The sequence below is a fragment of the Miniopterus natalensis genome, chromosome 19, assembly GCF_054644295.1.
Source record: "Miniopterus natalensis isolate mMinNat1 chromosome 19, mMinNat1.hap1, whole genome shotgun sequence".
In the NCBI taxonomy this organism is placed as follows: Eukaryota; Metazoa; Chordata; class Mammalia; order Chiroptera; family Miniopteridae; genus Miniopterus; species Miniopterus natalensis.
The window spans coordinates 22,760,220-23,048,577 of NC_142099.1; the positions used below are offsets into that span (position 1 = coordinate 22,760,220).

Genomic DNA, 288,358 nt, shown 5'->3' on the forward strand with positions numbered 1-288,358 from the left:
CCTTTGTTTAAACTATGTGCTGACTTGTGTCCCTTTTTGATCCTTGCAGAGAATGCCTGTGTTCCCACCTACTCGCCCCCGGCTGCTGCTGAACACAAGAAGGAGCGTGCCCTCCTGAGCCCTGGGGTGTGCAGCTTGGCCCTCTCCGCCCTCAGAGAGAGTGGCTCAGAATCAATTATGGCTAAGCCAAAATCCTTTTCGGCATATGTTCTTAAAGATGTAATTTATTTACAACTCTAGATGGCAGGTTAGCTCATTCAACTCCAGACAGGTTCACTTCACGACCGATTTTTACTGGAGGGGTTAAAGGAGCCGATGCCTTTTGACATGAGATGTGTCACAGGTATGTTGTTAGGATTCTTCTGCAGATGAGGTCGATATTTGCTGCCTACTCTTCTGAGTTTTTCTTCACGTGCTCTCTGCCAAAAAACTTGAGAGCTGTGTGTGTGTGTGTGTTTATTTTTTGGAAAAGATTTAGAACTGTTTTATATAGATGCTCTTGGCCCTGCCCACATGATATGCCTCCTTCCAACTTTCTTTTTCTTTCTTCCTTCATGAAATATTTTTAAAAACTCATTATATACCAGGCACTGTGCTAGGCAAAAGAATGCAAGAATGAACAAAGTTGGCACTGTCGCCTTCCCCTCATTAACCTTTCTTATACTGGAGCGAGAGTCTTGGGTTTGGCTCCCTCGTTTGTATCAAAAGATTCAAGCCTCCTTTCCTACCTGGTTGGTTGTTCCAAAGGCTATTTCAGATCTGCACTCTGTTACCCTGAGACCTTACGGTCTGGTCAAAACACTATCAGTGGTTTCTACTTTCTTTAAAATAAAGGATTTTATATTTTATATATAAGAAAATTGATTTTGAAACCAAATATGTTAGATAGACTATTTTGAAGCCACTCTATTTCTATCTAAAATAAGGTAGGATGACTCTCCTACTTCCTCCAGGCCCCGAGAGGACCCTGGAGTCCTAGCTGGAAAACCACTGCCCCGTGGCGGGTTGATGGACCTTGTGCAATTGCCCTGGAGCTCCGCCTCGGGGGCCCCCTCCAGCCTCACTTACATCCCGGCTGAGAGCATTCGGCACTCAGGCGTCTCCTGGTTGTTTTTCTGTACAGTATTTTTAAATGGGCTGCCCACCTTTCTCAGAATCAGTGGGCAAAATCACACATCCCCATGTCCATCTGGTGCTCTGTACCACGTGGTCCCCAGGCTCCTGCAAAGTGACAGAAACTGGGACTCACTTTTGAAAGGAGAGGCAGGCGGAGTGCCACTACTGAGACTGGCTTTTCCGTTCTCACGGGCCTGACTTGCCATTCTTCCAGGTGTTTGTACAGGGGACCCCTTACCCCACTTAGCGCAACTGGTAGGTTCTTACTCTGCAGTCAGGAAAACAGAAAACACTGGATAAGCACGTCCATTCTCCGACGTTTGCAAAGACTGTCTCGGGAACACATTGTCTCGGAATAAAAAGCATGTGTCTGGCCCAGCGTTTGCATTTCAGGAGAAAGAGAGAGGGGGAGAGAAAGAGGGAGGGAGGGAGGGAGAATATGAAAGAGAGGTTTCTAATTTAGACCTGCAGCATAACTTCACCATCTGCAGGAAGAGTCCCCAAGTCCCCAGGACACAAAATCCGGTGTCCCAACCCCGCGCGGCTTCCACCTCACTGCTAGGAGGGGGTTTCTAGACTGGGAGGCCTGCAAAGCCCTTGCTGGAGGAGTCGCTTTGTACGCTACTCTGGCGCCCCAAGTCTGTCCCAGAATTTGGGGAAAAGGTGGGCAAACACATTTCGTTTTTGTTCTTATTTGTTGTAGAAAGTCTTCTTTTTCCTGAATATAAAAGCCATAACATCCCACAATACCCAGTGCTGGTAAGGATTCAGAGCCAAACTAGAGATGAGGAAATGGGCACTTGGGTTGGGAAGCTTAGCCAAGTTATAAAGCTTCAAACTAAATTCCAAGCCCTGGCCAGGTAGCTCGGTTGATTAGAGTGTTGTCCCAATACACCAAGGTTGTGGGTTTGATCCCCGGTCAGGGCACATACAAGAAGCAACCAGTGAGTGCGTAAATTAGGGGAAAGACAAATTGATGTTTCTCTAGGGGAAAAAAAAAAAAATCAATAAGTAAAATTTAAAAAAAAAACTAATTCCAGTTCCAATATTGGTGAAATTAATTATATTAGAATATCCTGCAGATAACACTTATAAACTAGAATTAATAAGAGAATCTAACAATGTCGTAGTATATAAAGACAACACACAAAAAATCAATGGTATGTTAATGTATTAGCACCAAAAGGTAAAATTTTAAATAAAAAATTAAATAAAAATTTAAAATAATCTCTTATTATTGTAAACACAAAATACTTGGGAAAAGGTTAACAAAAGGTAGGCAAAAACTCTACACTAAAATCTATAAAATACTGCTGGGAGAAATTAAAGACCTAATTAAATGGGTAGATACGCCGTGTTTACAGAACAGGTGACTCAATATTGTTAAAAATGTCTGTTCTTGAAAAACATATTACCAAACACATTAGCAAAACCGACAAAAGAAGAAATACGTTTTCCAAATTTGATCTCTAAATTTAAGGCAGTCCCAGTCAAAATCTCATCAGACTTTAATGAAGCAGTTGACAAGTCGCTCTAAAATTTATATGGAAATGCAAAGGGCCTAGAAGAGCCAAAACAGTCTCCAAAATAACAGACTGGAGGGGGACTCACGCTTCCTGACTTCGACGCTGACAGAAAGCTCCAGTAAGACGGAGAAAGCGGAATTTGCCTGACCGCCACGGGAGCCTACCAGCTGCATGTGGCTGTGTAAATACTGCTTAAAGCTCATCTTCATAAAACAGAGGCAGCCCAGCATGACCCAGTACCCTCCAACGGAAAACTCAGACGCCACCGAAGGGCATTTTAAATGGTACGCGGACAAATTTGTTTGTTTTTTTAATAATTGTGTATTTAAAGATGATCTGTGCTTAAAGTTACAAAGGCCCTTTTTCCATTAAAGATGATCATATAGAGTTTGCTTCTGAAATAAACTGAAGTTTTAGAACAGCAGACGGATTTAGGGACTAATCAGAGAGTGCTAACACCTTGCTCTGGAATTAGGCAGACTTATGGCCCAGGCACTGGCAGAGCAGGAAGGCCCGGGCTCCCCTCCACCCGCACGCTCCCCCCCTTCACAGGCCCGCACGCTCCCCCCTCACAGGCCCGCACGCTCCCCCCCTTCACAGGCCCGCACGCTCCCCCCCTTCACAGGCCCGCACACTCCCCCCCTTCACAGGCCCGCACACTCCCCCCTTCACAGGCCCGCACGCTCCCCCCTCACAGGCCCGCACGCTCCCCCCCTTCACAGGCCCGCACGCTCCCCCCCTTCGCAGGCCCGCACACTCCCCCCTTCACAGGCCCGCACGCTCCCCCCTCACAGGCCCGCACGCTCCCCCCCTTCACAGGCCCGCACACTCCCCCCCCACACACACTCCCCCCCTTCACAGGCCCGCACGCTCCCCCCCTTCACAGGCCCGCACGCTCCCCCCCTTCACAGGCCCGCACGCTCCCCCCCTTCACAGGCCCGCACATTCCCCCCCTTCACAGGCCCGCACGCTCCCCCCCTTCGCAGGCCCGCACACTCCCCCCCTTCACAGGCCCGCACGCTCCCCCCCTTCACAGGCCCGCACGCTCCCCCCCTTCACAGGCCCACACAGTCCCCCCCCACACACACTCCCCCCCTTCACAGGCCCGCACGCTCCCCCCTTCACAGGCCCGCACGCTCCCCCCCTTCACAGGCCCAGGCCGGGAAGCCTGTTCCCAGGCTCGCCCCCAACTCCCCGGCCTGGTAACCCTGGATGGGGAGGCAAGCGGGGCCTTACCTTAGGAGGACCTCCCGTGGATGGAAACCCCAGGAGTAGGAAACAAGTGTCCCCCTACGCACACGTACTGGCCAGCACCTGGGGGGTGCTGTCACTGTGTCCCTGGAGGCTGAGTGGAGTGCTGCCACCACGCTCACCTCAACAGATTGCAGGTGATCCTACCTTGAGTTCGAAGCTCCAACTCACACAGTTTAAGCTCTGAGCTCGCCCCATGGCTGCAAGGGAGGCTGGCGAAGCAAGGCTGTTCCGTTAGCTCTTATTTCTTTGGTGGCAATCCCGTGGTCTGGGGGGCGGAGCTCACTTAACAGGAAATGGAGGAAAGCCAGCTGGGCAGACAAAACCAGCAGTCCAAGTTCAGAGAAGTTAAGTAACTTGCCAAGGTCACACAGCAAGCCAGTGGTTCTGCGTTTACAAGATCAAATACCTTCTATTTATACTTCGCATCCTCAGGACTGTTTAGTAATTACCAGTTTGAGCTGCTCAGTCCCTTCATGTGGCTCACCCAGCCCCTCCTCCCTTCCCTCCAGCAACCGTCAGTCTGTTCTCAGTGTCTGTGAGTCTGTTTCTATTTCGTTTGTTCGTTTATGGTTGTTCTTTAGATCCCACATGTAAGTGAAATCATATGGTACTTGTCTCCATCTAGTCAATAATGCTGTAGTAACTACGTAGGGCGCCAGGTAGGCAGGTACTGGAAATACCAGGGGGATCGCTCTGTAAAGTATAGGACTGTCTAACCACTAAGCTGTCCACCTGAAACTAATACAAAACAATACTGAATGTAAACTATAATTGAAAAATAAAATTTTTTAAAAAGATCAAATCCTTTTTAAGCACGGTCTGAGAACTAGAGGTTTCAGGAAGAAATTCTGGTTCTTACATGTGAAAGAGAAAATTTAAGGGGAAAAAAAGAAACAACAAAAAAACACAGCCCTCAAGAAACGAGGACTATGATGCCCCGAGGGTGCCTGAGGCCACTCCTGGGAGACGCAGGCCCCTTCTTTGCCCAGGGACATGAGCTGTGCAATGTCCTTTCTGACAGTGAGATTAGAAGTCCCAGGAAAGTAACTTTGTTTTTTCATTTCCTTGTAAAGCCAGCACTTTGTCAGAATAATTGCCTTTTTTTAAGTCCCTTCCACCACTGTTCTCACATGGCTCTCTGGCAATGCTGAGCTCTTTCCCTGGTCTGGGAGTTTGTGCAAAGAGGTCCGTTGCAGCTGGTGAGACACCCTCCCTCCGGCTCCACCCGAACCAATAAGAAGTTGAAGGACGGACCACCCAGCCAGAGCTGCCACTGGTGACGACCAGAGCTTATTAACACAGTTAGAATTTACACATGAAACTCAAGAACAGCAATCTGGTGGGGAGGGGGGCACAGGACGAGGGGGCTTGAAAGCGCAGTTACGTAGCATTTTAGCTAACGGTGGCTATTGTGTTGAGTGTGTGGCTCTGAGCTCAGACTACAGCCATCTTTCGAGATAGGTCCTATTGCTATCCCAGTTCAAGGTCATACCGAGGAAGGAGTGAAGCCAGGACTCTAATCTCACCAGTCTGGCTCCAGATTCTGTATTCTTAACTTCCACATTATACATAATAAAGAAAAAGATTGAAAAAAATATGCCCTCCCCCAAATCCCCTTGGGGCCACCTCTAGAATCTTCCAAAAGACCTCTCTCCAGTATCTCCCCCTCTACCCTCCTTTATTTAGCCAGAGTGTTTCTTTGAGTTAAGGACCCCAACTGCTAAGCCTCGGTTTTCTCATGCATGGAAGTGGACTCATAATGGTACCTGTCTCCAGTGGTTTGTAAGTTCTAAGCACATGATAAACACCCAATAAAGAAACATCATCATGACAGGCTATGAGAGAATTTAACAAGGTTTAGGAAATACAATCTTAGGATGACATGACCTCATTAGTCCAGAATTCTCCGTTATTGCCTTACCCATACAGACATAAACAGGTTCCTCATCATTGAAGCTCTTTATCCTAGAATGTCACATTTAGAAATTTCAGGTTCAGTGATTCAGATCTAAAGAAAACCATCTCTGCCATCAGCACAAAGCAAGCTCGTGAACCTTGGGTTTGAGACCCACAAGGGGGCCCACCCAGCAAAGGGTCTGCCTCCTGCTCTCACCGCCTGAGCTCTGCCCACACACACTTTAGTTCAGATGAGTAACAGCACCAAAGCGAGTGCACAGCGCCTTTCATTCACGGGGTAATTCATCGGGAAAGGGACAGAAGAATAAATGCTGCCCATGGGACTAGCTGGTCTTCAGGGCATTCAAAGATATTTTTGCATGAATGTGCTAAACGTTTAAATAAGGAATAAATTATCGAAGTCAGTAGTTTTTCAACTGGGTTCAATGGAGCCCCGGAGTTTCTCAAAGGCACCTCAGGGGCAGCTGTGAAGTTAGCAATGATCCTGCTGGCTGAATGTGAACTTGCAAAGGAATGGATGCACTGAGGCTATGAAGTGGGCGGGAAACGACTGAAACAGAGGCACCAGGACCTTCGTGCTTCCTACAGGCACCATCGACCCTGGCTGGACACGTGTGACCTTGGTCAGGTCACTCCCCACCCTGGCTTCAGATTTCTTTTCTATCCAATGAGGAGAGTCAGTGAAGTGATCACAAATATCTCTTGGCTCTAAAACTCTGAGCCCACTACTGAGTTGCATTCTCTTCAGTGTCCGCTTCCAAAGACGACAAACGTATTTTTAGGATTATCTATAGACAACTGTCTTTAAAGCTGACCCATCATTTCTTTGACATTTCTCAGTGATTATAAATCCTAGGTCTTTCAGGATAGATGCGATTTTTTCGATGTCGATCTTCTGGATTTGACTGTAAAATCCATGAGAGCAAGATCTGGGACTGTGCTGAACATCCATACATCCTGTAGCTGGGTTCAGTGAATGGTGACAAGAAGGGTGGTCAATCTCTGCTCAATTGATCTGAATTAAAGAGCATGCTCTTAGACATATAAAAAAACTTTCAATAAACATCACTTTAATGCATGCACATTACTTTTTACTGGGCCATACTTTTCTTAACCATTACCCCATAGTTGTGGATTCTGTCCACATTTTTCCTTTTAGTCACAATATTTGGATGGAAATCTATGTCTGTCCCCCTAATTATTTCCTTAGAGTCCTAGTAGGTGACTGAGTTAAAAGGAAAGAAATCATTTTAAGGTTTTGGTGTGTACTAATGAGTTGATTTCTAGAAATATTGTACCAATTTATACTTCTAACAATAGAAATAAAACAAAAATAAACACAGATAAAAAGTACAAGAACTTGTAGCATAGAATTTGGTGAATATTTTATTGCCCAATTTCTCTGAAAGGAAAAGAGTGTCAGTGTGTCTTATAGGTTTTGGAGGCCTAGGTTACCAGATCTTGGATGAGGCGTCCTGTGTACATATGGTACCCAGTATTCATTTTTACAGCTCCCAGTGATGGAAATCCTTTCATGCTCGCTGCAGGGTTAGAATATGCACATTGGAGGAAGCAGTTAGTTTGGGGGGGGGGGGTATGTTTTGAGTCTAGCAGCTGGATTATTCCATTTTTTAATCCATCTAGTTAGAGTCTTAGGATTCCAGCTCTCCAGTATCCAGGTAGAAAAAGTGGAGGACTGTCCTAGGATAGGTGCAGGGAAATTGCTATCATGATAAATGCAAATACAAGTCATGTGGATTCGGCATGCAGATAGGTTGGTAGTTGAGGTCATTCTCATTTACACCTATTTTTTTTTCCAATGAAATATGGGGTGAGATCATCAGGTGAGTGACAAGTGAGGAGTGTGAGATATTTGAAAGGAAGGGTGGTATGAAAATTATCTCAGAGTGGAAAAATAAATTAGCTGGAGAAATGTGGTTGGAATTGAGGGAAGTATTGAATCTCAGTTGAGATCTGTGGTCATGATTTAAAGAGGTCAATCAGCAGTGGGGGGTGTGATTTCATCCAGTTCCCACAGATACTTAAGTGTAGGTGCAGAATCAGTGAGTAGTTGGACTTAGTAAGATGTAAAGTTTGGCCAAGTTAGCTTAACAGGGGAAGAGAGGTTAACGGTGATAGGCTGGAAAGCAAGGCCACAGGGAAGGGCGGTGGATTTGGAGAAACTACGATGGAATGGAAGTCCTAAAGAATTATCCAACTGGATGATTGCCCAGTCCCCTTGCCCAGTCCCCTTGCCCAGTCCCCAAAGCGGGGGCTTGGAGTAAGGTGCTTGGAACTTAGTTTAAGTCTCAGTTTGCTCACCTTTAAATAAAGTACTTATCAATAAGTAATACTTTGTTAGGTCTTTCAAGACATCTGGGCTGAGAAACCCAGAATAATACAGGTGAAAAGCAGAGTCACAGGACCTCCCAGTGGCTGCTAACAGAACACGGCCTCACGGGAACTACCAGGAGGGGTGAGTGTTACTTCTGATGACAATATTGAAAGGACAGCGGATTCAATTAAATGTAAGTAAACTTGTGTTGCCAGTATTGACACTGTGAATCACTAAATCTGAGGGCCCTTGGCACTAGCTGAGTTGTAGAACTGTTGAATGTATGTTTGTGTTTCTTTACCCTAAGATGTCCCCCGAAGTCACTCCTCTGGGGCAAAATAAAAACTAAAGGGAATGGCCGGCCGGGCGTGGCTCAGCGGTTGAGCGTCGACCTAGGATCCAGGCGATTAGGGTTCGATTCCCGGTCAGGGCACATGCCCGGGTTGCGGGCTCGATCCCCAGTCGGGGGCCTGCAGGAGGCAGCCGATCAATGACTCTCTCATCACTGATGTTTCTATCTCTCTCTCTCGCTCTCCTTTCCTCTCTCTGAAATCAATAAAGATATATATTTTTTAAAAATCTTAAAAACTACAGGGAAGACTAAGAAATGAAAAAAAGTTTAAAGATATCAAAGTATAAACATATGCAAAGTGACACTAAAAGTTCAAATTAAAACTAGACCGGAATATTTACATGTTTTATTAAATCTTTACAATCAGTAAGTATAATCAAATACACATTTATATACAAGAATTATATACATTTTGCCCAGACTTTTACATCACAGTACATAGTTTCCCTTAGAAATGTTGTACACATTTATCACCAAACAATAAAATCCAACAACAGTAGTGTTACAGCACCTGTTAGTACAGACATCTTTTTCATAAATTACATCATAAGAAAATATACGGCTGTAAATTGGGCTTTTAAAAATGTCTCTTATAAAATCTGAACATACAATATTTCATTCACAGAATGTTTTTTTTCCTATGTTCTGACTAAAGCCTTGTGCATAAAACGACCGGTTGGAATATTTACTAAATCCCCCCACCTCTAAAATTATAAGCACTATTTGAATTACTTATGCTGAGCTTTCTTTATGATGAATTTGGCATGGGGTCTGGTGAGAGAACAAATGCTGGTTTTATTGTAAAAAGGGCTGTGTGACAGTACTTTAAACTAAGACAAATTCTGGAGAGAATTGTATTAGAGAAATTAAAATCAGAGAGTGCACAATTTTTCATTTTACTCTTTAATACTGTGAAGAAAAGTAAAAAGTATAATGTCAAAAATTATTTGTTCTGAAACAATTATATTCTTATTGGAAGCCTATTAAAGTTAAAAAAAAAAAGAAAAAAAGAACCTACCCAACAAAATATCCCACCCTAAACACATCTCGTAAATTACAATTCTTTCACACCTAAAACTTTATGGAGAAAGTACTGGAAACTAGGGTATATCATCTCGGTGGACTGTGATACGCAAGAAAACTACAGCTATTTTTAGTTGGTAAACAAGTTAAGTTTTAAAACTTGAAAATACCTGAATTAAATACTTGCTCTAATGTCTAACTTTTAACTTTCAGATAAAATCCTTACTTGATTCCAGGTTTGTAAACATTGTATAAATCCTTCTTAGTCAAACGATTTTATGGCTGTGGTGATCACTTCAGCTCTATTTCCATGCAGTCAACATTTAACTGAGGTAGACCAGATGTTACTAAAATTCAGGGTCTCATAGAATCCCCTGAATCTTTAGGAAGTAAATAAAATCTCTATAGAAGGTATTTAAAAAACAAAACATAAAAAAACTCTAATGCTGTTGGAAGTTTTCAACGAATTCAAAAACAACTTCATGGCAGTATATCAAATAAGAAATGTAGAGTCAATTGCATTGTTGGAGTATTGAAGCCAAACATTATACCTTCTTTTCTTAAATGGGGAAAAATCAAATATAATTCCTTCTGGGAACTGAGTATAATTTAATTCTTTTCTTTCCTGTCTTTCTTTTTAAGGATTCACTTTTCTAAACAAGTAAGCAATTTGCTTCTAGACCTCAATGAATGGCAACAACTCCCCCTAATGGCCAAAGGAAAGTACAGTGGCAGTAAGCTGGTTTTTCCTTGTATGCCACAAAAATCTTTGCTGGGGAAAAAAATTATGTTGTTTTGATCTTAGAAAAGTGAGATTTACACAACAATGGCTCTGAGCTACAAACAAAATCAAATCACTAAATATAAGGCTTCTGTAATCAAAGTGTTAGAGGAACATCTGCTCCCTTTCTCCAAGCCCCAGTCCTATAAATCAAGGCAAGTCAAGTAATTAAGCTTTAGCTATTTTGGCAGCTTTGCAATTAAGGTGAACAAAGCACTATGTCTATCCTTTCGTGAACTCTATGTATTATAGTTTTATCTTCTTACGCCAAATTTCACATGCAGTGACTAAAAATATCCATTTTGGGGTCAGGTTTAATTAAGGGTCAATAAAGGTCTTGTATACTACTCTTCCCCCCCCCCCCAAAGTGAATTCTCTATTAGATTTATGACTCCCTGACCCAATTAGGTTTTCTGGAATTTTTGAAAGCAGCTATGCATCCCCTTATAAAAGAATATATCTACCTGGATCTAAGACACACTGTACATGAATATACATAACTACGATACAGCACTGCTGTTCTTTTAACAGCTCCATATACAGTTTCAGTTCATCAGTACCTCAAAACTGTTTTAGGAGAAGGTTATTATATAATGTCATGGTAAAGAGAAAGAAAATTAAGTCTCACAAAAAATACTCCTTTAGAACAAATTCAGGTAAGTTTTATTAAAAATAAATAAAATGAATAAAGGCATGATTTCAACTACAGGGCTGTCTACAGATATCAACAACAAAAAATTAAAACTTAAATGTGGCCAGCACCAGACTGCCACCAAAAAAAAAAAAAAATTTAAGCTATATGGCTGTATGTTAGTTGGTACTGTGTAAGTTTTCTACACAGGTTACCATAGACTAATTTTCAAGTCCATATCAGAAGGAATATTTGTTTAAAAAAAAACAACAAAAAACCATGATTTAACAGAAAATGTGACACGTTCCTTAGGTACAACTTTAGAAACCGTAGTTACCCCAGGATTTTTAGATCACTACCACAGTTTGACCATGGCTTCCTAAGATAGAGAAATGGGACAGAATGTATTAAGCTATTGGCAACCTGGGCCTTGTGGCTCAAACTGCACACTAAACGTGGGATGGAGTAAGGCTGATGACCAGAGGTAACCACCTCTAAGGGAAATGAACTGGAAAAGTTGATGATTCACCTTGTAAGGACCTAACATCAAGTTCCACTTCAGAGTAGTCACAGCTTTCCCTATGGAAGGCCCAATGGCAAGTTCATATTGCAACATTACAGTTTCTCCTTTGCTCCGTTTTTCAAAAGCATTAAGTAACCATTCTCCACAACATTATCAGATGACCTTTTTACCTGGTCCCAGTGATTAGGCTTTACGCAGAGAACTCTGAGAAAGTACACTGGCTTCACCTTTGGTTTCTATGAAAAGGACATTGTTAGGAGAGAGAAATCAAGTCACCTTGATCACCTGTTACACAACCAAGCCAGTGAGAGTGGTGAGCGAGATCGCTCTCGCTGCGACACACTTGCTTCATAACCACTTAGGTCACTTCGAGTGTTTTTGTGAAGGCAGCACAACCAGAATGCCCACAATACGCTTGTATTTCCCAGAAGAGCCTCTAACCCCAAACCTAGGAACTTACGTTTCCTCCAATTAGGAAGAAATACAAATTCCTACTCCCCACCCCACTGCTGACAGGATGTTTCTCGTCTATCCAGAGCCTGGTTCCTAGGCATGTCCAGTAGTCTCCTGGCCTGAGGCGCTGCAGGGCGGTGCAGGGCTGCCATCTGGGGGGACTGCGAGTTTCCATTTCTCACGGGACAGTTTGAAACGAGGTCAATTCTAACACAGCAAGCTCCAGGCTCCTATGATAACCAGCTATCCCCAGTCAGAACGCCGTTGCTCGTCACCACACTACAGCCTCCCACTGCAGAGCCTGCTTAGTAGGAGGGTGTCCACTAACCAGTTTGCCTACTCTTTTTAAATACCTACCACCAAATTCTTCAGCGAGTCATAGTTCGCCTTTCTCCATCATTTCAAATGCTTCTATATCTTCATTCCAGTCTGCTAATATGGAGTCTATGGGCTGGGCCTTTTTACCCCAGCTGACGTTGGGACTGGAATCTTCCTCAGTTTCTGATTGTTCTTGAACTTGGTTATCTAAATCTGTACATTCACCATCAAGGCCTGCGGGCCCCTGGTTTTCTGTGGGATCAGAATTCTGTTCAGAAGGAGAAGCTCCTGCAGCATTGTCCGTAGCTGCTGGAGATAATGGTTCTGGGTGAGAGTTTGGAGAGTTCTCTTCAGGAGACTCTCCATCCACCAAATCCACCTCCTGAGAACCTGGGGCGAGCTGCTCGGCACTCTGGTACTGAGAATCATTTTCAGAGAATGGCTGTTCTTCATTTTCCATTTCAGGATCTGTATATGAAACAAACAAGCTTCATGAAACTTTCCCTTAAAAAAATGCATCACACTTTCAAAAGCATATAGGTTTTTACAATCAAATGAAGAAATAAAACTTAAAGAAAACCATGTTAATGCAGATCAGTGAACATTAACACTAAAGAGTAAAAGACTGCCTTATAATAATGCTCCCACATTTTTCTGTACACTAATTTTGCAAAATGGGACATTAGAAAATATATGTTCTTTCAAACTGCCTTAAATGGATATGAGTAAATGCCAAGAAATACACTAAACAGTAATACTATTAAAGTGCATATAAATCTTTACTGTATGTCAAAAGTTTACTAAATATCTGAAGTCAGAGAAGCTTGCACATGAGAACATATTAAATAGAATTTTAAACAGCACTTATCATTGTTATGTTTTAAGATAATAAATAGTCCTTTGGAAAGTGAAACTCCCACTCAGTAAGCCATGAAAATGCAGATATATAAAATTTTGGATGATTTAAGGGCATTAATGTGATTGGTTAAGTAAAATATTTTCATAAAGACAACTGAGATTATTTATAAAACTTCTATTTCATTACTGTCGGTCTATGAATTGTAAGCTATGGTCATCCGAAAATCCACTGGAAGGCTGACCAGTAAGTTAAATCCTCTCATGACGAATATATAATGAAGCCACTAGAGGCATTTTATTTAGGATCCTGACAAGAAAGTGTTTAAATGGCATCCACGGCCACTTGCTGTCTCCCCCACAGTCTCTGTGGTGGGTGGGTCAGCAAACACCCCCCGAGTGTCCACTGTGGGGCAGGCACCGTGCAAGGTGCTAAGGATAGAACAGGCAAAACAAACACCAGATCTGCCTCCATGGATCTTACAGCCCAGGTGGGGAGAATGGAATTTACACAAAATAAATGGAGAACTCTGACAAAGTGTTCTGGGGTTAGAAAAGAATGAGATTTGAGGGTTTCCTTCAGAAAGTGACACCTGAGCTGAGGTTTATAAAGTGGAATTAGTCAAAGAAGGGACAGGAGATGGGCCTATTCAAAAAATGAAAGGAAATACAGGCAGGCAGGCAGGAACAGGTGGTGGCACATACGCAGCAACTGATTAGGAAGAACCACCCCACCAGGGAAGCTTAGGTTCTCCAGTATGTGTGCTGGGGGGAGGGGCGCCCACACATCCTCTCTTCTGAGCAGCAACAAAGGTGCACTTTAAAAAGGCAATCGGGAATACCAGGGGACAGGGGGCCAAGAAGAGGAAGCCGGGAGCCGGTGCTCAGCGCTCACTGATCCCAGGCTCCCTCAATCCAAGGACAGCAACACCTAAAAACCTTCCCGCTTCTCTCTGGGCTACATTCATCTAGTACAGAAGGAGAGGAAGAGGTGCAGCGCTACTCATCTAGAAATCAAGACTGCTTAGGCAAAAATAATTACCCTGGGAGTTACCAACTATACAACATTATTTTAGAAATCTAACTACACAACAGGATAACAGAACAGTGAGTGTAAATATAGAAAAAGGAATTGTCATTATTTTCAGATTGTGTTGTATACGTAAACTCAAAGCAACTCAACTTTTAAAAACACTTAACATAAAAGAATCTGATAAAGAGGGTAAAAATAAAATTAAATAGGCATATATCAATGACCCCTCTATAGTAGTAATACTGGTTAGAAATAAAATTAAGTGCTCTTTTTGTAATAAAAATAAAAGCTATAAAACATAGAATTGAATTTATTATGAAAGATATATGACCCATATTCCTTACACTGTAAAATCTTAATGAAAATATAAAACAAGATATGATTACATTTACAAGTAAGTTTGTTTTTTTTTAAATATATCTTTATTGATTTCAGAGAGAGGACAGGAGAGGGAGAGAGAGATAGAAACATCAATGATGAGAGAGTCATTGATCGAGCCCACAACCTGGGCATGTGCCCTGACCGGGAATCGAACCCTGATCCCCTGGATCCTAGGTCGATGCTCAACCGCTGAGCCACACCCGGCGGGGCATTTACAAGTAAGTTTAAACTGTAAGTTCCTGGATTGGAAGTCCTAATATTTAACAAAATTTTCCCGTTTACATGTAAATTCAGAAACACAGAAGCAAAAAAAGAATGAAGAGAGTATCAAGATACAAAGAAAATAAATTTTAAAAAAATTTTAATCCTCACTCAAGGATATGTTTTGGTTTTTTAGAGACAGAGGGAAGGTGGGGGGGGGGGGGCGAAACACCAATCGGTTGCCTCTCATACACGCCCCGACCAGAGATCAAACCCACAGCCTAGATATGTGCCCTGACTAGGAATGGAACCTGCGACCTTTCAGTGTACCGGCCGATGCTCCAACCAACTGACCCCCAGAAGCAGGAAAATTATTAAGTCTGAATAATGAAAGGACAAGGGATCCTTGGGCAAAGACTCAGAGAATGGATGCTCTATAGTGGCTTACCCGTCTCCACCACCAGTTGACCGGAAGCAAGGAATACAAAGATGGGAAGCAGGTGGAGATGCCCAATGTAGTGTAAATGTCAAGGGAGAACGACACTGAAAGACGCCCTCCAGTTTCACCCGTGAGTGAGAACACTTCACAGAGAAGACAGCATTTATACTGGGTAGTCAGAATGGCAGCGTTCTCAAAGAGAAAAGGACTCGGGCCTGCGGGGATTGAGAAGGCACGTCCAGGAAGAGGGGAGTGACTTTGTGAATGTGACAATGCATAAGGAAACATGACAGGGCTGGAGAAAGGAGGGCAGGTACCTATCAATTCTGCTAACAAGAATGATCTAGGCGCACTTTCCTGGCAATGAGGCCATCAGATTTTCCTCCTCAGGCTCAAATCCTTCTCCCACAGCAACCGAACTTCAACAGGCCAACTTTAGAACATGTTTCCCCCAATCGACTTCAGTGGGGAAGATCCTGGGAAAAGTAGCTAATACTGCCAGGCCAAACCAGGGCAATGTTCCTTCCCCCACTTTCTCTGTCTGCCTCTTTATCAGACACAAATATAGGAGTAGCCCTAAAAACATCGGCCTGCAGCTGTCAAGGCACTGTGGGCCTACCTGCAAACTGCAAACATAATAAAATATTAAAATACTGATCTCTTTTTCCCTTGAGAAATAATACTGCAAAAAGAAAAATTGATCAATTGTAAACTGTTTCAACTTGGAGCTAAAGGTAAAAAATAAAAAGTGTCTTTTGTTCATGTGCCCAAGATTAGAATTAGTATTAAGCCCTTTATAAACTTCACATTTTAGAAAAACGGGACACATGAGAGACAGGGCATTAAAACTTCTGTGGATAACTTAACTTTTAGAAGTGTGACAGGTCTGACCTGAAGAAGAGTATGTACAGTTCTTATTTACAGGGGATGTGTTCCAAGACCCCAAGTGGATGCCTGAAACCACCAAGAGTGCCGAACCCTATATGTACTGTTTTTTTCCTATTTATACATACCTATAATAAAGTTTACTTTATAAATTAGGCACAGTAAGAGATTAACAACAATAACATAGAACAATGATAACAATACACTGTAATAAAAGTTATGTGAATGTGGTCTCTCGCTTTTAAAATATGATAACTGACATAGCTACTAAGTAACTAATGGGCGGGGAGTATATACAACGACAGTGTGGATATGCTGGGCGATCCACATTCAGAACAACAGGCAATTTAAAACTTAGAAGTTATTTATCTCTGAAATTTTCCACTTAACATTTCTGGACAGTGGTTGGCCACAGGGTAACTGAAACCATGGAAAGGGAAACTGCAGATCAGAGGGGACTACAGTAAGATATCTGAACATTCTTGCTAGCAGAGAGTACTACTGTAGACATTTCTATATTAATGGCTGGGCCTTAGCATCTGAATTAAGAAGGTAGGAGCGGGAGTGGTGGCTTGTTCTGGGGCTTCTACTTCTGTATTAATATGTGAGAAGAACTGCTCCATCAAAACTATGTGACTTTATAAGGGAACTACGTATTTGTGGAGTGAGATTTTTAGAAAGGGCAATCTGGAGGACATTTTATTGTTCAGACTTTAAGGATGCTATTATCTGGTATACTTATATAATCCCATCTAGTACTCTCGATGGAACAAGTATGTCCAGATACATAGCTGGGAGATAAAAAGCGGTGCCTTCTTTGTCTTATTCAGTGTTTCTCAAGTACAATTTACCTAGGAGGCTTGTTTAAAATTTCAGATTCTGATCCTCTGCCTTCAGAGAGTCTGATTCAATATTCTGTAGTAGGACTCAGGAATCTACACTTTTAACAAGTACATCAGCTGATTCTGATGCGGAAGAGAAACACGACACGTGCAGTAATGGCCCAGGACAAATGAATGATAACCACTACCAACATCAACTTCTTAGGATATCTTCCTAAGTGAATAAAGTAGGTGATTTAATAAAACTATTATCATTGATTTTTTATACTGATAAATATTAACAATTACACTGTAACTTGTTGCTGATTTAGTTAATATAGCTGTACAGTTCTTGAAAGAACTACACAAGTGGAATTTTTTAAGACTTTTGGTCAAAAGATCACTCTATTACAGAAACACAGTACAATAAATATACAGACTATCAAAGCTGTAAAATATATACGATAGTTTAAATAAAGCCCCTCTATTGCAAGGTTCCTAAGGGAATACTGTTCAGATAATTTTTTTTTGGTAGGAGAATTTATATTTTTTATATCCTATCTCTGGTATGGGAAGCACGTGCTTTTACATAATCTCACAACCCTAACCCCATGCACCCTTACAAACATATGCGTTTTTAAAACAAGTCAATATTTTAAATAGTTTGTACTATATTCAAATAAAAAGTGATTAAAAGTAATACATTCAAAACAACAGTGTCTTTGTTAGTGCCTCTTGTGTGGACACAGACTAGTGAATTCTTATTATATGGGATATTAAATTTATAGGATTTATTATAACAGGATCAATAAAGATTTATTATGGGACAGTTGACTAGACATGAAATAATCTAATCACATCAAGCCAGATACTATCATGGTATCCACTGAAGCAAAATTATATATATATGTACATGTGCATGTGCATATATATACATGCGCATATATACACATACACACATATATACATATATGTAATTTAAGGCTTATTAATGCAAGATACTTACTACTATTAATAATGTAGCTTGGAATCATTTTACCTTTTAATATTGCTGCTGAAATTCCAATGGTAGCACAAAATGAGGGAAAAAGCAAAGGCATTAAAGAGTTACATGGAATAATAATTTGCCTGTTTGATGTGCCTAAATGCATAAATGTAGGAAAGAAGATCTGAGTTTAGCAAAAAGCTTATAAAAAAACATAAGGTACATAGAAGGATTATAGAAGATCAGGAATCCTTTCTGTTCTGTTCTGCTTCCATCTATTATACCCTTCCATACAGACCCTACTCACTCCACTGCTCTTAAATGGTGGACATTTGAAAGAATCTCAAGGAAAAAGAAAGCAGTGAAAAAAGGCCAGACAAAAACACTGACTGGGCCAGCAGATTACAGCTCAGCTTCCACTTCCTTTTTCTTTTACCGCTCCGCTTGGAAATTGTAATGAATTAAATCAGTTCCCTACACATCTGTCAAACAAATACCCAGGGCATTCAACAGCCCTACAGAAATTATACTGCTTTATCCAATTAAGAGAGATGGGAGGAGTACAGCTCTCTCTATAGGTGTCTCTGGTGGGTAAGAAAAACTGCTGCCATGAGCATGATCACAACCTTTGTCTGACGGTTCGCTTTCCCTCATTTCGCCCCTATTCCTGGGAGTGAAAACTATAAAAGAATACCAAGAAGACCTTGCATTTATACAGTAATTTGAGTTTCAAAGATCTTTCAAATTACTCACAAACATTTTGGCCTAGAGAGGACGATATTCACATGAGCTAATAAGGCATGCTATCCTGTTCTTCAGACATCAGCCACTGGCAACCCTTGTAACCTATAAAGATCTCAGTGGAGAGAAGTCACGAGATTCCTATTGCCTTCATGACCATGGCCATTTCACTATAGGTAGTCTAGTGAAACCCAATTACTATTATATTACATACAACACTATTTTATACAATTTCCTTTTACTCCTTATAAAAGAAATGTAAGATGCAATATCAGTGAAATTGAGTGGTGAACACCTGTGGATGTTAAAATGACTCTCTGGATGTAATCTCCTGTATTATCATCATTGGGCAGAATCAAAGCAAAAATTATAAATTATATATTAAAATACAATTCTAAAAACATCCTAACTTGGCAAACAAAGCCAAATAAATGTTTTACTGCTCTTATTTCCAAATGGAAAATATATTTGAAATCATCTTCTAAAAATTGTACTTCTTTTACTAGTAATTCAAAAATAATTTTTTGACACTTTTGTTATAAAACTAGTAAAATTAATGCTAAACTGCATTAAAAAAGCAAATGCTTTACCCTTACCTCGATCTTTTGCTTTGTCAGAAAGGAGCACTTCCACCTCCTCATATTCCCGGATAGCATCCAATATGATACTTCCTTCTTTACTGAACAAGAACAGCATGGGGATCTTGATGTCATCTGTGTCCTTCCCATCACCTGCCATCTGGAACAGAGGGGCAGTATCACTGCTGCTCCCCTCATTGTCATCTAGCCAGAAAAGGAACACACCAAACACAAAAACAGTCATCCGTTAAAAAGGTCTATCTACCGCTTGTTACTGTTTTGTACCTGTTGGCAGCATTAATTTTATGCACCAGTCACGTACACTGCTAATCTCACATGCCGGTCTGCCTGCAGAACCTGCCTGTCCCTTCTCAGAGGGCTTGCTCTGGCAGCCCTGCTAAGTGGAGAATCCCATGTAGGACCCACTGCCTTAGCAATAACTGACTGGACAACGGACGGCTACTGGACCTTCAGTCTCTCCGGGGGACCTGGAAGTGGCACGCAGAAAGACTCAGTTAGCAGTGGAAATGCCATTGCTGAATGCCATTGCAATGCTATGGCCATTTGGGAACTGATGAGCAAAGAGGAAGCAGGCTGGTGAAAAGCTGGAGAATGAAGCAGAGCTGCAAAGAGATGCAGAATTCTGCTCTTTGTGTCTCCAGGAGGACCCAGAGATAGAGACAGAGATGTCAGAAACACGAGATATCGTGGTTCCTGATGATTTTCAGCTCCCACTTCCACTTCCTTAGAATATTCAGTTGTATTTCTTACTCTTGGGTTCAATGAAAATACATAATCCATTTCCATATAACAAACAAACCCCTCTACTTAAGCCAGCTTAAATAAACTGTATCTTACAGCCAAATGATTTCTAAAAAGATAATTTGTACTTCTAGTACTTGCAATAAAAAAACAACTAAGTCCTAATTTGCTCATTTATATACAATTAAAACCAGTAAAAACCAAAGAAAATGTCTCATCAGAAACAAAAAAATACTTAGGAGAAAGAAGTTACAACACAAGAAATTTTCCTCAAAAAATTGAGTTTTCTGAGAACAAGGACCACGGCCTCTTAATCCATTTACCCACAGAACTCAGCAGAGGGTCCTGTGACAGATAGAAAACGTGTGACTTGACAAACCTTGCAGAGGAGAGAACACGTGGGAATTAGAGACTTCATCACAAAATAGGGAAAGAAACTCTACTATACTCTGCATATGTTCCAGACTTTATTTTTAACATTTTATATTTTAGTCTCAGTAAGAGATGTTCAAAATGATAGTGATGCCAAGCTATTAAATTCTTCAATAAAAAGAATCTGTGTGGAAAATGGCCAAGGTTAAAAAGATGATTTAAGTCAGGCAACCTTTCATGTAATTGGTCAGACAGTGAACATCTTAGACTTTTCAGTTCTCTGTTGCAACCACTCACTCCAGCTCTGCAGCTTGAAAGCAGTCGCAGATAACACGTAAACATACTGGCCTGGTGTGTGCCGATAACCCTTCTTTACAGAAACAGGCAGGGAGCTGGAGTGGGCCTGCAGGCTACAGTTTGCCACCCACTGATTTAAGTTATTAAGCAGAATCCTCTTAATACTTACTTAACTAATGGGATTTATGCATTCATTAAATCAACACTGGAGTGCCCATATGGGATAAGCAAAGGGAATAGTAAATACTTTTTCACTGAAATAAATCCTAACATTTTAAGTGTCATACTTTTTATTAACCTTAAATTCAAAAAGGAAATCTATCTTAATTAGAAAGAAAAAATTCAAAATGGATTTCCCCTGTGAGGGAAGGAAGCTATGCAAACAAACTAGGTGTGCAGTTAGGATGTGACCTCAGGTCTCTTAGCTCTTTCTAAATGTAAACTCCTCCCTACTTAAAGCATAGAAAAATTTATATTCCCTGATAGTCATGGCTTGCTTGTCATGATACAAATGATTTTCTATGAAAAATTAAAAAAACATTTTATATATATTATCGTCAAACCTCATAACCACCTAAAATGTATTGACTAGCATTTTCGCTGGAGCTAATGAAATATTCTATTGAATAAGCAGATAAACTAAAGCTGGGCCAACGTTACACCAGGATTTTGTGGCAGAGCCAGGAAGTTGGCCCCCCTGTGTCTGATTCCAAAGCCTGAATCTTTGAGGTGGAATTGGTATTTTCAATGGCTCGCACTGGGGGTGGCAGGATGTAAGTCTTGCCCTTAGAGGGCTTTGGCTCTTGTGGGCACATTTTCTTATTCATGTGTTAGGTGTTTTTACCACTCACCTCTACCGACCTTCACACCTGTCCCTAAGTACTTTTACTGGCATTAATATACCGAAACCCAAATCTAGACTTTCAAAAAAGATATGAGACCCACAGAAATTCGTTATGCTACACAGTTAAATAAAAATACGACAAACTTTTTGATACAATTTTGGAAAACGAAAAAAATCCTAAATTACCTCCTTTTCATCTACAGAAATGATGCTGATGTGGAGGAAGACTTACCAATAACAATGCCGCCAATGGCCCCAGCATTCTGGATGTTGCGTGCCTTTTCTGCAAACATGCACTGTCCTCTTTGTATCAAAGCAATTTTTCCCATTACTGCCTCGGGGTTCGTAAGCTCTGAACAACCATTGTATGGTTTACTGCTTGCAACAAATCCTCGTGTCTGTCAGAAATAAAGGTGACTTCAATATTCTTTTATCTTCTCAAATCGCTATCTAGTCAATAAATAAAATTCGGTATCTAGAGCTTTAGGTAGATCTCATTTCTTTACTAATGAGAACATATTCAACATATATACTTAGCATAAATTTTGTTTCGAACATTTTGCACATCATAGTATGCAACCAAAATTTCTATTGTGCTTTACAGTTTATAAAGCATTTTTACGTAAATTACTAAACCTGATCTTTACAACAGCCTTGAATGAAGTAATACAGATAGTAATTCAGTTTACATATAAGGAAACAGACTCACGTTACATAATTTGCTCTAAGATACAACATTAGTAAGTAGTAAAGTTGGAGCCTGTAGGAGATTCAGGACACACCCACACCCACACAACAGCTGGGAACCACTATAAAACCATCATTGGTAACCAGAAACTTTTTTGAAAGAGGAAAAAACCAGATTTACTCTACATGAATCTGCAAGTTCTTCCTGGAAAAACTAAATCCACCAGAAAACTGATTTGAAAGATGTTAGTGTAAAGATGTTTTAATATTCCTCTAGAATAGCGATTTTCAACATTTTTCAATGGCACACATAAACTAATTACTAAAATTCCATGGCACGTCAAAAAATATATATTTTTGCCAATTTGACCAAAAAATAGGTATAATTTTGATTCATTCACGCTAGATAGCTATCTTTGTGTTGGCTGATGTCATTTTTCAATTTGACAATCTAAGGGAAAAGAGGTCAGTGCCCCTGATTAGTCAGGTACTGCATGTTTTAAAAATTCTTGCATTCACTACACCAGAATGTAAGCTTGATGAGGGACGGCATAAATCTTCACCGGTTTTGTAAACATGACAGGTAACAAATAACTAAAATAGTGCCTAGATATAATAGGGACTCAATAAAGAGTTGCTGAATGGATGAATCAATCTATAAACCTATATAGCTTTAAAATACATACTAGATCATACTAGATTTAGTCTAAATTAGGGGTAATAGAGTTCAAAAAGCATCTTCTTTAGATTAACAGGATAGTTGGGTTCTGGTTCCAGCTCTGCTAATTAGTTCGATGAACTTGCGACCTATTCAGCTGTATAGGTCTTCATTTCCTGTGTTAGAACTAAGAGGATAGAAGAGCCCAGCGGTCTTCCAGGTTTGCTCAGTGGAGCCTCAGCATCAGCTCTCCACAGCCACCTGAGCACCTCGGCATTAAGCATCCAAGTCAGATTTTTGCTCAAAGGAAGGATCCAGCAGTTGTTAAAAAATCTGAAAACCATTTTAGCTGAATTAAAGGTACTAAATTAGGGAACAGGCAGTATCTAAAGAATATTTTAAGTAAGATTCTATAAACATATTATATATATAAATTATGACTCAAAATTTACAAGATATACTTTTAACTTTATTTTATTCTGGGAAATTGAATATTTAGGTTTTTTTAAATAAATGAAAACTACTAAATTAGAAAAGAGACTAAGAAATTAGACAATACTTAAAAACTATTTTTAACTCTATTTCAGCAAGCACATTGTAAGTGTACACACCTCTTTATGTTTAGACAGATCTAGCCCAAACTGAGCTGGCCCAGCGGTCAATACTACCCTGCCAAAAAATGGGTGGGAAACAATCTGTACCGCTCGTGGAGGTAGCTGCTGTTCTTTTTGTTGCTGACTTGACAATTCAATCATCTCCTGCATGAACCTCAGCCCATCTTCAGCGTCAACTGAACTAGCAGCCTAGGAAAGAAACAGATCATTGTTTTTTTTGAAATGTTCAACTTTAATACTATTACACTAGTCTTCTATTCTAAATTTTCTCCTTTCAGTTTTGGTCCCTACCAGATATTTATGGCCTGATTTGTACTAAAAAATATTACTTCTGGAAATACTTTCCGAGAATTACATCTGTAATTTTTACCAATATCTCCTTCACTGCTCTATAAACCACTTTTGATACAAGTTGAGAATTGGACTTCCACCCAATGATTAAATGCTCATTTTGCTTCTTTCTCCACTGTTTCCCCTTTCAAGAAATAAACCTCATACATGATCTATACTTCCTTTCTTTGAAATTACAAACCAACCAGCAGATTAAATTAAAACCATATTTATCAGGCAACTATTATATTTCAGCACTTGACTAGACACTGGGGAGAAAGTCTTTTACTGTCTAAACTTTTAAGAAGTTTGCATCTAGAGGAGAGTGACATATAAAATTAGCTATGATTAAATTCTTCAAGTGGGAAAGTAGACAAGGAAATGACCAATTCTGCCAATAAGAATCTGGAAAATATTTAGAGTGATATCTGAATTGAGTCTTTACAGAGGAAAAGCTGAAGAATGTGTCACTATAACAGAAAAAAGGTAGATTCCCGATACTTTACAAGGAAAGGCAATGGGACTTGCTAGGAGTTAGAGGACAGAGGAAGAGAGGAGCTGAGAGACAGAGAAGTTCAAGCCTATCCTGAGGTCATGGTGACTTAGTTCTGGTGCCTTCTAGAGTGATGACAGGGTTTACTGAGCTGGAGATCTACGAGGAGGAGAGGTGGTCTGAGGCGGAGGTAGGAAGAGAATTGGATTTGCATAGATTGAGGCTGAGATGCAGAAACATATGACAGGTCCATCAAAGGTGGGTTTAAGAGTAGAGTTAGGAATCAGGGTTACACATGTATAACTAAGAAATGAAGTGTGCAAAGATGACAGCTGAGCTTGTAGGAACAAATAAGACTGCTGAAAAAGAGAGAGAAAAGAGAATGACCCAGATTCTTTGGCAGCGCCTACACTGAATGGTTCTGCCAAGAAAGAGAGCTATAAAGGCATGAACAGAAGTGGAAAGAGGTACGCTACTAGAATTCCCTGGAAGTCAAGAAAAGGCTATGTTTTTAAAAGGGGGCAGTCAAATCCTGGCCCGTGAGGCTCAGGGGGTTGGGCGCCATCCAATGCACCAAAAGGTTGCCAGTTCAATTCCCAGTTAGGGCACATGCATGGGTAGTGGGTTCAATCCCCGGGGGCGGGGGGGGGGGTGCAGGAGGCAGCTGGATCAATATTTCGCTTTCACATTGATGCTTTTCTCTCTCCCCCTTTCCTTTCTTCTCCCTCTAAACATCAATTTTTTTAAAAAAACCTTTAAAAAATAAATAAATAAAAAGTGTTTCAGAAAAGTTGAATCACATAAGGATTACGAGGCCACTGGGTCATTGGTGGGTCAATTATGTCATTGGTGGCCTAAGTAAAAGCAATGCCATTAGAGATGCCTCTCCCACTACTGAGGAGTGAGAGTGAGTGAAACATAAGGAAGCAGGAAGAATATTCTTTAATGAAGGATGGATGTGGCAAGAACAGAGAAGACATAGAAATCTGAGAGGGAGGTGAGGTTGTGGGAAGTCTGAATTTGAGATTTAGGGATACCTGACCATGGTTCTAGGTTGAAATTACTTAGCAAACTACATAGTTTCCTCAGAATTAATGTATTAATAAGGTGAATAATCTAAAGACCTCATGATATGAAAACTTTGAAAGCAAAAATCAATAAAAATTTTCCCAAAAGCCATGTTATCTTTTTTTTCTAGGAGTAGACAGATAAATGGAAATTTTGATTTCTATAGTGAATAAAATACTTAGATTCAGTAGCATATTGGAAACTAAAATAATATAAAACATAAATATTAAAATTAATTATTATCTTTTAAGATTATGCTTTTAAATAAAAATAGTAGAAAGATAAGGGGCTGAGAAACACAAAACTTAGACTTGAGTCCTACATTTGACTTTATTAACTTAAGCAAATTGCCCAAGCTATTCGTGATTTAATTGATCTACATACTATGAAGGGATTGAATTAGATGGTTTTCCAACATATTTTCAAGTCCTTAAATTCTGATTCTCTAACCTTAAACCATACATTAAAAGTTTTTTAAAAACCTAATGTCATTATCTTATTAAAGCTAATGAGACTAAAAAGGCCAGAGTTGAATCTAATTAGTACAGCAATGTCTTACTTGGATTGCATGTTGAACCAACTGGACTCTCCCATCTTTGAGGTGAATCAAACTCACCCCCATCTTCTTCAAGATTTCTAAATGCTCAGGGTTAGTGGCCATGAAATCTCTGGCTCTCAGAGGGGGTTTAGCTCCACTCCTGAAACTCTCCTCTCTGCTAAAAGTAATTATAGGCAAGGCTTAAAAACTACAAGTCAGAACTGGGGGAAAACATAAAGCAAATAAAAATAATGTTAGATACCTGCAAAACTGCTAGTTTTAGAAATAGTGAAAATGGAATGGAAACAGGTATTTGCCTACATATAACTTAGGTTATTAGTAAGTGGTATAGCTTTCAAATGTAATATTTTACAGTTATAAAATCATGTATATTATCAGTATGATAGCATTAGTTAATAAAATTATAACCATTTGAAAGTACAGAATAGGCTGGCTTTGGGATTTGTTACTACTGATTTTTTCCTCACAAAAAAGATTTTTCTCCCCACATTTTAAAAGCAAAACAATAGTTGTATCAGTGAATGATAACATTCACTTAAAAATTTTATTTTTATTTCCTAGTACAGTAATGGCTTTTTCCAATTTAACTGCTTGGAAGAAAATAAACTCATTAATGCAAAAATTTTCTTTAACAGCCAAGAATAAGTACCTCGTCAAAAAATAAAAAAAACAAAAACTATATTTGCACCACACAAACACTACAGTTAAAAGGAAAAATAGTTTCTACATATACAAGATATGTGGAAATATTTGATGAAACTATTCCAAAAATGAGCAACCCAAGTTGAAAACTATTAATGCTGCCCAGTGACTGCTATTACTTAGTTCACTAAACAAAAGATAAATAGAAAATTTCCATAATAATAAAAAACACTGCAGAATAAACATTGCTATCTAACTTTACTAACAATTTTTATCTTAATCAGCAATAACTACATACCTCAATATTTTGGGTTTAAGTGAATGTCTACTGTTATACGTCCCTTATGGTCTCTGTCATTTACTAAGAATAATTTTGATATTAACAAATATAAAATAAGACATCTTACACTCTGATGATGCCTCTAGGACAGCTCTTATCCACCACATTTTTCAAGGGTTCACGAATGCTCTGAGCATACAGTGGATCATTAGGGAAGAGAATCTGAGTATTTGGACAAGTCCAATCAAAATTACTGTCATCCAGTTCTACATATTCTGAAGTCTACAATATAAAAGAACGTTACATGAATAAAAATAATTTTTTTACTTAACATTACAGTTTGTTCAAAGAAAACATTAAATAAAAGTATACAGGACGCAATAAAAGAAAACAAAATAAGGAAACATCAAGTGTACTTTTCCTCCTACCATACTACATGCATTTAATTCTAGTCATGGATTACTTTTCAATTGGAAAAATTAAAACAAACAGAGAAGTAAAGAAGAGAATAAGACATATGATTAAAAAACATAACCTACTGTGTTCTTCTTAGAGATGCTTTGATTTGTGGTAGAGAGCCACAGAGGTAACAAATGAGCTTCTGTTGTGAATATGTAATCTTCTATGTCAAAAATAATATCTTCTTTATCCGCAAATAACAGGTAAAGATATTTAAACATTTCAGCCAAGAAGAAAGAATCCATTCTAAAATAAGAGGTCATAAATAAATCTAAGAACATAAAAATATCCTAATGCCAACTATCCGAAAGCCAGCGCCCAGGTCAATAGATCTATCTGCACCAATTTAGATGTCCAAAGAACTACCAAATATATCTATTCCCTGGTGGTAATGGCCTGATTCCAAGTATTTTCCAAAGAAATGAAAAGACCAGTGCACCTGCCTACCACAGTTATACTAAATCTTGCCGATACTACAGACAAGATTTTCCTACTGGCCTTCCAAGGAGGGAGAGTCCTCCATTTCTTCTACAGAGAACCAGGAGGTAATGCAGATAAACTTTACTACTGAGACCCATATAATCCTTAATTAATATTTAATTGAAGGGGATGAAGTAGTACAATGTTGACAGTTTATTATGCAGCCATTTAAGTGATAAATAAGACTTTAAAGGTAAAGGAATCATTTACAAAATGTTTCATGAAAAAAGGTACAACACAAAATCAGATGCAGCATAACTTTGTAAATATTTAAATACTTGTCAAGAGGGAATATGAAAAAATAAAGGGGATAAAAATATGTGACTTTACAAACTATTTAATGTTGTAATGTATTAATAAGCAATTTTTAAAAGCTTTAATAAAATTAAAAGTGGCAGAGCCCAACCGGGCGTGGCTCGGCGGTTGAGCATCGACCTAGGACCCAGGAGATCGGGGTTCGATTCCCGGTCAGGGCACATGCCTGGGTTATGAGCTCGATCAATGACTGTCTCATCATTGATGTTTCTCTCTCTCTCTCCCCCTCCCTCTCCTGTCCTCTCTCTGAAATCAATAAAGATATATTTTTTTTAAAAAGTGGCAGAAAAAGAGCATAGCTGTTAGATGGAGTTATAGAAACATGAAATTTAATTAAATAACCACTTCGCAAAGCATCTAGTTTTTGGCAGTAAAGAAATTGCAGTATACTGGACAGGTTGCATAGTTTCATACCTCTGGCCAAGCACAATTCCTGACACAGAGTAGGGACTCAATAAACATTTAATAAATTGAATGCAAATTTAAACACTACTAAAGAATGAACTGCAGAGGCAGTGGAACATAGTGGTAAAGAACATGGGCTTTGGAAACAGAAAAGACGATCCACTGACTAGCTGTGTAACCATGGGGATATTATACAAGCACTGTGAGCTTCAGTTTGTTCATCTGTAAAGAATATAATAATCATTACACACCTAAGAATGGTGTAAAGTCTAAATAAGATACTATACATACATTGTTTAGCATAGCACCTGGAAGGCATATATATGAGCTCAAAAATGGAGCTATCATTATTTTTCCTACCCATAAATGATGTTTAACACTGGAACAACTCATCTGTCACGCTTCAAAACCTCTTTGAATATTTTAGATGTTAATCTTTATAGAACAGATAAAATACTTCCCTGTCAATCTGTAGTACACTTATGATAATTTAACACTTTCTGGAGGACTGACAGTTATTATCACAAGCAAATGCTAGCTTGAGAACTGTAGATTCATAAGCAGGAGGTTGATTTTTAACAAATTCTAGAACTGATTACGAAACAGAAACATTTAGAGACATTTAGAATAAATAGAGACATGGTAAAATCACCAGGCATGAGCTGGGTAAAGCTAGCAAGTTGGGTATCTTATATATCTAATCTGTATTAAAAAACAGTAAACATGTACACAAATGCAAACAAACAGGCATTAAAATGTCTTTCCCTGACCAGGCAGCTCAGTTGGTTAGAGCGCTGTCCCAATATGCCAAGGTTTTGGGTTTGATCCTCAGTCAGGGAACATACAAGAATCAACCAATGAATGCATACATAAGTGGAACAACTAGATGTTTCTCTCTCTTTCTCTCTGTCTCTCTCTCTCTAAAAATCAATAAATAACAATTTTTAAAAATGTCTGGAATACGGTTTATCAAATTGTCAATAGTGGTTATCTTAGGGTGGGCAAGGGAAAGGGTCTTAGGGAAGATTTTCATGTTCTTTTTTGCTGTTTAAATTCTTTCCAGTGATCAGGAAATACAGATAGTTCCATTTGGAAAACTGTGTGTGTGCGCGGACACTGATGAGCCAGACGACAGCACCAAAAGATCTGCAGGGAGGAGGCAACCAAATGCAGAGAACTTGCAATGGAAAGCTCTCTGGTGCCAGGCCATGAAGCCATAGTCCTATCCCATATTCTTCCCAAAAATGTAGGTGGAAAATTTTTAAGGCATGTTTATCTAAACTGCAGATCAATAAATACAGGTAGCTTAGCTAAAAGATTAGATGACTGAGATGAGATTCAAGCGCTCTTTTTGGTGAAAAAAACAGCAACACAAAAAATCAACAAATATGAAATTTTGCTGGGATAAGTATAAAGTTCTAAGTTTACACTAAAAAAAAGAGTCAGTTGCTCAAGGGCAAGGTGGAGAACACCCATTTGTCACCAGGCTATAGTTAAGTATCTGAGGTCAACTGGCCACAGGTTCACTGAGTTGAACGCAATAAAGCTGCTATAAAACAAAAAATCTAAAGCACATCTAATGACACAATATGATGAAGATTAGTAGCTCTCAACCTTTTGTTAGGCCAAATGCATGAGAGGTACATACTGCCATGAGTGAGTCAATGAAGCAGTGGTCCTCAACTGCATAGAGAGTAGAAGCCTATCAGACCTTCAGAAAATGAGCATTTTGTGCCTAAATCCAAATGGTTAACAGTGCTGCTGTGCCAGGCACATGTTGAGTTTGGTTAATTCTGGACATGATATTTTAAGAGACACTGTATATACTGGAAAACAATTAGAATGGAATAAAGGCAGTGGTAAGAGGTCCAGAAACAACGCCACATAAGGAATATTCAGTAGGGGGGTATTAAATTTAGAAAACTGGAACTCTCTAAACAGAGTAAATCATGCCTTCCTCTACAATTCCTCAACCTGCGACTCCTCCTTCTACTACAGCATCTATCACACAGTTGTGATTAATTCTTTACACATCTATTTTCTTCACTGACTACAAGTCATGGGAGGACAGGGACTGATTCTGATTTATCTTTCCATCCTCAAGTTTAAGGGCAGTGCCTGCCAGACAGTGATTAATTAGCATTGTGGTCAAAAGCCAATCCGCCTTGATTAGAACTGACTTAACCTTACTAATAGTGTGACCTCGGGCAAATTCCCTAACCTCTCTGTGCCTTGGTTTCTTCATCTATAAAATGAAGATTAAAACAGAAATTACACATCAGAAGGTTGTTATAAACATCAAATGAGTTAAATATCCAAAGTGCTTAGTTAGAAGAGTCCCTGGTATGTAGGAAGCAGTCAATAAATGCACAGCTATCTGCTTTCATTACTTGCTCTTTGTTAGCTGTATGCCTGCTTTCAGAAACCTAACCATTTCTCTTCTATCAGTTGTGGTCAGGGGTCCCAAGCCTAATTAACTACTCTAAATACTCTGAGTAAAGGACTAAGGGACAACTCTGAGGAGATGATGAGTGCTATCTTCATCTGCCTCTAGTCCCCTTGCACATCCCAATTTGTATTTCATGTCCCTTTAATATGTTCCATAGCACTTACACAATGTTTTAAAGCCTGTTTATCTGCCTGTCCTCTGCGATTCAAAGACAGAAAAATCATTTTAAAAATCATTTGTTTCCATTTCATTAATCCTCAAAAACCAGTGTAACTGGCATGTAAGACGCCTTAGTAAATATTTGTGGAATGAACATTTGCTAACCAAATGAACAAACAAGCTTTACTATTCTTTCCGAGATGTGTTGCTATGCTCTGGACAGTTAAAATAAGATAAGTGACCTCGGAATAACTGGAATGCTAGTGAATGTCATATTAACCAAAGCATGCTTCTTGTATCTTGAGTACTTCGTGCCACCTGCATCTATCTAGTATCCAATGAATAGAAACTGCCAATGGTCTTTTCCAGCCCTCCTAATCAGCAACCAATAAGAATATACACATTAACCACAATACTGTTTTTGTGGAATTGTCTGAACACAAATAATCCAGATCATTCGTTATCACTTTGATAATCTCTTAACATTTTATATAATATAAAAACACTATTAACAAAGGAAAATAAAACCTCAATGTTCCTAATACTTCTAATATCAAGGTTCTGATATTTAACAATCATGTATTCATCTTTCTAAAAATCATTTGAGCACCTACTATATGCCAGGCACTATGATAAAAATATAAACTTTTCAAACAATTTAAAATAAGCCTATTCAAGAGAGTTTTAAAAATAAACACAACAAACTAAGGTTTGCATCTTCAAATACCCTTTGTAAAAGCATTAAGCATATCTGAATCCTAACTAGTAGTCATTTTTAGAAATTGTTTTACCTGTCTTCATGACTTCCAGTACGAACATCCTTCATGGCAGCAAATCCGCAAGGCACTCTAGCATATTTATTTAAATTTTCAATAAGTGTTTTCCCTACTTCAAGGTAGTAAGGGTCTCCTGTAGCCTATTAAAAAGGAGAATATATGTTGTATACACACACACACACACATATATAGCTTATTTATTAACATACATTGATTTATCACATATTTACTGAGTACCTACTAGGTGCTAGGCATTGTATCAGGCACTGGAACACACGTCACACAGAACCTAGCTCTGAATATAAGCCATAGAATTTGCTACATAGAATTACTAAACACACAATTAGGAAGCCATCCAATTGTGTATCTTAGCCTTTAAATTTCTAATGATGCCTTCAAAGCTTTCCTGATTAAAGGAAGACAAGAGACATGCTTTAGAAAGCAACTATAGAATACAAAATTTCTCTTTAAAGAAATATTTACATAAATATCACGAAAAGGCATAAAACTTAGGTGTGAATCCTTGCATCTTTCAATAACTCTATGAGCTGTCAGAGTTAGAACCACGATATATCCAACCACCATAACATTAACATGGTCTTTGAAAACCCAATTACTATTATAAGATAGTGAGATATACAACAGAGATTTGGGGGGAGTAGGGAGGCTAAATAGCAAATAGGGAGGTAAATTAGCTTACTTTATACAAGAAGTAGGTACTTTCTGCAAATTCTGGTCTTAAAGGGTGTTGAGCCCAATGTACTCTAAAATCTGTGGTAAATGCCTGGATAAAATAACATTCAATTAGGTAAAAAATGGAAACAAAACAAACAAATGTGATTAGAAAATAAACAAGTAGGTTTAAAATATATACATGTATATAATTTAGATAAGTAAAAATAATTAAAATACCGATAATTTTCATCTATAAAATGAAAACTTTCATTGCTTAAAATCACAACTTATTTTTGCTAAGGCTCCTGTTTTTACCAGTTAAATGAAATTATTTTTAAAATGATCATTTTGGCTACTAGAAGCTTAGGAAAAACTATGAAACTGAGTAATGACACCACACAGTCCCGATGGTCCCACGTAATTGTGTTTTCTTCTTTCTCCTTATCTCTGCTTTTTCTCTTAGTTGTTAAGTCTCTGTTCTTGTATTTCTGTTTTAGCATATGCTTTCTTTAATAACAACCTCAAATCCTCAGTGGAGTAAGGAAGGCATTATTTAAAAGTAAAACTAGTCTTGCTTGAGATGTATTCAATAATAGAGCCAACTGATTTAGAGGAAACAAAAACCCTTATGAGCACCAAGTAAAATTTCATTTGTGATAACATGTATTTAGCTGAAACCTTAATTTATTCTGAGTGAATATGGATTTTCTACAATACAATGCTCAGTCCTACTCACCTAAAGGCTAATAAAACTCTCCTTTTTAAAGCAAGCACTTTAGGAAGCGTTCTAAATTGCTGGAATGCTTAGCTGTCTCACCGAGGGCAGTGAACAAGCAGGGACAGAACAAGGCCATACTTAAATTTAGAAGTTTTTAATCGTACATTTCTGGAAAACCAGTAAGTATGTTATTAAAATTTTGCCATGGTGAAGTTAGCAAGCATATTACTGATACAATGTATAAAAATCCAGGGAAAAAAACTCAATCAGCAAGAGGAAGAGCTGGTGTTTCCCATATCCAGGGAGCATGTGTGATTGATAGGAGCATATTCAATGTGTATCATTTTTATAAAATAAGCTTTAGAAAATAAAAAGTAAAAAGGTCTCCCTGGTGGGTATGTGTAAAAGTTAGAACGAAATAATATGGAATGTCATGGATTAGCAAAGGCTGAGAAATACTAGTTTGGGATATTTTACATAAAATTAATAAAATGTCAGAATTACCATAAACTAGACTTCTCTGAATACATGAAGAAAGGGATAAACATATACAATACTGTGTAAACCAAAAAAAATTAATTACATAAACTATTTAATCAGAAAAAATAAATCGAAAAAAAATAATCAATCTTAAAGATGGCATTTTCTACAAAATTCAGTTTACAGTATATATAAATTAGAACTCCAAAGATAATTTGCTTACCTCTGGTAGAAAATTGTGTTTTTTAATCACTTGATATAACATTTCATGAGTTTCAATAGCAGGTCTAATATCCCCTTTTAAGACCTGGAAGTCAATACAATAACAAAATTACCTAATAAAACATGAGTTGATTTTTTAATCTATAATCATCTTATAAGCAGAAAAATGCAGATTAATATAATTTTGAAGTGTGAGTCTGGTAATTCAATTTTAGAGATCACAAATGCACTTAGTTATAATCATTCTGCTTTAATATTAGGAAAACAGAGTTTTTGTGTTTACCTGCAGACCTGGAAAAAAGGCAAGCAAAGCATCCATCCACGTCCGAGCGTTCAGCATTGGCTTGTGGATGTGCACATCGAGTAGAAGAGGGGGCTGGCTGATGTACCGCATTATGGCATCATAGTGCTAAAAGATCACGACATGCGTTCAGGAAAGGAGATGAAGAGAGATGAGCTACTCTAAACACAGCATTTCATCAAATAGCACTGTAAAGAAATTAAACCTGAATTCATATATAAATTAACTTATGACGTCATTATGTAAAGATTTAAATTATTTTAGATGGAAACCTTTCTAAAATATATTGTACACACTCCCGTGTTCTTTAACTCTAATGCAGAATATAAAAGACTACAGTTAATATGAGACCTTGTGGGGGAGTAGATCGGAACATGGCTATCCTGTGGGATTAGCCCATGGTTAGTATACCCTTGTGGCCCAAGGATGCTCTTACATCCTCTTGAAATAGTTATAGGCTTCTACGTTGACAGAATTAGTTTCGTTTTCTCCTGTGCTAGGAAGTTTAGGCCCTTCTCGGCTAACATAATATTCTGGTGCTCACCACTATCCAAACCAATGCATCTAATCACTGCTGCTACTATTATGGTCTGTCTGCCTCTTAGGCTCCTAAAAACCCTTTCCCCCTTCTTCTATCTTCTAGTTATTTCTCAGCTGTAACAACAATTTGAGCTTTTACAGTCAATGAATGATAATAAGCCAAAAAAAAAAACCTGTCCTCATTCACCTCAAGAAACTCTTGTTATAACCCACTGATGACGTATTAGGACTCTTCCTAGATTTCCCCTAACTCATCTACTATTTAATCACTTCATAGGCGCAGACCCACTTAATCTGCCCCAAAACTCTACAAACAGTTCTAGTGCTCTCATTTTATGCACAAGGAACAGAGGCGAACAGCGTCAAGTTATTTGCCCAAAGTCACAAACCGGTGATACAACCAGGACTTAAACCCCAGCAGGAAAACTGCCAGACTTCTAAACACTACATCATACTAGTCTCACAGTAATGTGGGTGAACTGGCGGGTGGGCAAAGAAACGATGAATTATTTTAAAAATACAGTGATATAGTTGATGAGCTTGCTTCATTAATTTCAGTTTCCTTCAATTACAGACAAAAGTGATCCAATCAGGTTCAATAATATTCCCCCTCTCCCCTAAAAATATGCCTCTGGCTCTGATCCAGACTTGAGACTTAAATACCTGCTTTTGAAATGAATATTCACTAGTTTCTCCAAGTTTCCAAAGCCCTGCATACTTGGTGTGATCAAGAACTATGCCAAACTTCCAAGATTTTAAAAAACACACAAAAGGAATCCAAAGGAAAAAGCTAACTAATTTATTCCAATAAATTCTTTTCTTTGTATAAAATATTAGGTAAAACTCAAATCTACATATTTTATTACTTATTGGTGGACCTTGAAACCTTCTGATAAGAGATTAAAATAAAACTACTTTGTAAACTAATTTTTGAGTGTATAGCTTTTACCCTGTCCCCGCCCAACATCAGGGAATACTGACAAAAAACCTACTATTACACATTTAGAAATAATTTTTTTTCAGAATGTAACTCAGATAATTGAGTTTCTATCAAAATCTGGCACTCGAATTAAGTTGGCTCTAAAGTTAATACAAAATTGGATCAACTTACTGTATTAAATCTTTCCAGAAAACTGTCATCTCCAAGCAAGACATAGGCTTTCAATAGATATTCATAATAGGAATCAATGCCTGCTCCAACTCCACTATCTATGGAAAATACATATAAATGTGATTCTATATTAAACTAGTAAAAAAATTCCTTATACAGCTACTACAGTACACTCAGAATGAAAAATTGGTCTAAACATGAAACTGTTTAAAGTAAAAATTACACATTTACAGAAACATTAACACTGGTACATGAATAACTGTTCCTTTGAAAATAGTCCACAGAATACCAAAATGAGATAAAATCCTACATGTAGAATTATAACAATATTTTTAGAAATTTCTCCTTGGCTTTGATACTCTTAATCTTCCAGGCAGAAAGAGTTAGATCATATATACAGGGGCATAAAAATCAGAATAAAATCAGATCTTTAACAGGATGAAAGAAGACAACAGAGTTGTATTTTCAAAGACTTGAAAGAATTTAAACAGAAAATTATATCCAGCCCAACTGTCACTCAAACATGAAAGCATAATGAAGTTATTGTTAGGCATATAAGGCCTCAGAAGCTATTAAAAGCTACTGAAAAGGGTTTGGAATAAATACTTAAATAAGAAGAGAGACAAAGCTAAGAGATGTTGCAAGTAATATACAAAGTACAAGTGACCAAATATCTTAATAAAGTTTGTTATCTTTAAAGAAAGAGTAAGACCAAAAGAAAAAAGAGAAAACAATTCATAATAAACAAGAATGCAGTATCTATATGATATCAACATAAAGGGGGATGACGGCTAGAGTGGGGCTTGGGGCAGGGAGACAAAGGGATAGGAGAATATGCTAAAGTTGATGTCTTACTAGGAGGCAAGTATAGGTTCAATTCAAAAAAACAAAAGAATTAAAGAGAAACAGAAAAGGTGGGACACACTGAAATAATAAAAATGGTATAAGTCAGTCCAAATACATTACAGAGGTAGGGAGAGTTGAGGACCATATGCAGAAGTAACAGGTTGTCAAATAAATTGCTTCTGTAATAGATGGTCCATTTGTGGGTGCTCGTTACATATTAAAAATGACTAAGTAAAATGGGCCATGCTGATTTAAAGTTAATTGTGTTTAATTAATGTGCACCTGCATTCCAAGGCAAGGTAAAAAAAATAAACTGCAGAATTCTGAAGCCAGGATTCAGATTAGTTTCAGAAAACATTTAGATAAAACATAGAAAAACTTTATACAATACTGAATAGAGGCAATAATTTAACACATTCAAATTAATAATTATCTTTTTAATTATAGGCAGTTATTTTTTATTTTATATATAACAACATAAGCCCTTTGGGAAATAGAAAAATATGTAAACAAGGTAATTTCATTAAGAATATTCTAGTATATTTCCATTCGTCTATGCTTATTTTATCAAGGTGTCGTATACAGAATCATAATCTTTATACAATCCTATGTCCTGTTTGTTATATGCTTTGTCTCGTGATCTGAATTCACTTTATTAAGAATTAGTAATAACATTGTTTTTGGGTTGTTTTTTGTAATAACATTGTTAAATACAGATTTCACTTAACTATACCTTAATGTGAGATGGCTGAGGTCCTCAAAGAAATTAGTTCTGTTTCAACTACCCTCTATCGATAAATGCTATACCCATTAAGGTATGAAATAGAACACTAAGTCATCTGGAAAAAGTGCTATTATTGGACACAACGAAGGAGAAAATCAGGCTAAATTAGTTATAAATCCAGAAATCTTGTGAGAAACAGTGCTTTATACTGTCCCAAAGATTACTTTAACAAATGAAAATCCCTTATTTCCCAACCATTCTAAGGACATGAAGACTGGATTTGAAAAAGCCCAACTTACATACCTTTTCGCACCCAATCTCCTGTATGGATATTTATAGTCACGCCCACTAAATTACTACTTCGCTGTCTTTTTTCCCAGAGAAAATCAAGAGCTTTTCTTGCATATTCCTGTAATAAAAAAAGGAAAAGCATACTTGAATAACTTCATGTCTCTGGCAAACAGGAAACAAAGAAACAAAAATCAAAGGCCCATAGCATATTTTAAGGATTAACTAAAATTCCTAAGCTAACCATTAACAATATGTTACATTTCTTTACAAGCCAAATCTTGGCTCTTATTCAGCCAACCAAATGTAGTTAAAAAGAATGATTCTAAAAATGCTACTTAGTGGCGGTGACCTCACTTTGAAACCATCCAGGTTCATCTACTCTAGTAGTACAAGTTCACATTCACATACATGACTTATTAAATTATACTAATTTCTGGCATAATTAAGTGCACTTGATATAATAACTTCTGTAATTTAAATGCAAAGTGCAAATCTCCTTAGACACTCTTATTTAGGAAATTAGAAGAGACTTTAAAAGTTTGTATACCATCTTTGAAACACAAACAGGCATTTCAGACTCCACTTTTTAAATAGCATGTAACTTTGTTAGAGAAGAGTTGGTAAATCAACCAGCATTCATCTGACAACAAAATTTTTAACCTTATGGTAACAGTTCCTTTTGTTTTTTTCATTTATTTTTACCCACTGGACACTAAATTAAAATGATTTCTGATCAAATTCTTGGCTTTGGAGAAAAAGGTGTTATAAAACAAAAGCAAAGGATAGGTACAGGATATTTTCTAAAGTTAAAATGAATTTCAGGGCATAAATCTATTTAGCATTGCAGAAGTTCTGTAAAAGGAGGAAATCATCAAACCAATTTGTTACTTTGCAGATTTTCATTCCTGATTCAAACTATTTATGCTGATTTTTTTAAAACAACACAGATTACAACTTTAATTATATGCTATAATTTCAGAGCTGGAAAGTTTCATAAAGACTGTATTTCACTACTCCTATCTTATAGCTAAGAAAACAGGCCCAGTGAAGTCAAAGATTTAACCAAAGTTAACAGGCACAGTGAAATCAAAGGTTTAACCAAAGTTAGTATTATAGGACAACTAATATGAGAATTCACATCTCTTTATAGATTAGACTAAAAGTCAGCAAATTTTTTCTGACGAGGGCCAGATAGTAAATATTTTAGGCACTGTCTCAATTATTCAACTGTGACACTGTAGCACAAATGCAGCCATAGACAAAAATAAATAAGCATGGCTGTGTTCCAATAAAACTTTATTCACAAAACCAGGCACTGCCTGAATCTGGCTCAAAGACTGTAATTTACGAACCCTGTATTAGGCTGATGCTCTATCAACTGCATCAGGTTGCTTCTCTTATAATAAATTACTGAACATTCAAGAAGTTTTAAAAAATTATGATTTTCAACAGATTTCCTCAAATACAAACTAGCCCAGTGGAAAGAGTAGGGACTTTCAATTCAGAAAGGCAAGGATTCTAATTCCCCTCCCATGCATTCACCCACTAGCTGTGCACCTTCTCTGTGAGCCTCACTTTCCTCACCTGTAAATGTATCAGTATCTCAGAATTTGTAGTTCAACTTAGACAGTATGCAAAGTGACTCCACTTTTTAATAAAGGGAAAATACTAGTTAACAAGTCCAGAAAAAAAATGAAACAAACATGATAAATCTGCCCTTGAGGCACTTTGAACACACAAAGACCATTTGACTTGTTTTATTTACACTCAAACCCAATGCCTCTAATGTTGGTATATACTCCCTACTTTTGCTTGCTCTGTGTGCACAATTTGATGAAGTTTTAAAAGTCTCCTGTCGCATGTATTTAAAAAGAGGGTGTTTTGGGTAAACACTGCATTCCAATGACAAGCTTAAATAATTAGATAAAATAAAAAGTGTAAGACACAGCTAGTCCACAACAAACTACTTGGGGGATATTAAGTCTTTTGATAATGAATAACATTTCCCTTAGAGTAAACAAACTTAGAGAAGACTCTCAATCAAGACGTAAGTGCAAAAATTTCACTGATTTAGATTAGGGAAGTTCTCAGAAATGCCACAGATGATCTAAGAGTCTAACAAATAAAACAAAGAGGCACTGTATTTCATATAAGACATTTGTGGTATCAAATTCATATAAGTAATATGGATTTTAAAAATCTAAAAATAAACCTTAAAATTTATAGTTGGTGAAAAAATGCAAAATTTTATTTAATGTATTTACCTTACAATGACTTCTACATTTCTGACAAAGACTGTGATGGAATGTAGACAAAAGTTCATTAAAATAAAGGTAATCCTCTGATTGATAATGCTAATAGTTGACCAATGAAGAATAGAATTAGTTATGCCCAATACCCAGGAGATCAAATAAAATTAGTTATGCCCAATACCCAGGAGATCAAAGACTATGAAAAGCAAACCTCAAATATTGTTGCTCCTGTGAATCGACTTAAAGCGGCAAACTCAAGGATCAAGGTACCTGCACACGCTGTACAGGTATCGGTCTCCGTTCCTGTCCGAGCTTCTGGTTTTCTGATACCAAACTTTAAATTAATCTAAATAAAATCAGAAGATGATTATTAGCAATTATCAAGAGATAACAACTCCTGGGTAAGACAATATTTTTCAATCAAGACTTCTTAACAAAACATGAAAATAATTCACAAAGTAACTAAATACTGAAATTCCATCTGATGATCTTTGTGACTTTCTAATTAACATCTAAGGAAGCATATTCTACGACATAATATTCATGGAGTAAATAAGTTTTCATTTAGTTCCTTCCTCAATGATACTGAAATTCAGTATCATTATAAGACTTACACAGAGAAAATAACTTCTATAATAATTCTGTTTGCAGGACAGTTTGAACTAATTAGTATAAGAGTAGGGAACTAGACCAACCCTAGGAGAAATTAGGTTTTAATGGAGAATTTGTGAAAAACCAGTACCATATTAGTATTTCTTCACAGAGAAAACAATGATTAAGTTATGATATGTATTTAAAGGAAAATTAAAATTTTGTTTTCAGGTTTTAAGTTTTAAAATGTAAAGTACATTGCCTTGCTAACAGGCCAACAAATAACACAAAAATTTTTTTTCAAAGGGTTAGTTTGTTTATAATTCAAAGATAGCCATACTGGGTGTTTTTTTTTATGATACTACAGTATAATTGATTAACCAGAATCAAATTGACTAGAAACTGATTAAAATGGAATGTTTTTCTGTAGTCCAAATAAATAACCACAAAGCAAGCATATGTCAAGGGTTTAGCAGAAAAACCCTTGACAACAAAAAATCAAATATAAAACATCCTGAGTATGTTCACAAGTCAGTCATTATTCAAACTCTTATAAAAGAAGCTCAAATAAATTTATTTTTCTATTTAACTGCAGAATAAATTGGCAGACATGCCTATTACCTTAGCAATGTCAATCAATAGACTAGGAATATCTGAGCAAAGAGAGATGCAGGCTTAAAGGCATGGCAATGAAAAAACACCAAAAAACCCCCACAAAAAGTAAACCCCTAGCTGGTTTGGGGGGCACTAACAAATTGTTTGAAATGGAATACTCATTTCACTGGGGTTTGGGATATGAGACAACATCAGAAAGGAAGTTTACTGGCAGACTATAAGGAATTCTGAAAGTTAAAAGGCATTTACAACAACAGGGAGAATCAGTAAAATTTCTGAGAGTAGTTTGATAAAAATGTTTTAGTAAGATTAATTTTTTAAGTCTCTAAAACATAAACCAGAGAGAAGACAGTACAACAGGCATTTACAATAGCTTTGGAATAAAACGATATTGGTTGCAACTAGTGTAGTAGCAATAAGAAAAAAATGAGTGAAGCTTGGTAATGGCTGAGGTGTCTGACTTGGATAAGAGGGAGAGTAATGGTGTTAATAAAGAAAGAAATCAGAAGAGTTTTTTCTATCTTCAAAGACTCCTTTCCCTCTCCTTTAACTATAACCCTTTTTCTTGGGGGAGGGGGACATAAAACTCCTTCAAATGACTGCTGCCAACTCTCTCTAACCAACAGAGAAGAAACCTCAAAATGAATGGTCTCATACTTCCACTGACTGAACACTTCTTTCCCCTTTATTCTACCACACTACATCTTTAAGGCTCTCTCTGCACCTAGTTTTAATGTGTTCTAGACCATCTCCTTTTGAAGCTTTCTGTTTAAGATTTTCTGGTGCCATACACTACTTGATGGTTCTCCTCCCTACGTCTCTGCACACTCTCTTTCTCACCGCTCCACTTCCTCCCTCCTCCCCTCCCTCCTGTGTTCTCTCTCTAGCCTCTGGACAGTTAACACCTACTCTCACTGCTTCAACTGTATCTTCTGCACAACCCATTCTGTGCCCAAATTTTAGTCTGGCATAGGTTTCTTCCTTCTGCAGCATAATCTAATCTGTTATGCAGTGACACATAAAAGGCTTAGCCTCATCTAAATTCTTACACCACTCAAATCCAAATTAACTGAATTGTCTACATAAATTTGTTATTTAGCTATGAAGCACTTTTCTCCAGCCTCAAACAGGTGAGAAACAATGGCTCCAATCAAAAAAATTCACTGTTGTTTTAAATAGCAAAGGAAATATATAAAGACTACTATATTTTTCAGAATTACTTACTCTTGGATAAGGAAGGCCACTGGTAGTATTGAAAGCTGGTAAAAGTTTGTAACCCAATTGCTTTGCCATTTGCAGAAGTTCATCATTGTACCACTGCATGTACTCTCCCTTTTCTTTCAGCATGATTGCCAATGAGTGTCCACCCAAAAGACCCCTGTAATCACAGAGGCGAAACATTATCCACATCTTACAGATACTTGAAAGTCACCACCTAAAAAGATGTGGGTGTCTTGTTATCAACAACTTTGCACACGTAAGGAAAGACGAGAGAAGAACCTGATTTTTTACCTAACGCTGGCTCCTCATTTATGGCAAACTTGTATAATCACGTAGCCAGTATAAAAAAAATTCAGATATTCTACCTGTTGTAAAGTGTTCGGCATTCTTAAAAATCTTAAATTTTCTTAAAGTAAAACACATCAAAGCAGCACTTATTTTAACAAATTTGACAAATTTAATTTTAACAAAATTTAAATTTAACTAATTATATTACCATGAAATCTTTAACTCTCTTAGTATACATTAAAGAAAATTAAAAACAACTCCCCATTCTGTATTAAATGTAATACATTAATAAACTCTGAGAAGCTACATAACTGTTTCTTAATTTTTTTTAATTTTAAAAAATTATTTCTTAAATTTAATTGAAGAATGGACTCACTTTGACAAAAGTAACCATTAAATATAAAACTGAATAACGCTGAACTCTGAATTTATAAATACTGTACTTCTATATTTTTAAATGTTCGAGAATATTTCAAATTGTGCAGTTGAAAGGTAAGCCTACAATGTGGTTTCGTTTGGCTTGAAGAGGTGCTGGCCAACGCTAGCAAACTATACTGCTAGGAAAACCTGTGATGCGGTGAATATGCAAGCATTCCACCGACAGTCCTTTTTAAACAAAACACAGGGAGTACCTTTCATTTGGGTCTGCAACGATTTCCAAAGCCTGCTGCTTCCTGAGCCTGATTTAATGCAAGGTCCTCTCATAGCCTCTCTTTCATAATATCCCAACTTTTATCTTTTAAACATAAGAAATGTCTCGCTTTATAGCCTCAAGAAATAAACAGTATGCCCTAAGCTTTTCTGTTATTAAAATTACAGCTTTAGTGTCTTACATACTTACCCAAGAACTCTGATGTTTGTTTCAAAAACTGATACAACTACATCATTATCTAAATTAACATCTGTTAAAACTTTTCTCACTGCATCTTCAAATTCTTTAGTTTTATTTAATACCTAGAATAAAAGCATGAAAATCAAGTTATTTTCCACAAAATCAAAGAGAAATATCCTCAGAATGAGCTATAACAGCAAGTTAATATCTTTAGACTCTAAAAAGTGGCACAGACCAAATATTTCCCTTAAGCATATAATACAAATGTGAAGTCTAAAATGGAAAAAAAAACACACCCCAAGTGTCTAATTATATTATAAGAAATCTTTATAAACTTCTTTTTTAGACACTGAAATATCATTAGGACTTTAAACAATCATCATCATAACTGTTAAGTAGTTTTTTAATATACATAATCCATGACCTGAGGGATGTGGTTTCCAAGTCTAAACAAAAAACCATCCTATGCACTAAACATCATTTTAAAAGTTGATTCCTCACAGAGGGAAGTACATCCTTCAGGGGATAATCAGCTGACCCTAAACCATACACCACCTGCCACCTTCGCCCCCAACTAAGGAGGCAATACAGTATGTGGTCAAGAACAAGCCCTGATTTGAATTTTGGTTCCTTCACATACTGCCTATCTAATCCCAGTTACTTCTATCTCTGAGTCTGTTCCTACATATACAAAAAGTGGGAGAACACCTATTCTCATAAGGTTGTTTTCTTAAATGAGGTAAAGTACTTCTAGTAGAGTGTCTGACTTAATAAGTGCTTAATACTATTACTATTATTATCATTATTACCACAAGGGTCTAGAATCCTGACTAAACTAAAAATTCTGTGGATTCTTGCAATGAGCTCCATGAAAGGGTCCCTGTCACTACACAGGTTGCTTTGCCTTTTCAGTCTAAATTAAGGTTACACAATTAGATGTTATTTAGATCCTAGATGTATTAAAATAAGTTTTCTGGCCCTGGCCAGGTAGCTCAATTGGTTAGAGCACCGTCCCCCTACGCCAAGGTTGCAGGTTCGATTCCTGGTTAAGGCATACACAAGAATCAACCAATGAATGCATAAATAAGTGGAACAACAAGTCAGTGTCTCTCTCTCTCTCTCTTTCTCTCCCCCTTCCTTTTTTGCTCTAAAATAAATAAAAATTTTAAAAGTAGTTTTCCCTTACTTGACTGTTTAACCTTTTCATTTGATAATATTTTGTAATGATTTCCCCCTTGACTTGATACTTCCACTAAAAGTTCTAACTGAGACATAAAATACCCTGTAAGAGTACCTGATTAAAATTCGGGTAAAAGTAAAAATCAGGGTAAGTACTGAATAAAATATAATATGAAACCTGATTTTAAATTGACTGCTTTCCCTTCACAATCTCAAAAATCTATGTAAATTCTGCAGCAACAACCTTCCTGATGAAGGTGCCATCGTATAAGCTGACATACCTATAAATGATCTGAATGTATCCATGATTCAACATAATTTCATTTGACATTCATGTGACATTAGTACCTCAATAGGGTGATTTATTTATAAGCAAAGATCAGTACATATGAAATTCTGAAGGCTTCTATTTCAAACTTACTGTGTGCATATTATAACATAAGTAAATTCAAGAAGAATCGAACCTACCACAAGAGTGTCCAAAGAATCAATCAGTGTCAGGGAAAATCTAAGAAACAAGTATACAAGATACAAAATATTAGAATTCTGATTATTTTATCCATGAATGTATAAGCAGATGGATCTATATCCTATCGACTAGCAGTTTCTACTAACTAGTAGCTCATGCATTTATAGTACAATGTAACCTATAAAGCGCTGGAAGAACTTGAAAAGCCTTAACATTACATTTATTTTCAGCTCCACATCCTCCAAAATGAATAGAAATATTCATTAGCTTTTTTAAAGCAAATAAAAATATTGAAGCATCAACACCTTATAACGTATCAATGACTCTATACACGTTACAAGTGACATCTATCTCAAACAACTCAACTTTTCACTCATCTAAGAGGTAAACTGATTAATTTTTTGCAAAAGATAACAGAGGGAATAAAGGAACTTAATGTATACTTAAAGCAGTCATTGAAATTCATGCAATCCCCAGAAATATAATTTTTTACAAAACATAACAGAGGGAATAAAGGAACTTAATGTAATACTTAAAGCAGTCATTGAAATTTAAGCAATCCCCAGAAATACAACTGTAAACTGCCCCTAAGAAGACTCGGACTTGGGAACTTTGAGATGCATGCCATCCAATGTTAATACTCACTTTCCCAAGGCATCGTCAACATCACCCCGACTTGGCTCCTGGCCTCTAACACGACCTCTGCAGGTTAAAGGCATGAGTTCATCAGCTGGGTAAGCATGTTCCTACAAGGAAAATCTTAGTGAGTCAATAGGAAAATAAGAGAAAGCACACATCATTTAGAAATCATAACCTTTTCACAGCTTTTTTCTTTTTAAATAAAATAAAGGTTACTTCAAAAATGCTAGTATCCCTACAGTCTATGGAATCTTTTAAAAAGAATTTTCATTATAAATGTAATACATGCTTGAAAAACATATAAGAATACATTTCTTTAAAAATCTGATAATCTGCTTCTCCTCCACCCCACCTCATTCCCCAGAGGTAACTATCGTTAAGATGGGAGTTTATCCTTCCAGGTTTATATTAAAATACATGAACATATATCATTTTAAAATTTATTTACAAATAGATGCTTACATGATATGAACACACTACACTAAAATTTGTTTACTTAAATCGTGATGGGGTTTTTCCACACTAAAATTTTATAGACGTCTTTTATTCCTTTTATTAGCTGCAAAGTCATACTTTAACACAGGCTAATGTTATGGAGTACTTGTGTTCTAAGTGCTGTTCTGTACACTTTAGTTTATTTAATTATCACACAACCCTCTGAAATAGATTCGAATATCTCCATTCTATAAATGAGAAAACTGAGGCCCAGAGGAGTTAAGTAAGCCTATGTTATGCAATCGGCAAATGATACATCCAGAATTCAAACCTGACACCTGACTCCAGAGCCTCCACACTTCACAGTACCCTCTCCTCACAGTAATCCAAAGTACAGATGTGCTAAAATGATTTATTCTTCTATTGACAGACATATAGGTTGAACTCAATTACTCACTACATCAACAATGCTTCAATAAACATCTATATGCATATATCTTTTGTGCATATGCTTGTATTGCTATGGACTAAATCCCTAGAAGCAGACCTAATGGGTCAAAGGTGTGGATATTTAATTTTTGATAGCTACTATGAAACTGAAGATATCAATTTACACTCTTTCTTGTTCCTCCTATACTTGTGTATTCCCAGAGGATTCTTAATTTTTGAAGTTCAGCAAAAATATTCCCCATTCCATGTCCAACTCTATCCTACTGCCTCTCATTAAACTCAGTGAAATACTTCTAAACTCACAGCACATTAGCAGCAGAAAAATAAAACAGAGGCCAGGAACACTAAATACATGGTCAACAGAAAGGGAAAGACCCCCACCCCCTACCCCAAATAATTAAAGTAGGCTAAAGAATACAAAACTCATTGAAGACTACAACCCTTTAGGTATTTTTAAAAGATCAGTGCTCTATAATGATTCATTTCCCAAGAGAAAGAGTCCAGACAACAAATGTTTTGATGTAATTAGACTCCACGTTCAGCTACTAAATTCTGAATTCAATATTTTGCAATTTTAATATTATATATTTTTCATATAAATTCCTGATTATTTTAACGTGTGTCTTTTACATGTCAAGTTCCTAACTACTTCTTCAGTGTTAATTCCAATGGAATTGTAATTTCCCAGAATGCACACTATTTTTATTGCTTTATAGTTTTGTATTTATTAACAACACATATAAAAACACTTAGAAGTAACTCCAGAAAAGTAGTATTTTTAAAACTTGCTGATATATTTCAAAAGATATCATTCAAATGTTAATTTGATTTTAAAAAGTTCCTTTCATATCAAGAGTTACTTAAGCCACTAATTAGAAAAACTTCATACTACTATTTTTAGGGTTTTGTAACACACACACACACACACAAGGACAAACACTGATGTCTGAAATTAAATATGAAACTAAAACCCTAAGCTTAGCCAGATAAGAAAAATATTAATAGCAATGCAAACCAGAATAATCAAATAAGGGAGTTTTGAACCAGGTGTAAAAATACTTCATGTCCTCCTGCTTCAAGATTAAGGATAAAAACAAAACTAAAGCCTTTTCTTTGGGTTAACCACAAAGGGAACTACAGTTGGTTTGCATAAATCCAGAATAATGCATACGTGGCAAATAAACATCCGTATTATGCTTCAAACATCCTGGCTACCTGAGGTACATTAATACTTTCACTCCACAACGTACTGCCAGAACTAGGGATACGTAATTCAGAGCTATGACTCAGAGCCATGACAAACATTTAATTATCACTCAGAAACAAAACTCAGGTGTTAAAAGAGTTCAATATGAATTAAACAGAATGTGTGTCTAACTAAAAGCAAGAGAGAAAACAAAATAAAACAAAACATATTAGACTCTCCACATTAGAGTCTAAATTTACTAGAGCTTTGAAGTGATAAAACTCTGAAAACACTCAAGTCAAAGCAGCATCAAAAACTGACTTTTCATAAAACCAATCCCAAGAACTACGCAAAAGGAAGAGACTTTATTCTACCAAAAACAATGATACAACAAAAGCATTATTTATAAAAGTGAGTTATTGAAAATATCAAATCTATTTAATTTCTAATAAAGTTATGTACATTTTTAAAAGTTTTATTCAGGATCCTTAAAGATCTCCCTCCTTGAGGAAGATATTCCTTCCTAAAATAAAAACTAAATATTTAATAAACCATCTATCACATACTGATAGCATACGCTAATTAATGACTGAACTTGCATAATTTATCAGTATTCTTTTCATTCCAGGTCAAATTTCCCTATTCCTTTTTGTTCACTATTTATATTCGCTCAGCAAACCATTTCTCGGGTGTTTAGGACTTATTTGGATTTGATCAATGATAAATTGACCTCATGAAATGTATGAAATAAATGATAATAAATAATAATGTTATAATGAAATAAAGTCCTGCTATTAACAGATTTTTAGGAAGAGTATATCAATAGATGTAGAAAAAACACTTGACAAAATTCAATACATTGTAATGAGGCAAAATCTCAGCAAACTAGAAATAGAAAGGAACTCAATCTAAGGCATCTATGAAAACCAACAGCTAACACCCTACTTAACAGTGAAAGGCAACTGTTTTTTCCTAAGATCAGGAGCAAGGCAGGGATCTCACAACGTCTTTTCAACATAATACTAAAAGTCCTAGCCACTGCAATAAGAAAATAAAAGGCATATAGATTGAAAATGAAGAAGGAAAAGTCTCTTTGTTTGTAGATGACAATGACTGACCATGTGGAAAATCCTAAGGAATCTACCCCAAAAAGGTACTAGAAATGAGTTTAGCAAGTTTGCAGGACATTAGGTTGATAGACAAAAAGGTTTGGGTATTTCTATATAATATCAATGGACGATTGGAAATTAAAATTTGAAAAACTACAACTTATAACATCAAAAATATAAAATATTTATAAATGAATGTAACAAAAGATGTGCAAAACTTATGTAATGAAAGCTACAAAACATTGCTGACATTAAATAAGATCTAAATAAATGGACAGAGACACCATGTTGGATTGGAAGACTAAAAATTGATAAATTAATCTCCCGAAATTGATCTACTACTGAGTCAACATAATCTCAGTCAACGGATCAGTAGGCTTTTTTTTTTGTGAAACTTGACAATATGATTCTAAAATTTACATGGAAATGCAAAGAATCTATAATATTCAAAACAAATTTGAAAAAGAACAATGCTGAAAGACTTAGTATCACACTTAAGACATTGTGAAGCTGGTGTACAAATAAATCAATCTTTACCTCACACCATATACAAACATTAACTTAAAATGGATGCTAGCCTGGCTGGGTGTGGCCCAGCTGTTGAGCATCGACCTAGGATCCAGGAGATCACAGTTCAATTCCCAGTCAGGTCACATACCTGGGTTGTGGGCTCAATCCCCAGTAGGGGGCATGCAGGAGGCAGCCAATCAATGACAACTCTCTCATCACTGATGTTTCTCTCTCTCCCTTTCCTTTCCTCTCTCTGAAATCAATAAAGATATTTTTTTTTAAAAATATAAAGTAAAATAAATAAAATGGATGATAGATCTAAATAAACAAGCTAAAGTTACAAACACCTAGAAGAAAACAAGAAAATCTTTGTGTCCCTGGGCTAGGCAAATATTATTTAGGTAGGATATAAAAGACATGAGTCATAGAAGAAAAAAGGGTAAATTGGACTTGGTCACAATTTAAAACATTTGCACTTCCTTCAAAAGACACTGTTAAGAAAATTAAAAGGCAAAGCACAGACTGGGAGAAAATACCTGTAAAACACACAGGGTGGGCAAAAGTAGGTTAATAATAATAATAATAATAAATAATACAATACTTAATAAATAGATAATAATACAAGAATGAACTCTCGCATACAACTGTAAACCTACTTTTGCCCACTCCTGTATATGTGATAAAGGGCAATTATCCAGAATCTATAACTGTTAGGACTCAATAATAATGGGACAAATGACCTGATTTTAAAATGGGCAAGAGATGTGAACAGATGCTTCAAGCAAAAAATATATGAAGCACATGGAAAGATTTTCAACATCATTAGTCATCAGGAAAAATCAAATTAAAATCACAATAAAATGGCTAAAATGAAAAGACTGAAAATACCAAGTGTTGGAGGGGATATGGAATAACTGAAACTCATACACTGCTGGTAGGAAATGCAAACTGTTAACAGCCACCTTAGAAAAGTTTGGCAATTTCATATAAAGTTAAACTTACCCTTCCCATATGACCCAGCAAGCCCATTCCTAGGTGGGAAATATATGAAAATGTATGTGGACACAAAAATTTGCACTCATAGGTTCATAGCAGTCATTTTTAAATAATAGCCAAAGACCAGAAACAAGCCAAATATTTATCAACTGCTGAATGTATAAACAAATTGTATTCTACCAAATCAACTAAATACTACTGAGCAATAAATAGAAGTGATGATAAACCCAACAACATGGATAAATCTCAAGAACACCATGCTAAACAAAAAAACCTGAATCAAGACTACATACAGTATGATGGCAATTATATGAAATCTTAAAAAAAGGGAGAACTATAGTGACAAAAAGCAGATCACAGTGGTTCCCAGAGGTCAGGTGGGGAAAAGGAACTGACTGCGAAGGAGGATGAGAAAGCTTTTGGGGCTGAAGGGAAAGGTTCTTTATCATAATTGTGAGGTTAAACACCTATATAGAATTGTCAAAACTCAAAACCAAGCATTAAAATTGGAAAAATTTTACCTGTACATTATTTACCTAATTAAACAGAAAGATCTGGGTCTAAAGAGTTAAAATCCTACATAGAGTATCAGAGTGAGATAATAAAATTTTCTGAGAGGATGCTACAGAATTTCTTAATGGCATTTGGGCAGTTTCATGATGTTCTAGAAGTAGAGGCCGAGGAACGATGGTTGACAAAAAGTAGTCCCACAATCATCTACACAAAAAGGCATGAATCTTTATCTTGCCTCCTCCACATCGTTAGCACCACTTCTAGCCTACCTTATTTACAGAATTACTCCTTTTGATAAGCAAACTATCAAAAAGAAACATTAGGTACAGATTCTCAAGTGGGGAATATGAAAAACTTCTGAAGATAGATGGTGATGGCTAAATAATGCAAATATACTTAATGCCACAAAACTGTACACTTAAAAATGGTTAAAATGGTACATTCTGTTATGTATATTTTACTACAATAAAAAATGTTTTTGTAAAAATTAGGGGAAAAAAGTAATTCTAAGAAAACTCACAAAAACTAGAAATCCATAAAGAAGTTACATTTTAAAACAGTTCTTTTGGCTTGAATGATAAAAAAGACTGATCTTTTCTTTGAACTATGCTCTCACAAACTGAAGCACAGAAGTGATTATTAGGTATGATCCTACTAAAGTGTGCTCACCAACCAACACTTTTAGAATGTATTTGCCATGTTTAGAGTGCCACCAAAGTAGTTTTTGCTTATAACAGTTTAACTGAGTTGTCTCCAGCAGACAGTAAGTCAGGAAAAACACTGGAAGACAAGGATCAGATCAGAGCTCAGGTCCAAAACAGTTTTGCATTTGGTGGCCTAAATACATGTCATTTTGTCATCTAAATTAATCTGCAAACTGACCTCGGCACAAATATTAAAAACATGCTAATAGAAGCCCTAAAGTGGTTGTAGTCTGGGGTTAAATAAGGGCACACATGAAGTGCCAAAACAATCAAATTTCATGTTATTTAGGGAAAAGAGAAAGCCATCTGTACAATTCACTGTGGATAAACTGCAGTTTGACTAGGGCTAGAGATTTGTCAAACATAGCTGTTATAATGTTAATATTTATGCCTATAATTGATAAAATCAGAAAATTCCTGGATGTAACACCAAGGGACAGCAGAGATGTACTACTAAAGCTGGCAGAGAGCAAGGTTACTGAAAACAGTGTTAACAGAAAAGGAAAGGAAAAAATACCCTCAAAAGGTACATGCCTAGACCAGGAGGAAGTTCAATGTACAACCTGAGGAATGAGTTGTGAGTTAAAGCCTAGCAGAATTTTCGGAGGGCAATTTCAATCTCAGGCAGAGAATGAATGATGACAGCGGTAGTGATACTAGCAGCGGCAGTAAACTCATACAGTGCTTCCTGTTTGCTGGACACTCGTTCTAAGCACTTGTATTAACTTGTTTAACCCTCACCACACAGCGTGAGGCAAGCAAACCATTTCAGGGAGATGAGGAAACAGCCTCAGCATTATAACCCAGCTGGTAGGTGGCGGTCACTTCTGAGTGTCCTGCTCCCTTTCTAGAGTTCTAGCTCTTAATCATATTCTATTGCCTGTCTTTGGAAAATACCACTGTTTTCCTGGGAACCAAAGAGGCAAAAAGGAACTGCTCTAATTGCAGACTGGATTGGAGAGTGATATTAAAAAGAACTAGTAAAAAATGCAAAGCTTTCAACATTTATTAAAAGCCCACCATGTGCCAGGCATTTTTACATTTTAGCACAGTAGGCAACTGACTACTACAAAGTAAATTAAATATAAAGACTTATATATCTCAAAATACACCATAAATTTGTATTTTTAATGAAGTTTATCAAATGATTTCTTTGAATTTAAAAGGCAAAGATATATCACAATAACCAAAAGTAAAAAATTAAGCACTATTTAATTGCACCTTCACAAGAATTCAATTCAGTTTCAAAAAAAACCCCAACAACAAAAACAATAAGCATTTACATACCAGGCATCATGCTAGACACAGGACATATAAAAGATGAATTTATTAAAAATTAAAGAAAATGGTCTGTTTTCAAAAATCTTATACTCTATAATCTTACACCCTTTGCAATCATCTCCATTTTGCATAGGAAGATACTGCTTCAGAGGGGTTAAATGATCTGAGGGTCCAAGCTATAGAAAAGCTGAGATGAAATTTGAACTCTAACCCACCTAACTCCAAAACTCATACACTTTTACTCTACAGCAAGCTGATAGTGCTTCTGAGTGTAAGAACTAGAAAAAAATTTCAACTGTCTTCAAATAACAAATACAGAGCACCTGCTCTCTTTAATATTTTAGAACTGTTTCATGTTAGTTGAGAACCTGAAAAGGGGAAGTGTAAATTCTACACTAAATCTTGGGTTGCAAAACTCACATAAATTGAGCAGGTACATTGCAAGAATCACTCATGTTGTAAAGAGTTGAACATTTTAAAATAAATATTGCACAGACTGCAGATGGGTGTGCCTCTACCAGAAAAATGGAGGGGAATGTTAATTCCAGTAGTTCCCAGTCTTTGGAGCTGAAATTCCTCTCCTTGTAGGTGGGTAGTTGTAATAGAAAGTAACAATAGGGTCCAATAAATAGGAACTGGAATAGGAAGTCCTCTGAGGGCCACCCTCCATACCTGCTCTGTCACAAACCTATTTATTAAGTGCATTCTATAATAGGAAAAGTATACTGATAAAACTTTCTGCTATTTACCTAATAAGTGACAAGATATTAAAGATACCGTGCTTTACAAAGAGAGGATACCCTTCATAGTAATACGTATTGAACGGATGCAGCTATATGCCATTTTATTTAACTTTGGATCCAAAAGTATGCATTTATGAGATGGCTAAGGTATAAGGGTTTAGCATGGATCCACTTGGCCACCTCAAAACCATTAGCCTAGATTTGTTAAATTATGCTTCGCCCAAGCTGAGTTAACCAGGGATAAATGGCAACCCCCCACACACACACATACACACATACACAGGCTCCAGCACCAACGATCACCAGCTGCCCAGATACCAAAAAATTATGCTTCCAAACTCTCTTTATGTTGATTCCGCACATAGAGCAATCAAGTTGCCCTACATGTGCAACTCATAACAGAAACCCTTTTTTTGGATAATTTTGAAAGAAATACTAAGGAAATGGATGAGATCTTAAGAAATGAATTTAAATCTGTGTTTTCAACATGGTTAAAAATACCCAAAACTTCATCACCACCATATTCTACAAACATTTATTAATAACCCAATATGTACTTTTTAAAAAATGTACAATATGAAAGGGAACAAGGATCATCAAATATAGAACATGTTTAAAAAATAAAAAATGAAAAACTATATGCACCTAGATGTTAATATATGAAGGTACTGGAGTAATATATAATGAAAAATGGATTCCTAGAATCACATGAAAAATATTTAAAAGCAGACTGAACTAGTTAGTTCTCTGTCAATCTTTTCCCAACTACATTTTTACAGGCCTTAATCATAAAAGAAAATCTGCTGACATTTTAAAGTGTAAAAACAAGGTCATAAGTAGTAATTCTCAGAATAACTTGACTGAACTCTACAAAATTACACATAAAATTTTCTTTTGAACTCTAAAATTTAAAAAAAAATTGGTTTGCAGTTTAAGATCATTTTATTGAAGGACAAACAGTAGGGAGAGATGGGGGCAGCTATAGCACCCCCACAGCCCCACTGTGGGAAACAGGCCCTCCTCCCCACCTACCACCTCCCAAAAGGCTCCCCCAGGAGCCTAAAAGGAAATTAGATTATTAATAATGGTAAAATAATCTAAAAGGAAATTAGATTATTAATTGTGGTAAAAAAAAAACCAAAAAAACCTACACACAAAAAAACACATGTAACATAAAATGCACCATTTTTAAGTGTAAGTTTAACAGGTTTAAGTATGTTAACTGTTGGGCAAAAGATCTCCAGAACTTTTTCATCCTGAAAAACTGAAACTGCTATTTCATCTCAAGTGAGCACTAAGACATTTTAAGAGTATGGATCACCATATCAGAAAGCAAAATATATTCACATCAAATCCTACCATGAGGACATAATTTGGACAGAGACTTCAAGATAAGTATTACTGAAAATAGTTTTTGCCCAGCCCATGTGGCTCAGGTTGGTTGAGCCCTGTCCCATGCACCAAAAGGTTGCCGGTTTGATTCCAAGTCAGGGCAGATGCCCATGCTGTGGGCTCGATCCCCAGTAGGGGGCATGCAGGAGGCAGCCAAGCAATGTTGCTCTCTCATATCTCTCTCCCCCTTACTCTCTCTCTCTAAAAAGCAATAAAAACATACTTAAAAAAGAAAGAGTGTTGTTGTTGTTGTTTTACTTAAGAAAATAATTTTCAAGGCTAGAGATAACATTTTATTCATGTTTACATCCACAATATCTGACTACAGAAAGCACTCAATAAACCTTGTTGATAGCATAAATACAGTTTCATAATCTAATTCAACTTATTCTTACCTATTCAATAAACTGATTTTCATAAGAACCACTACCAGAAATACTGTTAGCTTATGTTTGTACTAATTTTAAAAAACTTGTTTGTTTAAAAAATGTGTTATTAATTCAGGTTTCAAAATTCTCATGACTGTGCTCACATAATAATCAGTTCACATGAATGTTATATAAAGATAAACTTTCTACTTACCATGTAGTTACCATAAGCATGATCAAACATTTCCAGTACTTGATTCCTAATTTTAAAAGAGCAGAAATAGAAAAAAGTTAAGTGTATTCTATTTATTGTCTTCCAAAAAGAAAACACTCCTTCATAAACATACACCATAAAAAATAAGCCACCAGTGTTTACTTAGAAAAGGGCGAACACAGAGTCAGGAAACACACCCGTCAGTCCACAAGCTTCCATGGACCACGCAGAGCTGGCCGGACTTTCAGGGTTCTTCCCACCGACTCATGTAAAATTTACCTTAAAATTTTTCCAAAGAAAACCGATGAATGATGCATGCCATGCAGAGAGAAGGAAATCTGATGCCGAAAAACATGACCTCTTAACAAAATTATTTAACATTTGTCTTGAAAGGAAGAATATTGCTGGAGAGCCCCCAAAAGAAATAATTATTGCTTACATATAGTCTACAAAAGAGAGGCATGGGTATATGCTGTATATACTGATATGAAATAGCAATACTCTATCAAGCCTCTGCCTCTCCCCTTAACGGAATACAATCACTAATACATAGTTTAATACATATTTATGAATATGTTTGTCACGTTTTTCAGAAGATACCTTTGATGATTTTAGGGTGTACTCTCAGCTCCTTTTAAAAAAAACTGTCATATGTCAAATAAACAATATTCATCTCTAAAATGAGAAAACTAATCCTCAAAAAGAGATCTATGTGTTTTGGCTGTTTCTCAAAATCCCCAAATTGACAGTTAAATGGAAGTTTCTGATCTCCACACCATATTTATTAAGTCAAAATCTACAAGGTTGGGACCAATGAATCAGTATGTCAATTAAACATACTCAAGTTCAGGGGTTTGAGAGCTACAGGAAAAACTATAAAAGTTAATGTTATGGCTAAAACCTCAATAATTAGCAAGGGAAAAATAGTTTAATAATCTTTCATTAATCTTACTATTATTCCCAATTTCCTAATGGCAAGAATTGAAGAAGTGTTACAGAAAATGTCTGGGTATAATTTTATTTTGCCTCTTGCTATATTGCAATTAAGACCTGACAACTTTTTATATTAATCACTTAAAAACATCTAATCACTAAAAACAAAATCTTATCACTTTGCTAAAACATTAATTCTTTGAGTTTATATGTATCACAGGATATGGATCAAGTTATCTCAGACATTCATTATATGCAGGTAATAGAGATCTCTCAAACTAGCTAATAAACCCAAAAAATAAGAAGTTAAAATTTCCCTTTCAAGCAGTGATATCAATAAATGGAAAATGAAATATTCTTTTTTCTTCCCCTGAAATAAAATTAATACAAGATTATTGCCAAGAAGCAGAAATTCCTGTGTCAACGGTAGTGCCTACACATATGTATTACAGAAAACATAACTTTAACCTGTTAACTCAACTCTGCAAGCATTCAATTTTCAAGATTATAAATAAATTATGAATGCATACAAGGACACATTATTTTCCAATCCTTACATTTATACGGTTCATGATCAGCAAATTTCACAACACATACTTCAAAGTGGAAATACTTAATGTCCAGTTAACTTACTCTCTCTAACATAAAAGTCCTAACAAAGTCACATTTAAATACAGAACAGTAGGATAATTACTATATTAAACAAAAATGTTTCTATACAGTTTTATATCTATTCAATGAATTGGATTAAAATGTATTGGAAATCAGATCTACAGTTCAAAACTTATGTCTCTTTCTTCATTTCAAAATAATTTCTGTAAGTCAGCTTTTTCTGAAGTTACAGAGCCTGCCAACATGCTAAAGAAATTGGATTGTTTTATACTTCGTTTTAATGAAAATGTAATATTAACAACTGCTATAACATTTGAAACACAAAAGCAAAAGACAACTTATTCTAGAAAGGATAAGACTACATATGACTAGGTAAATAATTCCAAAAACTACAAACTACAAGCAACTGAGCAATTGCTTATTATTTGGGACAATTTCAGTCTGTATCATCAGTTTGATTTGGAAGGAGAGGAAAAAGCAGGGCATGATGCTTTTTATCATAAATCATATTTTGGCTTAAAAAAAATCTCACAGGTAAACCTCGTGAATCGAGAGTTCATTTTCCTAAAAATTTCCAGAGGGTAAAAGCAGTCAAGCAATAGTGTATTTGGGGTTTATAGCTCTAGACTCTTAACTCTACACTTACCCTAGAACAAGGAAACCTAAATCAACAAGCCTAAATTACTGCAACTTCACTTGCATAAATGATCTCAAATTTGATGTGAATTGGTTGGACTTTTCCAGTTAAAAATTAACTTTGCTCAAAAATGACTATTCTTCCCTAGAAATCTATAATAAAAAGGGGAGAAAGGGAAGTGGTGGTCAAATAAGATACTTGCTTGAAGCTTCTTTTTCCAAGTCTTATGAAAGTGCAGAATAGTGGAGAGAGCATGGGCTCTAAGGTCATAGCGACCTGGGTTTGAATACTGGCTCCACCATCTAGTAGCTCAGTGACTTTGAACAAGTCAGCCTTGAGTCTGTTTCCAAATCTGCAAAATGGGGATCACATCCACCTCATTAAGAAACAGGGAGGATTACAGTGAGAACATGTAAAGTGCTTGAGATAGAATCAGGTTTTCAGTAAAACAGTTATCTATGATACATTCAATTCATAAAGAAAAAATTTAAGATACTTATTAGTATCTTAAATACTAATGCTGATTTTTTTTTTCATAACTGGTATTTTCTCTTTTCTCCATCAAGCTCTTTTATTGCTATTTTATTTAAAAATACAAGACTCTTGCCCGGCCAGTGTGGCTCAATTGGTTGAGCCTTGTCCCATGCACCAAGAGGTCACAGGGTTGTGGGATAGATCCCCAGTAGGGGGCATGCAGGAGGCAGCTGGTCAATGTTTCTCATCAATGTTTCTCTCTCTCTCCCTTTCCCTTCCTCTCTAAAATATCAATAAAAACATATTTTTTTTAAAAAATACAAGACTCTTGAAACAACATAAACAATAAGAAAGTATATAAAATAAAACCTGATGGTTTCACCTCACCTCCTAACCCCAAAAGGTCATAATCTTTCCATGTTTTTCTGGGCTTAGACAATTTCTTTTCTATTTTTTTTTAAATGGGATGGTACTATACCTATTATTCTACAACTTGCTTTTTTTTTTTTTTTTTTTTTTTAATCTTGGGAATAAATATATCCTGGATAGCCTTCCAATGATCTACCTCCTCCTCAATGTCTGAATATCATTCCATAATATGGATGCTCTAAGGAACAATTTTGTTCTTTCAAAATGTGCACGTTTGTACAGTTATCTCTACGTTAACAGTGCTTTTATTTCTGTAAGATAGATTCCTGGAGGTGGGATTAATGAATCAAAGAGTATATACAATTTAAATTTTAGGAGTTACAGCAAGTGTCACTCCCACCAAGGTCTACTTCTCACACCCCAACCAGCCAGTGCTCTATCCATATGTTTTGCATTTACTAATCTGATGATTAAAAAACAACTGTCTTGTTGCTTTAAAATGCATCTCTCACATTTATGAGGTTGAGTTACTTTTCATGTTTACTGACCATTTGCATTTCCTCTTATGTGAATGAACTCTTCAAGCCCTTTACCCATTTTCTACCGCTTCTTGGCTTTTTTCTTATTCATTTGTGGAATGTAAAGTATATTAGGAATATCGACTCTGAATTAAATGCTGTAAATATAACTGATAATTTTATGACACTTTCAAGGCTGATAAAACTAACCTGAGTACAGTGAATAGGTATACCTAATTGGGGGCTTCTGAAAACACCATCGGATATTAGTCTATTACGAAAATGCGGTGCAAGAAATGGCAAAATGTGTCAAGTTCAAGTCCCAACGAACGCCCCCTTTCGCCGTAACAGGTGTAAACATTATTTCCTGAACTACTGTGAGGTCGGCAACGTTTTCCCGGCGGGAGCCCACTTGGGCGAGACACCCAACCCTGTCTTCCAGGAAACACCACCCCGGGGCTCCGCCGCGCAGCGTCGCGAGCTGCAGCCCCCTTCACGGGCCACCGGCACGGCAGCCGCGCGGACACACCGCAGCCGGCCGCAGGCAGCCTGCACATGTCACCGACGGCCAAGGCGACACCCCGACAATCCCCCGCGGTCACAAGCGGGCGGCGGCCCCCGCCTTCCCGAAACCTGCCCGCCGCGCCGGGGTCCTCGCGACGAGAGAGGCCGCTGCACGCCCGGGTCGCAATGACAGGCACCTCGCCGGCGGTCAGCCGCACGGGGAAGCCCACCCATTCGCCGAGCCCCCTTACCCAAGCTTCTGCCTCTCCTCCCGGCTCATGGGTGCGGCCCCCGCCGTCCACACGGACGTGGCCGTCACCAGGCAGAGCGCGGCCGTCGTCGCCACCAGGCTCCATGGCGCTCGCTGGGGGACCGGGGACCCACAGCCCCGACCGCCTCCGGCTTCGCTCATGGCCCCGCGGTTCCGCGCACGCGCAGCGGCTACGCCCGGCCGGTGGGACACATCGCCGGACGCGGGTGGCTAGGGGGCTGCGAGCCGTGCCGAGGGCGGGATGCGGAGTCAAGCGAGCGGCCGCCGTCGCCGAACTGTTTCCCGGAGCCACCGAGCCGGTCTTCAGGGCCAGCGCTGCCGCCGCCCTCCGCCCTCAGCAGCCGGAGCACCTCCCCCAGCTTTCCGGTGTCGTAGTCTAGGAAACCACCGCCCCCGGCGCTACTTCCGGGTAGGGCCCCAGAGGTTGAGCCCCGGGACCAATGGGGACCGCATCGGAGAGGGGCTGGCTCCGGGGCTAGGAGACGGCATTGGCCCGGAGAAGTGAGACGTGGCCAAAAGGCGGGACTGGGGCGGGATCTGTCGCTCGGGCCCGCCTCCGACCCGTGAACTTGCGACCTGAAGACTACCGGTCCCAGCGTGCACTGCTTCCTCCCCCGCGGTCCTGCAACCCCACTCCTCCAGCCTGAGTTCCCAGCCGGTGCGCGCACTGCACCCTGGGAAGTGTGGTCCTCCGCGGGTCCCGGGCGGGTCCTGGGATCCCGCGGACCCCGAAGGGGAGGCTCCCTGAAGCCAGCGCTCCCTAGGTGCAGCCAGCCCTACCTCCCCGGAGCTGGTCAGCTCTTTATCCCTCTTGCCGCGAGTGACGTTTCCCTGAAGGCCAGCAGGATGAGGCTCACATGTCCCTGGCTCGGGGCCACGCACTTTAGGGAACAGCTCTCGGGGACATTGCAAAACACTAACTGCAATAATGAATCGCGCCTTCGAAGGCAGCACCCTGAGAGCTTTACTTGCAGCCTCTCATGCACTCTTCCCAGCTGGAATCGGTCAGTACCACCATCCCCAGTTTGCAAACGAGGAAGCTCAGGCTAGAGAAGTGAGGGAGCAAGCCCTTGTCACGCTGCTGCATTAGGTAGGAGTCCAACCAGCCTTATGACTCTGGAAGCCCTTGCGCGCAGCCACGAGGGTGAAGCAGAGCACGTGAGGCCTCCCACCCGGTGAATAATAGTTACCTAAATAGCTCACTGTCAGGAGAGCGGTGTGAGCTGCAGAGAAAGTTTAATGCAGGAGGGGGGAATTTGCAATTTATTTTTTTATGATGGAGTCCCAGGTTAACCACTGGTAAAATGAGGCGTAGCTTCCGTTTAAAAAAAAAACAAAAAAACCCACAATGTTATTCTTGTGTGATAATTCAGTAGGAAGGTGGAGAGTTTAGGAGCTTGGATATGATCTCTGTGACCACAGGAAATCGCTTACTCAATCCCTCAGCAGCACTCAGCTCTCTTTCTGGAAACTTTCCTTCCTTGATTTCTGTCACCTTGCATCATCCACTGACCAGGTGACACCAGTGACTCCTCTTCCTTCACTGCCTCTCTTTCCTGCATGTTAAGGTTTTCTTTCTGTCTTTTTTCTCTATATACTCTATTCCTTGGTGGTTTCTATCATTCCTATGGGTTCAACCGTAATACCCCTGTGGTTGATTCCTAAATCAGTATCTGTCCTGATCTCTAGACACACATTTCCACCTCCCTAGTAGAGATTCCCTTTTGTCTGGCCCAAGGGTAGCTCGAATGTCCTATGTTCACTTGTTCAAATTAATGCCTCAGAATCATCTTCAACCAATCCTCCTCCTCCTTGGCTCGTGCCCAATCAGTTGCTAAATTATATAGTTTCTGCTTCTGCTATCACTTCCTTTCTTTCTCTCCTCCTCCTGCTTAGTTCCAGGTCCATTACCTCTTTCCTAAAGCATTGCAACGACCTCCTAAATTATTTTCCCGCCAACGTACTTTCCTGTACGTTGCTACCAGAATTGGAATTCAAGGACATCTGTAAACGCTCTGAACACATCATGTTCCTTCTACCCCTGCCCTGCCCTCAAGTAGTATACAACAGATAAAAGATTCTCATATACTTTGTTATATACTTTCTATAACTTTGCTCTTACTATCCCCTCATCTATCCCACCATCTTTGTCTGTAGAACACTCACCACCCATTAAGTCTCAGATTCCATCTCCAAAAAATCATCCCCAAACCTTCCGGTCATTAGAAGTCATCCTCTCCCCTCTTCTTTCACTGTGTTCTGTGTCTTTATTATTGCGTTTTTCACGGTCAGCCATGTCCACTAGATTAGGACTGCTTGGAGGGTATTGACGTTAGCTTATTTATATGTATGTTCAAAAACTCAGAACTGCCTCTCTGTTACAGATGCTCAATAAGTGTTAGTATACTTGTTTTATTATTTCTTCAGTTGCCTTATCTATAAAATGGGGATAATATAATCCTTTTATCTACTTACATAGAGGTTGTGAAAAGACATGAGGTCATTTCTGTACAATATTTAATTTTATCGCTTTTATGGGCCTGCAGCCCTGTATTGCCTCCATCCTGGATCCTCTTCGGCAGCTTTAATGATGAAGTTAGCTAAATAAATAATACCTGTGAATTATTCTTGGCCCTTGCATAGAGAACATGATGAACTAAAGGTCAACACCCATCATCCAGTATTTGAAAACTGGGAACAAAGAAAATAAAAAAATAGTCAGTGACCTTCAGTACTGGCTTTCAACATATAGATCTTCTGTTGTTGTTTTTTCCCTTCCTTGGCTTGTTTGTTTTCAAACTAACACTGCATTTTAAAAGCGTATAATAAGAACCTAGAATATGTTCTTCATTGACTTGCTAAATAATAAGCATCTTTCTCTTTCTTACTGAAATTCAATTCCTAGCCAATGATTGAGCCCATTTTCCACTAATCTCTGCAAAATCCTAAGTAGAAAGGCTTGTGCAGCCTAAAAAGCATTGCAACTTATCATATCTAAGGTGGAGCCCCTGGAAATGAAAGAAAAATATATTCACACAATGCACTTCAAAAGAGAACCCATTTTAACCCCTTAATGCAGATAATAGAAATTCTCAGTTAACTGGCAGTTTATGGACACTGAGAAAATTTTATATTCATTGTTTTAAAACCTACGCACATTATTTAGAACCTGTCCACTTAGTGATGAAAAGGGTATAGGAGTTAAACAGGAGAGACCTTGGCGTGTTGTGCTGGGGGGAGAGACACTGGTGGGAAGCATTCAGGAGAAGAAGAAGTACTTTTAAAGAACATGCACAAGATTTTAGATGTGTAAGGCCCATTCAGAATGACAAGAAACAGGAGACATTTCTGAGATGCCCTTTTAACCAGTTAAGAGTTTGTTTGCACAGCCTTGTGACTTATGTAAATACGTATGCTCTCCTGGTGTTCTCTTTATTTACTTGCTGGGAGGGATCAGGAGTTAGGGCGGGGGAGAAGTCCTGGTTAGAATCATATGGGTTCACAAACATAAGGGAGAGTCTCCACTTTAATATTATGGCTCAGATATAGTCCCAGGAGGCTGCGGCCAGCTGTGTGACACTGACTATACAGCAGCAGTTGCCCCTAAATGATCTGAATGCTTTAATATGACAGATCTAATTACTCTGAAACTCTGGCGTGGAATTTGGGAGTGGTGATTTTTGTCATTCTTCAAATCACTGTTCCTCTCCTATGATAGTGTGTGGCATTTACAGAACACTTTTCTTCTTGAGAACCCAATCTTGCAAACATTAGAAAAAGACAGTCCTTATTCTACATTCACAACCGAGGACTCGAAGGCCCTGGAAAGAGTACTTCATGGAAAAGGTGCTCAGTGAGTGTTGTGGACCTGACTCTATGCTTGGCTGTCTGCCTGACTCCCAAATTCCAAGAAACAGAGTGGGAAATGTGGATGATTTACTACCCCCAATGATGTTTCCAGGGCTTTTTCTACCTTCAATCATGATTGAAGATCTTTAAAATCACTTCAACTTGAGATTATTATTCGACTTCTCTCAATGACACCTGCACCAGCTCGTGCAGGCAAGAGATTTTGCTCCTAAGTCATGTTTAATGTTAAGCTCACTCTCGTGGCTGGGCCTTTCATTTAGCAGCCATTTTCCATTTACTTTATGTATCAGGAAAAAAAAAGCAAGTCCCATGGCTCTTCACAAGCTAGTATATCTTGCCCCTGTCCCTCTCCTAAATCCCCTTCTTGCACTACTAACAGTGTTTACTTCCCATTCCAGTCGGGACACACAGGCTTTAAGCCAGCACCATTCAACAACTTTCCACACAGGTAACAAAGGTAGAGTAATGGCCAAGAACAACGGCTCTGAGCCAGCTCTGCTGCTTATTAACTATAGTATCTTAAGGAAATGACTGAATTTCTTTGTGCCTTAGTTTCCTCATTTGTAAATGGGAATAAGAATACAGTGAGCCCTCCGTATCTGTGGGTTCCACATCCAAGGTTCAACCAACCGCGGATGGAAAATATTCTCCCCAAAACTTACCTTATTGCTGGCACGCACTATATATACTTAGGCCTATGATGGTTGAGTCTGTACCGAATACGTACAGATTTTTTTTCTTGTCATTACTCCCTAAACAATACAGTATAACTACTTACATAGCATTTACATTGTTTTAGGTGTTATAAGTAACCTAGAGATGATTTAAAGTATACAAGAGCATATGCATAGGTTACATGCAAATCCTAGGCCATTTTATAGAGGGGACTTAAGCATCTGCCATTTCGGTATCCGCAGGGGCCCTGCATCCAATCCCCTAACTAAACCAAGGGACAACTGTAGTGCCTAACTCAGCATTTTTTTAGGAGGAGCAAATGGTTTAATTGTTGGAATATCTTCCTTACAGGGGTGTTGTAAAGATGATAAGATGATGTGCGTAAAATATTAAGCGCAGTTTGAAAGAGCACGATAAATAGTTGTGCTATTGATAGGCTCCTTAATATGGGGTAAGATTCTAGGGTGAATGCAGCTGTTCCACAGCCCCCACAGTCCTGATTTTACTCTCAGTCCTGAGTCCTTTTTATAACTTGAGCAATTTATTGGATGGTGATGCCGCTCACCAAAACAGAAATCATAGGACGAAGAGCAGTTGGGAAGAGGGGGATAGATGAGTTCAACTGGGACATGGTGAGTTTGAGTTTAAGGGTCATGCTTGACATCCAAACGAAGGAATACAATAAGCAGCTGGATGTACTGGGGAGGGGGGGCGGAGAGAGAGATCTTGGCCAAATATCAAAGATTTGAGAGCAATCAAACACTATAGGTGGTAGTTAAAGCCATGCATGGAAAAGTAGTTCTTAACCTGACAGATGAGGACTCCTAGAGAGTCACCAGTTGCTTCAGGATGTCCTTGGAATCCTAAAGTTATGTGCAAAGAGCCCTCCCCCCCGAACGAATTTCACCACATTCTCCAAGAGGTTCATTACTCCAAAAAGGCCAAGAATGAAGGGTGAAAAGAGAAGGTTCAGGAAGGAACACTGGGGATCCTCAACATTTAAGAATATCAAAGAAAAGAAGATCAGAAAGTTTGGAAGCAAACCAGAGAGAAGAGTCACAGAAGTCAAAGGATGAGAAAGTGCCCAGGAGGGAGCGGTCAACAGTGTACTGGCTGCAGGAAGTTCAAATGACGTAAGGACACAAAGGTCTTCATCTTACTTGCAGATTCCCTTGGGGTGGGTTCTGTAAGCTGGGAACACTCAGCAAAGGTTGACAGGATAATTAATCCATGAAACGATTGGAGAGGAGTCAAGTACAAATGAAGTATGTCAATGGAAGGATTAATTAGATTTGCTTTTATAATAACAAATGAAACAGGAAATTAGACAGTGTCTACGAGGCCATTTTATAAAATCTGTTAAGTGGTGAACTACATCTCTAAATACTTCAGTAACCCCCCTTTTGCTATATTATAATGCCTGAAAAAACAGTTATTCTGGAAGCAGGTGCATGTCGACTGGATTATGTTACCTGGGAGGTGGGCCACATTAGCTGGCTAAAGTTTTTGTGCAAATACTATTAACTCACTACTTTCTTGGGTTGTTAGTTGAGATTAACATAATGACTTTTTATTTGCAACCCTTTTAAGTACAAAAGTTTCATAAATACTGTATTGAATCACTTAATACTAACAATCCACCTAAGCAACTAGTCTTAGAAGCCTTCTTTCTAAGTTAAAAAAAAAAAAAAAATTCCTATGTCTTTTAAAGAGATAGTCTCATATATAAAGATGATTAAAAATAGACAAAAGATTTGAAAATAACACAAATGATAGTAACGACAATGCTAAAGCTTTTTATTAGTTCCGGTATAAACCAAGATGCTACAAGAAAAAGATCCAAAATACAATGATTTCTACAAGAAAGAAAGTTGTCTCTCTCCCAGATAATATCAGAAACAGGTGGGTGATTCAGGGCTGATGGGCAACTGTACTCCACAAAGTCATCCAGGAACTCAGGTTGCTATTCTGCTCCCTTATTGGGGTCTGGTTCACTAGCATCACATAAACCTTTCCGCTAGTCTGGAAGGGAGAGAGAGGAGGGCAAGCAGTTTTCTTTATACAGGATATGACCAGGAAGGTCCACACATCACTGATGCTCACGCCTCATTGGAAAGGAGTTAATCATTGGCCTCTACCTGGATTGACATGTGCCCAGCTTAAACTCAGGAGATTCTATAACTAGACAGGAGGAGAGAGTAACAAATGTTAGGAGACACTTGGCATTCTATGCCAAAGTCTGGCTTTGGTGTTTTTATAGTCATTCTTATACTTACCGTGAAGACGCAGATAGGACTTTGTGATATGTTCATGGATTCCTAAAATGGGTTAACTGAAAAATCTGTCCCATTTTACTTTTAACTTTGCTTATTATATATAGTTTATCCATCAAATCCCTAAGTACTATCAACAAATAATAGGATCTCCTTTGGAGAGGTGTTAAAAAAAAAATCCTTCTTTTGTCTGAGCCTTGGGTCAATTTTACAATTGCAGAGGTTTTGCCAGCTTATCTTTAGGACTTTCCTTTTTCCTCAGTATAAGATGCACAGAGATAATGTGTTAAAGGAAATACTGCAAGGCAGCTTCCCTTGAGAGTACTTAAATCTCCTGACAATAAAAGACACAGCTAGTAAACAGTAAAGGCTATAATATCAGTAATTACAGTTTCTCCTAGAATACAAAATAATTAAATACAGGATTAAAAGTATGAGAGGGTTACTGGTCTACTTTTGGATAGATGGAGTCTGTCAGAAGTTGATAAGAAAACTTAATGGTTTGCCAAGTTATTTAATTTACTTAATATTAGATTTTGGTGAGAAAGCAGGGAAATTAGGAGGCAGGTCACCCAAGGAAGTGTGAGTGTATGCTAGTTACACAGAACTGTTTTCCTCTCACTTCTGTTCCTCCAGTGTACCAGGGAACCTGGAGTTTAGAAACCATTTTTGTGCATTTATGAAGTTTTCTTTGTTTTTCACTCCCAGAAATCTGATTCATGATTTCATTAATGGTGTATTCTAGAACTGTGCTGTTCAGTATGGTAGCCACTAGCCACATGAGGCTATTGAACGCCTGAAATGAGGATAGTTCATCAATGTATACTGGATTTCAAAGATCTGTTTTGAAAAAGTCATGTAGAATCTCTGATGATTTTAACATTGATCACATGCTTAAGTGTTGCTCTTCTGTTGTTTCATGAAATATTGCTGCAGCTCCATTGCAAGGAATTTCATGCTGAATGACAATTTGAGGCATCTAGATGTGAGTGTGAATAATATCCAAGATGACAGGGTGCTGGTCTTGATGGTGCCCCTGGTGTTTCCAAAGTGTAAGCTATGGGAGATGGAGCTGTGTGGTTGCTTTTTCACCAGTGATGCCTGTCAAGACATTGCCTTAATTCTGAGAAAGAACTCCAACCTGAAGAGCCTGGAGCTTGGGAGCAGTAACATTGGGAATGCAGGGATGGAGCTGCTGTGTGATGCTTTGAAAAATCCAGTCTGCCAGTTAGAGAACATCAGGCTAGAAGAGTGTATGTTAAATTCCTACACTGCCCACTGTTCACCCCCAAAATTCCCTTATATGCCACTCCATAGTCAAACTCTCCCACTAACCCCAACTGCAGGCAACCAATGATCTATTTTTATCTCTATATTTTTCCTTTCCCAGAATGTCATATAAAAGGAAGCATATAGAATACATTCTTTTTTTTTTGTCTGGCCTCTTTCACTCTGCCTACTTATTTTGAGACTCATCCATGCTACTCTATATGTCAGTAGAGCATTTCTTTTTATTGTTGAGTAGTAGTCTATCATATAGATAGATTACTATCCATATGCACATTCACCAGCTAAAGGACACGTGGGTTGTTTTCTAGTTTTTGACAGTTATTACTACAGCAACTATAGACACGGGCATACAGGTTTAGTTGGTTCCTCTCAAGACCTCCACCAGTCCCATCCCAGCCATACCAAATAAACATATAATGTAAGAAACTATACAGTAGTTTCAAATAACCTGCTCACCTCCAATTCCAATCTGATTATTGGCTCTAAATAGAAGTAGTGAAGGAGCCGCTCTGGGAATGATTCTTGCATACTGGATGCTTGGTGTGGAAGGAGAAGAGTGGTGAGGTTTATGCCACACCGAGTGTCCCATCTCCCCCGGACTTGATTTCTCCCATGTTCCTTCCTCTCGTTTGAAGCTGTTGGGGTAGACAGAATTAAAGCTGAGATTATAGACAAGGTTTATGCCAGGCAAGGAAGCAAATACTCCTTTTGGGCTCTCCCTGGCCATGTTCACCCTGGGAATTTGGGTTTGCTGATGTAGAGATCGTGTCCACTGTATTCACCTCTGTTTGTCCAGCACCCAGTAGAGTGAGTGCCTGCATATAATAGATACACAATCATTATTTTTCGGATGAAGTGAATTCATGAATGAATGAGCAACTGTTGACATTGGTGAGTATTGCTTTACTTACAATTATAGAAAGAATGAACGTTTCACTCAGTGTTACCCACTGAAAATAAAATTGTTTGAACAGCAGTTCAATTACGTCAAGAGTAATTGCCCATTGCTATATTTAGACATAATCTAATTCCTAGAGAAATAAGCATATGCAGTTTCAAAGCATAATTACATGTGACATTAAGTGACTTCCCTGTGGATTTCTTCCTGATGACAGAAAATTAAAAGTTCCATAAAACAGTGACAGTGGCTCACCTCTTCCTCTCCGAGGGCTGTTATTGCATTTGCTTAAAAGATGAAACCAGCCCAGCGGGGCGGGGCTCAGCAGCTGAGCATCAACCTAGGATCCAGGAGATCACGGTTTGATTCCCAGTCAGGGCACATGCCCGGGTGGTGGGCTCGATCCCCAGTCGGGGGCATGCAGGAGGCAGCTGATCAATGACCATTCTCTCATCATCGATGTTTTTTTTTTTCTCTCTCTCTCTCCCTTCCTCTCTCTGAAATCAATAAAGATATATTTAAAAAAAAACAAAAAAACAGCCCCATTCCACATAAATATGACATCTGGACGCCTCTTCAGGGATGAAGATTTTATTGGAATATAGGCACTTGCCAGAGTAAATACATGGTTACAAAGTGTATTAAGTTTATTTGCTTTACATAATGACCCCAAAAATACACAAAAAACAATCCACAGTGTTGATTTTTTTCTTGAAGTCGCAGACTTCAGAAGGCAAATCCCAACCCCATTTGTTTATGGTAAAGAAGGCACAGGCAGCCAGCTTTTTTACCTAGTGAAACCATATTATTGTTTTAGTCAGTGATGTCCTTCCCTTCCCCACATTAAAATTGACACATAGCATATATCATTTAGCACTTAGTATAAAGAAATAAAGTCACCTGTCTGGGAGAATTGTGAAACCCTTAGAAATCACTGGCTCCAACCTGGAACTTACAAATCCAGACTTGAGAATCTTCTGAAACAAACGTAGATGATCAGGCACAATAACCTGTGGTTTTTCACACTTAGCCTCTTTATAAAGCTTTTGGACAAATAAAAAATCTCATCCCTGTGGTTTTCAATATATATATATTAAGAGAAATTACTCTCCATAATGCAAGGCACTACTGCCTCAGCTCCAAGCTGCAAAGGAGCAAATGATGAGCTAATTTTTTAAAAGAAAATATCATTTCTTTGTGAAAGGTCAATAGTAATGTAACTAGTTTAAAGTCATGGAATTTTTGCTAAACACCATGTCTTGAGGTTTGATGCATTTCCAACAGATCTGCCTGTAGGGGAGATCCCCAGTGCAGCCTGCAGAGCGAGGCTTTCATGCTGCTCATGGAGACCACAGTAACCTTGCTCCAACCCGGGAACTGCTGAAGCAGTACAAAGAAGACCATACTGAAAGCAACAAACTCGTGGTAATATGAAGTTATTCCATCAGCGTGTTACAATGAATAAGGAATGTTTTTAATGCACTTGAGCTTCCTGTTCCATCTACAAATGGAACAGTCATCCTGCATAGTCTAGTGAATTTGTCTTTTGTGAAATATATACAGAAAAATTATTTGATTATGTCCTCAAATGCATCATCCCACTTAGTGCCCGGTCCCCTGAGGCCCAAAGGATGGGTAAAGGGAGGGCACCGGTGCTCATCCATCCAATGCAGTGAAGGGTACTCTCCTTTAGGGTTGGAAAAAATGACTTTGCGTTCCAAGGGTTCAAGAAGCCCTGATGGGAGAAAAGGGAGAAAGCTGGGACGCTCCTGCGTGGCGGGTAGCCTGGGCTGTGACTTCCTCCCTCGCCGCAATTCTCCTGGAGAGAAAGGCAGTCCTTGGCAGACAGGGCTGGCTGGGCACTGCTCCTTTGGCTCTTTGCCTTACTGGGCAGAGCATCTGACCATGTGGCCATCTGCCCTTTGGACTTGATTTAAGGGAAGACTCCCCAAGGGCAGAAAGCCCAATTGAAAAAAAGTCTCCCTGCAGCACCAAATAGCACCAGCACAGCAGAGGGGTGGGTGCTGGGTTCTCACATGTCCTGAGCAGCCTGACACGGGCCAGCTCCTTGCTAGGCACTAAGGATAGTCAAGTGACTTGAGGAGGCGGGGAGCCATTATTCAAGGCTGTGTGTTTCTAGCAGGAAGCACAGAGGCTGATTAAAGCCTAGTTTCTGTCCTCAAAGAGAAGAGCCCCTGGGAGAGACAGGAGGTAAACATAACTTCAGTATTCCATGCTAAATGCAAGGATACGAGTGAGCACTGAGTGTTACGGGGACCAGGGAGGAGTGGCCTCTCCTTCTTTGCGTGTAAGGAGATCCTTCCTTGCTGTGAGGATCTGAGCACTCTAAGAAAAGTTGTAATAGGAAGCTATACCGATACTGATTATCTTTCACCATTTAAAACCTAGAAACCCAAGAAATTCTTCATGGGGAGGTGGAGAGGGAGGTATTTGAATTCCTGCTGAAATGGTTAACCCGTGGGACAAATCCTCGAAAAAACTGATGTAAACTTACTAGCTGATGATGATCGACACTAGCTTTTGGGACACTATGTTGGGATCTAATACTAAAACTTGTGGAAGGAAACATGAAGATGTAATATTGGGACTGGAGCTTTTAGGAAATAAACTCCCATTTTCTGAAGGACAATCGAATACTTCTTTATTTAATAATCCTTTGGAAGTCCATTCCACCTTTAACATTAACAGTTATAGGTCACAGTCGATTTAGATGTCTGTGTGTCTTTTCCCCCTAAAGTGTAAGTTCTGGGAGAAAGGAACAGGCCTTTTTAAACCACGATCTCCAGCACCTGGGACATCACAGACTCAACTTGCTAAGAGACTGAACAAATGATTTCTACTTCCGGTAACATCTTACTAACCTGATGGTATGTATATATCTTGGCTTTTTTCTTTCTCTCTCTCTCTTCTTCTCTCTCTCCCTTTTCTTTCTCTTGCATTCTTTTTTATTCATTTTATTCACGTATTCACTTTACTTCCTTCTGGGAGCGAAGCAGGACTGTTTCAGTGGGAAGAGGGAAAGCTTTCTTGCCAGCCCAGAAAGCATATCATTTGAAAATTGGTGTTTTCTTTGATTAAATTCCCTTGGGCCTTTTAATTTATACTGAACAAAGCACCTTATCTTTCCTCCTTCTCTTCTTCCTCTGTCTTCTTTTTGGCAGGATGCCTAACACAGCGTGTGGCATAGAGTAGCTGTTTCAAGAACATTTGTTTAATTGGTAGGCTTTACGCCCAATAATTTAGCTAAGCCCTTTCTCTGCACGGTCTAAGGCTCATCTGGAATGCTTCAGCAGGCCAGGGAAATTTTCTTGCCTCCTCTGAGTTTCCCCAAAAGGTGACTGATTAATAAGAATCAACAAGGTTCATGAACAAGACACTGATAGCAGATTTAGTAACAGGCGCAGACAGTTCCACAGACCACAGCCTTCCTCCGTTTCCGCTCAGCTTCCCCAGAGCTCTCAGGCTCCACGGGGCTGCACACGGCCGTGGGGGCTGGTGTTTGCCACCTACCCTTTCCTGCAGCCTGACTGTGGACAAGTGCCGAGTCCTTAAGAGATGGTGAAGTCGGTACAGCAGACAGTGAAGCTGGATTTACAGCAGATATTTGCGTTCTTACAAAGAATTGAAAAGCCTTAAAGTGCATTAGAAGAAACTGTGCAGAGTGTATTGCAAACCGTGCTCCTACTGTTTTCTCTGTCCTCAATGCAACACCCTCAGCTGCCTCTCACCCCAAACACTCCATTACCTTTGTAATCCCTACAAAAATGCTAAAGCGACAATTCATGGCAAACAGCTCAGTTCCACAGAGGTTTGCCTCAGTGCTCACACGCTGTGTGCATTCCCTCCGATTTCATCCTACAAATTAAGGAAGTACTTAAAAAAATTTTTTTTGGTAATAATCCACATGCACCCCCTAAGCGTACCCATAACTAGCCCATTGGCTGAGTTTGTTGAAAGAGATACTTTTGCCAAATTGCCCCTTTCACTCCTCTGAGCCTGCCTCTGGGGGACTCTCCCTCGAATCCTCTCTCTGTGGACCTAGGATGTCGTTAGGAGGATCCTCAACCACCCACTGACACTCGTGAACACGGGCACCCTTAATCTCCTCTGCATTCATGCTGGCAGTAGCCTGGGCTGGGCCTCTGTTCCCTCCCACTGCTTCTTCCACAGAGACCTGGCTCTCACTGAGGCCGATGGGATCAGAATTTAAAGTGCAGCCTCCTTGTGGCATGGCCTTACCTCCTTCGTGGGTGTCAGGTCCGGAAGGCCTCCCTGGGAGCTCCCTCCCACTGGGCTCCCCAGCCTCTGCTTGCTCCTCTGTGGGGCCTGGGCTGGTGGCACCCTGGCTGAGCCCTCCACAAGCTGGCTGAGCCTCTGCACATCCCCCCAGCTCCACCCCACTGGCCTCAGCCTCAGCCTCAGCCTCAGCAGGGGGAGAATGGGCCTCCCTCTCCCTGACCCCACCGTCTGCACAGTTGCCCTGACTAGAAGCAGCTGCCTGAGTAGCCTCTGTGTCAATTTGGGTTGTTTCTGCTTCTTTTTCAATTGCTTGGGGAACAGGGGTCTCCTGCTGTGTATCTTTTTCCATCTCGAGGGCGGCAGACACCATTGGTACTTCAACGGTCACCGTCAACAAATTTCTGAGCTCATTCAAGGAGCATGAGGCAGAGATGGATTCTGACTTTTTGTGGGCAGTGGCTTCTCCATTCGCAGGAGTCCCTCCAAACTCCAGCTCTGATGAGAGTGTGGCCCCGGCTCCAGCCATGTCCTCTGCAGCCACGGGATTCACAACAGGGTCACCGATGCCTGAAATAACCACCTGCCCGTCCCCACCTGGGAAAGAAAGGCTTTCTCTTTTGGCCAATGGACTAGGGACCCCAGGCTGCTTCTTTTCCCCTGATTCCTGGAACACATCATTACTCAGGGTCTCGCTATCAGCACCTCCTGGGAGAAGGGCAGAGGCTCTCCTGGCAGGGCTGGCCTGGTTTGACCCTGCAGGGGTCTTCAGATCGGTTAAGCTGGACACGCTTTCACTGGGCAAAGCCATATTGTCTTCAAATAAGTTGTGTTTCTTCAGGACAGCAGCCTCCTTTATCACTGAGACACCAGAAAACAAAACATGGCGTTAACACCCTGTCCTGGGGATTGGCTTTTCTGATTTTACCCAGAAGCCAAACTCTCCTCTCAGCTTCTCTGGCTATCTAGATTTCTCAAGGTCAGATTCTAGCTTACGTCCACCCTCTTCCAGGTAGCCTTCCCTGATGATAGATCGAAGCCTGCACACTCATTCCAAACTCTGGGCCTCTGTGGTCTTCATTCCTTCACTCATTTATTCAAATGGCAAACACTTACTGGGCACTGACTATGGGACAGGCTCTGGGAATCCAAAGATGAGTAAAATGTGGCCTTTGCTAGCAAGGAGCTCACAATCCATAATGGTATCACCTGTATCACTCATGAGGCCCCCATCACATTTTATTTATTAGCTAATATGTGCAGTTCCAGTTTTTCCCCTTGACTGAAATGCCTCTAAGACAGGAGCAGGCCTTACATTTCTCTGCTTCTTTCCACAGCACAGTCCTGCATGTGTAACGGGTTCTCAGTACTGAGCGTGCAGAGAGAGCCCTGCTGACCTGTTGTCTCCAAGATGGGTTTGGTACTTTCGCCCTAGCATCTTTGTTGTAGATATCTTTGCCACAAGCACTTTTTTAAAAAAATAAGTTTTTGTCGATTTCAGAGAGAGGAAGGGAGAGGGAGAGAGAGATAGAAACATCAATGATGAGAGAGAGTCATTGATCGGCTGCCTCCTGCACGCCCTGTACTGGGGATTAAGCCCACAACCCAGGCCTATGCCCTGACTGGGAATCGAACCGTGACCTGGTTCATGGGTCATGGGTAAATGCTCAACCACTGAGCCATGCTGGCCAAATGCCACAAGCAATTTGATTCAAACATTTACACTGCATAACTAATTGACTGTAAGGCAATTTTGCCTTAAAAAAGATAAAATAACTGGTTGACAGTTTATTTTTTGTTGTTTTTTTGTGGGGTTTTTTTTGTCAGTTTGGTTTCATTTCTCCATTGACGAAGTAGTGGAGAAAATAAATAGTGGTGATTTTTAAATAGTTAGCATTTTTTTCCGGGTGATGATGATTTTTGCCCCAAGAGTGAGTTGGTTGCTTATTTTGGAGCATTACATTCGGAAGAGGAAGAGAGGCACTCAAGGTCCTCTGAGGGTGGTGAGTTAAATCCACATTTCCCACAGAACAAGGACAGGGCCTTAGGTATAATCCACAAAATAAAATCAGCTATTTGCACAGTATTGCAATGAATCCACACACATTTTAAATGTATTTAACTATTTTGTATTTTGCAATAAAGTCTTTTTAATTTTGTTATTTGGTTTTAATGTGTCTCTTTGAATTATCTTAATTTTATCTTTTTTTATGGCAAAATTGCTGTATGGCCAATTAGTTATGGGGCAAAAATGTTTGTGGCAAAAATGCTTACAGCAAAGATGCTACTGCAAAAATAACTAGACACGCCAGAATGAGGATCTCTGTACATCCAGCTCAGTCTCAGGCCTTGAGAGGAGTAAGAACAGTAACGATAATGACAACAGCTAACATTTTTGACACTAGGCCTCTGGTTATGGCCGTGCAGGTTGTACCATGCCCAACAGTATCACCTCCAACGGGGTACCACTGACATCAGAGAGAGCATAGGTCTCTGCAGTCAGCATAATAATTTCCTAGCAGCTAGCAGTAGAGTGTCCTGCTCTAAAAATCAGCATATTGTGGCAATTTTGGACAGAGTGCCGTGAAGGGTCTGGAAGAAGGGAAACTTTTTCTTTTTTTAAAAGTATAAAGTTTTAAAAATTTTATGTTTTCCATCACCATTTATCTCCTCTATGCCCTCTTCCACCTCCACCCACCTCTTTTTATAAAATAAGGAATAATTTTATTGCTGTTATCATTTATTCCCTAGATTAGGCAAATTATTATTTTTTCATTTAAATGCTACTTTTTAATTATAGTTTATATTCAATATTATTTTGTACTAGTTTTATGTATACAGCATAGTAGTAAGACAATCACATATTTTACGAAGTGTTTGCCCCGATATTGCCAGTACCCACCTGGCCCCATGCATAGTTATTACAATATTATTGACTGTATCTCCTGTGTTATACTCTACATCCCTATGACTATTTTGGAGCTACCAATTTGTTTTTTTTTAATTGAATTTATTGGGGGTGACGTTGGTTAATAAAATTATATAGGTTTCAGGTGAAGGGAGCCTTTTTCCAATTCACACCAAGGTGCCGTGGTGGACTGGCGGTGGCCTTGACCAAGCCCTTCCTCGGTGCAGACTCTGCACTGGCATCTTTACATTCCTTATCTCAGTAGATCCCCTGTAACTGGGACCTGGGCTTGTGCTTGGCCAGCGTTCCTAGTGGAAGGGTTTTGTGATGCTTGACATCTTCCCCACGGAGACCGAATTTATGGATCCTACAGTTTTATGGATGGCCCTCCATATCTCTATCAGAGTTTTCCTATCCACACTCCTGTCCCAAGCAGGGCCTGCTTCCACACTGGGTGCGGGAGTCCTGGCAAGCTCACAGCGCACTGGGCCATCGCCCTGTGTCCTTCGCTGTCCAGCTGAGAGGAGGTGAGGAATGTTTTGGGAGAGCAGCTGCTACTGGGGTCACCTCCTCCTGCTCTGGGCGGGGTCTTGATCCTGTGGCTAAGAGGAGTCCTTTTCCTCTGTTCTGTCTGGAACAGCTGGAGGACGACAGCTGTTCCTGAGACACCCTAGGTTTAATCTCTCTGGATCTCAGTTTTCTCATTTGAAAAACGAAGCTTCAAATTCCCACCTCACAGAGTTTTCATTTGTAATGAAAGAGAAGAATATCTAATTTGCCCACATAGCTTTTGCTCAGTCAGGGTTAGCACCCTCCCTCCCCTCTCTGTCTCCCCAGCAACATCAATTGCCCTTCCCCTTTCATGCCTGTGAAGCAAACCTAGCTGGCCGTTCCGGGCCCATCTCTGGGGCGCTCCCCTCTATCCAGAGTTCCCTCCAGTACCAGGTGAACCTTCCTCACCTTTCAGGGTTTCATCAAGGAGCATCTGATGTAAAATCTCCTCGTACACGTTTTCCACATGGATCATGTTGGTGTGATCAGCGAAGATGAACTGCTCGTATTTCTGAAGTTCCTGAGGAGCGAGAGACAGAGGACCAGGCGTGAGATGCGGGTTCGTGGAGGAGACATGGGAAGGACAGGCCTGCCCTGGCCAGCGTGTCTCAGTGGTAGAGCATTCACCCAGTCACGGGAGGGTCACGGGATGGATGCCCGGTCAAGGGCAGTGCCTGGGTTGCAGGTCTGTTCCCTGGCAGCAGTCAGAGTGCGGGAGGCAACCAATCAGTGTGTCTCTGTCACTTCCATGTTTCTCTCCCACTCTCTCTAAGAATCAATGAAAAAAATACCCTCAGGTAAGGATTAACAAGAAAAAGAAGGGGCGAGTCCTACTCCTGACCCCTCCTGGCACCACACCTTATACTGGGTGCACACACAGGGGGTAGATTGAGAGATTTGATCATCTCAAGGGGTGTCACTGAGTCTGGTTACCCCAACATAACCAAAGTATTTCTTTCTTCCTTTTTCTTAAAAAACACCAGCAGGACTTTCCAAGGTATATGTTATACAATAAAATGCAAACATTTTAAAAGTACAGCTCAATGATTTTTAAATCTACACATAAACCCATGAAACCGTAACTCAAATTAAAGATCGAGGACATAACTCCCACGCCTTTTTCCAGCCACATCCCCCAGGAGATAAGCACCCATCTGGTATCTATCACAATAGCTCAGTTTCTCTTGTTCTTGAGCTTTCTGTAAGTGGAATCGTCCATTCTTTTGTGTTTGTTTTCGAGATTCATCCATGTTGCCACGTGTATCTGTAGCTTGTCCTTTTTATTGATAAGACATTCATCGTATGAATAAACTAAAATTGTTTATCCAAACTGCTGTTGATGGATATTCAGATTTTTCTCCCATCTTCTGACTGTGAGGAATATAAATATTATGAACATTCTCGAGCATGATTTTTGTTGATTTAATGACTTACTCATCTTGAGTAGATACCTACAGGTGAGACTACGGGGGCTTGGAGTAGGTGTGTGTCTAACTTTATTAGAAAGGTGTGGGCATCTCTAGTCAAGGGCTCTCCAGGAACCTTCTCTTTCCCTCCAACTGGTCCTGGCACTCACCTATTCTTCTAAGACAACCCAGGCGGGATGCAAAATCCTTTAACCCTTCCTGCATCCCAAGGGTTTCCAAATGGCTTGCCTGTTATCAGCATGAGGACAGAGAAGGTATCAAAAAGCACCAAATAGTATTCCAGTGATTAACTTAGTAAACCTTGCACCTAAGGGTGCTGGAAAAGGGCTCCCGACAGGTGGCTCTTAGAGAGCCAGGGACTTAGCAGTGGGATTGGATGTCTTTTGCCTGGAGGGACAGGATTTACAGCAGGTGATCAGAAGGCACTGTATTCAGACGACCCTCAGTGCTAGGATTCGGGGCTCTGTAGTAGCCCAGGACCAGGTCCTAGCAGGCTCTCATGGTGTCCCTTTATACGTACCCTAGAGGAAAGACAAAGGATTGAGAGGCAGGAGCTCCCAGGACCCCAAGAGGGTCTGTGAGACACACAGACAAAGACTGTGTAGTAGGAGCTCTGCCCAGGAGACCGGACCCTGCCTTGGACTGGCTGTGGGACCCCCGGCAACATCATCACTGCTCTGTACCTCTTTCCTCCTCTGTGAAATGAGGGGCCCGCCGGGCTCATGTCTGCAACACCCTTTCATGTTCCCACGTGGCCTCCGTTCCTTATTCCACTGATGATGATTATTCACCCCCCCAAGACTGGGCAAAAGCAGGACCCTGCAGCCCACTACTTAATCCCTCAGGTCTCCTCATTGCTACAACAAGGATATAAAAAGTACCTCCTCCTAGGGTTGAACTTAGAACCACTGAGCTAATCCATGCAAAGTGTTTAACACAGTGCCTCGAACGTGGTAAGCACTCAACAAATGTTAATTGCCTCAGTCTAGCCTTCTTAGTCTTAAGAAGGCTACTGCAAAGTATTACTAGCTCCATTTTCTACAAGATGAAATCGAGGACAAGAGGGAAGAAAGGTGACTTGCTCAAGGCCTGAGAGCCGATACCTGGAGAAGCCAGAACTTGAACTCAGGTCTTGACCCAGCCTCCAGGGTCGGATTTCCTATTACTCTGCTCTGCAGACTAAGTCGCACTTCATAACCACGGCTGGTTGTCACTGGTTGCCTGGGGTTCAGAACAGCTTTAAATGATTCATTTCATCAGTTTCACTAAACAAACGTTGCTGGATTTAACAGAGCAAATATCCTCCTGTAATCAAGCATGTTACTTGAGATCTTTTCCTGGAGGTAGTGGCCAAGTTGCAGAGGACACGTCGGACCTAGGAGTCATTCTATAATAAGGAACATCTGGTATTTTCAGGTGTTCTGCGGCAACCCTTAGCTTGACTCAAACTCAGATCGTTACCCTTCGAGATTTTTGTCCAGTCCAGGGGTCGGCAAATCCCGCGGGCCGCTTGGTTTTGTAAATAAAGTTATGCTGAAACACAGATGTGCCCATTTGTCTATGTATAGTCTATGGCTGCTTTGGGGCCATAACAGCAGAGCTGGGTAGTTGCAACAGAAATAGTATGGCCCATGGAGCCCAAAATATTTACTATGGGACATTTACAGAAAAAGTTTGACAACCCCTTCTACTGTTTGCAAGCACATCATGGCCAATATAAATAACTAAATAAATAAACCATGCTTGGACTTCACAGGCGATACGAGCAGGCTCTCTGGAGTAACCCAGCCCTTACTGGTTTGCACGTGGACGCCAGGGCCTTCTGCACGGTGGGAAGTGTGATTTGAACGAGTGCCTCTTGAAATATCCCCTTCCGAACGGTGCTGCTGTCGTAATCATATTGCTGTCAATACAGAGAGGAAAACATATGCTCAATAGCAACGCTGCAATCTGTTAACTTGCGCTTAAACAAAAAACTCAGCCACCCACTTCATCTCCTCCGCCCGCCCCCAATTTCTGAGGACCCTTGTGGTGTTTCCAAGGTCTCAGAGATCTTTCTGTGCAATTCTCACACTCCAGGTGGAGGTTATGACTGATAATGACCCATCTTACCCTCCCCTCTTACAGGTATGGAAACTGAGGCAAGATCAAAATAGCAACTCCTGCATTATAAAGAAGCTTGGGATAGAACTAGGGGGTGAATTTGTACTTCGTCACCCCTGTCCTAGGTGGGTTCCTGGGAGCCATGGTCATCTACTTCTTTCATTCGACATCCCAAAAGCAGGATTTGTGGGTTGTAGTGATTTCCACGAGGGAAGAGAGTCTGGCTCAAGCTACATCAACACTATGGCATGTTCACCAAAGACGTTCAGTATTGAGAACAAGAAAGATGCTTCACTTTGTACTGCATGGATCATCCAAACCAAGAGACCAGAGTTCGGTTTTAGGTGTCACTTTAAGGGGATCACAGACGAAGTGGAACATAGTCACAGGGACGCGAGCAGAATGGTCAGGCCAAATAAATAAAGGAGGCGAAGGCATTTATACCAGAGGGAGTGACTTGGGGCTAAATTATAGCTCTGTTCAAACAACGAAAGGCTTCCATGTGGAAGAAGGTCATTAGCAAAGAAGGTAGAACTGGATTGACTGCTGAGAACTTTGGCTTAACCTTAGGAAGCACGTTCTTGCCGTTAAACGTGTCCAGAGAAGAAATGGACTCTTTGGACAAGTATAAATTGGAGGTAATACTGACATTGATATCTTTCCTTTCTCAATTTCAAGTTGATTATTATGTGTGTTACCACAATAAATATTGCTTTTAATTATAATAGTTTGGTTGCCAGAGTTTCCTACTGTCTGTGATACCTCAAGATCAGGTCTGAAATTCAGAGATACCCCTCCCAGCCTATGTGGAACTTGGATCTTCTGCTCCAAGCACAGTTTAAGGCAGCAATTTTCAACCTTTTCCATCTCATGGCACACATAAACTAATTACTAGAATTCTGTGGCACACCGAAAATATATTTTTTGCCTATCTGACAAAGAAAATAGGTATAATTGTGATTCGTTCACACCAACGGCTATTGTTGTGCTGAGTGTTGTCACTTTTTTATTTGACAATCTAAGGGAAAATAGGTCAGTGGCCCTGACTAAATAGTCAGGTATTGCATGTTTTAAAATTTCTGTGGCACACTGGTGGAAAATCGCTGGAGAAGGGGGAAGTAAAAAATTAGTGCATTAGATTTAAAGATAGTTTAAGCTCTAGGGTCACCATCGACTAGCCTGTTGAGCTTAAGTAAGCCACGTTAACTCTTAGTCAGTTTCCTCATCTCTACAATGGGAACATATTCTAATTATCTCACAAGTTCTAGTGAGGATCAAATGAAACATGATAGATTTTAAAAAGCTTTAAAAATATAGCATATACGTGCAAGCTCCTATTATTAAAACAAATTATATATATATTTAAACATTAAGCACATTAAAAATGAAACAATTTCATGCGGCAGGTATCTCTCACTCTTTTGGGGGGAAGTGCAGGTGTCCTTTTCTTGGAGTATATTTCCTTTGCCATGAGATGTCGGTATTTCTAAAATACTCTGGCTAATTTAAATGTAAACTATTTGAAGAAATTGGCTGTGCCTTGCCTGTTATTATAATCCGTGCAATACCTATCACAGTGTTCTGCTTGTAGCGGACAGCCAATAAATATCAAGTCCAATTGCTTTAAAAGTAAACTGGGACATGTCACTTCAGCTGATGGGCAGCAACGGTGAGGACCTGTGGTCCTGAAAAGAGCCACTAGATGGCAGAAGAAGCCTGAAAGTGATGCTGGGGGACCGGCTGGTCCCTAACAGTCACTGGAAAGATGACAAAGATGACAAAGAAGGCTAGGAAAAGAACTTGGTATTTTCTACTCAAAAAGAAACGAGGGCCACATTTTTGTTTTATGCTCCCCATATGAAAAAATGGTTTTACCTTTAAGACGCGGAGCTTAACCTTCTCAATGGCGACGGCTGTTTTGGAGGCCTCTCCTTGGAGGCGCGGGGAAAGCAATTGCTCGAAAGTGAATACGGCATTCTCCATGAGCTAGAGGCCAAAGCAACACAGAAACAGCAGTCAGAGGCAGGGGTCACGACCCCAGGGCTGCCTAAGTCGTCTGGAGAGAAGGGAGGGGATGACCATCGGGGTGAGTCCCCTCAGGCACTTCTCTGGGGGTGATCTAGGGCAACAGGTCTTACACACATGCACTTGCATGAATGTATATATACATGTATGTAACCTTTCTTCCCATCTCTTCTCCTTTGCCTGAACTGGAAAACCCAAGTCCATGAGATTGAAACTACCATCATCTGGTGTGGTCACCCCCTTCCTCCGACCTCTGGTACCTACAGCCAGGGATTAACACGATGACGTAGGAGTCATCTCCAATTATTTTTGGCTGCTTTCACTCTGCACATGCACTTTCAGGTGGATGTAAACTAGCCAGCACATCTCCCTCTCCACCTTCCACTGGCCCCCTCACCCTCTGCCAGGATGGGAAGGGAGGCAGGGTCAGGGCTTGTCGCAGGCACGTTCACGGGTTAGAAACCGAAGGAGCTCGGGTTTCTTATTCTCTGCACTTGTGCCTGCATAAGCTTCACCAGGGTTCAGCATTACCACAGGGACTTCTCTTAAATGATTGCCCCATTTTGTTCCTTTGTCGATCTTTAATCCCTCACAAATCAGAGGTTAGATAATAAGATGTGTCACTTAATCCTGCCGATAACTTGTAAGAACAAAAAAAGCTCCTTTCTTTTCCAAGGCTGTTGTTCCCACGGCAACACCTACCTTTCTCACAGCATTCTCAACATGGGAGTGAATTTATCTAAGACTCTGTCTCCTTATCAGCTCCCTAACGTGGGGTCCAGCCCCACAATAAGCTCCCCTGGAAAATCTGTGGAATAGAATTGTGCTCTTACAGCTTCAATGAGCACACCCTTTCTTCAATGATAAATTACTATGATATGGAAAGGGTCTGTGCTATTCATTCCTGTTCCTCGTGGGGAAACAGGAACCTATCAAATAAACAAGAAATCCAAATATGAAGCTGTGAGTGACTGATCGATTCTAAGTTAGGGAATTAATTGAAACCAGTGGGTCTCAATCCTGGACACATATTAGAAGCACTAGAAATGAGTAGGGGAAGTCTTTTTAAAAATTATTAAAATGTAGCTCTGGCTAGTGTGGCACAGTTGGTTGGGTGTCATCCCACGCACTGAAAAGTAATCAATTAAAATATATTTTAAGAAATTATTAAAATATAATATTTTTAAATTATTTTAAACATTACTTCAAATTATTAAAAAATTTTAAGTTATTGAATTATATATAATTTCAATAATTAAAACATAATTTTTAAATAGGTATATATAATCAGAATCAATGGAGGTGGGGCCTAGGCTCCAGTATTTCTTAAAAGCTCCCCAGGTGATTCTAATGTGCAGCCAAGGTTAAAAGCGCTGATTTGACAAATCAATTATTAATTAATGTCACTTTATTTCCCTTCTATGGCGTTCACCAACATGGAAGAAAGATGAAGCCAGCTGGAAAGACAGATACTATGACGAAAGCAATGGCCTCGCTTCCCGGCTGCACAGCAAGCCAGCCCCATCTGCCCACACCTGCTTCCCTGCTGGCTCAGCCCCCCCCCCAGGGGCCCCCACGGCTCCCACCTCCTGCATGTGGTTCTGGGTCCGCTGCACCACCAGGTCGACGTGGGGGAATCTGAAGCGGCTCTTGAGATCCTGCAGGCGCTCCTGAAGCAGGTTCACTTTGACATAACACGGTTCCATCTTCACGGAATCCAGGGGAAGATTCATAAGCCGGTCCAGGTGCTACGTTTGGGTGAAGGGAAAAATTAAACATCTTCCGATTTCGGAGCAATATTACACACATATTCCTAAATTCTAAACAATCAAATTCATGTTAGGAGAGTGAATCACTTCTCGGATCGCTACGTCTGTGACATCTTCAATTGTCCTCCTTCCTTCAGTAGGTCCCTGGGGAAGCTCTTTTGCTAGGAAGGGGCTGGGAGAAGAACCAACTAGACTACGGGAGGACCCAGGGATGCGTTCAGGGCTCCAGTCTTAAGCTCATGATGGACTGGCTGCCAGCTCCCACTTCCAGAAGTCAAGAACTAGGTGGGTAGGTCCTTTTGCACATGGAATTGTTACTGGGCCCATGAGTCCCTGCAGCCTTTTTTAATAAGTGACATTCCCTCAAACAATTCCAGGGAGGTCAGGGGGCCCCCTAGACTCCAAGATGTACAGCCAGAGTCCCTAAAGTTTTCTGAGGCTCTGTCAGTGTCCACAGGACTTCCCTGTGCTGCAGGTCCTCTACGGTGCTAGTGGACAGGGTGTGGGCAGTAAGAAGAGGCCTGGCCTGGGAGAGGTAATCAGTTTTAAAAACTAGGGTCCCTCCTCCTCTAGTCTGCACTTGGTCACTGAGGCTTCCAGCAAGAGGACGGCATCTCCTGAAGACCGCAAGGGTTATCACACACTCATACACTGTGACTGTTGTTGCCAACAGAATGCATTTTATTTTCCAAGCTTATTTTCAAATAATTTTGAATATTGGAGATCAAGGATAAACCAGAGAGTGGGTGGAGACAGACAGAAAGAAGGGTGCTGAAAATGGAGGCCTAAGGAGAATCAGGGAGTGCAGAGGTGAGTGCAAATTATACAGGATGTCCTGTCTCATGTTCAGGTCACGGAAAAGAGGTAAATCTAGGTTTTGAGATTTCTCTAAGCAGAGATGTAAAGAGGGCCCATCCCTGGCCAGGTGGCTCAGTTGGTTGGAGTGTCGTCTCTTGCCCAAAAGGATTACAGGTTTGATCCACAGTTAGAGCGCCTATGGGAGGCAACCAATGGATGTTTCTCACATCGATGCCTCTCTCTCCCTCTCCCCCTTCATCTCTCTCTAAAATCAATAAAAACATATCCTCAGGTAAGGATTAAAATAATAATAATAATAAAATAAATAAATACATAATAAAGAGGACCCATTCTCCTTGTGTTTGTAATGGGGAAATAGTGCTCCCTTTGAGAAGTGAGTTACAGAGAGCTCCACTAACATGGAATTAATTACCCAAACTATGCTGTCAAACTTGCCCCTTGTCACGCAATATGTAGTGTGACTATTTTTAGTCACATCAATTAGGCAGACAAGACAGAAAAAATGGTTCACCCCTTTGCTCCCAGCAGACTGGTGAAAATTTAAACAAGTGATTGCCTCCATTTCTGATGGGACTGTGGGGAAGAAAGTCCTCTGCCATACACAGTTGGTAGTTGGTGGCAACGTAAATTTTAAATCCTTTTTGGAAATGCAAATGGCAACATCTGTTAACGTGAGGAATAAACCTACCTTTCGACCTAGCAATCCTGTCCCAGGAATCTATCCCATAGAAATAAAAGCATCAGCCGGCATATGAGAATACATGTAACAAGTTATTTATTGCAGCTTTGTTCCATGCCAGCAACATGTGGATGGCTGAATAAATCATACGTGAAATATCATACAGTCATTACAATGAATGACTTGGAGCTAGAACAGTGAACTTGGGAACAGTTTCATGAGGCATTTTTGAATGAGAATACTGATAGGCAGAGTAGTCTATATAATATAATCCCATTTTTCTAAGACCAAGCCATCTAAACAAATAGCCTATGAATGTGTGAGTTTTATGTGCTATGTAAGCATGGGAAAGTTACAGAATGGCATAGCTAAGATGTTGACACTAGCTATAGAGGGGAGGTGGGTGGTGTGGGGGAAGGATGGGAGAGTAAAGGCAAGTTTAAAAAGAAGGCTGTGATAAAAATCCTCAAAATACATACAAAATGATCTTTTTTATGTACAAGGATATGTGTATGTATGCACAGAGAAATAAGAAAGAAAAAGGAACAGACGTATGTGGTCCTATCCACTGACTTGTAGGGATGCCCATCATGAGTCAAGTATAAAACCAAGTTGGCAAGTCATGCCTGCCAGTCATTCTCACACTTCAGGGTGCAGCAAATCCTCTGGAGATCTTGTTAGAACACACTGTTAGGCCTACCCCAGAGGTTTCTGATTCAGTAGCTCTTTGGTGGGGGCCTGAGAATTTGCATTATTTACAACCAGGTGATGATGATGATGCTGACCTAGGGACCACACTTGGAGAAACACTGGTTTTTATGACGAGCCTATGTTTTTAGAAACAAACAAACCAACAAACAAAATTTATATAAATGAGGCTACATGCTTATATATTTGTATAAACAAGGAAAAAATATGTGTAAACATGTTCTAAGCTACTTATATTAGTTAATTCAGGGAGCTGAGAGGGGAGGGATCTAGGAGTTAGGGGATGGACTAGGATTGGGTGGTATGGGTGATCAATTTTGCATATATATACATGCATGTTATTATTTTTGCATCTTGAAACCATCAATAGAGGAAATCAGGTAGATGGATGGATGAATGGGTTGTTGGATGAATGGAAGACAGACTAGATGAGTGGATGGAAGGGCAGATGAATGAAAGGAAGGAAGGGAGGGGTGTGAGAGGAGGGAAGGAAAGAAAGACTAGATGAATACAGATAAAGACCCAGGGAGAGGGCAGCCCAGGCAGGCCATTCACACTGAACTCCTGGCTTCACACCCTACCTCCTTCAGCTGGGCACCGTCTTTGCTGGTCTGAAAGTTCTGGCTAAGTTCATCCACTTCTTTTTCAAAGAGTGAGCGGACTTCACTGAATCCTGAGCTCACGGGTCCCATGAGCTCCTCCAGAATGGACGCCAGGAACGGCTGCACGCTCTCCGCACAGCTTTTCTCTGCTGGCTGGGCCACCATCACTGTGGTAGGAAACAGTCAGAAAACCGTGACTTAGGGCAAAATTGGATTCAAAGGCACTTGAGTCAGGCCAGGGCTGGGTAGTTGCACCACAAAGCCATTGAACAGCCAAGGTGAGCTCAAAGGGGAAGACAGACCAGCACAGAGTCCTATAGAAAACCAACAAGCTTTGAAATGGAAACAAACAGAATCGCTCCCCTCCTCAAGCTTCCCTCTGCCCTGGGATGAAATGCATTTTTCTGCTTGGTTCCTGTAAGCATGCAATACCTAATACAAAAAAGAAAATGCCAGAGACCCATCAACCATCATCATTATATATGCATAGTTTGTCCTCTAAAAGCACAATTCATTAAGTTTTTTTAAATTGAGGTATAATTGACATATAACATTATATTAGTTTCAGGTGTACAACATCATGATTAATTATTTGTATACAACAATTTAGTAAGTTTTAATTCACTTCTCTAAGAGTCAATCAATATAATTCCATTTCTCGCTCACCTCCTCAAGAGACTTTAAAAAGTCAAGTATAGTCTTCTTTTGGGCAAATGGAAACAAATTCTTTTCAATTTGTCACCCCACCTCCCATTCCCACCCCCAATTTTTTAAAAACACTATTTTTTGTTCTGATGATCAAGGACAACATGTGCAGTGGTAAAAATGTAGAGAGCACAGAAAATCAGCAAATGGGATGGAAAAAAGGTCACCATGCTCTCCCTTCCCAGAGTCAAACGCTGCCCTTCAATTTAGAAGAGCATAGCCAAGATTCTGCTTCAGGAAGTCTAGCTGGGCCATGGAAGTCTGTATTATTATTACTAGTTGTTGTTGTTGTTGTTGTTGTTAAGGGCTAAGGTGATTCTCATGACTGGCCAGGTTTGGAAGCATTGATCCCATGAAGGAAGCCTAGCCTGAGCTGGGGAGGCCTGACCTTGCCCCGTGGACTGGAAGGCTAGCTCTGCAGAGCTAGGGAAGTGACATGGCCTTGTCATAGCATCACAGGACTGAAAAGGGGAGTACACACTCATCTGGATGGCCAATCCTCCATTTTACAGGTGGAAAAATAGAGGCCTGGAGATGTCAGGCTTGACCAAGGTCACATCCCAATGCGCAGAAATGAAACTACTCTTCAAGTCTATTTCTTACGTTTTTATTGGCAAATAACTTGCTTACAGTGACATGAATGGTCACATTCTTATTTCAATTCACAGAACCATCCCACAGAGCTATGGAGGATCATACTGCCTCTTATTCTGAGACTCTAAGATGACCAATACTATTAATTTTATGTATATCTCGTACATATTTGGGGTATGAAATATTAAGCAGGTCATAGAATTACTAGGGGGAAAAAGCCCTTTCGCCCCAATTGCATGATTCAAATATGAAACAATCTATGATTTCTAAAAAGGACTTGCTTGACACCCAAAAGCAACATTGTTTGCCAGGAGAAGAATGAATTATTTATCAGTTCACTTTGAGAGAAGACATATTTGAAAAGCACTTACTGGAAATTTCAGAATGATCATGAGCATGGGTCATAAGCCATGACAGCTCAGTGTGAGAAGTGTCACAACAGGGGAGGGACAGGCGGGATCAGAATACACAGTCTCCAGCACAAGGCGAGACGCCAGGCTCTCCACCTGGTTTCCCTGACGTTTCCACGGGGAGGGCCAGGCCCTTAAGAGCACCTCTAAGCAGGCTCCTGTTTCAACCGCTATCACTTCTCCCCCTTCCTTCAGCTTATTTCTCCTCTGAAACCATGAGCTCTAACTACGCGATGCAGCCCTCAATGCACAGCTTATTTCGTTAGTAGGAACGTGGATTATCTCCACTGACCTTTGATCTTCCCAGTTAAAAAGTTCTTTGAGTTCACAATCTGATCCATGTCTGAACGGATGGTCCCTTCCAGGCCCTTGGTCAGAGCTCTGCATTCCTCCTTCAAGGCACTTAATCCCTCTGAAACTTGCTGCTGAACCAGGTTGTAGGCTTCCTCGAGGAGCTGCAACAGAGATCAACACATAAATCGGGGCTCTGTGGTGTGTGAGAGCCTCACAGAGTCAAGTCCAGAGAGGGGGGTTAAGCACAGATTATCACAACGTAAATAAAACTGCACCACCCGTTCTAGTTTTCTCTCAAAGCTGGAGTCCTCATTTAAGTGAGACTGAGCAGACTCGAGGTAGGCAGTTCTTTATTTAGAGAAGGAATTTGTTTACAAAAAAGAAAAAGCTATCCTAAAAAGACAAGGGAAAGCAATGTTTATTTGGATCAGCAAGGATGCAGGGACAAGCCATCCCTTACCCCGAGCCAGGCCCTCTTCCTGTCATTCTTCTTGCCCTTCAGTTTAGGCAGAAGGTCTGTCTGAAGGGTTGGCAGCAGCTCCTCCATCACCAGGTGACTCAAGATCTGTAGGGAAGAGGAAGGGAGCCCCCAGTCCGTTAGCTGGTAACAGCAAAATCTGAGCATCATACCAACTGAAGATGTCACGGTTGGCCATCTCCATCTCGGCTACATAAGACTGTCCTGAGCTCCATGAAACCTGCTAGGTTAACAGCTTCTCTCTGGGTCCGAGGTCACCAAAATCTCAATTAAGACACCCTTAGAAGGTAAATGCTCTTAAACATCCACAAGGAACTAAACCTCTGCTAATGTTTTCCCATCAGAAAGGGCAAATTCCTCAAATTCCGACTCCTCATCTCTAAAACTAGAAGAAGCTAATGCATTTAGAAGAGGGAAACGTCAATTCCAGACAAGGGCATCCTCAGCAAAATTGTGAGGGGGGTCAGGCTTGGTCTTGGTGGCTTGAGTCCTTTGTATCCCAAGTCTGTAGTTTCTCCTCAAACTCTCTTGGGATCTAAGTGTCTTCATGCTCTTTGTCTCCTGGACCCCACCTCCATTCTTTATAAAGTTTAGGGGAAAAAGGAGTAATACATACTTTGGAATAACTAGACACTTGTGGGGTGAGCACCATGTAAGTGGGGGAAGTCTAAAGTTTTCAGGGTGTTTTTTAAAATTGTTCCCAAGTCTCTCCTAAAATTTTGCTTGGTCCAATGAAATTGTTTCTTCTGGAACTCAGCAGTATCCCGAATGTCCCCACATAATACTCCAAGTCACACTGGCCCTTCCTTCTTTATATCACCCTCCCTGCCCCCGTGTCCCCACTGGGACTGTCTTATAGCTCGAATCCACTTTGCCCTGAGTCTTTCCGGGCTTGCAGCTCAGCTTTCAGCTTCAATACTGTATCAGGCTGCAGACCAAGATTTGCAAAAGAACCAGAGTCATTTGGGGAATGGAGGCAGGCATAAAAGTACAGGATCATTTGACATCTGCTCTATGAATTTAAAATAATATTTGCCCAAAAGAATCAACCTCATGGAAATTCAAATCAAAGTTTGGGAATTAATTAAGAAAGATTTTCTCTGAGGTCATCAGTCAGCCTCATGCTGGTGGAAATACTCATGAGCTCACTAGACATTGCCTTCCGCCAGGGCTCCGTTACAGCAGGGTGGAAGGCTGGAGCTGAGCTAAAAAGGGACACTCCCAGCTTCACACCGTGGAGGGGGCAAGCCATCCATCCAGGCCCCCATGCCTGTGGGCTCCTGGGAGAGAAGGCTGCTCGGGTCAATACAGCAAGTGGGGGGCCGTGATCTGCGACGTGGAACTCCGTGGGGTGACAAAGGGTATAGTGGAGATAGGGTTTCCACTAGTCCTGGTAATTCACTGGCGGGGATGTTTTTACCTTTCTTAACCATCCTCTTGGGGCGGTCAAAAGGTGAACCAGCATCTTTAAGAACTTAAGAACTTGACATGTGCAAACTCCATGGACATCAGCAGGTCCAACAATTAGATCCAAGTGAGTAATTAATGACCCATGGACCCCCACCTGCTCAGTGGAGTTAGATCTTGTTTGGAACACATCTGCCCAAGAGTGATGAAAGCGTGGCGTGGGGAGAGTGAGCTAAGAGCATGAGGCAACTGAAGCCAGAACTTAAAATCGGTGGGAAATATTACCTCAGCTGGAAAGTGTTAAATGCAAGATAATTGCCCTAACAATATTAATTGCCCTAAATTCGTCCTTTTGCAGAAATTGGTTTGAATCTGCACATAAGCACGAAAGGGATTTGAAAAGATGAAAATGTCAGAGGCCAAAGAAAAAAGATGATCCTTTTGGGTGGGCTTATAGTTTTCTTTTAGCTTTTCCCATGTAACGTTCTAAGAAATATGGTTCTATTTTATAACTTAAGCAATTGAAAAGGAAATATATCTAGGGGGAGAAAAAGAGGGCATGGGAGTGGGCTGCAAGGGCAGAGGGCTAAGGGGACAGTCACAGGGCAGGGAGACCCTCCGTGTGCAGAGCCCAAGTGTGTCTCATCCCAACACTGCATCCGCTTTCCCTAGACCCGAAACCTATGGCTAACAAATGTGGATAGTTTTCTTGTATTGCTCCCACCCTGTTCTGCGGCAATGCTGCTCTCTCAGCCCATCTGGTTAATTTTAAGGCAAATAATAAATATACCAAAGGACGAAATCTTTACATTTTGCAAAAGTTTTCCATCATGACCTCATTTGATACACTAATATTGACAAGTAGAAAATATATTTACTGGTGTACAAATACAGTCATCCCTCCTTATCTGCGAGGGGTACATTCCAGGACCCCAGCGGATGCCTAAAACCACAGGTACTACCGAACCCTAGATACACTAGGTTTTATCCAATACACACAGAGCTGTGATCAAGTTTAATTTATAAATTAGGCATAGTAAGAAATTAACAACTGATAACACAATAGAGCAATTATAATAATATACTATAATAAAAGCTTATGTGAATGTGGTCTCTCTCTCTCTGTTAATCTCCACCCAGTATTTTTTCCATTGATTTTTTTTTTTAGAGAGTGGAAGGGAGGGAGGGAGAGAAACATCTATGTCAGAGAGACACATTGATCGGATGCCTCCTGAACACGCCCCAAGAGGGCCAGGGTTGTCGAACCTGCAACCCAGGTACTATACATGCCCTTGACCGGATATCGAACCCATGACCCTTCGGTCCGAGGGCCAACGCTCTAACCATTGAGCTGCATAAGCCAGGGCCCCTCTCTGATAACCGAGATGGCTACTACGTGACCAATGGGCAAGTAGCACGTACAGTGTGGATTCAGTGGACAAAGGATGATTCGCATCCCAGGCAGAACGAAGCGGGACTGTGAGATTCACAGGCTACTCAGAATGGTGCACCATTTAAAACCTATGACTTGTGTATTGCTGGAATTTTCCACTCAGTATTTTCAGATCATGATTGACCACGGGTAACAGAAACTGTGAAAAACAAAACCACAGATAAGGGGGAACTATTGTATTTTCGTCTGTATTAATATTCTGCATTAATAGTCTGTCAGGCAAGTGAGTCTAAGATATTTGCTTTGCCTGGACACTTGCCTAAAACAACCATGGCCAAGAGGGCTGCCAAACTTGCCGTGTGAGTCATGACTGAAGGGAATACGTAACAATGATGAAAATCTGGATACTGGCCCCTAGGGTAGAGGGGGTTAGGACAATTTTACTATTAAGTTCTTAGTAGAAACAACGCAAACAAACCCAGTGCTTTAAACAAAAGATGGCATATTCTCAATCCCAGTAATGCCACGCCACATTCTTTAACTACTGGGCCGCTGCTTTGGGCCCCCGACCTCTCTTTCCTGTCAGTCTGAGGACAGACATTGCTTCAGCTCCGTGTAGAGGTTACAGTGAAGCTTACCCTCATCAGGCCCCACCCAGGAAAGTTCTGGAAACCATTTCCTTTCACTAGCTTCTCCAGGGATAGGCTGACATGGCTCAAAATGCATTTCTGTCACAGACTGGCCTGTGACCTCCACCAACTGACTTCTCTGAAGGTTCTTTCTTTCACCTGGAAGGTGCGGACAAATGGTCCTGAAAGGCCCCTCCGGCGCTCACGTTTTACAAGTCTATGATTTTACCAAAAATGCTCAGATTCCTTGGGGAGTAAAACTTCTCGGGTCACTTGACAACTCGGCTTTTACTGACATCTCCTCTAGCTTTTGTTCTGTTTTGTTTTCCACGAAGGGTATTTTTATGCGGCCAAATTAGCACCTTCCCATGACTGCTTCGTGCTGATGCTTTAAGATGTCCATATATGTACAGGCCCGCCGATGTGCCCACACCCTTCTAAGGCTGCCTGGTTCTTTGGATGTCTCTAGGTAGGTCTTACCTCTCTGAGGCGGCAGGAGATGAGTCATTTAGTTCTCTCACACCCTAGAGCACTTTGCACACATCGGCCCAAAGCAAAAAGCAGAAAGTCAACAAAAGCAAACACAACAAACTCAGTACTCAACCCCCAGGAGGGATTTGTCAAGGACCTGCTTTCAATGGTAAGGTGGAGGAATGTGAACTGACATGAGATTTCAAGAGAAAGGAAAACATGAAGCAAGTGGACAGCTAGATCCAAGGAGCTAAATAATTGCCTCACTAAGCACGTTCCCATGGTTGGTGTTGATCTTTCACTAGACGAGAAGTCAGAAGCTATAGTTTCCATTGCCGTTTGTCCCTTAGCATGTGACCTGGAAACAATCAGCTCCACAGGACAGGGACAGTACTGCCTTGCCCATCTCTGGGTCAGTGGCACCCAGCTGAGGGCCTGGCATATGGTGGCTCAATAAACAGCTGTCAAACGGATAAAACCAGGCAAGTCATTTAACAGCTCTATGCCTCCCTCGATTTTTTTCATTTAGAAAATGAAAATAATAATAACTGCTCTAACACTGCTTGAGATTGGTAAGATGAACAGAAAGAATTAGGGTGTGAACTAAAAAGTATCGCACAGGGGCATTTTAATATTGGTGTATCTATTAAATATGTTTGTTCATATGACAGACCCATCAGGGTCAAATACTTCAGACTCCCCTTGTGCTTTTGTTTTCTTTTTGGCATAACTATGGTTAGTCCTTAATCCTTTCAGATTTCTAAATAGATGTGCTTCCCCAAAGTATCAGAAACCAAGAACTGGTGAAAGTTCTTGAGTAATCTCAGGGTGGGAAATAAAGAAGTTTAGAATCCACGAGAAGGGGGAGGAGGAAGGGGAGGAGCAGAACATTGTGAGTCACGTGGTAAAACAATAAAAACAGCCCCATCTTCATGTGAAAGCGTTTTCAGCTTTAGATGTTTAATGACCATACAAAGCAGAGCACCATCTGGCATCTTCCAAATATTGTTCCCTAATAACAATTTTACTGGCTCCCAAAAGAGGCACTTCTGGGAGATGAGGGGAAATTAAAGAAAACCATTTATGGACTCTAAGTGCCTCTAATTAAATAATGCCCATGCCCAGCCTCCACCTTCCCATGAATCAGCCCTGTGACTGGTGTCCTCACGGAGGATGGCCTCCCCTCATGAATCAGCCCTGTGATTGGCATCCCCATGGAGCATGGGCTCCCATCATGAAGCATAGTTTCCTTGGAGATTCGTAACAACGTCCCAGGGACCAAGTCATGGTGCTTAGCCCATGTCTGGCATTGAATTAAGATCATGGAAATTCATACTGGACCACAGAGAATGGCAAACTAGAAAAGGTAAATGAAAGGTATAGAAAACTATCTCATGCTTTTGAAATGTGTCTCCTTTAATTACTTCATTTATAAATCTTCCAAAAGAGAAAGACAGCTGCGTGCCAAACACTTTTCCAAAACATCTCATTTAATTCTTACAACCCTGCAAGCCAAACATTATCTTTCTTTCAGAGAAGTCACCTGAGACTGAAAGAGGTTAAATAACTTGGCCAGATTAACCCCAAGTCTGCTGCCCTAAATCCCCACCACACACTTTGCACTCAACCATGCTGTTCGCATTTGCTTCTACTCGGAAGCAGGTCATCTGAAAGAATCATCATTTTTATAGAAAAACATAGAAGCAGCTCTTCTCATTGCCCTTGCAGTGTTTCTGGCTGCCCTGGCTCAGGTCTGGTCTGGTGGTCTTTGGAGTGGATACCCAACAGCGGGCTTGCTGATCAAATGCTTCTAGACAATGAGAGAAATGGTCTTTGGTTCCACATCTTCCATTCTTGCAACTTTCTTTCTTTGATCATCTGTTATGACCCTGGCCTCCCAGCCCCCAGAGAGAGAGCAAGATCCAAAATTCTAAGCTCGGCATTACCTGGATTTCATCCCCAGTCATCATTTCCCACGAGCCATAGTGGCCTTTCTCCTGTCGGAAGAACTGCACAGCTTCTAAAAAGGCCTGGGCTTCGAACGTCGCCTGCTTCATGTAATCTAAAAGAAAGAGGCAAGGGCATTAGCAAAGAGAGATACTTTATCTTACATTTGTCCATGGTTCTTCGAGTGTAATCGTTCAGAAACCCAGCATCAACTGCATAGTATGAGGAGCAGAATTATAAGACACAGAAAAATTAAGCAAGTACTGAGTTCAAAGTTCATTTGCTGGTATAGTTCATTTGCTGACTCTTTTGAGACTGGTTTATTAGGTCAAAAGCCTCAGGAACTTGGGAAAGAGAAACTGAAGTGTAAGGCATAGCCTCTATAAGCTTCCAAGCAAGCCTGGGCCGGGTGTCTTAGTTGGTTAAAGCATCATCCTATATACCAAAAGGTTGCAGGTTCAAATCCTAGGCAGGGCACATAACTGGGTTGGGGTTCAGTCCCCAGTTGAGGCTCATATGGGAGGTAACCAATCTATGTTTCTCTCTCCCTTCCTCTCTCTCTAAATCAGGAAGGAAGGAAGGAAGGGAGGGAGGGAGGGAGGGAGGGAGGAAGGAAGGAAGGATCCAAGAAAAATTCTTTACAGTGAGGGTGCCCAGAAGCCCCGTCTTCGAAAATATGAAACAATAACTTGACATTTCTAATATCAACATAGAGATCTGGTCAAAATCTAAATCAGAAAAAAAAGGCATGTTCTAAGAATCAGGTTTTTAAATTTCAGTCTTTTCTTCCTTGTTATTTTTTCTGGTTTGGTAATTGATTTAGTGTTTAATCTTAGAGGCTTGGAAAACAAAAATTAAGGGCTTGGTATAAAACTGACAGCAAGGGGGATGTGATATGGAGCTCAGTACACTGGGAGGGGCTTTAGCAACTGAGGGGGAAACTGTAATTATCATATTGAGTTTCAAGATTGACTCATCTGCTCTTATTTTTAACAGCTGTTTTCACTTCCAACCTAAGGAAACAAAGAGATGGAATAAAATGTGGTGCTTGGATGGAGTGAGTATTGCCAGATCCTTGAGCCTGGGAATGGAGTTTTAAATTCTTCTGTCCTTACAAGAAGCATAAATTTACTTATTTCTTCCCCCGCCAATCTCAGTAAGTGGAGGAGGTATTTGAAATCCTGTCCATACTTTAAAAAAAAATTTTTTTTTATTTATCGATTTGAGAAAGAGATAGAGATGGATTTGCTGTTCCACCCATTTATGCATTCATTGGTTGCCTCCTGACCAAGGATGGAACCCGCAACCTTGGTGCATTGGGGCGACACTCTAACCAACTTTTTACACCTATATCAAAGCAAACAATGGCACCCCCATGGACAGTTGCATTTTCAAAGATCTTTGGGGAAAAAATAACTGAAGGAATGGGATTTGAGACAATGATGTGTGACTCACAGAGTAGTCAAAGAAGAAACATAAGACCTTAATACAGGCAGAGAAGAAAAGTATTGCTAATCAAATGGACCACAGAGGAAATTAGAGTAATTGAACACCAGCTCTGAAGCCTAAAAGAATGAGGGTGTGGATCTGAATTCTGGACTCTTTATCATTAAGACAGACTTTAATGGATTTTAACTACTTCTTTTCCATAGGGGGAAAGGATCTAATCTACTGTTTGACCATTAGATTTTCAGCCTATGAACAGATTAAATATATATATATTTAAATATATAGATTAAATACATATGTGTGCATATATATATAGATATATATAGATATATAACTTTAAGAACAGCCTCTGCCACATGGTAAGTCGCTTTATGGATACTGGCTCTTACAATTCTAAACAAAGCTCAACAGCAACAGCCAGATCTTTGACGAAATAAAGAACAAAAGTTTACTTTGCAAAAACAGAACTATATTGCAATGGTAATATGATCTTCATTTCTCTTAAGTGGTTTGCAAAGCCATTGCTGAACTTAGCCAGAAAGTACAGGTGTTTGCGAGGAACCAGATGATCAGTTATTTGATCAACTTTCCGCCATAGGTCTCATGGGAACAAATTCCAGGATCACAATCACCCACTCCCCTGCCAACAAGCATCTGAGACTTCAGTTCAATGGCCCCAGAATCAGCAATGGGTTTTGGTCTTTAAAAGCCTTCTCCCTGCAAATTGACTGAAACAAATGGCAGGCGTCAGCTCAAATTCCACTTTCCCAACGCACTGTAATTATGAGGATGCTTCAGGGGACACATGTGCTGGGGAGAATGCAGACATCATTAAGTCCAGTTCCCTCGATTTATAAATGAGGAAACTGGAAGGAGAAATGGTTCATTTCTCAGCTGAAGGTCACACAGCTGGTCAGAATCAGAGCCAAGCACTGAAGAAGTGGCTCTGGCAAGTCATAAGTGACCTTGGCCTTCACGCTCACTCAAATCATAGACTATGGGAGTTAGGAGTGATCTTAAAAGGCCACCTACCCCAAGCTCTCATTCAATGTCGGAAGCCTTCAGAATTCCAGACAGACGCTCATCAGGCCTTAGCCTGACTATTTTCAGTGACAGGAAGCTCACAATTTAAATGAAATAGTCTTTCTCACTGAGCTGCTCTAATTATTTGAAAATGTTTCCTTCTACTGAGCCAAAATCTGTTTCCTTGAACTCTCGTTAATCCCATTTCTGTCTTGTAGAGCAAACTAGACATTTATTCCTCTTATATGTGGTAACAGTAAAAGATAGCTAAATAGTCTTATTTTCCTTCGGCCATCCCTTAAAGAATGCAGTTTGGGGATTTTTTAAAATGTGATCCTTCTTTTTCCTTCTTTCCCTTTAGTAACCAATCCCAATTTATCAACAGCTTTCTCGAATTTGGCCCCGAACCTGAACACCACACAGCAGGTGCTGTCTAACTGGCGCAAGCTATGTAAGGTAGAAAGATTTATCTTCGTTTTTCAGGTCCCCAACCTCTTTTGTACAACCACATTGTGCTGTTGACTCATACCTTTCTGTAGTCAAATAAAATCCTTACACCTTTTTTCATAGAAAACCCTTCTCAATCTCAGCCTTCCCTGACCTGTATTTCATTTTTTATTTTGAAGTACAGGTTTTAACATTACCTCTGTTAAATTACAGCTTCCCGTGATCAACTCAGAACCTGCCAAAATCATTTAAAAATTGTAATTCTATCCCCAAACTCCCTTTCGCCTTGGTATGATAAAAAATTTGGTAGGGTTGCCTTCTGTGTTCCTTGCCTTCCTGCCGATAAAAACCTTCATTGGGGCAGGGGCAAGGACAGAGCCCTGGGAAAGTCTAAACATTTTAGGAAACATGTGGGAGACATATCTTGGCCATTCATTCAACAATCACATCCTCAGGACCAAGACATGTCTATTCTCCTTAGTCTTTCCCTACTCATCTGTGCAGCTGCCTGGAAAACTCATATTTGGGAGACATGATTAAGGATTTTTCGAGGGAAGGAAAGCTGCTCTAGGCCCCATGGGGACAGTTATTCAGGGGATCAGCCAGAGAGAAATCACTTTTGTTTTTTCCACTTAAACAGATTTACAACATGTCTGAGTCAGATGAAACACCAAAGCTCCAAAGCCCATGTATTCGTTCTGGATTTTGACTGGCTGCTTTGTCAGGACTCCCTGACTCAGGCTAGGTTTGGAAGCGGATTTGTTATTTTATCAGTGAGCTGCGCCAAACCACGTTAGCTGATCTGCCTGGTGATTTGGGAAAGTTATGTAACAGCGTTACTCACTACACTGCTATGGGGTTCCTCTCACTAACGTATACTTCTAAACTGTCTTTAGCCTCAGGTCATGTGTCTTTTCTAGGAGAGCTACAGCAAGGCTGTCTGTCCTAGTTTCTTCCTTAAAACAAAGGACAAGAAGCACAGGGGAAAGGAGCTAACATTTATTGAAGATTACCATGGAGTATGAATCCTACGAGATGCTTACACACTTTCTCACAGAATCCTTCCAACAATCCCACTGGCTAGGAATTCATATTCCCACTTTAAGGCTGACAAAGGAACTGAGTTTCAGAAAGGTTAAATAATTTGTTTAAGCTAGTGTGGGAGTCAAGTAAGGCCTACTGACTTCCAAAGTTCTGTTATAACACTCTATGGTTTCATCTTTTTTTTTTAACACTTTAGTTTGAGAAAACTGTAGGTTCATGTGTTTTTATAAGAAATAATACAGATATCCTAATGCTTTCGCCCAGTTTCTCCTAATGGGAACATCTTGTAAAACTACCAGGTAGAAAAAAGGCATAAACCAAAAATATATATATATATACCTCATGGAGATACAGGGACCCTTGGATGGATTATAATGGTATTGCTCTAGGTGAAAATACAAAGAAACAAGTATAAAAGCACAACCAAGAGATTGACATTGTTGCAAGCTAACCACCTTATTCAGATTTCATCTGTTTTCTATACATGCACGTGCACACATATGTGTGTGTGTGTGTATGTGTGCGTGTATTGGTTTTTAAATTATTTTAAATTTCCTTTCCTTCTCAAAGCTTAGAATCATGGAACTCTAGAGTTCGAGTATAGCATAGGGATCATCTAGTCCAAACCACTCATTTCATGAGTGAGTAGATTGAAGACCAGACAGAATGTGACATGACATTATTAAAAACAAAACAAAACAGAACCCCCTCACTGGAATTAAAAATGGATGGTGTCCATTTTAATGAAATGGCAATACAAGTTCTGGTTTTTATTAAAAATCTTATTTATTCATGACTCTTCTAATCAAATATTTATTGCCATTTATAAATGATAACCCTGATGAGAACCAGCCCCAGGGTTACTTTGAAGTCCCTGAATTGTATTTTGTAAACTACTAGACTAAAATATTCATCTACTGACCAAATCATATCTGTGTTAGTGGACACAGATCTACCAGAGAAGAGAAAAGGCATAAAACAATATATATACTTCATGGAGATACAGGGACCCTCGGATGGATTATAATGGTATTGCTCTAGGTGAATATACAAAGAAACAAGAACTCAATGCAGAGAATAGAAAAGACTTCTCAAATAAATGGAGGCTTCCAGTGAACATATTATTTTCATAAAAATTTTCAGCCACACAGAAAAATGCTGCACACCTCATCCAGCTAAGAGCAGTGCATCTCATGAATTCTTGACTTGTCAATAAACATTAAAAGACTGTTTGTCAACAGAGAAAAGGAAGTGGTGATTACTAGAACATATGGAGGCAGACTAACCTCATTTCCTTTAGATAGACATACCAGATTGGCAGAAAAGAAGGCTGTCGGAGATATCCTCTATCTAGATTTTAGCGGGGCAATTATTAAAGTCTTGTATGATTTTGATCGGCATACTGAAAAAATGTAGATTGGTTGAAAACAGAAATAAACACAATCAAAGAGTTAAACAACCTAAATGGTAGGTGCTGGTTAAAGGGCTGAGTTACTGATTTCCCAAAGGAAAATCTCTAGGGCACTGCCCTTCAACATTACTTGGAATGTTTTCAATTACTTGGAAAAGATAATAGAAAGAGACAGATGACTCCAGGGTTTCACTTAACTGTGAGCTCAGTGGGAGTCAGTGGTGTCATATACAAAGCAGGTGAGGGTGGGCCACAGAAATGTGGAGTATAAATAACAGGCACAAGGACCGGCATAGGTGGATTCTGAGATAAGCTCCTCTGAACATATCATTTCATACTTCCAGCTTATGCTAAGCAGCACAATATTTTACAAAAATTTTTTTTTAAAAGGGGAAAAAAAGGTGGACTACTTCGGAAGAAAACCAAGTGAGTGAGGGACCTCACAGCCTTGGAAAGAAAAAACCTAGAGGGGGGAGATCTTCGTCGATGGGAAGATGTACAATGTAGAAGAGGGCTGGATTTGCTCCATGCAGATTCAGATACCAGAGTCGGGATTGCATGAAAAGGGGGAAGGAATTAAGAAGTACAAATCGGCAGTTACAAAATAGTCACAGGGTATAAAGTGTAGCGCAGGGAATATAGTCAGTGATATTGTAATAGCAATGTATACTGTCAGACGGGTATTAACTAGACTTATTGGAGGAAATGACTTCATAAGTTATATAAGTGTCTGATCACTGTGTTATATACCTGAAACTAATATAATATTGAATGTCAACTGTAACTAAAAAAATTTTTTTAATTTAAAAATAAAAAATAAAGGAGAGAAACAAGAAAAAATAAAATGTTAGTTATCGTTATAAATAATGGTGGGGGGGAAAATATGAGCAAAGTAGAATGTGGCAGATTTTGACTCAATATAGGGTAAAATAGGCTCTAACAAGATGTCAAAAGTCACCCCCTGGGGGGGGGGGATGCTTATCAGGGCTGATGTACTTGTTAAAGCTGTGATTCTGGACCTTGCCCCAGACATTCCGATTCAGCAGGTCTAGGGTTGGACCAAGAATCTACATTTAAACAAGCTCTTCAGGTGATTCTGTTGCAGGTGATTTACAGACTGCATTTGGAGGGGAAAAAATTATACATAGAAAAGATACCATAGAAGACCATGGCTCTTGAATGATTTGAGTCTGAATGACCTCATTCCCTCACTATCAGGATAAGAAATGTCTCTCTGACTGCACATCCACTTAACACAGATGAACTCTTGTGCTTACTCAAAGTGGTATATAAAAATAGTACTATGATGAAGCTTTATCAAAAAGTATGTGGATAAAGAGACAACACCTTGTGCAGGTTCCTAAGGATATTACCCCAAACAGCTGGAACTCTGCCCATGGAAGGAAACCCCCACTCACTTCAGAAGCAATCACCATTGTCCGGACATCAAGCCTTGGATGCAGCCCTGGTGGGTCTCATTTTCCCTTTCTGGGCCCTCAGTTGATATGTGGACTATATTTTTTCTATGGTAGCCTTCTTTTCTCTAGCAGTTTCCTTTATCTCAATTTTTTTTCAAAGCCTTAAAAAAATGACAATGACCCATGCTCCCAATGACGGTGTTCTCAGAGTCCAGATAAGGGATGAGAGAATATTTGCTTCTTTCCAAACACGGTGAAGATACCCTGTGCCCTGAAGCTGTGTTTGTCGAATACGCCTCCCACCTGCCTGGAAGTGTTCATCTGTCACCCTGAGCACTTGGCAGAGTCAGACCAAGAGAACAAAGACTCGATCGATTATTTCCTATCATCCCAAGTCAAATATATGGCTTTATATGGGTGAGATCTGTGTTCTAAGACAGTGAGTGTAGAACTATCTCCCAAACCCCTAATAACTATTTGTGGAGATGGTGCTTGAAATGACCTCGGGGGGGGGGGGGGGGGGGGATAAATTACACCATAAAACCTAAGCAAAACAAATGCTAATTTCCTCTTTCAAATGTGAATTTGAAAAAGCATTCACTTTGTAATTGCACAGGCAATTGTGGGACTGCACACACTGGGGCGATCTTTCAGCTCTGACCACAGAAACTGGGTCATGTGCCTCTCGCTGACATTGTGGGGAGTAGTGTGGCTGACTCCCTGCAGGCAAAAATTTACCACACAACCTGGACACAATTAGAAGCAAGCTTGAGTTTTCAAATAAAGAGAGGAGATGCTCTTCTAGCCACGGACATGTCCTTTATTTTTGATGACACTTTCTCCTATTCCTGACTACTTATACATGGGTCTGGGTATAATTGGTTACTGGAGCACACAAAAATATTAGGGAAATTTTTCCCCGACGGATCTATGGGTGCCCTTCATCTTGTGAGCTCAGAACACCTTGCCTAGTCTTACCCACATCTATGGGAGCATGTTTTCCACAAGTGAAGGCAGACAGTGAAATGACTTGGCCAGGTTTACACTACAGAACAAACTACTGGTGTTAACTGGCATCCTCGTGCCCTAGCCTGGCACACCCACAGAGCATCGTACTGTCTGATGATGCTATCGGGGGACTTTCCGATCATCGTCATTACCAGGGATTAAGAATAGCAATCACCTTGCACTTGTCAGAAGATTTTACAGTTTATATCTCATTTGATTCTCACAGCAATCTCATGAGACAGGTAAGCCAGAAGTAATCATTCCCAGGTAGAAAATGGGGGGGGGGACCACCCTAAAAATCAAAGAAGTTTAAGTCATTGCCCAATGTCATATATGTAACTCGTGTTACAGGGTCATCAAATGAGAGTAAAAATAATAGGATAAAATAAATTTCTGGCCCCATAGACTCAATTTCAGAAAGGACCTAACCTTACTTAAAACTTCCAACTACAGCAGAAATTGTAACTACTTTTGTCTAGGATAAGATATCTCAGTTTCCTTATTTGTAACCTTTCCCCAAAGACCTAAAAAATTAAATTGACCTGTGCTCCATCCCCTTCCTAAGAGGCATGGATGACAGCCGCAGACACCTAGAGACCCACTACCCCACCCTGCCTGGGCAGATGACACTGGTTAATTCCATGGTCTTCTCCTCAGGTTTGGAGGGCAGTGTACAACTGAGTCCTCAGGTTCCTAGGGACCAGGTCCTTTTTTAAAAACTGAGAACTTGAGCAGTCATGTACCAATAAAAACAGTGTCTGCATTCCTGACCTATTACAGAAAAGGCAGCACTGCCAACAGAGTTGTTTTTAGTTTCTGGATTGGCTGAGCCCACACTGTGTACCAGTTTTGCATAATTGCTTTAAGCCAAAAGGCTCTTGGGTGGTTGAAGACCATGACTCCGCATTGGCATAAGTTGGCTCACTAAGGGGTCCGCTGAAAGTGGCTTTACACCTAAAGCAAATATGCAGTTTCATTGCGAAAATGCTAAGCATTCACAATTATTTTCAGTGAAGTCCAAAGAGCATCTTGTTTAATCACAAGTTTAAGTAAACCATGATAGGATTACTGAATGGAGTATTACTCGGTCACTAAAGTAACGATGATGACTTAGAACCAAAGTGGAAAAGTAGTCTGGAGATCCTTCTTTTAATCCTTACCCAAGGATAGGTTTTTTATTTATTATTATTATTTTTTTAGAGAAGGAGAGAGAGAGAAAAACATTGATGTGAGAGAGAAACATGGATGGGTTGCCTCCTGTATGCACCCCAACCAGGGACCAAACCCGCAACCCAGGCATGTGGCCTGACCAGGAATCAACCCCCAACCTTTTGGTGCACAGGAGGATGCTCCAACCAACTGAGCCACCCGGCCAGGGCTGGAGATCATTTTAATTGCAGAAACCAGACTGTAAAAATTACACATCCATCCTGATTTAGCAATTTAAAATATCCACCTTTATGAGCAACGATGGAAAGGGAATGCATAAGAAATGAAAAAAGAGTTACGGGAGATTTTGTAATTGTGGCTCAAACTTTACGAGATGTTATACTATTATCCTTAGAGAGATCCGTGCTGACCTAATGACTTATTTTTTTTAAATCAATCTTCTCATGACCAATAGTTGGCTTTCCAGAGTCAAAACAGTCCTGTAGCGGCGAGCCTCCTGGAGCCCCAGAGGGCGCCTGTGAGCACCGGCAGCTGCCAAGCCGTGGCCCGTTCAAGGGCCCACAGTGAGGTGTTTGCAAAGGAAATTCACAGACGTGCGTGGGACGGCCTTCCTCTCCCTCAGGATGGTGGAACTCGAGCCTGGCTCCTCACTCAGTCACCGAGCGGTTTCCAAAGTGATTTCAACCGAAGAGGTCATTCATTTTTCTTCTCTTTAAAGATACCTTTAGTGTGGTTTGCTCAGCATCGGTTTCCACTGCCTCCAGCGACTGTGTTCTTTCCATGAATGCAGGGAACGCCCTTACACCTTGAAGCACCTTTGGGCTTGTCACAAATGTCCTTTAAAGTAGTATTACTATCTTCTGTTTGCCATGAAAACAGAACAAAGCCAGGGGATGACATGAGTGTGGCACGCATGAGACGCTGGAGGTCCATCTGTGACACAATCGGATGGCTTGTGTGCCCTACACTATAATGTCCTTGAGGACAAGGGCTCCTGTATTCATCACTGTACCCTAAGGCCACACACAGCATGATGCCTGGTACCAAATATTCTTTTTTCTTTTTTTTTTAAAATATAGCTTTATTGATTTCCGAGAGAGGAAAGGAGAGGGAGAGAGAGACAGAAACATCAATGATGACAGAGTCATTGATCGAGCCCGCAACCCGGGCATGTGCCCTGACTGGGAATCAAACCCCGGTAGCCTGGATCCCAGATCGATGCTCAACCGCTGAGCCACGCCTGGCCGGGCCCAAATATTCTTTTGATAGAGCAGGGAACAAAGAAATGAATGACTCGATATGGAGGCAGCACACAGTAGAGGGGACAACTGTCCAGTGGGCATCAAAACTGGGTGCTCTTTCCACCTCTGCCCTTTGGCTGTGGGACTTGCAGTGAGTTACTTAACTTCTCTGGCCCTGATTTATCTCATTTGAAATGAGAGACTGACGCTCAGTTCCCCTTTTTCAGCTCTAAAATCGTGTAATTGTATGATAAGCTACAACTACAGTTATTTTATCGACATGACATTATTCCAACTTGGGGATATAAAGTTCCAGCTGTAGGACACCTTACCTCTTCTTTCCACAAAACCTTCTTGCTCAAATATGCATCTTTCTCTGGGCTGCAGAAAGGAATCAATGTGGCTACCAGAAAACATTGAATTACATATGTGACTTTCATTATATTTCTATTCTGATCTGAGTCTCTTGTCCTCCCCTCTTTCCTTTCCATTAACCTGAATGACAGTTCAATTCATGGTTATTTCCACTGGGCTCACCACATGGCCTATTTAATTAATTAAGCTAATAAAATAGTGAAAAGATTCAAGTTTGCTGTTTCATGGCCTATGACAAGAGTGTAGTAAAACTGATTTGTCTCATATTAAACGCTAAATCATTAACTTAGACGGTTACATGGGCTTGGTCTCTAAAATACCCATTTTTTCCTCCTGAAAAAGTAGAACCTGTCTGTTATCTCTTAATTCAACATTTCACAAAAACACTGCTATTTACAAAATCTTCCAGTTCTCCAGGAAAAAAACATCATATTATTTCAGGTGTTTATCTGAGTCTGTATTATAAAAGCCACTAAAAGATTCTACCTCAGCCAGAAATTTCTTTTATGAAATGCTTCAGAACAAAACACATTACACCCTTTGTCCAGATCAGAACTATCAATTGGGATACAGACCAGTTCTGGATCATCTTTGTTAACTAAGGAGAGAGATGACAATGGTTCTTAAACCGTGAAGCTTCGCCTGTATTTACATTTGAATTCGGATGAGTCTGATGTTCCAGTGAGTCACTCTATTTCAAAACACAGAGCGGAGCTGCCTTGTGGCGATCTAATTTGGCCCAGCTATTCCTCCTACATTAAGTAAGAGTGGATGGCTTTGCAGATGGAAATTGAACAAAACTGCTCGCTTCGCTTCCCCCCTTCCTTAGTTCCTTCTTTTTCCCTCTGACCTTTCTCTGGTCTCCACTCCCACCCCCAACACAGGCACATACACACCCAGGAACAAATCTTTCCCTGGGCTGCAGACAGTAATCAATACTGGCTTTAAAGGCCTCCTCCAGAGTAATGGAAGGGGAAGTGGGAGGGCAAAGATACTCTAGGTCAGAGCTGTCCAACAGAAACATAATAAAAGCCACATAGGCAATTTTAAATTTTATAGTAGCTACATCAGAAAAGCAAAAAAAAAAAAAAAAAAAAGGTTAAGATTAATTTTAATAATATATTCTATTTATACAATATACCCAAATATGTAAGCGCTATAAAATTATTAATGAGATATCTCACAATCTTTTTCAGTACTAAGTTTTTGAGATCTCCTGTGTACATTACACTGTGGCATCCTTCATTCTGAACTAGCAGTAGCCACATGTAGCTAGTGGCTACCATATCGGACAGCACAGCTCTAAATGCTCATGGTCCAGGAGTTACGTTGTTTATTGTGTGGGGACAGAGGAGCGAGGCCATAGAAGTGGGCATTAGACACCTGAACCACATTCAAACAGCATTATTACAAAGTGGATCTGTTCTGACATGTTTCTACTCTAAATCAATCAAGAAGGGAAAAAATCTGACTTTCTCTAATTCATCCTTATACACACAGTAGTTCATCTAATAAAACAATTCCAGGATCAAAATAATGCACAAAAATAAGAAATCAGATGACTTGTAGCAAGTCCCTCTATGGATTAGGGTTAGAGCTGAAGAGCCTTGACACCTACATCGCACTCACAAGCCCTGCATTATGGGCAGCGAGGATTCCTGTGGCTTTGACTCCGAGGGCTCTAACAATAATGCCATAGCATAATAGTCCTGTTTGGTAGAACACTGCTAACCACCAACAGACATATTGGATGAGGTCATTTCCAAACAGGACGAAGCCTTACAAGAATCTGCTATATTTATTGTAACAAATTGTTTACCCCTCCACTAAAAAACAACAACACACAAAACTTACAGTCCTTGATGGATTTAGATGCCTCCTGTTCCTACTATAGAAAAGCTCAGTAGTTGCTATAGAATCGACATACATGATGCAATCAGTTTATTCCAAGAAACTATTTGGAGGAATTGGCCCAATGATCTAATTCCCTCATGGTAAATCCGAGAAAGAGGAAATGAAAACGAAACCTCAATTCCTGTGTTGGAAGTGTGAAAGCTTCTGAAAGTATGGCAGGGTGGGGGGAAGGAGGGGGGGGAGAGAAACAGGGAGGGTGTGTGTACATCTCCTATGATGATGCGTTAGTTATAAGGAAATGCCTTTTGAGAGTTCACAGTTCTTAATGGAATTTTTACCATTAAGAAAGTCATGATGGAACCATAGAAACTGAATAGGCTTTTAATGTCTACTTCATTTCTCTACTGATAGGGCAGCAGTTATTTATTAAATAACTGAAACAGCATATAAATAATTCCAGACCTATGATCATTATTAAAAATTGTAAAAGCAAATATTTATGAAGTAGTGCATTCCACGTGGGTGTACAAGTTTAAATTCATCAAGTTTAAGACTTTCCAAAGACATTCCCCTAATCTCTCCATATATCACATTTTAATACACAGGAATTTCATTATCGGGCAGTTCTCTCTCATGGGTAACCTATGCTTCTCGTGTTATAATTAAGAACATTTTCGCGAGTAGCATCTTCAGTGGTGTTAGAAATACCATTGCAAAGTCCTGGTGTCTACCAGACCTTTTATTTCAAGCTGAGTAACGGTCCTTACAGTTTTTATTTTTCAACCGCATACCTTCATTTTTGGATCTCCTCTGATAACTCTCTACAGCTCCACATTTCTTGTATTTTAAGTGGGGCACAGCTCTCCTTGTTTAATTCTATGCATGTTTAAAATAACTTTCTTTTATTCTGCAGCCTGCCCTCACCCCTCCGCCTCCAGCACTCTTGAACCCTCTTAGTCTACTCAACTTTTATTCCATAGCACTTATTGCCTTCTGTCATATTACATAATTTGATTATTTATTATGTCTATGATTTATTTTCTATCTCCACCACCAGTCTCTAACTAGAATATAAGTGTCACAAGAACAGGGATCTGTTTTGTTCACTGCTGTATCCTCAGTGCCTAGAACACTGCATGGCATATAGTATATGCTCAATAAATATTTGTTGAATAAATGAATATAGATCTTATCAGTGCAAATCCACACAATTTCTAATTAAACTAATATATAAGTATTCATTCCGACCCATGTTTCTATTTGATTGATAAGTATATTGGGCAAGACAAAATTAAATGTCTAAATTTAAAATAAACACTTATTTTATTACAATATAGAAAAAATTGAGTTATCCTAGTGGTATACATTCTTTAATAAGTTTTCTTTAGTATGAAGAATTGGGAGTACTGATTATTTCTGACTTATTGCCGTATTTTGCTAATAATAAATGCTGAGTCCACAAGTCTATAATGTTCAGAGTTATGCTCACTCATTTCTCAATTTAAGTATAGGAATCAAATATTAAATCTATATTAGGCTCCTGACTGACATCTTTACCTATTTGATATTAGACTTCATGATTTTAGATTTAAAAATATTGTGCCCACATGCCACCTGGAAAAAACTGACCCAACTTTCATTTTTTAAAATCCTATTGACATGGGTTTATTTTTTATCTCCATTTTTATCCCCAATGCTTATCATGATGATATCATAAGATACAGTAGGACTCTAAAAATGTTTACTTAATGAAAAATTAATTCTGGCAAACTTGGAAAAATCTGGCCAAGGACATTTGAGGGGGGAAAACAACAACAAAACATTTAAAAGCTAGAGGGAGTGATAATTAATTGCTGTAGAACTGAGAAAATCATATTTCAACCAGAATTGTTGCCCTCATGGCCAATCCCTATCATATATTCGCTCCCTCCCTAAACACTGGTTGACCATGTTCTATGTATGAGTCACTCTCAGGCATGCTCTGAGTATAAGGAAACAAGATTGGATTCATAGCACGATGTTCATGGTGGGAAACAATGATAAATCCACCACCTGTTCACCACGCCATCTCCAGCACCCTGAAACAACCACAAGGCAGATGCTCAGCCTGGTAAAAGTTTGGTCAAAAGGATGCATAATTATCCACGGTACAATAAAGAATGTGATAACGCTACCCGAGAAAGCAAAGGCGGGGTCTCTCTGCTTTGGAATGGGGACATTTTCCCGAACAGCATGGGTTGGATTGTGGTGGGAGGCAGGTGTTCAAGGCAAAGGGGAGAACCTGACCCAAAGCACAGAGGGAAACCACACAGAGCGCACAGGGCCTGTCTTCATCCAACAGCACTTCCTGTTTTTAAACACCCAAGCTTCAAACCAACCTGCAGAAAGAGTTTTTAATTTGTGTTAGGTGCAAATATAAAGTTATGTGGTTATAAAGGCTTCAGGCAGACAGAGTGCAAGCTGGCGAGGTCTGCAATCCAAGAGGCCTAGGGTCTTCCTAACTGTGACCCGATTCTGTTGTGTTATATGAGACACCATGACAAGGAGCCTTAAATGTTAAAGATAAAACAATATAAGAACTTCGAGGAAAACAAAGGAAATTACAAAAAAGATCTAGGAGCGGGGAAATCTATACAAAAGCAGGAAATCCAGAGGCCATGAAAGAAAAGATGACCATATTTGACTGTATACAAATGAGAGACCTTTGCATGGCAAAAGATATCATAATTAAAGGTTAATGGCAATATAATTAGTCAGTGACAACAGACAAATAATGAACTTGAGAAAAATGTTTTTAATGAAGATATAGAAAGGAGTTAATATCTAAATGTTCACAGAGCTTTTGTAAGAACAAAAGAATGAATAAATGAAAATGGGCAAAGAGCATGGGTGGACAATTCACGTAAAATTAAATCCCAGTGGCACTAAATCAGGCCAGTCACTATTTTCATGATAGAGGCCGTCACCGTGGGGTAAACTCGCTCACTGGCCGTGCAATGCTGGTGTGCCCTGCAGTGCTCACTACATTTCTGTTGGGTGACTGCAGGCCACTAAAGAGTCATTTTAAGGGAAGGTTGAGTGCCAGCTTCATGAATCGCATGGTGAGAACACCATTGCTCAACAGGAACTGAGCCCTGGAACAGGAAAGGGGAAAGCTGAGCAGGGTGGGCGGAAGGCAGCCAGCTTTCACCCTTGCCACCCATTTGCCTCCCATCTTTTCAGATGATATTCATTCAGCACCCATGTGCTTCTGCACATCAGAGCCAGAGGAAAATTAGAAGCAAGGCCAGAACTTCAGGGCAGAATGGGCTAGGGTGAGGCAGGGGGAGTGGATGGGTCAGTACAAGGACTATAGATGACACAGAGAGAGAAAAATACGAAAAGGTTGGTTATCCTTAAATGTCCCCCCTGCCCTGTTAACAGCAGCCACAGCACTGCGATGGAAAGGGACCAGCCAATTGTCAGGCTGTCTAGTGCTGGGTCTTGATCCCCCTCATGTCACTTCCTAGTCGGTGCTCAATCTCTCATCAGATTTTATTAGTTTAACATGACACGCCTCCTCTAAGGAGCTCCGAGAATGTCGTTTCTAGCACCTCTCACCTCATCGCCACAACACTGTGGTAGGTGTTAGGGTCGCCTCGACCAATGTCCTCTGCCTTATGAAGGCTTCGAGGACCAAGGCGATTCCCCTCTCCTAGCCACCAGTTCCTTTGGAACTACAGACACCTTATTCCTCAAGGGACAAAAAAACAAAAGATGAGATTATTTTTTGGTTTCATTGTGGCAGGTATGGAACAAACTCGAGGCTCTACCTCTGTGGTTCGGAACTGTTGTTCCTTCTAATCCAACAAAAGTGCATATTTGGAAGATGCATGTAATAGAAGCCACTTGGGCTTTAACAAAGCTCAAATTTAGTTTTTAGTAATTTTAAACTATAGATTCAATTTCTACTGTTAATTAAATCAAACTCCGAGAAGCAAGCAACTGTCATTGTGATTTCAGAATCTGGGTCATTTACAAGAGACATTTTTGCCTTTCAGAGCAAAACAATATGCCTGATCCTTCTTCTAACTGACAAAAGATATTTGAAGATTTTTCCTCTCGCCAATCACTGGGAGCACCCAAACCCAATTTTCTCAGTATACAATCTAGTTTCCTGACCTCATACATTCAACACCTCTTTGGACACATTAATATAATGCAGCAGCAAGAACGCAGACCTGTGTCTGAATCAGGCTGAGCTATCTAACAGTCTTGTGACTTTAAACAAGGTTTTTTAATTTCCATGTGTCTCAGTTTCTTCATCTGCAAAATGGGGCTAAAGATGAATTCTCCTTAGTATTGTCATGGGGATTGAAAGAGCATACATCAAGAACCCAATACATTACCTGGCAGAGTAGACATTCAATAATTGGATGCTAGTACTATTACTCTCCAAAACCCCTCTGGAAACGTGGCAGAGAAAACTAAATAGAATTCCTCAAGTGCTGAGCTCTTTAACACACAGCACTTAGGAACATGGGCTTTGGGGTCAAAGGTTCAGGATTGAATTCTGAGTCCATCACTTGACAACTGTCTACCTCTAGGCAGGTTCCTTTACCTGTCCAAACCTCAGTTTCTGCAGGAAAACAGCAGTAGTCCATACAATTGTTGTCAGCCTTAGCACAATGCTTGGCACATAGCAAGTGTTCGATAAATAGCTCCAATGTTAACCAATATTTTCCCATTACAGTTGGCAATCTTATCTCTGACAAGCCATATAATGTGGTTAGCACTGTGATGGAAGTAAGAACAGGGAGGAAAGAAGGAAGGACAGATGCATGGACAGAGAGAAAGAAAAAAATCGAAGGAATTTTCATCTAGCCCTAGCTGAAAAGCTTCTAGATTAAGGAAGACTTTCCAGGGGTAATTGCATATAATAAGGCCTTCAGAAAAATCAAACTAAGGAGCCCCAAGTGAGCTACCAGCCCAGGATTTATTTCTAAGGCAGAAAGAAGCAAAAGGCAGTGAAAATAGTGTTGTAATTCTAGGATATGTTCTTTGGAGGAAATTTAAGAAGACAAAAAATATAATTTCAAGATTATAATGTGTAACAGTCCATTTAGCCCCAATTGTTAGCTCCTTCTTAAAATATTTCAATTTCAATTCTGCTCCCTTCTCTCCAGTTATTAAATTCACATTTCTAGGGACATTGTAATTAGACCATAAGCAACTTACATTCCTGACCTGGCAAAAGGACAAATGGTATGAATAGAATAGTACAGTGTTCATTTAAAACCACCAAATATGAAACTAGAAATCAGAGGAGAAACCAGGGATAGAAAAATCTGAGGTCACCTCCTCTGTTCAATGGCAACCCACTCATCTCTGCTGGATACGTCTCTATACTTCATCACAACCCAACCCAATCATAAATGTCAATCAACCTATCTCAAAATTAATGATATTTAGAACCTCCTGGCAAGCTTAAGAAGCTTCTGTTTGCAAGTTATTTAGAAAAGAAATACTGGAAGTTTGCACTTGTTTCATCTAACCAGAATTCAATATTTCTTTTCCCTTCTGTTGCTCATTCATTGTACACATATGGGGAAATTGGTTCATTTTAAAGTCAAAAACTGAATATGATGGCCTGTAATTCACAAAAGATATGAAGTGTACACCTGTATTAATGCAGTGGCATCAATAAGGCCAGCCAGGAAGCTGGGGTGCAGCCCCCCCCACACAATGCAGCACACACACGCGCACACAGGGACACACAATATGCATATCGAAAGTGGCCCAGTTGAATGCCCTTACTGAATGTTCTTGTTGCAAAATTGTGTGGTCTGTGACTAGGGAACACAGTGCCAGGAAGTACGGGTCACTCTGTGTATGTCAGGCATCTGACAAGAAGTGCTAGACAGATGCACTCTACCTACATTCTTGGCAAGAATGACTCATGACTGTTGCCAGAGGAGTCTGTAAAAGGCTTTTGATTCTCAAAGCATGACAGTATCTAATCTGGTGTCTCAACAGTGAACAAGAAAAGGAGAGGGGAGACCCTCAGCAGGGACCGAAGGAGGAAAGGACATGATAAGGTGTGTCACGAGAGGGCATCCGGCCTGACTCTCCGTGTTCTCTGGAACACAGCCATCTGAGGTTGGGCAAGAGCTGACTTGAAGTGAGACGGAATGAGGTGGGATGATGTTCCTGGTCTCCCTTCCAGGTCTCCTCTGCCGCCTCTCCTTGAAAGCCAGGAGAAAACAATTCCAAAGCTCTCCACTTTCCATGGAATGGGAGACCCCTACAGTGGCGTCCTGTTCATCGGCAGTGCTGTACGTTTTTAGTTTCTTCCCCTCACCCAGCATCTAAGGCAACGTTCTGGATACGGCAGACACTTAATTAAGGTTCTTTTGTTCCATTTTTGCCTATGTTGTCCTTTCAGGTGTCATTTACCCATCACATATATGCACAAAACTGGAAGGAACACGATTTCTGTGGAAAGCTGGGGAAGGAACAGGAAGGGCAAGGAAAGAGAAGTCTCATTTCTTTTCTTAGCTCTCTTTTTCATGCACAGACCATGCCCTGATCTCCCACAGGAAAGGGAACCTGGTAGGGAGTAGTTCGATCTCAAAGTAGGTTTATGATGTCATTGCTCCTCTCCAACATTCTTCTCCTTTCACCTCCTATTTTAAGCCCTTTAAAATAGGAAGGTCCCACTAACAGCCAGATGGTGGTCCCCTGAAGCATAATTTGTGGTCTCCACCAAAAAAAAAAAAGAAAAATCAGGCCAAGCCAGAACTTCCCCCAGCAATAGCTAATACAGGAGTCTAGTCAGCATTCGAAAATGCTGGAAGAAAAAAATAATAAGAGCTAAGTAGTAAAGCATAAGGAGATGGTAATACATACATAAGTACCATGAATTTTCAATCCCACCTCTGCAAAATACCCCACAAAATTATTCTCAGCTGTATGTTTACATAAGCTCCCCAAAATTCTGGCTTTGGAGAGCATTTTTACAGTTTAAAGTTTACCATGGGAACACCCATCTGGGTTAAGGCACAACCTCAAGTTTCACAGCAGAGAAAAAAACTTCACTTCTGTATCTTTAGTGCCACCTGAATTTCAACAAATGTGCAGCAGCTGACTTCCCTTTTAGATGGATATTATGATATTAACCCTGCTGGGGTCAAGCTCAGTAAGAAGTGACTAACCTCAAATCATCTGGCCCCGAATAAGAGACTGGATTCAATTTTTATAGCAGCTAGTCAAATAATGGGTGCACAGTAGGTGCTTAATAAGTATTTGTTGATGGAGAAGCCACATGGTACAGTGGGTTCGACAGGGCATGGGCTTTAGAGTCTGACCGCCCTGGCTGAAAATGTACTAATCACCAGCTGTCTTCCCAGCTGCCCCAGAATCCTCATATATAAAACAGGAAACATAAAAATAACGGTGCCCACCTCACAGGACTGCGGGGAAGAGTAAATGAGTTAATTCAGGGGTTTCCCAAGCATGATCACTAGTATCAGCATCAGCATCACCTGAGAACATGTCAGAAATGTAAATTCTCAGCATCCAACCCAGTCGTGCGGATTCAGAAACTCTGGGCATGGGGTCTAGCAATCTGTGTTTTAACAGGCCCTCTGGGGGATTCTGATGCCCACTGGGGTTGGAGAATCAATGAGTTGATGCCCGTATAGCAAACAGCACAGTTCCTTTTATTCCCCATCATGTGGCAGCTCTCAGGGAGCCCTCACTGAAGCAAGAATAATATTTTTATTTTTATTTTTTTGAATATATCTTTATTGATTTCAGAGAGAGGAAAGGAAAGGGAGAGAGATAGAAACATCAATGATGAGAGAGTCATTGATAGCTGCCTCCTGCAGGCTCCCGACTGGGGATCGAGCCTGCAACCCGGGCATGTGCCCTGACGGGGAATCAAACCCTGATCACCTGGATCCTAGGTCGATGCTCAACCACTGAGTTATGCCCGGCCAGGCAAGAATAATCTTGATAGCAAGATCTAAAACTGTCATTGCAAAATAGAAAAACGACAGGCAAAATATACTCAAACATGAATGTAAACATTCCTTAAAATATTAGTAAACCAAATCAAAATTAAATTTCTATAAACCAGCAACAGACAGAAAGTGCTCATAGCAGCACTGTTATTAATAAATAATGGAAACAGCCCAAATGCCTAACAGTAAGATGGATATTAGAAATTAATGGTGTATTCCTGTAATAGATCATATTCCGCAATGAAAATCAATGAAATACAGCTACAAGGAATAACACGGGTGAATCACTGGAGTATAATATTGAAAGAGGCAGTCATGAAAGGAGACGTGTAATCAAATTCCACAGGATAAAGTCTGAAAGCATGCAAAATTGACTGCACATTCATGGTACAGCTGTATAAAAAACACACAAAGCAAATCTAGGATGGTGCTCTCAAAGGGAAAAGAAGGCAATAGGATCAGGGAGGAGCAGGTAAGAAATAACAAGTAATGGCAATGTTCTTTATACTTCGTAAGCATTCTCTTATAGCTACTCAATACTCGACTTAAAAATCTCAAAACATCCGACAATGAACAAAAGCCAGCTTCTAGCTCGGGTCTCTTCCATCTCACATTCTCTAAATTTGTTCACAGTGTGAAAAGGGGAACTGTGACTCACCATTCTCAGCATAGGTGAGAATTTTCTCCAAGCTCCCCCTGAATGTTGATTTTTTTTAAAAAGAAACGCAGAAATATATGCCAAATGGAGTTATTTCCGAGTGTTGATTATCTAGCCGCATGTTTAAACAGCCATCCCACTTGCTCTGTCATTTAAATAAGTATGTTTCAGCCTTACCAGGCTCCATCCTCAACTAAGAAAACTTGAAAGCTATTGAAGCTTTGCAAAGTTCATCATAATAACATCACAAGCTGTCCGGTGACTTTGGAATTTCCCCCGTCCAAATAGCACAGGCCCAAAAAAATTGCTCGACTTAGCTTCAGCTCTCTGTTTAATCTTTTGTACTATTGTTGCAACTTGTCACCCTTAACTACCATAATAACACAACTTTTAGACCCTCCTACCAAGATAACTATTGGTTAGAGGGGGGAGAGGGGCAAGAACCAGTGATGTCACTGAAATGATAACTGTGTTTGACAGGCCAAAAGAAGTATTTAGAAGTAGTCCCATGACAACATGGCTTTAGGCAACAAGTGACTAAGACTCTACAAGTACTGGTGCTGATAAATGCTAAATGGCTGAGAGGAAGCAGTTCTATTTATTCCAGTTACTGATGGAGACGTGTTCTTTCAGTTCTAACTCAGATTGTTTTTGTTTTTGTAATCCTCACCAGAGGATATGTTTTTATTACTGATTTCTTTGGAGAGAGAGAGAGACATTCATGTAAGAAACATCAATCGGTTGCCTGCAGTACACGCCCAGACCCGGGATCAAACCTAGATATGTGCCCAGACCAGGAGTAGAACCCACAACCTTTTGGTGTATAGGACAACACTCCAATCAACTGATCTACCTGGCCAGGGCTCTTAGATTATTTTGAGAGCTTGAAATGATTTAAGTAAATCCATAAGTATAAATAATATGTTTAAATAATATGTTTGGATCTATTATTTCAGCTTGGTTGAGGTGTACTTGACATGTAAAATGACAAGATATTTAAAATATATTTCATGGTGATTTGATAAACATATATATTGTGAAAGGATTCCCTCACCTATCACCACATGTATTTATCTTTTCTGGGGGTGAGAACATTTAAGTTCTACTCTCAGCAAATTTCAACTATACGGTGCAGTGTCATCAATAGAGTCACCGTATTTTGTGTTAGATCCACAGACCTTTTCCTCTTATAACTGAACTTTGGACCCTGTTACCAGCCTCGCCCTATTCCTCCCACTCCCCAACCCCAGCAACCACTTTCTACTCCGTTTCTAGGACTTTAACTTTTCTTGGATACTGTATATAAACGATACCATGCAGTATTTGTTTTTTTTCTGTCTGCTTTATTTTAGAGCTATTAATTTTAAAGCATTCCAAGCCATGTCCTCACAAGGAGTATAATCGTCCTAAAAACTAATTAGTTTTTATTTAAGTTGTATGAAACCATATATGGTTTGCATTTTACACGACACAAAATGTAACCAGTAAACAAGGTACGTCATCAAATATTTTATCTTCAGATCATACCTAAACTAAAAGATTTACTCATGTTTATCTGGTGAACAAAATACCAAGTTAAACTCAATACTACTTACCATGAAACCAGACATATCCCAGGTCTCAGATGAGCTCAAGTGAACCGCTCTGGGCTTACTTCACTTTGAATTATGAAAACACATCATGAGAGTAGTTTGACTTAAGAGTAATGTATTTTAAATGACAAAGAGATGAAAAAGTCCTTTAAAAAGTACTGCTGTAAAGACAATAGATATATACAATGGAAACTGATGTCAAGAGCCAGGTGGCAGGACAGCTGGTCCTATACCTAAAACTAGCTGTCACCTTGGGCAAGTAAACCCGCATTTGAACCTTACCATTAATCAACTTTGAGGGGCTGGTATAGGTAACCACTAACGTCCCTTCCAAATTTAGAGTTTTATCAACAGTAAGCAACGGTCAGAGAGGGGAAGTGATAACTTCTTAAGAGAAAATGACATACTTAAAAGGGCCAGAGAGCAATGTTTATAATTTATAGAGTATTAATTGTGGGAGGCAAAGAGTACAGACTAAACTTGAACAAATCTAGTCTCCAAGCACAAAGAATCCTTTTTAAAAATTTTGTTTGGGACCATCCTATGAAAACTGGAATTAAACAGTAATTTAGCAAGTATTATTGCTTATAATGCATAGAGGTTTTTATGCATCGCAACAAAAGTATACTACAGAACACCTTTTAGAAATAAAAGCATACAAAGAAATGTCTATAAAGACTGTATTTTTATTTATCTATGTCCAAACATTATTCATTTGTAGTAAAGTGTTCCAAAGAGCCCAAGCATGGTTAGAATTTTCTAACTCATAGATGTGTCTATAAATATAAGCATGTGCCACAAATTCAAAAGTATGTTTTCATATATAACAAAATAAAATTCATTGTATATATTCTGTTAAAATCCATCGATGCCCACATCAGACACTGAGGCCCTCAAGTAATGAACTTGCTTCATAGATGATGATGAGAGATTGAAAAGATACTGCTCCAAGTAGAAATTAAGTTAGTGAAAATAGAGTTGAGATCTGCTGTTGAGTAATGAAGGGTACAGAACATTGTGCTCAAATAAACACACCAGAAAGGATTTGCTCTAATTTGAACTGTAAGATCCTTTTGTGTTTTAAAATTCAATTTGATTCAGCAACATTGAATTAAATTGTGCAAGTGTCAAAAACTCAAATGTAATAAAGGCATTTGATTTAACATGGGATTTCTGGGATAAGAGCTCAGGCATACAACCCAAGAGCAACTGATTCCAAAACTTAATTACTGTTTTAGTTCCACATTCAGCCTGACTCACTCCAGCACAAGCACCCTTGTATATCATAATTGTCATGGGAGATCGACAATTGTCAATTGTCAATTGACAAGCTAATTGTCTACAGTCAGCTTGAAGGAGAGGCTTGCAGAGTGTCATTTCATGATTGTGTTCTTTTCATCAAAATTCTAGGCTCTTCTTTTATATTATTTTTTCCAACCCAGGTGCCTTCATGCTTCCCAGATATTCTATTGTCCCCTCTTCCTTAGCGTTCATGGTGATGGGGACACTGGCATTTGCTTAGTGGCCATCCTGGCTGTCCTTCAAACCAGCACAGTGCTGCTGAACAGAACTTTGCCAGCATTCCATCTCCTCCCTGGAATCACCACTCATCCAGGGGATGGTGACTTTACATTGTCATCCTGACAAATTCCTTCACTCACTCATGCCCATGTGTTTATCGATTTGGCCAAACCACATTCATAATGGTCATCCCTAAAATCGCACTTAAGTTCTGATATAAGCTTGACTTTAGTATTAAGTTACTAAGTCTTTAGTGTCTTCGAACCATTTTATGAAACACGAGATATCTGACTATAGAGGGATACAAAGGATGACACGAGATTTCCCTTAAGCATTTGGATAGAGATAGAGAAATCGGACAACTAGACAAGATAGTAAACAATGTAAGGCAGAATGTAGTGAGTACAATCAGTGGGACAGATAATAGGTGCTAGTGGAGTTCTCCCTATGGCCTTCAGGGTAGGGGTCAGACTGAAGCTTGTTCTTAAAGAAGCAAGAGAATTTAAATAGGTGAGGAATGGATGCTCCAGGTGTATTAAAATGCCAAAGATGTGCATGTAAAACTTCCATTCGACCTGGGCAGGTGGGGTAGTGCAGCAAGGTTGGGGGAAAGGACGTTTACGCTTGAGAACAGCAGGAAACTGGACACAACCTGTCAGTGTCATTAGAACGAAGTGTTTCATCTTTTTGACAATAGCAGTGCCACTGAAAGATTTTAATCAAAAACTGTGTTCAAAGGTGATTTATCTGTCACATGTACAAGGAGGTGGCAGTAACTGGCAAAAGTAAGTTTAACTAAAAGCCTCTGGGAATGTTTTCTATGAGTCCCAAAGTAGGGTGGTAGCAAAGAACTTAAAATGCAGGAGAGACACTGGCAGTTGAGTAAAGAGGGTGAGTCAGAGCGCATAACTGACTCACGGAATTTCACAAGAGTTCTGTATCCCTAATAAATACATTGCTTAAAGTTTCAATAGTAAATTCATAGATCCATGTAGTGAGTGAATAAGTTAGTACTTAACCCCAAAACACCAATCCATTTTACTTTCATGCTTAAATTTTGAGTGCAAGCATCTTCAACACATCATGCATGCCTCAAGCTTTTTCCTGCATGGGCATGTTTGCAAGTCTACCTAAAGACGGAGGGTGGACATATCTGCAGAGCCTGCACCAAGCGCCAGGCCCCTTGGCCGATCGCCGGGGATACAGAGATAAAAGACAGCACGTGTCTCTGAGCTACATTCTTCCTGCAAAGTCAGCCACGTCTTCCATGACCACACCCCGGCTGCTGACTTCCTCCCTGTGTCTCCACACCAGGTCGGGCTCCTGCTCTCAGCCCTGCCCGTGCATCTGTCTAAGAGACTTCCTCACCTTGTTGTCCCCAGGTGTCTCCTTCTCAACATCTGCAACACTGGACTCCAATCCCTTTCCCTGGAACCTGCTCCTGCCAAGCAAGGCCTCCACCTGGGAGAATGGCAGAAATGTGGGCTCTTCCCTGGGTTACCCCATTGCTGCCTCACTCCCCACATCATCTGTCCTTAATTTCTGTCCATTCTATTTCCCGGATGGCTCTCTAGTCGAGCCACCTCTAGAGTCACCTCTTCGGGACAAGCTACCACCATCTGCTGCCTGCCCGAACTTCCTAAGTGGTTTCCTAGCCTGCAACCCTCCCACCCACTGCCCCACACACTAGCCGGTGTGACCTTTCTAAAATGAATATATGACTGAGTCGCTTATCTGCTTAAAACCCTTTAATGGTTTCCTGTTGCTGTTAGAGTAAAATGCAAATCCCTTAATATGCACTGCAAAGCCCTTTATAGCCAGGATCCTGCCCATCTTCCCATCCTTACTTGGCTCCTATCTCTCCCCTCTCTAAGCACCAGCCACACAGAATCCTTTCAGTTCCTCTAATGGTCCATGCTCTGACTCTCTTCCTGGCCCCCACACATCCTATTCTGCCTGCCAGAAACACGTTTCCACTCGCCTGCAAATTCCCATTCCAAGAAATCATTATTCTGGGCTGCAAGGACAGGCGCACGTTAATAATGATCATTCTTCCACATTGCATGTGTACAGCCCTTTACATTTGCCAAGAGTTTTAACTATATCCCTGTAACTACAATGTAGCATAAATACAATATTTTGCAAACAAAATTCTGAAGAATAGGACTGAATTTGGGGCAACAGAACAGAATTTGCAATCCCATGGCTCTTTTTATAAGTCCCACTTATGGCAGTGGGCATTTAGGACCTGGCCTTCCATCATCAGGGACAAGGGATTGCAGAGTAATTACAAAAGGACAGGGTCAGCAGGTGCTCCAGGCACACGCCACGCCAAGAGTTGGCTATTTAGTCCAGTGTGTTGGAGAGGAACGTTCTGCTAAAGATTAGTCGTGGAGTTTCCTTACGCCTGTTCAATGAAGAGGTGCCAAGAACAAAACATACACACACCCCACATACCTCTGTGCTCCTTAGAAGTGTAAATAATCTTGGAGGCATCCAGAGGCAACCTCCGCTCTTAGAGGAAGGAGGGGCAGAGAGCCCTCTATGTCCATACCTACCTTAGGACATATTGTCCAAGAACAGGGTGTAATCAGGCCCTTTGTCAGGGTTAAATAGGAAATGAACCCAACCCATACGGAGAAACGAGAGAAGCAGTGCTGGATTCAAACTAAATAAACATAGATACCAAGACTGGTTCGAACCCATAACTCCTGGGGCAAGTGGGCTGGGTTGTGGTGGGATTTGAGCACTAAGGCACATATCCTGGGATCCCCAAGTGACAGACATCCTTGGCAGAATTTACCAAGAAGGCAATGAAATTATCTTCCCTCAACTATCCCTTGAGGGCATTATGCTAAGTGAGATGAGTCAGACAGAGAAACACAACACTGTACGATCTCACTTAATATTTGGTATCTTAAGAAACCAGACTCAGAGAAACAGAGAACAGATTGGTAGTTGCAGAAGCAAGGGGTCGGGGGTAGAGGAAATGAATGAAAGGGGTTCCAAAGGTATAAGCTTCCAATTATAAGATAAATTCTGGGGATGTAACATACAACATGGTGACTATAGTTGACAATACTGTACTGTCTATTAAAAGCTGCTAGGAGAGTAGATCTTAAAAGTTCTCATCACAAGAAAAAAAGTATAAGTATGTGAGGTGATGAATATTAACTAAAATCACTGTGGTGATCATTTTGTAGGATATACATATACCAAATCATTATGTTATACCCCTTAAACTAATACAATATTGTATGTCAATCACATCTCAATAAAACTAGGGGCAGGGAAAGATCCCTGAGGACTTATGAGTGGACATGATCAATAGTGGCCCAGCATCAGCTGCTAGAAAATCTCAGACCTAGTTCTCAACAGAGGTGCCTGGTCGCCTGAGCCAATGGCACCATAGAAGCAGGGGGACAGCATTTACTCTAGCTACCTGAGGTAGAAGTCAGAGCCTCACGAAGGCCCCTCAGAGTTTCTGGCCATATATCATAGCCCTAAGTTTACATCTATTTCTAAACTCTTCTGGTGATCATGGAACAAATAATAGTTAGGAGTCTGTGAAACCTCTTACTGGTTTACTCAAGATCTCACATTGAACAACAGGTAGAGATGAAGGAAAAAAGTGATTCAGTAAAGATGAGTGGTATATTGTGCCGTCAAAAACACAGAAACAGGGGTGAGAAGGGAAAGACCCATGAGCTCATCGGCCCAGGACAGGCAAGCACTGTTCCCTACAGTGTTTTGACGGCCTGGCTCTGACCGAAGCTACTGGCAATTATGCCAAATCACATTAAGTCTGCATAAAGCCTCAGTGAGAAAAAGGAGTTTCTGAACAGAGGAATGTGACACACAAGCAGGGTAAAGTGACTAGACCTCATTCTGTTAGTGCCTTGAGAATACACTGGAAAGCAGAGCTGGGTTTTGACTCCACTCAAATCTTCCATAAATGGAGTCTAAAGGCAGGCTACAGGACATCCCGAGACTCCCCAGAGAAATTCCTATTATGTCCATGGAAGGGGAATGAAGCAAGTCCCATCTGGCTGGGCCGAGAATATTCTCTGCTTAGGAAACTTTGTGGTGGTTGCATTTAGTGCTGACTGCGTGTTTGTACTAGACCCAAGCCAGAACCGAGAGGTGTAAGTACACTGAAAAAAGAGCCAGACAGAGCAGCCGGTGCTGGGCTAGTCTTTGTCTCTAAAACATGAAAACCACAAGGCAAGATATTAATTAGGCTATCATTTTTATAAAGTCCCTAACTAGTTATGAGACACTATTATGACCAGTGTTGCTCAGAGTTGCTATAGCAAAATATAGTGACGTTATCTTTTTCCATTAGTCTATCAATATGCAAGCTAAAATCAAGAACAGGCTGGCATGCACCGCTAGTGACTCTCGCTCTGTGAGGGTGACACTCTCAGGGAAACCCTAGAACTTCAAACTAACTGCACAATGAAATTGGCCTTATTAGGAACTAAAGGCACAGGTGGACAAGGCGACAACTCCAATGTTACCTGCTCGAAGAGGCTGCAGTCCTGGGCTCCCTCCTTCACTATGTAGCAACCTCTAGTTACTCTCTAACACATTAACTTTGATTACTAAGTTATCTGGTGAAGTATCTGTAACTGAAGGCTTCATGGAGTCCAGAAGACCAGCACTCGCATCCATTCAGCAAAAACATGGCATATTAGAATGGAAAGTCTTTATTACAGACAGAAATTAAATCCATGCCTTGATCACAGTGATCTGAAGCCACACCCCTGGCAAGTGTGGTCCACAGACCAGTGGTATCACCGGACCTGGCAGTTTGTTAGAACAAAATTGGGGGCCTGCTGTAGACCCAGTGAATTGGAATGGTTGAAAATGGGGACCCCAAATCTGCATTTAAGTTCTCTAGGTGTTTCTTATATATCTTAAAGTTTTGACTAACTATTATTTAGAAATAAAGGTAGGGCCTGGCTGGTGTGTCTCAGTGGTTGAGCACTGACGCATGAACCAGGAGGTCACAGTTTGATTCCCCGTCAGGGCACATGCCAGGGTTGCAAGCTTAATCCCCAGTAGGGGGCGTTCAGGAGGCAGCCAATCAATGATTCTCTCTCATCATTGATGTTTCTGCCTCTCTCCCTCTCCCTTCCTCTCTCTGAAATAAAGAAAAACTTTTTTTTTTTTTTTAAAGAAAAAAAGAAAGGTGGGAATAAACAAGAAATGTCATAAGGACTAGGATTTTGCCAGGGACAACTGACATATTCTTGCTGTCATTTAGATTTTTTAAAATCAGGCAAAAGGAAGATGAATTATATGCAAAATTACATGTGTGCCTACACGTGCCGTCAGATACCTGCTCCATACTCTGCCTCACTGAAGCTTCCAGACAGAGCTAAATCGCCAACACACTGACCACGCACCCTGTGTGCAAGATTCTTGCTTAGCTTGGGGACAAGAGGGCAGGGGTGCCATACCATGGTTCAGGTGTCGGATGCAGTCGCTCAGGAGAGCATGGAACTTCTTCTGCTCAGAGGCCTCGTGGAAGCAGAAGTAGCCGTGTCTGAGGAACGGCTGCCACAGGTACACTGGGAATTCCTTCGGCAGGACCACGAAGGGCTGGGTGTTCTCCTTCTCATTGGACGCTACGGAAATATTGAAAATGCAAAGATGTTTCAAAATGTGCACCTTTTATTTAAAACACTTATTTCAGGCCGTCAAGGTACCTCTCTAGGGCGGGCCATGAGATGGAAGGTGATGAGAGATGTCTTGGGAGGTGGCAGAGGGAGAGTTCAGGCTCTTCCCACATCCCTCCACTAGCTTTGGCCTGTCTCACTCTAGCAGGTGGCCTCACCTGCTACCCCGCAGGGACAACCAAGGCCATCAGACACAACCTTTCGCAACTTCCTTACATGGACGGAATGAGCAAACAGAGCTCCCTCTTCCCTCTGGCTTTCTGCAAGCTCCTCTGTCCAGCTGTGCAGACCCCCACCCTCCCCCAGACTCCCAGGTCATCAGGTCTGCGCTCTGCGCCCACTCTCTCCCTCCTGCCTGCCACTTGTCGTCTTCATGCCATCAACCCCTGCTCTCTCCTCAGTCTGGTTCCTGCCCCACCAGCCCAGAAACTAAATTGCTGAGGTCGCTAATGTCACCCTGACTTCCAGCCTATGGCTTCCTCATTATCTATCCTCCTAACCGGATCTGAAACACCTGTCGCTGCCAACTACCCCTTCTTTTGAAAACATTCTCTTGCCATGACTTCCAGGAGCATGTCTCTCCTTCATGCCTTTTAAAAATGGTTTCTTCTTTGTCACCTTTACTGGTTCCTCTGCGCCTTCTCTCCACCCCCCAGTTAAGGGCTGGTGCTCGCTCCCTGTTCTGTACTGGTTTCCACTCCGCTGTCCCCGAGTGGGGCCGTCCATTCCATGACTCTGCATATCGCTTCGGCAGTCCATAGTACTTTCCTCCTTCCCTTCCATCATGATTTTACACAGAAAATTCTCATTCATCCTTCAAAAATCAAATCAAAAGCCACCCGCTCTGGGGTGCCTTTGTTGGCACCCCCTTCTGCCACCAGAGATAGAGTTGGGTGCCCCCTATCTTGTTTTCCCAAAATACTGTAATGATCTGTTTCCATGCCTGGCACCCACACTCAGGGTGAGGGGCATAGCCTTAGATAAGCTCCTTCACTGATTCTTCCCAGAAAGCCGAACCGCTGCCCTGGGGCTCCTAGAAGGTGGAGACTGCACCTGACATTTCTTTGTATCCCCAACACATGCACAGTCATGGAACCTGGTAGATGCTGAACTACAGTTTGTTGAATAAATAAATGTGCTACATTGTCCTGGGAAATTTTAAAAGCCTTAAACAAAGGGAACTCTTACTTCTTCTCTCAAAATCAATTCCAAGAGACTCATGTTAAGCCCTACCACTATTCAGACCCCCTACCTAAACTTTATTCCCTTCGGTGCATTACAATTATATGATATTGCACTTGGTTAAATAAAACCCCAGCTTATTCCCTGAGTCATGGAGAGCAAGTAGCCGAAAACGATCCCTGTGCTCCCTGCCTACATCACAAGCCTCAATCTCAGGGAAAGGAAGAGAAGAGGGACTCCCTAAGAGGCCACTGAAAGCCCCAGACATACCAAGAAATGGATCCTAATCAGAAGGGTGGCTCCACAACCAAGTCTTGCTACTGGCAAATTAATAAATCAAGATTGGCCTAGAAAAAGAATAGATTTCCCAGGGCACACATGGGAGCTGTTTCAGTGTCCTGAAACCTGAAGGGAACATAGGAGAATGCACTGGGAGCACAGACTGGGGCCCACCAGCAACACACCTGGCACACAGGAACCTAAGAATGAATCAGCGTGTGAATGAACAAACAAAGGCATGACTGAACCCTGTAGCAGAGACCTGCAGTTGTAACACATATCTGTCCATTCCCCCTCCTTTCTCAGTAATGAAATCCTTGATTTTTAGTTGATTTTTATTTCTGCTGCACTGGATAAAGACTACATTTCCAGGCTCCACTTCAGCTTGCATTGCCACAGCCACCAAGTTCTGGCTAATGGGGTGTAAAATGAAGTGGCAGTGAAACTTCCTGGAAGTATCCTTAAAGAGGGGATGTGCCCGTGACCTCCCCTTGTCTGGAATGAGAAAGCCAGGCTGGCTCTCCAGCTGCCACCTTGGGTGATGTCAGTAAGGGCCACAACTTAGAGATAAAGGGGGAGAAAGCTAGAACACGTCCTTGACATTTATGGAACCGTCACACTAGCCCTGAACTACTAATATCCGATTATTTTTAGTAAGATAACAAAACTTTATGTATTTAATTTGAGTTTTTTTGTTGTGTGTGGCAAACCAGATTCTCAGTAATTGAGTCACTACCGCAAGACATGAGGGCACTTTTAATAGATCATCTTAGCAGAATGCTATGTCAAGAAGACATATTTATTGATAAGTCTCTAGTTCTTTTTCTCAAATGAGGTTAATTCCTCCCATCTCTATTGTGCCTTTGTCCTTTCCAGTAGGATTAGTATCACACAGGGAGCCTTTCTGTTAACATGGTTTTGTGAAACAATTCTTGCCCTTCCCAAGATGTCACAGTTTTGGACCAACAACTGAAAGCAGCACTGACATTTTGATTTAAAAGCTTGAGAAAACCCCGGAAATTCACTCCTGTTAGTCTCTAGATACCTCTCATTTAACCTTTTGCAACAATTTTCCAGATGCCATTAGTCTGCATTTTTTTCTGAGTTGAGTTACAAGGATATCACAAATGATCTACTGTAGAATGTTCTGTTTTTAAAACCCAGAAGGTCACTGTTAGATGGGTCAGGTACAGAAATCCAGGTACAGAAACTCAGGTACAGAAACTTACCAGGGCAGGAAGCCCAGAATGCCCAGCAAGGGGCAAAACTGGGAAAACAAGAACCTTGCCCCCAGGGTAACCTATCCTTCCCTAGCATACAGCTGGTTATTCAGTTTGAACTCCTGATCTTTCTTATCACTGATCATGTGGTTTGGACCCCCTGAGTGGTTCTTCCTTAAAGATAATATCTAAGCCTCAGTTGTATTTCAGCTCCAGGCCCAGAAAAGCAGCAAAACCAGACAAGTAGCACTTTGGCTGCCTCAGGCCCAGATACATTGTCTAATGATCCCCCTGCCCTGGCACTGACCAATCAGTGGAGACCATGACCCCGAAAGAGCACATCTGGAAAGCTGAAGAATATTCTATTGAGACCCTCCCCTGAGACCTCCCCTAAGATTCCCACCTGCAAGAAAGAGAAATATGCTCAGAACAAAGGACCCAGCACACGCTCCCCACCAGGGGAACTCGCCAGTGCCATCTCCGTTCCCCTTCTTCCCTCCGAGGGGACCCCACGAGACTTGCAACCAGCGGAGCAATAATCAGAGGTGCCTGTCCCGGGCTTACCCCCTGATCCTGTCTCCAAGGCCCCTTCTCTCTCTGACTCCTCAGTGAGCCAAAGCAGCCCAGCCCAGCCTAGGCTCTCCTATTGCTCCTTCTATGTCCTTCCTTGTTTAACTGTCCTAAGTATGTTTTTGCTGCCATCATGGACCCAATACCCTTTGGCTCCGTGCCGTGTAGCCCTTCCCTTGGGATATCTCCACCCCCTTTTAATTAAATAAATTTAATTTTTCTTTATTCACCAGTCTGAGATGGCTATTTAGCCTGCCCATGCACCACATACTTCAACCTTTCAGCCACACCATACAATAAAAAAAAAAGAGTCATTAAAATGCCCCAATCTGAAGCCTTAAATCAAATTAGTCACACAGGACTTGTGGTTTTTATTCCTTTTCATCCCTTCTGATATGATCTCACCAATAAATCAATAAATATATTGTCCGTTCTGACTGATTTCATCGGAAAGTCCTTTTGGAGAGATTCTGAAGAGCCAACATGTTGCTATTCCCGTTTCCAGCAGTAGCTCCAGAGCCACGGTGACATATAAGCAGATGTTGAAAGAAAATATAATAATATGTATAGTGCACATAAAGTGTTGTTTTAGCAGGAATTACTTAATAATAGTTTGTTTAATCTGGGTTTATAGCCCATGTGTTAATCTAATAAAAGTGTTATTAAAAACACTATGCTAAGCATTCTGCACCAAAAGAACAAAAATAACTATATTTTCTCTATAAATTCTAATGAAATGATTATACCCATTAATAAGAACCAGCACTCTCTTCAAGAAACCAAGTAATTGCTGTGTGGTATGATTTACACAGAGCCAGATGGAATTATTACATTATCCACAGTTCATGAATCTCTATGAAATGCACGACTTGGTCTATATATACATATTATCCATCACTTTCTCTACATGGAAAAAGTAGAATGAATAAGAATCCAAGTATGTTAGAGATGGAAAGATCCTTCTAGATTTTCAAGCTGAAGGCCCTGGAGTTGGAGAAACAGCAATCAGAGAGTTAAGTAACACTAGGGAAAACACTTGACAGTTAGAACTACATAAAAATCCAGTCTTCCAATTCTCAGTTCAGTGCTCTTTCCATGGTAGCATTAATAGCATTCAGCTATTGTTTATAAATATGCTAATTAATTCAATGCTTTTTTCCACTTAGCTATGAGTTACTGTAACGCTTGTTAAAAACATTTTGTCGATTTAGGATATTCTATTGCATATCTTGGAAAATAAAATTAGAAAAATAATATTCCCTGACATGCTTACTGAGAGATGAGATTGTATATTTCACAGACGGGGCCCTGGCTATCTAATTCCGCTGTCCTGTGCAGTGCTGTCAGAGCCTCCAATGTAGTCCAAACGCCTTCAGATGCCTAACCAGTAGCACATTTTTGATGCCCTAGAAACAGCAATTGACTTGTACATTACTGAATGTCATTTAAAATAATAGAAGTGGTACCATGTTTACCTAAATTAGGGAAATTACATCTCCCGTTTGCCTGTGGAGTTCGTGTCTAAGCCAGAGTCTCTCAACTTCAGCAACTATTAATATTTTATGCCAGATAATTCTTCATTGTCAGAGGCTGTTCTGTACATTGCAGGTTTAACAGGATTACGGGCCTCTATCCACTAAATACCTGTAGCACCATCCTCCCAAGCTGTGACCACTAAAAATGTCTCCAGACACTGCCAAATGTCCCTGGAGAGTGAAATCTCCCTCCCCCGTCGAGAGCCACTGGTCTAGCTAAACAAAGCAAGTCTAGGAATTTTGCCTTGGGAAAGAATGCTCAGCAGCTCACCAAGAGGGTCTGGGAAATGCCGATCAGATAATAAATTGTATTCTTCTTCGGAGGTTAGCACCTTGCCACCAGCTGGAAGAATTCGGCTTTTCGGAGCAGCTCCTTTCTGATAGGCCTGGGAAAGGAAAAGCATAAATGAGTGATTGTTTTGCTCCATTTGGATTTTTGAAATCTATCCAGACTATTAGAAATAGACAAACAGACACAGGCCCTCAGAGATAAGCAATTCCCACACTATGTCACTCAATAAGAGCCATTTATTTTAAAAATATGTTTTGCAAAACTGCTACTTGCAAGGTATTACTTCAGTACTTTTGTGTGATGGTCACAACACGGTAAATCAGAGTCCCTAATCTCAGGGAGATTCACCGTAGGTGTGTTTCTCAAATGAGGAAAACATAGTCTTAGTGTAACCTCTAGAAATCCTGCACCACACCATGTCAGGTGCTGGCACCTGAGTCATTCTAATAACCACGGGGTGTTGATACATAAGACACTGACGACACTACTTGCTTGCAGGCTGATGACTCATGAGACTGTGGAACAGGTACTGCAATCAGGGTTGCCATGGATTGTCACCAAAAACATAAAAACGTTGCTATGACAAATATGCCACCACTTTGCCCTCGAATGTGAGACTGTTTTGCAGTAAAATCGTCTGGGGTGGAATGGCAATATGGTGACATCAGAACAAATCCTGGCCAGCAGACAGAAGGCTCTGCTGTTCGGGACACCTAAGAGAAACTGCATCGCTAAGGCACGAAAGCATTTGTGATAGCAGAGAAGCCCACAAAGACATACAGATAAGATAAAGTTGAAGTATTGTGCATCTGAGGGCAGGGCTTAAGTCAAGGCAAGATGTTGAGAATTACAAGCTAAAAGCAAGTTAAGAATCGAAACCAAGCACAAGTGGGACCCAAAATGTACCTAGTACCCTTGGGAATAAGTAAACTAATGTTGATTGGGGCGACGTGATCAGAACGAGAACACATTCTCCATCAGTAAGGTAGTGACTGAAGAGACACAAACAAAACAAACTCTTGTATCTGAGAAGGTTGTTTTCATACTTGTGAAATTCACTCATCAGCGGCTTGAGAACATCAGGGACCCAGAGCATAACAGAGAAGAATCAAAAGTTGTGTGATTTCGAAAACATTCAGAAGCAGTTTGATTGAGGCGGGCCTCGAATCTAAATTGTGTTACTTGTTATAACAGGCCCCAGTCTGGGCTTTTATGAACATTATATTATTTAATCCTAGAAACAGCACTATGAATTAGTTACTATCTCCATTTTATAAAAGAGAAAACAGGTTAAATAACCTACCAATGGCCCATCGGTGAGTAGGTGACAAATCCAGGACTCATACCTGGGTCTATCCAGCCCAGTGCAAGAGCACAGGAAGTACAAATTAAACGATCATCCAATGAGAATGCTTCATTTTTTCCTACTTAATAACCAGCCAAAACAGAACCCCCAATAAAATCATAAGCAATTTGTAGGTACTTAATGTATAACTCTTGGGTGCCATTTTTTAAAAACTTCTATAAATGAAAAAAAGATATTAAAACTTGGAGGAATTATGGTGAACTACATGCCATTTTTTTAAATTTCCAACTTTTTAAAATACTTGTTTATCATCAAATTCAGTAATCACATCTTAAAAATCCACATCTTAAAAATCCAAACAGGTCCACTCAAAAATAATGAGCACATAAATTGAAAGTTGAGGGAGAAAGCTTTAAAAAATAAAAAGAGGAAAAACACTGATTTCGATTCAAAATGAAACTTCAGTTGGTGCCCAATGCGGTGAAAACCATCATAAATCCAAGAGGAAGCTCTGTGAGTGTTTCCTCCCAATGATTTAGCACTCGTCAGACCCACAGGCTCTTCGCTGGGCTCTGCCTGTGCTTGGCATGTGCCGAGGGCCTGAGAAAGGCGAGGCTCAAGGAGATCTGTGACTTAGGAAAGGACACATCTAGTAACTGATGAAGGTGTGATCGCAAGTGCTCAATATTAACCATTCATCTCAAGCTTCCCTTAAAGGACACTGTGACCTGTCACACAAAATGAAGGCGACTCTTATCATGATTCTTACATTATTATGTGTAGTGTGTTGGTAATTTGCTTTAGAGAGCAAATCAAGTGTTGAATAAAATCCTAATATAGATCAACAAAGAAAATATTAGCTTAATGACTGTTGAAAAGAATAAGGCTATCCAAGGCAGCACTGCCTGGCTGCGTGTGGAATAAGTGTGTGTTGCACTTTATTTCTGTTTTCCATCAGAACTGGGAAGGAAACACATGGGTCTGTCAGTCTGAAGCTTCTTCCCATAGGTTTAGCATCGGGGGCATTGCTCAGAGTATCAGTGGTGGCTGTCCTGGCTGCTTGAACTTAGTGTCAAGAGAGCAAAGTTTTAAATCTGTTAAGGCTAACTGATAAATAATAAGAATCTATGTAGATCTAAAAGTGTAGAGTATGAGGTCTGAAAGGAACTGTTGGGATCATTCAGCCTAACTCTCCAGTTTAATCGAAGCCCGGCCTAAACTTTAGTTTTCCAAATTCATGGCCCAGTGTTTTTTCCTCTACACTACTATACTTTCCATGAGGAAATAAATGGGAACCAATAAAGTGCCCGGATGCTAGGCACTTTACATCCATTATCTCATTTTCTCCACATTTCACAAACAAGAAAAACAATGCGATAACCAGGATTAAGTTAAAAGAAAAAAAACCATAAATATAAGTGGAATAAGTGTGTGAAGTGTTCTGAACTCCCAGGAGCTCGTGCATATTCAATTACAATCTTTTTTTTTTTTTTTAATCCTCGCCAAAGGATATGTTTATTGATTTTAGAGAGAGAGAAAGGGAGAGAGAGAGAGAGAAACATCAATCGGTTGCCTCCTGTATGCACCCCGACCAAGATCAAACCCACAACCTAGATATGTGCCCTGACCAGGAATCAAACCCAGGAATCAAATTGGTGTAAGGGACAATGCTCCAACCAACTGAGCCACGGCCAGGGCTCAATTATAATCTTATTAAATAACTTCTCAGTCATCTGTCTTGTAGGAGGCTTAAGAGTGGGGAGATGCTAGCCAGGGTTGCTCAGTTGGTTAGAGCATTGTCCTGTGTACTGAAGGGTCGCAGGTTCAATTCCACATACCCAGGTTGTGGTCCAATCCCCAGTCAGTGCACATATGGGCAGCAACCCATGGATGTTTCTCTCTCACATCAATGTTTCTCTCTCTCTCCCTCTCTCTCTCTCTCTCTCATCAATGAAAAACATATCCTCAGGTGAAGATTAAAATAAGTAAATACATAAAAAAAATTTTTTTTTTAAAGCGTAGGAAGACACAGAGACACAGAGCGAAGGGAGAGACATCAGAGCAGTGACTGAGAAAGAACCTGAAGCTGAATGATCACAAGAAAGGCCCCTGCACTGGTCACGCGGCATAACCTGCTTTCACTCTCACTTGCAATGACTTGTTCAAAGTCTGTCTTGCTCACTAGACTGCAAGCATCTGTCTGATGTACTGCTCTATGCCCAGAATGTTTTATGGCACGCAGCATGTAATAGGCACTCGGTAAGCATCTGTTAACTGAAATGAGTACCTGCTCAAGAGCGAGTGCTTATTAAAAGAATCCATCCTGAAGAAGAGGGCACGACCATCAACCTACCCAATCTTTAAGAATATTGCCAGAAGCAAGGGTGACCAGGAAATATCTTACCTCTTTGTTCTCATAGCTCTCCACCGCAAAATCATTTTTAATCACAACGTATCTCTCCTTCCATTTCTTTATGTCTTCGGCAAACTGTGATAGTTCTGCCTCATACAAAACAGTTCCAGGCTCCAATGGTGGCTTAAAGAAGATGGATACAATTAATTATGATGACAAAAGACAGCACACCATGCTACTGCTAAGTCTGCCCCTGGCACTTCAAGGAATATTTCAGGACTCCGTCTTGTGCTGACATCCTGGAGAAATGGTTGTTTTTTCCACTCCATCCACACTTCCCTTTCCTACTCCTCCTGACCACATGCAAATATTTGTCTTATTGATATTTTTGTGGTTTTCATTTCTCTCCATTATGCTACAGAAACAGAAGCATATGGTGGAAGGGGTTATGGCAATAAGACTATGCCTGGTATACATGTGGCACTTAATAAATCCTTAATAAACTCTGTGGAAGAGAGGAAGTGAAGCAGTTAAGTTGTAGACATCTATCCCAAGGCCAGAAACATGCCTCGGGGTTAAATCCTGAAAAACAGGAGAATTAACAGGTTGTTCCCCTATTTATCACACCTTTAGGCAGCCTCAAAAGTCAGGCTCAATGTTTTCCCAGGCCCCAAAGCCCCGGGGGGCCCAGGCTGTAAACCCTGAGCCCATACCTGTTCTCAAGGAGACCACATTGGCTCTCTGAGTAAAGAACAGCAGGCAAACCAGCACAGCTCACTTTTGTGTCTTCTACTTAAAAGTCTGAGGATTTCTCATTAACTCTGGTGGCACATGTGCTGTGGGGAGTCTCTGTAAGATTTCCGGTTACATCTCCCACTGGGCTAATTGTGTAAGGAATCATTCCCATCCTGCCTCACACTGCAATTTCTGTTTTATCTCAAGATATGGGAATGAGCCTTCTGTCTTTTACATGAATTTACATCCATTTTCCCTTTATTAAAAAAATCATAATGCCTTTAGAAACTCATTCCTCCACTTTCAAGCAAAATTCATAGGAACCACACAGAGAGGATAGATGTGCTCATCTTTTTCAGGAATGAAATAAATTCCCTTCCAAATCCCAGGGCTTAATATTCTGTCCTCACAAATAATGAGGCAATCTGCTATCTTAACAGGCAAGAGAAGACTTCACTCTCCTCGCTAAATGAGACTGAAACCATATGTAAGCTGAACTCTTTATAGTTCTTATGGGCAGCATTTCTTAAACTTGAGCCACTTACATCAATTGATACACTTGTTTAAAATGTGGCCTCACCCTAGACTTACCATATCAGAATCTCTAGGAATGTGGGCCAGAATTTGCATTTTAACAAGCTCCCTAAATTTTGAGAATCACTGCTTTATGGAGATAAGAATCAGTTATCCCTACACACCCATGCTGCTAAATCTATTGGTCACCCTGCCCAACTTCTCAGCAGTATTTGACCCATTTCATACTTCCAACTTCTTGAAGCCTCTTTTTTATTTGCCTTGTGGAACATTTCACTTTCCTGACCTTTCTCTTACTCCACAGGCTATTTCTTCTCTGTCCTTCTTGCAAGATCCTTTTTTTTCTGATCTCCAACCGTCGAAAGGGTCAGGGGTTCGTCCCGAAACCTTTTCTCTATATTCATGTCCCACAGCTTTGCTACCAGTTATAAGCTAAGAAATCCCAATTTTCTATTCTCTTAGCTTCAACCTCTCCACCGAACTGTAGACCAGAGCATTCAACTACCTCCTCAATATTTCCATGAGTGTATGTCAAATAAATATCTTAAACTTAAGATGCCAAAAGTGAACTCATGTTTCCCATCCACTTCTGACTCTTCTATCCAAAAGGCAACTCTATCCACTTACTTGCTTATGCTAGAAACCAAGAAGTCAACACTGATTTCTCTCGTCTTCTGTTATCTCTCACCCAACCCATCAGCAAGTTCTGTCAGCTCTACCTCAAATACATCTTGGCTTGGGTGTTTCCTCATAACTGCCACCATCACCACCCTAGTGCCATCTGCCATCATCCTTCTGCTGGCCTGCTACAGTGTCCTCTTCACCCATCTCTCATTTCCCCTCTTTTCCCTCTCCATAGTCTTTTCACTATACAAAGGCCAGAAAAATCACTTAAAATTATGTCACTCTCTATTCAATGCCTTCCAATAACTTCCCATAACACTTAAAATAAATACCTGATTGCCTAGCTGGGTTGGCTCAGCAGTTGAGCATCCACCTGAGATCCAGGATATCACAGTTCGATTCCTGGTCAGGGCACATGCCTGGGTTTCAGGTTCAATCCCCAGTAGGAGGCATGCAGGAGGCAGCCGATCAATGACTCTCACCATTGATGTTTCTATCTCTCTCTCCCTCTCCCTTCCTCTCTCTCTGAAGTCAATAAAAACATATTTTAAAAATATTTTTTAAAATCTTACGTTCTAACTTCCAGGTAAATAGATATTTCTGAACATGAAATGATTTGAGAACACTTTTTTTTTTTTAACTGCCATTTAAATGAATGTTTCTTTCAGATGTTTTATGAATTATAAAGCATTACTCAGTGGGAGAAATAGATAAGCCAAATGGCCATGGGTTACCTTGGTCTTCAAAAACTGTGATGTAAAATCTCTTTGCTGTTCTACTTCACTGCGCACATGGTTGCAGAAAGCCACAGAGTACTGGCGACTGTAGAAGGGACTGAAGTTTTTGATAGCAGCCTCAGTTTTCCCTGGAAAAACATGAAAATTAAAATTTAGAGATGCAGCATCTCTCACAGAATAGACACATATCTACATCATGCATAAACACTCCTCCTGTCTCCCAAACACCACTGTTTCCCAGAAATTTTCTTCATTTTACACCAACAACCCATTTCCATGGCCATGTCTAATCCTCCATGACTACCATCCTATCTCACCCTGTTCTCACTTCAACTGGCTCTTCATTCCCTTCTACCTCCATCATTCAACTCCTGCACAGCAATAATCCCAGGGTCCACCATCTCAGTCCTGCACACTCATCACTCCATCTGTCTTTAGATCCCTGGGGCTCCACTCCTTGTCTTGCTGATCCACTGCCCTGGATAAAACATCAACAAATGATTTCTTCTAGTTCTGGTCCTATGTTTCTGGTTTAAATTTGTGCGTGTGTGTGATTCAAAGCATCATATAATTACCATGAGGTAGAGAGAAAAGCTTTGTGAGTCTAGAGACCTGAGTTCTGGTCCCAATTCTACTGAGAACAGAAACCAGCTGTACGACCTCAGTCAAGTCACTCAGTCTCTCCGGGTTCCAGTGCCCCTAACTCGAAAGGAAGGTGCCCACTAGTCCACACTGCTCTTGGTATCTATATCACACCGAAAAATAACCATGGAGGTACAGCTGCCTGACAATAGTGACCAACAACTGCAATATGGTGTCTCCGCACCAGAAGAAAATAAGGCTGAGAACCAAGCCGTGGGGGCAGCTTGAGGACTCTAGAGAGAGGGAGAGGGAGAGTCAGGCACTGGGACTATTCTCGAGCTTTTCCAGCCTGTGCTTAGCTTTATAGAGTACGGTCGTTGCAAAGGAAGGGGAAAAAAGAGAAACCAGGGAGAAAGGGCAAAGGAGTATTCTAAAGCAGATCAGAAATCTTCACAACCTTTCGAAGACTTGCCACAGCATATGGAAACAAATACAGGTCCCCCTAACTGTGCCTAAAAGCTGTTCGTCCTTGGAATAAGATATTAGCTTGAGAAAAAATAAACCTGATACAACATTCCAAAATATTTTTAAATACTTTCATGCGAACCTGGCATAATTTTTGTTTTTCAAATTTGATATTACAGTCAACAGAGAAATATTAAAATATAACATACTGGCAAAATTTGAGTTACTGCACATGTAAAATTTTAACAATAAGTAAAGAGTTCTAACCACATAGATTGAGATACTCAGTACAAGAACCTTGAATCCACAGCTGTCAACTTCTAACCTAGAGAATCACAGCCCCAAACACCCACAGCGTAGAAATATTCTCTTTATATGGAGGAGGCTACTTTAGCTCAGGCATTTAGGTCTCAGGATATGTATGAGGTAAAGGGGACGCTCATGCCCTCAATAAAATGACATTTCCTGGCCGTATTTATGGGCTTTAATAATTATTACTTGTAAGGTGCTTTGAGACCCACTAATAATAGGTTCTGCGGAAATGCAAATGAAAGCTCCTATAATTTGAACCAGGCATGCCTTTGCTTGCTCTGTGAGTTTATGGTATTACTATTAATCAATATTTGCATAACACTTTAATACACTCAGGCTCTATAACTGTCTAATTGGTTATTATTTTCATTAGCTTTTATATAGTGCATAAGAAATAAAATTCAATACCCTTGTCTATAATTTTCTTACATAGGAGTGGGACATCTTTGAGAATTCCCACAATGAGAATGAGTTTCACCTCACTGAAACATATAAATGATTAACAAAATTTGCCCTTTAGAGCCAAGTAACCACTATGTTGTCTAGCAGAAGAGCAGCCTGTTAATTTCTGATGCTAATTTTTGCACTCTTGCAAGAACTTGGATTTAAATGAAAGGAGATGAGTGTCGTTTTATGGTGAGCTCTACAAAGCCTTGAAAGCTGATTTCCTGCCACATCACCAAGCCTCCCTCAAATGCTTCTCTGATTTGAATATTGTATATGGTACCATCAACACATCATCCACAAGGCAGCACTTACCAAAAAAAAAAAGGGATCAGAGCTTCCTTGGGTAATGAACCAAATGACTGGTTCAAAATGTGAATAAAGCAGCTAACAATATCACAAGTTCTAGGGGAAAGAGAACCTAAAGCAATTCCATAAATGTATCTAGATTTTAGATTAAGCCTATCTAAACCAAATAAAGGAAAGTCCACTGTAGGGATCTTGACACTTTGAGAAAAGCTTGGTGCTGGGGCAAAATGCCAATGTGGTTAGGACAATGGACTCCGGAGTCAGACAGACATGGGTTTGAGTTCCATCTCATGAGGCTTCCTCTTTTATAAAAGAAGACAAGAGGAGCAATCTCATAACGTTATTGTAATTACATGAAATAATGCAGTAAAGCACTCAGCACTGTAGCTGGCACATAGAAAGTGTTCAATAATCCATAGTAATTAAACTGATGGCAATGGTAATGATGGAACACCCAAGCCAGCTACCAAGGGAATGTCCTTAAGCTGAACTAAGAAATCAAGAAGAAGCCAAAAGCAGGCCATCTACTGTAACTCTTTAACTGGGACCATCCTGTCCAGCTGCATACAGAACAGCGGTCCCACCCATTATAAGCTTGAAAAAAACATAACTTACATTTTCACAGATGTTTCAAGAGCACTTATTAGCACATCAGAGCAAGGCCCTCAGTGCATCCCTGAACTGAAACCAACTAAATAAAACTTTAGCATTAATGAGCCAAAGCAAAAGCATGAGTTAGTGGTTGTGTTACACTGAGCTTCTCTCTCTGAGCCTCAGTTTTCTCGCCTATAAAGTGAGAATAGTAAGACACCCATTTTCACAGGATTTTGTCTGGATTAAATGAGATGGTCTGCAGGTAAAAGAGTTCCTAGAGCAGTGCCTAACACTTCAGTTGCTCAATAAAGTATGACCATTCTTACTATTATTGAATATGCCACCGTGAAAGCATTCAAATAAAGTTAATCAGCACACAGGCACCACATAAAAAAACTTCAGCTGAAACCAGCTTGTTCGCAGTTTTCAAGATTCTTGGGTATTGAATTGCCTTCATTCCCCACCCCACTCTCCAACTTAGTATCATATCCCCTTTCCTAAATTGTTTGTAAAACACAGTGCCAGGTCTTCCACTAAAAAGAAGTCACTCAATAATATAAAGGCTAGAACCAACAGAAGGGCTTCTTCCACATTTTGTTATATCCATATTTTTGGTACATACAGGGTGTCCCCAAAAATATATACACACTGCAACAGCTGATAGCTCAATTCTGAAAATGATATGTATTTTAATAAACATTGCCTTTATAATTATTCAAAGTGTGTGTATACATTTTCGGGGGACACCCTATATTTCTTCTAATTCTACTCAATTATTGCAGCCTGTGCTGGGCATTGTGTTGGTACAATTACTTCATCAGGTTGCTCATAACACCCTTCAGAGTAATCATCACTAAAGCTAAAAAAAAGCCCCTTCAACAGCTCTGTCCACAACATTTAGTTTCAGTTCAACTTTGTAAAAGTAAGAAAAGTATCTCCTGGCCCTTTCAAAACCACTTGAAGTCAAAGAGGTTCAAGAACTCAGCGCTGTTCTTCGATTCCTTCTCCCTCACGCCCACGTTCAGTCATCAGATCTTGTCACTTCCATTTGCACGAGGTTTCTTGAATCCATCCTCTGTTTCTCCCATCTCCCCACACCTTTAACCAAGTCTTATCATCTTTTTAACAACACTGTAAAAGCCTCTTTATCTGCCCTATGTCAGCATCACAGCAGGGTCAAAAAACTTACTGGCTTTCAGCTCTAAAAGACAAGAGCGAAAACCAGAGTGGGAGGGGGGAGTGCCATTGCCATTGTCACAGATCCCGGAGGATTATGGGAAACAAGCCACGGCGTGGTCTGTGTGGCCGAGGCAGGTTCTGGGAAGCGAACCGAGTGAGTCCAGGGCTGATGGGGCAAATCAGGAGAGGCTGAATCCAAGCTGGCCACCATGGTCCCATTTCAGGGAAAGCTGACACGAGTTGCCAAGGCCCAGAGTTAGAGTGGGGAACTGTCCTTCAGAACCAGATCTTGCCATTAATGCTCCCATGGAACTCTAGAAAGCCATGAGAGACAAAACTTCAAGTCGTAGAGGCCCAATCCCCTGTGTCCTGCTCTGACAAGTTTTATTTGTCACACTGCTTCAAGACCATGTCACTACCTTTGTAAAACCATCAACAGTTCCCCAATGCTACTCCCCAGAGTGGTAACCAGATAGCCTAGCACCAAAAGCCCTGTGATCTGGCCCCACAGCCCTTCTTTCCTACCTCTCCTGCTCAAACTATACCTCATATCCCCTGTATGTGTCCATGCCTTCATGCTTCCCTCTCCCCCGAAATGCCCTGCCAGCAACTTGCAGACCCTTCGAGTCCAGATGGCAATCCCAACCCAAGAAGCTTTTTTGGATCTCCCCAGATGAAAAGAGCCTCACCTTCTTTTGCATTCTCCCAAAACTGTGTACCACTTTTGCTACAGCTGTTTAAATATAGCTTATCTTTCCTCCAAAAGTATACCGGGCTTATGTACTCAGCAAATATTTGTTGGCTGAACAAGAGAATGGCTGCGTAAATATTTAAGAGTAAAAGTACAAAGCATCATAATGATGGAAGCCACGTCAATACCCCAAAGAAAGGAGAAAGGCACACTTCTCAGCTTGACTACTTATCATTACAAATGTACACTCTTGAAGCTCGACTCATTTGTTTTTGAAAAAAAACAAAACAGACCCCTACTGATTAATTGCTTTTAAGTTTTTAAATGAATTTTGTCCATGAAATTATATGTGGGAAATTATTTACAACAAAAGCCTTTCTTTGTTTGCATTTCTTGGCAGGCCTGTAAACATGGGAATTATATAAGGGTCTAGGTAAAACTTCCATGAAGTCTGAAGAACCTAAAATATTTGTCTATTTTCTCATTCTAGAAAGTTCTTTGTTAACCTTCCAGCTTTCTAGTAGCTTAACTCAAATCTAGTCTTTAGCATTAGTTTTTTTCCTTGACAGGTCTGTTTACAGTGGATTATTCTAGTCCCCCCATTACTCCCAGTGTCAATGCAACTATATGATATATTATAGAATCTTCTCTGAGATACACAGATTCTTCCCTGTTTCACTTTAGAAAAGCAGCTCACATGTATGGAAAGATATAAAAAATCCAAACACTATTTTTGCTAAATTTCCTTCTAATATTTTTTACAATTATTTTGAAATAGTTGAGATGATTATATTTTGTATTCAGTTTTATTTATGTAACATTTTGTCATTGGCTTTTTCTACGACATTATCAAAATAAATTAACATATTTCAGATATTACATTTTTATTGCTATTATGGAAGAAAAAAATAATTTTAAAAAGTAGGTTTATTTTAACAAAGTGGCTGTTTCCTGGGAACGAAGGCGATCCACATAGGAGACAGGATCAACTAGGTCTTCGGAAGAGTTTCTTAAGATCTGTTGAGGTTTCAGATGAAGATTAATTTGGGGGAACAAGAGAAGTGGCTCTAAAATATTTTTAATGTTTATAAAATAGAGTATACTACCCACTATTTTATCTTCCCTAGAGTTTCTCAGATCATAAAAGTTTAAAAGTCTCGATGAATTATAACATCAGCTTTAGTCTCAGGTTTCTAAGCACCATCACTTTGCACCATAGGATGGGGAAACCAGAAATCCCAATTCACAACACAAAGGTGCAAAAATCTAATTACACAGAATAATGCCCAAGGACTCTCTTTTTCCTCTAGTAAATGCCTTAGAGAATGGGGGTAAATTGAATTATTCATAATTGAACTAAATGGTATTTTTTTAAAGCACATTTATTATTGGTGCTTGAATGACTGGCTTTTGAACAGACTCTACTAGGCAAAGTCAAAAATTCTTCCCGGGCAGCCTCAATGCCAGCAAGTCCCTGCATTCTACCCAACAGAAACTCCACTTTGAGCTAAAAATAAGAGACATATAAACCAACTTACATTCTCTGTGATTTACTGCAGATATTAATCCACAGAAGAGAAACACAAAAACACTTATGATCCCAAAGCTTATATTAAATGTATCAAAGTCATTCCAAGACCCTCTCCAGATGCAGAAAGCATCTGGATAGAAAGCAGACACGTTTAGGAACAAACAATAGAACTGTTTCCTGGTTTCCAAAGCTCACCCTCCTAGAGATCCAAAACTCAGAGTCAGGCTTGCAGTGTCCTTGCCCTTGGATGGTTAGAGATCCTCAGTTTTTCCCAATCCCTGTTCTAAAAGCTGCCCAGTATCTTTAATTTGGTCACAAAGCTTAACCTGTTAAGGGCATTCAATGAATCCACATACACTTACAGATACTACACGAGCTCCAGAAGATGTGGCAGAAGCTAAAACACTTTTCTACACGGGATCACAGCCACTGAAATAAATTAAGGTTCCCATCCTCCACAACATATTTAGAACAGTAGCTTCAGAGGTTTGTATAAGTAAGAGAAACGGGAGGTAACATTTAAAAAGGAAAACACACTGCTATTTTATAAGTTACAGTTCCCTTTATCTTATTCTATGAAAAAAATAAAAACTTTGCTATGGTTCAGCTGTTCTAGAGAACAGCTTTCTAGAACCGAAAGACCTTAAGTTCCATCTCCTCTTTTTTAGGGGAAGAAACCTATAGTATTGTTGGAAAAATAGATGTGTCTGCACTTTTGTGCACAGATCTTTCTTTAGCCATAATTAGATGGAAGCTAACATTAAACTTTCTCCCATTTCATTTGGAAAAATTGCTTGGAAATTTTCAAGATTATTTTGCCATTACTTCACAGCATGCGTCCAATTTTCTTGTGACACAGCTGATGAGAATAAATCGTGTTTATTTTTCCACTTCTCGAAGCTGTCTAATGTCCCCCAAGGAAGCTGAAGATTGGCTACCTTTTTCTTTACAGAAACCAGAGGACTGTGAAACAGAAAATTAAATCAATCGGACACAGCTACGTTTTCCGAAAGCATCCTGAGAACTCTGAATTCAGGAGGAATAATAATATTTTTGCCCATTGGACAACCTTTCAGAGTTTTGATGAAAATAGATAACTAAAATTCAGAAACCGAAATAATGAGATTCCCTTTGCTCTTCTTGAGTCTAATTATAGTTATTAAATTCTTTCTGCACATGTTTTATCAGAGGCTCTCATTCCAAAACCCTGAAAAGATTCTTTGCTTTGAGATTGCAACCATGCAAATGAATACAACAGGCACATTAAAAGAAATCAGGCCAGACTTAAAATAAACCAGGAAAGAAGCCTAAGAATTTTACTAAGTGGTTCTCCTTCCAGACCAATAGGTTCTGGTGTCTCCTCCAGATTTATTTTATTTTCCTAACTATAGCCTTTCTTTTTCTTCATTCCACTTTCCACTTCTCTTCTCTCCACACAGAAGTATATGTGTCTGAAATACTTTCTATTAAGTTTCTACTTCCCTCTCAAAAATATATACCATTGCCCTGGCCAGTGTGGCTCAATTAGTTGACTGCTGTCCCATGCAATGAAAGGTCGCTGGTTCAATTCCTGATCAGGCCTGGCCAGGCGTGGCTCAGCAGTTGAGCACTGACCTAAGATCTAGGAGATCACGATTCGATTCCTAGTCCGGGCACATGCCCAGGTTGTGGGCTCGATCAATGACTCTCATCATTGATATTTCTATCTCTCTCTCTCCCTCTCCTTTCCTCTCTCTGAAATCAATAAAGATATATTAAAAAAAAAAAAATTCCTAGTCAGGGCACAAACCCAGATTGCAGGTTTGATCCCCAGTTGGGGTGGTACAGGAGGCAACCAATCGATTTTTCTCTCTTCCTCTCCTTTCCTCTCTCTCTAAATCAATAAAACTATATTTAAATTAATATATTAATTCATGTAAAAAAAAAAAAAAAAAAAAAGCATTCCTAGAGAACTGTGTTTGGGGCCCAGATATGCTTGTGTTGTGTTAGTCTGGGGATACAGGTAACAATAAGAAAAAGTGGACTTGGCTAGGAAAATGAAAGGTGGCATTGCTAGGCTTGGGGGTGGGGGTAGGGGGAGTCCTAGAAAAAGATCATAAGCTATTCAACATATCTGCAGGCCAGCTGACTTTTTGAAACTATTTACAAGGCAGATAAGGTACTCATTAGTGAGAATTATCTTAACAGGCTCTAACTTATCCTCACAAGAATGTAAGAACTGCCCAACAATTCTGACTCCTGTCCACTTGATTTGGTCAGGCACTGTGTCCTCTAAATACAGTTTTCTTGATAACAACCCAAACATCTCCAGTAAGAAAGTCTGACCTTGCACAGTCCAAAATACAGCTCATCACAAAGTCAAAATTTGCTTTTTTTTGACAATCTAAGGATTGCCAGTCAGTGGATGGGTTAATCACTAAATTTAAAAATACCTGAGTAACATACATCAGTGAAAAATTATCCAAAAGCTGTGCAATGCCAGAGAGAGAGAGAGGAGAGACCAAAACCATCAATAGCACTAACTCCTTAAAGAGTCCCAAGTTCTTTAAAATCACCCCTTTTTTCCTATGGAAACTGCTCTTCTATAAAGTGAGTTCATGTGGCACTTAATAAGTGTGCTGGAACCTCTTACGATTAGCTCTGCTTGGAGTCGAAGCCTCACAAGGGAGATTCAGTGACTCTACACTGGTCATTACACCCACCGAGGAAGTAGAACTGTAGGTCACTGGGAGACCCTTCCACAGCACCCCTGGGAAAGCAGCTTCAGTTCATCCGGCTGGTAGCACAGACATGCCAATGCCAATTCTGTTCCAACTTCCATACGTTGATGAAAAGACCAATGATTACAGGCTTCTAGAGCTGGATGAGACTGTAATGCTTATTTCCATCCTATTTTCAGATCAAGAAATTAATTGGCCACTGGTCATAAAACTGGTTAGTAATGAGACACTTATAAAAATTTTAAAAAGTGTCAATGTTTTTAGCAGGGGTTTTTTCTCTCTAAGAATACCACATTGATTTTTATGGAGGAATCCAAGCACTTCTTTTTATATGCAGATACAATCCATTGAAGTACATAATTGAGTCCCAACACAATTATCAACTTATTTAATGCATATTAAACTACTGGATCAATGACAAGTTAAAAGCAAAGCTAATGTCTAGTGCTTCGATGCAATGTGTTCTCAACTCATCAGTAGAATCCGCATGCCACTGCTTTGTCCGCACAGACAAGGACTCTGTATTTAAGGCATTCCATGGCATGATTTATGAAAGCACTTGGCTCAGGGTCATCCCAACTGGCAGAAGTTGCCAGCAAGAAGGCAGAGATCCAGCAAAGCTCTGGGCACAAGCGAAAGGAGCCGACCTTCTCCGAGTACCCCTTAATCTCACTCATGTGTCCCAATTAAGTGGCATCACCATCTCGATTAAAGCTGCAGTCTTTGCCAATGTAAGGCTCCCTGGGAAATGCACTAAGTAGATTTTCTTATCTACTGATTAAGAATCTGTTTTGCAACAAATTAAGGTTAAAAATACTGCTCTGGGCCAGCCCAGTCACGCACATGATATTTGAAGTATTTTTAACTACGTTTCTCTGGTTTCTTCTCTTTATCTTACTTTATATGAGCTAAGGAGATGAGATATGTTGAATTACAGACCACTAATAACAAGGGTTTTGTATATGTCTGTGTTTTCTTTCATTATGAACTAACATACGTGCTCACTATTATTGAAAGTACTGAAGGAGATCAGAAAATTCAACCCCAAAATATGCCATTTTCACATAAGGATTATTTTGAGCTGAAGGCAATTAGGAAGTGGCAAATGGAGAAAGAGCTCTCTGCCCTCCCCCCGCTGCAGGATATACATTTCCCTTCGTGAAAGTGTCGCCTCCCTTCTCCCATACTAGGAGAGTGAAAGCCACCATTATTGATGGAGACAAAAAGTGGGCACCCAAATGGGTCTGCACAAGCCAATCTTACTCAAATAATCCTTAACTTCCATTAGTTCCCCCCACATATTTACCTTTCCACCATTTACTGCCTCTAGAAGCCCAAATCCCTTGTCCTTTGTCTTGTCATTTCTCCACAAATGTATCGCCCTTTCTTAAGATGGTATATATGCCCCAAATTCTTAACCACTCCTCTGAGATTCTCATCACTCCCATACATATGTGTATTGTATGCATAAGTAAATGTTCATTTTCTCTTGTTATTTTACCTGTTATCAGTTTAAATCACAGGTCCCAGCCACTGAATTTAAGAGGGTAGAGGAAAGTTTTATTTTTCTCCCCTACAGCACCCAATTCAAAGGTCTCTGATGTATGGTTAGACAGTCTAGTTTTAAAACTTCTGGGTGTCAAGGAGGGCACTTTACCAGTTTTCCTTTGTTCTGTGGTAATGAGAAGAAATAAAGCAATATAAAGTATGAATCTGATAATGGGTAGCTTGAAGGCTGGATGATCTCAACTCTATTGGATGGGGTATAACATATTGGAAATCTGGTGAAGGAACTTGGAAATCTGGGATGTAATAGAAAACTACTAACATGTAACTATACCATCAAGGTAATCTGAAAAACAGAAGTAAAACAGAGAAAGAGAGAGGGAGGTAGAAAGAAAAAATTTTGCATAGTGAAGGCTTTGTCCATGTCAAAGTTGTTAACTTTATGAACTAGAGAAAGGAAAGATCTCAGTAGGATTAAAAATGGCTTTTTGACAAATGGCCTGCATTCAGGTCCATTCCTGAGTTTGCTGCTGTTTCAAGGAACATATTATATAACCACCCCAGGGAATTCTAAAATTTCAGTACAGTTCCAGAGATCCATGAACATCCCCATTTTGTGGATGTGGAAGCCATCTGCTCATCCACTTTCCTTCAGAGAATACAATGAGATTCTTTCAGAGTACTCAGAAGCTCTCCATAAAAGACACAAACATTAAAAGAAAGGTTGCTATTTGCAGAAGCAGAAACATCATGAGCTTAAAAATTATGTCTATTAATGGCTTCTGAGGGCTCTTCTCATCAAGAAAACTGATCTGGAATAGTATAGATACCATTGGGTCTGCTTTGCTTTTTAAAAAAAGGTATGCCTTTATTGATTTCACAGAGAGGAAGGGAGAGGGAGAGAGAGAAACATCAAAGATGAGAGAGAATCGTTGGTTGGTTGCCTCCTGCACTGGCCCTGACTAGGGTTTGAGACCGAAACCTGGGCATGTGCCCTGACCAGGAATCGAACCGTGACGTCCTGGTTCATGGGTGGGTGCTCAACCACTGAGCCACACCAGCAGGCCCATTGGGTCTGCTTTGTAGAGATACCAGAATTGGGGAATAAAAAGATAGTCATGAGGGGAAGAAGAAAGCTGCAACAAGGTAAATAAATTATATACCAGTAAAGCTAAAAAATAGCCTGGGCTGGGAGCTTAACTTGAGCTTACATTTTAAACTTCACTTTATTTCATTGTAAAGCGTATGATAATGTTTGGCTAACTCCAAAATTCGACTCTTATTTTATTACTGCAGCAGATGGAAGATAATTTAGTTATGTGCAGAAATGTAAAATAGCTCATTAATTCTTCTTTATCCCCTTTGAATAATTGATGTTAAGAAAACCAAATAAATTGTATATAATTTGGCCAAAGCTTTAAAATGAGAGGTTTTTTCATAAAAGAAGTAAAATATTTAATTTCTGAGATAAGACTGAAAGTTGTTTCTTCCATTTAATATAACAAAATATAAATGCTTTATAGTAATAGAACAAAAATAAATATTCTTATTGAATGAGTGAACGTATGAATGAGAGAGCTGGGTGTGTATGAAAACGCCACTCCTTGCCTACAACATCCCCTCCTCCTCTCGCTCTTGCTCAGTCTCTCTCCCTCTCCTTCCATTTAAACTTGTAAGTCCCTCTATAATTCTCTAGAAAACTCTATTTCAAAACTGCTCTGTTTTTTAGTTTCCCTTCCTTAGACAACCAGAAAGACTTCAAACAGATAATAATCTGTCAAAAAGGTTTGTCCTAAAGCAATATGTTTAGCTATGTAATGATTTAGTATGAGACAAATTACAAAAAAAAAAAATCAAGCATTTAGGTATTTGGAACAAACTGGACTCTCCTGACCTGTCGATGAAGCAGGGTGACCAGCTCCCAGCAGCCTGAGGCTCCAGGAGAGGACCTTGGAGAAGGAGCGTTAAATCTCTTTTCTCCAAATTTGATCTGAAATTTACTATTTCACTGGGAGCAAATGACTATTACAACGACACATCTACAAAGAAAGCCGTGAGTTGAAAATTTAGATTAGGACCATGCTTATGTGGCACAAAGATACTCGGTTGATTTAATCCCATTTAGCAAGAAAGGGGAAAGAAATGAGTTGGAACAGTCTGAATATTAGAAATTTGCTACTTTAAGAAAAACAAAACAGACCAAAATTTATGCTGGAAATATTTTCTTTTTTTAAAGATTCCAGAGACTCCTAAGAAGAAAAGAAGCGAACTGCCTTGCCATCTGTTTTGCTGTTTTCCAGGAAGGGGCTCCGTGGTGCTTTAGACTTGTCTACTTTTGGGAAATGGCAACAGGTGAGAATAAAAAGCAGCTGCACAGTAACTCCCCGGGGGAGGCGGAATTCTGTCAACATCCTAGGCAATGAGTGCAAATACATCTGAAGGCACAATGCCTTCTATGAGTCACAGGCTCTTTAATAATCTCCAGGTAAACAAACAAATAAAACAAACACTAAACAATAACCAAAAAAAAAAAAAAAAAAATTAAACCACACATACTCAAAAATATCTCCAGACTGAGGGAGCTTCCTGTAGGAGGGAAAGAAATGAAAAATCTTGTCTCATTCAGTTACCCCAGGCTAGAAAGAAGTGTGTGTGTGTGTGTGTGTGTGTGTGTGTGTGTGTGTGTGTGTGTGTGTGTACACCTCAGTTGTTATGGTTTTAAATAAATAAGACCTGCCAACCAGAGCCAGGGAAGTGAAGGGCAGGAAGTGAGGCATACTTTAAAGAGGAAGTGGCTTTGCATTAGCAACAGGGGGAGACTGAGGGGTAGGAAACCCACAAGATGTGCAAAAATGGAAAATCAAGGGCCTCATCTTAAGAAACTCAGAGCCCACCACTAAATTATCACAAAGATGCATGATCCAAACAAGTAGTCTTTTATGGCTATTTGAAGATATAGGAAATAATCAAGACAGACCAAGAAGACAGAAGGTGTGCTACATATAAGACTTTCTAAATCTGCCATCACAATGCATGTAAATCATTTAATCATTAAAAATCTAAAGAGTACCTCTTTTAAAATTATATCTGGGATTATTTAAAATTTGGAAGTTTCACCTTAGGTATCTTAATTGTTATAAAATTTGGTGGTTTATCTGACACTTTAAAACTTTAGTAAAAAGTTTTAGCAAAAAGTTGAAGCAAATAAAAATTTTCTTCCATCAAAAGAAATGTATTTTCTGATTAATTATGTATAGTAAAGCATAAGAAAGTGGTAAGATAAAGGAAGTATAGTATATTTTAAACTGAATGCTACCATTAGAAATATATTTGTGAAAAGGAACTAACATGTAAAAATGCAAGTCATAAAAGTAAGCAACAACAACCAAGAAGTGGACATAGACTTTTACAGAGAGACTGATCACAAAGAAGTAAAAGAAACAAAACCAGCTGGGCAGAGAAGAAAGACTGGAAGGAACAAAACTAAAACAATAAACGTGGTTATCACTGAGTAACAGGCTCATGAATGAATGTTTTTCCTTCTATTTTTATAATGGGTATGCTTTGTAGACATTTTATTTTAAAATGGGTTCAAAACAAAACAAAACAAAAACTTTATCCAGAAAAACAGTACGGAAAAAGTAATAACCTGCTTAGTTAAGGTCTAAAAAAACCTACTTAGTGAGCCCAAATAAAAACATTACATATTACTAAATTAGTATTTAAAAATCAAGGTAAATGAGTGTCCCATTAACTGCCAAAGCATGGCAAAATCAATCCAATCATTTTAAGAGTAGAAATAATCAATAGTAACCTCTCAAACAGCATGACTTCTGCCATCATTTTCAAGACTATTTATACAGTTAAAATAAGCAATTGATTTAGGTAAACTATGGTTTTGTGCTGTAGTTATTTTAAACATGTGGTCCCAATTTTAAAGAGCCAGAAATTATGTGATTACAGCAATTCTGACTTTACTGTTTCTTTTCTCATTTTTGCTTCTATATTACAATTTTGACACATGATTCTTTCACAATGTATTAAATGTTTATTATATGCACAAAATTATAATAAGTGAATTGATAGGGGTAGAATTAAAAGAAATAATTCTCCCCACTGGGCACCCTCACTGATTCCCTTCTTCTTGCCTTCCACTTTTCCGAGGCGCCCCCCACCCCCACCCCCCATCACCCCCATCCTACTCCACCTCCACAAATAGAAATGGGTGTAATGTCACTGTGGAAAGAACTCAAATGCACTGGGAAGTATAATAAGCAGGTAAAATATCATGAACTCTAAATCATTTTTCTTACTAGTTTCATTACATTTGGCTTCTGATTAAAATAATTTCTCTTCCCATTTATGACCTTGATGTCATAGTTTGTTCATAGATATCCCTTCCTTGGGATCCCAGCGCTTCTTTTTCTAAATCTCCAAATACTTTTTGTCTGTGTTACTGAAGTATAATTTACATATAATAAAATTCACCGATTTGAAGAGTACAATTCAATGAGTTTTGACAAATATTTACAATTTTACAACGACCACATTATCATGATATAAAATATCTTTATCATTTCTCAAAACCCAATTTAAAAGAAATTCAAGTACCCTACTATCATAATATTTAAAATGCTTCCAAATAGTCTTGTCCTTTGACACAGTAAGTGAGATTTAGTAAGTCTGGTTTCTAAAAGTTTGAAAGGAAGGTCTATGCCACTTATTTTTTGTAAACAGCAACTTCCTAGGAGACTTTTTTTTTTACCTCCAAAAAGGAAGAAATATATGTGTTAAGGCACTGATTTAGTTTTTAAGAAATAAAACTTACTTGTATAAGAATTTCCCTCTGAAAGTATGCCCTTCTTTCCCTCCACCAAATAGATATACACTTAAATTTTTTTTTTCTTAATAGAACAATAAAACAAGTGCTAGCTAATTGTGTCAGCCTCATCAAAAATGTTAGAGAGAGTCCCTAATAGGTTAGATTATCATGAAATGCTAATAGGAAGAGTTTTCAAAATTTTACTGAACAATGTACCTGGTACTTTAAACGTGGTCACATTTCATCATCTAACCAGACATAAGGCTGCACCCAGAAGGCTAGGGCAAAGCAACCCTCCAGAGGTAGCAAGAGGAGTGAGAACAGAAAGAGGAATCAGGAACCCTTTCACCCCAAGAGAACGCACAAAGGACCAGCACAGCCAGCTCTGAGCTGAAGGTGTCCTCTGCAGGCTCTGGTGACCTTGGCTGCCAAAAACCAAAGCCAGCACTGTCTCCTTTACGTGCCTCTCGAAGACTTCTCAGGTCTATCCAGTTTGCTGGCTTTTGTTTTATGCTCTGTCACAACTTCCTACTCAGTGTTTCTTTTTTTTCAATCCCCACCTGAGGATATTTTTCCCATTGCTTTCCAGAGGGAGTGGAAGGGAGAGAGAGAGTGAGAGAGAAACATCGATGTGAGAGAGACACATCGATTGGTTGCTTCTTGCATGCTCCCTGACCGGAGTGAGGGATCGAGCCCCCTTGGCCAAAATCGAAGCAGGGACCCTTCAGGCCACAGACCAGTGCCCTAACCACTGAGCCAAACCTGCTAGGGCCCTACTCAGTGTTTCTTTTACCAGTAAGTGATTGGAGAAATAAAGGAAAGGGTAAAACTCAAATCTATCCATCTTAATGATCAGCAATGAAATAAAAGTCTTCAGAGATTAAATCTAGGTAGACTACTGAGAGAAAAGTTTGAAATCTGCTCAATTCAGGTCGAAGGTTGCCAAAACAGCTGTATCTATCAATCTTCAGCCTGGGAGATAAAGAGACTGACAGTTTGATTTCTTCTGGCAGGTTTCCCACATCTCAATTTGTGGGGCACACTCTGCAATACAGGGATGCCTGAAAAGAGCATGCTCAGTGCGATAAAAAATGAAACCGACTTGAGGATAAGTTACATGATTTCAATCTTCACTTCCTGTGTGTACATGAAAAGATATGCTTTACTAAATGAGGACCGTCAAGAAGTAAATCCGGTAAGAAATACACAAAATCATCCATTAAACTAATTTTTAAAAACTAAATAAGCCTAAGTGGTACAGGCAGGTTAGAGATGGAAGCAAGCAAGAGCAAGTATGTCTGTGATGCCTCCACACATAAACATACAACCACCGACTTGGGAAACAGAGTTCAGGAGTTTGGATGCTCAGTGTTGAGGCCTCCCTCCTGGCAAACCGCTTTGGTAAAATGACTGTGGTCACCAAATGTACATTATGGTTTTAGGATACACACTAGTGCACATCGAGAAACCACAAAGAGGTGTGGCTCAACCAATTTAGTCTTTAGTGATGGAGGCACTACTTCAACAAATGGTAGGCTGGTCCCTGGGCATGTTTTCAAGTCAGTGCAATTCGTTGCTCCTTAAATGCATGGTCTTTTCACATTTTAGCATCTCTAAGTTGGAGGGTGTCTTAGAATCAATGGGGTCTTATAACTGTCTTCCAGGAAGTTACTATCAAGAGCTGGGTGCCAAGTGCGCAAACTTGGGTCATAGCTGTTCAGACTGCTATCACATGAATTGAGCTTTGTCTATAGGTAGTGTTGAATGTAATTGCCATTTTAATACACCTTTAAAAGATTATACTGATTCAATATCAGAACAAAAATTATTGTACAAATAAAAAGACATGGAAGTAGAGTTGCAGGATAACTTTGATATCAGTGGAATAAATATTTATCAATGGAAAAAATATCCTCGAATGAAGATTTTTTAAAAAAGAAAACCTATGCTCAGAAATTCCCGTTCATAGCAAGTGCCCTCTTAGGGACCTAGGACTTAGGTTTATTTCCATCAATATTTCAGCATCACTCACTTGATCTTATTATCTGCGTGGTTATAACACTAACTATATGAAACGTCTGGCTTATAACAGGTGCTGATAATGTATTTACAAAGAACGTTGTGTTCCAAGTATTCTGGTGAACGCCAATGCCGGTTGGCAATAACGCCAAGATGAGGGTCTGAGAACCAGCTGGCCAACCTGACATTGTGAAGTGGGCACACACTGAACCCTTATCAGAAGTGGGGGTGAGAGTTGTGAAGGATGTCAGAATGTATATGAGAAAATCATTGGTTCAAGAAGGGGAAATAACCTATGGGGACCTGATTGAGACTAGAGGGTGTAAAGTAAACAACATGCTAGAAATGCATTAAAAGGAAAGAAAAACATGAAACAGAGAATAAAATTTGGCAAGAGTTCAGACTGGCTTGATCAAGCTCTGTTCACAGACAGTGGGTGAAATGTAGGTACCTGGGACCAAAGAAAGCTTAGCTGGGTCAATTTCAACATCTGAATCTAGGAACACAAAATTAATCAAGAATTAAGTGTTTTTTAAGCTTTAACCAGGACCTGGGATCCAGAAAGAAAAATAATCCTCCTTCTCTAGGACCTTATGTAGCTGAGAGAGAATGCAACTTGGATCTAGTAGTAGAGAATGAGACTGCACAGTGAGAAAAAGCTACAGGCTCATGGTTGAAAGCAAATACAGGCCAGTGAGAGAGGGACAGGATTTCAGCATTGGAAGGAACCAGAGCTATTATCTAATCAAACCTATTCTTGTGATAGACACAAAAACAGGGGAAAGTTGAGTCTATTTAAAGGTTTACACTTATGCTAAACTAATTAAGTAACATGAGCTTGCCCACTTATAACTGACCTCATCCAAACAGAGGTGTGTTCCCAGATTCCATCACCAGGCAGTGAAAGTCATATGTACTTCAAAGGAACGCACATAGGCCCTGCCTGAGCCAGGATGGGTACTGGGATCAGAGGATCCTGAGAAAGGAAAGCACTGCTACTGGGAAGCTTACAAAGTCCAGGAGTACAGTTCTAGAGGTAGAAACTCTCCATTCTTGGTACCCTGGAAAGTGCAAATAGAAAGCTTTCCTGGGGAAGTGGGATGGAAAGCCATTCAAAGGAGATCTCTGTTCATGGGCCCTCATACTTCTATTCCCAGACTGCCTCCCAGTGTGCATTAGTTTCCTGTGGCTGCTGTAACAAATGATCACAAGCTAAAAAGAACAGAAACTTGTTCTCGTACTCTTTGCTTGAAATAATAGAAGCTTATTCTCTCACAGTTCTAGAGGCCTGAAGTCTAAAATCAGTATCATTAGGACGAAATCAAGGTGTCAGCCGGTCCACCCCCTGCTGGCAGGGCCACGCTCCCTCCTGAGAGTCTAGGAGAGAATCTGTTCCTTGTCTTTTCCAGTTGCTGGTATTCCTTGGTTTGTAGTTACATCATTGCAATCTGTGCCTCAATGTTCACATTCATGTCATTTGTGCATATGTGTGTATGTGTGTGTACATGTGTATGACCTCCCTCTACCTCTTATAAGAATACATGTGATTGCATTTAATTGCCTTGTCTCAAGATCCTTAAACTTAATCACATCTGCAAAGACCCTTTTCCCAAGTAAGGTAACATTTACAGGTTCCAGGGATTGAGACATGATATCTTTAGGGGATATTCTTTGGCCTGACTATACCATGTTAACAAAAGTCATTCCCGCTATTAATATAAAAATATTTTCAATAAAGAAACATAGGGTCTTGTATGAAGCCACATGCAAGACTCTCCTCCACCCTACGCCATGTCCCTTTGTTACTTTCATAGGTACATTTCTTTATAAGGATTATCAATCAGTTCACCTAAGGATGCAATAATATTAAGCAGTACAAACATTCAAAAAAAATCTAGTAAAATGATCTAGGTATTCATTCCTGGCTTCTTTTAGTAGCTGATTTAAAAACCATTCCTAAGATGGTTCCAGAGGTTGCAAAACATTTCTGTTGTCCTCCTATAACCCTTCCACTCAGAAAGTGGCTTCATCAGTTCTCCCCTCTGCTTGTCCACAGCACCACACAGAAAAGGCCAAGTTCTAGTATTCCCTCACAGGCGGTTGGAGTTTATCTATTATTTGCATATTGTTTGGTTCATTAATCGACTCAATAACTACTTCTCAACTGCCTATGACGAAACAGACACTGTGCTAATCCTTGGAGAAACAAAGATGAGGGGTGAACTGATGCCCTCAATGAGTGTAGCAGAAATGGAGAATTGGCAACACAGTAAATGTGATAAATGCTGCACTGAGAGTAAATACAGAGAGAGGAAACAAGGATGATGTGAGGGGGGATTGGCCAGGGAGAAAGGAAAACCGTAGGAAAGCCTTGTTCTCGGAAACCAAGGTAAAAAACAGATGAAAATGAAAGCAGTTATCTCAACAGTGGGGGAAAAGAAAGACGGAGGAAAACGGATTTCATGAATAGAGGTCACTGATAATATGAAAGTAGTAGTTTTCGTAGACAAGACTGGTGCAGAAAGGAATAGAGGGTGATACGCAACGGCAGTGAGAGAATGACTATAAAATCCTCCTCTTGCCCTGGCTGGAGTGGACCAGTAGGCTGAGCATCATTCTGTGCACCAAAAGGTTGCTAGTTCGATTCCTGGTCAGGGCACGTACCCAGGTTGCGTGTTTGATCTCCAGTTGCAGTGCATGCAAGAGGCAACCGATCGATGTTTCTCTCTCACATAGGTTTCTCTCTCTCTCCCTCTCCTTTCCTCTCTATCTAAAATCAATTTTTTAAAAACTCCCTACTCTTGAAAAAAGGTTGGTGGTAAAGGAAAGGAGAGAGAGAGGAAACAACTTGAAAGGTCAAAGGCAGGGACTTCTTGATAGTGAGGATGGAGATGGTGATGAGGGTGCGAGGGAGGCAGGAGAGACAGTGGCCTGTTTCCAAGATGAGGAGAGGCCACCAGTGAGGAAGGAAAAACTCCAGATACAGAGCAAGAGGAAATGGACAGGAGGTCAGGTCCTGGGCTAGCTTGAGGAGACACCCCTTGCCTTGAAGAAGGACACTGTGGCCATTCAGAGACCATCACGGCCAGAGAGCCCAACAACCAAAGCCCCTGGATTGCGAGGACAGCTCTCTCCGCTGTTGGGCCGGCAGAACTGTGGCTGGACTTCAGAGGCTAAGCAAGAACCTCCACACCCACTGCAAGACACCCGGTTTTGAAGAAATCAGAAACTATGAAGGGTAGCAAGGAAATACGATAGTGAATAAAATCCCCCAAATTACTTTTGCAGGCCTTTTGGAACTTTAAAATTCCTCAAATCATACAATACTATAGACTCTCTCCACACCACTCAGCAGCAAGTGGCTTAAAAATATAGGAAAGAAAACAATTTATGAAATATTGCTGTTAAATACTTTTCTGATGGAAGCACAGTGATAGGTATACAGGATCCTAACTGGTGTAAATGAGTATATCCTATTTTAGTAGAGGACTTGGAAGAGAACTGCCATTGTCTTAAAGCCTTGTGACAATAATGTGATTTATACTAACTTACTATTAAAGTAGGCACTTGGTGAGAAAGTTAAGCAAAACACTTGTATAATAACTGCTTTAAGACTTGTTCTCATTAGTTCCATGAGTAAAAACGCCTAGGCACATTCCGCATTTTCAGTTAATAGATGAAATAAATAATCTTTGTAGAAATGTGAGAAGGCTCTCTGTATTTCTGAACAAAATAGTGAGATCATCAACACTGTGTCACTCACTGTGCTTGAGACGGGTTGAATGGGTTGACTTCCTACATCTCCTGGCTGGTTAAAGGGGCAATATGTGCAACCCTAAGTACACCAGGAATAAGTATGTAGACCCACTTCAGTCTGCCCTTTGTTTTTTTAAAAGAATTCTTTAAAAATTAAATTTATGGAGGTGACATTGGTTAATAAGATTATGTAAATTTCAAGTGTACAAGTCCATAATACATCATCTGCGTATGGCATTGTATGCTCACCACCCAAGACCTAGTCTCCTTCCGTCACCACATATTTGCCCCCTCTTTGTCTTTCCTTCACCTCCCCCTTCTCCTCCGGTAGCCACCCCTCTGCTGTCTGTGTCTAAGAGTCTGTATGTTTTGTTTGTCCATTTGTTGCTTTCCGCTTTATACCCATATGGGAGTAAAATCATGTGGTTCGTGGCCTTTTCGATCAGACTTACTTCACTTAGCATGATACTCTCGAGATCCACCCATGTTCTCACAAATAGTTGCCCTTTCTTATGTCCCATTTATTTTCTGGTTCACATTATGGGAAAATGTGACCGATATTTTATTGGCTCTGGTCATCACTTAAAACAATAGCCAAGCCACTTAGGGATTTGGCAAACAGAAGACGACAAAGGAGAGAGTTTAAAGAAAGAGAAGAAACTGAGGCAAGTAAACTAAAGCCAGTTGAAGGTCTTTGGTAGTCCTTGCTGTCTCCACTCCAACAAGTCAAACACCTAAAATGTCAACACTTTTATTTAAAGAATCTGGAGAAGTTTCCATGCACCTCCTAAATTTAGATGGGAGGAGGGGGTGGCATACCCATATATCTTACAATACCAGCTACTTTATTCCGGTTTCTAAAAACTAATTAGAAGTGTCCCTATGTCCCTTGCTAAGTGGTATCACAGACTGGTATCTGCTGTCATGTTCTTGCAACATTCTCAGAGATGAATCTATAACTGAGCTTAAGCAATAGGTCAGTTACTAGGAGATAGAAGAGACCATATTTGCCCTAATTTGTAGCAAATCCTTCAACCATTCCTTCTGCAGGTCTCTGACTTCCTCACGCCTAATTAAGGTCTGGTCTCCTCAGTTATCCTTTTAAAAAACAAATTGCATGAAGGTATTAGTCCCACCATGAAGTGTGTCTCTAGGACCTGGAAAGATGTACAATATAGTACAAGTGATACACACAAGTCTGTCATTGAAGTGTTTGAGGTTAGCGCTGAATTGATGGGGTCAGTTGCTCTAACAGGAAAGTGCAGAGAAAAGATGAGTCTCCCACCAAAAGGATTTTCACAGCTCTCAGGAGAAGAGGGAAGTTTTAAACCAAAGAAAAGAACTGAAAGATGGGTGATGTTAAAACAGAGGACTGATCTTGACTGAACATTGCACAGTTCACAGCCCAGTGACAGAACCTATATTAAGATAAAACACAGTAGGGCCTGCATTAAAAAACAAACAAACAAAACATACACACAATTTAATGGTACAACTTCATGGTTCTTGTGGTCCCTGAGTTATCATTGACTCAAATACACAAAAATTGTTGACCTGTAGAACAATGTCTCAGGGAGCCAATAATTCATAATGAAAGCTGTGTAGGCCAAGAAATACAATAACAAACTATCAGAAAGAGAACACAGTAGTCCCTCTGTCTTCCTGTGTGCATTAAAGTTATGCTTTTAAAAGTCCATTTAGTTGTTTTCAGTTTAAAAGAGAAGATGTATTTTGCAGGTTATAAAATACAAAAGCAGGTAGTTTGGGAGCAAATCTGTGGCACAGCAGGAAGAACACAAGTGAATACACAGAAGCCTTGAATTTCATCACCTTTGTGAAGAAATCTTTACAAATATATTTAATGGGCAACTTTAATCAGGCATATGTGCAGTAAAAATATACTAGGATCTGCCATTTATTTTATTTTATTTTATTATAAGAACAATGTCTGTTTAATTCTTTTGTTTAAAATCCTACCTGGCTTGCAAGAAAAGCTTTTTAATGATGATGGTTTGCTTGTACTTAAGAATCTGCTTCAGCCCTACCTTTTCTGACCCCAGCTGCTCCGTAAGGAAAATTCCTTTCCACTTCCCCCCATACTCTGGTCACACAAAGTAGATATAAGTGACAAGAAGAGAGGGAAACAAGAGACGGTGCTGCTCTAGGAAGTCAGGGAGCCAGATGTTCAGGGAAAGTTACAGACAAATGCTTCTTGAGCTTAAAAATACATTTCTGTCCATTTATTAGGCAATGTACAATACCCTTCAATCAAGAAAATCATCTCCCACCAGCTGTGCTGTGCTGTGTCCCAGGGTCAGGACTCTGGCAGTGACATCACAGCCCTCAAGGGACAAAGCCCTTTTAGAAAGAAGACTACCATGTTCCTGGTCACTTTCAGAATCCAGCGTGAAGGCCTGGGGCAACATTCAGGACCAGGAATCCTGGGACAGGCTCTATATACTAAATTAGTTTTGACTTTGCTTTCTAAAATAACCACATTTCATTCGTTTTTATCTCCAAAAGATGCAGTGACAATCTCCCTTCTTTATAGGTCCCTGTATCCCCACTCAACATTTGTAAGAACTGCCCTTTTTAAAGGATTCACATTTCTCCTGGACACCGTGTACTGACATGTCTGACTAACTGCCCACATTTAGCACCAAGGGAATGACCGCTGGGAGCATTGTCTCACACTCAAAATCTGTAACTCCGGGCACCTACAATAAAGCCAGCCCCTGTGACTTGTCACATCAAATACCTCCAAGTGACTTGAACATCAATGATGTTTTAGAAAAAGCCAGAACCCAGAACAGACAAAAGAAACATATGAAGGTAAGAACATCCATAAGAATGTGAGCTGTTTTGCTTATTTTGGAGAGAAAATGATATGCTCTCTTATAACCTCTGATGTCCAAGAAAATGGCTCAACTTTTTAGGTCACAGGTTCCTTTAATAATATGTGAAAGTTTTAAATACCAGAAAAAATGAATAAAGACAAAAAATTCTGCCCATTCAAATTGCCTGGCCCCAAGTCGAAATATTTTGATTTAGATGTTTATGATTTAGATGTTCTGAAGCTCGAAAGACCAATATTCTCAGTTATAAAAGTAGATCAGAATGAGTTCTACGGGAAGCCTGCATTGGCCAACAAATGAAACAACAATGGGCTTGTCCTGAAAGAGTAAAGGAAAAGAGGAGATTACATCTAAACTTATTTAATGTTTTAGTTCAGACTTAAATTCAATTTTTAAAATGGTGACTCTTTGGATTTAATAGAGTCCCCAATCACTGCAACTTTAATATGCCAAAGCATTAACGCCACTTCTATTTTCTAAGTAGAAGCAGAGAGGTTGTATTTGGTTTATTTATGAAGCCAGCACATGTTAATGCTGAATGATACACACACACACAAAAACCCAACCATAGTATTCGGAAGTTGACCACATATCTTGCTGCTTGAATATTTACAGCTTGCTAAGGAAATGCAGTGGAGCAAGTCAAAACCAGTGACTCAGCAACTGCAAATTACAGTTCAAAAACAACTTCCAAAATCTTTCCTCTTCTATGAATTAAGTTTAAAAATATTCACTAGTGCTAAATCCTCTAGCACACCATTCTAGACCCAGTGGGTGATACAAAAGAGTAACAAAACCTGAACTTCCAGAAGGCACAATTCGCAAGACTCAGCAGAAACAGAACCGTGCCTCTGGTGCAAGAGACTCTGAAAGAGGGTTGAGTGGTACCCATCCGTCCACATAGTCTGTAATGCCGTCTACACAATCACGTGCTGTGATTCCCCCAAGGGAGACCGATGGGGGTTCCTACATAGTTCTATCATGACCTCTGACTTCAACAGGGCTAGGATAAAAACATAGAAAAAGTTGCTTCCCAAGAACAAATGTAAGAGATTGCTAGGGGGTCCCCCAAAGTAGTGACAGATGCATTGAGACCTACAATTTTTAAGTACAATGAAGAGTGTTCTTTCAGTTATGTTAGAAACAAAGGAATACCAGGAAGAGTTAAATGAGATGTTTGGCACCAATGGCAAGATTGTGGCGGCATAGCAAAGAGGCAGAAAAGCTGCCCCACTATAATTTTTACCCTTGTCTTCTCTCCCACGAAGAATGATTTTTGAACTTAAAATAGAAGACTAAATGTGGTAAGGGGAAAAGAAAGTCCAAGATCGGTAAGAGATTTAAGGTGAGCAGAAGGCCACTGTATATATTTCAAACTAAAAGCAACAGTCAGATTTGTTGGAGAAATAATCGAGTCATTTATTTCAAAAAGCAGGATCAAAACCAGAATGCCTGCTTTTGGGGGGGGGGCAATTATTTTCTATTTTTCATCTTTTCATAAAAGGAAATCTGGGACAACAGGAAGGAGAAAGAGCCTAAAGAGGTGTTTAGAGTTTAAGACAAAGGAATGCACTGCATCTCCTGCTGTGCTTTTTATTCAAGCAAATGCCATGGAGGCAAGACCTCGGAGATCTTTGTAGAAGGGTGGCAGTTTCTGGAACCGAACGAGTTGAGGAAGCTTAAACAGACGAATGCATTAGCGATGGGAGCAGTACTTACTATGACGCTAAGGTGTTGTAGAAAAAAGAAGTCCAGCTTCAGACATAGAAGGATAAATCATGCATCTTGTATGATTCCACATATATGAAGTGAACGGACAAATTCATAAGCAGAAAGTTAAAGTGGGTACTCCGATGGGTACAGAGTTTACATTGAGGATTACGGAAAAGTTTTGCATGTAGATACCGGTGATGGTTACACAAGATTGTGACTATTTTAATGCCACTGAATTGTACACTTACAAATGGCCAAAATGATGAATACTATGTTAAGTATATTTTACCACAATAAAAAAAAAAAAAAGAGATCTGGCTTTGAGTAGACAGACCTGGGTTTGAATCCCAGAATCATAGGTGGAACCCCCTTCCTTCATGCACGGGAGCCTGGGAGCTGGCCAGGGACTGGAGACCAGGGAAAACTGGCTGGTACTGGGCAAGGGCAGGCGGCAGAGGACCTGGGCCAGGAGCTAAGTGTGAGCCAAGATGCAGCAGTGGAAACTAGGAAGAATTCAGTTGTGGCACAGTTCACTAACAAACTAAGCCAACCAAATATGGATTTATTGGCTCCAGGAGACAATCAATTGCCCAATGGACACACTGTAATGAAAAGAGGTTTAGTAAGGGCATTCCAGCTAAGATGACCTTCATCTTTAAGTTCCCTTCCTGAGGGGCAAAGAAGTGATGTTTATTCTTTTAACATAATCTCCTTAAACTATGAAACCTATAGAGTGATGCCCCCAAATAGTGGTGAAGTGGATAAATAATGGGGATGGGCTTTCATCAGGAGATTACTGGTTCAATTCTTGGTCAAGGCCACATGCCAGGGTTGTGGCTGGGTACCCGGTAGGGGGTGTGCAGGAGGAGGCAGCCGATTGATTATCCATTCTCACACTGATGTTTCTCTCTCTCTCCCCCTTCCTCGCTCTAAAAAATCAATTAACTATTCTTTTTAAAAAAAAAAGAAAGAAAGAAAAATAACGGGGATGGGGGAAAAGTCTCAGATTAATTCCAATTGAGATATTCAAGAATATGTAGCAAGAAGAAAAGATCCTTAGGAATAAGAATTGTCGAATATAATAATCATTATTACATATGCTTATGGAATTTTTTTCAAGGGCTCCATAGGTAAACATGGTACTGAGGAAGGGCTAATTCAGATACATGACTGTATGAAAGAGGTCTAGAGTCAATTAACGCCAGTTCAAAAAATATATTTACTAATTTATTCATTCATTCAACAAACAAGTATTGAGGGCAGGTCATGGAATACAAAGAGGGTAGAAAAATAAGATAAATTTTCCTCCACCAAGAGCTCAGATTACTTCCTGTATTCGAGGAGGTTCAGAAATTCAGTGTGGCTGAGACATTGTGCTTCTATTATGCCTTTCATTCAAAAGTCATAACTTTTAAAATTGTTCACACTCTTTGACATCTAAGAAGAACTTCTAAGAAAATAATCAGAGATGCACATAAATATTTATGCATTGGGGTGCTCACTAAAATGTTATTTATAATAATGAAAATCTGAAAATGACCTTCATGTCTAACAATAGGAGAATGGTTACATAAATTATAGGATATATGGAAGCTAGTGTCCTGCACACCCAATAAAACATATGCTTTAGAGAAATATTTAGTGAAGTAGTGATAAGGGAATTGTTTGTGATAGAGTGTGCAGTAAGGTATACAGACTTGTATAAAAATATGATCCAATGAGATAGCACACTGCACTTTCCTCTCGAGACAAAGCAGTTATTAATCTTGTGATGATGCTTTTCTTAGAGTAACTAGAAAAACTGAGCTAGGGCAATGCTAAGGGGCATAAATCACACATATTCAAGTGTAAAAGCACAAGCTGGAATTTAAGTCTCAGTTCCTAACCTGGAAGCTGAGGATGGTAATATTTATAAAAAATTATACAGAACTGGGTTTGGGTCCCTGCTCTGCCACAGACCAGCCATAAATAAGGCTCTTGCACCACCAGGCAGACGGAGGTCATCGCCATCACTATTGCCATCACCATTATTGAGTGGAGGCCAACAAAGAAGCAATGAAGAGATCATTCAATGGAGTGTTGATTTAGAACAACTCAATCAAGATAATGATTTTTTAATCTGCTTTATCGCCAAAATAGTTTTTTAAATCAAGGATTATAAAGTAAGGAGCAAACCCACCCCAACCCGAGTGTCTGTATTAGCCCTGTTCATGGGTATGGAGGAGTCCTCATTAATTTAGAAGCCGATGGTCTCATGATTGACCACTCATTTGCTTGAGGCTAAATAAGGAATCTGAGCCTGTCGGTGAGAAGGTGCACAATTTTTTTTTCCAGGCCCTTCAGGATTGTTTAAACTGGTGATGTGAAATTTGCAAAAGGTAACTGAATAATAAGAGCTAATGTAAGTGATTCTCCACTGTAATTTTCTCCACATTCATAAGCAGGCAGGCCCTGGACACACTGCCTTTCCATTCCATCATTCTCCTGATATGTAACAGGGGCCATTAAACTAGGTAAGATGAATTGCTAGCGATGATTATGCATGCCTTCAGCAGCCCGTGAAATGTACCCAAGAACAATAAAGATGTCTGATGACCTGTCAGGGAGATGCCTATGCAAATGAGCACACCATGATTATACTTCTGCTTCGTCTAAAGGCTATCATGATATATAGAGGGAAAATTTTCACTTGCTCGGAGCATCATGAATAAGAAACTGGTTTCTGATTAGGGCAGGCTAGAAATGAAAATTCATGGCCCAATGCCTAATTCAGCTATAAAAGAACTATAATGGACATCGATCAGAGTCCAAGCTTATTTTCTTTGAAAACAATAACTTCATCAGATGACAGTTCTTACTGCTCTCCTGAAATTATAGTATTTGGCAGTAAAAATTATTTGTATCCCTAAGAAGTAAAATATGTTGTAAACATGTCATTAGTATCTTTCTGTTCCTAAATAATAAATGATGTTTCTGACCAGAATTCAACAGCCTTCAAGGTATCCAAGAGAATTAAGACACAAAGAGGTCAAAGCAACTGATATAGAGGCATACAGCAAACTCCTTTCGGGGGGAAGAACTCAGGTCAATTATTCTGAGCCCAGTCTCCTCCTCTTGTGGCCACATAAGAGCAGGACTTCGGCTTCAAGGAGAACATCACCCATTTAGTACTACATGTGTGGCCTTGACCATGGACTTAATCCCTGGGCCTGTCTTGCCATCTGCAAATTGAGCATGAAAATAGTACCTATCTAAGAGGATTATTGTGAGGATTTAAATGAGGCAACTTGTATAAAGTTCTCAACATAGTGCCTGGCAGGTAATTAAAGGAAGGCCTCACTTAACAAATGACAGTTATCATCATCATTACTCCTATTATCATTATTATTATTACTCCATCTGCCTATCTGGTGTCTCCACTTGGATATCTAACTTAGCATGTCCAAAACTGAACTCATCATTTTCACCCCCAATTCTCCCTGTTTCAGTAAGTGGCAATTCCACTATCTTGGAGTTGGGTTGAAGCCACCATATTTCCTCCTATCCCACAGACCTCATCAGCAAATCCTGTTAGCTCTACCTTCTAAATATATTTACAACCCAACCACTTCTCACTACCTCCAGCTACCCCTAGCCCAAGCCACCTCCGACCTGGATTATAGCTCTAGCTTCCTAACTGACCTCCTGCTTCCTCCCTTGTAGTCTGTTGTCTACATAGCAGTCAGAGAAATCCGATTATGTCACTCCCGTGCTCAGAGCGAACCAGGATTTCTCAAGCCCAAGTCTTTACAATGGCCTGTAAGTCCCTCTGTGATGTGGCCCCACCTACCTCCCTGCCCTCCCTCTTCATTAGCACACACGGCTCATGCCTCTTTAACTACTCTGTCGTTCTTGCTGTTCCTAAAACAAGACCAGCTCCTTTCCAAATTCAGAGCCTTTGAATTTGCTATTTCCTCTGCCCAAGATCTAACTTCCCCAGATAGTCCTGTACCCCACTCTGGCATCTCATTCAAATGTCAGAGAGGACTTCCTTGACCCCTGGTCTGAAGTGGTAGCCCTCGTCACACTCTTTCCTCTTCCCTGTTCTTATGATTTGTTTTATTTCTCCCCACCACCTGCATAATGAAGTCCTTCAAGAGCAGTTAAGTCTGTTCTGCTCATCTCACTTCACAGAACAGGGCACAGTCTCTTAGATGACTAGAATGAACGGTACGAAATGAATATCTCACCATTAGAAATAGATGCCCAGGCTCAGCGCTTGCCAGGCAGTGTGAGCTAACTCCTGGCACGCCACCGGGGCTGCTCTGCCCTAGGACCCGTCCTAGAAAGCTGTCTTGCTACTGCCCTCCCCTGGCTTGAGGGGAGGGGTATGTGTAGAATCTTGAGAATAATTGTTTAAAGGCTCCCATTTAAACCTTTGTGCCTGACTCTTTCATAATGAACAAATAAAGCAGAATACCTTAGATGCAGTAATTTGTAAATGCAACAAGCTGTTGAAAAGAATCTAATTAGTACTAATTACAATCCTAGAATGTCCCAACAAATTATAATGCCATTGCTTTTGTAGAGGCATTGTGTTTAAACACTCTGAAACATTAATTAGTCTGCAGAAAAATGTGTGAGATAGGTAGTATTTGGCAGCATCTGAAAGCCAATTATTTACTCTGGGAAGGCCTGATGCTGTTTCAGATAGTAAAAACAAATTTATTAGCATAATAGTAGGATTGGGAAATCAGAGAATTGTATTGCCTCCATTTCCGAGTTCTTTTAATCTCACTGGGCGTTACTGCTTGTCCTCATTTTACATATGAGAAACTAAAGGCTGCCAGTGAACAGATCTGATACCCACAGGAAATCCAGCTTCAGATTCAGTGGGTCATCAGGAAAGGATCATGCCTGCTTTTCAAATCTGAAAGCTCCATTCATGAGTCTTTTGTGCCTTGCTTCACAAATATATTTTCTCTTATGATGAAGGTACCCTCAGCTACCATTTTAGTGAAGTTTTAAAGACATACTATGTCTGCTTTCGCTTATCTGTAAATGCCATATGATGTTTTGCTAACATTTAGATGAATTTTAATTTGTGCATTAAGCTATTTATAATCTCATCGACTGAAGATACTTACTTCAAAAAATATTCCAATCATTTATAATTAAGACATACCCTCTCTAAAAATCAATGAGCATGTCCTCAGATGAGGACTTAAAAAGAAAAAAAGTAAAAGCTATGTAGAGAGGACTTGGTATTTCTGAAAGAACATTTGATATACTGTTAACTTTTCTCTGAGACATTTACTTCCTGGCACATAGTAAGCATTCAATAAATATTAATGTTCATTGTCATTATTATCATCATTCCTTAGATTAAGAGCTATGATTTTTCATTAAGAAAAAGACATCCCATGTAAAGTACAGCATAAAAAATATAGTCAACAATATTGTAATAACTATGTATGGTGCCAGTTGGGTACTGGAAATATCAGGGGGATCATTTTGCAAAGTTTATGATTGTCTAACCACTATGTTGTACACCTGAAACTAATACAAAATAATACTGAATGTGAATTGTAATTGAAAAAAATTTTTAATAAATAAAAAGATTTTTTAAAAAAGAATTGATATCCTAGTTGATAGTCACACTTTTAGGTCTTATTAGTCAAGTTGTAAAATTCTTATTTACTTTAAGTTTAAACAGTACATTTCAATAAATGTTACTAGTATAATCCTCTCCAATGAAACTATTTTAGATATTTATACTCCAAATAGTACACATTTTTCCATTGTTGCTAATAAGATTTATCTTAATCCAACTCCAAGCCTGCGTCTGTTTTGTTTAGGCAATTATCTGGACATATCTACTAACTCATTCCGCATGACTTACATACGAAATACTCTTTTTTTAAACAAATGCATTCACTTCAAATTAGGGAAAACCTCTGAATTCTTTTGAGCTGATCACATAAACGATCACTCGTCCTGCATGAGCCCCCAAGATAACATGCAATCTCCACAGTGTTCCTTCTGAGTTGATCCTGCTCGGTTGTCCTGGCCCCAGACCAGCACATGTCAGCAGTTCCACACGCAGACCTGCTCTGCCCTCTCCCAGATCTACTGAGAATGGTGGTAACAGGTAGTACAGCTACATTCTCCAGCAGATGTTCCAAAAGACTTCAAAACTTAGTAGTCATATTGCTCTTTCCTACAGACTGGAAAGAAGAATTATTTTTTATGTCTTGCATTTCTCTCCTCATTATATTCATATTTTTCTCTTTAACATATGGAACACATTTATAAAAACTGTCTTAACATCTTCACCTGCTAATTTCACCATGTCTGTAATTCCTATCTGTTTCTGTTGGTGGATATTTTTCCTTAGAATTATGGATATTTTCCTGCCTCTTCATTTGCCTGGCAATTTTTTACTGCATACTGGATATTGGGACTTTTATGCTGTTGACTGTGTATTTTGTTGTATTCCTATAAAGAATGTTGACTTGGTTCAGGCACACAGTTAAGTTACTTAAGATCAGTTTGGTCTTTCTGAGGTTTGCTTTTACTTTTTTTTTTTATTAGAGCAGGTCCAGAGCAGTCTTGAAGTCGAGGGCTAATTTCTGCTTGCTACTACTGAGGACTCTATACAATGGCCTATGTATTATTACAAGGTCTTTCTATTTTGGATCATGGGAATATGAACTATTCTCAGCCATGAATGAGTGCCAGGAATTGTTTGGCTCTATAAATCCAGAGACACACAATCTGCTGTTCTAGAAAAGGTTTTGTTTTTTTGTTGTTTTTTTTTTAAATAATTTACTCCCCTTCATTTTCTTTGTTCTCTGTTTTCTGGGACTTCTGTGAGTCAGCTATTGAAAATTTTAGATTGACCCTTTAATTGCTTTTAATATTGCCTCTTCTATTTTCCATCTTTTGGTCTTTTTGTTCTATTTTCTGCAAGATTTCCTAACTATTACTTTCCAAAGCAAAAATTGGGTTTTACAAAATTTTGATCATTAAAATTTTAATTTCCAAGAGTTATTTCTTATTATATTCTTGTCATTTCTTCACTACATCCTGAACTTGTTTTACAAACTCAATACTTCTCTTATATTTTAGAATATTCATTATAGTTTTTAAATTTTCTCCTTTTATTCATTTATTAATCAAATATTTATTGATAACCAACCATGTACTAGGCACTAATCTATTTGCTGAGAACATGGCAATGAATCAAGACCCTGCTGTCATTGTGCTTACATTCTAGCGGTGGTAGGCAGGCAATAAAAATTTAACAAATAAACATATCATATGTCTGTTAGTAATAGTGCTACGAGGATCCCCACCCATCAAACCCATCCCTCTTGCTCACTACACTCCAGCCATACCACGCTTTTTTCAGTTCCTTCAAGTTCCATCACCTCTATCCCCTTCTGCATGCTGTTCTCTCTACTCAAAATATTCTTCCCCTGGTTCTTCACAGGAATAGCAAGCTACCATCCTCCTGAGCACCATATGTTAAGTATATCTCATCTCCTTGCCCTAGCATTACCATTAGTTTTCTGTCCCAGTACCCTTTTTATTCCCTTCATGACATTTATTAAAACTCATAATGCTGGTTATCTACCTAATAGCCATTCATGCTTCTTCCTTGCTAACTGAACCTGATTTTGCTCAGGTATTCATGATCCTCCGTATTGCCATGTGCTTCAGAAAGGTTGCTCCTTGCTTGGGCCCAGGGATAAATCTGAATCAGTCTAACCAAAGCATGATAATTCCATACTCTTGCCAGTGATGGCTCAGGAAGGAATGTTGGACCCAATTTTGACCAGTAGGAATGTGCTAGTGAGGCATCTGGGAAAGCTTTGCTCTCATAAAGAGACCCAAAGGAAAGATAGTCCTCTTCTCAGCCTCTGAGACATTGTTTTACCTAAGAATGTGTCACCTCTAGTCATTTTCCAACCATAAGGAAAGCTAGCTAGCCCACAGAGAGCAGAAAGATAAAAATAAGCTGACCTTTGGGGATCCATATCACTGAGCCACTAAACTAGTCTATCTTCATACTTCTTTATGTTCCCATGAGCTCTTCTTGAGGGATCTACTAGATAATGAGCTTCAAACACCAGAGAGACCTCAACATAAGGGCAGATGCATTAAATAATACTTCTAAAAAAAAATAAGAAAAGAGATATAATGGTTATATTCTCTGACATAGTAAAATCATAAAATAGAATTGGAGCAGAATGGGATAACATATACAAAAATTTTGTTACTCAATTCTTAAAACAGTTTGTTTAATAGTTTTGTACAGACATGATTGACGCTGGTGGTATTAATGTTGTTTTTCTGAGACTACTGTATATATTAGATGGGTTAAAGAAAATGAGAATTTGGGGTATTTATTGTATCATTTTGTGCTTTGAGGAACCAAGATAAGTGAGATATAAATATAATGTAGAAAATATACACATTTCCCTAGTTCTGCCCACTAAAGAGGTCCAGAAACAACAGTCAACGCAGTCATGGCAATGAGCCTCCCTTGACCCAAACTGTTATCTCAAAATACTATTTCCCTCTTATAGACATTGCCTGTTCCAGGTATAGGATAAGAAATAATATAAGCCTAGAAAACACCTTGACCTATCAGATGGCAAGGAAGCTATCAAATACTCTTAGGGTTATTTCGAAAGGACTCAAATGGACTTGAAGAGTTTTTCACAGCCAATGGAAAATTTGAGCTTCAATAAGGATAAGAATTACAATGGAACTCTTGAATTCACAATGATATATATATTTTTAAAATATATCTTTATTGATTTCAGAGAGAGGAAAGGAGAGGGAGAGACAGACAGACAGAAACATCAATGATGAGAGAGTCACTGGGGATTGAGCCCGCAGCCCAGGCATGTGCCCTGACCGAGAATTGAACCGTGATCTGGATCCTAGGTTGATGCTCAACTGCTGAGCCACGCCTGGCCGGGCCACAATGATATTTTTTAAGTTAATTGTCCACTTTCAGGGGATGACAGGAAACGGATAAATTATCTTGGACACTGGTAAATAAAATGAAAGGATAGAGTTTTAATCCTCCCTTTCCCGTATGAACTATAATACGAAGTAACCGGACAGTAGTTAAGGAAAATAGCACTCTGCAAAATCATTCCAGTTAATAAACGAAAATGAAATGACATAATTGGAGTATCGCCGTATTTTAAACCCCCAGTGAATTAATGTGTCCAGGCAATAAGTATCAATGGCAACATCACTAAAAGAGACAATCAGACGTTATGTGCCTCCAAATGAAGAACGCAGCACCACCTGCAGTCTGCAAAAACTATGACTCCCACCCGGTCGGGCGTGGCTCAGCGGTTGAGTGTCAACCTAGGATCCAGGCGATTGGGGTTCAATTCCCGGTCAGGGCACATGCCCGGGTTGCGGGCTCGATCCCCAGTCGAGGGGCGCGCAGGAGGCGGCTGATCAATGACTCTCTCATCACTGATGTTTCTATCTCTCTCTCTCCCTCTCCTTTCCTCTCTCTGAAATCAATAAAGATATATTTAAAAAAACACCCTATTACTCCCAAGTCTGGTCAAGTCTGTCACTCTGTCAATTTGTAGAACACACAGGAGAAATGTGTGCAACTCACATCATCAGCAAATTCTGGACTGGAAAATTCTACATGGCAAATAGCCCAGATCCTTCAACAGATCATTTGAAAGTAAAAGACAGAGATGTAGAGGACAGCTGCAGATTAAAAGAAATTTAAAACAGATATTTTTTTAATGAGCAAGACTAAACTATAGTGTTTAAAAATGCATTGCTGGGTGATAAATCATAAGGAAATACAAGGGTGTCATTACTATAAAATCTAGGCCCTGACCAGGTAATTCAGTTGGTTAGAGCGTCCACCAGATACACCAAGGTTGAGGGTTTGATCCACCGTCAGGGACATATGAGAATCAACCAATGAATGCATAAGTAAGTGGGACAACAAACCGATGTTTCTCTCTCTTCCTTCCTTTCTCTCTCTAAAATCAATAAATAAAAGTTAAAAATAAAATCTTGGATGGGTGAAATCTTCCAGTTCTGTTACAGTCCTCACCTTTAAGGAACTCATGGTATCTACGACTTTGTGGAGTCCCCTCCTTGAATCGGGGCTGGTCCCAGGCTTGACTTAACAATAGAATGAAGCAAGGTATGCTGTGCCATTTCAGGCCTAAAACATAAAAAGCCCTGGCAGCTTCTAGAAGCTTTTGTACTCTAGCAAACCCTCACCCCCCTTTTAAAAAGTCCAGTATTCTACTGGAGAGACCAGGTAAAAAGGCCACCTGGAGGGACAGAAAGCCTTCCAAGTTGAGGCCAGCCACCAGCCAATCTGCCAGCAGAATGCAGCCACAGGAATGACCACCAGGAAATATAAGATGTAAAACTGCCCAGCTGAACCCAAGGCAGATAGCAGAATTGTGAGCAAATAAGTAGTTGTTTAGAAGAGCCATTATCTTTTGGGGGAGCTTGCAATAAATAACTGAAAACAGTGGTTATATGAGGAGAGACAAAAAGGTATAGGATTGGGATGGAGCACCTGAAGGCTTCTGGGATAGCTAGTGAAGCTCTTTCCATTTCTTGACCAGGGGTGATGGCTACAAGAATATTTGCCTTATAATGATTCAATAAGCTCTGCATTTGTTTTGTGTGGTTTTCCAAACCTATATTTTACTTTAAAACAAAAAAATGGTTTCTTAAAAAAGAAAAAGAAATCCATGTGGTTTGGCATAAAGACATTTACTCTTCTTCCAAAATTCCTTCAGACTATGGACTTCTTCTAAATCACTTCAGGCTCCTAGTAAAAACGCTTAGTTTACTCTAATCTTACCGACATCAACATCCAAACATCATCAAGCATAAAAATATAAACTTCTTTGGGTCCTAGACCTTGCAATTTGCAAAACTGAATTAATTGTTTTCACATTTCTAAATCTTTCCCTTGCTCCTCTAAGTGAGAAAAAACATGTAGTACCAAAAAGAGGGCACTTTTATAAGCTGGCTTGCATTTTCTTATTGGCAGAAACTTGCTAGTCCCTTTTTAAAATGAATTTTCAGTTTCAAAGAAGAAAATCTGTATTGCATTTGGAGTTTTGTTTGGTGGGGTGTGTGTGTGTGTGTGTATTTTAGTTTGCAACTGTTAGCATTTTAGCTCTCAAGTCCTAAGTTTTACTAAAGTGCTTTTTTTTAAAATATTTTTTTATTGATTTTAGAGAGAGGAAGAGAGAGAGAGAGAGAAAGAGAAACATCAGTGATGAGAGGCATTGATCGGCTGCCTCCTGAACACCTCCTACTGGGGATGGAGCCCTCAACCTGGGCATGTGCCCTAACCAGGAATCAAACCGTGACCTCCTGGTTCATAGGTTGATGCTCAACCAGTGAGCCATGCTGGCCAGGCTAAAGTGCTTTAAACGGACTGTAGCAGATGAATTATACTCTTTTATCCTTTTGTCTTCCTTTCTATTATTGTTTCATCTTCACTTCTGACTTCCGTTCCCATTTTACAATGCAAACTGTTATATGTACCTTGTTTCTTTAAACTGTGTCACCTAGCTTCACTGACCAAAACAAAAATAATTAAAATTTCTGTTTAGGAGATTAAAATCTACCACCAAAAGTCACACTGCATATTTTGTAAAACTTTCACAGTGTATTTATTTTAGTTATATTAGAAACTACTGTTACAGACTGAGTTCCTGCTATTGCCCTTTCTACCTGGGACCCTAGTTCAGATCACCCCAAAGATTACAATAGGAATGAAATTACAATCAATTCAGTAGTCCACAGCAAAAGTTCATTTAAAAATGAAAACCACTAAAATCACTATTGTCATGTTAGGACTTGCTATTACTAACCCACCCTTGATGATGTGGTCTTCTTGCAGCTAAAGCCCATAGAAAAAAGAATTGTTTCATCAAGGGCAGATCTTGATTTAACATCTGACTCTACAAGTTCATCAAAGCATGAATGGTGGTGACCCAAGAAGGGAGAGGTCACTGTTTCTTCCACAAGTACAGAGAAAATGTTAATGTGTCTCAGTTTTGTGTCTTTATTTTTGTTGAACCTAAGAAATTCTCAATTCACACCAAATTCCTAAAATCTTGGTTTCCAGTCACAAAAAACGAAAGGTAATAGGAAGTAATTATTGCCACTAGAAATACCTAATCTGCAATCATTTTCCTAACTTAAAACTCCCACTATCTTCATCGGTAGTTTGGCGTGCTTGAAGGCATTTTTTTGAAATCAAAATACAATGTGATCGATATCCGTTGGTGCATTATTTATCCTGGGTCCTCTCCCTCTTTCTTCCATCCTTGCTACTCACATCTGGGGAGCTGCAATGGCTCGTTTCTCAGGAGGATCCATTCATCTCTACAAATTAGGAACTGAAAGAAATACTCATGGTATAATCTTCACCCACTTCCTACTACCATTACTAGCCAGATAAATCGGGCTCTCAGATAACCTTGTCGTAATTATCCAGATAAATCAGACCAGGTCTGTGCCTGTCTCCTACCAACAAATCAAGACTGAAGACCTAAGCAACTGTGTGGACTGGGGCTACACATCTGGACTGAGAAGCCTGCAAACACGTGCAGCTCCCTCCCACCTTTCTAAGGACTTGACTCTAGACACTGTTACCCGCAGAAGTTTCTTATTCAGCCACCTACGTTAATCCTTACAGAACATACCTGAGAAAATTCCCCTGAGAGAAATACATGTTGTTTTTAAGCTGAAACTCATTTCTTACCTTAAAGCGTCAGAACACTGAGGAGCATTTCAGAGGAAGCCAATGGGCCCTTTGCAGGTTAAGTGTGACTGACTATGCAATAGTAAGTCTCGGGAAAGGACAGTTTTCCTAACGGCTGTTTGCTGCTATCAGGCCTAGAAGTGCCCAGCAGCCCCCACCCAGGACCTGTGTCTCTACAGTTCTCTGCTGCAGCACTGGTTTTCCAGTACCTTCTGACCCTCCATAGGACGTATGTGGAAGAGTTTTCAGGTTTTTCTTTTTTTTCTTTTTTTTAATTCTCACTCAAGGATATTTTTCCCATTGCTTTCAGAGAGACTGGAAATTCCCAGTCAGGGCACATGCCCGGGTTGTGGGCTCGATCCCCAGTCGGGGGCGTGCAGGAGGCAGCTGATCAGTGACTCTCATCATTGATGTTTCTATCTTCTCTTCCTCTCCCTTCCTCTCTCTGAAATCAATAAAAATACATTTAAAAAATAATAATAAAAATTAACTTTGTTGTAAGAAACATGAGTGTGGAAGTAATTTTTAAAACTAGTATCTTTAGAAATGAAGTAAGTCCTTAACACTTCTGATACCCCTTTACCTAGAGATTTACCGAATCCTAAGAAATAATGTACTTTCAAAACATCCATGTGACAAAGATCACTATTCACACAAAGTTTTGAGGCACACAAACCAAATGGCAGCTTTTAAATGATTCACTTAAAAGTAAATATTGATTCAGACAGCTGTTTCTAACACATACAAGATTAAGTTAACAAAACTCGCTCCGCATAGACTGACTAGTTATTCTCCATATGTTAGCAAGTTTATCAAGCTTGAAAGAAACTTACTGTCTCAACTACAAGAGCTTTCAAGTCTATATTATTTCGCTGGCAGCTACTTTATGAGAAACGGATCATAAAATCGTTTTTAAACTTTACTGTCATGCTTTCAATCATTCTGCTTACAATTAAATCGTAGCTTGAGAAATATATGAGCTGAAGGATGGGCAAAGTGGTGAAGACAGGGTTATGGGTTTTTATTTTTCAGGGATCTGGGCTTCCAAGCCATCAGAAAATCACAGCCCCTGACCTTCATTTGCTCATGCACTAACAATTCACAACACGATGCATTTTTCCAATGCACTTTCTTCTTTGGCAAGCCCTGTATGCTCAAATGAGGCAACGTCTCATTTTCTCTGGAGGTATTCTAACTTTAACTCTTCTCTTCCCTCTGTCCCTACATACCTCCAAAGTGCCCTCCCAAACAAAGCACAAAGAGATAAAAAATGAACGAGACTGGAGGGAAATAGTGACCGTTGCTACACAAGTCTTTCCTGCGTGCTTTCAGCTATCTCCTACTTCTTATGTGTAAAAAAAGATAACACATTTTCTTATCACGTGAGTACGGTGTCTGCATCAACAATAGCCAGTTTGGCTCAGTGGTTATAGAGCATCGGCGGGCGGACTGAAGGGTCCCAGGTTCAATTCTGGCCGAAGGCATGTACCTCGGGTTGCAGGTTGGATCCTGGCCCCAGCCGGGGTGCATGTGGGAGGCAACCAATCAATGTGCCTTTCTCACATCGATGTTTCTCCCTCTCTCTCTCTCTCTCTCTCTCTTCTCTCTCTCTCTCTTCCACTCTCTCTGAAAAGCAATGGAAAAAATATCCTCAGGTGAAGATTAAAACAACAACAAACAATAACCATGACCCTGAGGTCTTCTTCAAGCAAGTTAATCCCTCTCGTGGCTGGGACTCCCAGTGATGACTGTTGATGGCCGTGCTTCAACATTAGGTGCTTTTAAGATTTTCAGTGAGGCGAAGTCTTATAAAATAAGTGCCATAAACATGTTTTGCCGATAACTCAGTGCAAGCCCCTTCACACTATGTTCTTCTGCATTGTTCTTTCAGTCCCCTGCACACTGGTGGAAACAACAAGCCCACAGCCAAACGTGTAAGACTAAGGCTGGCTTAGTTTATAATATAAATAAGCTCTTTTATAATATAAATAAGCCATCCGTCTTTCTCCCATTTTAAATAAACAACAGCGAAGGGATACTTGACCACGTTTTCTCCCCTGGCAGTATGGGTTGTGGATGACCTTCTAGTTCTAAAGACAACAGAGCTGGAACCTGCAGAACCAATTACACTTCGCTCAAGCACCCTGACCTGATACCTTTTTCAAATGAGTGTAAGTGTTGTGGTGGCTAAAAACAAATACTGAATAAGAACAGTCAATAGCTGCTTTCTTCTTAGAAAAAGATTCGGGGGGGGGCCAGAAAGAGGTATCAGGAAGAACTTAGCCGGTTTAGAAAGGTCTTTCTAAAGCCAGAGAAATGCTAAATTCACAAATTAACCCAACATAAGGTAGCGGTTGTGGCCAAGGTAGTGAGGAGGGAAGACAGGGAGGCCAAGTACCCCCGGGGAGATAGAGTCATGATTTCCTGCAGTTTCACTTCAGTTTGGTGGTGGTTTTTCTTCTCCCTCGCACACTTTTCTGAGTCACCACATCTCTGAAAGTCTCTCAAAATGAGTTTCTCCGTCTCTATGACTTTAGCAACAGTTACAAAACACGCTAGTGTTCCTCTTTTGCAGCGCCGGTCCCCGGGGAGGGAAGGGAACCCTTACAACCTGCGAGCGTAATGACACTGTCCTTGCCGCCTCTGGTGAAATCATCCCCCAAGTGACCGCTCTGAAGTTCCAGGGCAGCTGTGGCCAAGGCGGCGTTTTTAGAAAACCCGGCCAGCGTGACCAGGCGGGAGATTCTGCTCCACAGGCCGGGAATCCCCAGGGAAATCTCCAGAAACCAGGGATATCCCCGCGGTTCCCTGCGGCGAGCTCAGAAAGAACTCAGAACCAAGCAGCCCTGGCACAGGAGGGACAGGTGTTTCCAGGCGGAGGGCAGGCCAGAGCCCCCCACACACATAACTGCCCCCCCAGGCGGGGGGCACAGAGGAAGGGGGTCGTGCCCCACGCGGCAGCCCGCACCTGCGCCCCCCCCCCGCCTCCCGCGGCGCTTCCCCAGCCTCCCGGGCGCCCCCCAGCCGAGCGCGCTGGGTGGAGCCCGCGCGCCCCCGCGCAGAGGTGGAGAGGGAGGCGTGGGAGCGGGGGCGCGCTGCGGGCAGCCTCTCGGGGCGCCCCCTCTGGGCCAGGGCTCCCGCAGCCCGTCTGGCTTAAGGGTCTCCCGCACCCCCAGGCGGCTTACCTCGGATGTAGGCGCACTTGCCCTCGTCCAGCTGGCTGGAGGCCGAGGAGCCCATGGCTGCGGGGCGCGCGGGGGCAGAGCGCGGAGGCGGCCGGGCCCACACCCCGGGCGGCGCTGACGGCTCCGGTGGGCACCCGCTGCTCGCTCCTGGAGGCCGAGGCGACTGGCCACGGGGCTCTGCAGTTAAAAGGACAACTTCCTCCGACAGGCGCCGCCTCCTGGGACGCCTCCTCCAGGTCCGCGCCCTCCTAGGAGCCGGGGGCTGGCCCCGGGCGCCTTCCCGCCCTCGCTGCGCGGCTGAGCTCCGACGGGGCGTCTAGCCTGGAAGCGCTTCCCGCGCCTTCGCTTTGCTGGCTTCAGCTTCTCATTCTCAGCGGCTTCGGGCAGCCTAGAAACACCTAGGGGTCAGTGGACCATTTCCCCCGGCGGCTGGAAACATCTGTGAGCTGGAACCCTCCCCGCGCACATCCCACCAGGTGGCCTTCTAGATCTCAGGGCTTCGCATGCCCTCGAGCATCACCTAAATTTAGAAATGCAAAATTCCAAGCCCCTCCCTCTCTGCCTCAGCTACGCGCGCGCGCACACACACACACACACACACACACACACACACACACACACACACACCACGGTCCCAATCAGAAACTCTGGGAGTGGGGCCCAGCAATCTTGTGTTTTCACAGGCACCCCAGGTAATTCTGACACCTGCTGAAGTTTGACAACCAAGGATAAACTGTACCTTCCTGCAGGCAAGAAGTTAGGCCAAGAAGGGAGTTGGGGAATGAAGGGAAAAAAGGAAGAGAAATTGAAAAACTTAGGGGAAACCCAGGGCTGGGTTCTACAGAATGCTCCCAGCAGTGGAACTTCCAAAGACTTGATCAGTCTGTTCTTACACCTTTAGGTTCAGCTCCTCTCCTTGGCACACTGGAAATAGCTTATTAGAAAGGGCATCTGTTCTTTTCCCACAGCCACTGTTTAGCTTGGCAGCCTCTCCCACATAAGAACCAGCTTGGGCAGGAGGGTCACCACTCATTTCTTCCTATTCTTAGTAGACTTTTAATGACTCCTGTTGACTTAACCTCCAAGGTCAAATGGTCTGTACACATAAGAAGGAAGCCTGAGGAAGACTTTGAAGGCTCTTCCCTCCAGAGTTAATTCACTAGGATTTTAACACAAAGATTTCCCACACCTCACACCCAATCTCTCACACCTTACATTCCAGTCCATCCACAAATCCTCTCAGTTTTGCAGTTGACCCTTAAATAACATGGGTTTGAGCCTCGCAGGTCCACTTATATGAAGATGTTTTTCAATAAATATACAGTCAGACTTCAGTATCTCCCCCAGTTTCAAATTTGTGGATTTTGTTATCCATGGGGATCCTGGAACCAATTCCCTGTGGATACTGAGCAATTGGGGATTCAAAAGTCATACATGGATTTTCTATTGGGAGCATTGATGCCTCTAATCCTCTGTGTTGTTCAAGGGTCAACTGTACTTTCAAAATATCTTTAATGTCCAACCATTTCTCATCCCCTCCGCTGTTATCACCCCCATCATTTCTCATCTGGATAATTACAATAGCCTCCTAACTATTCTCCCTTCTTCAGAGAAAAATCCACAAAGTTTATCACTGACAGTAGGCCCGAATTCTTCTGTGCCCTCATCTATGACAACTCTCCCCTTCCTCACTCTGTTCCAGCCCCAGTGGCCTTTTTTCTCTGCTAAGACCACACCAAATTCAGGGCCTTTGCACATGCTGTTCCTTTGCCTGGGGAACTCTTCCCTTAGATATTCACATGGTTCACTCTCATTTCATTTAAATCTCCACTTAAATGCTAACACCTCAGAGAGTCTTTCTTGACCCCCATATTTAAAAACCAGCACTCATCAAATAAGCAAGGCAGAGAAATACAAATATCACATGATCTCACTTATATGTGGAATTTAAAGAACTTAATAAACTGATGAACAGAAATGATTCAATGACATGGAAGCGCGGATCAGACTGATGAATCTCAGAGGGATGGAGGAGGGCGGGTGGGTGGAGGGAGAGAGGTTAACCAGAGAACTTATATGCATATATGCACAACCCAAGGACACAGACAATGGTGTGGAGAGGGACTGGGGAGGGGGGTGGGATGGGGTGGAATGGGTCATTGGAGAAAAAAAGGGACATCTAATATTTTGAACAAAAATAAATATTAAAAATTAAAATAGAAACCAGCCCTCATCTCTCTCTGCTCCTTCCCTTCATATTTCTATTTGTATCACTTAGCATCATCTGACATATATTTCTCTGTCTGATTCTCCCCACTGAGACAGAAACTGCATAAGGTCAGGGATTTTCTCTGTTGATATTGTTTCTTGTTTTTTTTTAATATTTCCTTTTTATTATTTTTTTTCTTTAAGGGCAAGGATTTTTATTCATTATGTTCTCTGATGTTTCTCAAATGCCTAGAACAGCACCTGGCACATAGTGGGTATTCAGTAAATAACCATTGAATAAACGAATGAATGAAATATAAAATATAAGAATCTGGACTCAATCAAAGCTGTGATCTCAATGACTAACATGCATTTCAGGTAACTAACTACACGCGCAATGATTTAAACTATTCAATGTTCAATTCTTTTCTCAATATTGGCTCTTAGAAGTAAGCACATCTCCTCAGAGTAGTTTCTTTTTATTCTATAAATTGCTGTAATTGTGCCCCAGAATACTGTTCTTATTATTAAAGAAAACTAATTTGGATCTTCAACCAGAATTCAGTTTTAGCTTGTCACCTTTTGTTTGGGAACACTCTGAGAAAAGACTGATTATTCTGACCTCTCATTCTTTGTTAATGTGCAGCATTCACAGAGGGAACAAGGTACAAGGAAGGATTTGTATGATGTAGTATTAACAAGCTTTGTAACCCAACAGTTCCAGCTTTGAATCCTAGTCTGATAACTTAATAGCCATTGGACCTGGTCAAGTTGCTCAACTTACCTCTCTCAGTCTCCTTATCTGTTAAATAGAGCTAATAACACCTTATGGGCTATTGTCAAAATTAAATTTGATCAGGTCTGTGAGGCACTTGCCATACTCCCGGGAACACAGTGTTCAGTAAATGGAAGCTAGTATTGTTATTATCAATAAGAACAGGAGTGGTCAAGGAAGCAATTTTTTAGAGAAAGTGGAATTTTAATTGAGCCTTGAAAATCATTAAGAAAGGACTTCTGTTCCCTTTTTTCACCCAAACAAATAAAGCACTTTTTCCCAATCGGTTTACGGAAAAAAATTAAGGAATTCATTATTTTCGTCGTAGTATTTAACATTTGCAAATCCTATGTGGGCATCATTTTATTAATCACACACTAAAAATGAGTCTCCAAGCAATTCAAGAACTTTATGAGCCAGATTCAACTTCATATGATTCAAATCAGCTAGTTGAGAAAATTTCCTATGCAATGTCAGGTTTTGTACTGTATCAATATATTTTGTATTAAAATACTCTTAAGACCATTTCTTTCCGGTAAATAACACATACTAAAAGAATTGCTTTTTTTTAACATCTTAATTGAGATACATTCACACACCATGAAATTCACCTATTTAGATTACCTTTTCTTAAAGGAACAAATGAGTTCAATACACGTTTAGTACCTTTAAAATGTGTGTTTGGGGATTTCATTGCATGTCATAGAACTTTGAATCCCCTGGTTGCCGTGTTCTCATTGGAGACAGCGACATCTGTCTACTTGGACAGTTAGTGACTTTAACCAGAGGAGGGACAATCTCAAACTTTTTTTTTACCAAGAGAGAACATGTAGAAGATGGAATCCAACTTCTGCTCATCAATGATTCTTGAGAGGAGGTTTTCAGGAGCTCCAGGGGTATGTGGAATTTTTATTAGAAAACATTGATTTTTCTTATTGAGAAACGTTGCTTTTGCTTAACGTACTATTCAAATATGAATCATCAAAATTTTATATAGATCTCTAGGATTGCATAAGACCTTGGACACTGAGTCCAAATATTTTAACAAAAATCAATGAAGGCTTAAAACTAAGACTGACAAACTCTAGAACCAAAGGGATATTGAGATGCGTAGATACAAATCTTCAAATCTGACAAAGACCAGATCAGCACAGTTGCCCTTGTAAAAGTTATAACCATATTATTGCCATAGATAAGGGTTCCTCTGAAGGCAAGGCTCTGAAGGCAAGGCCTTGAATTGGGCAAGTTGTTAGTTTAGTACCAGTGCACAAAGGGAAGAGTGCCACCTGCTGGACCAGCAATGATACTCCATGCGGGGGCAGGACTTAATGGTCGTGAAGGAAATGACACAGCCTCTGGTCCAGATCAAATTCATAGGCTTGCACTTCAATTAGTTTAACAGTTACATTCAGCTATCTGTTACAAATGTCTTTTGCTTGGCTGACAAGTGAATTACTCTTCCAGGACAGACTTTTCTGGTTGAATTAATGTGGAGGGCTAATTTTATTTATAATCCAAGCTTATATTTACTGTTTATATCACATTTTGAAGTAAATTATAATCTGTTTTGTGAAGCACAGTCTTTTGAATTCTTGGAGTTACAGTGAACTCTTTCCCTTGTAGTGCAGGTCACCAACACATTAACTCTCCTAGTCGAGTAGCAATAGTTGTGAAAAGTAAGATGCCAGAGCTGACTTCTGTTCTGGTGTCTTGAATGGGGAGATGGAAGTATTGGCAAGAAACCCCAAGGGGATGCAGGAACAGTGGGACTGGTCCACCGAGGTGGGAAGGGATATTACATCACGACATTGCTTAGAATTTCTGTACTTGATGATAAATATAAGGCAAGCTGACTTAGTTTTATCAGTGTTTTTCTGTTCTCTACAGGCAGTGCACCCTTTATTGCTTGAACCAAGGATGGAGCATTCCCACAGCATCTTGAATACACCTCCAAATAGTTGCAATCACAAATGGTGTGGGCAGTAAGGCAGAGATGTCCAGATTTATAAGCCTTGCACATGGCAAGAATATAATCTCTTCTACATTGGATTGATTTATTTATTGTACCTGCTTAAAACTGTCTTCATCCATGCTACCTTAAATGCCTTTTCTTATTTTGACATTGTACACATTTTTAGTTCATTTAGGTTACAAATGATAAAGCTATCATAGTAAATGCCTTAAGGTGAATCTATTGAATAGATTACAGACTCCTAAAATTCAGCTAAAAATCAGCTCACTGCAAGAACAACAGTTCTGAAGGAGAAGAGCATAATCTAGGAGCATGAAGGCCTTTAAATACATTTGGTGAGTTTATTTCCAAATGGGCCAATTGGAATCTTGCCTAGGATTTCTCTATTGTAGCTGTTGAAAAAGACTGTTTCTGGGGTTGATAAGCTGGTAGGATATGAATGCTGAGCTGCTTAGTGGACATTTCTCCACCAGAAAGAGAGCCCCTGATTGAAAGAAAATAATTCTCTGATGACATAGCATTAGTTGAGCCCTGACTTGCCCAGTTACATGAAAGAATAAATGCTCCCCTTTTTCGTTTGTTATGTAAATTTGAATTGGACTTCGGCCTTCCTTTCCAACCAAAAGCATTTTGACTAATATCAGGCTTTAAATACAGGGCTTATATGCAAAATTGAAACATTCTATAACTATACTATATGCCTTTATATAATTGGTTAAAGCAAATACAAGTAGACATTGCTTTCTATGAGTGATTTGCAGCATATGCCAACAAATGGCAGTTAGCACAATATATAACAATTCATTTCTCTTTCCTTAGTCATTTTTCATTCTCTGTAGTTAGGTCTGAAAGTGATTTATTTTCATTCTAGACACTTGATTAAGTATTGTGTCTACATATACATTAATTCCAATTCAGATTTTAAATCAGCTCAAATTTTAGCAAAAGAATTAGCAATGCTTCTGCAAATCATGACCTGAATGTCTTTAAATAGAGTCCCTTGTTACTCTAATTTTATTCATTTTTTTAAAAAATTGGATTCATAAAATTCAAATTTTTATGTCAAGTCATGCTGCAATTAAATTAGGAAGCATGGCAGAGTTTGGATTAGAACTAAATCAGATTTGCAGAAATTCTGCAGCCTTAATGGTTAAGTTTTACATGGTTTTATTAAAGTTATAGCCACATAAATCGTATCACTTAATCCTAGAATTCTTGGAAATTAACTACTGTAAGAGCAATAACTTTAACTTAGAGAGAGCCCAGTGTAGATAAACTAAGTAGTATTGAGAAAGCTGCCCTGAAAGTGTAGCATCAGTAAAAAACAACCCGTGTAAACAAGGATGGCACCAGCCTTCTGGGTTTCTGTGTTTGTGTGTTTGTTAAGGCTTATGCACTATCATCTCGAGGGTTATGACTTGGCTTCTAATGCCTAGAACAGCACCAAGCTTATAGTCAGCACTCAAGAAAGGCTCGTTGAATGAATGAATGTTCTACATAAATACAAATCTTTGGTGCAACAAGATTTTCCCTGTAATTGCTAGGGGTTCTAAGATAGTTATTGTGGTGGACTGAGCCCGAAGGAATTTTAGGTATCTTTTTTCCCCTCAAGTTTCCTCATCTTAATATTGAAGAAAATGAGATCAGAAGAGGTAAAGTGACTGCCCAAAACAGATGGGGTAATAAATCCGTTAACAAGCATTCGTGGAATACCCACTACTGGGCACTGTACTTAGGCGCTGTCTCAGATAATGGGGGTAGAGCAGAGCATAAGACAGCCCAAATCTCTGTCTTCAAAAGAACGTATATTCCAGTGGGGACAGAGGATCAACATGTCAATGAATAAATAAGATAATTTCAGGTCCTGATCAATGATGCTGTGTAAATACTAATATACAACATTGTGGTGGAGCATGATGGAGGGAGGGAAGAGACACAATTGAATTAGTGGGATTCTCGTGTATGCTGAGCCCTGAGTAATGAGGGCACCCACACCAGTGTGTGGAGGAAGAATGTTCTAGTGTAAGTGCAAAGGTCCTAAGAGGGCAACAAGCTTGGTGTGCTTGATGGAAAGAAAAACCACCACAGCGCTTCAACTGGAATGAACAGGGGAGAAAATGACAGAGATGAGGTTAGGTGGGTGGACACCACATGCTGTAGAGCCCTGTGTGTGTATCAGGAAAAGGAGTTTGGTTTTATTACAGAGGGTGATAAGACACCGTTTTAAAGGTTTTGAGGAGTCATACAATCCAATTTTCGTTTTAGAAAAATCACACAGACTGCTGTGTGGAGAAGAGACTAGAAGGAGATAAGGGAGAGGTTGTGAAGCTGATTGGAAGACTGTCCTAGAAATCCAGGATGGACGGTGGTCGCTCGGACTAGGTAGGATGTAGCAGTAACTGGACTCAAAGCATGTTTTGTAAGTATCTGTAGGACTTTCTGGTGGGCCCTGGCCAGGTGGCTCAGTTGGTTAGAGCCTTGTTCTGATACACCAAGGACTTTCTGGTAAATGCACGTGAGCATTTAGGCAAATGAAGATGCCATCTACACTAATGGGGACAACTTTGGGAAAAATGAACTGGGAGAATAGAAGAAATTATTAGCTCTCCTTTGGACATGTTAAGCTTGACGCTCAAGTGGAAATGCCGAAAGGTAGTTGGATAAATAAGTGCAGACCTCAGGACAGAGGCCAGGGGAGGAGGTATGGATTTAGAAGTCATCGGTCAATGGATCATATTTAAAACCATGGTGCTAGGAGAGAGTGCAAGAAGAAAGGAGAGGAGAACTGAGGCCAGAGCCTGCAGCCCTGCAAGAGGTCTGCTGGGGGGGAGGGTTGGGGGGAGGGGGGGTTGGAGGGGTTGGGGGGGGCGGGGAGCCAGGAAGGGGGCTGAGAAAGAGTTGCAAAACAAGTCAGGGGAAAATCAGAAGAGTCTCACTTCACTGCTGTCTACACAGGCGACCTTCCTAAGAATTGTTTATCAATGTGGGAACGGGAGAATGAAAGGCTGACTGAAGTTGAAGGAGGTGAGACTGGGAGGCAAGGACCAAAAGTAGCTTTTAGAAATTCTTCCACTGTTCCAGGGAGAAAGATGGAGCGGTGATGGGGGGGAGGGGGGGACCAGGAGAGCTGTTAGGCTGCTGATGGAAGCAGCCCAGGAGAGGGGAAGCAATGGATGAAGGAGGGCAAGGGGATGACAAAGCTATGCAGAAGGGTTGGACTTTTGCCTTGATAGAGCAGGGATGCATCTCCCACCACAGCTCAAGGGAGAGACAGGGGCCCGGGTTCAGATGCAGGTGGGCTGCAGGAGTTGGTAAGGAGATGAGATAGTTCATGGCTACTTCCATGGGAGTTGAATCTAATTTTCCCCAATTCTACTCCCGAGTGTAACCACATAGCCTCCATTAGAACAATGAAGTCACATTTGTCGTACTGGGCACAATAGCTGTTGAAAGATATGACCTGATGGATTTACAGTGTGAAAATACACTGTGACCCTGGTCATCTGAGTTTAGTGGTACAAAAATTTCATTATCTAGTTAAATGAATTCTTATAGCACTAAGCTTGTTTTGAGGGCATTGTAAAAGAGGCACAGCCCTCAGTTTTCAGTTTGAATAAAGAATAAAGTCAACATACTGAAAAGTGAAAAAAAAACCAGGGTCCTTGAAGTCACTGTTGAACCACTGAATTAACTCTCTGGGATGACCTTATCTCAGATTTTTTTGTTACGTGAGTTAATAAATGTATTGAATTTTAAAGCTGTTTTTTGTTAGCTTTTGTTACTTATAGCTGACAGCATTTTAACTGGTATAGTATTTTATTGCAACAACTGGTAGCCATCTGTGAAAAAAACCCTCAAACTTAACATAAAAATAGATTCCTGATAGATGAAAATATAATTTAAAAAGTACTGCTCAAAGCTATGGGAAAATTCTTCTATAATCTTAAATTAGCAAAAGCTGTTCCAAGTACAACACAAAAGAGTTGAGGCTCCATCTGGATGGAATAATTGTTGAATAAACCATGATACTTTAAGACATGTTGCCATGTTTATGTGGGGGTGGGGGAATGGATACCAAACATGTCCACACTATACATACTCTGTATAAGAATATGGCTCTATGTCCATTGGATTCTTTTTTATTTTACTATAAAATTTCTTAGATATTTGATTTTTTTAAAGATGTCAATTTTATTATCAATATAACACAACATAAAAAACCCTGGAGGCCATAGAAGGAAAGATTGATAAATCCATATAAATATTTTAAATTCTTCATTAAAAAAACACACACACATTACAAGTCAAAAGACAAATGAAAAGTTGGAAAAAATTGCAATTTTGAAACAGAGATGAAAGGCTGACTTCCCCAATATGTCGAAAATTCCTTTAAGTCTATTAAAAAATACCACCACCAAAATAGAAAATGATAAAGGATATTAATAGGTGTGTTGGCAAACAAATGGCTCTTAAATATAGGAAAAGATGCTCAATTTACCCATTAAAAGAGGACATCACATTAAAACTGTACTGAAATACTATTTTTTGGATCACATCTTCTGTTAGGGAAAGTGTGGGAAACAGGCCCCCAGACGCTGCTGGCCACGGTGTAAATTGATACAACTGAGGAGTAATTTGCATATCCATGGACATTACGAATGTGCATGCTCCTCGAGGGAGCAACTCCACTTTAGGAATGTATCCTATAGAATCATGTGTACACTTGTAAAATGACCTTCGTACAAGGTCACTCTTTTTGCATTATCTGTGAAAAGATGTTTTGCAATTCTCAAAGTGATTATAGTCTTTATTCCTAACTCTCGCCTGAGAAAAAGGAGGGTTTGTCAATAATAGATGAATATGAACATAACTCCTGTGGTCTTTCTATTGGGTGTGACTTACCGACAGGTTTCTCAGGAGATGAAGGCAACCAATGACCTTCTTAGAATTATGGGCTCATGGTTTGGCCTTGACACTGTTCCATTAGAAATAACGATGGAAAATCTAACCAGAGCCGTTAACAGAATGGCCCGCTGAGCTACTAGAACCAAGAATGCCCAGCAAAAAAATCCTTAGATTCCCTAGTCTGGGTAGCCCTTGAGAACAGAATTGCCTTAGATGATTTGCTTGCAGCCCAGGGAGGAAAGCGAATAAATAGCCTCTACCTTATCAGAGAGGCAAAACCATCAACAGACAAGGGAGAGATTTCACTAAATTAAGGGCACTTAGTAGTGGCAATTAACAAGTACATTGCTTCGCACATCAAAAAGCACTTAAATAGCTATTTATTTTGCTGCACTTAGCTACTTAACACATTATAAGGCTATTAAATATATGAAAGGCTTTAGCACTAAACTGTGGTCCCTCAAAACACAAAATTCGTTACACAGATCTAATGCTATTTCTCATTTTCAAATAAATGTCAGCCTTGAAACTATCCATTTTCTCAAAATTGTCCAAGAGTTATTTTTTATTCTAGTGCCCTTGGACCTTGTGTCTCCATTTTCTGTTTTTCATCTTCTGGGGCCTGGCTTGAATTATTATTTGCTAAAAATAGCAAACTACAGATTGTTTACTTCATATCTAACAGTACCCTCAGTGAGAGTGAAAACTGTTATATATAACTAAGCAAATTACGCTACTATAAAGTCAAATTATGGTGAGTCCAGAAAAGATAGATAATTACAGGTCAGGGTCACTAGGCTATCTACCAAGAACTTGGTGACTAACAAAATAGGTAACACTTATTGGCCATCTATCATGTCTAGTCATTTCAGATACATGTTCTTTAAGCCTTGCAACCTGGCTGCAGGTGAGTTTACACACCCCTATTTTAGAGTTTTGGAAACGAGGCTGTCCCTCACCCCAAAATTAAACAGCTAGGAGGTGACAGAACTTGATATAAACTCAGTTTTTTTCTGACTCAAAAGCCTATGTTCTTAATACACTGAGATTTTGTCACACACTACTGCTTTTCACTTTAATATACACATTTGCACTCTGGGTGTTTTTATCTGAAATTAGGAATTAAGGCGTTTTCTTAATACTGTGGCTCAGTGAGCATTAGACTACTTCCAAAAAAACATGCCATGAGTTTTAAGTAATTTTAATACTTCCAAGAAATATTTAAATTATTTTTCAAATAACAACCTTATTTACGTTTTAGTTGATGAACTATACACATTTTCCAGACATTACTTATTGAATTCTTGCAGGTTTTAATTTTTCCCAAAACATAAAGAAATATACAAAATAATTTTTAAAATTTGTTTCTTAACAATTATTATTGAGAAAAATTTTAGTTATCATCACTCCTTTGTTTTCCTAATCCCTTTCATGCTATACAATAGTGCTCTTGCCTCTTGCTCCTGCCCATCCACATATAAACACACATCCAGGCCCAGCTGGCATGGCTCAGTGGTTGAGCATTGACCTATGATCCCGGAGATTGCGGTTCAATTTCCTGTGAGGGCACATACCTGGGTTGCAGGCTCAATCCCCAGTGGGGGCCATGCAGGAGGCAGCCGATCAATGACTCTCTCATCAATGATATTTCTCTCTCTCTCCCTCTCCCTTCCTCGCTCGGAAATCAATAAAAACATGTATTAAACACATACCCAGGACCACAAACACAAGAGTCCCTGATGACCTCCCATCTACAAAGTTAAAGGATAGTGCTTTTTTCTCTCTCTGTTCTTTATAGAAGGAATTTCAGATATGGATTAGCCATAAGTTTCCTGACCTACAGAATCTTTGGCTGAGCAATGCTGCTGACCTGAATCAAATAAATTTCAGTGACTTAACATGAAATTTTTAATGTAAATTTGTTATTGTGGTTAAAGAGGGGCTATGCTAAATATGCAATGAATTACATTTAATTAATGCAACATTCGTTATTGTATTAAAGATTAATACCAAATGAGGAACACCAAAGGTTGCTAGAACACCACAAATCTAGGCAATTGGGGGGGCATCTGAGCTTTTAAGGTTTTGCTGCTAGATTGACAAAAAAAATTTTTTTTAAAAAATATATATTTATTGATTTCAGAGAGAGGAAAAGAGAGGGAGAGAGAAAGATAGAAACATCAATGATGAGAGAGTCATTGATCGACGCCCTCTTGCATGCCCCCGACTGGGGATCTAGCCCACCACCCGGGCATGTGCCCTGACCGGGAATCAAACCCCAGTCACCTGGATCCTGGGTCAATGCTCAACCGCTGAGCCACACCCGGCCAGGCGACAAAAAATTTTAAAGTTTCAATATCCATTATGGAGGAGATTTCAGGGGAAGTCACTTTTATCACTATAAGTGAACAAACAGTTAATATAACTTTTCAGTTGAAAAATTTGATAATGTTATCAAAAACATTAAAATGATTAAACTCTTAGATGATCAGTATTTACTCTGTAAGGAGTGTATCCCACAGAAATATGCACTGTTGAAGAGATTCACATGTAAGGATGTACATAAAGCTTATGTACACAAGATTTATGTACAAGGTTGTTTACCATAGATTATTGATATTATAAAAAACTTGAAACAACATAAATATTCAACAATAGGGGATCTGTTTATTAATTGGTGGCACATCAACACGATGGCATACAATAGGCAATATAATATACTAGTTAGAGGGTAGGCTTTCCAATCAGACCAACTAAGATTTCATCTCAATTCAGTCAGATACTTGCTATGTGACTTTCACATCTCCTAACCTCAGATTTTTCATCTGTAGTGATAATAGTACCTACTTCACATAGATATTATAAAAATTTAATGAAATAATGTATGTTTCTAAACACACATTATCTGATACTTGAGAAATACTGTCATTTCTGTCCATTACAAACTATGTTTTAGGTATTATTTCAGAATATGAGAAAATGCTTACAATAGAATAATAAGATTTAAACAATTGCAGCATAATTCAAAAAAGTCTTATAACCTATTGGTATGAATATATTAATGCTCAACTTTTCTTTCTCATTAGCCCCTCGCTGGGTAACTGCAAGACCTCAGCTATGTCTCCCCAATCTTCCCCAGGCATTTCTGGGAAGCCCCAGGTCATATCTCATGTGCATTCCATTCCCACAGCATCCCCATAACTCCTGGTGTCACCTTGTCCAGAGCAATTGGGCTGAAATTTCTTCAGCCTCCAAGACTAGTCCTATTGTTAAATGTGGTCTGAAATTTTCTGCACTCCTTGGCTTTGTCACATGAGCCTAAACTAAAATATTCTTTTACTGTCCATGGAGAATCAATGTTTCCTGGCTTCTAGTAATTATTCCCTCCTTTCATTCTTTTCTTTTTTTTTGGTCATTTGTACCCCAAAATCAACATCTTATATGCTGCCCTATTTTTAAATTTTCTTTCTTAGGTACAGTAAATAGGCATATTTCTTTGCCATTTATTGACTGACTTGTTTACTGACAGTGGCTTCATCTCTTTAATGAGATTATAAACTCATTAGGAGAAGAAGCTAGGTTTTTTTCTTTAACATCCCCCTATAGTGTCCAGTATAATTCTACCATAGACATAAAGTATGAACTCAGGATATTATTAATGCAGTCTCAAAAATTCAATAAGGAATAAATCATGTAATAAAGAACTATGACTCAGCAAGGAATTCTTTTACTCTAAGAGGGTGGGCCCTTATGTGTGTTCCCCACACCACCACTCTCCAGCCCAACCTAAAATAGTGGAAATTTGTTCTGGGCTCCTCTGACCTGACAAATTCCTCCCCAATGTGGGCTGCTGAGGCTGCTGAACCTGAGACATGCTTCCTTAAGGAACAAGGCAGATTGGAGGCATCGGGGTGCTGCATTCAACACGTATTGCCCTCTATCCTTTCTTCTATTTCTTTGCTCAGTTCAAGTGAAAATGAAAATAATCTCAACCAACTTGTCATTCACACCAACAGTTAAAACTGGATCAGCCTTTGTGATCTGACCTAGCTCATGAGGTAGAACTATAAATCCTTTATATACATTTCATCTAATCCTCACAAAACAGGGGTAATGTAGCAGAGACAGTGCTCACCAATGACTCCATAATCTCCTCTACATTTCCAGCCTCCCTTGCACATAGGTTGGGCCATGTGACTAGTTCTGGCCAATGGACTGAGTGGCAATCACATTTGTTTCTTTCAGGCCAAGAATGCCTCCTCCATCACCATCCCTTTCCTGCTATAAAGGCCTTGGATTGGGAGCTATTAGTCACAAAAGAGAGGACAGTTGCCAGATCCACACAGAAATCTACGAGAGCAAAAAATATAATTTCATTATGTTAGAAATTATTACTGTAGCATAGCTTATCCTATTCCGATTGACATAGATGATATTCAGAAAATTTAAAAACTAGTGCTGAATGGGCACTGACTTATCAGAATGAGTGCCATAACCAATAGGAATAGACATTGGTTATAAATAACTGGTATGGCCATATGAGTTCATGCTAGTTGAAGAGCCCAGAAAACCACCCTACAAATTTATCCCAATTTTATGCTTGATGAAACTGAAGTTCAAAGGCGGCCAAGAAGCCTGCCTAAAATCAATACTTGTGATATTTAATCCAACTCTGCTTGATACAAAGCCCACTGTCTGTCTTTCTACTTGCTGAGTGATGCCTAAATGACCTCAACACCTCATCAAAAATTAGGCTGCAATGGAACTATCCAAAAAGCTTAATTGTTTATCTAAACCATGGCAGCATTGCCCAATAGTGTATGTTTATTATTGTTGCGTGTTCTTTGAACACACTCTTGTTTCTGTGTAAAATATCAGCATTATAGCTTGCCTTTTCTTCTAAATGTTCATTCTGTCATTATCATTAACCTGAACTGCATTTTTTACAGCTGGTACACCAAACTTTATGATATAATATATATTTAAAAGGCAAGAGAAGCCTGGCCAGGTGTGGCTCAGGGGTTGAGCATTGACTTAGGATCCAGGAGATCATGTTTTGATTCCCGGTCAGGGCACATGCCTGGGTTGCATGCTTGATCCCCAGTATCTGAACTCAATAAAGATATATTTTAAAAAAACAAACAAAAAAATAAATGAAGCAAGAGAAAATTAAACTAGATGAAATGTTTGGCTTTTGGCACAGTTCTTTTGCTCCTGATGCTCTTTTTTTTTTCTTTTTTTTTTTTTCCTGCTGCTCAGTCTTCATTTAAATTCCTAAGTCTCTTTTCCCCATGACAGGATAATCATCTCCACAGCAACTATTACATCACAAAGGACGATGTCTGTGAGTGAGAGCTGATCAGCAGGAGCTGAGCAACGCTTAAGCGACAGAGATTCTATTTTCATACAAATATGTCTAATTATAATAGGCTAAGGAAGAAACATATCATTCTCCCCCTTACTGCGGACCCCAATACAAGCAGAGCTATCGCTGCATAGTTCCTCACAAAAATAGGCTACCTTCAGCCACAGACAGGTTTAATAAGAGCATATTCCTGTGTAGAGATGATACCACCTGTTACCGCAAGACAAACAAGACTTTCCTCAAGGATCAGGGATAATACAATGAATACAACACTAAAAGTAACCGATCACAGGCTACTAGATAATCGCTGCTCTCAGGGCCTACAAGCTCAGCCCATGCTCCTAGTTTCTGACATGATTACATGAGCAGAAGCTAGCTTTACCCCTAGCAGGCCAATTATACTTAGGCACAGTGCCTGAAGCCCATACTACTTTTAAGGGCCCGTGAAAATGTCTTAATTTTGATTTTTTAAATGGAATTTTTTAAGTGGATATAATTATAGGAAACGTGTAAATTATAATAATGACTCAAGCCTGGATTATAGGTCACAGACATAAAAATAAAATGTGTACATGTGTATAGAGCAGAATAATGAAATAAAAAATAGACTCACATGTACATAGTTGAGTATTTATCAAGGTGCCAAGTCAATTCAATGGGATAGGGAAGTCTTTTAAACAAATGGTGTTGGAACAACTGGAAAATGTATGGAAGAAAACCCAAAAAACCTTGAGTACTTGCTTTGGGGGCACGTACAATAAAATTGGAATGATACAGAAAAAAAAAAAAGCATGGCCTTTGCACAAGAATGACATGCAAATTCAAGAAGTGGTCCATATTTTTCAGGAAGTTGATCTTAAGTGTTTTCTCATCACACAAAAAATTGTAACTATGTGAGGTGATGGATATGTTAATTAGCTTGATTGTGTTAATATCTTTATAATGTGTACATAGTTTTTTTTTAATTAGAGCAAACTGATTAAATAATGGACAAAAACCTAAACAGACACCTCACCCAAGTAGATATTCAGTTGGCAAATAAGCCTGTGAAAAGATGATCTGTGTCATATGTCATTAAGCAGTTGCAAATTAAAATAATAGTGAGATACCAATACCACCTCTTAGAATGGCCCAAATCCAAATGCTGGCCAGGATGTGAAGCAACAGGAACTCTCACTCATTGCTAATGGGCATGCAAAGTGGTACAGCCACTTTAGAAGACAGTTGGGCAGTTTCTTACAAAACTAAACATCTTCTACCATGTGATCGAGCAATTGCACTTCTTGGTATTTATTTACCCAAATGAGTTCAAAAGTTATGTCCACACAAAAACCTGCACGTGGATGTTTACAGCAGCTTTATCCATTAATTGCAAAAACATGGAAGCAACCAAGATGTCCTTCAGTAGGTGGTGGATAAATAAACTGCTATATATCCAGACTACAGAATGTTATTCGGCGCTAAAAAGAAATGAGCTATCAAGCCTTTGAGAACACATGGAAGAACCTTAAATGCATATTACTAAATGAAAGAAACCAATCTGAAAACTCTTCATAATATGTGATCGCAATTATGGGTCATCCTGGAAAAAACAAAACTACAGACAGTAGATCAGTGTTTGTGAGGGGTTGTGGGGAGGGAGGGATGGATATGGAGAACATAGAGGAATTTTAGGGCACTGAAACTACTCTGTACGATACTGCAATGGTGGGTAAATGTCATTATATATTTGTTCACACTCATTGAATGTACAGAACCAGAGTGAACCCTAATGTAAACTATGGATGTTGGGCGATAATGATGTGTCAGTTGCTAACGATGTGTTCACTGATCGTAGCGAATGTGCCACGCTGGTGCAGGATGTTGATAGTGGGAGAGGCTATGCGTATGTAGTGGTAGGGGCTATACAGGAACTCTCCTATACCTTCTGATCAATTTTTCTGTTAACTTACAACTGCTCTTTTCAAAAGTCTATTTAAAATGCAAATCAATATGGTGCGAGGAGGGCACTGACAATAGTAGCTTTAATCCTGGAAATTAGAAGTTGTAGGTCAGTTCACGACGGTGCTAATAGCCAACAACCTCACAAACTCTGTATGTGTCAGATGTGTGCTAAGTATTTTATAAGCACCATCTCACTTAACCTTTACAACAACCCTATGAGGAAGTTACCACCATTATTACCATTTTATTTGATTAGAAAACAGAAGTTTAAAGCATTTCAATACTTGCCTAAGTCACCTCAAGTAATAGGGTGGGAAAATCCATATCCTTAATCACCATTCTAAATTGCCTTTTTACAAATGGGCCTTTAACTAATGAAAACGGTGCTAGGTTTTTTGGGTTTTTAAAAATATCTGTACTAAAATAAAAAGATAAATGTATGAATGATCCAAATAGTGAATATTCATTATACTTAATAATCTCCAATTACTAAACATAATTGGATACAAAGGACTATAGCATAGGAAGCTGTGAAATGGTAGGTTCAGTTTTCAAAGCTCATAAAGACACAGCAGCAGCAAGGATATTATTTCAAGTTTCCTGCTGATTGCCTTTGGAGATAAGCTTTTAGTTCTAAAGTACATTCTGTGTTTTGGGCCTTCTCTTATTACTTATAACGTAGATAAGCTGAGATGGAAAAATCATCAAACTTGCAAAGACTTAGAGAATAGAAGCCACAGCCTACAGGAATATAGTCTTTTAAATTTATTACCTGTTATGCATTGATTTATCACATATGGTGGGAATTTAAACCAGATGTCTGCTTAACAGAGGGGGCCATCCCATGACGGACAGGGGAGAGGAAAGGAATGTGACCTCATCTAGAAAGTAGAGAATGAGAACTTGTAGGTGGTTCAGAAGTTTCCTTTTATGTTAGTTATACAATAGGGTAGAAGTTCTCAGATCATCTTTTCAAATTAACTAGGACTTCACTTCTTAATCTGGAAGTTGTTGAAATTTCTGACTTATAAAGCAATTATTTTCATTTTGAAAAAGATCTAATATTTTCACAGTAACTTTTACTTAATCTAAAGCAAAAAATTCTTGGAAAATACAGCTCTGATATGTAAATATTAACATCTATACATCCCCATTTGCTCATTTTCATGTGAAATTTAGACATAACATTTCAATAGCTAGAATTCCATAGCACATCTTTGTCTGTCATCTGCTTTTTTTTAACTGAAGCTTTAAAATATCTTTCAAGTCATATTTAAGTACTAAAAGTAATTTCATTTTAAGGATGTACAGCTAAGAAAAAAGTTTTTTTTCACATTAGCATAACAAATGATCAAGTCTCTAGTTATATAATTTTTTTATTTTTCAAAACTTTAAACTTATTAGTGGAAGAAATATTTCTCATAATAAACGTTTTGGTTTAGAAACAGTCTTGGATCAAAAAGTACACAATAGGGAATAACTTTGCAGGCACTCCTCTATTTTTGAGGGGAAATTATCTTGAAAATCATTAATTAATTGAGCAAAGATGCCTCTCTCAAAAGTACTTGTGATTTAGTTTTCGGTACATTTTTACTGTACATTTATGTTTCTAGTTCTCTTGCTGTGACCCCAAGGGACATTTGAGCCATATTTGGAGGAAGGTCAATTCTCCTGAACTTAGCTAAATATATTACCCACGTTTTTTACCATAGGGTGATCTCAAAGAGTCTGGAAAATAAAAATTCCCTGAAATAGTGGTGTATAAGACGGAAAATGCAAACATTTGATTCTCAACCACAATTGGTACTTGCTTCTGGCAATCATGTGCTAAATCAGTAGGAATGTCTTGAGGGAGTAGCAAGGAGTCTAATTAGCAAACAACTCCTGATATTTCCCCTAGAGATTGTGGGACATGTTAGTGAGACATAAAGTAGGAGACTAGAATCCCAAAATAATTATATAGGTCTTAGAATTATTTTGAAGGGTTGCTATTTGAGGGATCTATAATCATTGGTTGGTTCCTGTTTTGCCTAAATTCTTACTAAGTAGGGTTAGGAATGTTTAAAGGAATGGTGATTGAGGTCTAATAATACGCCATTCGAATCCTTGATTTTCAAAGCCACTGCACCACAAGAGCTCTAGAAACAAAGAATGTCCAAATTCAAGTTTTCCTGTGTGTTTTGGCTAATGATGCTCGATAAAGAATAGCTGTAGCCCTAGCTGGTTTGGCTCAGTGGTTAGAGTGTAGACCCAAGGACTGGAAGGTCCTGGGTTTGAGTCCAGCCAAGGGCACATACCTCGGTTGCAGGCTCCATCCCTGGCCCCTGTCCGAGCAAGTGTGGGAGGCAACCAATCAATCTGCCTCTCTCAAATCGATGTTTCCCTCTTTCTCCCCCCTCCACTGTCTCTGAAAAGCAATAGAAAAAATATCTTTGGGTGGAGATTAAAAAATAACAAACAGCTGCATTCTTTACTTCAGTCCTTCAGTTAACAAGGTAGATATCTGCTGAAATTTTCACTCATTTTTTATTAGATTTTTATATGTAATTGTGTCTTTGCTGCTTTTACAATAAAACACATTTTATTCCATTGTGAACCATTCAAACAATACAGAAATTAAGAAGTAATTTGGAAACTAAAAGTCCTCACAGGTTCTTTTTTCTTTAGATATAATCCCTCTTAACAGTTTGGTGTATATTCTTTTTTTTTTTTTTTTTTTTGGTGTATATTCTTTTGAATATTTTTGTATTACCAAAATGGAATATATGGTATATAATGCTGAGAAACTTGATTTTTTACTTGATAATATACCTTTGGTATCTTTCTATATCAGTACTTGCAGCTCTCATTATTTTAAGTTATATGTATGACTATACCAAAATTTATTTAGCCAAAAATGTGTGTTATATTCAGTTTTTTACCAACACAACAATGCAAAAATTAACATCCATGTATATGTACGTGGAGCTAAGTCAGGAAATTAATAGGCTGTCAAATAACTAAGAACTGGATCATATGGAAGAAGGGACAGTGGTGTTGAGGTCAGGCCCACAGTAATCTTTCAAATTTTAGGAAAAAGTCAAACCAGAGCAGCTACATGATGAAGACTGAAGAAGACTGGAGGCTGAGGAAGTGCAAATGGCAAGAAGTCAAGGACTTGAAATTCCACTATGAGCATCGCACTGTTGTAGAATCGATCACTCGCAGCTACATTTATCTCATCTTAGCCCTATGTGGCAGACTTCATAATTCTTAAGGAAGCACAGTCAATTCAAACCCTATAAGCACGATCGATGGAACATGTTTATTTAAAAAATGATAAATTTTTCTTCAGACAAAAATCCTTAGGAAATCTCTTTCTGGATGTAACATATAAAAACTCAGTTTTCTAGGTTGGCCAGAATGACTTTCAGATTTACCTAAATCAGTGATTATCAACACTTTTCATCTCATGGCGCACATAAACTAATTACTAAAATTCTGCAGCAAACCAAAAAATATGTAATATTTTTTGCCAATCTCAAAAATAAAAAGTAGGTATAATTGTGATTCATTCACACTGGATGGCTATTGTTGTGTTGGCTGTTGTCATTTTTTTATTTGATGATCTAAGGGAAAAGAGGTCAGTGCCCCTGACTAAATAGTCAGGTATTGCGTGTTTTAAAAAATTCTTGTGGCACACTGGTTGAAAATCACTGACCTAAATTATAACCTACTTTAGTATGTTATTCAATGTATGTTTAAATGGTTTGCTTTTTTGGAGTCAGCAGATGGATACTGCAGAGGTTTCCAGATCTTGATGTAGTCTAAAATAAAATAAAACTTTCTTTGTATGGGTGGAATTTGGCAGTTCTTTTAAATACTTTACTAAAAAAAAACACTTCTAAGAAATGTGTTAGTTAAGAGATGTCTTTACCCTCTCTTCTCTCACCCCACAAAAACCATTCTAGCTCCATGCTTGCTTTAAGTGGGAAAAATTAAAATGTCCACAAAGGCAGTTTCAGCAAGCTACAACTCGATTTAAATATTTTGCAGTCTTCACTTGTACTCTCCCTCTGGGATCTTCCGGCCTTCTTTCCCAGAGAAGTTTCCATTTAAGTTCTGGATTTCCATCTTAATTATCTATTATTCCTCGTTAGTTCCCAGGATGACTCTTGGTGTTCCTAGATCCCTGCCAAGGCACAAATCTCATCTCTTGCAGTAAACATTTTGAAAGGAAAGACCTACAAAGTCTGCTTGAACGGAACAAACTTTCTTCACATTAGAAAACCGAAGCCATTAATTATTAAATCATCCTTTATTTTATGTCTGATATCCCAGTATCTCCCATTTCTGTACTCCATTATTACCTGCAAAGAAACAGTTGGCTATTCATGCTGCATCAGAATGAAAAATTTTATTCATTCTTTTGACTCTTCAAACACATGCTAGTTCATTATTTTAATAAAATGCACTAACAGATGTTAGGCAGAATGTAGCCACATCTGGGACACATAAAAATACCATTCCAAGTCACCACAGGAGGGAAAGAGCACTGTTAGTTCTCCTCAAAAGCAGAACTAGCCCATCCTACTTAATCTGTTTTACTCCTTTAAGTTGGATAGTTAAGGGTAGCAGCAATTGTTTTGTCCTGGGGACACAAAAAGGAACAGTGAGTTCAAACACCGAGAGAAGTGTCACAAAAAGAAATACACTATGCTTAAATACAAATAAAACTTCACTAAAGCTGGTGGCTAGAGCAATATAATTTTTTTTTTTTTAAGCTGAAGAGGTTGTAAATCTTGAGTTGCCTGCTTCCTGAAGCCACCTTGAATTGTAAGTGTGTTTAGGCCTTTTTACAATGTCCCTACTTTACCTTGACCCTTTCAAAGAAAGCATAACACACCTATAAGATGCTAAAGATTTTGGTAGAAGATATATTTTAAATATATATATATGTTTGTGTGTGTGTGTGTATATAAAATCCCAAGCTATTCTAGTCTTCTAACCTACCTTTTAGTTTTTATTTGGTTTTGTTTTCTTAAAGCAAGTGTTCTAAGAAAACAAAAAACCTGCTGGTTTTCTGTCAATGGATCAGGTTCATATACTGTTATATTTAACATCAGCTCTAGCTCCTTGAAAACAGACCACATTGAGGATTGGAATAATAATTAGTGATAGTGCTGAGAGGAGGCTCTGGAGATGTTTGTCTCGCATACTGTTTACCAGTTAGAAAGGGAAAAAATGCTGGACTTGTGTATGCAGCCTGGAGCTGGAAGGCACATATGGCTTAATGAAAAGTATCGTGGACTTGTAGTCAGATGATCTAGGTTTGAGCCTCAGCTCTGCCACTTTGAGCTGTGATAGAAGTTACATTCCCCTGTCTATAAAGTAGAAATAATACCTTGGAGGATTGTTTTGAAGAGTCAGTGAAATAATGGATATAAAAGTGCTCTCTGCCTTGGCCAGTGTGGCTCAGTTGGTTGGAGCACTGTCCCGTACACCAAAAGTGGCAGGTTCCGTTCCTGGTCAGGGCACATATGCAGGTTGCAGGTTTGACCCCCCCACCCCGTCAGGGCATGTGCGGGAGGCAACCGATGGATGTTTCTCACATCAGTTGCTCTTCTCCCTCTCTCTCAAATCAATAAAGTTCTTTTTTTAAAAAGCGCTCTCTAAACTGGGTTACATACATAACTTACCTATTGACGGCTTGCAGTCTTCATCTCAGATGAGCAGATAACAATTAGATATTTGGAGCACAGCTGAAAAGAAAACCATGTGGTGGATACAGAACAGGCAGGTGTGAATTTCCACTTAAGACACACTGCCTAAATAGAGAAAGCCTCTGGAGAGACTAAATGCAATCTAAGTAATAACAGCAAGAGGCAAACCAAGCTTATTTTATTTCATATACACATTGGGATCAAAGGTTCTCAGCCTTTCATTCTCTTAACACCTATTTCTTGAGCATCTACGATATGTGCCAAAAGTTGTGCTAGTCTCTCGGTATACACTGATGGGCAAGATTTCTACTCTTAAGGAACTAATGTCCTAATTACATAAGTTACACTAATATCATTATTCCAAGCATTTGGTAAAATGTAGGCACATAATAGATGCTCAATAAAAGTTGATTGAGCTGAACTAATCTAATTTTGTAGCATTACACACAGCAGACAGCCAGCAAAGAGGTGATTTTTGTGATCAGAGATGCCTACCTAATTCACCGTGTGATTAACAGGGTACTTACTTCTGAAGTTTTCAGGGAAAAAATATTTTAACTAAAGTTCATCTAGTCATCCACCTATGTAGTGCTAATGTAATGTTTTCCTACTTAAAATATTATTATCACTCCTAATTAGTACCTTTAATAGTGGGGCAGAGTGTTAGTAGAAAATGTTTTTCAGGGTGATATCCCTTATATCAAGTTAAAAAATTAGCCAAAAGATAATAGGTTGGATATGTAAAATCAGTATTGATAGATCGACTACGGACTTGACTTTGATTTTACTATGCAATTAAAACAAAGGAGAAGAAAATGGGAAGTCCATTCTATTTACACAATAGTGAACTCTTAACAAGTACAGAGAATTTGTTTTTGAAAGCGTAACTTTCTGGAAGCCATTCAAGGGGTCCAATGTTATGAAATAAAACCTCTTGGAGTATTTTAATAATACCTATGAGCTGAATGGGTGGTGGTGGGGGGGTCTGGGTGGTTGACATTAGTATTGTTCACCATATCCCCCCTTCTCCTAAACTTGGTTCAAGGCCTGGTTTCAAGGATTCAGTTGCCTTGCAGATGGGGGAAGCTGTGTAACTAGTTTAGGCCAATGAAATGTGATCAGTTTCTTTTCCAGGCTAAGGCTGTGAAAAGTTCATGGGGATTCTTTAGCCCCTTTCTTCCTCTGTCACAGAAACTCAGTTGTGTTCTAGGTGATACAGTTTCAAGGTGGTGGACCCTCTGTCAGTCCAGAGTGAGTCTGATCCACGTGAAGCATGAAGCATGAGCGAGTAATAAACTTCTGTTGTGTTAAGGCATGGAGATTTTGGAGATGTTTGTTACTACACCACAACATAACCTTTCCTAATTAATATAGTCAGGAGAGGCCCATAATACTCTCACAGTGTCAAGTTTTTGAGTAAGAGGTAATATAGAAAATGAATTCCATTAATTTATCAGTAGTATCTTCCGTATTAAGGATGCTAGCCTGAGGTCTAGCTTTTTAATCACATTTAATCCAGATATCCCACAAGTTTTCCATTTTCCCACTAATTCTCCTGCGAATCTTTTTTAAGTACTATATTTAACTTTCATCCATAAACTTCCTGTGCTTTCTACAAATGATCACTTTTCTCAACATCAATTGAATTTCCTAATCTAACTGCACATCATTATTTTCATAAGCATTTAAACTAGAGCAAAAAGGTTCTGAATTATGAAGATCTTTAATTGAACTACCTACACATGCAGATCATAAATAAAGACCGGGAGATGCTTCTGCAATTGGATTCTCTCTAGAAAGGAGACCCTTACCAGGAGGAAGAATTAGAAGCATTACTGATTATTTTTATTTTTCACATTGGAGGAAGGGCTAAACCTTGAAGGGCTTGTAGAATCTGAGGGTTATAATTTCTTATTTAAACCTATAGATAGTAGGTGAAAGTTCTCAAGTCACTGAAAAATAATAATGCTTTGCTCTTGTTTACTTTAAATGCATTGACAGGTAGGCTACAAAATACGTTGTCTCTAATGTTTTAAGTACTTAAATCCTAGCTCTTCAGGAAATCGTCTGAACACACCAGCTGGAACCGATCCTTTTCTTTCCCAAAATCCTAAGTAAATTCATACCACTTATTGTAAGAGCTCCGAGTTCAGCTCCGACGCTACCCGCTGGTAGAGAGCCTTAGAGAGTTCGAGAGGTGGAAAGGCCCTGAGCACCATTCTACACAATCCTCTCATTCTGCAAATAAGAAAAAGAAACCCAGAGGAGTTGTGTAGCTTACTTAAGCCCCACAGTTAGCGACACATCGAAGGCTATAAGCCTAGCTCGCCCAGTTCCCAGGGCAGCCCGTTCCTTTACGCCCGGTATTGCCGGTTCTTTTTTCCAAGAGAAGCTGACATTTCACCAACAGTCCATCTTGCGATCAGGGAACTCTTTCACTTCTTTGTGACCTCTTCGGTGCATAGCTTAATTTTATATAATTTTTTTGGTAGACTTAATTGGTTGTGCTTTTAGGTAATGACGACCTGTACGGAATCTACTCCATAGTCTCAGGTTCGGAAGGTGATAAAGGAAGGGACCGAGGAGGGAGGAGTCACGGAGCAGCCAGGTAAATACCGGGGCCGAGGAGGCGGCGTACGGGCTGCGGACTGAAGGTCACGTCCCCGGGGTCACGGGCTCCTGCAGGTCCGTGCGCGGGCCGGAGAGGGGGGGTGTCTTTGTCGGAGGGGGTGGCGGGCGCCGAAGTTCAGGTGAAGTTCTGGAGGTGAGCGGGCCGGGGGTTCCTACCGGCCGGACGGGTGCAGGGGCTGAGGGCGGTCGCGGGGGAGCCGAACTCCGAGCGCCAACGCCCGCAGCCGGCGGGGGAGGCGGGACGCGGGAGCCGAGGCCGCCGCAGCGAGCCCCGGGTCGCGGCCGGAGGGGAGCGAGGCGGCGCCGCCGTCACCGGGCGTTGCCGGGGGCTGCGTGGGCCCCGCGGAGGGCGCGGGGGCGGGGCCGGCGGCGGGGCGGGGCGGGGCGCGGCGGGGCGGGGCGCGGCGGGCGGGCGGGGCGGCGGCTCGGGCCTCCAGGCCAGCACGCGGCGGCGCTCCCGCGCCAGCACGTCCCCGTCCCCGTCCCCGTCCCGCGCCTCCGCCCCCTCGCTCGCTCCTTCCCGCCCTCCCCGCAGCGCTGGCCGCGCCGGCTTCCCCTCGGTCTCTCATGAATATTGAGCGGCCCCTGTTGTATTTCCCGAGCTCCATTGCGGAAGCCGAGGCTCGCCATATTGTGCGGCGGCGCCGGCGGCCGCGGCGGCTTGGACCCGAGTCTCGCTTCGGCCGCGGTCAGCGCGGAGTCCCGGGCTGGGGCAGGAGCCGGTGAGTGGGGCGGGCGGAGGCGAAGGGCGCGGGGGCGGCGGGCGGGCCGAGGGGCGGCCGGGCAGGGCTGCGGGCGGCGGCGGCCGGGGCCGGGGGTGTGTGTCCGCGGGGGTGTGAGGGGAGATGGCGTCGCCGCCCCCGGCCGCTCTCGGGGCGGGGAGGGCGGGGAAGGCGGCTTCTCATTGTTCCCGTGTCTTCGAGGGTCCTGGCGGGGTGGTGAACCCGGCTTGTGGAGGACCCGTGGGCGAAGCTCAGGGACTCTCCTTCCTTGGCCGCGACCCCCTGGCGCCGGCTGCTCAGCGGGCGCGGCCCCGGCCCCCTCCTCCCCGGCGGGGCCCCCGCCTCTCCGAGGCCCCTTTCGGGGGGCGAGAGGCGTGGAATGTGGGTGTGTTTTTTCCGGGCTTCCCCCTCGCCGCCCGGAGTGTGTGTCTAACCCGTGGGGGCGGGGTGGGGGCGCTTTGTGCAGATAGCCCCTTCCCCCCGGGGTGCTGGAGTCGGGGTTCGCGCGGAGGCGCTCCTCGGCGTCGGGGTTCCCCGGAGGCTGCGGGGAGACCTTTTTGGGGGAAACATCCCTGGAGCGCCGCCAGCCCGCCCGGAAAGGTCTGTTGGCGTTGCCCCGGAGGAGCGGTGGGGGGAAGGGGTGTCTCGGTTTGTCGCTGCTGGAAGCTGCGCCGTTTGGAGCCGGTCGCGTACGCGGAGACCCTCGCCCTCCGGGGTCGCCGGGGAGCCCCCGACCCGGTTGTCTGGATCATTTCCCTGCTTCTGAAAGTCGCCTCCCCTGCCCCCGGAGGTACTTTTAGTAAACATTACTCGCCAACTTTGAGGTTCCTTCCCGTTATTTGCCCGCTAAGGCCGTGATCCTGGTGGCTTATCTCCTTGAAGCCTTTGGGGTGTCACTGCGTGCCTTGTCGGAAGTTTTCGTGAACGTGTGCCTTCGCGTGGGGAAATGGTTTTAAACTGTCAAGTTCCCCTGAGGCGTGTAAAGAAATTTGCTGTGAAAAGGGTAGGTGTGCGTTCAGGTGTTTTAGTCCTGTGCTTCATTTCTTCTAAAAATTAAGATCGAGACATGGTTTCACTGTTTTAGACCGAGAATCATGTTGAAAACCGGTGTCTGAGTGATTTGCATTACATAATCGACTTTCAGCAGTTCCAAGATGATGAGCTGAAATACTTAGTGTAATTGGTAGATAATCTACCTTCCCCACTTTGCCTTAGGGTGTAGTTGTTGAATATTTTAATAACTTGGATTGGTGTTAGATCTTGGTTCTTAAAATGAATATTTGATCCTTTGATTTATAAAGAATTTAAATGGCAGCAACATGACTCTTGGTTATTCCTTGTTCCTCTCGAAGTTTCTACTTGTCACAGTCAACAGGTATCTTTAAAAATCTTGATTGTACACAGGACGCCCTAGTAGAATAATGGGTCGTTATATAGGACTCCATTTCCCAGGGACAGCACAGCAAATATGGCCTCTCACTTCTTCTAGGGGTTTGGTTATTTCCTTCAGGTACCCTTGTGGAGTCTACACTCGAGGTTAATTATAATGGGTGTGGGAATGAAATGGAGAATTTATGAAGGAAAACTGCCTGAGTAGGCTATTCCCCCTTGAGCATTTAAAAATTATGCTGGTGGTCCTTAAATGTGCCGCACAGAAAAGTGTCAAATTAGAACCACTAACATAATGCAGGCAGTGCAGACATTGAGAATTTTGAGTATTCCTGTGCCTGTAAGGAGCATTCAGACAGCTAGCTCCCAGGTTCCTATGGATAGAAATATAGAGCAGGTCAGCAAACATCTTTGGATGTCATGTCTACTCTTTAATCTGATTTATTCATGATTTGTGTTTATGTTATGCAGTCGTTGGAGCAAAGGTGATATATGTCTAATGAATAATATATAACCAGATGTTTCAGTGACAGTTTCATTTCTATACATTAGCAAAGAAGCATAATTCCTTCCATCCAAGAGAAGTGAGTTAACATTAAAAAGCACTTTATTAAAATTATGACAGCATTTCTAGTATGACTTAAAGCACCTCATAATGTTATAGCAGCTCATTTATTAAATTTGGAGAAATTAAACAATGCATCACAGTTTGCAGTTTTTAAAAAAGAAAAAACACTGTGAGATTATATTCTGCCACATGTACAGATCTATGTTTGATTTTTAATTAGTATTTATTACACATGCTGTGGGAGACATACATTGTCATCAGACACAAGTTATTTAATTTCTTAATTTTTTTTTCATTTCTCTGAAATCTCTATTAGCGTAGTAACTTTTTGAATGTTTACATCCCCATATAATTTGGGGTACAGAGGTATAGTAACATTTACCCCATCCATTCCCTGAAGGTCCATGTATCCTGTCTATTGCCCACACCCAGTCTTCTTACCTTTTCTACCTCATATGTCAAATGCATCCTGTGGTGTCGCTTGTTGTAAGGAGTACAGTTTGGTTGATTTTACATGGATATGCTGACTGTGCTAATGCAACTCTTGGCCCTGAAATAGAAGCTGGTGTTAGTATGTCCATAGGCAGGAGGGTAGGTGGGCTATTACTCAGTTTTATGCTCTGTGGAGGAACTCGTGGAACTGACTGTAGACTTTCAAGTTTGAGATTCTTTTTACTTCTCTATTGTCATACAGCTGTTAGGCAGCTGAAGTGGACTAGTATATTTCTGAGCCTAGTGATACCTCTTGTTGGATGCTTAGCACCTACCATATATTACTAAACATTATTAGAGTACCATTGTTTGAATTGGCCTTCTCCCATTTCATTTAGAGAATGGGTTAAACAACATGTTTGCTGCTTCTGCATACCTTCATTTTGTCATAATCTTTTAAAATCAGTTTAAGTACAATAAAGAAAATTATTTTTGAAATTAACCTCAGAATAAATTGTTTAATGAAGTCATCTTATTAAGTGAAGTAATAGACCATATGAAAAATATCAGAGCATTTTAGTCATTTGTTTTCCAAAGATGTGTTGAATGTGGGCTCTCCTGCAAAAGGGATTTCTTTTTATTTATGCTATAGAGTGGAGCTGTATATTATGAAGAGGTTAAATTCTAAAGTCAATATGTAAAATGAAAATCACAGAGAGTAAAAAATTATGCTTGAAAATCCCTTAAGAAGGGAGAACAGCATACCAATAAGTTCAGCTAAGCTTTAGTGTTGGAGCAGATTGCTGTTTCTTTTGTTGAACATTAGATGAAGTAGTTCACTTGCATTTAGGGGCCATGTTGAACAGCAAACAGAAAAAAAAAAAAAAAAAAAAGTCTTTAAATATAATAATCACATTCAGAATGGTATAATGCTCATATTAGGAGAGGCTTGTGGGAACTGAGATCACTGAGATACAGCAGATCAGCTCTACCATCTCCCATTTTCTCTAGGATGTGTGCTCTAGTAAAAAGAAGTGGGTGTGCATGCTTGGAATAGCCTGCACTGTTTAAATATTTCTCATTTTCTCTGTTTTTTGAAGTTGGGTAGTTTAAAGCACAGAAGTTAATGATTTTTGTGCTGCAACTTACCAGGCACAGATTTAAAAGGTTTTCAGTTATCCTTTATAAAAATAGATTTTATCTATAGGAATAACTCCAAACTGCCTTTACCCTTCAGGGAAGTAGCAAAAAGATATTGCAGAGGACAGCAGTTAGAATCACTGTTTTAATAATGTATTTGGTGTCCAGTAAAGAAAACAGAAACTTCAGTAGGAATTTCAACAGTGTGGATTTAATATAGGTAGTTGGTTAGATGGGTTTAAGAACAAAAAGAGTGCATTATAGTGGTCAACCTAAGAACTGAGAGAAGATATTCCATGGGCCTGGTTCTGAACTTTTGAGGAGGTCAATGTTCAGCTGCTGATATGGCTAGTTATGGGAATACAGAAAGAAGCTGGGGGCCCTAGCTGGTTTTGCTCAGTGGTTAGAGCGTCAGCCCGTGGATGGAAGGATCCTTGGTTCGATTCCAGGCAACGATGCGTACCTAGGTTGCAGGCTTGATCCCCAGCCCCGGTCAGGGCTTGTGTGGGAGGCAACCAATTCATGTCTCTCTCACAGTGATGTTTCTCTCTCTTCCTTTCACTTTCTGAAAAAGCAGTGGAAAAAAAATATCCTCTGTTGAGGATTTTAAAAAAAAGCAAAAAAACTGGGGGGTGGAACCAATTGCTGCTGCCAGCAATTGTGAGGAAGTCCTCTCATCCCTCTTCCTCCTCTCAAGTCTTCATTTACTTACCTCCATTGGCAAAGCCTAACAAGGAGCCCCAGGCAGAAGAGTAGTTAAATATAGTTGCAGTCTCAGCTACAGCACCATAGATCAGATCAGAGGCTAGAATGGCAGTTTTGAAGTTGAGAATCAGTGAGAAAATGACCTGCACAAATAGCTTAGGTTAAAATACAGTAATTTAAATAGGGAATCCTGTCCTTACCTTGCCTGTTCAGAAACCATTTATTATCTTCTGTATGCCAGATCCAATGCTAAGGATTAGGGATAGAAAAATGAACAAGGTTTCTGTCCTTGGGAAATTTATAATCTGAGTGGAGATGACAAATAAATGACTGTACAGTGTGTTAAATACAGTAACAGGTGCTTTGGGAAGCCAAAGGATATAGCAACCTACATACCTCTTCTCTGCCTACCCAAACTTAATGACTACTCTTTTGTCTCTTAATCAAATCCAATTCCATTCTCTCTGACTCCTGTGTTCAGCCCAGTACCTATGAAAACTGTTTCTGAGATGCCTCAGTTTTGTCATACAATCATAATCATCATTAGTTAAGCATTTTTCTGTGCTTTGTTCATCTGGATTACAAAGACTGTCACTTTCTTTTCACTTTTAGCCTAGCCAAATACTGTGCACATAGAAGATGTTCAAGGAATATTTATTTTTGTAATGGGTAATGGGAATTAAAATATTGATCATTACCTTTGCCAGACGTTGTTTAACTCCTTCCAGGGTCATAAAAAATAGTTTGGGTAGAGTGATATTTGATTTACAGATGGGAGAATTTAAAGAGTAAATAGTTGGTTAATTTAAACTGCATAGTACCAGTAGCTGATCTACAAATAGGACTTTGGTTTTCTCATGTGCTATATCCCAGAGCCAGCAACTTTGGCAGGGATTTCATTTGATGGCTAACTAAAATCCTCTTCTGCATCTTTTATTATAGCCTCATGTTCTAAAATCTCACAGTTATTTCTGGGGGGAAAGAAAAAACAAGTCCCTCATTTTATTTCCTAAAATTATAAACATCATGCAGGTTTTTTTTTACATTGTTCTTTTTAGTTGCCCACTCTTCATCTCCTTTTGTCCTACTCCCTGTATTGACTGCTACTACCTCTATTAGCTATTGTAAAATGTGCAAACTGCAGTACTTCATTTTGATTTCTTTTAAAGTGTTTTGCTTGTTTCCCCTACCATACACACACTGTGCTGATTTAACTTAAAATCAACTGATTTTCCACTTCTGAAAAGATGTATGCTTGCATGCCAGTAATTGCATTAGACCCTCACTGTTTATACTATTTACTATATAGAGCCTAATTCAGCCTGGGACGGCAGTCTTGGAATCTAGCCAAACATTTTATAGAAGCCTTTATTATATTACAGAAGGGGTAGTGTTGAGTATAGTAGAAGGCAGGAGACAGGGTTTCTATGTCTGGTTCTTCTACTAGCAAGAATGTTTGCTTTTCTGTTTTCTGTTAAAAAAACACACCACCTGGTGGATGAAGCAGTCATCATTGACATTCTAACTAAAAGAAACAAGGCACAGCACAGTATCCACAGATCAAAGCAGCGTTTCTCCAGGAAAAAGGAAAGCCTCTGGATGAAGCTCTGAAGAAAGCCATTACAGGTCACCTTGAGGAAGTTGCTTTGGCTTTAAAAAACTCCAGCCCAGTTGGATGCTGATGAACTCTGTGCTGCCATGAAGGGTCTTGGAACTGATGAAGGTACTCTGAATGAAATTTTGGCATCAAGAACTAACAGAAATTAACAGTCTATAGAGAAGTATTGAAGAGAGGTCTGGCTAACAACATCACCTCAGACACATCTGGAGGTTATCAAAGGCTTTGCTTTCTCTTGTTAAGAGTGACTGAGCTGAGGATCTTGGCATAAATGAGGACTTCGGTGATTCAGATGCCAGGGCATTATATAAAGCAGGAGAAAGGAGAAAAGGGACAAATGTGGATGTGTTTAATACCGTTCTTACCACCAGAAGCTATCCCCTTCTTTGCAGAGTGTTTCAGAAGTACACCAAATACAGTCAGCAAGAAATGAACAAAGTCCTGGAACTGGAGATGAAAGGTGATGTCAGGAATTGCTTTACAGCCCTGGCATGTGTGGCTCAGTTGGTTGAGCATCATCCTGTGCACTGAAAGGTCATTGGTTCGATTCCCTGTCAAGACATATGCCTTGGTTGAGGGTTTGATCCCTGGTTTGGGTGTATTTGGGAGGCAGCTGATTGAAGTTTCTCTCTCTCCCTCCCTCTCTAAAAAATCAATAAAAACATTAGAAAAAAAAATTGCATTACAACTATCGTGAAGTGTGCCACAAACCAAGCAGTGTTCTTTGCTGACAAGCTTCATCAAGCTATGAAGGGTGTTGGGAACATGTCATAAGGTGTTGGCGAGGATTATGGATTCCTGTTCTGAAATTGACATGAATGATATCAAAAATTGTATGGTATCTCTCTGTCTAGTCATCCTGGGTGAAACCAAAGGAGATTATGAAAAAAATCCATGTGGCTCGAGGACAGTCAACATTCCCTTGATGATCTCAAGCTTTTTGATCAGAAGATTTTTTAAGTCATATAACTGTATTTTCATTCTATATTATAGACTTAAATACGAAAGTTTCTTCATTAGGGCTAGTCTGACTGCTTTCTGACAACTATAGCCTATGAATCACTTTTATATCACAACTCTGTATAACAGACATAAGTTTACTTAAAAAATATATTTCAAACTATAAAACCCCTTAAACAGGTGATTCTAGTAAAATTACCTGAGAAAGATGTTTATATAACAATATAAAATGATTTTACATGGAAAAAAAGAAACACCCTTGCTGACCGTACAGGTTATTTGTAAAGACAATAAGAGGTGATGTAGGTAAAAGGTTTTGTAAACATCAAAGCACATTATAAATATAAGGGGTGTGTATGAAGAGAGAGTGATTGACTTATGGCATGGATCCTGGGGATAGTTTTGTGTCTACTTCCAAGTTTTTGAGTTTCGATACTTTAAAAGAAAGTTGTTAGGGTGAAAATGGTGTTTGAAGTTATGGATGTTTTATAATCCTACTTTTCCCAAGCCTGGTTATAGTGTAGTAGTCCCTCCCCCAACAGGTTTGAGGTGATATCTCATTGTGGTTTGATTTACATTTCCGTCATGATTTGAGCATCTTCTCATGTACTTGTTGGTCATCTGTATGCCTTTTGGAAAATGTCTATTCAGATCTTCTGTCCATTTTTTGATCAGATTGTTTGTTTTTTTGCTGTTGAGTTATATAAGTTCTCTACATATTTTGGATATTAGCCCTTTATATATATTATTTGCACTTATTTTCTCCACAGAATATTAGAGCTAAGAGGGCTCTTGATGCTACTTAATATAAATTTTTACTTACAAATAAGGAAACTGGATCCTCAGATAAAGTGATTAGCCCTAGTTCACCCAAGAATTTAGAAGGAGAGCTTTTTTTATCATGTGTATATATTTGTAGAAAATATTTAAGTAACCAATATTCCTGTTATGGAGTTGTCTCCACCTAGTGGCAACAAATATTTTTTAAGGCTGAGTACAAACATGGGGAAAATCTGTTAGGGGGAACTTTATTGATCACTCCTTTTGAAGAAGAGCCAGCTTGGTTACAAGTCGTGTTGCTTTTGCAAAGGGAAAACACGAGACAGTGTACCTAATGTTTATTTTCATATTTCATAACCGTATTAAGGAATTTGTAAACTTTACAGTTATACTTGAGTTAGGGCACATGCGTGAGTTTTGGGTTTGATCTCCTCTCTGGTGTGTTCAGGAGGGAATCAATGTTTCTCTCTCTTTCCCTTTCCTTCCCTTTCTCTCAAAACAATACAAACTTTTTTTTTTAAAAGGAAAAGTGGTGAAAATACCACTTTCTATTTTGCTATCTCACTTTTTTTTTCCACCATCAACCACTAGACAGCAACAAGTTTAGGAGCTTGTGGTTTTACTCTCCTTTTCCCCCCTCATTTATTGTATATTACTTTCTAATAATTTTTCAGCTCTGCCCCTCCTAATTCTTACTTATTATTAACAGCCCTATTGTAGGCATTTTTTAATTTGGATTATTGCACAGTTCTTTAACTAGTATTTTTGCTTCCCTAAGTCCATCTTCCACTGCTGCCAGAAAATTTGATTTTTGTCATTCCACTTTGGATTTTTCCCAACACCTTTTCATGGCATAGTAAGCCTCTCTAATCTGGTCCACAATTTATTTGCCCTAGCCAGTTTGACTCAGTGATTAGAGCGTCCCCTCAGATGGAAGGGTCTGGGGTTCAATTCCAGCCAAAGGCACGTACCTCAGTTGCAGGCTTGATCTCTGGCCCTGGTCGGGTAGCGTGCAGGAGGCAACTAATTGATGTGTCTCTCTCACATCGATATTTCTCTCCCTCTCTTTTCCACTCTCTCTGAAAAAGCAATGGAAAAAATATCAAATATCCTTGAGAGAAGATTAAAAAAAAAGAGGTCCACAGTTTAATTCTTCAGCCTCTGTTCTACTCCCAACCTACCTCTTTTTTGTTAACCTAAAAATAAAAAGCCAAAAATGAGCGGCAACAAGCGTTTATTTGGGATCAAAAGAATTGCAATTCTGAAAACACATTCAGGTAGAGACCTAAATGTCCTAATTAGAGGGTAAGGGCAAGGGGTTTTTATGAGAAAAGGAAGGGAATAGTTATATGAATACCGAAAAAAATTTCTGTGGTGCCAGCAGAGTTAATTTTTTTTTTTTTTTTAATATATCTTTATTGATTTCAGAGAGAGGAAGGGAGAAGGGAGAGTTGAAACATCAATGATGAGAGAGTCGTCATTGATTGGCTGCCTCCTGAACACCCCCGACGGGGGATTGAGCCTGCAACCCAGGCATGTGCCCTGACCAGGAATCTAACAAACCTCGATCTCCTAGGTCGATGCATAACTGCTGAGCCACGCCTGGCCGGACCAAAGTTAATTTTTTAGCTATGCATGGCTGGTAACTGATTCTGTCTTCAGAAAGAGAGTCTACAATCACCAGTTTTTGTGTTCAGGATGTCTCCTTTTCTGTTGACTTTGCAAATGGTTGGTTATAAGACAGTGTTGGTTTTGCCCAGTCCAAAGCTTATTTTGCCCAGTTCAAACATTCCAAAGGTTCAAAAACCAAGACATGCAAAGCACTTCTCTGGAATGGCTGCTATGGCTCCATTTTTAAATGGCTTCACTTATGTCAGCCTCTCACATTTCACTCATTTTATAGTGAACTACTTGGAGTTTCACAAACACCCCATGCTTACTATGTTGGTCCTTCTGGACTGCTTTCCTTTCCTCAGTTGGTTAGCTTCCACTTAACCTTAAACCCTCCTCTTCCAAGGAGGAGTCTCTTTCTAAACCTTTTCTGATTTCTGCTCCTCCATTTGACTACTTCTTTGTTCTTTTGTAGCTGTTACCAAGTTGTATGGAAAACATGGTTCATGGCCCACTAGCCAATAAACTCTTGGAGGGTCTCATTTCCTATCACATAGTAGCTCTCAGTAAATGTTTCCTAAACTATTAAACTCAACTGGTTTTCATTATGGGTCTGTTAGCATCTAATATGATTGACAGGGACAGAGGAAAACAAGCCTGCTGCTAATATAACTGGTGTTGACTAATACTAAATTTTTTTTTTCTTTAATATACCTTCATTGATTTCAGAGAGAGGGAAGGAGAGGGAGAGAGAGTTGAAACATCAATGATGAGAGAGTCATTGATGGCTGCCTCCTGCACTCCCCCGACTGGGGATCGAGCCTGCAACCCGGGCATGTTCCCTGACCAGGAATTGAACCCCGATTGCCTGGATCCTAGGTCAACACTCAACTGCTGAGCCATGCCCGGCCGGGCTGATATTAGATTTTGGTAGGTGTATCTGAAGCTTTGGGGAAAGACTGAATTGGGCCATTAAGAAAGTATCTGTGTATTGGGGCATGGGGGTGAAGGAATAGAAGAGATGAAATAGTGATGAATGATTAGAAATATTGTAAGAGAGCACAGATCTAGATTATCTAGGTTTGCATTTTAAATGGTACTTCAAAAAATCTTAGAACATTTATTTTTCCTGTAACAATAACTTAATTATATATAAAGTAGAAAACAGTCTGTTACCAGTGCTCAAAAATTTAATTAAGACTGGATAATGAAGATCTGATAATTCACCTTTGAGAGGTTTCTGCTCCTGTGTTCCACAATGTGGAAAAGGTATAATCCAATTAGGAGTTGATTATATTATCTTTTTAAATAAAGAGGCTATTAGGTTAGCAAAAATAATTTAGATCAGTATTCCAGATGTCTTGTACAATGACAACTTTTTCAATAAATACTTTGTGTCTTTAGACACTTACAGAAATTAGTGTCTGTTTTATAGCTGTCATTCCATATTAAACTGCTGCAAGTGGTTTTCATGAGGTGATACTGCAGGCAATGTTATGATGGCAGTTGGATTGCTTACTCAGAATTTATTATTGCTCCCTGGTTTGCCTAGTCTTGAATAAATTTCTAAAAGCTAACACCTGTATCCTGTAAGCAAGCAGTGTTTTAATTAAGGAACAAACCATTTGATCATTCACATATTGTATAATATAATGAAAAATGCTCAAGTTTGGAAGAGTTAATTTGATGTGACCTTTATTTAATTTATGTTTACAGGGGACAATAACCATGGAAGAAAAATATAAATTTCTTATTGAGAGAGAGACAAATTCTGTATGTTAGAATGGTAAATGTTTAATAACTATATTTATTCATATTATCCTGAAAATAGACACACAATTTCTGGGACATGGATAGATTGATTATTACAGCAATAGCTGCATCAGTTCCTCTTTGTCTGAGTCCCCCCCTCTTCCCCCCCCCCCCAGCAATGCAGTGAGAGCCAGATGTTCATTTGGTAGGCAAAGAATCTAAAAAATATGAGTCTGGGAGCTTGTGTGCTTGTTATTCACCTTGAGTCCTGAGAGGAGATAAATCTTTGTCCCTAATGTAAACAAGTTCTCCTTAGTTGAGAAGGGGGGGATCCTAGGTTCTTAATCTTTGGAATGTAAATGAATTTTTCTAAGTCTCAAAATTTAAGACTCCTGGAATATCTCCATAGTCTCCTAGTCTCATCCCTCCTGAAATATAAACACTTTTAGAGAGATAAATCTCTTATCTATTCAGTTATCTGTGTTTTAAGACTTGTCGTTTGAAGGACAGATTCTTTTGCTTAGAGCCCTAACCATGCAGAAACATGAAAATATTTTCTCTATGCATAGTAAATAGACCCAACTGATAAATCTTCCTTTTGTATTCCCTTTTCCCTGTTAATTTGAAGTGACTTTTTTTTTAAGTCATGAACAGGTGAAATACTGTTAATATTGCCTAATTTGAGCTCCTTTCTTTTAATCATAACTGTTGTTGAGTTCCTTAGCAAGTATTTATTGAACAGCTATTATGTGCCAGGCACAGTACACGGTAACAGGGATGTTGTGGAGAATAAGATAGATAGCTTATAGGCTATAAGTATGCTATGGTGGGGAGTGGGGGGAAAGACATGAAAGAGTGACAAAGTTAGAATTTTGTTAGACTGCATGAAGGAGCTAGCTTTGGGAAAGTCTTTGGGGAAGAGAGCCTTCTGTTCCAGGTAGAAGGATGGGCTAGTGAAGATTCTAAAATGAGAATGAGCAAAATTGATAAAGAGGATGACAAATGTGGCTGACACATGGTGAACAGAGCTCAAAATCGCAAACATTATTTAGGTGTTTGGATTTCTGTTTTAATTGCTAAAATAGGATCATGATACACATTTTTCTCTACAACTTTTTAAAAAAAAACTTTATTTTGTGTACATATGTTGAATTCCATGTCAGACATACAGCTACAGAGTATTCTGTACTATGGATATATCATAATTAGCCATATTCTTATTGACCGACATATATAGACTTTTATGATTTTTTTGATATTATAAATAATGCTGTCAGGTTTTGTACATATATTTTTTCATATCTATATAAGAATTTTTGTTGGATAGATTTCCTAGGAGAACTATCATGAGGTCAAAACTTAAGCACATTAAAATTTTGACGGAGGCAATACTGAGAAGTGAGGATTCAGCCAGTACAATACTATGAGTGTTATTTTTTGATTTGGCTAAAGAGCAGAGACAGTTCTTTGGTGTATTCTCTTCATTAGCATCTATTTTTCAGATAGTCTTTTGATTTACAACAGTTGAGACTTTTTAAAGGATAAATAAATGGAATTATTTTAAAGTTTAAGGAACTTGTGTTAAAAAACATGTTGTACTGGAGTTCTAGGAGCTGATGTGTCTGCTATTACACTTCTAAAGAACATGGATAAAATAATGACATATTCCAGTACTTAATTGTGTGTTGATCACAGATAATAAATTAAAAAGTGGGGACTACATTTCCATAGAGATTTTCATAATAGCCCTACATGCCTTGATTAAATCAGTCTCCATGTCAAGGAGTACACTTCTAATGTGCCTTAAATATCAAATTGCTGTGTCCCCATAACCATGCCACTGTACATTTCAATTGTTTGAGAATTCCTGTTTCTGTACAGCTTTTCTAACGTTGGATATTATCAGTCATTTAAATTTTTGTCCATATCACAGACAAAAAAAATCAAACATATTTATAGATAGCTTTTTTTTGATTTGCAGTTTAATGATTATTAGTGAAGCCAAGCGCAATTTAATTTTATTAGCCACTAGTATTTTTCTGTTAGTTATTCATTTATCATTTCTCCTGCAGTGAGTTGTCTTTCAAATTGACTTGGAGGAGGAGTCTGTAGAGATTATATTGGCTTTTGTTTGTAACATATGTTGCAAATATTTTCTCATCGCTTATCTTTTAAATTTGCTTTTGATGTCTTTTACATTTCTGAATGGTTATTCCTGGTTTATAGGAAATGTATGGTTTTTGGGGGCATGTTTTTTGTTTGTGGATTTTCTAGGTCATGTTATCTGCAGCTGATACTTTTGTCATTTCCTTTTCCATGTTTCTCTCTCTTTTTGAATTTTGTGGCGTTATTTAGGACTTCCAGCAGAGTGTTGTAGGACAATCTTGTTTTACTCCTGACTTTTTAAATGGGAATCTTGAGAAAATTTAACTAAATTTTGCTTTTGTGAACCAGTCCATTTGTTGTTTTTTTCCATTTGTTTTTTATTTTTATATTTTAGTTGCTGTTTCTGTTTGATTTATGCTTTTATAGCGATCATTTCCCCCTTTAGGTTTAATTCTAATTTCTAATGGTTCATTTTTCTTCAGTCTTTATGGTTTTATTATTTAAAAAATTGAAGGTTATAAATATTTGTGAGGGAGATGTCTTATTACATATTTCATACACTTCAATAAGGTAGTATTTTCATTTTATTCATTTATAAAGAACTTATTTCACTTTTGCTTTCCTATTTACCCATTCCAGTGTGGCTTTGCCCCTCTACTTGGCCCCATTTGGTTCTTGGGAAGATCACCATTGTGGCCTCTCTGTAACCTCGTGTATATTTTTCCCTTTACTTACTAGCCACACTGACCTTTTTGTATTACATGTCTGTTCCGTTGAAAGTTCTTCCTTGATGCTCCTATCTTAAATACCTCCTTTTCTTGATTATCTAGCCCAATGCTCTTTTTTTTTTTTTTTAATATCTTTTATATAGCACTTAAGAAAAATCTAATTGTATGCGTATTTGTTTTGTTTACTCTCTTATTCTAGCACCTTATACAGTGCCTGGGGTGCAGTAGATAATCAGTATTTGAATGAGTAAATGAATGATATGTAATTTTAGGAAAGGACTGGGGTGAGGAGAAAAGGACCTGTTTTCAGGCATATCAATTATGGTAAAAGTGGTTCAGGAGAATTGATAATCTTGAAATTAAATTCTCTTAAAACTAACCAAGTTCTACATTTCACCCCCTAGAAAGCTTTTATGTAATTCATGAGTACATATACATACTCCACTTCCAATATCCCTGGTTAAATCATTTAAGAACAGCATTGGTAAGTAGTAATTCTTTCCCTTTATGTATCATTTAAGGTTCATTTCCCCCCCTTTCTAAATGCCTTAAATTACTCATTTAAGTTTTATTGAAAAACAGACTTATTACAAAGTAGGCTCATTTCTGGGTGTAGGAGAAAAAATTAAGATATAAAGTTACTTAAATCATTGGAGTAGGCAGGTGTAAGTAACTAATGCAAAACAAGGAAGTCCTGAACATGGGACATACTTGGTACTTTGCATCTGTTTTTTCCTACCCAAGCAAGTAAAACCTTTTTCCTCTGGCTTCTTTATCTTTAAATTTCTGTGATTTAAAATGATATGCCAAGGTGTAGTTTTTTGGGCTTTCTGGATCTGCGGTTTTAGTATCTGACGTACATTTGGGGGAGATTTTCAGTTGTTATGGTTTCAGATATTCTCTATTCCCTTCTCTCTTCTCCTCTTGGTATTCCCATTTTATATAAGTTACATGTTATATAGTCATCCTATAGTCCTTGGATGTTCTGTTCTCTTTTTTTTCAATCTTTGTTCTTTTTGCTTTTTAGTGTTCGAAGATTCTATTGGTATGTCCTCTAGATTAGAGATTGTTTCCTTAACCTTATCCAGGCTGATAAGCTCATTAAAAGCATTTTTCATGTCTGTTACAGTGGTTTTGGTGTCTAGCATTTCTTTTTGGTTCTTTTTAGGATTTCCATGTCTCTGCTTACATTGCTCATGTGTTCTTGTGTGCTGTCTCCTTTATTCATTAGAGCCCTTAACATACTAATCATTGTTGTTTTAAATTCCTGATCTGGTAATTCCACATCCCTGCATGTTGGTTCTGACACTTGCTTTGTCTCTTCAAATTTTTTTTTTTACCTTTTGGTATGCCTTGTAATTTTTTCTAGATAGCAGGACATGATGTCCCATGAAAAAGGAACTGCTCTAAGCAGGCCTTCAGTAATAATGTGGTGAGGTGTGGTGGGAGGGAAAGGGCTCTATAGTCCTATAATTAGGTCTCAGTCTTTCAGTGAGCCTGTCCCTCTGGACTGTGTGTTTCACAAGTGATTCTTAGTTTTTCCCCTCCCCTTCACTCCAGTACGTGGGGACAGGCTGGCTAGAATGGGCAGAAGTTGGGTATTTCTCTTTCCCAGGTCAGTTAGGTTCTAGATAATACCCTAGCAGGTTAGGTTCTGGTTTACCAGTTTTTTCCTGAGGCTTGAAGAACAGAGTAACCAGTGGCTTAAAGTACTAGAAAGGAGATTTTGTATCTTTGGTAAAAGTTGAACTAGATGGCCATGCTGTAGAGTCCGAAATTCTCCTGATTTAGCTCCATGACCATGAATTTTATTTTTTTTAAATATGTTTTTATTGATTTTTAGAGAGAGAGGAAGGGAGAGGTATAGAGAGATAGAAACATCTATAGGAGAGAAACATCATTGATCGGGTGCTTCCTGCACGCTCCCTACTGGGGATCGAGCCTGCAACACGGGCCTATGCCCTGACTGTGATTCGAACTGGTGACCTCTTGGTTCCTGGGTCCATGCTCAACCGCTGAGTCACACCGCCAGGCTCCATGACGATGAGTTTTAAAAACAGAAGTATTGTTTTGGGTTAAAACATTTTTCTGTACATTCAGTAATAAGTACTTTCTGTGTGCCAGCTTTTGGGCATTCAGAGATCAGTGATAGTCTCTTGCTCTCTAGTAGCTCGTATTTATAAATGGAGAGATTCTCGAGCTTTTCTTCTTTATAATCTTTGAGGAGCCAGTGCATAATTTCTATTTTTATTACTCAGGTGTACAGTTCTTAAAAATCACTTTTGAGATTTATTTCCCTTTCAGATACTAAAATTGTTTTTCTTTCCTTTTTATTCCTAGCAATGTCTCAGGCTGTGCAGACGAATGGAACTCAACCATTAAGCAAAACATGGGAACTCAGTTTATATGAATTACAACGAACACCTCAGGTAATATAGATTAAGATAATTTAGGGGAAGTATGAGACATGTAAATTGGGATGCAGTTTTAGAAAATGAAAACTTGAAAAAACCTAACAGTAATAATAAATTTATATACAAGTAGTACTGATTTGTTTATGTTTGGTTGACACTTCATTCATTCAACAAATAATTTGAGTGCATACTCTACAGGTCCTAAGCTAGGCACAATGTGCAGCAGTGAATAAAATATGTAGCACTGGCCCTTAGAGTTTATAGACATTAAACAAATAAATACCCATAGAATTACACATTTGAGAGGTTGGGTAAAGGAAAAGCTCTTAGTGCTGTAATAAATAATCAGTGGGGAAAGTAGGGAAGACTGTTCTGCGAAGGTAAAGATGGGAAAGACGGAGTGGAAGCGGGCTTGAAGTAGATAAACGTACTTAAAACTGAACTCATTTTAAGTTTGCGATGCTTGTAAGATAGGCAGGCAGTGATGCTAACTAGGGGTCTGGACTGAATACTAAGTTTTAGAGATTGTCAGCGCATTGAAAGCAATGTGAATGGATAAGATCACAGAGAGAGAGAGGAGCAGAGGGCTCAGAACTTCATCCAGAGGAGCTTCAACATTTAGAAATTAAGTAATGGACAAGGATCCAGCAAAGGAGACAGAGAAGGAACAGCCAGAGAAAAGTAAGGAAAATGGGAGAGAGGGCCAAAATGTAAGAGGAAGTGTTTCAAGGAGGAGGACTCGGCTATTGTGTTGACTGTTCAGAAGATGAGTAAGGTGAGCGTTACAAAGTGTACACTCACTTTGGCAATAGGATCTTGGTGATTTTTCAAGAGATTCACTTGAGTAGATTGTGCTGCTGTGTTGGGGGGAAAGTGAAAATGCATACGCAACTCTTCAGAGAAGTTTGGTTCTGCAGAGGAGGAGAGAAATGGAGCAGAAACTGGAGGGGAACGTAGATTTGGGAAGTTTTAAATTTCACTTTGTTTATAAGGGGAGATAGAGCTGTGTCATCTCCTTCCCCTGCCCAGCACCCCCCACCCCCCGCCAGCTCTGAGGTGCATTATTCACGTTTCTCTATGTAGCAGCTCTATGGGGATGCTACTCTAGGCTGATTTAGTGAAAGAGAGATTGCTGAAGTCTGAGAGCAGATAGAATAGTTAAAAGAGTGATAATACTTGAAAAGGTAGAGAGGAATGTACTTTTGATAGGAAGAGGCATACTTTCTCCTTATAGCAAGAAAGAAGATTATGATTTACGAAGTTTTAATAGAGAGAAAATGAGAGAGCTCTTTAAGTGAAATTTGAGGTGAGGTAGTGTATTAAATGTTCAGGTGGAGAAGGTCTGCAAATAGAAGAAAAGGTATACAATAGTGTAGTGAACAGAAAAGTGAGTTTGTTAGAGAAACCAATTGCTGAGCAGTGTTGAACACCCATTTGAGGCTGGTGAAAGTTTTAGTCTGGTGTGAGATTTTGCCCGTCTTACCCCCACAGTGCTGCATACCTGCACAGGTACAGGCTTATCTATAATGGACAGTATCTATATGGACAATATCTATAATTTCTGTCTTTCCTTGTGGGGTCATCAGTTTTGACACAGTAGAAAAAGCAAGTATGATGGAGAGGTAGTGGAAACAAGGAAGTGTCATTAACATATGGGAAGCCCTTTATTTCTACTTGCATCTTTCTTTTTAGTAGTTAGTTACTGGACCTCTTATTCCATTGCAGCCAGTGTGGGTGGCTTTAGAGGTAGGTAATTTGTTCTCATTGCCACCTTGTAGGAAGAGTGGTTAATGGTGGTAGGGAAGAAGCAGGAGTCGCTGATCTCTGCACCTGGGAGACGTGTACATTGGAACTCAGTGCATTTTCTCACTAGAAATACTTCAGATGTACTATGGTTTAAGTCAGCCTGAGAAACTGACCACTGTGTAAAATTGCTTTTGTAGACAGAGACTTTTTAAGGTTAAAAAGGTGATTTTAAAATGAAATACTGTTAAACTGTATATCAATTAGAGAATACTTGTATTGGAATCTTAAAATCTTTTTAATAGATGGCATGAAATGTATAATTTACTGTAGTCCCCTCTTATCCACAGGATTATGTTCCGAGACACCTAGTGGATGCCTGAAACCACAGATAGTACTAAACCCTATATATATGTGTATATATATATATATATATATATATACACACACACACACTGTGTTTTTTCCCAATACAAACATACCTGTGATAAAGTTTAATTTATAAATTAGCCAATTTCATGGTTAGAAGATTCCTTCTTACTATAAATCTTAGTAGCTGTAGCATACGATAAGTTTCTTTCCTTATTGAGAACTTCCACCTTTTTACTTAAAGAAAGCACTTTATGGCTTCTCTGTCATATCTGAATTGCCAGCATCACTACTCTTGTGTTTTGGGGCCATTAGGAAGTAAAATAAGGGTTACTTGTATGGTACTGAGACCGCTGATCTGATAACTGAGAAAGCTCTTAAGTCACCAATGCAGGGGTAGTGTATACAGTGTAGATATGCTGGACAAAGGGATGATTCATGTCCCAAGTGGGACGGAACAGGATGGCATAAGATTTCATCATGTTACTCAGAATGGTGCACAATTTAAAACTTCTGAATCGTTTATTTTGGGGATATTTCATCTAATATTTTCAGACCATGGTTGACTATAAGGTAACTGAAACCTTGAAAAGTGAAACCACAGATAACTGGGGCCAGTGTATAATCAAAGTGGTGTAATTTCTGAAGGTGGAAGAATTCTCAGGGTTTATTTAGCCCTAACTTCCTCATTTTTGCAGGGTAATAAACAATGTTAAATATTTAAAACAATATAGCTAGTTAATATGACTAGAACTAGAACCTAAGTCATCGTATTCCAAATTCAGTGCTTTTTTTATTATACCAGGCTAATTTACTATTAGTTGTCTTTTAAATACATTAATATATTATCTTTAGCATTAAAATAAGAGCATTTATATAATGCAGTGAGGGGAATTGGGGGAAATTATAGCTGAAACAAGATTGGCTGTGAACTGACAGTGGTATTGGGTGGGTGATAGGTATGTAGATGTTCATTTTTTTCATTCTCAGTACTTTTTGTATATTTGAACTTATCCATAATAAAAAATATCGGTAGCATTTAAATTTTAAATTGCCTCTTTTACAGGAGGCAATAACAGATGGCTTAGAAATTGTGGTTTCACCTCGAAGTCTACACAGTGAATTAATGTGCCCAATTTGTTTGGATATGTTGAAGAATACCATGACTACAAAGGAGTGTTTACATCGTTTTTGTGCAGACTGCATTATCACAGCCCTCCGAAGTGGGTATGTTGAAATGAGTTATACTAGGTACTTCAGCTATACCAGGACAGTGCTCTATGGGTTTTGAGAAATACATTCTCTAGAAGTATTCATTTGAGACTTGGAAATTTTTCTAAAGTCTAGGTTTTAATTATTGGAGAATCTTTGTTTTGAGACAATTCCTTTTATATGATTTTAGAAGCTTTATAGGATGTGTACTTGTTTTGAGGAAATTACAAAGCATGAAGCCATGGTTTTTCTACTTAAGTATACAAAATAATAGACTTATGAATTCTGTTTTATTAAATTGATAACATAAGTTAATATATAGGTGGTTAATTTTTCTTTACATGTCATGGGTATCAGAAAGGGGAAATTTGTATTAGGAAAGAGTTGATTTCTACTTCTAAAATGGTTATATGCAACTTACCATTGGGAATATTCAAATTTTTCTCTGTTGGCTAGTAATATAGAGTACCTGAGGTTTCCAAAATTTTGCTTACCCACTAGTCAGATTTTTAAAGAAAGTTTAGATTAATCAGTTTAAATTTCTGTGACTTAGTAAAAGTATTAGAATAAAGATAGTAACTATTCCAGAAGCTAGATATTTTTGTCTTTAGCTTTTAAAGGTACTGACATTGTTTACATTGTTGTTTTCTCTTTTTTTATTTAGCAATAAAGAATGTCCTACATGTCGGAAAAAGCTAGTTTCCAAAAGATCACTGAGGCCAGACCCAAACTTTGATGCACTCATCAGCAAAATTTATCCAAGTCGTGATGAGTACGAAGCTCATCAAGAGCGAGTGTTAGCCAGGATCAACAAGCACAATAATCAGCAAGCACTCAGTCACAGCATTGAGGAAGGACTGAAGATACAGGCCATGAACAGGTATATGGGGAAGAAGGTGGCCATTTTCCTGAATACTTCATTAAATATTGAATTTACTTAACAGCCTCCATTTTGAAAAAGACAAAATACAGTAACAAACAGTAGTTCTGTGTGATTACATTATCATGCACGTGTGGTAAATGCCTCCGGTATCATATATGCCTGGCTTTCCATTTAAAATACTAGAGCTTTTGAATGCCGTTTTATACCCTCTTACCTACTATTCTATTTCTCCTCTTCTCTTTATAGCAAAACTTTTTGAAATAATTGTCTGTGCTCACTATCTCTACCTCTCCCATTTTGTTTTGAACCCTCTGGTCAGGCTTTCATCCCTCATAGCACCCTTATCAAAAGTTACCAGTGGGACCCGGCCGGGCGTGGCTCAGCGGTTGAGCGTCGACCTAGGATCCAGGCGATCGGGGTTCGATTCTTGGTCAGGGCACATGCCTGGGTTGCGGGCTAGCCGATCAATGACACTCTCATCATTGATGTTTCTATCTCTCTCTCTCCCTCCCCTTTCCTCTCTCTGAAATCAATAAAGATATATTAAAAATAAAAACAACAACAAAAAAACACACAAAAGTTACCAGTGGTGTCCGTCCACATTGTGAAATCTAATTGCTGATTCTCAGATCCTATCTTACTTAGCAGCATTTGACAAATTAATTTCTCTTTGAATAATTTTCTTCACCTGGCTTTCAGGAGACCATATTTCCCTGCTTCCCTTTGTATGTTATTAGCTGTTTCTTATCTCAAACTTAGCATGTGCAGACATGTACTGAATTTTTTGTTCCTCACCCCTACTTTTCTTCATTCTTGCTCATTTCAGTTGATGGCAGCTCCATCATTCCACTTGCTTTAGGCAAAAACTTTAGAGTCACCTTTAACTGCTCTCTTTTTTCATATTCTGTATTCCAGTCTGTGAATAAATATATTTTTATCTTTTTCCATAATATATCTAGATTGGTCTAGACCACCACCATTTTTCATGTGAAGTACTAAAAAAGCCTCATGATTGGTCTTTATACTTTCCACACTTACCCTTACATAGTCTATTCTCAGCACAGCAGCCAGAAAGATTATGTAAATTGAAAGTCTAAATCATGGTTCTCCTTTGCTTCGAAGTCTCTCATAGCTTCTATTAACATTCAAGTCTAAAGACCTTAACGATGGCTTCTAAGACCCTACATAATTTGGGCACCTTCTCACCCCCATTCTTTTTTCCTCTCTGACATCTTCTGATATATTCAGGCCTCATCATTTTCCAAAGTAGGAGATGCCAATAGAGTCTCATCCATATCTAGTGGTTCTCACCTTGGCTGAACGTCATAGTCACTTGGAAAGCATTTAAATCCCAGGGCTTCAGGTAACATCTCAGACCAAGTAAATCAGAATCTTTGATTGGGTTTAGACATCGGTATTTCTAAGGTTCTATGAGTGGTTTCAAAGTACGACCTTTAACCACTGGCTTAGAGGTTAAAAGATAGATAAACTGACCTGCAGTTGTATTTAGCAAAGTAAAATAAAGTATTAAAATTAAAATACACTTTTTTAAAATTACACTTTACATTTAATATTATTTTATATTAGTTTCAGATATACAGTATAGTGGTTAGACAATCATATACTTTACAAAGTGCCCCCCCCATATTTCCAGTACTCACCTTACACTATACATAGTTATAAAGTATTAAATTTTGAATGTATGTATTCTAAAAGAATTACACAATCCTAAGAAAGAGACTGTATTGGTTATTTAACTCAGTCTTTTACCAGGAGAAAGAATTCTCTTTGCAAAATCCTTTATTTACAGCTAGTCCTTCGGTTTTGCTTGAACATTTCTGGTGGTGGCAGTAAGTGGTAGGAGCTCCTTTAATTTGCTGACAACTTTATTACAGCTTCCTTACTGTTCTTCATACCCATCAAGCATGCTTCTGCTTCAGGGCCTTTGTACTTAATGTTCTGTCTTTCAGAAACCCTCTTCAGGATAATCCACTTGGCACACTCACTTTCTTTAAGTTCCCCTCTTTCACCTCAGGACTCTACACTTTCTTACCCTCCTGCTTTATTTTTCTCTGCAGCACTTTTCATTCTCTAACATTTATCTATCATCCACTGCACTAAAACAATATAAGCTCTACGAGGGGAGAGACTGTCAGTTTTACTGATTCTTATTCCACCAGGACATGGAACCATACTTGGCTTAAAGTAGCTGCTCAGTAAATATTTTGAATGCATGAATTTTTTTTAAAGTTTTTAATTTATATTGAAATAAAATTAGTGTCTTGTGTGCAGCAGTCTTGGTCTGTCTTTGTCAAAATACCTCCATTGTATTCTCTGCTTATTTCAGATCCTGCTCTTATCTACGAGTTCTTCAAGTAATTTTATATAGACATACATTTTTATGTTCCTCTAAAGGCTTAAATATTCACATTTCTAATTGTTCCTCATGTGACATTCAAGTCTTTCAGGATAATTCTTGAAATGCTACCTCTAGAACAGTATGAGGTATTATGGATATGATTTGATAAATGCAGGATATAATAGGCTATTGATCTCCATTATCCTACCATCATTTTCTGAAAGCTGCCTGAAATGAATTAATCCAGCTCTGTCACTTTGAACCTTTTTTGGAAAGAAATGTGGGATAAAAATAAATACATTAGGACAAGTAACCCTGTTACATTACTTTATAGTCAACTGAAACAATTTTTCTTTTGCTTTAGTTGTAAATTTTAGGAAATATTTAAGTATAGCCCTTATCCTTTCACTGTTGAGTTGTTTGTTTTATTGTTTTGGCCTTATTTTTTTAAATTGTGATGTACAACACAACATAAAGCTAACCATCTTGGCAGTTTTAAGTGTACAGTTCAGTAGTGTAAGTATATTCACATTGTTGTGCAACCATTTTGTAGAACTTTACATCTTATAAAACTCAGGCTTTACCCATGAAACAATTCCGCATTTCCTTCTCTTCCCTCAGCTGCTGGTAACCACCATTCTGCTTTCTGTTTCTGTGAATTTGACTACTTTAAGTACCTCATATGAGTACAGTCGTATGGTATTTGTCCTTTTGTGACTGGCTTATTTCACTCAGCATCATGTCTTCAAAGTTCATCAATATAGCATGTGCAGGATTTCCTTCCTTTTTAAGACTGATTATTATTCCATTGTATGTGTTCGTATCTTTCTGAATCATAGTTTTGTTGTTTAACATATTAGTCATCCCTTCTTAGTTTTGAAATCTGTAGATTTCATAAACAGTACTTTGTTTTTTTGAGTGGGGGGGAAAGCAAAAGATTTCCTGAGCAGTGGGTTATTATTTCCTTGTTCTGGCAATAAACATTTGATAATGACACTGTTTTTAGAAATGCACATTAATCTTTTGTATTCCTTTTTCATCTTATATCCCTCATACTGGTAGAGAAAGGGGCAGTGTGGTAGAAAGAATGTGTATCACATCCTAGCTCTAGTTCTGGTGCTTAATTACTAGCTTATAGCCATGGGCCTTAAACCTCAGTTTCCTCAGTTTTCTCAACTCTAAAATGATAATGCCCTGACGGTGGTTTTGACGAGTAAATAAGATAAAATGCCTTTCCCAGTTATTGATTTTTAGTATTTGAGATTGTCAGAGAGTTGCTTCTGAATTTCCTCATTAGAATAATTTTGCATTGCACTTGCAGGCTTTGGGTGAAGTCAGCAGGAAGGATTTCCTTATCATTCCTCTTAAGTTTTGTTTCTGTAAGAATTTCTAATTAAGAGGAATACATATTTCCCCTTAGATTTATAATCTCATAACAAAAAATGTATCAAAATATACATAAGGATTGCCAATAATTCCTACAGTCATTAAATAACGTTATTAAGTGAATATAAACATTTGTTTAAGTCATTTAAGTGTTTTCCTGTCTCTGAGTGGGTTCTTTAGGACCTTTCAGGGACAGGTGGGAAATAAATTCCATTATCCAACTTGAAGCAAATTCAATTTTAAAGATTTTTCTAGATAAATATGCTTCAAAACATTCATTAAAAATGCATAAATGTAAATTTTCTGCAACCCCTTTTTGTTTCCTTAACTAGATTACAGCGAGGCAAGAAACAACAGATTGAAAATGGCAGTGGAGCAGAAGACAATGGTGACAGTTCTCACTGTAGTAATGCATCCACACATAGCAATCAGGAAGCAGGGCCTAGTAACAAGCGGACCAAAACTTCAGATGATTCTGGGCTTGAGCTTGATAACAACAATGCAACAGTGGCAATTGATCCAGTAATGGATGGTGCTAGTGAAATTGAGTTAGTATTCAGGCCTCATCCCACACTGATGGAAAAAGATGACAGTGCACAGACAAGGTAAGTGTGCAGGTTAGTTTTAGATTATTTGACTTCAGAAAATTTAATTGGGAATTAAAAGGCAATTTTGCATAAGAAAGAAGGGCAATATTTGCCATACAGCTGATTGCCAGGGCTCATTTGGATATTCTTGCTGCCTAGGTGGTTATTTTCTTCATGCTTCCCATCCACACTTGCATATCTGAAAGGAATGACCTGACCCTCCTTCTTAAATGAGGAAAAGGGTCATTTAAATTTCTTAATGATACGGGGGTGTCAGTAGGCGCCAGAATTCGTACTGATGAGAATGGCTGCTTTACCACTGTATATCAGGATTCTGCCTGCCGTTGAGTGCAGATAAGCATCAAATATTTGTTCAATGAGTAATTGATGAGTATACCATGCTTATTAAAAAAGTCCCAAGATTAGCACTTTCATGCTCAGTCTTAAACACCAGAAAATTGATGAATTCTTAGATAATAAGAAATTGGTCATATTCTTACTGTTCTTGCTGCTGTAGACAGACAGCAGGACTTTGATCATTAGGGTTCAGGGGTATGTTCTTTTTCTCAGTACTGTGTATATTTGTTTGATTTTTGACATTTTATATCATATATTATGGATGCTTTTGTGGCCTGGTAGACAGATAGTCTAATTTCAATAATAAGTTTTTAGGTAATAGATGAATAAATTTCTGATATTATTTTGTCAATAATAGAGACATATGTTTACATTTTATACAACTGTATTAGTTCTGTAACCTAAGTACATTTTCATCATTAATCTAAAAGTTAAATTTCTAATGATTTACTTTTCCAGATACATAAAGACTTCCGGTAATGCCACTGTAGATCACTTATCCAAGTATCTGGCTGTGAGGTTAGCTTTAGAAGAACTTCGAAGCAAAGGAGAATCAAACCAGATGAACCTTGATACAGCCAGTGAGAAGCAGTATACCATTTACATAGCAACAGCCAGTGGGCAGTTCACTGTGAGTATTTAAAATAGTTGGCCACTGAAACTGGGAGGGCATTGACCATCTGAGAATGGCAAGTGGTGGGGTGGGACCTAATAAAACGGTGCAGGGCAGGACCCTGAGGCCCTGAGAGAAAGAGAACAAGATAGTTAAGTTTTTGATATGTTTTATAAATAGTACAAGCGACAAGAAGTTTATCCTAAGGTTTTTTTTAAAAGGGACTTGTATGTTCCATCTCATTACTGTGCTTGAGCAATTTTCATAACTCTTTCTCTCCTTTTCTGTTTTAGGTATTAAATGGCTCTTTTTCTTTGGAATTGGTCAGTGAGAAATACTGGAAAGTGAACAAACCCATGGAACTTTATTATGCACCCACAAAGGAGCACAAATGAGCTTTTACTAAAACCAGTCTGGAGAATGAACTTTTTTATAGCCTATTTCTTTATTATTAAAGATGTATCATCATTACTTTTATGGACAGTATCTTGGATATGTTGTTAAGCTTTCTTCCTGAGCCAGCTTCGTTTACACTATTAGAATCTTTACCCCTTAATTTAATACTTCCTTTTTGGAAGGGACTAGTTATTCAGAACTTTTTCTTTCCTTTAAAAAATATATCTAAGTTGTATGTCTTTACAAAGTATGGATTTATTTGGAGCACCCTTTGACCTAGTAATTTTCAGTTCTGTATTCTTTTTTTCAATCCTCACCCAAGGATATGTTTTTATCAGTTTTTACAGAGAGAGGAAGGGGGGGAGAGAGAAATATCAATGCGAGAAACATTGATTGGTTGCCTTCCGTACATGCCCTAACCAGGGATCAAACCTGCAGCCCAGGTATGTGCCCTGACCAGGGGTCAAACCTGCAACTCTTTGGTGTACAGGACAGTGCTCCAACCAATTGAGCCACCCAGCCAGGGCATGGTTCTGTATTCTTAAGATTCAGTTGGCCATCTTTTTTTCTCCCCTCAAAAGTTCAGGCTTTACAAAATGTGAAATAACATGTATTTTGACTTTTTCCTGGAGCCTTGTGTGTTTATAGTTTCCTATGTAAGCTGTAGTATCTTCATGAAGACCAAGGCTCAAATTCACTGCTTAAAAATCAGTTCTCATGGGGTTATTGTTTTCATGGTATTTTCTTCCGTACTATCATTTTTTAAAAAAAGGTCTTTATGAACTTAGTGTCCATTGTCATGCAATGTTATTTTTTCCCACTCCCCGCCCCCTAATTTTGGAATTTCTGATCCTGGGAAGGAGAATCAAACAAAATCTCAAGTTCACTGAGAACTTGTTTCATTTATAGATTTCACTCAAAAAAGAAATATTGGTCTTATGTAGTCTTCAAGTATATATTTAAAGAGGGCTTTTTTTGTATTAGTTCTCCTGTCACTTCGGTTCTTCATTATGTATGTTTGATGATTTTTCCTATTAAAATACCAGAGATACGGAGATATTTTGCACTTTAGCCTTGATGAAAAGTACAAGATATGTTCAAAGCTTCCCCAGTTCTTTCTATGTTGGTAGCTATGTAAGTTAAGAATAACATGGTGCATAGAACCAACAATGGGGAAAATGTTTTCTTCTGTTTGAAAAGTGTGTTTAGTATTGTGGGTTGCCATGTATCAGCTTATAAATTTGGTGCTCTGCTAATTACACTCTAGAGAAGCAAGTTAACAGAGCTTGAGACCTGCCTTGATATGTAGTAAAAGATAATTCTGTAGAAGGTCAGCCACTAGGTTAAAAGTAATTCTCTTCTCAATTTAGTTTTATATTGAGGGACAGTGTTTGGACCCAGATGGCCTTATGATGGCAGGTCAGAAATAAGATGGACTTGTGTGTTATTTTTTTCATCCCTGTTCTGATTTCAAGTATGTTTCCAAGTTTGTATTATAACAGTATTTACAAAGACATGTTTGCATTGAGAAATTAGCCCTAAAGGGTTTTTGCCAGGGGGGCTAGTCCCTTCAGAACTATTGTAACTAAAGCCTATCTAGTCATAACTATTTATCTGTCATTTTTGACATTTTGGGGCCAGCTTGAGGTTTTAAATCTTCAGCCCAGTATGAAAACTTAAAGGCTTATTAAATTTTTTACCATTTTACTGAAAATACTTAAAATCTGTTTTTATAGTTGTTTTGGTAATCTGTGCCATGAAATTTGAAAACCACCAAAAGTCAAGGGAAATTTTGTATTCAATTACTTTTTCTGGTGTAATGTTACATTGTATAGACTATTAATGCATGTCCACTCAGTATAACCCTGGTTTTGCAATATAACTGTTTAGATTTTTTTGGTGCCATTAGATTAGTGGTTGCATTAAATAACTAAAATTCCTATTGTGATTATTAATTGAAATTTTGTCTTTAAGCAAAAAGTTATTTGTGAATATAAGCTTTGTGCTTAGAAAATGTATGTTTTTATCTGTCAGTTTGGGGGGATGTAAATTCTGCATCATTAGTGAATTCATTTGGATGTGCAGTCCTTTGCAAAATACAGCTATAGGTATTAGATAGATACTTGATAGAATATTGAGTGCAGTTTTGTGTGTGTGTGTGTGTGTGTTGGGGGTGGGTACTGTTTATCATAACTACCAACCAAGATTTTATAAAGTATTATCTAAATAAATTCTGTAACCACCATCTCAGCTGAGGAACAAAAGGCTCACCAAATGTGGTGAGGCCTTTGGATACATTATCATTTAAAAATTTACTATGGTAAAATATGTAACCAAATTTACCATTTTAATCATTTTTTAAATATACAGTTTAGTGGCATTAAGTACATTCACAATATCGTGTAACCATCACCACTATTTCTTCAACTATTTTTTATCATACCAAACTCTGTACCTGTTAAAGAGTAACTCCCCATTTCCTCCCCCCACTCCAGCCTTTGGTAACAACCTCTGTTCTACTTTCTTTGAATTTGACTGTTTTAGTCACCTTATGTAAGTGGAATCACAATATTTGTTCTTTGTGTCTGTCTTATTTCATATGTTTTCAGGTGTCATCCATGTTGTAACATGTATCAGAATTTCATTCCTTTTTATGGCTGAATAATATTCCATTGTATGTATATACACAGTTTGTTCATCTCTTGGTGGACACTTAGATTGATGGACATTTTTTGCTATTGTGAATAATGCTGCTATGAACATTTTGTGTACGTATCTGTTTGAGTCGGCTTTAAATTTTTGGGGGTATATATCTAGGAGTGAATTGCTGGATTGTATGACAATTCTGTGTTTAAGGAATCCCAGACTTTTCCAGAGTAGCCATACTATTTTACATTTCCACCAGCAGAGTACAGCAAGGATTCCAGTATCTTCACATCCTCACCAACACGTGTTTTTAATAGCTGTACTAATGGGTATAAAGTGTATATTATTGTGGTTTTGATTTGCCTTTCCTTAATGGCTTGTGATGCTAAGCGTCTTGGCTGTCTGTACATCTGTGGAAAAGTATTCAAGTCTTGCCTATTTTTAATTATTTTTTGTTGTAGGAATCTTTTATATATTTTGAATATTAATCCATTATCAGATCTATGATTTGCAAAGAGTTTCTTACTCTGGGTTGCCTTTTCATTCTCTTGGTAGTGTCCTTTGATGGACAGATGTTTTTAATTTTGGTGAAGTCCAATTTGCCTACTCTTTGTTGCCTGTTCTTTTGGTGCCATATCCAAGACATTGTGAAATCCAGTGTCATGAAGGTTTTCCTCTGTTTTCTTCTAAGAGTTTTATAGTTTTAACTCTTACGTTTAGATTTTTGATCCATTCTGAGTTTTGTAGGTATGGTGAAAGGTAAGGATTCAACTTTGTTTGCATTTGGGTATCCAGTTTTCCCAGCACCAGTTGTTGAAAAGACTGCCCTTTCTCCATTGAACTGTCTTGGCGGCCTATTCAAAAGTTAATTGACAGTATATGCGAGGGTTTACTTGTGTGCTCTGTATCCCATTGGACTATATGACTGTCCTTTTGCTAGTACTGTTGTCAGAGAAATAGTGGGCCAGATTCTCCAGTTGCTTATGGGTGTGGGGTTGCTCTTGTGATATTTTGAGAAAATGAATTTTCTAAGGTTCTTGCAAGGATAGTGAATGGTTTTTATTGGTGTGGAATTATATTTCTTGGGTTGCAAAGTCTTATGCCCCTTAACCCAATCTTGAAAAAGGACTGAGGGTCCAGCAGAGCCAAAAGGAAGGCCAGAGCTTCCATTCCATGGTCAAGCCGGGTCCGATGTAGCATTAGGATAATTTTTTTTTTAAACCCTCACCCGAGAATATTTTTTCCATTGCTTTTCAGAGAGTGGAAGGCAGAGAAACATCAATGTGAGAGAGAGACATCAATTGGTTGCCTCCTGCATGCGCTCTGACTGGGGCTGGGGATCAAGCCCGCAACTGAGGTACGTGCCCTTGACTGGAATCCAACCAAGACCGTTCAATCCGAGGACCGACACACTCACCACTGAACCAGATCAGCTAGGGCCAATTAAATCCATTAGTCCCTTCTGTGGAGTCCAAATGGCTGTGGGCTATGTGGGCAAATGCAGGGCAATGTGCCCCTGCAGTAGGAGTCGAGGGCTAATTCCCTTTGTCTAGGAGTTTAAATATTCAGGCTCTGCACCCTATTTTGGCCTCTGACTTGTTCCCAGGTGTGACTGAAGTGGGGAAAAGACTTAGAGAGTGTTAAATTGCAGCTCTGTAGCAAAGCTGTATGAATGGCATGTCTGTATTATCTAGTCTTCCCTTTCTTTCCTGTTAATAACCAGATTATTACAACGGTATCAGTAACATACTGTTTTCATTACTGTAGCTCTGTAATAGTTTGACATATTTTAAATCTTCTGAACCCTGTGAGGAAGACAGTATTTCCCTTGTACATTTGAGAAAACTGAAGCTCAGAAATCTGACTTGGATAACTAAACATGAAATAATTGAAGTGTCAGATGAGAAAGGGAGTCATTTTTTAAATCCCTGTCACTTTTCTATTTAGAAATGCTTGCTTTTTTAAATCTTAGAAACATAAGGATATTAATTAGTGTTCAATTGTTGTAACTATTAATAATGACTTACTTGAAATGCTTCTGAATTAATGTAATTAAGGAAATTAACTATGAAAACCTGCTCTTCCATAAAAGCAATGAGAACTGTAAAAGTTGTCAGTATCAACTTTTTAAGAACTCTAAAAACTAAAGGTTTCTAACAATCTTAAAAAGTATTCACAAGTTTTGTAGCATTTTAAATTGCCCATCCCTGTTTTCCCAGTTCCAGGGTAGACTTGAAAACGAATAGCCTTGCAACTATCGTAGCTGTGAAAACCAGCAGTTTAGTAGCCTGGGAAGGGGGTTGAGGCTCCCCCAATAGCCCATTACAGGGAATTGTCAGGATTTGACCTGCTTGGTGCCTCACTGAAAACTCAGAGCTTGTCTTTATTTGACCTGACACCCCTCACTGCAAACAGCCCCATCTCAGCCTGTTGGTCAAAGACAGCTGCAATTGTTTAATACAGCAGCTGCCTTGAGGCAAAAAAGAGGCTGACAGAAACACAAAAGGAAAAGCTGAGGGATGACATGTCTAGAGGATTTGGAAGGGCTCCAAGATATTCCTTGGAATCCAGAGGGCCACAGGCAAGTGCTAGGCTGTACTCATGCCCAAGAAAAGGAAGGCACCCATCTAAGCTGTGGCAGAACTTGAGGCTCTTCCAGCAGGAAGTGAGTTATAAACTTGGAATGGTGAAGGCGTATTTGAAAACATGCACAGAGCACTTCATCAAGGCTTGGAGGGTGGTGGTTTCAGGGCAGCTAAGGAATTTTCTGTCCAACCATTAGCCGACCTTTAAAGCTAACAAAGCAGGATGTAGTGGCCACACGGCAAAGAATGCTGACTGCAGAATCAGTCCAGGTAGATCACTAAACAGCAAACAACAAATCCCAAGGATGCCAAGGGATTCTTTTATCCAGAGTTGCCACATTATATTATTTCAAATGTCTAGCTTCCAACCAAAATTTACAAGACATGCAAAGAATCAGGAAAATGTGGGGAAGCCTAGATGTTGGACTTAATGAAACAGAAACTTTAAATCAGCTTTTAAAAACATAATTTGAGAAGTCTTTCACCAAATAACAGTAGAGAAATTGTAATAAAATAAATAGAAATACTGGATTGGAAATATACAAGAAATGAAATCCAACAGGGGCTAGTAGCAGATTTAAACTGGTAGAAATACTCAACAACCTTGAACACAGGGAGAGGAATAAAGGGGGAAAAACCTGCAGAGACCTGTGGGACACCATCAAGTATGTTAAAATGCATATGGGAGCCCCAGAAGGGGAGGTGGTCAAGGGGCACTTGTGTACTTGAAGAAAGGCCTCAAATTTCAAAATTTGGTGAAAAATCTACATCTAAGAAGCTCAAATGCTAAGTAACAGAGAAACTCCTGGAAACAGCAAAAGAAAAGTGACTCATGGTATACAAGGGATCTTTGATAAGATTAACTGGCTTCTCAAGAAGTGGAGGCCAGGAGGTAATGAATGACATTCAAAGTGCTGAAAGGAAAAGGCAGTGGACCAAGAATTCTATATGAAGCAAATTCTTTCTCAAAAACGAAAGATATTAAGACATTTCTACATAACAAATTTGTCCCTAGCATACCTGACCTTACGAGAAATACTAAAGGAGTCCTTTTGGCAGAAATGAAAGGGCATTAGTAATGTAAATCTATACAAAGGGATAAGCACTGGTCAAGTTAACAAGTATAAAACATGGTATAAATGTATTTCTAGTAGCTTGGGCTGCTAGAATACCATAGACTGGGTGACTTGAACCATGCATTTTTCATAGTTCTGGAGGCTGGAAGTTCAAAGACTTAGAAGGGGGAATGTTGGAGAGGATTTATGACGTATGATCTACTCACCCATCGCCTCACTATATCCCTCATAAGAGCCTGATTGACTCTCTTTACCAAGTCATTGAGAAATACACTGGTGAGAAGAGAACTGGCACTTTGAAAAGCTTTATAACAGTCTAACAGGACTTTTTGGCCTTGGCTAATTGATCGTCTGATCCAGAAGACCAAAGTGGTCCTATTTGATTTATCCAAATGAAAACTATAGGTGTGACTAGAGCCACTATGTAGTCAAGATCCCAGGCCTGATTTACTTAGTTCACATTGCCAGAGCCCTTTGAGAAAAAGGACCCTGCCATAACATAATGAGTTTATATTATGTATATTCCTCTTAGCCTTCTCCAAAGTAACCTGTGGCCATTTACCAGAGCAGTTATTTTGCATCAAGGAAAGAAATTCCTAGACTTTTTGAAATTACTGAACACCTGGTCTTACTCTCATTTCTGCAAACCAGGACATCATGCACTTATAGTGGACTTAATGGAAGTAGGTGATAAATGGAGTTCTAACCAAAATCTACCACATGGACCCCCAAACCCTTCTAGGTTACTTCTCCCATTTCCCGAGTCTACAGTTAGAGTATTAACAAAAGCAACTAGCAGAGTCAACACACTGGTTTCCTGACGAGTAAGAACTGGTTTCTTGTGTTTACTAAATTTTAATAGAGTGATACAACTGACTTTATGTTCCAAATTACTACTGTTGTTATGCAAACAAGGCTAATGTAGAATTAGAGGGAATTTAAAAAGTATTTCCTCTTTAGGTTGATGTTCCAAACTACTTCCTACCAAACTTTCTTCAGAAATTCTGCCTATATATGTGAAGTTAATACAGAGAAACACATTTTAAATAACAGTAATTTACATACTTTCTGTCAAATTAGGCTCCTGGTATAAAACTCAGCTCCATCATTGATCAAAATATGTCATGCTGATAAGCATTTAGCAAAATTTGACACTGATATTCAACAACATACACTAAGATGGTTCAAGTACTGATTTGCCTTTGGATGTATAGCAATTTTTATTAACTATACAAACAAAAAAGTCTTTTTGTGCTCATTTGAGAGTTTAATTGGCAAGAATTAGAGTTTTATTATGGTCATAATAGAAATAAACGTGTACTTCACATATTCCTTTATTTTATCAAACTGTATGATTCCATTAATTGAAGGAAAAAATCCTCCTAGGACTGTGCAGTAATAACACTAAGATTTTCTTTTATTTCTGCTAAATTAATCATCTGTGTTGATGGTAGTAACCCTCACTCCCTGGATTTTTGTGAATGTCACTGGAGTGTTTTTTTCTTACGTAGTATATGTAAAACCTTCAGTTATAACTCTCCCCCACCCCCAAGCTTCATGCTTGTAAAAAGTTACTTCCTTTAGCAAATACTTCAGGGTAAATATGGATTAATTCTTTGGGAGAAAAAATCTACACTTTATACTAAATCCTTTCATTGAAACTCATACTCAAATAAAGCAAGAACAATATTTATTAACAGAAACAAGACTTTTGTTTTAACTAATTTTCATAATTATGTTAGCTTGGGCTACTTACACAAAAAATTAGCACAAACACCAAAACAAAACAAAAAACCACAACAAAAGCCCACTAAAAGAGGAACAAAAACAAGCCACCCCATAACAAAAAATCCTACTTCATAACTTAATAAGGTGGCATGTTTTACATCTGAGGTAGCACAACCAAGCGAAGGAATATTATACGTGCGTTAACTGAGGCACTTGAGATCACCCAATTTGTTTAATAAAATCTTTTGAGAATTTCAGTGCTTGTGAACAATGATTATAATTAGGAAAATGGTCTTAATTTACTTTGACAAACACTGTGAACTAAAACTCTGAAAAAAAAAAAACTTGGGGTTTTTTTTGGGGGGGGGGTTAGTCATCTAGACCTTAAACTTAGAAGAAAATGTAATTCTATCAGGCAAGTATTTAATTTCTCAAAAACTAGAAATTAAAAGATCAATGTGGGAGAGGTATGGTTTCTTAAAATCAGGAATGTATTTTAACTCCATAATCGTGAAAATATCAGTGACCTGAAAGGACACTGTTCTTCCTATTCTAGTCAGCATCAGTTTAAGCAGAGATGTGATTAATAAAGAATGGCTTCCGTGACATACAGAAAATTCCAAACACTCTGCATGTGAGAATTTTCTGAGTTATTAAGCAGTAGGTGATCTCACTCATAAACCTGGCTTCATATGAAATGTTTTCATTACAATTTTAAGTTGTCTTTAAAATACGAAAAAATTGGAAAGCATAACTCCCAAACCAGTTAAGTTAGAAACTGCTACTTTCCTGAATGAAAACAGCACTGTTTTTATTTTTACACCACTGAATTGAAAGAAAAAAACTACAGGTGGTATAGAGAACTACTAGGCCGACCATGTTACGTCTGGGAGTAAACTCTCCCTACATTTACCATCTTCTGCAACCGCTTGCTTCTGCTTTGTCATTCACTGACACTTCCACCCTGTCGGCTACTGTTTCTTCTGATGTAGACTGGACGTGGCCCTCTGACTGTCCTCCGGTGTAGGTGGGGGTGCTGTACTTTAAAAGGATAGACTTAAACTGCATCAGAGGTGCATCTGTACGAACACCCATTGGGTCAAAGTGAGTTCGGCTTACTCTAAAGCCTGCTTGAGAAAGATAGCACAGAAACTTTTTTAACCTGCAGCAAGGAAAGGGAAGAAAAAAAAAAAGAGGTTGAATTTTTATTTAAATCACAGGGTCATTTAAAGACAAAATATACACGCTGCCATTCCCTGGCAATCTTACTTGGGCATATTCATCCCTTTAATGCTGTGTCTGTGGACATTGTAATAAAAGGGAGGGTGCTCAGTACTGACATCAGTCTTTTGCTTCTTGGCTAGATTTGTGATTGTTTCATTACCTTTTCTCTTTCCTGAAACACAAATACACACAGTTAGCATTCTCTTAAAGATTACAAACCAGTACTTTTATAACCATACGCTATCTCAAGTCTAAATCCTCTTACAACACACCATTTCAATTTATCCAATCTTAATTCTTACGAGAACTCACTGTAAGGATAAGATACTCTCATTTTCACTCTCCTTCACTGATGTAATTTTGACATAACTGCCGAGTCAGAACTTACTTTTTACCATTTTTCATTTCGAGCCTCAACTTTATTCTCATCTCCTGAAGACAGCTACTTATGAATTCTGAGCCTTTCACCTCACAGACTTCATTACTGTCAATACTATCCCCCTCAGAGTTTAAGTTCTAGCTTTTCTTTTATTGTTTCATGTGTGTAGGTCTTTTATGTGTGTAATCTTTTCCCCCCAGATTATATTCTAAGTTCCTGGGGATAATGCCCTTCCATTTTTATACTTGTACTCTTTACCGAATGCCAAAATTTGATTAATTGTAGGTCTTCAATGAATACAAAACCTTCCCAAGGTAATACAACAAACAACACGAAGTCGAATGATGCCCTTAAATCTAATGCTCATCAATGGATACCATATTGCCTTTTTCGTACCTCTGACAGAGAAATTGAGTAGAATAAATAATTTTAAAGTGATTTGAAAGTTGGCAAATTAGCTGAAGATGCCACATGAACATGACTATTGGAAAAAACATAGAGCAGTTATTAAACCACATGCTATTAATAGGAGTTGAAGTTTCCTTGTCTTTGAAGAGCAACACTAGAATGTTGACCAACTAATACAAGATTACAGCTCGTAATTATAATCCTCGGCTCCTTCAACCTTAACACTATTTTCTTCCTTTTACCTGTATTCAAAACACATTTAGAATCTAAAGTTGTCTTTTAAAAAGCAAAACAAAACCTTAGACATAAGGCACTGACATCATAAATCTTAACACCCTTTTGATATGAATCTGCAGTGCTTAATACAACCATACTTTAAAGTATGCACATATCCCCATTTATAAGAAAGGCCATATAATAAATTCTTATGGCTAGAGAATAGGTCTTCTGATTAATCAATGGAATTGTTATATATTATATGTTGATGAAAAAGTTTCAAAGAATAAGAACAAAATTTAATCTTTATCAAATAGAATTTGATCTTATTTTGGTTCACATAGTTCTTTCAAGATAGTATATAGTTCTTTCAAAGGGATGCACCATATATTAGAACTGTGAACAGAGTACATGTTAATAGAAACTTTGAACTGTGCAAATGCCAGGTAAACAAGTTTTACTATAATTGTCAGTATAATAAAAAAAAATGTACTTTGAAACAGACCAAAGAAATCCCCTACTACTCTTCCGCCGTCTGCCCTTTTCCCGATACATACATTTGTACATATACATACACACATATACACATACCTTGTGCAATGTAATTATCTGCTGTGGCATCATCTGTAGTTTTAATAGATACACCACATTCTTCTAAAATAAAAACAAATGGGAATCACAAAATATTTTATAGGATGCTATTAGGTAACAATTCAAAGTTTAAATAAAGCTTACTAAATTATATCCACACTGCTTTTATGAATACATAGATTCTATGGCAAAACAGGGCAAGAATTACATTTTTAATCCTCTATCACAGCTGCTGCTTCTAATGACTTATGAGAAATGCTAGGATATCCAATAGGCCCAACCTCAGGTCAATGACCAGATAAAAACTGAAAAAGCCTATGTATACTAAAGAGAAAATAAGAGAAAAATCTTAGTTTTACTGGCTGATAAGTGTCTTAGTTTCTGTCTCACTGGATACTACCAAACACTTTGCCACATGACTCTCAGAATTCCCTAAGGTTTCTCTTTCCAGAAAGCAGGTAAGGGTAATAAAAATCACAACAGATGTTTAGTACTTTTAATCTACTAAAATTTCAAAAATACATACTTTTATCTTAATAAAATCATTATTTTAGGCCCTGAACATAAACCTGAAGAAAACTATGCAATTAAAAATAAAATTAGCAACCAGATTATTATCAGATACATTAGAGAGGATTTAAAGCACATTACTTATAATACTGCTTTTGATTATAACAAATAAAGTTTAAAAATATAGAGTATTTGGATAATCAATTTGTAAGCTAGTAAACTAGTGTTCAGTTACTTACCTTGCTTGTTGAGATTTGAAGGTGAGTGAACTGAAAACTGACTTTGAGGAGTACACTCTGACTCAAAGATTAATGTCTTTATTAGGGCCTGAATGTCATCTAAACCATGGTGAAGAGATTCAAATAGCATTCTTTTGAGAAATCCAGTATTAAAGAGGGAACTTGACCTAGAAAACAAAAACAAAAAATCAAGAAAATAGGATTAGGTTTGAGAGGAATGTTTGTCTTAAAAAATGTCTCCAGAATTTTACCACGACTAAGATATGTAATTACTGAAATTAAAAGAGTTTATGACTTAATTTAAATGTGTTTATTTTCTTTTTCCCCATTCCTTTTTATCATGTCAGTTCTCCAAACTAGTACTAGTCAAGGAAATTTTATTCACAGTTAAGTCAAGAATTTATCGCACCCTCATAATTTGTATAGCCCTGTGTTACACAGAGGTGTGAAACACACCAAAGTATAAAACACAATGTTATCCTATAAAAGCCTATAAATCTAGACAAGGACGTAATATAATGCAGAGGTTTTCACAATGCATATTCTTAATCAATGGTAGCTATTATTATCAGGGCTAGCAAATACATGTGGAAGGATATATGATTTTAAGTCAAATGAGTGATCAATGTAAGATTTACTAAAAGGGAATTTAGAAGTAATTTGGGTTGAAGCAGTAAGGAGAGACTTGAAAGAGGAAGAAGAATTTGAATTGGAGGCGGGGAAAGAGGCAGAGTTTCTGGATCAGAGCACAGATAGGACTATGGCTTTGAGTGAGGAAATCCTAATGCATGGTTTAGAACTCAGTCCTGGGAGGAAGAAAACTTGAGTTCTTGCCCTGCCTCAGCTGCTAAGTTTTGGAGATCAGTTTTAGCCAGTACTTAAAAACACTGTCATAATTTTCTCATCTGTAAAATGAGGAAGCTGGGCTAGATCTTCCTTCTGGATCCAACAGCCTGCTAAGAATAACTAATTTCTGCAGTTCTGAGGTCAGTGGAGGAGGGTCAGCACGCAGCAGATGACACAGGTGAGAGCACCGGAAGGTAAGACTGGCTAGGTCACGGGGTCAAGGCGGGGTGGTGAGCACACGATACACGGAATGCACTGATGCATTATATATAGAATTGTACACCTGAAACTTACATAATTTTATTAACCAGTGTCACCCCAATAAATTCAATTAAGAAGTTAAAAAAATCAGACATAAAACAACAACAACATGGGATAAAGATTTAAAAATGGGCATCAGACAAACATATTTAGCATTTGCGTTAATTTTTGGGTTTAATAGATGGCTAAACCTCGACCCTGTAAATTAATGAGGTGGATATCTGCCATGATTCTTGTCACAATGCTGTTAGGAATCTCTATGTGTACAAAAGCACACATACATAAAAAATTTGCACTTGAGTCCCATCAAACAACTTTACCTAAAACAAAAGGCATTTACTTTCATACGCCCTTCTTAAAACTAATTCCTCAAAGACTTTTTAACATTGACTCTTCTATAAAAAGTTATTATGATCACTTTACAATCACACCCTAGAATTCTATAATTATCAACTAAAAAAAAGCCTCATTCTTACTATTCAGAAATGAATTATCTAGTTTGCAGAACAGCCAGGCTTCTCTCTAATTCCACTGCCTCTTATCACTGTCACTAACTTGGAGGAATAATGGTATAAAAAAATCTAATCTGAAAACAGAAAACACCTCTGGTTCATAGGGGTAGAAGAATCCTAATTATTTGCCTAGACTTTTAAAAATTCAATCAAAATTTGCTTATCTTTTACCACACATCAGAAATCAGCAACCAAAGCAATACATAAGTCAGTTTTGAATGTATTATTACGCTTCTGCACACATACCATAGAGGTCCAAGTTCTATTGCTGTCTTCCCAGGCATGCTTCCATGGCAGTTACAGGGTAGCTGTCTATATGGGTTTTCTGTGAAAAAGTAAAAAGAAATCAAAGCAGAAAGGACAGTGTACATAGTAGTAATTGTTATATTAATAATTTGCAGCTACTATATACTGAGAATCTACTATGTGCCAGGTATTGGGCTATTTTTATAAAATCTCAATTATATAGATCAGAGTTATTTAAAGCTTAGGAGAGATTATAGAAATCCATGTCAAGCAGATTAGAGGCCTAACTTTTACTGCCTTTTAGTTAGTACACGAAATAACTTAAGTAGGAGGAAGTCTTATAAAGTCCACAAGGTATTTGTATTTTAAAATCACCTGACTGGGGTATAATTTACATGCAATAAAATGTATACATTTTATGTGAAAAGGTTGATGAACTTTGACAAATATATATATACCCATATAACTGCCATCCTATCAAAATAAAGACATTCCTCATGTATTAACTCTTCTGTAATTGGGAAGAAAATAATTACTCTATTCCCTAGACCTGATTCATAATCAGCCCCAAAATGGAGGCTAGAAGAATCTAATTCAGTTTAAAGAGCAATGAGGCCTGATAGAATCACAAGGAAATTGGGGAGGTACTCAGTTTCTAAGATGGGGCAATATTCTGGCATGAACTTTTCCAGTTCCCTTAAGGTCCAGAATAGTCATTTTAAATCAGGCTCTCTCCCACACTCCCAAGCTATTCCTGGGTGGATCATTCACTTTCTTGGAATGGCCAGATCTGATCAGTCCTAGATATGTCCAGAACCCAGGGCTATGGTGGTAGGGACATAGGTCTTTAGCTTCTTGCTATGTGATATCATTGTTATTCAATGCCATTAAATGGCATAATACACAGTGTGAGATCTTATTTTAGATTTACAGAGCGTCACTGCTTTTCCTAGGTCTACTTTTCAGTATTACTTAGCTCTAAGCCTTAAAGGTTATCATTGATTAGCTTTGTTGAGAACTATGTTCCTCAAACATTATGTGAATACATTCAAGAAGTCTTCCCTGGAATCATTAAATAATTACAAGTACTATAGGCAGTCTTATCCAAATGAAGGTGATTTACATTTATGGTTCTGTCAGTTACACCCACTTACCACAGGCAGACAGCACACACGTGAATTTTTATGTTTGTTTCTTGATGCACTTTGCAAAATGCTCCTATCATACAAACCTATGTCTTTTCCCAAGCTCCTTGCCCCTCAGTGCTAGGTCAGAATCAGCAAATTCCCCCTCTGGGGGGGTCAGGTTATCATTTCAAATTACTAGTAGCAAAATATGAAAGGATAAAGAAAGAAACTAGTATTTCCATGTCATTGGTATATAGACTAAGAGGCAATTTCAGATGAGGAATTCAAAAATATTTGGAGACTTCTATTTAAATGCAATGAATTGAACTGAACACACACTTATCTCTGCTATCTTTTAAAGCATTATTAAAATGAGAGCAATGGAATACAAATCAAACCCCAAAGATGACTAAAATGAGAGAGGAGGTAACAAAAGATGATGAGAAATGCCAATAAAATTTTGGAAGTGGGAATCAGATATACAAGGGGACAGCTGTTTTTTCAGGCCAGAGAAAGCTAAAGCCCAAGCCTGAAATGAGTAGACAGGTTAACAAAAAAGGAAGCCCACTGACACTGTGGGACCCTGGAAAGGCCTGAGAATTGAAGATACTGAATGTCTCTGAAGATAGGTATAGGCACCATGGTACTGCAAGAAAGACGCCTGGTTAAAAATTATAAGTTCAATTAGGACTCCTGGATCTTCTCTAAAACCCAGTCAGGCTCTGTGTCTCCCCCATCCCTAAGATAAGTTAGTTAATCGTGGGTGAAGCTGAACCACTGAGGACATGGAATCAGGAGCATTAGTCAGAATTTAGGGTGAGGAGATGTACAAGAAGAGGGGAATTAAGGAAAAGGCTGGATAAATGGTAAGACCCTGCAGTCTCGGATTATGTCCTAGGTTCGAATTTCGATTTTAAAAGAAAAGCAGATGGTAGAGGTGTGTAAATATATCCAACCACTGGAATAGAATAGAAAATCCAGAAACAAACTCAAATACATGTGGGACTTCAGTTTAAGAAAGAGATGGTATTCGCAAATCACTGCTGAAGAGGTAGATTCTTCAGTAAAATGTAACCTACCTTGAACAAGAAAGCTCGTGCTAATTATAGACAAAATCCAGAATACAAAGTTGTTCTCTTAACTTTAAACTGCAAGACTGAAAAAACAGATTTGCAAACACAAGTGACAAAATGAGAATATTTGCAACCCATATCACAAGGGTTAAAGTCTAATATATAGAAATAGTTCTTTAAAAATATCCATATTAAAAAATGCCAAGAACCTAATAAAACAATGACAACTGTTTCTATATCCCAGAAAAGCAGAAACAGAAACAGCTTTATGAGGGGAAAAGCCATGTCCTTGTCCTTGGTCCCAGGCCTGGCAGATAGTAGAGGCTCAGTAAATGTTTACTGAATGAATTTCATAACTGATGGCTCTGATATTCAGCCAGAAACATGAAAGTTATTTTTATAAAATTAATGATTTGAAACAGCCTGGACAAAGAGGTAATCTGATTTATGTTCCTAAAATCAGTGACAGTGGAAACTTAGTTATTTCTAGATGCTTCAATACAGGAGGGCAGGGCTAAAGGGCATAAATTGTATAGCAGGATAAATAACTTAAACTCACAGGAATGTCTTGTTTGTAGATGAAAGGAAATCCAGTATAGGAAATAAAGTTAGCACTGTCATCTTTAAAATCAAAGGACAATATGTGTAATTAGGGATGTGATAAAGGTCTAGTCACTGGAGGCTTATACATAAATTAAACACATATACAGTCAAAAGAAACTTGAATTACCTTCTACCATATTACCATCCTTCTGAAAAATTCTCTCTTCACACCACTGACAATGTATCAGATACTGAATCTTCTTGGCTGTTTCATCTGCAGAAGTAGGCCCCCTCAAAACTCTCACAACCACCAAGACAAAATGTTCCAGAGCCACTGCAAACAGTACTTCTATGCCTTTGTTACAACGAGCTGCAGCTCTGGGAAAAAAATTTCAGTTATTTTGGGTGCTTATCACTTTTCTTTGACATTATTTTGACAATACTAACCTGGACAGTAACTTATGGGTGGGTGAAGGGAAAATAAGGAAAATTCAAGTCTTAGTAGCAGTACTTTTAAAAAGTCACTACTATAACTTCTATACAAACTGAAACAGGAAATAAAGGATGCTTGCCAGTCTTCAGTAACTAGACATTTTCTGTTATGACAGCCTCTCAATAGGACTACATTCTCTGGTTTTCGATGTCACTTTCTTGTCATCACCACCTTTCTTCCTTTTTACCTATTTTTCCTATAAAAGCTTCTGCCAAACAATGTTTACTGAGTACTAACTATATGCAGGGTAGTATGCTAGCTGCTGAATATTCAGGGAAACATGAGTAGGCAGGGTACTTGACAGTATTAATTTTATAGACTTTTGGATTAAATTCTACTTTATGCACCATTTATGGATTTAGGTTTCTCTCTGCAGTTACACACTAAACTTGGCTCATGTATTAACTTGAATTTGTTAGTGTTATAAACATTTTTAAGTAGGTCCTTAGCATGTATAAACTGAACATCAAGAGTTTTCAATTAATTAGGAATAACCCTTAGGATCTATGAAGTCTAATAATTTATGCTGAGTTGGAATTTCAATCTAAATGCTGTGAAACTAGTGTTGAGGCTGATCATCCATTATCTATACTTGCAGTGTCCATTTATATAGCATAATATTCTGAAAAAAAAAGGTGCTCAAAAAAAATCTTCCTTTCTTTAATGGTTTAGAAATCCTGATGAGAAAGAGAACTTTTTTTGTAGGCAAGGTGACTTTGCAGAATCAAATTAATAAGCCATCATCTTGCAAACTATTTGTTTACAAAGATTAGATAAACATAAAACAATGACTTTTCCTAAATGTAAAAACAATCTTTGCCTTTTCATCTACCCTACACTGTAGAAATACCTGATTTAAAATTAACTTTCATTTTTATCTTCTCTTTCTTACTACATTATTAAAAATAACATTTTTAACTGGAGGGTAAACTATTTTAAACACAAGCTTTCAAATCAAATTTTAAAAGACACAACATAAGATTACAAAACAAATGAAGATTACAGATATGAAATACAGAATTCGCATTTTGTGCATATTTTAAAAAATGAGACAAGCACTCTCAAATCCGTTTCCATCATGTACCCAGACATATGAGGGTGTGACACTGCTGGCAGTTTGGTACCTTGCCACTGCAGCTACAACAATTCTGGCCGCTAGTTCCTTGTAATATTCAGTTCGGACAATGTTACAGCCGTAGTGACGCCGGGCAACATGCTGTGCCTTGGCATATAAAGAACTAATATCTGTAGAAGTCACTGATACTATGCCAAGGTTTCTTATATTTCTGAATGCAGAATCTAGGTAGTTCACAGATGTTCCAAAAGGGTCTAGGTGTCTAAAATCAGAAAGAATATAGACATATTTAAAATCATATTAATAACCAAAATTATACGATTGTCATTAATTCTAACAGTAAAATTCCATGGGTTCAAAAGTACTTTACAAATCTATTTTAAATACATAATTCTGTTTTTAAAGTAATAAAATAACCATATAATATGTTAGATATGTAAAAATAAATCAGGATTAGAGGAAAATTGTCATGCTCAGGCATTTTATTTCAAATGCTGGAAAATGTTTTTATTGCATTCCTTAGACCAATGCTAAAAACAAAACATGAAACTGTACCAACTGAAATAAATAAAAAACAACAACAGTCTTAGTTTTTAAGTCCCCCCCCCCCCCCCCAAAAAAAAACTCAGGTCAATGTAGAAAGTGACACAGCAAATTTTTTTCACTTACATGAAATCAAAAGATCTCAAATGCATCAGTACATTGGCATCCATTTTGGTCACCTTAATATTACCAAGCTTTTCCTCTCCTTCTTCAAGAATATCATCACTCTCTTCTTTTTCCTTACTGTCCACCACCACTTCCAATTTGTTTAAATGGCAGTTTTCCTGAATCAAGGTCACAGAGTTTTCATTCAAGTCATTAATTGTAACCTTGACTGCATTTCCAAGATGTTTTGCCCACTGTAATCCCATTATCCCTTAGGAGAAATGGGAAAGAAAAAAAGTTGTTAAATTGTAATAATTAAAAAATAAAATAGTATAACAATAATATAGAATATACTTCTAAAATATAATTGTTTCAAAATCTTAATATTTTCATAAGTAATTCTTTCTCACTAAAAGCCTCTGAAGAAAAGTTATCACAAAAAAAAGTCTTACAGATTTTCATTAGTATTTCTTATAAAACTTTTCTATGATCCCTGTTCAAATACAATCTCTAATTAATAACAAGAACACACATGAAAGATTAAATCTCACTGGAAAGGTAATTATATAGTAAAGGAGATTAATTACTTATAAAGCTAGTATGAAGGTTAAAAGACAAAAGTAGTAAAAATAACTGTGATTATAATAATTAGTTAAGGGATATACAAAATAAAAAAGATGTAAAATGTGACATCAAAAACAAAATGATGCTGATGTTTATAATGGGATCAAACTTAAATTGCTATCAACTTAAAATGGGTTGTTACAGATAAAGCTTCCTGATAACTACAAAGCAAAAACTTATCGTAAATAAGTTTTTTTAAAAAAGATAAAGGAATATAAACATGCCATTATATAAAATCATGAAACCACAAAGGAAGCGCGCAAGATATGATGAAAGGAACAAAGAGGAACTACAAAAACAACTAGAAAACAGTTAACAAATGGCAATAAGCACATGCCTATCAATAATTACTTTAAATGTCAAAGGACTAAATTCTCCAATCAAAAGACGTAGAGCGACTGAATAAATAAAAAAAGCAAAACAAGATCCATCTATACCCTGTCTAAAAGAGACTAACTTTAGATTTAAGGACAGACACAAACTGAAAGTGAAGGGATGAAAAAAGATACTCAATGCAAATAGAAACCAAAAGAAAGATGGAGTAGCCATACTTCTATCAGACAAAACAGACTTTAAAACAAAGACTGTAATAAGAGACAAAGAAGGGTATTATGTAATCATAAAGAGGTCAATCCAACAAGAAGAAAGAACATCTGTAAATATTCATGCATATAGCATAGGAGCAACTAAAGATATAGAACAAATATTAACAGATCTAAAGGGAGAAACAGCAAAACAATGATAGGAAACTTTAAAATCCCTCTTAAATCAATGGATAGATCATCTAAACACAAAATCAGTAGGGAAATATGAGTCTTAAATGACACAGAGCAGATGGACTTAACAGATAGTTACAGGACATTCCATCCAAAAGCAATAGAATATACTTTTTTCTCAAGTGAACATGGACATTTTCCAACATAGATCACAGTTTAGGCCACAAAATGAGTCTTAATAAATTTAAGAGGATTGAAATCATATCATGCATCTTTTCTGACCACAACAGTATGAAACTAGAAATTAATTTCATGAAGAAAAGTGGAAAATTCACCAATATGTGTAGATTAAACAACATTCCACTGTGAAGTGAGTGATGGATACAAAGGATTTATTTATTATATTCTCCACTTTTGTAGACATCAGAAATTTTTCCACAATAAAAAATATTCTATGATATCTATATACATTTTCTAAAAGATACTGTGCAAATCTAATAAGTTGGGTTTCAAAAGAGCTTCATTACTTACCAGTAGCTCCAAAGGCATCTAGACATTCCAAAGGCTTTCGTTCCTCAGCCAGAGCAGCCAAAGTACAGAATATTAGCTGCCTAGAAAAAAGTATATTAATCTGAAATGATTTTACTCTACCATGGCTTCATCATTATAGCTTTTATGTTATTTAATAATGAGAACTGGCGTTCCTATTTGAAAAGAGGCCTAATAACATATTCCCTACTTAACGATATCAGAACTAGAAATTTGTGAAATTAAACTATGAATCTAATTGGGTTCTATTACCAAGCATTCACTATAAATAATGATTTTATAAATAAATTTTATAAATAAAAGTTTTATAAATAAAACTTGCCCACAAAAGCATTGTTCATTAATTATATACAGTTAGTTCTACTTCACTCTCTGAGAAAGAACTGCTCTTGTAAAAAAAAAAAAAAAAAAAGAGAGAGAAAATAATCATTCCGAGAAAATGCTAAAATAGATGATTTTTATTCTGTACCTAGTTTTAAATTTCAATACATTAGAACAGCGATTTTCAACCTTTTCATCACATGGCACACATAAACTAATTATTAAAATTCTGCGGTACACTGAAAAATGTTACATATTTTTGCCAATCGGACAAAAAAATAGGTGTAATTTGGATTCACTCACACCAGATGGCTAGTGTTGTGCAAGCTGTTGTCATTTTTTCATTTGACGATCTAAGGGAAAAGAGGTCAGTGCGCCTGACTAGTCAAGTACTGCATGTTTTAAAAATTCTTGCGGCATATCAGTGTGCCTCTTGTGGCATACTGGAAGAAAATCGCTGCACTGGAACATAAAGATTAAGAGAGGGTACATTTGTAATGATTTGAAACATCCCATAACCCTTTTCTCAATTTAGCTTACCGATTGAGTTTCATTTTGGGATTAAAATAGGAATCTGTTTTCTGAGGTACAGAATAGTTAGGACAAACTTGTACATCTGTGTCTGACTCTTTCAAAATTTCATTAAGTGGCTTAGCAGCAGAAGCTACGATGAGAAAATATTTCCAGTTAAATACAAAATAATTTTAAATATTTAAAACAATATACATTTAAAAAATAACTTTCCTTTATAATAATGTGTTAATGTAATTACTTGTGTTAAAAACTGATCTATTCAGCACTGCCTCTGGAAAAGAGTAGTTGCACATTCAGTTAAGTATCTAGGGAATTAAAGTTTATCAACTTAAAATCATAACTGCCTTGCACATCAATACATGATACCTAGTTAAGAACAATCAACCTAAAAACCAACCAAAAAAAAGAACAATCAACCTAAGATAGCTCTGAATCCTACGAAACCTTTATTACTCATGAAACACTATGTTTACATGGATTGGCTGCTACATGTTCTTGTGGGGTAATTGTTTGAATAGTAGTATCTTTGTATGATTACATTTCATTAGCCAGCATGAGTAAGAATCGCTATTATTTCCTGAACATGCTAGATTTCAGAACACTTTCTCATAATTATGACTTAAATCACAAATTACATTAAAACAGCTATGAAGAAAAATAAATTCTACACTTATATTAGAGTCATTTAGCTATAATCCCAAATGAAATACTGATGTATTTATGTACATGTTTCACATATTTAAGAAATCAGACATATATAATATATGTGGGGGAAAACTGAGATTATATTTAGATTTGATTATATTACAATCAGAATGTTAACTAAATAGCAACCATACTTCTCTTTTCACAACGCCAAGTAATAGTAGCCCTTCCTAGAGTTGTTATATATTCTTTTATACCCACCAAAGTGGCATCACATATCTCACAAGATTAGCCCTTCTCAAACTAGACTCTGAGAAAATTAAGCTCTACAGAAAATTATTTCAGTGACTATTTTTTTCCCAGTTCTTAAAAGGTACATAGTACCATTCTAGATGTATAGAAAAGAAATTACTTCATTACGTACATGGATGCCTTAGGGCATGAGGGCTTCCACTCTTAATTCTTGAGAAGGGCTGCCTTAGTAATAACTAATAAAACTTGATACCACTCAGGATAATAAATGGTCTTTATGTCATTTTACAACCTTTTCTAGTGTGTTTCAACAAGTATAACACAGTCATTGGCGCAGGAGCCATCATTAGTAATACAGTCCTATAATCTTTCACTAAGATACCTATACTTACTTGAGCATCAGTTGCTTTTTTCTACCCACTTATTAAATATATCTGTTCATTGAGGACAGATAAACATTGTTGGGAGCCTCACAGAAAGAGAAAAGGAAACCTGAAATAATGGAGTAGTTGACTAAGTGATTTAGTTAAGCCGCTATCATTTATCTCCCTGATGTCTAAAAAGAATAACTGGACCATTGTTTAAGGACTTACTTATTAACATGTTAATGAGATTGCTCAACTTACCAGCAATATACCTGGATTCAGTCTCTCCTTTATTCACATGGCGCCTAACATGTCCTAGCATATCAGTTCTTCTGGTGATTGTTGCTGAACAAATGATACAATGATAATGGGCGCCCATTTTACTGGATATCTATCAAACAGAGTATTTCATTTAATACATAAATAAGTTACTAAGACAATGAAATAGAAGTTTATTTAAGGTTGCAAATTGTTAGTGTGTCTTGGGTTTAATGGTATAGAAGATAGTATTAATTTTGCCATGTGACTGAAGGGATCTTTATGTCCTTACCTATATTTACATATGCTTTTTAATTCTAGTTTATAGTAGGCTACAATTTTAATTTCTTAGATTCTCCCATTCATTCTAATTAACAAGTAACTATATCCTCTTATAAGCAGCACTTACAAATGGTATATTAACAGCAATGTGCTGGCAGTTTAACTGGCTTTCCAGGAAAATTAAGTCCTAATTTGTAGTGTTTGCAGCTTTCAGTAGTACAAATACTCTAAAATTTCAAGAAGAAATACTCTCTAATTTCAAGCTACCAACGTTACATCACTGAACATGTATCTGGGAAAAGACAGCACTGCTACCATGTAGATATTATATAAATAACTGTAAGAGCACAGATAATAGAAAAATGTAATAAAATAGGAAATAATGAGCTTTGAGTATTCATTACCTTTGTTTTTAATATAATTTATTCACTTTTAAGTTTATATAATTTAATTTTTAATGATGACTATGTTTAGTAACCAGCTTTCAAGATTTCTGGAAATTTGAGCTAGTTCCAGTACACCAAATGCTCGATATACTGAAAAGTCTATTTTTCCAAGTAAAAAATTCTCACTTTACAATTTCTCATATAGCTGAGGACCAAAAGACTACTCCAATGGCTCTTTCCTACTTTTGATGCTTCTACCTATTTATTTGGGATCATATAGCAAGTAGAGAATATTCATGAACATTGCAGAATTCCTGATGGTACTGTGGTTAAAAGTTCAGAATACCTTGAATAAGGTTCATGGACCAAGCATTGTCCTGACTACTGCTTAAGAAATGTTTTTTCCCCCAGCACTTTATTCTTTTTAGTGATCCAAAAGGGAAATTAATAATGAAGACTCATTAAGCTAATATGTATTAGGATAGTATCACCAAAAATATTTTATAACTTTTATTCCCCAAAGGTCAAATCTATTCTAAAAGTGAACATATGTAATTTTTAAAAAAGTTATCAATGATTTCAGAAAGTTTCTTATTCTCTCCTTTGACAAATTAAATGGAAGTGCATGAGGAGGATGAGAATGAATCAACACAGTCACTAAATCAGAAACTGAAGGCTTATTCCATGATCAAATTTATTTTAAAAGAAAAAAAAATACTTTCTATTTAAACTCTCCATTCTAAAATTAGATAAGTTAATTTTCCTTTTGAACACAGACAGCAATTTATCTGACTGAAACTAAAACTATGAAAAATTCAATACAGCAACTCTTTTTCATGCATTTCATATTTTTCCCTACATGACAATCTGAAAGTACTCAAGATACAAAATCTTTAAGTAAACCTTATTGCTGAATATGAACATTTTAGTTTTAAAGCAAGCAAAAATTGCACTTTCTTTAGAGAAAGCTAAATTTAAAAATAAAGGTAACATCTGACTGATTACCTGTTCTCCAATAATGTTTGGTTTCACTGGTCGACAAGGTAAGTGACAGATGCACATTCTGTAACCTAGAATGAAGAATGGTTGGTTGTGATATTGCTGTTCATTAAATATTCAATTTTCATTAAAAATTATTAGCAAATTTTGTAAGAATAACAGATTCTTGTATTTGTAAATGCCATAATTAATTTACTTAAATGAAACTGCCTTAATTTACTTGTTATATATGATGTAGTATAAAAAACATAGGAGACCCAAGTTTGAATTCTGGTTCTGCCAAGACTATCTGTGTTATCTTAGATTAGCTATTTAGCTTCTCTAGAATTCAATTTTATCATCTATTCTCTCCCATCTTGACTTTTTCTTAGGCTTCATCTTTGCCTTATGCTAATTTGCCGCTACAAAGACTCTTCATTTATTACGCTGTTCAAAATGTGGACCCCTCCAGGGCCAAGCAGAATATGCAGTACAGAACAGATGCTTAATAAGTGTTTGCCAAAATAAACTACTTGTGTTATATATTGCTATTGCCTAGACAGTAATATGGTCTTTTATTAATAAACACATTAAAAGAGGTGTAAGGCCCAGCCGGCGTTGCTCAGCGGTGGAGCATCGACCTATGATCCAGGAGATCTCAGTTCGATTCCCGGCCAGGGCACATGCCCAGGTTGCAGGCTCAATCCCCAGCTGATCAATGACTCTCTCTCATCACTGATGTTTCTCTCTCTCTCTCTCTCTCTCTCTCTCTATCTCCCTCTCCCTTTCTCTCTCTGAAACCAATAAAGATATATTATAAAAAATAAAAAAAGAAGGGTATGAATCCCCCATAATTTTAAACTTAAAATACTTGATTAAGTTCACAATGAAATTCCAAAACTGGTATCAAATCTTAAATTTCATTTACATAATTTTTTAGCAAGCACAAAAATACTAACCTTCAAATTCAACTGAGACTTTCCAGTGTAAATTTTGAAGGTGCCGACGAAGCTTATGGCTGTTACAAGCTCTGAATTTTTCCTTAGGGCACAATGGACAAGACTGTTTGTTTCCTGATAAAGAAAAAAGAACCAATAAGGCACAGAACATACTAGCTATTAATGCTTAGATTCAGCAATGAAAACAAAAGAGGGGACCCCAACCCCACCCCACTTCTTAGATAATGTCTTTCTTAACTTCAGGGAGACGTCACCCCTGTCTCAGGAGTAATTGTTTCAGCACAGGGTCAGTGATTTTTATCCTAAAACTCCCCTCTCTGTGGCTAGCTGCTAGCCTTGCTGCCACTGGGAACAAAAAGGATGAGGAATGATAACCTATATATCCCTCCAGCCAAAATGCGTGGCAAAGAGAGCCATTCTGTACTTTGGAAGGGGAAAAAGGCAGCAGTTGTCACACTCCCAGAGGGGCAGGAGCTGAGCAGAGAGAGTAAGTGGCTGCTGTGGTATTCTGCTTTTCTGGCAGCAACAAAAACAGTTAATATGTGGAGTTAGAAAAATGGAAGAAGGAACACAAAGCAGTAGAAGGAATTTAATATAATTGCTATTCTGAGACTGGAGGCCATGATTAGAAACACTGTATCCTATTACTGAATTTGTAAAGTCGTCTTTCTTTATTAAGCATATTCTTTCAAAGATTATGGATCATCAAAATAGAAGTCTTATTTAATTAGAAATGTATCTTAAATAGAAACTTGGATAATGCACAAAAAGAAATAAAACCTTAAATTCAGATTTAAAGCAATAAAAATATATAGAAATAACCAATAACCCACTTAATAAATTTTAATCCAACAAATATCTCATATATAGCACACTGTAAGTAAAGACACTATTTATTTTTTTAATACTTCGCCTTCTTCAAAAAACCATGAGGTGATGATCTTAAGGATGGAATCCAAGCACTAAGGATGGCAAATCAGAGAGAGAGGAGCTTGGGGCATTGACAGTATTGTGGAACTCTTGTACCAGCCCTAAATTGCTTCTCTTGGTACTTATTTTACTTGAGAGAATATGAGCCTCCATATTTAAGGCAATGTATTTTTGGGATTTTTGTTATTCATAGCCAAATGCAATGACTGACTCATAGAATACATATACCCTTATCTATCCATGAGATTGTAATTTCCCTGAGGAGTTACAAAATCACTAATTCCCACGGCACCTTTGCATATAGATGCCGATCAGTTTCCTGAATAAAAATTATTTACTACTGTTCCAGTTCAATGGAATATACAAGTCTATTCCCAACAAACTTTTCATGAGTTGAAAGATGACAAACCATTAGAAATTAAGAAAAAAACAAACATGAAAATACCTGCATCAAGATTATCTGAGTTCAATGAACTAGCAGAGTCAAAATCCCCTTCAGTTACAAAAGCTAACTTCTCTAGGTCAGCAAGCTGCCTCTGAATTGAGATGTGTCTCTCTGAAAAGGAAATTTAAGAATTAGAAAATTACGCTTTAACAATCTCTATTTCAGTTCCATTTTTATTTATTGCTTCACCTAGAGTTTTACAGTTTTATTTCCTGAAACGTAATATCCTAATACCAAGACGGGAATACTGCTGGAATCCAGTTTATAAAATGACAAGTGTGCCTCAGAATGCACAAAGAGAAAAAGGGTCAATTTATAGATCACAAAGTAATTTTTAAAAACGTTCTTAAACCTTAAATTTAAAAATGTTCAGAAGGCTCTTAAGAAAATATTACTCATCAATCTTTTCAAGTCCTTTATGGTCCAAGAAATCACCACTTAGAAAACATGCACGCACATTCAGAAGCACAAACAATTAATATGGGCTATAATTTTTAACAGTTTTCTGATGGAATGGGGTACAAAACTCAATTGGTATTTCTGTCTGAGGGAAGACATCCATAATTTAGCTGACTATTAAACTACTCATCCTCCCCAAATTCTTTTCGGAAGCAAGCTGCTACAGAAAATGAAATAATGAGAAAAACCAACTTTTTGTGTATGTCGAGGCAGAAAGCCTAGTTGAAAGCGATGGTTTCTCAATCTCGGCAGCTAGGGTCTACCACAGTAAACACGGGTGGTCCCGGTTCCTAAGTCCCATTTTAAACGACTCAGTGTCGAAGCTGAGGGAAACTACCAGATCAGGTGTAACTTCCTATTTTTGTACCGGAAAAAGGCCCCCCTTAACGAAGAAGCCCTCAAGTTCATTTTGCAGCATCCCTGGCCTCCACATAACCTTCATCGCAGCGTCCTCGAGATTTGCGGACATGCCTTCTCCTCTCCTGCGCCCGCGCGCCGCGCTGCACGCACCCCTCCCGCCTCCCCCATTCCTCTACACCTTCCTTTCCCCATAAAAACCATCCCAGTGAAGAAGGGCTTTCCCCAGCAAGATGCACTTTCTGGCTTCTGCTGCAGCAGAAAGACCTGGGCCTCCTGCACTTACTGCTTTCAGCCTCGTCAGGGGCAGAGGCTAGGGACGGGGACAGGGCCGGAGCCTGAGCCAGGGCAGGGGCTGGAGCTGGAGCCGAGGCCGGAGTCGGAGCCGGGTCCGGGGCTGGAGCTGGGACCCGAGCCGCGTCCGCGGCCGAGGTCGGGACCTGGGCCGGGGGCACCTCCTCCTTCTCCTGGGGCTGCAGCTCCTCCTCCGCCATATTCTCCATAGTTACCGCCTCCGTGCCAGACCCGCTCGGGGACCAGGAGGGGCTCACGGCGGGGTCAGATAACTGGCGTGAATGACCAGAGTGCTGGATCCCAGGAGTGGAAAGCAAGTGGGGAGGGCGGGATGCGTGCAATAGACAAAAGAGGAAGAGCCAGCGACCAATGCCTGTCAGCAGAAAAATTAAAAGCCAGAGGCAGAGATTCACCGTTCCATCCGCTTCCCTTTCCCCAAGGCGTTACGACGCCACTGCACACTGCGCAGAAGCGAACTGGGGACGGCGACCAATGAGGTAAGAGAGTTCTGTTTCCAGCGTGCGTCTCCGTTCCAGCGTTCAACCACCAAACTGTGCCAAGACTACAATACCCAGGGTGCACCGCGCCGACGGGGGCGGAGCCGGAGTTCCCAGTCCTAGGAGAGAGTGAATACTCCGGGGTGGTAATCTGGATCCCAGTGCAGAACTACATTTCCCAGCGGGCCTCGGGCTCAGGGGTCTCTTTTCCTGGGTTCGGCCTCCGGAGTCACCACAGCCGCCGGCGCTGGTAAGGTGGGGAGCTGAGGGGTTCGTTGACATTTTGCCAGGCAGGCTGCTCCGGTTACTCCGGGACCCTGGCGGCAGCCGGCCGGCCTGGGGACTCAGGGGGGCTACTCGAGCTTGAGGCGGGCGACTGTGTGGGCGGATCCGGGGTCGAGCCCTCTCGGTGAAGGGCGTGGTCCTGGCCCGGCCCTGCCTCTGGGGCTGCCCTTCGCTCGGCGTAGTCTAGTCAGTTTCCGCGGAGCCCGCGGGCCGGTGGTTTGCTAGTCGCTGACGAGCTCGCCTGTCAGCCCGGCTGATTCGAGTTGGGGTCCGCGCCCCGTCTCGCACCCTCATGCACACCGTGACCCGAACACTCTTCTTTTGTCTTTACTTTTGCTGTAATCGACATGTCCCCAGTTTCCTCAGCGCCGCGCCGCCGTGTCGGCGTCCGGGGGATAGGGTTCTCCCCGCCCCCTCCCGCCCGTATCTAGGCTTTTAACCACCAGAACTCCGAGCGTGCTGAGCTTCGGGGCGCCTGAGTGATGCGATTCAGATTCCCTAAGGCCAGTGAGCCCCCAGCCCCCCTTAGCGCTTCTCTTCCCTCGACTCCGGGCCCGCGGGAGTTGAAGCCGCTCTCACTGAACCCGCGGGGGCCGGCCGGGGGGAAACTCACGGTCTTCGGCCGCCCTGCCTGGGGCGGGGCCCGACGTCAGAGGCGACTGCAGAGGGAAGCCTCTCTCGGCCTCAGGTACCAGACAATTAAAAAACCGGGTGATGACCCAATATTGACTTGTAGAAGCGAGTTGTGACTAACTAACTGTACTTGTCCGTTATCCAAGAACCACTGAAAGACTAGATGGTGAGTTGAAAGCTTGATTCAGTATGTCAATCTTACCATGTAATACCAACCGGAAAACAGAAGTTGCCGGGTTAGATTTTAGGGCGTGCCTCCCATGGGGATTTTAGTAAGACTTTCTAAGCGTGGTTCCTGCCCTTGAGACATCCGCAAAGAAGGAATCTTCCGAGTTTGAAGAATTGTATTGAGTGAGTGTAATTACTAACCTACTGCTGCCTAAATTACCCCCAAAGCCAAGTGGCTTAAAGCGATAAACATCTGTTACCCCGCCATTTCAGTAGGTCGGGAAATGGCTTTTTGGGTGTATCTAGCCCCGGTTCTCTCATGAGGTGGTGAAGATACCTTGGAAAGGCTTGATTGAAGCTTCAGGATCAGCTTCCAAGGTGGCTTGCTCACATCCTTGGCACTTGGTGGTGGTTTCTTTTGGCAAGAGGCGGCAGCCCTTTCCTGGTGGGCATCTCCACAGGCTGCTTGACCGTCCTCATGACCTGGCGGCTGGCTTTCTCTAGAACGAGTGGTTCAGGACAGAGAAGGGCAGAAGCTGCAATGTCTTACATGACCTAGCCACAGACCGTGGTATAGCAGTATCCTATTGGTAACAGGTCAGCCCTATTTGCTGTGAGAGGGGACAGCTAGCGACGTAAGAGTGTAAAGCTACCAGGCAGCAGAGATCATCAGGAACCATTCTGGAGGCTGGCCGGCCCAGGAGGTCTCCTCTCACTTACTTTATATTTCGATTTTCATAAAATCAATATGAATTTCACACTTCATAAAGCACTTGTCATGGTAAACATATAGTGTTTTTCCTTCATTAGTCCACTTATCGGCAGTGGTGTGTTTTTTTTCTATTTGTCTTGTTGGGTAGGAGGTTTAAATTAGCATTATTTTGTATTCAAAGCAACATCAGACCAACATGGATCAAATTTAAATTTTAAAAGTAACATAAGCAGTCCATTGCCTCTAAACAATTCACTTTATGGAAATTATTGTATTAACTCTCCCCCCCCCCCAGTGGAGTGGACTCCTTAGAGCAAGAAGATGATTAATCTGGAAGCTCAACTGTGAATTCAGTTATTGCCATAAATTATCTTACAAAATTTCTGGATAATTTATGATCTGTTCTTAGAAGTTCATGCTGAATATTTTATTAATATTATTAGATTTTTTGTTAAATGTCAGCATCTTTCTTCATATTCATCAGAGCATTCTAAATGTTTGATTTTATGTAATTGATGATTCTTTCCTAGAACTTCACTTACTGTGGACATGATTGATCAGGAGTAATTGCAATTGCGTGGATTCTAGCCTTTATGTCCATAGTCTCAATGTGTGTCACTACCAGCAATAAACTCTCCTCCAGGCTTTGCTTCTAGACCCCCCTTTTATATTCTCCTGTCCCAACAGTCCTGGTGATGTTCCCAGTTTTGGACCTCTAGGTTCCAGCACAGGATGTTTTGGTATACTCTACTTGACAGAGAGTGTTTATGACCATAAGGAATGACTATGTTTGTCTTACTACCTTTGGTGGTGCCGGTGCGGGTTGGATGGGGGTTCAGCAGCTAACAGTATTGACTTGATTTGGAGCAGGGCTGGAAAAGTGAGACTGGTGTGGGAAGTTGACAGGGCCTGCAATGGGTAAGAGTTGGTAGTGGCTCAGAATTAAAGAGTAAATATTCCGAGGAAGAAAAAAAATCACTTATTCATTCCCTCAGCAAGCATTTATGAGCACGTCCTGAGTTTTTAATACAGCATATTCTCCAGGGAGCTCAGGGTCTAGTAGAAAGACAACCACATAAGCCAGTATTTATATAGACACTACTATGCTCTACCTGTGCAAGGTATTTTTAATATCCATTGTTTCATTTCAGTCCCTCAAAAACCCTCTGGGATGGGTTATCTCTATTTTACATATAATGAAATGGGCTCAAAAAATGTATGTTGTTTGCCCGAAGTCTCGCTGACAGAGCAACAGAGAAGGTGTCAGGAAAATGAAGACTTAGGACTAATTGGTTTTTGAGGTGTGGGTGAGACAAAAATACAGTAGTCCTGCAGATAGTTGAAAATGGTCATATGATACTCAAGAGAGAAGTCAGGGCTAAAGGCTTAGTTTGGAGATTCATTCCTAAAAAGGTGATAGATGAAGCTGAAGGAGAGGAATAGATCATTATGAGGGAGAATATAACAGAAATAAAATGGAACAATGACAGAATCTTATCATCTTAGGAATTATTAGAAAATGGGAATCATTTTGTAAAACCCCAATCTTTAAATAATTGAAAGAATGATTTCTAACATATTGTTTTATTGTGATAAAAAACACATAATGTGTGTTTAATGTTTGTTTTAGCTTTTCAGTATGTCCAACAAAGAATCTTGTGGAAAAAGAGAGAGGTCCCAGAGGAAAGATATCACCTCGTTACCCAGCTTTGATGAAGAAGTAAGAATTCTGATTTACTAACCCCAAAACACCCTTTTTTACAGTTAATTTTGTGTAATGCAAAAAATACTCTTCTGTTTTAAAATGATGTATGTAAGTATATTATTCTGCCCTTCTGGCCCAGAAGTCATTTGTTTTTCGCATTCTCTACTTGCATTATTTTATTTATTCCTCACAAATCTGTCAAGTAGGTACTATTACTGTCCTATTTACACAGGTGAAGAAACTGAAGCTTAGAGAGGTAAGTAATTTGCCTAAGCATTCCTGACTTCAATTCTAAACCTTCCAGAATCCTCCTTTTCATAGAAATAACTCACCATTAGACCATATTCCACATTCTTCTTCCTTCTGCATTTACTCAACACTGGATAGGATTACATGCTCATCACTCAAAATGGGGAGGTGCAGGAGAGGCTGAGGGTAGGGAATGGATGCTTACCATGTTCCTTTTCTGATACTGTCAGCACAGTACCTTAGGAAGTATATTGGTGTCCAGCCAGCGTGGCTCAGCGGTTGAGCATTGACCTAGGATCCAGGAGATTGCTGTTCGATCCCTGGTCAGGGCACATGCCCAGGTTGCGGGCTAGATCCCCAATAGGGGGCATGAAGGAGGCAGCCGATCAATGACTCTCTCATCATTGATGTTTCTGACTTATCATTGATGCTTCTGTCTCTCTCCCTCTCCCTTCATCTCTCTGAAATCAATAAAGATATATGTATTTTTTAAAAAAGTAGTATTTTGGTGGGTGAAATTTAGGATAGCTAAATAATTGATCTAGATGTTGTCTCCAGGAAGCAAGACTGTCACATGATTGATTTAATCAAAACAAGCAAACAAAATACCCTGCAATCAGTTTTATTATAAGCTCTCCAAATAGTCTGCATAGTGCATCATCAGAATTAGTGTTTATGCTATACCGTATTATCATTCAAGATGAGAGACTACAGTCTGGCAAAGGTAGATGTTCACTAAAGAAGTGACTTCTTCTGTGGTAGCAGGTTAGTTTATAAAGCTTTGTCATCACTTGAATGAAGTATTCTAGAGATCATTACACTTTCTGGTGTTTGTTCCTTGCTTACTTTCTGATTACTAAATTGGCCTCACAGGTATAGTGATAATTAGAAAGGGGACCCTGGAATTTTTGCCTGGATTTATGTAACCCTATTTGACACTAGTAATTGACATGCTGTTTGAAATTCTCCTCTCTTTCTTCACCTTCTTCAACTAGACTTTTCTTTCCATCACCCCCCCCCCCCCAAATATGCTCTCATTAAGGCCAGCAAGAGTTTCCATGCTGCTAAATGCATTGATCAGTTTTAAGACCTCATCTGACTTGACTAATCAGCAATATTTGACATAACTGATTTTACCTTCTCTTTGAAACACTTTCTTCACTTAGCTTTTGAGACTAAGTGAATTTTCTCCTCTGGTGAGTTCTTCACAGTATCCTTTGCTGGTTCCTTCTCATCTTCCTAAACAATAACCTTTTAAGTGCCCAGCCTCAGTTTTCCCAATTTGGTAAATTGCATTACCATTCTTTCAGTTGCTTGATCCAAAACCCAGGTCATCATCTGTTACCTGCATCCAGTCTATTAGCAAATTCTATCAGCCTTCTCTTAGTAATATATTCAGTCTGCTACCTCCTCTATTGCTATCACCATGATCCAGCAATTGATTTGCTTTCCTAGATTATTCCAACAATTTCTAAATTGATCTTTCTTCTACCTTTGTCTCTTTGTGTTCTCTTCACAACACAACAGCCAGAGTTATCCTATTAAAATGTAAGTCAGATCACATCACCTCTTTACTCAGTACTGTCTAGTGGTTTTCCACTTCATCCGGAGTAAAAGCCTAAGTTCTTGCTGGGACCAACAAAGTGACCTATTCTCCCCATCTCTCCTCTCTCTCCTTCCCGCTTTGCTTTCTCCACCCCATGGCTTCCTTGTTGTGTTCCAACAAGCCAGGCACATGCCTGCCTCAGGGGCTTTGCCCTTGCTGCTATTCCCTTTGAACTTAAAACCCTTTCCCTAGATATTCACATGGTTTGTTCCATCCATTCTTTACGTCTTTACTCTTTAAAATTGCAACTGCCTCAGCCCTACCTCCCAACATTTCCTGATTCTTTTCTCTGCCCCCCCTTCCCCATAGCATAGTGTGACACACTAAATATAGTACTTATTTATTTGTAAACTCCGGCAGTAGATTTTAATCCCCACGAGGGCAGGGACTTTTATAGTTTTTTTCATTATTCTGTCCCCACTGTCTAGAACATCTTTGGCACATGTTAGGTACTCAGAATATATTTGTCCTGGGTCTGTTGAACTTATGACCCAGTGAAAAACAACTGGATATATGGGTTTGCTTTGTAGAAGACTGAATTCCACCATGGCCATGCTACCTCCCAGTACCCCTACCTGAGCTGTCAGCTGGCCTTCTGCTGTAACACCTGTGTCCCACCTCATCTCTAATTTCAGAGCACCTAGATCTTCTGGTTTCTGTTGAGTCTCCCTTCTAGTTGGGTTTCCCTTCCTTCTAATAGTTTTTGTGCTTTTGAACATTGTTCCTCTCTGAAATTTATTATTAATGTAAAAAGAATGTTGATTTATAACAGTGATGAAATAATGCTGTCTTATACTGTGACTTATTTGTGCTTTTCTTTCCTTTTTTCCAAATGTCATTCTTAGGATAAAAAAGATAAAAAAACTTCAGCAAGTTCTAGCTCATCTTGCTCTGTCAGATCCATTTCGTCAGAGAAGAGAAAACAGGTGAGTGTTTAGACACTATAACTCCAAAAATTATATTAAAGTTTGAATGTACAATTAGAAGGTTTATGATATATATTCCCCCACTACCTTTTCATTAGTTTTTGCCTTGTATTATGCTTACTTTTTGATAGCCGATGGAAAGAAAACCAGGTTGGTTTTTTTCCTTCTTTCTACTCACCAAAAAAGCATTTATCAAGTTCCTTATTTCTTTTTGCTAATAGACCTTGTTATTTGGGATTAAACAGCATGGATATAAATTTAGACATTTTTAAAGTCTTTTCCCACATGTGGTTATATTTGTCTCTGCAATTTTCCTTTTGAGATAGCCAAGGCAGATATAGTGTTTGCATTTTCAAGTTCAGAAATTAAGATCCAGAAGGTTAAGTGACTGACTTGTCCAAAGACACAAAATTGTACAATAAATTCTCAACGTCATTGGTAGGCTCTGTGACTTTAAGTGAAATGACTTATAATGAAACCAGTTTTATTGTAGGCTAATTGATACAAACAAAAGTTAAATTCCTACAACATCTCATCAATGTTATAACAAAACACTGAAGAAAACGATGTTATTCAAGTACCTGCTGTGCCCAGCAACAAAGCCAAGTTCAAAGTTCTTTCCACCATCACATAAATAATTAGAAGCAATGACAGCAGACTAAAACATGAAGCTAGTACTTGGGTGGTTGGTGAAGTACTTACGACATTCAAGTTGAAGTTAGGTTTATGTCACGATAGCTACAGAGTTATGGTTATAAGAAAAAGTAGTGAAAATTCCATGAATGCAGAATTGTGTTTTTAAGAACTTCTTTGTTTTCATATAATGAAACTGTTTCAACTTACTTTTGCTATATTAACCTTCTTAAAATACTGATTTCATCATATTTCGTCTCTTAAAAAACCTTCACGCACTTTTTAGTTTGTCATTCAGGACACTCTTAAATTTGGTCACACCCTAACTCTCCAGTTTTCTTTTTTCTTCCTCAAAACTTCTGCCCCTAGTTAGGCTGTTTTATTTTCTCTCTGTTGAATTTATTCCAGTCATCTTTAGCTTCTTAAAATGTGTAAGCACTCTTAGCTGAGAATGGCTTTTTCTTTTGCTCATTAATCTTTATTCAATCTATATTAAATCTTTAGCATATAATTTTGTCTAGTTTTTTTCCTAGGTATGTTCCAACTTTTGGTGGTTGATGTTTTAAACACTTTTACAACTTATCATTTACTTTTCTGCTTTGATGCTGAATTGTGCCCTTTATTAGGTTATTTGTACATACTTTTATACTTCTCTTTACTTTATTCTTCTACTTTAAGCTCTTTCGGAAAAGGACTATATCCTATTTCTCCAGAGTACAGAGAGACAGGGTGGCAGAACATAGTGGATAGATCTGGTTTCAAGTCATGGCTCTGCTGCTGACTTGCTCTGTGACATTGCGGAAGATACTTGCTCTTTTTGAGTCTTGGGTACTTTATCTGTAAAATGGGGGATGATAATGATACCTATTTCACAAGTTTATTGGAAGGATTTATTAAATTATTCTGTCAACCTATTCACTAACACATATGTATATAAAACAGTTGTCTCCCAGTCTCTTTCCCCTGCCACTATATTAGCACTGTACAACTTAAGTTTCCTTAATGATACTTTTTTTCCCCCCAGAAATCAGATCATATAGGCATTCTAAAGTGTAATGTAAAAAGAAGACATGAACTGAAAAGGTAAATTCCCTCCTTTCTTTTGATACCTTTTTACTCTTTTGGCCTAGAATTGTGATGAAACTAAGTATTTAGACTTGTAAAATCCTTTACTTACTTTGATTAGTGCTGTTTTAAATGTAAACATTTCTAGCCAAATCACAGATTATGATTTTTAAATTTTCGTTAATATAAATTTAAGGAAAAGTTAAGTGAAATGAAAAGTCTATCAGAATTCTATACTATATAAAAGACACCTTGAAATAAAATGTAGATTTTTGTTTCAAGTAATTTGACTTTTTCACACCTTTATAAGGTACATAACTTCATTACGTAGAGTAATAGAAGTTAGGGGGTTGATTAAGAAATTTTGGATAATTATCTTTATATATTAACCTTGAAGAAAATATGTAGCATATTGAATTGATGAAACAGGGTGCACCTACAACTGGTGAACTTGGGGAATAATGGTAGGGATAATGGAAATGATTCTTCGTTGGCTTCTGTGTTTTTTAGATAGCAATTTCAGAGAATTTTTGTGATGAAGGAATTTCTCACCACTAATTTGGGTAAATAAGTATAAAATGTATAATGCATGATAAAAGTTTATAAGAGCAAAGTTTCTGAGAAGATAAGGAGTTATGGTAAAACAATTAAAATGGCATTAAATATATAAAGAAAAGTTCTCCCCAGACAAGCTCAGCTAATGTTTGCTAAAAGCAAAAAACAAAAATAAAAAAAATCTAATTTGCCTCTCTTCAGTTTTTTAAGTCATTTCCTTCTATTTTTTTGTGATATTTTGCTTCTACATTATCTGTTGAAATATATTCTGTCACAAGTTTTATGTTATGTTGACTATCACTTTCTAAATTTTCAGACTAGATTTTTAATGCCTTTTGTACTAGTATCTTATTTTTAAATTTTTATTTTAAGTTCTAAAACACTGCTTGACAAAAACATTTTAAGTGGATTAAGAAAAATAAAACACTGCTTGATTTTTCACTAGTTACCTTATGCTTAAGGGCACATTTTCTATCCCTTGATTTATTAGAGCACAAATAGACTTCTGACGTATGTACTACCCCCATACACTTGTCCACATAGTCTTTGGGAGGAGGAAGAAATAATGTTGAATTATCTTAAGAATAGAATCTAAATTATTCTAAGAATGCAGTGAAGTTCAGCTTGGCTTCAGCATTTACTCAAGATCTGTTGTTTAGCTTTAGCCTTTGCAATGCTGAATAGTTGAATGCCTACTTAAAAACATTTCTGCATGTCTGAGCCCACATATGATCAATGACCCTATCATTGTGTGGGTTATCATCATACGTAATCAGTCCAATATTAGAAATATGAATAAGGCATGGTATTTGGATTTATTGTTAATATCTGAATACTCACTTTCAAATACTGACAGGCACTCTGGATATAACCTGTACTGAAATTTTCTTTTGTCAAGGACAGACTATATGGCATACAAGATATTTTAGAACTGCCTTGTAATGTATTGAAACAGATGGTTCAGGAGCTGTTATGTATTTAAAAGGTTGCGTGGGCAAAAGAAAGCTGTAATACCATGCTTTGCAGACATCAACATCAACAGTGCAGGACTTCTAGCAGCCATTGCTTGCCTGCAGAGAAAGTGGTTCATTTGCTGCTGTTTACTGATTGGAGAAGTAAACAAACTTACTTCCTTAAGGTTATAAGTATTTCTTTATGGTGTATGACATCTTCTGTAAAAATCTCCCTATTTAACTACAAGGAAGGCCACAAATTGGTGTTCAAACAGCGAAAGCTGAAATGCAGATAGAAAATCAGAATTTTGTCATCCTGAAAGCCAGTTACATTGTACCATTACCACAATTTCAGATCCATGGTTTAAGTACATATAGATCTATTAGCAATAAAAATATAACCAAGGGCAACGATCTTAAGTCTGCTTTTGAAAAGATTTAGAAAGCATTTCTTCAAGAAGTGCACTTAGGCCCTGGCTAGGTAGCTCAGTTGGTTAGAGCATCATCCCAATAAGCCAAGGTTATTGGTTCAATCTCTGGTCAGGGCACATAGGGGAATTAACCAATGAATGCATAAATAAGTGGATCAACAAATCGATGTTTCTTTCTTTTTCTCTCTCTATTTCCCTTCCCCTCTCTCTCTAAAATCAGTAAATAAAATTAAAGAAGTGCACTTTGTGGGATTTCTTCATTAAATTTGTATCTGCACCATTGACCAAATCTTTAAGTCCAGGAGTTGGAAAGGAGATAAGTTTTACGTTAGCTACTATTAGAGAGCAAATTGTCATCAGCAGTACTGTACCAATTATTGGCAGAATTAGTCAAAAAATACTTTATTTTTCAGTTCCCTTAAGATGAAAATATATAATTTAGTATCATAAATGTGCATTATGATAACCAATGGAGCAATCTTGCAGCTGATAATGTTGAGAAATTATTGTTCCTGCAGGATGTTATATTTTAAAACATTGGTTACTAAATTTTTAAATAATCTAGTTATAACAATTTTTTCACAAAATTTCACATTCTTTATCACAAGAGTTCATTCTGGGATGGTGATATTCAGCTTCAGCTGAATATTGATTTTATACTAATTCATAAAAAATGAGTATTTGCTGTATGTCTAACTTATCTAAAAAGATCTCAGAACTTTAGTATTTTGGGTTGCAAATATAAAACTGCATGACTGCAATATAGCATTTCACAAAACTAGTTAATAAGAGGTAATTTTAAGATTTAATTTTGCTGATCTTTTAAAAGGCATTATAATGTTGAGTTTTCATTTAATTATGACCATGTAGAACATGGCGCATAGATTTCTATGAAACATGCAGCATAGGGCTGTTATGAAGAACAAATAAAGTAGGAATATGAAAATGCTCAGAGAACTACAAGGTCCTATGAAAATGTTTGTATTGTTTTGCCTTTTGTTTTCCTGATTTTTCTTTAATATAGTTGACATCTTACATGATATACCATTAGGTGCCAGTCAACATCTTCTTAAAATGTAAAGTTTTGTATTGGAATGATCACTTCATAAGTTATATAAATATGTAATCACTCTTTGTACACCTGGAACTAATATAATATTGTGTGTCAACTGAAATTGAAAACTTAAGAACATTTTTTAAAAAAAGAGGGATAATAAAAAAAATTAGTTTCCTTTTATTGTTACTTATTAACAGATAAATAATGATAGGTAGTCTTTTTGTAGGAATAGATAGCAAAGAAAATAAAACCAGATGAAAACTTGGGTGAAACTCCTATAAATACTCTGCGATGTGTATAATTTGCGCTTGCATAGTTATTTGAAAAGTCACTTTATTACCATCTCTTTCTCCCTTGCTGGACTGTAACCTAGTTGGGGGTAAGGACTCTATTTGATGTGTCTCCCACTGCCTCTCCAGTATCTAGTAGAGTGACAGACACTTAACACTCTAGGATTTATTAATATAAATTAATGGATTGTGTTACATTGAAAAATTTTCCCCTTTCTTTCTGACTACAAACTAATATCTACTTTTATTAAGCAGGAGAATATTATCACCTGCAGTTCTTGCTACTTCTAACATTTTAGCACATTTCTTTCTGACTTTTTTACTATGTTTATTTAAATTACTGAGACCATTTTATATATATATATTTGTGCCCTGCTTATTTTTGCTTAATATTATATTAATATGTTTTATATCATTTAAAACTTTTCCTAAAGATAATTTAAAATGACCATGATATTCTCTAATGTTTGATTGACTAACATGTTTCTTAGCCATTTCTAAAATTTTAACATTTACCTTGTACTTGACTTGCTATTATAAATAATCCTGAATTGAATATCTTCTTTTAGTTTATTTATTTATTTTTTTCACCTTGATATTTCTAAAATGGAAATTATTGAGAAGTCAAAGAATATCAACATTTTTAGAATTTTTAATTATATTCTCAAATTCCTTTGTGGAACTGTAATCATTTTGCATTTCCACCAGCAACATATGAGAGAGGATCCATTTTATGACCCCTTGTAAGTATATGATGTTATTTTAAAATCTTTGCGAGTTTGATAGAAGAAAATGGTATGCTGTTGTAATTAACATGTCTATGATTGTTGGGAAGTCAGATTTTTCCCCCCAAACATTTATTAGCTTTTCCCTTTTACTCTTTCATTAATTTTCTGTTTTGGGGCTATTCTAGAGTCTTACTACTTTTTGATGAGCTTTTTATCTACCAAGGCTAATAAGCTGTCTCATATATATATATATATATATATATATATATATATATGTTTGTGTGTGTGTGTGTATATAATGCCACTTCCCAGTTCTTTAAATTTTGTTTATTAATTTTTAATATGCTGAAGTTTGAAAGTAAATAGTCATTTACCTTTATTATTTTCCCTTGTGATTTTCCCCATGACTTTTAACTTTAGGAAGTTCTCTATTAAGAAATCAAATATTTTTCTCCTGTGGTTTTTAAGGGTTTGATATGATGTATAGCAATTATGATAATAATAATAATTTTGCACTTAAGTGTTTAATCCATTTGGAATTTATGTTGTCTGGTATTTTATAAAGCTGTAAATTTGTTGTTGTTGTTTTCTAAATAGAAAACCAATTATTCCAACACCATTTGTTGAGTAATCCTTTCCATTTCATTCCTAATGTAGTCATTCCTACTTTTTATGAAGTTTGTGTCAGGCTAATTCTGTCATTTCCTAACTAAAATAATACAGTGCAAATTATGTATAATCGTAATGTAACCTAGGTTTCTGTGCTGCTTTACAGACTGAATGTAGACACTCGAAGAAGGAGACCAAAAATCAATTCATCATCCCATGGACCTGTTAAACTCCAAGAAGCATCATATTCAAACAATAATCAAATTATTTCAGAAAGTCCTTCTTCAAATGGAACTAAAAAAGATATAAGTAAATGTGTAGATTTTAATGGTAAAGATATTAAATTGACAAATGTTAGGAGTAACCTTGACCATGGAATTAAAAACCTTAGCAATCCTAAAATTGCCAAAGATGTGAAACTTAAAGCTGAAGGTCAAGCAAATGAAAAAACACGGCCTCATGTACTTGCTCAGAGGGAGAAGATGAAAGATCTCAAGAAAGAAAGGGACAATAAATATAGAGACGGTTCTGAAAAACGTGTTTTGGAAAAATGCAAGAGAATCCAATTTCCTCAGGATTATAACTCCAACAAGATATTTAAGGAATCCCATGAATCTAGAAGAAGGAAGATCAGTTTCAAAATCCCAGTAAAATCCTATGATACCCACCAGAAGCCTGTAGAAGAAAATGTTTTCCTTTTAGACTCCAGCAAGTCAAGGACTAAGCAGAAGAAAAGGCGCCTGGAAAACTTTCCAGTTTCATTAAATTTGATGAGGCACAAAAGTAAACATTTGTTTTCAGATTCCACTTATAAACAGACTGTTCGTGAGTGGAAAGGGAAATATCATCATGAGCATCGAGAAAGTAATGATTCAAGTTCTAGTGAAAACCTGACCCAGGTAAGGTAGTATAAAACAGAATGTAGCAAAGAGGAGTATTGTTCCCATTACTGATAATGATCACAGAGGGCTGGTTCAAATTTAGCCAGGAAGATATGTGCTGGTTTCTTTATTTGATCCCTTTAATTCCAACTTCCTTAGGAAGATATCCTGGCAAGTATCAAGGATCCATAATAGAAGGGAATAAGTAAAAATATAGAAAGACGCAGTTACGGATAGTTCTTTAAAAAATGCACTGTCCCTGGCCGGGTGGCTCGGTTGGAGTGTCATCCCCTACACTAAAAGGTTTTGGGTTCAGTTTCTGGTCAGGGCACATACTTAGATTTTGGGTTCGATCCTCGGTTGGGGTGCGTTTGGGAGGCAACCAATAGATGTTTCTCTCCCTATACCCCCTTTCTTCTGTCTCTAAACTCAATAAAAAACACACACATATCATCTGGTGAAGATTAAAAAAAAAGCACTGTGGCAGTCTCTTAGGCTCTTCTTTAACCTCAGGTATTATAGAACACCCAGGAAATAACCCCAAAATAAAACATCATTGATTGGCTGCCTCCTGCATGCCCCCTACTGGGGATTGAGCCGCAACCCAGGCCTGTGCCCTGACCGGAAATTGAACCACCATCTGCTGGATCCTAGGTTGATGCTCAGCTGCCTAGCCATACTGGCAGAGCTAAATACTACTTTTGTAAACTTAGTACTTACAAGCCTGTGAGGTAGATATTCATCAGTTTATCAAATATTAATTAAAAGTACCTATTATATATCAGGTACATTTCTAGGTTTTAAAGATTTAGAGATGAATAAGATGATCTTTACCCTCAAGAGGTTCCCAGGGAGGCAGATTAGTAAACAAGTACAGTTGTAGTACAGTGAAGTAAATATTAGAGCTCCTGGGTTAGTGTTAGTATAAATTGGGGGGTAACTTAAAGAAGGGCTCACCAAGGTGGAGATTCTTTTTTTTTGTTTTTTTTTTGGTTTTAATATATCTTTATTGATTTCAGAGAGAGGAAAGAGAGGGAGAGAGAGAGACAGAAACATCAATGATAGAGTCATTGATCGAGCCCACACCTGGGCATGTGCCCTGACCGGGAATCAAACCCTGATCGCCTGGATCCTAGGTTGATGCTCAACCACTGAGCCATGCCCGGCACGGTGGAGATTCTTTAACTTAGTGTCAAAGGATGTGTAAAGGCAGAATTAGAAGTGTTGCCCTGCCAGGGTAGAGGTCCAGTGTGTGTAATGGCACAGAGCTGTAAAATTTCATGTCAGGAGCATACGTGGGCGCTTCAATTGAGATGTGTAGATAATCTGTTGGAAAGGAAGTAGGAGAGGCCGCCAGGGTCCAGACTCTGGATTATTTTGTATTCCATGAGAAAAATTTTCTCTTGTATCCTGTGGTTGGTATAGGGCCACTGAAACGTAATGAAGAAAGTAGTATAGTCAGGTTTTCAGTTTAGAATCACTCTAATAGATAAAACCATTATTACCCTCATTATTGATATTCCCTTTTGTCATCCTCAGGCTTTATCTCAATCCATGTATTTAATAAAGCATGGTTGGGGAAGGCAGATAGTTAAATGCCCACTAAGACTTTCTTTTCTAATAGGGAAGAAGCTTTCAGAGACAGTTGACATGAACTTTTCTGGATTTGGGGGTGATAAAAAGTTTACTGAAGCCATTTTAAGTGGCCTGTGGCCTAAGAGAGTGAAGGGTAGTACTGACATTAGTAAAAGAATGAAAAGACACTGAATGTCAAGAGTTGTAGGAAGTTCTGATGATAAACTCTCGCTTGCTTGGCACTTCTTAGCTGAAGAGAACCTTAAAGATCTAGTGAGATTTAATGTCAGGTGGAGAAGGGATTATAAAACCCAGAGTCATGGAATAGTAAAGCTATAACAGGCCTACATGTATGATGTATATAGGGTTAAATCATGTGAAGATTGGTGTTGGGAAGTTAGGGAGGAAACTGAATTCCCAATAAAGCAACATGTAATTTATACCCTATATAGCTTCCTGGGAAATACATGTGAGTTTGGTGTTACCTTGGAGATTTCTTAGATGATCTGGCTCAGTTAGTGGCTTTTGCTGAGTTCCCTATTACCTGTACATAGGGTCAGGTAGGTCTCTTTGACTCAGCAAAAGTGCATGTGAAAAATTGGAATTTGTAGAGAGGTTTTCAACTTCTGCTAGAAGAAAAACAACAACAACCCAAACCTCTGGTGCTCTACCCATGTATAATACAACTGTGAATTTTTTAGCCTTTCCCCCTCAGTCACATTATAATTTTCAAGGTCCCTTTTGTTGTTGTGTCATGTCACTTTTAGAAATGGCTCAGTTACTCTTGGATGAAAATTTCCCACCAGGGAAGACCAGCTTGCTTACCTTTGCCATGGTTCTGTTTTAGTTTCATTCTTAGAATATGAGTAGTATTTTTAGTAATGTATATATGAATGAGTAAGCCCTAAAGAATTTCTACTATGTTTCATAACTTAATAAAATGAGGCTTTTCTAGTCAAGGGGCAGTTTCTCATCTGGGGGTAATTTCACCCTTTCTGGGGCATTTGGCATAGATTTGATAGAGGCATTTTTGATTATCAAGATTGGGAAGGGTGTTCTACTGGTGTCTAGTAGGTGGAGGCCAGAGATACTGCTAAACATCCTATAATGCACAGAACAGCCCCCACAACAAAGAATTATCTGACCCCAATGTCAATAGTGCCAAGGTTAGACAACCCCACAGTAGGTATATGTTTCATTCTAAACTAATAAAATTACTTTTCATTTCAGAGTTTTGAAGCACGATACTCTTCGTTGTCATATGAAAGTATTCCAGATACAGATCAAGAGGTTAATGATATGCTTATTTACTTTTAATATTTTAATGAAATTAAGTCAAACAGTTCTAATTTTAATAAAAAATAATGACTTTAAAAACCTTGGTAATATGAAAATAACACCATTATTTGTCCTTATATCAATATGTAAGTTCTTATGAAGTCACCTTTTTGCCTTTGTTTCTTATAAGCTTGAATCTGTTTTGAATAAAGAGCATAGAGCCCATGGCCCACAAGTTACGTAAATTTTGATTTAACGTTATCAGGCTTTTGCATGCTTATGCCTGGACTTGCCAAAATGCAGTTTGATACTAACATGCTTTTTTGCCCGTTTTTTTCTAATTAGCGGTAAGATGAAAATGTTTTTCAGTGAAAGCGAGAGTGCATACGTTATTTATTATTTTTACCCACTGCATCATTTTCCCAACTAGAATCTCCTGATTGAGCCTCATAGAATTATTGCATAGATTTTATGTTCCCTGGTCTTTTATGTTCCCTGGTTCCCTGAATTAAAATTAGATTTATAGAACACTTTGTATTTTCCTATTTTTAAGAGGACTTTAAAACCATATTGATTGTGACAGTTTTTTATTTGTGACAGTCAGTTGTATTTTTCTGTCTTATGAGTAACTACCCCTTGATAGAAGAAAGATATCTGGCCTCTGCTCTAAAGCTAGATTTAGGTTTCAGTTTTTGATGGTTCATAAACAATCTTAGAAATCTCAAGAAGAGCTCTCATCATCCTGATATAAATATATTTGGCTCCTATAGTACTTTGAAATAAGAATGGGAATGAGAGTTAACTTAATGTGAATATCCACTACCTACTAAGCTCTGTGTGAGGAGCTTCACAGTATTTTATTTAATCCTCACAGAATTACTAAAAGGAAATAGATGTTTAACATTCCTATTTTATAGATGAACAAACTGAGACTCAAGGTGGTTAAATAATTTGCTACGGTACAGAAGTATTAAGAGAAGAACTACTTAAAAACCCTGTGTATATAGATAAGTCTATTATTTTACCATATTGCCTCCATATTTTTGTAAATGTTTTTCTTTCCATAAAATATCTCATCTTAAGTGAATTAATTAAGAATTCATGGCTTTCTTATTAATCTGCAGAGTAAATAATTAAAAAATATTTTATTGCGGGTCTTTTACAATTTAGATGCAGATAGTAGAAGAGCTTCATGCTGCACGCGTGGGGAAAAGTGTGGACTTGCCTGTGGTACCCCCTCCTGGGGAGTTATCAAGTATGGAGATCGACTTGGTGGAAGATGATGTGCATTCTTCTGCTGGTATGCCCTGATAGTATTTGTAATCTCCTGTGCTTGCTTTCTCAAAGCCGAACGTGCCAACATTCAATGTTTATGATATTTGGGTGAAAAATGTTAAAATGTGCTCATTTGAAATTATAAAGTGCAGTGTATTTTTTAGCTATAGAAATAGGTCTAATATTTACCTTATCATCATTTGTTTTTATATATCTCACATTATTAGGCAGACATATTTTCTCTTTCTCTTTTTGCCAAGGGGCAGTGATCAGAGTTATGAGTTGTCTTTTATTCCTGCTATTAATCGTAACTTTTAACTACTTCAACTAAATAAAGCACTGGTCAGAAATAATGCAAATTGCTCAAAGTTATTATATGCCTGGATTTCTTATTTATATAGTAAAAGTTTGATCATTCTTACTAGTAGGAGAAGATAATAATAGATATTAACCAAAATCTGTTAGTATGCTGTTTTGAATTGTATTTATTAAAATAGTAACGCTATATCACATTCACACTGAATTTTTCAATTTACTTTTTTAATGTACATTAACCTAATTCTCTCACCATGGCCCTATAACATGCTAGTATTATCTGTTTTCTTTCTTTTACATATATTTTTCTTTTCAATTATATTTCACTCAGAATATATTAAAATGAGTTTACAATTCCTAAGTGCACAACTACCAGTGATGCAGGATAGAGTTTGGCAACATAGTTACTACTCGGGCAAGTCAGTTTATGATTTAGATCCATCCATAAACAATTTATAATATTCTACTGGTGGATAGTTAATTATTAATTATTACTGTTCCTCCTCTTACAAATTGGAGTTAAATGCATTTTTGTTTTTGTTGTCTGAAGAACTGCTATCAAAGTTCTATGATATCAAAATTTTAGTTTTTAAGGAAGTCTATTATTAAGTGTCATGAAATCCTAACTTTGCTTTTTCTCTAGCAAATACTGCTTCAGACAAACAACTTCTAATTGTTATTGATACAAATATTCTGATGAATCATCTCAAATTTGTTAGAATTTTGAAGACAACAGAAATCCCAGGTATTTATAAAACATATTTACTGATTCTGATTTTATTTGAGTTGATATTTTATGTTAACAGTAATATGGGTATTCCTCCCCAACACATTTCCTTTTGTGTATGCTATTATGCATATATTATGCATAATCAGCTGAAGTTAAAAAAAAAAAAAAAAGAGAAGAGTCTTCACAGGTTAACCTAGCTATCTAAATCAACTCTTCTTTGATCTCCAATAGTATTTATTTTTGTAACATTCTTTTGACACATGTTTTTTATTTCAATTTTTTATGTATTGTCTCGTCACTTAGATTGTGAATTCCTTACATTATAACTTTCAATCCTCCAACAGCAGTTTGATTTCGTAGCTCTAAATATTTGTTGACTTATAAGACATCTTTTTTACTTTTTTAGGCTTTGACAGGCTTGTGTTAATAATTCCCTGGGTTGTTGTACAAGAGCTAGATCGTATGAAGGCAGGAAAACTACTGAAATATGCCCAGCACAAAGCTGTACCTGCGGTTCGCTTCATCAATGACAGTCTCAAAAGTCAAGATAGAAAACTGTGGGGTCAATCAATACAACTCGCTTCTCAAAAGCTTTGTAGGTATTGTTCTCTCGAGTACTTCCTGATTAGGATTTGTTGGGTACCGACTCATTATTGGAGGGAAAGGTGCAAGACTTATAAAAAATTTATAACCATTGGAATGTAAAATGGCATGACATAGTGATGGGTTGGGGTATTCTATTAGGCTTGGTTTGGAGGTCTTTGATTTTAAAATTTTTATGCTCTTCCTAGACTTCCTTAGGTTATGTCTATATTTCACAGGTTGTGACTGCATAATTCTGTGTGCATAGTTGTATGTAATATATTACTTTGGATTCTTTTTTAGAAATACTATTATTGCTTTGGCTGGGTAGCTCAGTTGGTTAGAGCGTTGTCCTGAAACACCAAGGTTGCGGGCTCCATCCCCGGTCAGGGTACATACAAGAATCAACCAATGAGTGCATAGCATAAATAAGTGGAACAACAAAAATTGATATTTCTCTCTCTTCCCCTTCCTCTCTCTCTCTAAAATAAATAAGTAAAAATTTAAAAAATATATAATAAGAAAAATACCATTGTAGAGTGATGAGTGATGTAAGTTGCTAATTGATCACTACATGCAGTTAGTACAGTGCAGAGGCAGGTTTTGTTTTCCTCTTGTTTGTCAGAATCTGTAATAAGGGCTGTTTTTATAATAAAGGCCTATTGATTTTCTTCTGATTGGATTTTTTCCATATTCATTTCATTTTTAAATCACTCTAATGTTAGAACCTCATTATGCCTTTTATGTTTTACATTATACAAATTTCAAATGCAGAAATAGAATAATATAATGAATCCCTTTGTACTTATCACTCATCGTCAGTAATTATCGACATGTGCCATTCTTGTTTATTCTCTCACTTCCTTTTTCCCTTCTCCCCCAACTCCTGAAACTTCTGTAAAAGTTTGAAGTTAATCCCAAATATCATATCATATATTATTTTTACCCATAAATACTTAGGTATGTGTTGCTAAGAGATGTGTGTGTGTTTTTAAGAAACCACACTATTAACAAAATTAACCCCTTATCTAAGCCATCGTTTCAGTAAAGCCCCAGTCCTTAAAAAGACATAGGAATTTCGCTTACTCTTAATCTTTTTTTTTTAGTTTGTTGCTACAAATGATATTTTATTATTTAATAATATAAATAATTATGATGATAATATATAACACTTTTATGGCCATTATTCTCCAGACCCTTTTCCAAATGCTTTACAGCTACTGTCTCATTCAAACTTTATAGTACTGTGGAAGATACTCTTATTAGTCCCATTTTACTGATGAGGAAATTGAGACATAAAGAGATTAAGCACTTGTCCTAGGTAGAAATTCCTGCAATAGATTAGCTTTGAAAACTATTTTAGAAGAGTTCATTTAAGAATAGATCTTTTGGCCCCATTTGTTATTTTTAAGTGAGTTGTTTCTTTTGATTTTTCCATTTTCATGTGCCTTCTTGATGTTCTGACTTCTTCAGTCTGTGCCTTTTCGTGATTAAGGAGAGTAAATCATAGTAGCTGTCTTAAACTTTTTGGTTGTCTCAGTTTCTGGGCGTCTTCCTTGAACTCCATGTTTCACTTTAATGTTTGAATTTTATTATTTGATCTTAGTTTTGTTAAATTGCTGAAATTGCTTTTAGTTACAGGGTTGTAGATATAATAATAGATTATTTGTGTAATTGTCTATGTCAGATAATATATAAAGTACTTAATGGTTTATGGCCTGGGATAGGCGATATTTCTTGTGTCCTTATTATATGAAAAGCTTATACAGACTGATTAGAAAAACTGAATAAGCCTTTCCCCTATGGATGATGATTATTAATAGGTAATTCGCAAAAGGAAGAAATACAACTAGTCAGCCCTTTGTTCACTGCATATATCTTCCTGTCAGCCATTTTTAAAGCTGTTAATTTCCTATGTGTAAAACTTTTTTGATTTATCTTTCATTTTTTTTCTTTATTTCTTTTTATTGCTTCTAAAGTTATAAAGTTACTTTTTTCCAACACCTTCTAGGAACACTTATAGTGCTTTAGTGTTTTGGGAATTATGAATTAGTAGCTTTTCAGGAGAGCAATTTATCAGTGTGTATCAAGAAGCCTAAAGATAGAATTCTCTTTCTAGTAGTATATCCTAAAGAAATAATCAGAGCTGCTCACAGCGATTTCTATAAAAATGTTTATCACAGCATCATTTACACAGAAAAAAATTTGAAACAATCTGACTAACAATTGGAGAAGTTACATATAGTGCTATAGCTATATGAGAGAATACTATATTTTGGAAAATGTTAATGACATGTAATATTAAACAAAATTTGTTGAATAAATATTTCATGAATATTCTTGTAGTTTTAGGTATGTTTTCCAGCCCCCTGTATCCTAGAAAAAGTGATAGAACAGCCCTGGCTGGTGTGGCTCAGTTGGTTGAGTGTTGTCCCAAGCACCAAAAGGTTGCCAGTTCCATTCCCAGTCAGGGCACATGCCAGCGTTTTGGGCTCGATCCCTGGTAGGGGGCGTACAGGAAGCAGCCATTTGATGTTTTGCTTTCAAATTGATGTTTCTCTCTCCCTCTCCCTTCCTCTCTCTATAAAAATCAATTAAAAAATCTTTAAAAAAAGAAAAAGTGATAGTACAGATATTCTTGAACTTTGGTATCATTAGAGCAGTCCACTATAACTTGTAAACCTTCTTTTGTCTGCTGAATTGAGTTGTTTAAAGTTAACTAATGATTTTGAGCTGTCTACTTTGCATTGTTGTGGTACTTACTCTGTGAGTGGAAAGGAGGAAAATTGGCTGTTGTAATATATGTCTGTCTGGCTCACTGGCTGTCTGATTAAAGAATTGAATTAAATCTCCTTCAGGCTCAGCCTCTGAGATCAGCTGAGTTCTGTCTAGACTTCATGATGAGATTGTGAGCTCCTCAAGAGTTTGTCTTTGAATATCCAATTACTTAGCATAGTGACCTGGCACAAATTCAGTCCTGTATAAGTATTTATTGCAGGAATCAATGAGTTTTCTAATTTGAATGTTTAGAGGACTAAGTAATACAGGCTAAAATTTGAGGGAAACAAAACATCATAATCTAGGAACATTGCTCACTGGCTAGTATGTTTTGAATTTTAGTGTGTAAGGGACTTCACAAGGGCTTAAATCAAATCAGTCTTTGGGTCCAGGCTCCAAAGATTATTATCCAGAATTGGGGCCTGGGAGTATGGTCCTGCAGTCTGTATTATAAACAAGTACCCTGGGAGTTCTGAGTCAGGTAGGGTAAGGACCTAGGAGAAGCACTGACTTTGGTCCTATTTCTGCACATTGCAATATTTTCACAAAAACCAAACTTTTACCACCTGCTTTAAAGCTTGGAGAATGCCAGAGAACACCCTGTCAGCCACTGATTAACATTTGTTAGGGATTATTTTCTGTGTTCTCTGCTTAGGGCCCATATTGCCTTCTCCTGTACATCTCTAACTGTTACTGCTTTAGAGAGTAAGGAAAAGCAGACACATGAAAGTGGTTCTGTTGCTGATAGAACATCTCTTTTAAGTTGAGATCATTTTAAGCATGAGGTAATCATAATTTACTAATAATCTCTAAGTGACCAAATTGAGACTAGAATTCATAGCTTTTGGTTTCTCATCTGGCATTTAACCTACGGATCACATTTTTTTGAGTTTGTTAATGGGCATATTCTATGCCATTTAGTAGAAAACTAACCACTTTTTCAAACTCACAACTATATGCTACGTGAGCTCTAGATCCAGAATTTTCAAGGTATTGTTTTGCTGTGTCATATCTTCCTCTTTTCATTTTTATTTTATTTTATTTTATTTTTTTAAAGAGAGGAAGGGAGAGGGGGTGAGAGATAGAAACGTCAATGATGAGAGAGTCATTGATCGGCTGCTTCCTGCATGCCCCCTACTGGGGATTGAGCTGGCTCTCCAGCCATGTGCCCTGACCTGGAATTGAACCCCAACCTCCTGGTTCATAGGTCAACACTCAACCCCTGAGCCATGCCAGCCAGGCTCCTCTTTTTAAGGGTTTTTTTTGGTATGTAAGTACAGCCTAGATTATACATATGGTACCCAGATTTCTAGTGTGTTTAATGATAATTGCTTTTACTAAATTTGCAGATGGATTCAGTGATGAGAACAATGATGATCGAGTATTAAAATGCTGCCTTCAGTACCAGGAATTATTCCCTAGTTCTCTTGTTATTCTGTGCACGTGAGTTTCATGATCATTTTAATTCTTTTTTTAAAAAGTAACAAATAATACCAAAGAATTTTTAAAAATCATACTGAATCTACCATATCAAGGATCAAAAACATGTATACTTTATAAATCTGCCAGGAAACATATTCAATTATAATTCTTTTTAATTTTGAATTTTTATAAGTTTATTTGATGATACATGCTGCAGACCAAGATCTCAAATGCTCCCCTCTTCTTTTTCTTATTGAGGTATAATTGACACATAGCATATTAGTTTCAGGTGTACAACATAATGATTGATTTTTTTTTTTATATTACCGAATGATCACCAAATTAAGTTTAGTTAATACCTCCATCACCATACATAGTTACAAAAAATATTTTTTCTTGTAATGAGGACTTTCAAGATCTATTCTTTTAACAGTTTTCAAATATACAATACAATATTATTAATTATACTCAACATGCTGTACTAGCTCACATTCTTACATATAAGATATGGAAGAATGAGGTTTGAATCTCAAGTAGATGAAGTTTCATTTCACTTTAATTTATATAATATTCAGAAAACTTTTGAAAAGCAGGGAAATACCAGTTTAATATTCCAATGAAACAGTTCAGAAATAAAAATTTGACATTTTTTGGTTATGTGCCAAGGTTAATGAGTATGTGAGAAAGGGGTCATTTATGTTGTAGTTTTGTTCTCGGTACCTGGATTGGAGTCCTGATCTACCACTTACCCCCTTTGTGACTTGGGAAAGTTGCTTAACAACTCTGTGTAAAATAGAGGGGGAAGAATAATACCTTCCTCATGAGGTTATTGTATTTAATCAGATGATATATATGAAGGACTTAGTGCCAGTACGCAGTGTGATCTCAGAGTTTTTCCCTCGTTCTCCCTCCTTTTCCAACTAATATTTCCAACTAATATTTTCATTACTTAGTTCTAAGAGGAGACTACCATAATGCTAACCAAGATTGCATTCATCGTGTATGAGAAAAGGCTCTGGGAAGCGTTTATCTCAGTCTGTTGAGATCTTTCTTCCAGGTTTATCCTGTTTGTCTCAAATAAACTTCTATAAAAATCAAAAGAAAAGGCTCTGAAGGAAACATGAAGAATAGTTATAATTTGCAGTTTTAGTCTGAATTTAAGTCACTGCAAAATAGAGTTTTTACAGTTTCATGATCATGCCTAAATTCTGTGTGAAATGGAGTGATTATGGAAGTAAATGGCCCTCAGATTTTTCTTCTAAGGGGGCTTCGTCAATTATTATTTTAGCTCTCTTCAAAGATAATGTTATTCTTTTTGGAGTTAAAGGAAACATCGGAGATTTCTATCTCTAGGTTTTAAATTGTTTTGATCTAGAACATTTCATCTCAGAGTTTGTTGAAGGCTGAAATAGAATTAGTAATATGCTAATCATTTTGAACTTTAGCTAAATTTGAGCATAATTGTTGTGTAATTGGTATTTTTTTAGTTCAACTTAGAATGAAAATTAAAGTAGTGGGACTTCATCAATTCTTTATTATTTCTGCAGTGATTCTTTATTATTTCTACTCGTGATTAACAGATGTAACTTTTTTTAGTGAAATGAAAATTTATAGTCAAACCTTATTTTTCTCACACTATTTTCTAAATAAGCCTCTTTTTTATTTATTTATTTTTTTCCTATAAAGGCCGATAATTGTGCCTACTGTGTGACTCACTCTTATTTATTTTAAGGATACATTGCTATTACCTAAATGAATGATGATGATGATACTAATTGGTAATGATAGTAATAGGAGAACTTCTATAACACTGTATACTATATACATCATTTTAAGTGCTTTATTTACATTAACAGTCCCAAGTATGGGCCAGATACCCCTAGTTGTTATCTATAATCCCTATCTTCTAAACTCTAGTCTGTTTATCTACTTATTTGATATCTCTACTTGTATGTCTCATAGACATCTAAAAACTACCATCTCCAAAAACAAACTGTTGATCTTTCCTTCTAAATTCTTCTCCATCTGAAAAGTTCCACCTTCCACTCATTTGCTTAAAACCAGAAACCTAGGAGGCATTTTTGACACCTGTCTTTCATTTTCCTCATAATCTATGTCTAGTTAATTAGTGGTGCCTGTATGGTTCTCTTTTATCATTCTTGCCAACATTCTTTGTCAAGCCATGTTTTTTTTTTCTTTTCTATTCTAAGACTACTTCCCTCTACTTCCACCCTTGCTCGCCTTCATTTATTCTTCAAATTTTTTATTTTTATTTTTAAAAAGTTTCATCATGGAGAATTTCAACAATATTCAAAGTAAAGAAGAGTTAATAAAAACTCCTACATACCCAGCTATAACAATTATAAAAATTCTTCTGTTATCTATCTATACATCCATCCATTCCCTGTCCTCCTATATGTTTATTTTATATAGTTCTTTGTATTTTGAGGGAAAATATACATATGTTGAAATGGACATATTTTAACTGTACAGTGTTGACAATGGATACACTGGTGCAGCACACATCCCTCTCTATATAAAGAACACTGCCATTAACCCCCCCAAAAAGGGTATATTTGCTTTTTTCTAGTTTTTTAAGGTGGAAGCTTGGATCATTTATTTGAGACTGCTGTACATTTTCCTTTAAGCACTGCTTTAATTGCATCCCACACAATCTGATATGTTGCATTTTTCTTTTCATTCAGTTAAATATGTATTCTTTATAATTTCCCCTGTGACCTCCTCTTTGATCCATAGGTTATTTAGATATTTGTTACTTAATTCTAAAAACTTGCAAATTTTTCAGTTTTGTTTTTTTTGTTGTTATTGATTTATCAAGTTTAATTCTGTTATGACTTGAGAACATACTTTATATGATTTCTGTTTTTTTACATTTGTTAAAGTTTGTTTTGTGGTCTACCTGGTTAATTCATGTGCTTTTACAAAGAGTGTGTGGGTGGAGTATTCCATAAACTTCAGTTAGGACAAGTTGGTTGGTAGTGGTGTTCAAGTTTTCTATAACCTTACTGATTATCTGTCTACTTATTCTATGATTACTTAAAGTGAAGTATTGAAATCTCCAGCTATAACTGTGGATTTGTATATTTCTTTCAGTTTACTTCTCTTTATGTATTTTGAAGCTTTATGGTATGATACATACACATTGGGGATTATTTAGGATTGTCTCACTGGAAATTTATATAATGTCTCTCTCATTCTATAATTTCTCTCTTTGTCCTTGATAATATTGCTGGTTCTGAAGTCTCCTTTGTTAAGTATTAATATTATTTTTCCAGTTTTGTTTTGGACAGTATTTATATGGTGTATCTTTTTCATCAACTTACTTTAAATCTACCTGTGTCTTCATATAAGTTTTTGTGGACAACATATAGTTGGTGCTTCCTTTTTTGCACAATCTGACAGTTTCTGTCTTTTCATTAATGAGTTTATGCCATTCACATTTAATTGGTTGGATCAGAATCTACCATTTTGCTAATTATTTTCTATTTGTTTCATCTGTCTGTCTTTCTTTTATTTGCTTAATTGTATATTTTTATGGTGCTACTCTATCTCCATCATTGCCTTATTTCTATCTTCTTGAAAAAACCTTTTTAATGGTTGCCCTAGTGTTTACAGTATACATCTTTACTTGATCAAAGTCTGCCTTCAAATAATTTTACATTTATTTATGTGTAGTATAAGGATCTTACAACAGTATATCCCCAGTTTCTTCCCCCTATTTTTTGTGCTGTTGTCATAGATTTTATCTTTACATAAATGATAAACATGTAGTACTTTGCAATTATTTTTGATTCACTCGTTTACTGTTTAGAGAAATTAAAGTGAGAAAAAAAGGGTTTTTTTAATCTTACATTCCATTTTGAGCACTCTTCATTTCTTTTTATAGATCCAAGTTTCTGTCTGGTGTCATATTCCTTCTGCCTAAACAACTTTCTTTGACATGCGTAAGTCTCTTGACAATGAATTTTAGGGTTTTGTTTGTCTTCTGATGTCTTTATTTCTTAATTATTTTTGAAAGATATTTGGGTTGACAGTTCTTTTCCTGGTATTTTAAAGGTGCCACTCCATTTTCTTCTAGTTTATATGGTTTCTGATGAGAAGTCTGCTGTAAATGTTGTTGTCTTTGTTCCTCTGTATGTAATATGTCTTTTTTCCTCTCATTGCTTTCAAGATTTATCTTTTGCTTTTTTAGCAGGTTTTTTAGCTGTTTTTAGCATATATGCCCAGATGTTTGGGGGGGAGGGGCAGTGGAATTAGGGGAGAGCAAATATCCTGCTTGATGTTCTCGGAGCTTCTTAGATCTTTGGTTTTGTGTATATCTCTAGTTCTGGAAAATTCTCAGCCACTAGTTTTCAAATATTTCTTCTGTCTTGTTTCCTCTTTTCTCCTTCTGGTATTACAGAATTATATTGTAGTAACCAGCTTTCGAGATAACCCCAATGATTCCTGCCTCCTAGTATTAATTCTCTTGTATAGTCCCCTCCTACACTTTACCAGGATTGGTTTTCTGTGATAGATAGCATTGATCAGAAGAGATAGCATGTCATGCCTGAGATTAGGTTATAAAAGACTGGGACTTCCTTCTTGGGCACTCTTTTGCTTCCTTCTCTCTCTTGAATCACGTGTTCTGGGGAAGCAAACTGCCATGCTGTGAGCAGCCCTATGGAGAAGCCCACATGGTGAGAAAATAAAGCCAAGAGCCAGTGAGGGGCAAAGGCCTCCCAACAACCACATGAACGAGTGCCAATTAAACCTTGAGATGGCTACAACCCTAGGCAACTGTATGCTCCAACCTTGTGAGAGACCCTGAGCCAGAACTATCCAGTCCAGCTGCTCCCAGATTCAGGAACTATGTGAGATAATAAATGTTTATTTTAAACTGCTAAATTTTGGGATAATTTGTTACACAGCAATAGATAACTAATACATGCACATATGTTAGACTATTTGATATAGACCCGTAGATCTTTGTGTTTTTTTAACCTTTTACTCTCTTTTTGTTTCAGTTTGGGTAATTTCTTTTGAACTGTCTTCAAGTTTTTTTGTTTCTTTTCTCACCTATGTCTATTCCACTGAGAGGCCTGTTGAAGGCATTCTTGATCACTCTTACTGTGTTTTTATAGCTAGCACTTCCATTTGATTCTTATAGTTTTCACCTGTGCTGAAACTGCCCCTATGATTTTGCATACTATTCACCTTTTCCATTATAGCCTTTAACATATTAATCAAAATTATTTTAAATTCCCTGTCAGATAGCCTCAACCTCTGTGTCAGAGCTGAGTCTGGTTCTGTTGATTGCTTTGTCTCTTGTCAGCATGTTCTATTTTTCTGGGCAGAATTTATGTGCAGATTTTATGGTTCACCTGCCCTGTGGTTTCCTCTCGTCTTCAGTTTCCCCCTTAACTTTCAGTCTGCTCTGGCTAGCCCTAAACATTATCTTCTAACATTCAAGCTATTAAGACTGTGTCTTTCTGTCTTAAAACTGATAATATAGGGAATGCCCTCAGGCAAAAAGATAGAAACTTACAGCTTTCACCAGTCTTGAGAGTAGACTCCCCTCCAGCTTCTGCCTACATTTTATTGCTCTCTAGTGCCTTCAAGTGGTTGCCTTTTTTTTTTTCTTTTGGTTCAGATCTTCTAATTCTCATCTATGGGAGTGTTAGTCTCACCAAGCTATTCTGCCATTAACAAAAGCTAGAAACCTGCTGGACTTCAGAATGATTTAATAAACAGATCTGATCATGCCACTTCCACATTGAAACCCTTAATGTCTTCCCATTTGTTAATGTCTTTGCCTTTTTCTTCAGCCATATTAACTGGTCTCATGTACTATGATCTAATCATACTGACTTCTTTCAACAAATAGCAAATTCACGCCATTTGTTTTATTCTCACTTCGAGTAAATTTGTAATTACCAGTTCTGTGTAAATTATTTCTCTAACTATGGCTCTTTCTGTTTATTTCTCATTGGAGGATCGTATTCCTGTGTTCAAATCCACCTCCAACTACCAAGTGTAACTCTGAACAAGTTACTTAACTTCTTTACACCCCAGTCTCTCATCTGTGAAATGGGGATAGCATTAGTTCCATTTCTACCTAAGAAGTTTGTTGTGAGAATTAAATGGAATGATACATACATAAAGTGCTTAGAACAGTGCCTGGTACTAGGGAAACACTCAATAAATAATAATTATTATTATTCTCTAAAGCTCATATGATGTGTGACTCAATTGTGTGTTAATTCTTTTATCTTCTCTATTTAAAATAAAATTGGCCTCTTTTGTTAATACATATGCTGAGAATTACAAACCTCTGATTAGATCCTATGTATTTTGAGTTGCCATGTGATTTACCTTATTAA

General features: G+C 38.9%; 5 protein-coding genes and 2 non-coding genes across 12 annotated transcripts in view; 3 read left to right on the top strand and 4 right to left on the bottom strand.

The window, feature by feature from the left end:
- Positions 1 to 8,811: 8,811 nt before the first annotated feature.
- On the bottom strand, positions 8,812 to 60,286 carry EDEM3 (ER degradation enhancing alpha-mannosidase like protein 3). Of its 4 annotated transcripts, none has more exons than XM_016224650.2 (20): positions 59,991 to 60,286; positions 55,693 to 55,738; positions 45,798 to 45,898; positions 45,152 to 45,191; positions 43,514 to 43,626; positions 42,388 to 42,541; positions 40,169 to 40,303; positions 37,718 to 37,823; positions 35,845 to 35,942; positions 34,176 to 34,301; positions 33,894 to 33,977; positions 32,498 to 32,581; positions 31,813 to 31,937; positions 27,294 to 27,459; positions 26,882 to 27,036; positions 25,890 to 25,989; positions 23,380 to 23,571; positions 21,656 to 21,821; positions 19,167 to 19,352; positions 8,812 to 12,697 (listed from the first exon to the last, which is right to left on the bottom strand). In XM_016224650.2, exons 1-20 carry the CDS (start codon positions 60,149 to 60,151, stop codon positions 12,288 to 12,290), a joined length of 2,748 nt encoding a protein of 915 aa, XP_016080136.1. In that variant the 5' UTR covers positions 60,152 to 60,286; the 3' UTR covers positions 8,812 to 12,287. The 4 variants fall into 4 exon arrangements, with proteins under 4 accessions (XP_016080136.1, XP_016080134.1, XP_016080137.1 ...); XM_016224648.2 differs by having other exon boundaries at positions 25,833 to 25,989; XM_016224651.2 differs by having other exon boundaries at positions 25,890 to 25,986; positions 59,991 to 60,166.
- Positions 53,998 to 54,131, bottom strand: LOC148090917 (U11 spliceosomal RNA). The gene has a single exon (XR_015716144.1). It is a non-coding gene; the product is annotated as a U11 spliceosomal RNA (small nuclear RNA).
- A 9,253-nt stretch (positions 60,287 to 69,539) lies between the features above and the next one.
- On the bottom strand, positions 69,540 to 178,178 carry NIBAN1 (niban apoptosis regulator 1). The gene is made up of 14 exons (XM_016224669.2): positions 177,926 to 178,178; positions 136,456 to 136,586; positions 133,880 to 134,011; positions 130,149 to 130,263; positions 124,873 to 125,040; positions 95,193 to 95,308; positions 89,329 to 89,433; positions 88,867 to 89,029; positions 86,845 to 87,032; positions 83,875 to 84,036; positions 82,139 to 82,249; positions 79,956 to 80,063; positions 77,142 to 77,253; positions 69,540 to 74,134 (listed from the first exon to the last, which is right to left on the bottom strand). Exons 1-14 carry the CDS (start codon positions 177,978 to 177,980, stop codon positions 73,020 to 73,022), a joined length of 2,781 nt encoding a protein of 926 aa, XP_016080155.2. The 5' UTR covers positions 177,981 to 178,178; the 3' UTR covers positions 69,540 to 73,019.
- A 15,705-nt stretch (positions 178,179 to 193,883) lies between these two features.
- Positions 193,884 to 193,993, top strand: LOC148090918 (U6 spliceosomal RNA). Its single transcript, XR_015716156.1, has one exon. It is a non-coding gene; the product is annotated as a U6 spliceosomal RNA (small nuclear RNA).
- A 9,957-nt stretch (positions 193,994 to 203,950) lies between these two features.
- Positions 203,951 to 235,012, top strand: RNF2 (ring finger protein 2). 3 transcript variants are annotated; one of them, XM_087827796.1, is made up of 7 exons: positions 203,951 to 204,149; positions 220,279 to 220,367; positions 223,531 to 223,691; positions 224,341 to 224,556; positions 228,637 to 228,909; positions 229,708 to 229,879; positions 230,155 to 235,012. In XM_087827796.1, exons 2-7 carry the CDS (start codon positions 220,281 to 220,283, stop codon positions 230,254 to 230,256), a joined length of 1,011 nt encoding a protein of 336 aa, XP_087683922.1. In that variant the 5' UTR covers positions 203,951 to 204,149; positions 220,279 to 220,280; the 3' UTR covers positions 230,257 to 235,012. The 3 variants fall into 3 exon arrangements, with proteins under 3 accessions (XP_087683922.1, XP_016080140.1, XP_016080139.1); XM_016224654.2 differs by lacking the exon at positions 203,951 to 204,149 and adding an exon at positions 204,670 to 204,749; XM_016224653.2 differs by lacking the exon at positions 203,951 to 204,149 and adding an exon at positions 209,936 to 210,106.
- A 4,046-nt stretch (positions 235,013 to 239,058) lies between these two features.
- On the bottom strand, positions 239,059 to 258,458 carry TRMT1L (tRNA methyltransferase 1L). The gene is made up of 15 exons (XM_016224617.2): positions 258,030 to 258,458; positions 256,928 to 257,038; positions 255,553 to 255,666; positions 254,621 to 254,685; positions 252,951 to 253,080; positions 251,434 to 251,557; positions 250,555 to 250,634; positions 248,705 to 248,954; positions 248,085 to 248,297; positions 246,655 to 246,845; positions 243,725 to 243,803; positions 241,860 to 242,026; positions 241,111 to 241,173; positions 239,562 to 239,688; positions 239,059 to 239,454 (listed from the first exon to the last, which is right to left on the bottom strand). Exons 1-15 carry the CDS (start codon positions 258,244 to 258,246, stop codon positions 239,202 to 239,204), a joined length of 2,184 nt encoding a protein of 727 aa, XP_016080103.1. The 5' UTR covers positions 258,247 to 258,458; the 3' UTR covers positions 239,059 to 239,201.
- Positions 258,459 to 258,760: 302 nt separating this feature from the next.
- SWT1 (SWT1 RNA endoribonuclease homolog) overlaps positions 258,761 to 288,358 on the top strand; it is a 61,121-nt gene continuing 31,523 nt past the window's right edge. The window contains exons 1-10 of the mRNA XM_016224612.2: positions 258,761 to 258,784; positions 261,963 to 262,052; positions 264,738 to 264,818; positions 266,476 to 266,534; positions 271,306 to 272,038; positions 274,826 to 274,885; positions 276,044 to 276,173; positions 277,107 to 277,208; positions 277,600 to 277,788; positions 281,903 to 281,996. Of these exons, the coding sequence (XP_016080098.1) occupies positions 261,972 to 262,052; positions 264,738 to 264,818; positions 266,476 to 266,534; positions 271,306 to 272,038; positions 274,826 to 274,885; positions 276,044 to 276,173; positions 277,107 to 277,208; positions 277,600 to 277,788; positions 281,903 to 281,996 (1,529 nt within the window). The 5' untranslated portion in view covers positions 258,761 to 258,784; positions 261,963 to 261,971. The remainder of the gene's footprint in view (positions 258,785 to 261,962; positions 262,053 to 264,737; positions 264,819 to 266,475; positions 266,535 to 271,305; positions 272,039 to 274,825; positions 274,886 to 276,043; positions 276,174 to 277,106; positions 277,209 to 277,599; positions 277,789 to 281,902; positions 281,997 to 288,358) is intronic.

Bases quoted from the DNA above. Each gene is read 5' to 3' on its own strand.
- EDEM3 (XM_016224648.2), bottom strand. From the start codon at position 60,151: ATGAGCGAAGCCGGAGGCGGTCGGGGCTGTGGGTCCCCGGTCCCCCAG. The intron at 43,627-45,151 runs GTAGGTTCGATT...CTTTTATTCTAG, and splicing joins ATTCTTTGGACACTCTTGTG to GTATTAAATAAAACTAAAGA. The intron at 37,824-40,168 runs GTTTGCTTTTCA...TTTTTATTACAG, and splicing joins CAGGAGCAACAATATTTGAG to GAATATGCAAGAAAAGCTCT.
- NIBAN1 (XM_016224669.2), bottom strand. From the start codon at position 177,980: ATGGGCTCCTCGGCCTCCAGCCAGCTGGACGAGGGCAAGTGCGCCTAC. The intron at 82,250-83,874 runs GTGGGAGCCGTG...TTTGGCCTCTAG, and splicing joins CCCAGAACCACATGCAGGAG to CTCATGGAGAATGCCGTATT. The intron at 80,064-82,138 runs GTAAAACCATTT...CTGTATTGACAG, and splicing joins TTAAGCTCCGCGTCTTAAAG to CAATATGATTACGACAGCAG.
- RNF2 (XM_016224653.2), top strand. From the start codon at position 210,082: ATGAAGGGTCTTGGAACTGATGAAG. The intron at 224,557-228,636 runs GTATATGGGGAA...TTCCTTAACTAG, and splicing joins AAGATACAGGCCATGAACAG to ATTACAGCGAGGCAAGAAAC. The intron at 228,910-229,707 runs GTAAGTGTGCAG...TTACTTTTCCAG, and splicing joins GATGACAGTGCACAGACAAG to ATACATAAAGACTTCCGGTA.
- TRMT1L (XM_016224617.2), bottom strand. From the start codon at position 258,246: ATGGAGAATATGGCGGAGGAGGAGCTGCAGCCCCAGGAGAAGGAGGAG. The intron at 248,298-248,704 runs GTAAGTGAAAAA...TTCTGATTTTAG, and splicing joins TTGAGATCTTTTGATTTCAT to ACACCTAGACCCTTTTGGAA. The intron at 241,174-241,859 runs GTAAGTAACTGA...TTTTTATTTTAG, and splicing joins TTCAAATCTCAACAAGCAAG to AAGAATGTGGTGTATCTATT.